At 44.5% G+C, this 284433-nt stretch overlaps 6 protein-coding genes and 1 non-coding gene across 11 annotated transcripts; 4 read left to right on the top strand and 3 right to left on the bottom strand.

Moving 5' to 3' along the window:
• The first annotated feature begins 24456 nt into the window (after positions 1 to 24456).
• On the top strand, positions 24457 to 77328 carry REEP1 (receptor accessory protein 1). The gene is made up of 10 exons (XM_086611332.1): positions 24457 to 25047; positions 30582 to 30654; positions 34488 to 34564; positions 36427 to 36547; positions 38192 to 38311; positions 46153 to 46203; positions 52619 to 52787; positions 60749 to 60784; positions 70618 to 70757; positions 73287 to 77328. Exons 1-10 carry the CDS (start codon positions 25019 to 25021, stop codon positions 73356 to 73358), a joined length of 888 nt encoding a protein of 295 aa, XP_086467458.1. The 5' UTR covers positions 24457 to 25018; the 3' UTR covers positions 73359 to 77328.
• An 849-nt stretch (positions 77329 to 78177) lies between these two features.
• MRPL35 (mitochondrial ribosomal protein L35) lies at positions 78178 to 80564 on the bottom strand. Its single transcript, XM_086612031.1, has 4 exons — positions 80201 to 80564; positions 79899 to 80079; positions 78757 to 78901; positions 78178 to 78541 (listed from the first exon to the last, which is right to left on the bottom strand). The coding sequence occupies exons 1-4, from the start codon at positions 80562 to 80564 to the stop codon at positions 78353 to 78355; spliced, it is 879 nt and encodes a 292-aa protein (XP_086468157.1). The 3' UTR covers positions 78178 to 78352.
• On the top strand, positions 80553 to 104102 carry IMMT (inner membrane mitochondrial protein). 3 transcript variants are annotated; one of them, XM_086612461.1, is made up of 15 exons: positions 80553 to 80607; positions 86818 to 86894; positions 87351 to 87540; positions 89405 to 89525; positions 90159 to 90239; positions 91029 to 91130; positions 93959 to 94095; positions 95111 to 95214; positions 96774 to 96909; positions 97770 to 97899; positions 99069 to 99083; positions 100669 to 100892; positions 102170 to 102301; positions 102698 to 102827; positions 103150 to 104102. In XM_086612461.1, the coding sequence occupies exons 1-15, from the start codon at positions 80563 to 80565 to the stop codon at positions 103755 to 103757; spliced, it is 2232 nt and encodes a 743-aa protein (XP_086468587.1). In that variant the 5' UTR covers positions 80553 to 80562; the 3' UTR covers positions 103758 to 104102. The 3 variants fall into 3 exon arrangements, with proteins under 3 accessions (XP_086468587.1, XP_086468589.1, XP_086468590.1); XM_086612463.1 differs by lacking the exon at positions 99069 to 99083; XM_086612464.1 differs by lacking the exons at positions 90159 to 90239; positions 99069 to 99083.
• Positions 104103 to 105464: 1362 nt separating this feature from the next.
• Positions 105465 to 126241, bottom strand: PTCD3 (pentatricopeptide repeat domain 3). The gene is made up of 24 exons (XM_086611436.1): positions 126147 to 126241; positions 124865 to 124914; positions 124560 to 124599; positions 123564 to 123609; positions 122801 to 122869; positions 121391 to 121495; positions 120835 to 120958; positions 119633 to 119751; positions 118798 to 118871; positions 118393 to 118480; positions 118234 to 118294; positions 117867 to 117949; positions 117049 to 117193; positions 115966 to 116016; positions 114971 to 115054; positions 113802 to 113830; positions 113177 to 113280; positions 112003 to 112081; positions 111819 to 111909; positions 110591 to 110676; positions 109245 to 109393; positions 108248 to 108289; positions 106605 to 106763; positions 105465 to 105856 (listed from the first exon to the last, which is right to left on the bottom strand). Exons 1-24 carry the CDS (start codon positions 126239 to 126241, stop codon positions 105793 to 105795), a joined length of 2037 nt encoding a protein of 678 aa, XP_086467562.1. The 3' UTR covers positions 105465 to 105792.
• On the bottom strand, positions 118016 to 118157 carry LOC147528702 (small nucleolar RNA SNORD94). The gene has a single exon (XR_015222191.1). It is a non-coding gene; the product is annotated as a small nucleolar RNA SNORD94 (small nucleolar RNA).
• A 122-nt stretch (positions 126242 to 126363) lies between the features above and the next one.
• On the top strand, positions 126364 to 164367 carry POLR1A (RNA polymerase I subunit A). 2 transcript variants are annotated; one of them, XM_086611381.1, is made up of 34 exons: positions 126364 to 126518; positions 127720 to 127924; positions 129681 to 129830; positions 129921 to 130028; positions 132085 to 132170; positions 132283 to 132392; positions 134450 to 134536; positions 135513 to 135615; positions 136073 to 136235; positions 137673 to 137846; positions 138049 to 138171; positions 139494 to 139721; positions 141352 to 141606; positions 142032 to 142223; positions 143036 to 143179; positions 143643 to 143826; positions 145818 to 145900; positions 146012 to 146170; positions 146495 to 146593; positions 147498 to 147650; positions 147843 to 147925; positions 149312 to 149477; positions 150014 to 150235; positions 151857 to 152071; positions 152710 to 152877; positions 153799 to 153934; positions 154979 to 155136; positions 156083 to 156197; positions 156827 to 156943; positions 157785 to 158066; positions 158846 to 159046; positions 159827 to 159944; positions 161215 to 161379; positions 163938 to 164367. In XM_086611381.1, exons 1-34 carry the CDS (start codon positions 126442 to 126444, stop codon positions 164036 to 164038), a joined length of 5130 nt encoding a protein of 1709 aa, XP_086467507.1. In that variant the 5' UTR covers positions 126364 to 126441; the 3' UTR covers positions 164039 to 164367. The 2 variants fall into 2 exon arrangements, with proteins under 2 accessions (XP_086467507.1, XP_086467508.1); XM_086611382.1 differs by lacking the exons at positions 161215 to 161379; positions 163938 to 164367 and adding an exon at positions 160738 to 160879.
• Positions 164368 to 217621: 53254 nt separating this feature from the next.
• On the top strand, positions 217622 to 229592 carry ST3GAL5 (ST3 beta-galactoside alpha-2,3-sialyltransferase 5). 2 transcript variants are annotated; one of them, XM_086612207.1, is made up of 6 exons: positions 217622 to 217731; positions 220459 to 220573; positions 223294 to 223637; positions 225056 to 225242; positions 227889 to 228047; positions 229329 to 229592. In XM_086612207.1, the coding sequence occupies exons 1-6, from the start codon at positions 217622 to 217624 to the stop codon at positions 229590 to 229592; spliced, it is 1179 nt and encodes a 392-aa protein (XP_086468333.1). The 2 variants fall into 2 exon arrangements, with proteins under 2 accessions (XP_086468333.1, XP_009985948.2); XM_009987646.2 differs by having other exon boundaries at positions 217704 to 217741.
• Positions 229593 to 284433: the final 54841 nt, after the last annotated feature.

Below are 284433 nucleotides of genomic sequence, written 5' to 3' on the forward strand. Positions count from 1 at the left end.
GCTGTTGGGGGGTCTGATTTTTCCATGGCTGTGAACTGCTTAGGAAAAGTAGTTGCTAGGAGAAAGCTGCATAGTATTTAGGGCAAGAGTGGTGGCTCTGCCTTCGTTAACAAAGCTGATTTATTTTGCTATTTGAGGATCAGAGATCAAACTGTCTAATGGTGCAATCTGTGTGGGATTTTTCACTGCCTGACCTTCTTCCACTGCTAAAGCTGTTCCAAAACGTTCCACTAGCATTGGATGGCTTCTCTGCTGAGCTGGCTGTGTAAAGTAATTCATATCTGTCCCTACAGCTTTAACTCTTCTTATGTCTCTCCGTCATTTCTTTATAGACCGGATCACGTGGTTTAATAGCAAAGGAAAGGTTTTCTTCAAGCAAAGCCTCTTTCCAGGATATTTGGGATGGCATATGTGGTGCTTGCAGTCCCCAGGCTGTATGACCATTCCCCTAAGACACAACCATGAAGAGTAGGTAGGGGGCATTGTCCCCCTTCCACTCATGACTCAGTAGAGCTGAATTTCTCCCCTTCGCCCTCTGTTTACCAAATAGCTCTTTAAGTCAAGCTCCCCACATTCCCATGACAGGCTTGTTAGGTTTTCCGTCATCAGGCTTGCCTTTTTAATGATCTGTGTAAGTTTGAGGCTTAAGATTAGTCAATGATCATCAGATGGTGATAATGTCAGCTGTGTACAAAGCAGCAGCACAAGAGGGGTCCATGTCCTGTTTACCCCTGTCAGAGGAAGCTGCCAAGCAGAAGAAAAAGTCTTCAAGCCTTTCTGATGGTCGCGGCCCAGAAAAGAGAGCTGTAGGTCAGCAGTGATGGCGACTGGCAGGAGTTGCAGGGAACATGGTGAGCTGGAAGAGTCTGGAAGGAGCCAGGAAGAAGGCATGAGGCTGAGTTATACTTTGGGCACTAAAATGTTTTGCTGCAGCTTTGGGTGCTGTCCTTTGTGTTATCTCCCTTTCCAATCTGGTGTCTTCTCCTGTTGATCCATTTTTCTACGCTTGAAACACGCAGCAAGTACCAAGTGGCAAGTTCTGCGTACTGGGGTGATTACACAAATATTTGTGCAGGGAGATCTGTGCCTTATACTCGAGAATATCACATCATGAACCGTAACAATGTTGTGGAGCATCTGTCAACATGCAGTCTAAAATCTCGTGCTAAATAATCCTGATACATGAAAAATCTTGGATAACAGATTTCCAAGTACTTATTTGGCTGTGATACACAAGCAAGACAGCCACAGGGTGACTCACTGCCTTACAGTTTGGGCTAGGTGGCCTAATGGATTCTTTTGGAGAGAAGGTAGTGCTTCCAGAGAGCAATCTCATCAGGAGAAGACAGCTAATTTACACTTGCCTATTGCGACAGACCACCCCGTCCAGTCTTTGTGGTGGTTGTATAGCAGTCCAAAAGCTGGCTGCAGCCGTGGTGCCACTGTAGGCCCTTGTAGTCCCCGAGGGAGGAGCGTTTGGTGGTGGCCCCGTACCTCCAGCTGTGGTTCACAGCCTGTCCGTAACCATAAAACACCGGCGTTGGTAGTGGAAAAGTGTTGTAACTCGAAGAGGTGGGTGAGGAGGTACCAGCTTGTTAGAGGTCACAGCGTGAGGTGGAAGTTCCCTCTGGTGGAGGAACAGACCCACTACAGGGAGGAGAGCAACGCGGCGCCGTAGCTGCTCTCCCCAGAAGATAATTTTTAGAGGTGTTGAACTTTAAGTACATGTATGTCTATATCTGCGGCTTTAGCTGGAGACTATGGGTGCTACTGGTTTTCTGGGAACCAGGCCCACAGAGCCTATGTAATAAAAGATGATCCCGTCACGGAGGACTTTGAGCTGAGCAGAAGAAAGGTGTGAGGTAAGGGCTGCATGTTGTGTGATGATCTCATCATCCTCCTGTGGAAATGGACAGGAGTGTGAGGATGGCTGTGACCACCTGGGACTGGAGAGGTCTGTGATCAGCTCCTGGCTCTGCTACCTCTAGTTTGAAATGTTCAGTTTCTCCCTAGAAGAGTTCCTCACAGGTTACTCATGATACATGAGGGAATTTCAGCCTCTTTCAGCTATGCTGTCTCAGAATGACGGGGAAAATTTGCTGCAGATGTACAGTCCTGGAAGAGAACAATGTGTTGGGCATGGAGGCAGGGATCCTGCAGTGCAGTCAGGGTGGCCAGAGTCCTGGCCCTAGTGCCTGAAACCAGGCCAGCTGCACCACGCAGCAGCCTCCAAGTGAAGCTTGAGGCTGGTCTCATGGTGACAAGCTTGACATCTAAGGATTGCCACAAGACTAAACCACATCATGAATTCCCGCGGGCACATGTGCTTCTGATAAAAGAAAAAAAAAAAACCAAAGCAGTGGAAGATGATTTCTGACAATCTAATCAGATTTGGCATACGCCAACGTAGCAAAGAAAAAGAAGAACCCAAAGGAATTTTAGGCAAGAACAACCTGCAGGTCAAGCCAATGTCTGTTCTGCATGTGGGCAAAGGTTCCTCATGGAAACCAGACTTGATAGCCGTGAGACTCTGTAATGAAAACCGATGTGGAGGAGACATTGCTGGCTGTCATCACTGGCAGTGACCGGGATTCACCTAGACCACGCGGCTAACACCCTTGTCAGTTGTGCCTGCAAACTTTGGGGCACGGAGGGGGATCCCTCTCTTCCATATATGCAGGAAGCCCGTCACTACCATACCTTAGCTTTGCCCTCGCTCGGATGAGAGCAGCAGGGTTTGCTCCGTGTCCTGCTCGGTCCAGAAGCGCACGAATGCCCGCCCGGTGCCGCAGCGCGGGGAAGGGACCCCTGCCCGGCCGGCGCACCCACCGCCCCCTCTCCCAGAACTCCCCTTACGCCCGGGGGTCTCCCGCTGGGAAGGCCGTAGGGAGCACCGGGGGGAGGGTGGGCAGCTCCTCCTCCTGCCCTCCCGCCGCGCCGGGCAGCTCGGGGGGCGGCCGCCGGCCCTGCCCAACGTGGGCGGCCGGGCCCGGCCGCGCGTTGGCTGCGGGCGGCGCCGCCAGTGAGGCTGCGCCGAGGCGGCGGGGCCGGATGGCCGCGCCGCCCGCCCCGCGCACTCGGGCGGCGGCCGGCGGCGGGCGAGGAGGCGGCGGGCAGCCCTCCCTGCCGGGAGAGGCAGCCCTGCGGCAGGCAGCGCCATGGTCTCATGGATCATCTCCAGGCTAGTGGTGTGAGTAGCTGCCGGTTGGCACCTGCAGCGCGTGTGCCCGGCTTGTGTCTGTGCGTCTGTCTGTCCGTCCGTCCTCCTCGCCCGGGCTACGAATACGCGGTGGAGGCGACCCGGCTAAATTTAGCAGGTTGTTGTTAGGGATGGAGCGCTCGGCCGCTTGAGGGGGAAAAGAGGTGGGTCAGACGGTGTTTTCCAGGGTGGGAAAATCGCCAGAGGGGCGGAAGGCAGAAGGCTGCCCGTGCTGTACGAGCGCAAGGCGACGGGGCTGCGGAGAAGGAGAGCGGTTGGCATCGCCCGCTGCTCGGCGGCGAACGGGCTCGGGCGTCTGGAGGGGGAACCGAGCATCAGCGGGTGGGAAAATGGACGGGGATTTGGGCAGCGGCGCTTTGTTAGCGGGGCTCGGCGCGGCGGGGGGGCGGCGGCCGCGGGGGCTCCGAGCCGCTACCGCTGCTCCTGTCTCTTTTTTTTTTTTTTTTTTCCCTCTGTAAAAGAAACAGCAAATATTTCTTTCCCCCCTTGCAACTTGCCGCCCACCCTTTCAAAAGACGTTCTCGATTTTCCCTGTAACCTGGCAGCCGGAGAGGAGAAGCGTGTGGCTCTTTGCACTTGTCCTACGGCTTTTCCATGGCAGAAAGCGCTATAGGTGGGAATAGGTGCAGAAATTCCCTGGAAATGCTTCCCAGGCAACAGGGGAAGATGGAGCAAGCTCGAGATATGTGTTCTTCTGCCCCACCTGAGGAGAGATTCAGGGAGAAAAGGGCGGTTTTGGTTCTGCTAGGAAAATTCCTGGAGGAGAGTTCGTGCTTAAGGTGGGGCAGCGGGATGGCTGATACGTCTCCCTTCTGGAAATGTGGGTGGTCAAGGCTAGTACACTGAATCAGATGAGTCGTTTGCCAGTTTTCTCTGTCCGGTACATATACCAGGAGAACATCTGTTGTGCTCTTAAGTTATTGTAGAGGGCCTGCAAGGGCCTGTCACTTTCTTTGTCTGAAAGAAACGTGCCATGATGTTGCACCATCAGCATAGTTCCAGAAAGGCATTTTCAAGGTCTCCTCTTTTTGTCATGTGAGATGAAACATCAAAAGGAAAACTCACCTTGATCTTAGCTATCTCTCTGTATGACTAAGACATTGTGTGGCTGTCAGATATGAGGATTTTTGGGGATTCCAGAGTTGAATTGAGCCCCTGGAGGTATGTGATCTGGATTCAGCTGCAGCTGTTGCTAGCCATTATTTGGTTTGCGCTTCATTCTGGGAAAGCATGTTAAATATTTAAGTGATTTAATTTGAACAGTATAACTATGCAGATACCTCTGACAGCAATGTGAGATGCAGCGTGTATTGTCCAAGGCTGCTTCTCTTTCTTCTTTACTAGACTAATTTCCAGTTTGAAAAACCCTGTCATCGTGTAACCCAGCTAATCCTCAAGAACAAAGAATGTCTACAGAGAGATGGTAGTTGAACTTCCTTGCCTCGGCACATGCACATGTCCATGGGTGATTTCGTCTAGCACACACGGACTGGGTAAAAATCTGATAGGGGCAGGACATAGAGAAGTAGATATCTGCAGTCAGGTAATTAGCTGAACATACAAACCTTCCCATTCTCTTCAGTTTTATTTACATGAATAGCATGTCACAGTATGAAATCAGCTGTGTAGAGGTTGGTACTGATTATTTGTTATACTAGAATTTCAATAGCAAATAGCAATTTGAAGATGCAGTGTAAATATTAATCATAGTAATAATTAAAAATAATTTTACTAGGAAACTAGGGCAAGCCAAGCTTGGTCGCCACTTTCTTTGCACTGCTACTTAGTATACGTCCATCCTTTTAGAATGTTTTGCATCAAGAAGTGCTGATTTGTTATGATCCCAACAAGAAACTCGGACTCTGTAGAGTATTGCTTAAAATACCATTTACCAGAGCTAACATTATAAAGAAAAAGAGGAGGATATAAATAATTTTGCATCCCTTCAGATGCTGGAAACCCTGAGCTGCCCAACATGGAACAGCCCTCCAGTTTGGGTGCAGCACCCCATGCAAGTCGGTCTGTGGAAAGATTATGTTACTTTTTGGTCTTTTGAGCCCTTGTAGTGTTTTCTTTTTTTTGTTTTTTTGTTTTTTTTTTTTAAAGGAAAGGCAATTCTATTAATCATTTCTACTGTCAAATGAAAAGGATGTTCACAAGAGAACTTGTTGCTGCACTTTTAGATGGAGACAAACAAGGGCGTGCAGGTGTTTAATTGCTTGTGACCACTGTGAGCTTCCTACAGGCTCCTTGGTTACAATTAACCAGCTGAGTTGATCCTGCATCCAGGGGGATGGCCAGAAGGTCAAGCTATACCTGCAGCGCAGCACAGGCCTGCGCCCGCCCTGGTTAACTGCTAGGTGGATCACTGACTCTTTGGTGTCCAGTGGTCTTCAGATTAGGATCATGACAAAGACTTAATCTGTCTAACCTGGTTTCCCCATCTCATTATGAATCATTAGCTGATCCATCAGTAACAGATAGCTGCGTTCTAAGTAGAATGACCACCTGGTTGGGCTTTTTTTTTTCCTCTGCTCATGCCTATTTAGTTGTTTTTTCATCAAATCTTGCTAGCTGATTAGGATTATGAGGAAGGTGGTGTGATGTGGTTTAGTTACACTGAATGTTGCTTTGCACTCTTACGACTTCTGCTGATCTCCGTGGGGGTTGTGTCTGGTATGACTCAGCTAACAGAAAGGGCTTTAACACAAAAAGCAAACTTTTACTTTGGCTCTTGGGTGCTTCCACTATCTTTGATTTGGTTGTTATCGTCTCTGTCCTAGCAGCTTCTATTTCCAAAACGTTACTGAGCACTTCTCACCTGCTTCACTGGGAAGCTGGGCAGTTTATTGCAAACCATCTCCTATATCATTTCAATTTTAATGTTTGGACTCTGTGTTAATGCTAGTCCTGAGTGTTGGCTTGTTCTGTTCTGCCTGCAGAGCTGTGTGCTGGTAACCCCCAGAAGAGAAATGATAAAAATTTCAGATCAGCATCTTATACTGCCATAGCTGTTTGTTAAAGTCGAAGACTTTATAATTGTGAGGATCTGCACTCTGTACTATGCAAATGCAAACCAGAAAGATAATCCTATTCCTGAATATCTTTTTCCTTTAAGAGCTCAATTCTCATCCTCCTGCAGTCCAGGTGTTTTTTTCACTTGCCTCAACAAGCACAAAATCAGGATGTTCTTTTTCTCACAGTAGTAGATTACAGGTGCCTTTTCCACCAAAGGATGTCTGGGATCACTGTAATCGCAATTGTTGCACCTTGGAGTTATTTGTTACCTTGTCTCTCGCAATAACTGGAATGGGATAGCATTGTTATCTGTGGGTTAATTACAAACTCTTTTTTATTCATCATCTCTGGATACATCTGAAAGGACATCCTGGAACATCTGTATTTCCATTTCTTCATCTGTGAAGTGTAATGAACTGTGCTGAATTTATCTTCCCTGAGACAGACCAGAAGGGATCAGTGGCACGTCTGACCGTCTACAGTTTATTACTGTTCATTTCAAAGGAGATTCTTTTTTGCTTCAAGTGATTGAGGCCATTCTAACGGAAGGACTCGGGATCTGTCTTTGTTACGTCAGTCCAGTTCAGCCACAGCGCACAGCACTGGCAATCCTAGATGGTTATTGGTCTGCTATACCTTTTGGCTGTTGTCTAAAAGCGTTTTGAAATTGAAAGTTGTATATATAAATGCAGCCTATTATATTTGTGTGGAAATCCTATTATTTTCCCAGAAACATGGAACTTGCTTTTTGAGCTTGGGATCGTGCAGAACAGAAATACAGGTTTTGGTTTCAATTCTAGAAGTTAGGTGTCACATCGAAAGGCTTTCAACAGTCAATTTGGAACACGTGGCAGAGGAAGGGAATGTCAGTAGAAATGAAACTGGATCAGACAGATCATCAGTAGTTGAGATGACTGTGTGACTTAGGCATTTGAATTCCTGCTGTGAGAAGCTTAAAAGTGCATTACAAATGATTATAAAATAGTTAAATATGTTTTTCACAGTGAAAAAACACAGCCTTAATCATGCTTTTTTCCTCTATTTGTTTTCTTTTAAATCAAAACATCAGTAAAAGCCTGTCTGATCTCTTATGGTTTGGTGTGAAATGGAGTGGCAATCTCAGATATGTTTACTGGGAATTCTCAGCACTATGGGGTAGTAACAGAGTTTTGAGGATTGATCAGAGGCATCCTTTCTTCTGGCAGTCGCTGGAAATAGGTAGGTCTGAACAAAACCAAAGAGGAGCCAAAGAATTCTTTAAAACAATGAGTGAAATTTCCTTTCCTGTCACAATTTCTCAGCTTTCTCTTTCTTAGTTAGTGTGATGCCATTTTAGCAAGGGTAGGTGAGATTGGCCACCCCCATCCTCAGCTGGTGTAAATCCGTGGTGCTACTGAGTCAGACATTGATTTAATCAGACACTGCTTGCATCAGTAAAGAACTTCCGTTTTAGAGAAACCGAGCAGATCCTTCCTCCTCCTGTTTTTTGTATGTATGGGAAGCCTGAAGAGATTTATGAATGAAAAAAAGCAAAAGTCGTGTAATAGCTATTATACGATGGTAGAAAATGATAACTTGTACCCTCTACCAGGCAGAGACAGGATCTGCTCAGGTGGGCAGGGGCAGTTCTCATGAAGGCATAGCACAGCCCTGTGCTTTTGGTTATTGATACGTCGGCATTAGTGTTTCACGTATACGAAGGTCCTTCTTCACAGTCTGCGTTATTTACTTGGTGCTGGCAGGCGATGTGAAGGATGCTGATGTTATTGCTCTGTACGGGCCTCAACACCAGAAATGCAAAATTATCTGAAAATACTGCAATGGACCTAGCGCGTGGCCTGAGCTCTCGGCTAAGGCCATGGCATGAGTTTGCAGTAGACTCTTTTACGTGCTCGGAAGCTGGGAAGTGGGACAGGCAGACCACCTGCCAGACATTCAGGATTTGCTAGGAAACGTTGCATGTATGATAAGGTGGTGTAGTAGTCCCTCTGAAACAGATTTTGCAGTCTTGTGCTGCTGCTCTCCCTCACATGAAGAGCAAGAGGTCTCTGTGGCTCCCAGCCCAGCTTGGCGTCTACCACGTGCATCTCTGCTGCAGCCTTTATGGCTTTGCTGAGGGGGCAGAACCTGTTGGTGACAGTAACTGAAGGAGGAGCATCCAGCACAGGTGTGACATTTGCTTTGCCCTTCATGTGAAATGTGACCGTGCTGATCACACCGCAGGGGACAACACTGCCTGCTGCTTTGTCAACCGTGACCCAGATTTTCCTGCACAAGCACAGATGTGCTGGAAATGCTCCTAGCCCCAGTGGAGAAGGTTTTCTTGCATGTACATCACAGATGTTACTAGTCCTCGTTTGGTAAGGAAGAACGTTTTACCAAACTAGAAGTTATGGAATACAGCTAAGGGACTTTGCCTTCACAGCTCCCTTAATGCAGTATTTTGCCTTTGTGGGACCCTTTCCATTTCCCTGTATTAAAGCACTTCAAAGCATTTTTACAAGGGGGTGTAGTGACAGGACAAGGGACAATGCCTTTAAACTGAAAGAGGGGAGATTTCAACTAGATCTAAGGAAGAAATTCTTCACTCTGAGGGTGGTGAGGCACTGGAACAGGTTGCCCAGAGAAGTTGTGGCTGCCCCATCCCTGGAAGTGTTCAAGGCCAGGTTGGATGATGGTTTGGGCAACCTGGTGTAGTGGAGGGTGTCCCTGCCTGTGGCAGAGGGGTTGGAACTAGATGATCTTTGAGGTCCCTTCCAACCCAAACCATTCTATGATTAATTTAGTAAGTATTGAATGATTTTTACTGCCATTGTCCTGGTAAGGGTGCTGAGGCACAGGGAGATCAAGTGATGTCTCCAATATTCCGCAGAAAACCTGTGGTAACAGGTAACATATTTCCTTCAGGCTCCTTGATCAAAAAATTAATGAAAGAGAATCTGGTTAAGGGAGTTGTGGTTTGTTTTATGGATTTGTGATAGGTGTGAGAGGGATAAAACAAAACTACAGACTTAAATAGGAGCTACCTGATTCAGTCAACCAACCAAAGGCTTAAATATTCTGAATAATGACCCATTCTCTTTCAGATCCTCAGTGCAGTCAACAGTGTCATAGACAGCAGAATTCAACAGCCAGACTGCCTAATTCAAGCTACTAAATCAGGCGTTACACTACCTAAAATTGGTTACTTAGTCCCAGTAGGGAGATTAAGAGTCAAGTTACTCAACTTGTGGTCCACAGGTGGCTCACAGTCCACCAAACATCAGGTAGTCCATGAAACATTTGAGCTCTAAACTGGAATTTTACTGACTCCATGTGACTTATTATTTGTCATCTACCCTTAAGCAACAGTGGGATATAAAATGAGCCGTTTCTTTCAAAGGGTCAGATGCTCCAGTGAATAGGAAAGGTTAAGAAACACTCTTCCATGCTCTTACTGCAGTTAATAGAGGGAGACAGACATCTCTAAGGAGCTTCCATTAAAGGTAATGTGTTGCGTAGAGAGCTATTTGATCAAGAGGAAACGCCTGGTAAAGACGACAAAGGAGGGCATGTAATCATGGCTCTTACTTCTTGAGCAATTACTTCTAGGTGCTAAGCACTGCATTTGCCTTTCTGCTTCCATGCTTTCAGCAGGAAGAGGTGATACCTTGGGAACTTTCAGGCTAATCATAAAGGTAGGTGAAGACTTGAGTGCTGCAGAAATATTGGCCAGTTAGGATTGCCTTAGAACCTTTATATGTCAGAATTTCTTCTATGTCCTTATTAGGCAGCTAGGATTTCAGTCTAGATTTCCTGCAACTCTGTGCTTGACTTGACCAGGACCACTCAGCAGATTTCACATAGGTCTTGTGAGATGAAATGTCTCAATGGAGGGATGCATCCATGTAATCGGACTCTTCGCAAGCAAAACACTTACATGGCAAAATCTCACTTAAATCACCTGTGTTCTTGAAGTTAATCACATGCTGCTTTTTGCAGAGGAAGATGTCACATACCTTTGTTATCACTCGTATGCTATTTAGATGGTAAACTTTTTCGAGCAGGAAGTCTCATTTAGTATTTTTGATTTTACAGCACCCTAGACAATGGGACTGAGTCTCTAGTTGATTTTTCTAGGTTCTATAGTAATATACAAATAAATAATGCATGAATAAATGCAACTGCCTTCTAGGTGAATCATTTATGAGACTGATCCTGTGCTTCCTGGAAATTCCTCTGTGCCCCCATTACTGGTACAGTGTTCGCGTTCTGTTTCGGCATTTCACATGCATGTAGTAAGACAAGATTCTTGCTCTGAGTGAGGAGTTCTGAATTTAAACTGATGAGATATAGGCAGAACAGATGGTGAGCAGAGTGGTGAGAAGGAACTAGAAGAAGTGAAAAAATGAAAAGTATGTTTTGTCTTTCTATGACTTGTGTGCTTCTGAAGAGAAGGATTGAGATAACAACAGGACACGCCTGCTCATTCTGCAGGCAGGGCCCAGGAAGGCACTCCAGACCTGGAGCGGAATGCCAGAACTAGAAACGTGAGTGGTACTTTTCCCAACCTTTGTACGCAGAACAACACCTTTTGATACAAAGCTCAGAGCAGGCATATCTTCTTAGTGGGATACTCTGCTTTTTGTTTCTTGTGGACATGTTTTGGAGGATCTAGAAGGGGCCACTAAGGGATTTTAGTTTGATATGGGTGGTAAAGCAGCGACCTGCAGGCTGGTAAAAGCTGCCACATAGCCAGAAGAAGGGCAAGGATGATACCAGAGAAGGAGAAAAGTTGGTTGTACAGTAAGTAGAAATGAAGAGCAAGGATTATGTTTCAGAAGGGGGACACATTTATATGAAAGCAGAGGATTAGATGTCAAGCTGGAGATTGACTCTTGGGAGCGACAGGGGGACAGCTGGGAACGCTGGCCTGGTGTCACGCTTAGGAAAGGTTTGTTTCTTCAAATGCTACGTACTCGCTTGCTGTGTCCCTTACTGCTAATGCACTAATTGCTAATAAATAATTAACCAACCAATTCCAAAGAAGGAGTTAATCAACTAGTCATTAAAGCTGCATTCTATCTTCCCCCTTCTCTCTCATGGAGCCAACAGTAATCTTTTGCTTTCCAAAATTGCAAATTTTACAGGACAACAAAACCAGTATTGAAGAACCAGTTTGTGAGGAGCTAGAAAGAATGCCCCTCATGTCTGGAATTTTATGCCTTTATGGATGGGTCTCAGGGATGCCAGGACAACGCATGTAGCCTGCCTTTGAGTCTGCCAAGCAATTTAATGCTGTCAACATCAAAGAACAGTTGTAGCTCCTACTCAAGAAGCACTTCTGTTGAGTTCATACTGTTGCTTCCTTTCATTCAGCTCAGTTGATCTTATTTATTCTATTTCTTGTTTCCAGCCTCTAAATAAGTATTTTCAGAGGAAAGTTAAAAACTGACAGACATATTGCCTCATATTTTGGAGGGAGGCTTATGACCAATAACCAGCCTTGTATGAGGGAAGAGGGACAGATTTAGTATGAGAATGCCAAGAGCCTGGATTCAGCCATGCTGTAAACTCCCTGTGGGAAGAGGGCAAGTTATTTATTCTTTCTTAATTTGATACCTGTAAAATAGGCTCAGTGACAACTTCTATCCATCTAAACTATCAGTTCTGTTTTACACGTGATAGACCCTGATGTGGGCATGAGGCACACTCTCTGGGGTAGAAGTGGAGGGGTGATGTAAATACGAATTTTGAGCTGAAATTTCTAAGCCAATGGTCAAAAGTGCAGGGGTGTTCTGGAATGTTTTGCATACACCAACCTCTTTTGTGGCAGAGCTCTCCTGACTGTCAGTCCCTGAAAAGCACTCATGGAGGAGTGAAACCAGGAATCTTAGATGACATTTCATGGGGAGTATCCTTCTAGAGGGGATAAACGGGAAGCACTTGGTCAAGATTAAGAGCAGAGTAACCACAGGAAGAAGACCTTCTCCTGTCATCATTACATTTCATGGCTACCTTTGTCACAAATGCCCTAAGGCTTGCTGTCAGCATATGGGGAGAGCAGCTTACCCAGGCTGCAGGTCACACTACAGCCGTAGTGATAAGGAACTGCCTTGGGCAGTTCCTGCAGGGCTGCTCTGGGCTGTGCTTTGGGCCCTTTCATGGATGAGCAGTTCGAGGCTCTTGAGCCTGATCCTGCTCATGGAAGAGTTCTGCTTGTCCTGCTGCCTCTTCTGCTGGAGACTTGGGTGGAGTGCAAGCCTAAACTTAGACCTATGAGCCACCCATATTATGTGGCCCACAGGAAACTATCCCCAGTGTTAGATCAGCTTGAACGACACCGTCTGGCTCCTAAAACCTACCTGTAGAATTCATGGTGACACTTGAAGGAGAAAGATGGATGCTGGAGCTGCTCTGAGGCTAAAAGGCTTTGGGTTTAGTGACATATTTCATGAGAAAAGATTGAGTGGTTTCACAGGGCTTGCACAGCTGGAGAATGAGCGCAAGACTACTGGCTCTATGGAAATGAATTGATGGTCAGTGTTTAGATTCCACTGAACATGTGCTTCTGCCAAAAAACTCCACTGTCCTCGCTGGTATTTTTTGCTGGAGATCACAGCAGAGAGGCCAGAGACATAATGGACACAGGCACCGAATGAGACTTTCTCCCTTCCAGATGATCCATCTAGGTCTGAGTTGAAGCACATTGACAGGGCAACTTGGAGGCTGTTTGCATCTTCTGTGGCTTAATTGCACCTGTTTTGCAGCTGAACAAAGGATTCCACTTTCTAGGTTTATTGTTTTCACTCTGCTTATAAGGATTTTGATCAAAACGGAAAGATGTTGGTATTTACAGAGAACATTAAAAATTAAACTGATGTACTGTGGGGAATATACCCCATAAGGCTGGATTTGTTGAATTTAAGTAGATCATAATAATTTCCATGGCAACACACTCTGCTGTCCTATATACAGAAAGTGTCTTTTTTGTAGAATCAAATGCGTAGAGGAAGCTGTTATTTAAAAACACAGACAATGAAATAAGAGTAAATAGTTTCCAGCATAAACGTTGTAGGAATTTTCTCACCTTTGTTATATTGTGCTAACCTCTTTCCATAGCTGTCAAAATGCAGTCAGTCAAAGCAACCCCCTGCTGACTCTAATGATTTGAGGAGAAACTGTGATCTAATGATCCTTTCTCCTTTCTCCCTTTTCTCCTTTCTCCCTTTTCTCCTTTCTCCCTTTTCTCCTTTCTCCCTTTTCTCCTTTCTCCCTTTTCTCCTTTCTCCCTTTTCTCCTTTCTCCCTTTTCTCCTTTCTCCCTTTTCTCCTTTCTCCCTTTTCTCCTTTCTCCCTTTTCTCCTTTCTCCCTTTTCTCCTTTCTCCCTTTTCTCCTTTCTCCCTTTTCTCCTTTCTCCCTTTTCTCCTTTCTCCCTTTTCTCCTTTCTCCCTTTTCTCCTTTCTCCCTTTTCTCCTTTCTCCCTTTTCTCCTTTCTCCCTTTTCTCCTTTCTCCCTTTTCTCCTTTCTCCCTTTTCTCCTTTCTCCCTTTTCTCCTTTCTCCCTTTTCTCCTTTCTCCCTTTTCTCCTTTCTCCCTTTTCTCCTTTCTCCCTTTTCTCCTTTCTCCCTTTTCTCCTTTCTCCCTTTTCTCCTTTCTCCCTCCCTCATAGCCACATTCACATCTGTAGATGTGTATAGCTATAACTGTCGTGAGTCTGTGACATAGACTAGTGTGGTAATTTAGAACAGGCCTGCTGGAATCTCTGTGTGTTACTGCCTGTACCTGTGTCTGTGCTCGTAGCCTCCTGCCTCACAGCATTACATAAAGGTTGTCTCATCAGTTTTTGAATAGCGTTTTGAGATCCTCGTATATGGTGTGTTCTGCTACGCCTGGCTTAGATGGGAATTTGTAACGGCAATCTGGCACCTGAACACATAGAGATAATTGAGTAACCAGGCATTCACTTAGAAGACTTGGAGATTCTTAGAGGAATTGCACCAACCTCTTCTCCCTAATGTAGCAATCAAATAAGTGTGTTGTTTTACGTGCTTAAAAAAGCCTTACAGGCACATGATCAGAGTTATGGTGTCCTTGTGAAATGAAAAGTGATCAAGCAAACAGAAAAGGTGGAATTTAACAGAAAAATTTTGGATTTAACTTTCTAACAAAAGAAACACAGTGTATTAGGGGAAAAAAATCAGTTCATATCTGGAATAATTGCAGCTTCTCTGTTTTGTCAGTGGCAGTAGGCTAAGTGGTGCATTGCCAAATTTTAACAAGAACTGACACATGAATTCCCAGTCCTGGCTTGTGGTAAACCTGAAGGATCAAGGGTGGATGTTCTGCAGACAGAGGGAATAAATAGCTGGAAAATGCTGATTCAATGCGAACCTCAATCGTTTCCTCATCCCTAAAGCAATACCAGGGCTTCAAGTTGTGTTAACTGGTGCAATTCTGCTGGGATCGGTGAGTGGTGTAAGTCTACCCTGGTCAGAATCCCAAGGTTGTGTTTATACCTCAGAATGATGAGGCCCTGTAGAGAGTGCCAGCTGGATCCTAGAAAATTGAATATTACAGGACAGAGATCAGCCAGTTCAAGACAACAGAGGACTTCTGTTCCTTATGAGCCTCAAGTTAAACTGACCTTTCAGGGGTGACAGACTGAGGATAGAGGGCTCCCAAAGACAAGATTCTGTCAGGACAATTATTTTATGTTTTCTTTCATTTTAGTGTTGAGAATTTGATCACTAGATTGGCATGTGGCTTTACCTACAATTCTGCAACCAAAGCAAATCAAATGGGCTGCCCCAAAGCCATCAGCCCCACAGACATCAAGATGTCTCTGACCTCAGATCTGGAGCTCTCTGTTGAACTTCACTATTGAGCTTCTCTCTAGTGAGTGTTAATACCCACTGAAAACTGAGGATGAAGATCATGACCACCTTCTCTTTAGATTCAGTCTAAAGAATCCTAATGCTTTATTGCAGACCACTCAAGTACGTATATTTTAAAAGCTACTTTAATTGTGTCAGGGAGAAGCTCTGTCATCTCTCGTGCTTCATCCCTGTACCTTCATGTGAAGATGTGTTACAGAGGATGCTGGACATTGCAGCGTGCTAGCTCACCATGGCCTGCTGCTGTTAGCTCTTAGCTTGCATCTCTGACCCTGGCTATCATAAATCCCTTTCAGTGCTGCTTTGCAGTCTTTCCAGAACTGGAAATCCCAAGGGCTCTCTGACAGCCATTTCCAAGGCCCAAGGGGATGTGACATGACTGATGATACAGACCCTATGCATATTTCTACAGATTATTCCTAGATCACTGCAGAATGAGCAGAGCTGCTTAAAAGACTGCATACAGCCAGAGTGATAGATCTTGCCTGCCATCCGTGAGGCCGGACATGCATTTTAAGTGCCTAAATACTATGCCAGATTTTGCACGGTACTGGAAACTGAACCAGTCTGCTCTCCTTGTGGTTTGTGTATGATTCATAGTTAATCTCAGATAAACCCGCTATGTAAAATCTCTCCGCCTCACCCCCCCCCCCCCACACTTCTTTTTCCTTCTCTCTCTAGGATTTACCTATAAATTAGTTATTTTTGCTCTCTCTGCTATAGTGTGTCCTGAAGTTTTTGCACTGAGATGCTATACAGCCACTGGAATAGCTCAGCATTCTTTTCCAATTATTATTCTGCTGAGGTTTGCAGATACTTGGCTGTAACAAATCACATCCTTGTTCAAACACTATTGTGTTTTAGGTATATTCTTGAAACCAAGAAACCTCACTCTGGGCAGTCAGTCCAGAAATGGATGAAGTCTGTGAAGACACAGTTCTCAAGGCACATTTTATACAACTACATACTGTGTTTGAAACAATTAACCATTTAATTTCAAAATAGCAATGCTTCGTTTCTGGAGAGTGGCACTTGCAACACTGTCATCCTTTTGTGTGAATCTTCTTGCCTGGGAAGGAGGACAAGCACTGGACTGTGGCATTTAAACCAGCAGTATTACAATGAATAAGAAGTGATGGAAAAGCATACATAAGATAGCAGGCAGCGTGGGCGTTCCCACAAAAAGTACAAGCTGCCTTCTCAAGCAACTGCTTGCTTAGAAATCTCTGTAATGGACTTGGAAGCATTGGCTGTCTTTCCCTTTGCTTTCCTCTAAAGTTATTCCTGTGAAGTCTCCATCTGGCTCCTAAGCCTCAGTTTATATTTCATTTTATATTTTGAGTAGCTGCCAGCTGCAAGGTGTATGTGTGTAAGAGAAGGTGAGAAGGGAAAAGAGGTGAAGTCACTAAGCCAGAAGAAAGAGAAGAGGCAAAGCCTTTACCATTCTGAATTGTACAATGCACCAGCTTTTTATCCAAGCCCTAAACAAAGAGGTACATTCTTATACCTCATGGTTTAAGAATGGAGCTATGCCTGTGTCACAGGCTTTGACCTGAACATGTTTGTGTTTGGGGAAATGCAGAATAGAAGAAAGTGGCATTGCTTATTGCTTTTACTCTCTACTGCCTGAGAGAGATTAAAATTGAATGCAAATGGGAACACGACATCTTCTGTCAGAATGAAGATTGAGTGTCTGGGTAGCAATACTGCTGTCTGGAGGAATTAAAAAAACGTGAGTCAAAATCCTTCACTTCTTTACCAAATCATGAGACCAGATTTAAAATTCTGACTTTTATAATATGCATCTCTCTCTCTCGCCATCAGATCCTTTGATTTGTACTCTGAACTGCAAGATTGCTTGCGTGCTCTTTTCTGGGAAACGATTGAGTCTGAGAGTTTACATTGAACTGAGATGTTCCTATAATGACTTCCAAGAAATCACCTGATGAGTTTAAATGAACAAATGTGAGAATTGCAGTACTGCATTACTAAGCTGGCTTCACAGAGTGAGATAATCTAAGTGTAATGATGGAGGTGATAAAGGCTAGCACAGAAGCATAGCCTGGAAATTACAACTTCTGTTTCCAGATCTCACATTGACTCTGCCTGGGCCGTGACCAAGCTGCTGATTTCCAGTGGTGAAAAAACATTTAATTTCCAGCACAGTCAATGAAACCTATAGATACTTGTTATCTCTGAAACCCATTCATTGTCTCAGGCTTCTCAAAAGATTTTAGCCTTAGGAATCTCTCTAGCCAAAATCTATAATTTCCAGCGGATATTGTGAAGCTCTCAGTATGAAGTGCTGTACCGTGAGATGCTTCAATAGATACCTGTCCTTGCTCTTAAGTCTCTCTTGTGCTTTAGGTAATAGCTGGTTGTTAAAAACTGTAATGCAGAGGAATAGTAGTAGTGCTATGAAAATCAGTGGAAGCTAAAAGAAACCCCTCCCTCTGTCCTATCTTCAGTTAAAGACCCAAAGTTCACTTACTAAAACACTACATGGACTGAAATCAAGAGTCCTTGACATAACAGGAAAGTGTTTAACCTGTTAAGCTTCAGGGAGAAGCTATGGTAAGATAGGAAACCACCAGAAGTTAAACAAAGAAATCGGATCTTGGTCAACAATAACAAAACCTGGAGATGCTTAATGAGATAAAATGATTTGGGAGGAGCAGGGAAAGAATTGTCTTTCTGTAGCAGAAGAATATTCAGTTGTGGGATGAATTATGAGGTAGGAAAGTTAAATAGATGGAAAGAGATTCCAAAGTTCAAATGAGAAGACTTGCATTTTAAGAAACATCCTGGAGTGCTGAGGAAATGTGTCTAAATTCCAGTATTTCTGTCTGGATGTGTACATTGGTACATAAATACTCTCTGTTGAGCAAAGAATAAAGATATTTTAGAATCCCGTGCAAACCGCATGAGTTATATCTGTCACTCGCGCCTGCATTAGTGAGTTACAAGTCAGAAATTTTTAACTCAGGCTGTGGTTCTGGGCAAAGTGCAAGTGTTACTGGGGGAATGGCATGAATTTTAGAGGCTATGCAACCGCATCTGCTCCTGAGAGTTTACTGGTACACCCACACTGTATGCTAATATGCTCCAAGCCAGCAGCAGTGACGATATCCTGCCCAACCTGAGCAAGTTAAAGGCACAACAGATGCAGCTTTTGCATTTCAGCGCTGCATGATGAATGTCCAACCAGGGGATTACTCAGCTGGGCCTATGAGAAATCTGTAAAATGGAGATACGAGAACTTAACTATTTCCTAAAGGCTTGGAGAGAACTAATTGAGGATGGTAAGACTTACAGAGACGCTGATATTTCTGTACCTAGGGTCCTGCTATGCACTCAGTTATAGTCCCGAAAAGCCTCTTAAAATTATTTGGTCAGAGAAATCAAAGCTTCCTGAATCCTGGGCTGTGTGTTTGTCCTATTTGAAAGTGCTGAATATAACTCTTCTTAGAATTGGTTTCATTTAATCTTTCTTCATTTAACCTGAAAATACACTTCTCCAACTTCTAAAGGATGAATTTAGGCACCGAGGTGAAGATTGTCATTCAAGGAAGCCCTTTAAATAAGTTTTAGCTCAATTAAGGCTTTGCTGAACGTTGCAGCCTCTGATCCTTTAAAAAATGATCATAGTGTGACTATTAGCGGTGTATATGGCTAGTTTACTTCCTGCATGAGGTTCCCAGCTCCAGCAAAAGAAAGGATGTGTCACTTCATCTCCAGATACGTGCCATGGACTGTGGTGTTTAGCATAGAAGTAAATAAGCTGATAATGGCTGCTAGTGGCTTTATGTAAGAATACATCATGCAACAGCATTACCATAAAACCATTACATTTAGCTGCAGTTAATGACAGAGGCTTACACTGTGAATATGTGGCTGTAGAGATAAGGGAAATCTAGCTGTTCCTCTTTTAGCTCACCAAAAATGACTAAGCAAGACAGTCAAAGCGATAAGTGTTTGTAAATATTCATTGCATCTCACTCACTTTTTTTATTTGTTTTTCCAAAGCTCTTATGGTAACAGCATCCCTGTCCATGTTAAGTCCCACAGTGAAGACAATGTGGTACTGTTCTTCATATACTTTCCTTGGCAGTCAAGTTTTGTCTTAAGGATAGCTAAGTGAGGTTTGTACTCCTACAACAGCTCGTTTGGAGAAGACTAAAAGTGTTTTCAGAGTCCTGCTGTAGTGTGACATCTGTTATTGTCATATCACCTCAGCTTAGCTCCTTGGGGAGGACACCACTTGCAAAGGAAAGGGTGTGGTGTGGCTGAGCAAGAAGGTTCTCTAAGCAACAAGGAAAAATCTCCTCCTCCTCAGGGAGTTGATCTCTGGCTCTTCTGCACCTCTGGTGATGGGAAGAGTGCAGTGATGTTCTTTTCCAGATCTCAATACAGGATGGGTTTAGTAAGAGGGTTGGATGGGTTTAGTAAGAGGGTTGGACAGCAGTGGGCTGAGTTTCTTCAGCCTGAACAAGAGATGGCGAAGGGAAGATCTTAGTGTCATCTTCAAAACCATGATGGGTTGTTACAGAGAAAACAGAGCCAGGCTTTTTGTGGAGGTGCACAGTGAAAAGATGATAGGCAGTAGACACAAGTTGCAGCAAAGGAAATGGTGTTTAGATATAGAGAAAAAATTCTTCAAAGCAAGGGTAAACAAACACTGGAACAGGGGTCTGGACATGAAGATACTGAAAATTCGTCTGGACAGGGCCTGGAACAACCTGATGTAAACTAGAGGTTGAACCTGTTTTGGATTGAAGACTTGGAGAGGTCTCTTCCTACCTAAATGACTCTGTGGTTCTAGTCTAAAGGACACATTTCTGTTTCTTATATTGCATTTGCCATTCTTTCACTTGGATAGTTTCCGGTAGCCCACTAAAAGATATCTGTCACGCAGGTTTTGTTCTTTCTCTTCTCAGATGGGAGAGTGTGGGGAAGAAAAAGATGTTTACAATGGTTTGGTTTAGTGTTGATTGGATTTTTTAATATCTAAGATGCTGTTTGTTCATAAAGGAAAAAATGAGGTGAATATTTACATCTGGCAGGGGATCAGTGCTGCTTCATAGGTGCTGGGTGAGTCTGGTTCCTCTGGAGTCAACGCTGGAGGAAGTTCTCTTACTCTCCAATGAGCCCTAGTGACAAGACTTCTTGGCACAGAAGCCAAAGTGTTGTCTGTCTCCTGTGTTCTTTTTTGCAGGGTATTATTTAGACTACCCTACCTGCTGTTCTTAATCACTTATCCTAACACCAGGATTTAGGATTATCCACTAAATTGGTCATTTTACTTCTAATTTATTTTAATTAGAGACAAATAATTTTACTGGTAGTTGAAGCTGAATTCAGAGCTGTAGCCAGAAACTCTGATTATTCCTCTAGTGATCTGTGGCTTCAGTACAGAGGCTTGCTTCCTTCTGTTTTCCTCTCTTTTATGTCTAGGTTAGACTGGAGGCTGGTCTGTATCAGTTTAGCTCCAGCTGGAGATCTCTCCCTTCTTGTTTATCTCAGTTGTACCATGCGTTTCATTAAGATGCTGTTATTAGCCATATGAAATGGAGGGATTAAAAAGGATGAATGAAATGAGAAAAGACCCTGGAGGAAAGAACTCTGTTAAATTCACGCTAGAAATCCTTGTCAAGTGTGTATGAGAAAAGACTAGAAGTCTGTCTTTTTTAAGCTGTATGACAGTGTCTCATTTTCTTTTCTTTCCTTTTTTAAAAAAATTATTCAGGTCCTAGTAAAAAAAGCAGGTGCCCAGCCCCTCCCTGAAATGTTGTTATAGTACCCAGAAGAAATACCCATCCGTGTCTGCGGGCCATAGAGAGAAATGTGTTTTGCATGGCCCATGAACTCCCTGCAATGTCGCAGCTGTTATATATAGCGTGTGGCATTCTGATACCCGTACTAACGAAAGCACTGAGATGGTCGGAATATCCCAAAATTACCTGTGGAATCATCTTGCCTCAGTTTTCCTACACCCTTGTTTCAAAACTGGGTTGAAATCTGGGTACTGTTCTTGTCTCTGACATGAGGTTCCGATGTAATTTCAAGTGGGTCTCACTGTCTTTATCATTTAAAATAGAGATAAAACACTAATCAAATAGAAATAATCAGAAATCAATGGAAATACAATTGACTTTGATACTTGGGTCACTAATATTAACACTGCGCTTTGAAATCCTTCTTTGAAATGTGTTGTCAAAATGAGATGTTTTAAAGGTGGGATTGGGTTTTTTTGTTTGTTTGTTTTCCACTTAACTAGGAATTAAATACCAGCTCTGGAACATAAAGCTTATGACTGAGTTGAGTCTCATATGTTTTCAATGTGGCTGGTCCCTCTAAATGTGTGGTCTTCTAGTTTTTTTGGTTAATGCTGAGGAGTCCTCAGGGATTTCAGAAGTTAAGATCAGTTACTGATGGAAGGAGTTATGCTGTTTATTGTTAATTTGCTAGCATATTTATAGAAATGTCCAGACAGTAGTAAGATTTTCTCTGCAGGCTGTTTTGCACCAAGCTGGCCGTGACCATACCTGATACCTGTTCCTAAACCTAACTGCTCTCCTGGGCTAGCGTGGAGACCTAACTGGGGTTTCCATCCTCCTCCAAGAGCTTGCGGAGATCTCAGACCCGGAGCTACTCAGAGCAGCCTTGGGACTGCTCGATTTGTGTCAATGGATTGAACCATTTTTAACCCGAGACTGATGGTGATTCCATGGGAAGTCAACATTTTTCATGGCTTTAGCTGAATGTTTGGGCCAAAGAGGTCTTTTGGTTTGGTTTTTAAACTATATCAGTGAGCTAAAATATTCCCTGCCCTCAGTTAAGCACTTCTAGTAATATTCTGTCCCTGGGAAGCCAAAGTAATGTTGCTCTAAGGAGATCCCATGTTGCAATTGATTTGGGTAAGTTATAGTTTCATTTCATTTTCTATTCCTGTTTTTTGTCCCGTGAGTACAACACTAGAAGTCTCAAGCTGTCTTTCAGCGAGGAAAAGACAAAGAGGAGCTTTTGTGTTTCTCACCATCTCCTCAGACAGTGGGTAGCGCTTACGATTTGCTGGTGAAAGACTTCCGTGACCTGAACGAAGTTTTAGGATAGACAGAGTGTAGGATTATGCTCTAAATTGGGAGTTCTGTATGTGTTTACACTTCCTAAAAGTTGATTCACACAGCATCAGTTAAAATAACTCCAAGATAATACTTGCAGCATGATCTTTGTGGTTTCGTATGAAAATAATGCAGAGCTTCTTTGTTGATATGCAGTCCATTTTTTTAATACTTTTTTTAACCTAGAAATTAGTTTGGTTAGGTTACATATCTCTTTCTGTTCCTTCTTGTATCATGAGCCTACCATAAATCTGTAGGCTAACTCACAATACAGGTTTGAAACCATCTGTCATTTCTGGAATATAATGTCAGTGCTTCTAAAAAAGCCTTTTTCCACATAAACATCCCCCTCTTCAGAGTCAGGAAAAGCAGCCCTTCCCATCTAAAACATACCATTTAGTTTTCGAATTGCCATTTATTTGGCTCGGAAAAGGACAGGGCTCTCAAAGGAGGAACTATACGGTCAGTACCGGACAGGGAAAACATCAGAGGCACACAGATGCTAAGCCCTGCCTTTTTGGAACAGCAAAGCTGGGTGAAGATCTGACCCGGTCACATAGCAGAGAATGTTTTCTTCTCTAAAAGGCATGGATTTTATTCCCCTCAGTATCACACTTTGATGAATTATTTGTCATCCTCCGAAAGGGTCTGAATGAAGCAGTGGGCTGTGCCAGCGCTGGGAGAAAGCTCAGTGCCGTGGCTTGCTTTCTCCTGCAGTCCTGCTGAGGCGAAGCATGGAGAGGGGAGGAGCAGCGACAGGGCAAATGCCTTCCATGAGGCCCACGAAACACTATCTCTTGCAGGCAGCTGTTGGGAGCCTCGTGGCGCGTGCCAGGCGCGGCGTTCCTATCAACCCGCAGCTTCTCACCAACGGGTCGGGGCCCCGCACCAGCCCTACGCGCTCTACGCAGACCTTTCATTTAAAGCATTTCCTGGGGGGCAAACAATGTCCCTTACTCCTCAGCAGCATCCCATCTCCGCTGGGCCAGGCAGCTCCACTGAGCACAGCGTGAAGTAGAACAGACCAGCTTAGTAAGCCATCTACCTGCAATAAACTTGCTTCCTAAAATAGCTGCAGAGCCATGGGGTATTTTTATAGCAGCTACACAGGCCTTTTCTGCTCTGAAGGACTGTAAACTTTGAAGTGTCAGCGTGTGTGTAGAGTGATGCAATTCTGCCTGAGTTTGAAGACAGCCTGGAATGATAAGCCTGGGAAGGGTGAAGTACCTGCTTAATCTTGGTTAGGCTTTAAATGTGATACTCAAGGGTGTCAGTGTAAATATCAACTCTGTGAGACCCTTCACTGCTGGTGGTTTTAGTAGTCATCAGGTGCATTATCTTAATGATCCAAATATTTTACAAGATGTAAACAAGTAGTATTGTTACTTTAGCATTTTATCTTCTTTCTATAAGAAAAAGTGGGGAAAAGAAAATCGTGTTTGCTGCCTTTAGACAATTGTGGATGTAGGATCTCAACATGAGTAAACGTAATAATTGTGTGATAGCTCCAGGCTGGCTGAGGCCACTTCTTCCACCCGTCCCCCTCACCACATCTCTTCACCTGTTTGTGCCTGGCCGTCTTCCAGCCCCCATGTGAAGAGTGCCCTGGCTGAGGAGAATAAAAAAAAAACGTGGTATCAACTGGAGAGGAGAATGTGCTGCTTTGGGAGGATCAAGACTGCTTAAATTAGAAGCATCAAGGACAGCCGTTGCTCCGGCTATTTCTACTGGAAGGACAGTTGGGCATCCCTTTACCCTGCAGTTTCACCAAGAGGAATGATTAGGTTTCTCCTGCTGTTAGGTTATGTTAACCAAGTTGAAGTGTGTGGTTTGCGTCTGTAGTAACCTGGCTGAGAAGTTGGAGGTGGATCTGGACAGAAAGCGGAGCATGTGTTAGATGCTGAGTCCTCCTGGGACTGCCCTCTGTTTCCTCCGCACTGTGGATGCACATGGTGCTTCAGAAGCGCTCGTGACGACAAGGTCTCAGGAGCCCAGAGGAGCTAAGCAGGTCACCCACCGAGGAGGTGGAGAGGAATGTTTCCTAAAGCAGAAGGATGTGCTGAGTGACTGTTCGAGTGGAGCTTTACACCTTGTTAATACCCGTGGAGACGATGCACGACTGGCCAAGTGATGTGGGCACGGCTGCACGTTTGTCCTTGGAAGCACTGAACCAACCCCGTGAAGATGTTTGATTCAAGTTGCAAATGGAGTTTGAAGTAAGCCTGATCTGTCTCAGGGAGGTCAGAGCTCAGTGCTTTCCTTGGGGGACATTTTTGTCGCTGAGGCACCATGCGCCTTTGGTATTCTCAGAGTGTATTGGGGTGTCAGGCTGGCACGCCCAGGTATCCACATCTCCTGGGGACCAGGGAGAGGACAGTGTCAGTTATCACCCCAAGAGTGAACAAGCAAGTTCCCGACTGCCCTGGAGCCACCATGCAGGACCTATTCTGCTGCAAAATGACCACAAAGAATCTGTAGGAGCCATCTCCCGGGGAATACCAGCCCGAAGCCTCCTCCTCTGCAGCTGGTGCTTCTTCCACCCCAGTCCCTTCTTGGATATCAGGCATTTGGCCTGTCAAGAGACTCATGTTAACCCTTTCCCTGACCTTGTGTGCCGCTTATTTTCACTTCCACAGCTGTTGGATTTAAATTGGGAGCCTTTGGTGCAAAGACAGTGTCGTTTATTTTTAATCTGTGGCACTGTGTGAGCGTTAATTGGGACTGATAATAAGGAACGTGAACCTATTGGCACCCTTCTTGGTGGTTTCAGCAAGGAATGCTGGCATGGTGACAGCTCAGCTGCTGCTCTCTGCGTAAGAAGCACGCACTAGCCAGCCAACATGTTGAGGAAATAAGAAATATTTCAGCGATTCCTAAATGTGTCCATCCCTGTGTTTGAGCAGAAGTTTGCCATCTTGGCTGCTGTGTGCTGATGATAATGGAAACATTAGTTATTTATGGGTAAAATAAGGGCTGTTCTATTTGTGTTGTAGTAGTACAATGTTCTAAATATTTGGGCAGCCCAAACGCTGCTGGTGGCACGGTAACTGGATGAGAAAAACTTGGATGGCTTGGGATGTGGATGACACCATGCTGGTATATTTGTAACAGTAGGTTATCATCCAGAAAGTACCTGTGCAGTTAAAAATACTCAAAAGAATGGATATGCAGGCATTTCTGGAGGTAACCTGAGTCTTGACCGGTCCTTCTGAGAATTGCTGAGAGTCTTCCCATTTATTTCAGTGGCTGCTGTACTGAATGTGAGAGTTAATTTTACAGGTAAATGGCTGTAGGACCAAGCACCTCATGAGGAAAATAGCATCACCAAATCATCAGAACTCAAGGTACCATGTGGGTACCATGGTACCAGCTCTGCTGATCCCCAGGGTATAACCTAGATGCTATTAGGGATATTGTCACATCTGGGTTAGCCTGCGCTGTGTGATGGTCGGATCACTGTACTAGCAGATCCAGAAAAGGAACAGAAGGATATAATAGCCAGGGCTGGCTATGGCTGTGCTGGTAAGTGGGGACAGAAGGAGGTTTGGCGATGGTGCAGCTGCTCCCCTGGAATATGACGGAGGTTGCTAAAGGGGAGTCAACAGTTCCTTTGCTTTAATATTCCCCTGATAATTAGGAAACCTCGCAATATGGGAAGCTTCATCCTTTCATGTCTCATTTAGTGGTAAACTGGAGCCAAACCACAAATCCTATGTAATGTAGTTATATAAATAAATACAGTTATTCAGTTCCACAGGTTAACTCCTGGTGACAGAGAGGGTTTCTCCCCTCCTTTTTGACTTTGTTCTCTTAATTCAGATGAACATCCTCTTACACCGCGTCAGGAGTAGGAGCAAAGAACTCCGTTATTTGTCTTTGCTGCATTTGCAGTTGTTTTAACAGATCTTCTTCCCCAGTGCGCTTCCACACGCTTTTCCTTCTCCTTTCTGCTTCTGTCTCTGCTGTGTCCCTTTTGACAAAGAATGACCAGAAGCACACGTAGTGGTCCAGGTTGGAGATTGCTGCTGCTGGGCCTAATAGGATTATAAGATTTTCAGCATTAATCCTTATCCTATTCTTTAGGAAGACTAACCTTTTACTTAGATTTTTGCCTTCTGTTCCACAATTAGTTGACTCTTCAGTGATTTCTTTACATCTGCTGTTTTGTTCCTTTTCAAGGTGATTGTAATTCATGTAGACCTCTAGCATGGAGCAGAGTAAGAATTGTCAAGAGTGTTGTGATTATTTTAGTGCTGCAAGTGAACTTTTCCTAACTTGCTGATGAATGTCACTACTTCCTTGCCTTGACCTGTACCTTGAGGGTATGTGTTTGGTTTAGCCCAGACTGGAGGAACATATTTCTGTAGCTTTAAATGTAGGAACTACTACGTCATGCTCTGAGAGTCCTTGGTTTGCTGATCAGGATGTCTGCTTCTGCTTTTGCACAGACAGTAAAAGAGCCAAGGCTTTCCAGAGTACATAGCTCATTCAAAGGAGCTTTGAAAGATGGAAATGGGTGGGGAATGAGTTGACTCTGTATTTGTAGCCTGGTTTCCTAAGGAAATAAGGCTTAAGTAGTCTGTTTTTCCACTGCTGCTAGCTTTTGGATCCAAAAAGTGATTGTGGCCAAAATAGATGGGTCTGAGAGGTTAAGTTTCTACGTTATTTCTACGTAATTATTAACTACATGTTAGGGCGTGTAGTGATAGGAAAAGGGACAATGGCTTTAAACTGAAAGAGGGGAGATTTCGATTAGATATAAGGAAGAAATTTTTTACAATGAAGGTGATGAAACTCTGTAACAGGTTGCCCAGAGGAGTTGTGGTTGCCCCATCCCTGGAGATATTCAAGGCCAGGTTGGATGAGGCTTTGAGCAACCTGATCTAGTGGAAAGTGTCCCTGCCCATGGCAGGGGGGTTGGAACTAGATGATCTTGAAGGTCCCTTCCAATCCAAACCATTCTATGATTCTGTGATTCTATTCATAAGAATTGGCTGCTGAATAGTAGATTGTCTCTTAGCAGTGTCTGCCAGGAGGTAAAAGCTGCAGTGTTAACACCATAGGTAGGTCGTTCATTTGGCTTGCCAGCTGGCAGGCACCAGTCAGGCAGCCGATGCATTTACCATGCATCAGGGAGTACAAGGAGTACCCACAAGGTGTCATAGCACACATGGTTCCCAGGTCAGCAGGCAGTTGTGGGAGGGAACGGAGGGTCTGCGCTGTGATTTTTGGGGATATGTGGAGGAAAGCTGAAGTTCTGTGATGTGGTTAGGAGAACATCAGGTAGAACAGGAGTGTTGCAGAAGAAGATTAAAGAGAAGAGGAGAAACTGAGGAATGGCATCGTTGGAATTTGTGTGGTTTGGGCTGCTGCCCCCCAAACTGTGGGCCGTCAGGATAACTGTCAGGGAACAGCTTGTTTTAGAGGCAATGGGCTGATGTGCAATGGAGGAGCAAGGAGCAAAGAGCAAAGGAGCTCCAGGATGTGGGACACAAGGAACAGTAGAGTAAGAAGCTGATGTCACTACAGTCATTAAAGGAGAGAAGGGATTGAGGTGGGATGTGATAAAAGAGCAAACCAGCATTTTTCAGGCACTGGAAGGTAGAGATAATATTACTTCAGCTTGATAGGCAAGGGTAGCATGTGTGTGTGGGGGAGAGAAAGATAGAGGTGGGAGGGAAAGATTTAAACACTGGTGCATCCCGGTGGTGTAGAGATCAGTAAAGCACAGAAGGGAGGCTGAGAAGGATACTTAGACGAGGATTGACTTAGTGTCTTGGGCAGAAGGATAAAGAATCAGCCTTGGTTTTGTGTAGTGTGCAGAAGGAGTGATTTGGCAACAATCTGAGCATGGGGATGAAGGAAGGCAGGAATCAACAATAACTTTAATTACACAGGAAGCTTGGATGAGGTCGAAGAGAGGAGTATTGTCTTCAGCAGGCGAGAGGAACTGAGGGAAGAGATAGAGAATTGACGTGTATGTTTGAATTAAATCAATTGTCCTCAAGCCTGATCCAAAGAGCAGTGAAGACAGTAATTTAGAGACTTTTTGGAATATGCCCATGTGCAGGTATTTGTCTCCAAACCTCTGAATATGCTTTACAGAAATGCCTGAACATCTTTTGTCTTCCGTTTCTAGGGTGTACTCAGTGGTTAAGTGACTCCAAGCCACATACTAATCCACAGCAGTGGCAAGACTGGGGTCCAACATTCCTTAAAACTGTTTTCAGTCTGGTAAACCACAGCAGTAATAAATGTCCATATATGCACACAACACACTGCAAGGCAAATCAGTGAAACTCTCAATCTCCAATTTAGGGAGAGCACATCACCTTATTAACTGTCCCTTGCTCTGCATATGCAAAAGTATTGCAGTTTCCTTCCCTCAGAGGAATTTTTTCCAAGTGTTTATTGTCTGCAAGTAATTCTTTTCTAGTGATCCTGTGAACTGTTTGCTTCTTCAGGATCCAGTTACTTTCTGTTACCAGCACAAACTGAGGAAACGAATATCCATCATTCAATGATTATTTGCAGGAAATAAAAGCGTGAGATAGCAGCCAGCCTGGGCCAAGAAGGAAGGACAGAACTGCGGTACTTTTTATAAGGAGAGACAAAAATATCATTCATATGCTCAGCTGTTAGTTGCTGAATATTGTGGAGCTTTTTTCCTTTTGTGAGCTCTGCCTTCTTTGGATTAGATTCTGCTGCGGTTGAACTCAGAGGGAATATTTGTTATTAGCTTCAGTGAGAACGGACCAAGCTGTTGTCTGTGTGTCCTTCCTTGCCTTAACCAGTGTTGCTGTTTGTTAAGATACTGCAAGGGACACAAAATGTGTTTGGTTGCCTGGAATCTTTCTGAGCATTTGTATCTAATCCCTGCATACAGCACAGCCCCTGTGGGTGGGTGAAATAGGTTCAGGGCTGACTGTTTCCAGCGAAGCTTTTCGAAGCCAGTGCGAAGCCTCTGTGAAATCTGAATCTTCTCACTCAGTAGCTGCTTTTCTGAAGTCTGCATTGTGCTTCAGGTTTTGCTAAGGTATGGTACAGCAGGCATGATGAATAGCAGGCAAATTGTCTTCGGTCACTGCTTCGGAAATCAAGATGTGTGCTGGCTCACCTCATTCTTTCGCAAATACCTTCTTGAGCTACGGGAAGTGCGATGGTACACCATATCCCAGAGTGTTAATTTTTAATGTCCTATGCACATAATGGACTCAGCTGTAATTATGAGTCCCACGGCACACAATCACTACTGGCAGGATGGAAAAGACGACTGCAGGTCCGTGTGGCTCCACAATTAGGGACTGAAACGTTGATTATTTCCATTCCCAAGAGCAGCAGAAACAGCTGTATGAATTTAAAGCAAAAGCTCCAGTGGAAAGAGGGGTAGTTGCAAGCCAATAAACATTCCCCTGCAGTCTATTAAATTCAGACTTTGCAGCATCATCCTACTGCATTGAATAAAACTGACTGAAACCTGGGCAGGGCAAAGTGGTTTTGACAAGCCTATGCTTATGTCCAGAAAAATCGAAGTGAATAAGCAGCTAGGCAGTGATGCAGAGAGGAGTTAGTATGAAAAATTCTCAACCTTTTTTCCCAGTAGTGCTATTTTTACCTCACGGATCCTTATTTCTTTCTTACGTGAAATCTTGAAGCTGACAGCAATCCTTTCAGACGTGAAAATGAAAGGAAACTGTCTGAAAGAACAGTAGAGCTGGGATTTTTGGGCCTGATCCTATTGGCATATCTTGGTGGGCAAATTCCTCCTCCTTTGATGAGCCCAAATCGACTTTACCGAACAGTGCAGGGCTCTTCCCTTTAACAGGTTTCATATAAGATACGGCCCCAGCATTCAAACCTTTGTGCCGGTAGAGCTTGGATGCTGCTTTATCCTCTTCCAGCTTTTCAGAGTATTGAATAGAGCTGGAAGGGGTTTTAGACAAATGATTCTCATTTTGTCCTGCCTCTGAGAGCAATACTCTTATATTCCTGGTGTCACAGTAGATTATTTTGAAATCAGGTTTTTAATTTCCTTTTAAAAGTGTGGTGGCCGTTTTTATTTTTTTGTTTGTTTTTTGTGTGTAACTCATAAGGTACACCTATGGAAACCATTGCAAAAGGAAAGTCAACCTGAATCCCTGCTCTTCATTCATGTCACTGGCAATAGTTTCTTTGAATTCAGTGATGCAAAATCACTTGTGTGCTGTATTTCATGCACTCAAGCTTAAATCAAATCATGACAATTTTTACTAGTGCAAGAAACACATTTAACAGACAGGAAAAAAAAATCTTTCTCTGTGACAGGAAATCAATTTAATCCATTTGTTGTTTGTTTGTTTTTTTCCAGGCTTATATTTGGCACTCTTTACCCTGCATATTATTCTTACAAAGCCGTGAAATCAAAGGACATCAAAGAATATGTGAGTAATGAGGTTTGTGGCTGTGCTGCAGGGTTTGTTTTCTAAGATTGCTCCTCACCACATTGTAAAGGTGTTGCCTGTATTCTGGTAAAGCTCATAAACCAATACAAGGGGAAGACTGGCCTGAAGATGGACTGACTGCTGGGCACGAGTCTCAAATAAGGAGACTTGGGTTTGTGCTTCTGGCTCCTCTGCAGAGTTGATGTGCTCTTTGACAAGCGTATGCTGTTTCTCTGGTGGTGCGAGCTATCTGCGGCTGACTTAAAAGGTGTTTGGCATCCAGAGCTTTGCGTGTTTGCCTTTGTTTCTGAGGAGCAGCATAAATCAAAGCTTTTCAAAAAAGCCTTGAAGCTTTAGCTGCTCATTCAAAACAAGGATCAGAGAAGGCAACTCAAAGCACGTATGACTGAATCCTCAGATAGAAGCATTCTTCCTTGTGGAGCGACCTATTTACAGGCAGGTCTGGCAACTTTTTTGCTGAAAAATGTTCCCTGGGCCCCAGTTTCTAAAGGCCATCAGGGAAAGTGAAGTGTGGGAGAATCAAAACCACTTGGATGCTGTTGGAATCCTGTAGGATTTGCTCACAACCTGAGCTCTGTTAACTTCACTGAACCCAGGTCAGCCTTCAGATCTTGACTCTTCAATCCTCTCAAGATCCCAGGAATAACAAGCCTATTTTCTTCTCTGGGTAACAGCATAGATGGCTATCCCATTAAGTCCTTAGCACAAGCTCAAACTGGGACTCACTGTGGCTGCTGAGATTTTTCCTATCAGTCCCCTTTTCAGGTAATGATTTCAGATATTTTGAGAGTCGTGTTACAGAACACATCAGATATTTGAGGCAATATGTCCATGTAGCCCTTGCACAGCGGTGCTTCAGAAGGTTTGTACACCCTTTGCTTGGAAATGCTAAAGATGTGCGCTAGCATCCCCAAGCAGTGTCTGCCACTGATACTTCACGTTTCCATAGTCCCTTTCAGGAAGGTACTTTGCTGAAGGGTTCAATTCCTGTTGGAAATTCAATTGCAAAAGAGGAACTTGCATCAGACACTTGGGTTAAGTGGGAACAGCTGATCTAAGACCTGGTCTGCACTTAAAATTGTTTTTCAGTTTAACATTTCAGTTGTGGCAATATGTCCATTAGTGGTCTAAATAAAAAAAAAAAAATAGTAATTTACATTGACACAGTACAAACCTTCATCTACTAGTCAAAACTTCTGTTACTGTAGTTTATTTTCATTCTTATTCTGCTTGGTAATAGTCATTTTGATAAATGGTGTTTTAGGCTGATCCAAGCCCATCAGCACCAGATTTTGGGTTGTGTTTAAAAGTTTTGCTGGCAGTAATGTCTAAGTGGCAGAACTGTGCTGCCAGTGAGGCTGTGAAGGAGCTGCAGTTATGTAAAAAGTCTGGCAGAAGCTGCCCTGGGAAGACAATGCTTTCAGGCATTTCGCAGTGCCATTCTGCTGCTGTGACACTACATCTGAATATACATATAAATCCCAGAGACGTGGTTATATAGCTGGGTGACAGGTGCTCAGGGAATAATTTCAGTACCTGCAGGGAGATGGAGAGAGACTACAGATACTGTCCCCGGTGCAAGAGGGAGAAGGTGAAGCAAGCCATTTCAGAGCTGGTGAGATCCAGATTTATTGCCATCTCTATCCTCCCTTCCCTAGAGCAGCACTTGGTGTAGGTATCCCTCTTGTACTGCCTTCTTTTCAGCCTTCCTTTATTCTATTGCAATTATCCCAGCCTTAGGTAACATGGTCTAATTCTCTAATTCTTGGATTTTCATGGATTTTACTTCCTTAAGCTTTCTAACATTTCAGCAAAACTGCTTAGGGATCTCCATTTTCAAATATAGCAAATTAGACAACAATTTTCAGTTAAATTAACAACTTTTGTCTTACCATCTCTTTTCCTTTGGAGAGACAGATTCTTAAAGCTGTTTGAACGGTAAGTTTTATGATTTTACAATGGGGAAAAAAAAACCAATGGGGAATGAAAGGTTTGTGTCTCATCTCCAGTACTTGAAAATTATTCCTTACATCATCTCTGTGGTGACAATGCTGAAGAGGAGCACCACATCACAAATACATTGTCTGTTTCCAGCCCAAGAAGAACCAAGAACCAATACTGCATACATTGGAATAGTTGAGCTGTGCTTTTAAATGCCATTTAGTGCTCAGTGGCAAAAATCCCCCGGTTCCTGAATTACTCGAGATAACAGTTTCCCTGACCAAGTCACAGTCTCCAAAGTCTCCTTCTGTGTCTGTGACTATCACTGCAATGGAGACTGCCCATAAATCACCCACCAAGCAGTCCACCCCACAGTGGAGTTACCATAGTTGAACACAGTGACGGCACAGCACGTGCTTTCACTGCCAACATGGTGTAAAATGCTCTCACTGTGGTGGGTTGTCCCTGGGTGGATGCCAAGGGCCCACCAAAGCTGCTCTGTCACTCCCTTCCTCAGCTGGACAAGGGAGAGAAAGTATAACAAAAGGTTTGTGGGTTGAGATACAGACAGAGATCATTCACGAATTACTGTCATGGACAAAACAGACTTGACTTGGGGAAAGAATTAATTTATTACCAATCAAATCAGAGTAGGATAACGAGAAAATAAAAACTAAATCTCAAAACATCTTCCCCCTCCCCTCCCTTCTTCTTGGGCTCAGCTTCACTCCTGACTTCTCTACGTCCTCCCGCGCAGTGGTGCAGGGGGACGGGGAATGGGGGTTGCAGTCAGGTTGTTGCACATTTCTGCTGCTCCTTCCTCCTCAGGGGCAGGACTCCTCACACTCTTCCCCTGCTCCAGCGTGGGGTTCCTCCCATGGGAGACAGTTCTCCATGGACTTCTCCAATGTGAGTCCTTCCCACAGGCTGCAGTTCTTCACAAACTGCTCCAATGTGGGTCCTTTCCACAAGGTGTAGTCCTTCAGGAACAGACTGCTCCAGCGTGGGTACTCCATGGTGTCACAAGTCCTACTAGCAAACCTGCTCCAGTGTGAGATCCTTTCTCCACGAGTCCACAGGTCCTGCCAGGAGCCTGCTCCAGCACAGACTTCCCATGGGGTCGCAGCCTCCTTCGGGTGCATCCACTTGCTCTGGTGTGGGGTCCTCCATGGGCTGGGAGTGGATCTCTGCTCCACCATGGACCTCCATGGGCTGCAGAGGCACAACCTGCCTCACGATGGTCTTCACCATGGGCTGCAGGGGATTTAAGCTAAGTGACTTGCCCTTGCATCTGCAAAGGCCTCAGGGTGTGGATGTGAGGAGGCATTGCCACTCAACTGATGCATGCTAATTCAATAAGTTGCAGTGAGTTAATTGTGCTCCTGAGCCCTGGATCATGGGATGGGCAGTTACCTCTTTATCTCTTCCTGGCTAGTTGCCACTGCCTGTAGATATTATGTAAATAATTACATTTTGTCTTAATTACAGTTTGGCCAACATCTTAGTGTTAGCTTTTGCTATTAAGATGAGCCAAAGGAGATTTTTAATACCCTGTGATAGGGCTGTGGTCCTCCACTGGCCAGTGGAGCTTTCTCTGTAGGGACGGAGTCAGACTGCTCTTCTTTTCATGAGACCAGTCCTAAGGCCACAGTCTTCCTTCCCAAGAGCTTGTGTGGAAATCTGACATGTGTTATGTGCTGAGGTGGGGGAGCTCTGGCATCTTCAAGTCCATAGTAATTGTTAAATACAAAGGAGGTGGAAAAATAACTTTTTTTTTTTTTCTATGAGAGTTATTCTGTACACTTGTGCCTGTAACAGATAGTTGAAGGCCCTTGAGGAAAAATGACCCAGCTACTGTTTTTGTTTACCAGGTCAAATGGATGATGTACTGGATCATATTCGCGCTCTTCACGACAGCAGAGACGTTCACGGATATCTTTCTTTGCTGGTAAGCACCAGATGGGAGAGGGTCTTTGGTGTGAGATGGAAAGAAAATGGAAATGTTTACAAGAGGGGAAAAAAGGGCACAAAGGTACACTGCCTCCTGAACACAGGGTTAGCAGCTTTGGGTGCATAGAGGTGTTTTGTCTGGAGGAGCCATGCTTCCTTTCTCAGTGCTGTCATAGGAAAAGCAAGAAAGAAGATGGAACTGCTCAGCGGTATCTCATTAGTGAGAAATCATTACAGGAGTCTCAGTCCCCTGCCTGCCAGAGAGAGGTGCAGCTCACTGCTGAGTTGGATGCTTGCAGAGATCCTCACATAAACAACAGTAGCTTTAGCTGCAGGCATAGTTCTAGACTTGTCTAGCTGTGTCCTACAGTAAATACACGGACTCTAGGGATCTGGCGGAAACAGCCCTGCAGCACAGGACTTTGATTATAGATTGCCGTGTGGGTTGTTGTTCCTGGGATGTTTTGCCAGGCCTATTCCTGAGTAGCCTGGGTTTATGGTTTGATGGAGGTTGGTGACAGTCCATGCTAATGGGGGCTCTCTGGTGCCAGTGGAAGAATTCCTGGTGACCTCTGCAAGGAAGAGAGCACATAAATGTCCAGTTATCAGATTCAGTTCTTTAAATTTGGATGCTCAAGTTTGGAAATGTTTGTTGCTCGATTGCCCTTTTTAGTAAGGGCTTGCTAGTGGAAACCAGTGAGATCAGAAGACTTGAGGATGAAAACTTAACTGTAGTGCATGGCCCTCACCTAAAGCCTGTTCCTGTGTAGCACTGCATGCCTCTAGTGAGTCCCCCAGACATGGGAGTTGGGGGTACTTGGCAACATGTCAGATCTGTTGAAAAGGAGATAAAAGACATTATTGTCTCTCTATCTAATTTACATGCAGATCTACCTCCACTGTGTTCATGTGAAGCTTTGTGTTTTTGGAGGATGTATTATGTGCTTCTCTCAGTTAGGAATGACAAAGGGCTTGTCCAGCCTGTGAAATCAAGTATGCTGTAGAGATCCTCAGTAAGGGGGAAGACCAACCTGGCAAATCCACGCTCAGAGTAGAGCGTTGCAGAGGCACATTGGGTCAGACTTGGATGCTGTATGGTCCAGCTGGCTCAGTGACAGTGCTGTGCTGGCACAGCAGGAGTCTGTCTGGGTCCAGCTGGACTGGTGCACAGCCATCACAGGGTCTCTGTGCTGCTCTCGCTTGCCCCTGCATTGGTTTGTCCCACTGCTGAGAGCAACATGCTTGCCAGCATGAGGATGCTGCTAGCTGGCCACCCTTGAGCTCTAGGCTTTGTCCTTCAGAGAAGAGTCTAGATAATGTAATCTCAAGAAGTCCCTGGCTTGTTGTTACAGCTAAAGCACGTCCTGTTTGTGTCCTGTGTGTTTTGCAGTGCTGCATGAAAGCCACAGTGTGGGTCTGCACCTTCATGTTGCGTGTTGCTTGGACAACAAAGGTTCTCGTATTTCAGTTTCAGTCAAATAAGTGTTACCTTAAAAGCAGAAAGGCAGAGAGATGAAAGATGCATAAATATATTGATGCAATACTGATTTGCTGATTTGCTCTTTGCTCCCTCATAATGACCGAGGATGCTATAAAGGCAGCATCTGTGCTCTTTGCATGTAGAAAGCTCCTCAGCTCCTCTTGCCACACAGCAGAGTGTCTTCCAGACCATTAAATAATAGCTCTGATACCCAAGTAAAGATTTACCCGCATGCCTAGTTGAGATGTGTGCAAAGGTGAGCCAATGTGTTCTGGTCTTCGGATTCTTTGGTAAGCAAAAAGATGCTTCTGTGCTGAGCATCTCTAATTATGGGCAGTGGTTAAATTGGGAGCAGACCTTAACAGCTCTTTTTCTTCTAGGTTTCCATTCTACTATGAGCTCAAAATAGCTTTTGTAGCTTGGCTGCTGTCTCCATACACAAAAGGCTCCAGCCTCCTGTACAGGAAATTCGTTCATCCAACGCTGTCTTCAAAAGAAAAGGTAATCACAGGTGCCTGGGTCCTTTCTGGGTGGAGCAGATCTACACCGTGTTTACTCCAGCCTTCATATCACTCATTTTCATTGAAAGACTGGGAGTTGCTGATTCTCTTCCTCTGTCATTTGATCATCTCCTTTTGGTTGGTGTTTTTGTTCTTTGTGGTTTTTGTGTTTTTAAATCCTGGCATCTGTTCAGCATGCTAATACGTATTAACTCATCTTTGTGCACTTGAGAAGTTGGGAAGGAGGGGCATAAAAATACCTCCTGAGCTGCTTTGCACGTACCGGCTGAATATAGCTGGAGTGCTATGTTGTGGCTGGATGTAACAATTAGAGAAATAGGGTCTGGCAGCCAGGGCTCCCTAATTTTGTTTCCAGGTCTGCCTAAAGAATTGTGCTGCAATGAGACAAATCACTCACCCTGTCTGAAAGGGGCTTAGTAAGCACTTGCCTGGCTGGGAGATGTATAGCATGCTGAAGTAAGGCATGTAGCATGTCGAGGTCCTGGGTTTAGAAATGTCTTGCTCAAATTCGTGATGCTAATTTTGGGGGAGGGCATTACAGCTTGGATCATTTGCCTGCCTAGGAGATTCCTGTGGCTGTGAATGGGACATTGTCAGGCAGATCCATTTGGCTCCGGTGGTTGCATGGGCCAAGAATAGCTATCAGTCACATATCAACATGCAAACTACTAAGAAGTGAATAACTGTTTCCCACATTGGCGACTTGTGGACGTGAAAGGTCTCTGTTTAGCCACAGGCAGTGCATGAACAGTTGTGTCTCAGTTCTGTCCAAGAAGGACAGTGTGGATCAGTCCCCTGTCTCTCTGCTTCCTGGGAACTTCTGCTTACACTTCTCACAAGTAGTGCTCGTGCGTTTTGGGTTGCCAGCTCTTACCTACTAGGAATAAGGAGAGAATCACTAAACAGCCAGCAGCCTCTAGCAGCCTCCAGTCCCTACTAACCCAGCATGTCCAGTAGCTGAGTACTAGAAGTCATTGTCATCCACTATCATCCAGATCCTTGTGTCTTGAGGGAGGGAGAGTGAGGGCAGGAACTTTCGTAACCATTTCACCGTATATTGAGCCACATCAAAGTCCAGAAGCTCTGGACCTACCAATTCTATGGGCATGTTGGAGCTGGACACTGCAGTGACGTTCAGAGATATCTCAGATGCTTCTGAGACCACCAGTCCTGGACCCCGGGCAGTACAGCTGCAGCTACCCAGTGTCATAATATTATTCTTTTTAACCTTAAGGCAATCCAATTTGTCTTTAGAGTCCATAGATTGCAAATGGCTCCTGACACACCCTGGTCCATTCTGCCCAGGTGGATGCATCTGTCTTGCTTCCAGGACCTATTGGTGGTGGTTGCACTGTGCAAGTCTATCCCAGCTTTGGGTCCCAATCTTCCACAGAATAAAGAAAGAGTCCCCAAAGCCTGCGATGGGCGTTATTGCTTCCCTGCAAACCTTTCCTCTTGGCAAATGTTGGCTGTGAACTTCTCTGCAGCCAAAGTGAAGGAAATGGAGGATGTCTGCCTCCATAAAGGATGACCTGGCCCTGCCAAGAGTTTGAGGCTAAGAGCACTCTGAACTTGTCCTTCTTGTCCTTTCTTTTTTGTTTTGTTTTGTTGTCTGCTGTGACAGGAGATCGATGACTGCCTCGTCCAGGCAAAAGACCGGAGCTACGATGCCCTTGTACACTTTGGGAAGCGGGGGCTGAACGTCGCAGCCACAGCAGCTGTCATGGCAGCTTCAAAGGTAAAGGTGTGGGTCAGGATGATGACATTTGCATCTCGTCTGTATTCATTGCCAACAGCAGCCACAATGTGGAGAGGGAGAGATGATGAGGGTAGGGATTCTCTCACTGATTTTGATCATGCCTCCCAGTCTCCCATTCACCAGCCACACAGGTGCCTCTTGGGATGAAGACAGTAAGTGTGGTGCCTAGTGAACCTGTAACAGGTTGGAAATGAAGAATTAAAACTAGAATCTACCACAGGCTTCTGTTGAATTTTATATTTTTCATCAGTATGCAGCTGGCAGTGTTAGCAATGCTGTTCATCACAGCTTGTGCTCTTCTTCCAGTACCTAAAGGGGGCCTATAAAGTAAGCTGGAAAGGGACTTTTACAAGGGCGTGTAGTGATAGGACAAGGAGAAATGGCTTTAAACTGAAAGAGGGGAGATCTAGATTAGATATAAGGAAGAAATTTTTTACAATGAGGGTGGTGAAACACTGGCACAGGTTGCCCAGAGAAGTTGTAGTTGCTTCATCCCTGGCAGTGTTCAAGGCCAGGTTGGATGAGGCTTTGAGCAACCTGGTGTAGTGGAAGGTGTCCCTGCCTGTGGCAGGAGGGTTGAAACTAGGTGATCTTAAAGGTCCCTTCTAACCCAAACCATTCTATGATTCTATGATTTTCACTGTCAAAATTGGACCATGCTTCCATGAAAGATGCTGAAGTTTAGTGAACATAGATAACACTCTGGCAGGGAAATATCTTCATTTTTTTGGTCAGTACCTTCTGCACTGAAGGGGAAGGCCCGCTGCACCCCAGTTTTTCAATTGTTATGCTGAATTGTTGAGAAGTCTGGAGGATCTAGTGACCTTTAATTTGGGTACTGACAGAAAACAGATGTGATCTGAAGTTCACAAAGGCTAAAAGTTCATCTGCAAGGCTTACACATAACATACCTGGTGTATAATTCTCTGGAGTCGTGTTTATGTAAGAGTCAATGGGATGTGGCATTAGTTGCTTTTGGAGAATGAGCAGATGTTGGATGAGTGGTCTCATCTGAGGAGGTGTATCCTGCACTCTGTTCCTGGCTTAGAGCCAGAAGCAGAAAATAGCTGTTATCACTGTTCTTTGCTTGCATAAAAGCTGTAAGGACTTTATACCTGCGTTTTGTGGTCTTGCTTTCTGGGCATGGGTTATCATGGCTGGCAGTAGATGTGCACAGTGACTATTCCCTTGTGTTTTGGGGACAAGACTTGTATGAAAGATATGGCTTTCATGCAGTCATATACAATGCCTCTTCCAAAAGGATAGTAGAAATATATGGGAAATGTGGGTACTAATATTAGGAAAAGCGTTTGAATGGGAGTTGAAGGAAATTATTTTCCTCCCTTAAATGCTTTTCTGAAGTCCTTGAAAACACCATTTTAGCGTGTCTTGGCCTTAACTTCTGTAAAAATGCGTAATACATCCTTAGGAGGCCAAGTACCATGAAGTCTATAAAGCATGTTGAATGCAAGGTATTAGAGAAGTGGGGAGCCCCTGGGATGTGCCATGCACACATAAGATCACAAGGATATGCAAAAGTTATATCCTGTTCCAAGGCAAAGCCAAAAATTGCCTCCTTTTTCCCTACCAAGCATTGTGCAGACTGTGGCTGTCAGGCCTGGCTCAGTTCTTCTGAACTGTTCCTCTTCAGTGGGGAGGCTCTGCTAACCCAGGGACTGCTGGCTAATTCAAACCTGGACTGAAACCTGGGATAAACATGGAGTTAAGGCAAAGCTGTGTGTTGTATGCCCAACGAAATAACATTTGCGTGATGCCTCCATGACACTTGACTCTTTTACTGCTGCTATGTGAGCCTGAAGAAGTCACACCATGGACATAAATAGGTTCTGGGAATGCCTGTTTTGCAGCACTGCCTTTGCTCTGAGCCCCTTCCTACAAGGTGCTGCAGACTCTCTGTGCTAGAGCTGTTTTTAGGACAGAGTGAAAAACTGTGTGTGAATCTCAAAAATCTGACTTCTCTTTGAGTAGCTCCTGAATATGAGAAGCTCAACAGCAGCCTAGACCCACAGTGCCAACTTGTTCATCTCAGGGCTGCAACAGTGTCTTCATCAGCTTGTCAACCTGGATGAACAGTCAGCGTCACAGTTTTTCTTCCCACTGTTCTGCTTTTCTGTTTTTTCCTTAATAATCTCACTGTCTTTAGTTTGGCTCCAGTGCCAGTGGTAAGCTTGGTAGAAGGGAGAAGAGTCTTCAGGGTACAAGGAAGCCATTGTTTTGCATGAGTTGATGAAGCTCCCCATTCAGTGCTGGAAGAAAGCAACTCTATGACTTGTGTAGTATTGTTGTATGGCACATCTGCCAGCCTAACTTGAGAGAAAACAGTTAAGTCATTGCAACCTGTAAATGGACCTATGTCTTTTCCTTGATAAGATTGAGAGGTTGTTATTGGATTGATTGATTAATTGATTTTTATAACAAAGCAAGGACTGTTCATGTCTTTGCTTCAATCTTGACATTTAAATTACTCTGAATATGTGAGGAAAAATAGGACTCCTTGCTTCCTTCACCACTTTGGCATGTGGCCTCCAGCAAGTTACTTGCTTCTGTGTGCCTCAGGGTGCAGATCCAAGAGACGGAGTGGGCTGATCTACAGCTCTCCTCCTCCAAAATGGTGTAATGCACCTGCTTCCAGTGGGTTACTGTGCACCAGCTCAAAGGGAATACTGTTTTTTGAGCCCACAAATGTGTCTCAAGTGCCTGAGCCAGCACAAGGGAGGGACAGAACTGCATTGTGAGGAGTATGGCCAGAGGAAAGGGAAGCAAGATCTTCCCGTCTTGGTAGTGGGAAGCAGACAGATTAGCTCTGCTGCTTGTGGGACCACACCCTTAATACATTCACAGGCCTCATAGTGTAATAGTCAGGAGCAGTTCAAGCACCTTCTGTCCCTGTCCTTCTTGGACTGAATTTGCTGTTTTTCAGGCAGGGAGGGTTGAACAGCTGTGACTTACAGCCTGATGTGTTGCAGTACAGAATTGCTGAGCTGGGTTCCTCAGGTATTCAGGATGTGAAGTGTGACAGGTCAGGCACGGACATGTCTCCGTTTAGCTGTCCCTGCTGCAGATGGAGCCATTTCCAAGAGAGGAGCGGTACAAGCAGGTATGGGTGGTAACAGCTTCTTCTGCCTTGGTTTTCAGCTTCTGTTAAACATATGTCAACACCCTTACTTGTTCACTTGAGGAGATATAACAGAGCTAGATTATCCTGCATGAGAGAAGTTTAAATGACTAATTATCTGGAAAACACTTTGAGCTGACAGATGCCAGACAAGACTGCGCTGCTGTCCTTGGGGGGAAGCTTCCAGGGAAGGCGGAAGGAGGATACTATTCATGAGGCTTATCCTGACTTTCCCAATGCCAAGGTTTAAGGGTATCCAGCTAGCCTGTGGTAAGTGTTGAGTGTAGGTGGGAAAGTGAGCCCTGAACAGGTTCATTGGGTTTCAACCTTTAACAGATCATTTTAAATTGGAACGTATAGATTTGACCGTATATTCAGAAGCACTGAGGTCCTGCAGCTCCCATGGAAAACGTGGCTTTTACCAACAAGTGAGTGTGAGGATCTGTTCTATTTCCTGCTTTGCTTGAATTAATGGGCAAGGAAAAAATGGTTTTGTATTAAGAAATGGACCCTCTGACTTTGCAAGTCAGCATCTTCTGGTGGCAAATACACAATGAGACGCTGGGCTGAAAGTGTGCTCTGTACAGACCTGTTTTCAGTAAATTAGCTTAAATCTAAAGACTCCTGTACTTGGAGATGTGTCTCCCACTGTGCGTAACCTTGTCCTCTCCTTTCTCTGTGAGCTGTGGTAACTGATTTTCTTGTGCTCCACAGGATCAGTCATGATTTTTCGTATTTCATGATAAGATCTTTGCGCAAGGCTCATCTCTTCATTCCTTTTATCCATTGGGCAGCATAATGCCGCTGGCTCTCTGATTACGATTATGGTTCGTGTGTGACAGGCTGCTACTTATGGATTTACCTGAGGCTAAAATGCTGCAAACTGCGCACAGCCACACCTTCCTTATCTCTGCTCCCCTGGCCTTTTCCCCTTTTTATCGTAAATAGCCTACAGTTTTTAGTTAGCCAAATGCAGACTTGTCTCCCTTCCCCTTCCTCCTGCTCCCTTCCCCTTCCTCCTGCTCCCTTCCCCTTCCTCCTGCTCCCTTCCCCTTCCTCCTGCTCCCTTCCCCTTCCTCCTGCTCCCTTCCCCTTCCTCCTGCTCCCTTCCCCTTCCTCCTGCTCCCTTCCCCTGCTCTGTTTTGTTTTGAAGCCACAGTTGTGCTAACACTGGCACAAACCTGTGCCAGTTCATTTTACAGGCTGATGAGCTGTCAGTGTCCCAAGTACCCTGAGTCTCCCCAGCTGGCTCGCTTGGGTGTTTTCTCTCTCTCCGGAGAGTCTATTTTTGATACTCTCTAAGCAGACAGAGCATTGGATATCTGGTCTTACTACCCCTGTTAGGTGCTCAAGACAGATCTTTTCCCTACCCCCAGCAGCTTGCGTCCCCACCAAGGCGCATAATCTCATTTGGAGCTCTGTAATCCTGTCCTCATTGCTTGGTCATTCTGTCACACGCTGTGGCTTCAAGTGGGTCAGTCCTAAGTGGCGGGATTAGATGACCGGGCAGTAAATCCTTCTGCTCTTTGTGTGTTTTCAGTTAGTTTCAACTAGTTCAGCCATTCCTGCTCCTGAAGGGCCCTGTGCACTGACCACCTCCTTCTTTCCAGCTCACCTCAGGGGAGGAGAAGAGAAGCAGAAGGGGAACCTGCGTTTGGGTCAGAGCAGAAGGGGAGCAGCAGCAAGGCTGTTACAGCCCTGGTGGTGGAGCAGGTGCAAGGCCTTGGCCAGGCAGTGGAGCTGTCAGATGGAGGCCTGGGTATAAGTGGGCTTTTCCTTGGCACCGCTCAGGGTTCTAATGTAAATGGCTGGGACACGTGTGTGGCTGCAGTGAGGAGAGGTACCCATGGCTTGGATGCAGCACCAGCCTCCTCCAGCACACTCGTATGTACTCCCTCACTGTCGCCATGCTCCCAGCACTTTCTCATCCTCTGCCTGTCACTCTGAGCATCCCACCACCTGCTGCCTTGCCCTATCTCCAACCCCCAACTCTTCTACTCTCTGCTTCTCTTCCCAAGACCTGGCCCAGCCCTGCCATTGCCTCCCCTGTCTCTACAACCCTCCCATTACCAGTTTTGTACTCTTCCCCAGCAATCTGACACTCTTCTTCAAGCTCCTGGGTTTCCTAGATCTTGTTTGCATATATCCTTATTCCTCACCCTGAACAAACTGATTCTGCCAAACAGGCCAATATCTTTCCCCATCCTCAAGACAGATCCTGCTCCCAGCCACTCAACCATCCCCAAACTACAGCCTGAACTCTGCTCTTCAAAGGAGAGCTGCAGAAAACGTCCCACAGCCAACAGATCATCATAACCCAGAGATTTCTGATAATGCATTTTCCCCTGCCCTTCTTCTGCCCTCCTGTGTGTAGGGCAGGGACTGTTTGCACTGCAGCTGGTTCTGTGGCCCATTGTGTGCCCCTTGGTCCAGCCTGCCTTTAGGAAGGGGAGCGGGGCACAGCGTGCTGCTGGCAAGTGGGCACAGTGCCTTGGCAGGAGATAATAAATGAGGTGGAGGGAACGGGCACGCATGACTGATGTTGATGAAAAGCCTGTTTGTGCCTAATAAGTCTGAGAAACAGTCCAGGAGCCTTTCATGCATGGAGAAATGTGGCTTGCGGTGCTGCCAGAGCTAGCAATCACCCTGGTTATCGCTTAAAAGAACCAGGCGTGCAGATGAGGGCGGGAGGGTTTCAGGATGTGCATCCACCACTTTATCACTCAGGAGTGCGGCATCAGCAATTCCTAAACTGCTTCAGCTCACAACCACCTGTCTGGTCTGGCATCGTCACTTCCATTTCCACCTTTGGGCTCACCGCTCCCTGGAGGGTCGCAGCTCTGCCACTTTATGGTCCCTTAGCCCAAGAAATGTAGTGAGAAGTTTCCCAGTGTGTTTGCTGGTTTTTAAACCAGGACACTGGAAGGGAAATGCTGGTGATGGTTTAGGTTTTATCCTCTCTAGTCAAACAGCATCTTCATTTATTCATTTCTAGTATCTGGCTGGTATATCCAGCGCAACTGCCTGAAAGTCAATGTTTAGATCCCTAATTTCCCATGAGAATTGAGACCTATTTACTATGGGAGTTTGGAGCAAAAACTTGTGCGTGAGAGAGATGCTGCCTTTTGCAGCATGACAGTGGAGAACTGTGCTTTTACTTGAATTGGGAAAGAGGGAGGCAGGAGGTGGGAGCATCCTTCCCTTTAAGATGCTGGATAAAGCCTCTTTGTAATGATTAGACCCCACTGCTTGGAGGGAGAGTGTTTCTTCGTTTATCAAATGTATCAGGACAGTTCTGACTGATCTGCTTAGTACTGTATCTGTAAAGGCCGCATTGTGTGCGCTGGTGTGTAACATGGCCAAGAGCTTCAGAAGTCAAGAGTGGTTCAGAGTACGCAGTTTGAGAAACCTGTGGGCACCTGTTAGTGTTATCTCAGAAGGGCTGAGCGTGCTGCTTTTGAAAGTAGCTTCCTTTAAAGGATTTCCGTTTGGGATCCAAAATCAAAGATCTCATGGCTGAGCTATGTTAAACCAATAAAGAGGAACAACGAATGGCTGCCTTGAAACATGCGGTAGAGTGCCACTGATCGCAGCATTTTGTGAGCAGTTCCTGTCATGGCGCGATATACCTTTCATTCTTAAGTCTTTGAGAATCTGTTTTTCCCAAATCAATAAAAACCCAAAGCTGTTTGTGCTATGATACAGGTAGCTGTTTCCAGTTTTGCTCTCTTGTTGGCTCTTTTATTGGTGTCTCCAAGAAGCAGACAATAGCCAGTGAAGGCACAGGACAGCAGAACCAAATAATAAATTGATACAGAGAGACCGGGCTGGGAGAGACAGTAACAAACAGTTCCCTGGAGAGGAAATGAACTGCCCAAACAAAGAGTGGATGAAATTAAGTTTCCACCATCAACATTAACGTCAGCTGGTTTCCCTTTGAGTCTTTAGTACTGACTGACATCTCCAAACCGAGTAGCTGTTCCAGACTAGATATGGCACGCAGGCCCTGGCCGTGAGGATATTGCATGTAGGATATTTGTGTTCATGTAGCGGCAGAAGCAATTTCCGCCTTCGCTCAGGCCTGTGCTCAGATCACAAAGCCGATGGTTTTGCTCTTGGCAGGGCCTGCCTGCAGCCAGACTTGATAACGCTTCTGCTTGCAGACTCCCACTCACTGCTGTGAGCGAGTCCCTAGCATTGCCCTACTTCTCAGAAGACCTGTCAGTCACCAGGACTAAAATGACTGCCACGTGTCCCTCACCTAATCCCGTGCCTAAATTAGCCATGAATGCACTCTATGCTTAATGATCTTAAGTCTGGATTACAGAGGTGGCCAGACACTGGGGGTTTCTCCAGTGGAAAGCATTGATCAAGTGCAAGGAGTGGATTGGCAGCCCGTTGTGTTTATAATTTGCTTTGCTCTTTAAACACACTTGCTAGGTAACACCCTGTCAGCTGGGGTTATGGAGTGGTTTCTCCATCTCTCTGGGAAAGCTGAGGAAGGGAGAACCTGCGTTCAAAGGTGTAGTCCACAGGTGGGTGTCCCTGCTTTTTTTGTGTATGTGAGTCCCTGCACATGGTGCCCAATGTCATGGTCATGTCTCGCCTCAGTTACTTATGCTTCAAATGGACCTTATTCTCAGAGCTTTTATGTGTGTTGCCACAATGGCTCTCTTTTTTCCCTTGCTAGGTCTCTCAGCTACTTCATTTACACTTGTATTTGGACCAGAAAAAAGGGCAGGTAATCTGCTGAGTGCTTATACTAAACCCTAACTAACGTTGGCTTCCCCGTTAGACTAGTTTGAACTGTTTTCAGCTGAGATTGATCTGAGGCCAGATGCTGTCTGCTCCGCTTTAGATCCTGCGTGCTGAGCTTTAAAAGCCTGACTTTGATCTCATCAGCAAAATGCCTTCCAAGTCCTCTGCTGGCAATCAGAGAGACTCCAGCAGCTAGGATGGAAAACTGATCTAACTCAAGTTGTTGCTACTGCATTGGCCAAGCTGCTGTGTTTGCTGTTGTTTTCTCGCTAATGGATAAAGGGAGCCTCTCTCCCAGTGCTGTGATCCCGTTAGGATGGTTGGAGTTGCAGTGAAGCTAGTGAGGCTGGGACTTGGCTGAGAAGTGAGGATGCATCTCTGCAAGCACTTTCTGATAGATGTGGTTGGGGAAGTCCTGCTGCCACCATAGCAAAACCTGACATCCCAGGAACACGCACTACACCTTGTAGTGAATACCTGCAGGATGGAGGCTGTAACATGCATGCAGACATGTCTGCTAGCGTGGAGGAGAACTGCTAACCAAAGTTACGGCAAAAAGAGAGAAGAACATTAACGGGTTTAGCGTTGTGCTGGAAGTGTGGTGAGTGTGACTTAGTCTTCCCTTGCCTGTCCATTAACTACTGATCCTAAGATGCAGAAGGCCAGAAAGTGATGTTTTGTATTAACATGGATTATATTGAAAGCTTGTCTTTTATGACTTGACGTTTTTTTGGTTCCTGATTTGTGTCACTTCACCGTGCTATGTTATGGTTTCCACAGCTGCAAAATGGAGTTTGTAGGTATTAGAGGTGTTTCGAAGCCTAAATAATGTCTACGGAATTCTTTCAGATTGTCAGACTGAAGGTATAATAGAATCTAGACACTGTTGTTTGTTCATATTTGGATCATATTTAATGAGACTTTGTTATATAAATTGCAGATTTTTAAATTATGTGCCTAATTTTTTTTTACCTAGAGCTTATGTAAAACTGCCTACTTATGTGGAGTATTTTTAATGAATATTTCCATTGGATGTAAACCCAGTTTTTCCAGACTCCTAAATCCATCTCCATCTAAACAGTTTAACCTCTGCATTCACATTTGAAGTAAATTATAGAGAGGCAAAGTAATGAAGACAATTGCAGCTATTTCTGATGGAGTCCCTTTTAAAGTGCCTGACACAATAATAACTTCAAGTTTTGTGGAAAGGATCGAGATTTCTGATCCTTCCAAGCAGCTATTGGTTGCATCAGTGTTAGCGCTCTGGGCCCACAGAAGTGAAAGTTCATTTCTGGAGATAATGATATCTGCAACATTTAGAGGAAGGTAGCATGCAGGTTAGTGGGCTATGAAAGCTCGGTATTTTTATACCGTTTGTCCCACTCTTTAAAGCAAAAACAAGGAGAGAATGTGTTCGATGTGGGGAAGTGAGGTTTGCCTATACTACAGTTGCAATTTTGACCAAAGCAGGTAGAGATGCACCTAGATTAGTTTTAGATTAATTACTATGCCACATAGATGGGAGTTTCACTTCCCTTAGAAGAACAGATGAGCTTCTGCAACTTAAATGTCCGTGTCTTGATGGACGGCGCCCTAATTCCATTGGTAGTGTCATGAATCTAAATAAGGTTGATACCAAGTGATAGCAGTTACTGAGGGGTGGTATTACTGTGTCCTTTTAAGTATTTGTCTTTTGTAGCTCAGTAGCACTGAGATCTGCCCTAGCCTGGCGCTTCTCTGCCCCTATAAAGAGAACTGTCCCATGTATGGACCTAGAGAGGCTGATGGGTCCTGGGAGAAGAAGAGGTGAAGGAAGCCTGGAGAGATTCGCTTTCAGCTTGTGCTGTACCTTCACCTATGGGGTGAATTTCCTAGGAACAAGAAGATCAGGTGAATTTGGAAGCAGGTACACTATAGTGAGCAGGGAACAGAGAGACACCTGCTCCCACTTGTTGCCACCAAAACTTCACCCTCTAGCAAAATCACTGTCTACTGGATCAGAAATGCCATGCTTACAGGGACAGTCTGTGTCCTAGGAGAAGGTGGATGAGGTAGAAGTTGAGTCTAGGCAGGCAATCTTGTGCCCAGGGAGAGTAAGGCTCCATCTTCCAGCACCACTTCCTGCTTGTGTCCTCTTCCAGGGGATGAATACCGCAACACGTAGGTCCCACACTGCCAGCACAATCCTCCTGACAGGGCAGTTGGTGTTCAGTGAGGGGATAGAGAGAGGTGGTGTCGTCCATAGTCTCACAGCCCTCCCAGTCCCCATTTTCAAAAAGTTGTATAATCCCTCCATGCTGTTTTGCTGTTGACGCAGTGTAATGTCGTTATCACAGCGACTGTCATGATATTACTGCTGTCATGCTCTCTAGGATAAAACTAGCTCAGATTTGTGTGGACACGCTGCAAACATGTCCTTGGCCTACAGCATAGACATAGCTTCAGGACCTGGATCTTCTCTTTGTGTAGACACATGGTGTGCTGAAATTCCTGGGACATCTCCCATGTCTGTGGCAGTTGGAAGAGCATCTGTATGATCACAGCCAAGATGGTAAACAAAAATCCCCAACACAGCTGCTCTTCATCTTCCACATGATTGTTTTAACCAAACACAGTCCAACATGCGATGTTGTGCTAAATCTATTCTGTTGTGAAATAAAGCTATTAACTTGTTTTTTCCTTTTTTAATAAATGATAAATCTTATTGTGGAATAATAAGTGTTACAGCTGGATAAAGTCTTTATTGCTAAAACATAACTACAGCAGTGCAAACCTTTACAATGCTGGCTTTTCAAATGTTTGTGATTTCATATACAGCAGCTGCTTATCTGACAGAGAAATTAAGGTTGGTAACAACATTTTCCATTTTCCTCTGAAACCATCCTAATTCTGTTGTAATAATTCTGTCGTGTTTCTGTTTAGGTTCAGGTAGAGTTGTGGTAACTGGGAAATAATTGTGAGAGTTATATTGTGCCCTAGGAGCAATTAAATCAAGTCTATCCCTACAAAGACCAAAGGTGCAAAAATTTGAAAGAAAATAAACGGAAGGGAAGTCAGCAGACTTTCACATGTGTTCAGTGTCCTCACTCAGCCCGAGCCTTTGCTGTTCCTGCCATTTGTGAGGTTTGAACAACCTGTTTCATTGAATGGTAGGAACGGTCATATTTTGCTCTTTACGTGATGAGCAAACTTTATCTTTGCTGTTATAAACTCAGGTGAAATTAAAGCAAAGATCAAGAAAAGACAATTCTATAATTTTTTTTCCTGGATGAAGTCGAATTTTTTTAGCACGGCTGCTGTGACACTGTGTTTAGAGGCTGTGGTTGTACATATTATATGCTAATGTAACGGACCCACAGATGACAGGCACATATCAGGCCCTTCTTTCAAAGCTGCCTCTGGGGCCTTTGATCTTTATATGCTGCTACGTCACAAGTTGCAATGCAAAAATATTGACCTTATCTTCTTCATTTTCAATGCAAAAGGGTGCGTTAGTGTCATCTTCCCTGCCAGGTTGGTCTCACGCATGAATCTTCTCTGTAATCTGACTCGTGCCCACATACATAAATCTCTGGCTGGAATGAAATGGTGTTTGGGTTAGCTGGCTGAGCAGAGCAGCCAGAGGGAGGGTAAGAGCTTGAGCATTGCTGACACTTGAGCTGGTGATGCGGGAGGAATACAGCGCTCGGGTTACAACAGCTCATCAATTGCTGACGCTCCGGCTTTGCTGGTCCACTCGTTCAGCAACAGCAAAATATTATTTAGTGGTCTGATTGCTCTCAGCTTGCTCTTGCTAGGGATCTGTCTGTCGTAGTCAGACTGCAGGGTAGGATGTCTTGTGTTAGCTTTAAACCAGGTACTGAGAATAGGGTGGCTGTGCAGGAGTGTAGTGCGAGCTACAAAACCCATCCAGAACTGTACTGCAGAGAGCTCTGGACAGCTGAGATCACACCCAGCTAACCAGCCAGGCAAGGAAATTCCAGTATACCAGCCCAGTGACAGTTGCAGCTGTAAACTACAGAGTACGTGTATCTTAAGCTGCCTAAGAGAAATAGCTGGAGATGCTTCTCAGAGTGAGACCATATGCGAAGACTCGCTTAGCCACTGGCAGGAGCAGCCAAAATTCAGTCCTCAACTCTTGTGACAGATTGGAGAGTGAGATGGCAGAGGTGAGATTTTAACAAAACATCAGCTCTAGACACTCCACTGCCAAAAATCAGCATATAAAATCAGCAAAATAAAATGTCTTGGTATACAAGTGAAAAAGCTCCATCCGTTTAAAATACTTTGAAAAGTGGAACAGGCTAATGAGAAAGAGCAAAGTAAGTCTGCAGGAAGAACATAGTGGGTGCGTGGAGACTTCTCTGTGAGTCTGCAGAAAAGCTAAATGAAAAATATTACCAAACACAGCATGCACAGAGAGATCTTGAGAAACCAAAGGTTCAGTAAAATGAAGGGAAAAAAATCCCAGTGCAGTTTCCTGGCTCCAGCAGGTAACTCTGCCCTACAAAGGACAGTTCCATTTTCTTTTTCTTAAATCATGCATATTTCAACTGATGATACCTTGGGACAGCACTGAAGAAGTTATCATCATGTGCTGTTTGCTTCTTGCCGATGCAGAAAAGGGCTTTTGTCCAGGATGTATGGCCTGCCTGTGGTTAAATTGATGTGCTGTGGAGTTGAGAAGGAAACTTGAACCCATTTTTCTTATATGAAGAGCTTCAGGCTGAAAAGCTGGGAGACTGCTGATCGAGCAGTTTTCTTGAATGTAAAAAGTGCAGGCTGTCACAGTGACTGTAGTTAATAAGCACCTGATGCCTTGTCTATTTACAGTCCCTAAAAGTGAGATGCAGTGGAATTTTTATGGAGTACAAGCACTGATTTTCCATTACTGTGCATGCGAAATTTCTGAAATGATGTTGGAAAATCAGTACTCGTAGGTAAATTAATGCATTCCTTTCCCAACGTATCAACGCGGGTGAGCCGGGGGACAGGCAGAGTTGCCTAACTGCTTTAGCAAGGGATGTGTCCAGTCTTGCCTTTGATCGTAGACGATCAGGATGAGTCCCTTCTCCATGCCAGGCCAGCACCAGAGCGTACTCTCCACTGGCCCCTCACCTGCACCCTGACTTTGTGGGCGTGATACTCAAATCTGCAGCCCAGAAGGGAGCAGTGGTGTATTCTGGTCCAGACCCAACCTACAGCCCTCTGTCAGTGTTCAGGTTATGCTTCCACTTACGTACTGCTTTGACAAATACCAGTCTAAATGAAGGTGGTGAGTGAATTGCTACGATGTGCCTTATCTGCTTTGTTAAACAGGGTGATATTTACTGTTGTTGACCATCTTTCTGACTGCACCTCAGTTGAAGCATCCATTGAATTTTTCCTAATTTACACTAGCAGAAATAATTTTTCAGTCAGGCTCTATGTATTTATTTTAGTATTTTTTTCAAGACTATATGCTATGAAGTATTTTTCAGACCCTCCTCTCTCAACAAAATGTTAAAATCTAAATGTACTTTTGATCGTTTCTGCTATTTATATTCTGAATGTCACTTAATGTAACCAACAGAGAAGGATAGAGAGGTTCTGCATTGATAGTATTTTCTGGCATTCTTGCTTTATGGCAGTGGTGTAGTATGAGGGTTACAGAATTCAGAGTGAGTCATATACTCATAGTCAACTTTTTGATGGGAAGTAGTTTAAATAAAAAGTGTCTTCTAACCAACCCATTCTTTACAAAGAACAGCTATGTTCCTTTCACCAAGGAATATGTTTGTTGCCTGATTGAGAGCTAGTCTAAAAAGAAAGAAAAATATGATGCTAGTTTATTTCTTCCTTAAGTTGCATGAAAAAAGCACTGGAATATTTATTTGTATTTAACAATAACTTTTTATTACTTTAAAATTTCAGATTTTCTGAGCTCTGGAAATTCTGTGTATGGCTGGGAACAGTTGAGTGAATATCATCATAGATGATTAACTTTAAAAGAGTTATTTTGATGCAGACTACTTAATTGTGTTTCTGAAACCAAGCACCAATTTGACACAGATCCTAGTGAAGAAAAGTACCTTCTAGAAAGATACAATATCCTGCTCCTTTAGATGTGGCCAAGGCTGCCCTGAGCTCAAATGACTACATTGAAGAACGAGAGATGCTCACCATCAAAAGTTTGAATCATTAGACTTTGTACATAGAACCACTCCAAAACGAAGAGCAAAGAGAGGGAAACAATGCTTTTAACAACTCATTTTTGTCCTCTGTAGGTTACTGGACCAGGCAATTTTTTTCTCTTCCTATTGTACTGATGGATTTCAATGAGCTAGTGGGGAGAAAGGCTCGAAACGCACCGTAGAATCTAACTTTTATGCGTGTTATTTGCTTGTGTGTTTGACTAGGGACAGGGAGCCCTGTCTGAGAGACTAAGGAGCTTTAGCATGCAGGATCTGTCAACGATTCGTGGAGACAGCAGCAACACTGTTCCTCCTTCGGTCACTGTACGAACAAGTAGCAAACAGAGCCAGCCAAAAACATCCAGAAGTGCATCGGAAGGCACTGGCAGCTCAGGTAAGTGCCAGCATCGTTTTCAGTGTTGTTTTGTCTGGAACATCACGTAGCTAAATGAAGTCATGCAGTTGTCAGGAATATATAGAAACAGACATTGCAGGCGGCACATACCAGAACTCACAGTACGCAGACGTGCTGTTGAGTCTCTTGGCACTTAAGAGAGAAAACAGTATCATTGTTTGATGGTTGCTATTCTGGTACCAAGGATGGGACTTGAGCATGCAAGGCAGCCAGCACCAGTCCTTGCAACCTGAGCTGAAAAGTTAGGCTCTGGGCTGGGGGCTGCAAGCTGTGGTGGTTTTTCAATGAGAGGGGCTAATGGAAGTGCAGAAAGCTGGAGTAAGAATGCACAGTAGTGGGCAAGGGCCGGTATTATCGCCAAAACCCCCATATGGTGATACAGCCTCTCTCTCTTACATCATCTAAACATAAATGCAGGTTCTAAGGGGTATCTGGTTTCAATTGGGCCCACTTGTGCTTCTTCTGAACTGTACAGTAGCTGTTAGAACACTTGACAGTTGTAGAACGTTATCACTGATGAAGTCTACTGAGAAATAAAACCCATGTAAAGCACTCCTAGAAGCAGAGACCAAGATCTGACAGCTGTGTACGATATGAAGGATGTCTGCATAAGCACTGTTTGGAAAACACGTCTCTCTGAAGGGCAATGTTTTTTTTTTCAAATTCTGAAAGAGCAAAGGGAACAAACGTCATGGTCAGAATAAAATCCATTCCTGAGGATTTAGTTACAAAAATTTATTTCAAGCTTCGTTAAAGAAATCTTTGTGAGCCCAGATTCAAAACATTTAATTGGAGATAGGTTTGCAGATTAGATCTCAAAAATTGAGACATGGAGGGTTATCCCAAGCAGGGAGTTCCAGATGGCTTCTGGGATTCCCGAACACCACCAAAGAGTATGCAACTCAACTGCCGTGATGAGAAGCCACAGAGAGTTGCAGGCGTGTTGCACTTGGTAGCTTGTGAAACATATGCTGGCAAGTTTGAAATTTAGCAGTTTCAGCTTGTGTGTGTTGAGATCTGTGCAAACATTCGCCGTGTTTTGAGCCTGTGTAGATTGCTACCCTGTGTAGATTGCTACCCCTTCTAGTTCGCTTTAGTTTTGGAATGTATTAGGAATGTCTTGTCTTGTCCTTCCTGAAAAGTATCCCTCAAGCCCTTTACAAATTCTGAGAATTATAGCTCACAGACTTCTCTGTTTATTCTTTTTAACATCATCTGCTGAATAAATTCTCTTTACAGGTAAGCTGAAATAGCTAATGGTGCACAGTGGTTTTATTCTGATGTTTATGTAAGGTCTTGTATACACAACCTCTATCCATCCCATCTCACTTAGTGATTCCGTTGAGGTCCCTACTCTAGAAGACTGTTTGCAGTCCCCTTCGCCCACAGACAATACAGAGAGGCACCTCCAGAGGATGGTTTCACTCACAGGTGGTGGCATCATGCCATGTGGTAGTCTATGGCCACAGCTTTGCTCTCACTTTTGATCAGATTAAGTGAAAGGTGTAGTCCTGGTCTCTCCAGTCCTTGTACTGTTTTCTGGTACTGTACAATTATATATGTAGTTAGAATGTCTAGAGGGGTGAATTGATCAGTTGTATGTGTGTGTGTGTGGAACAGTATGATCTGTCAGTCAGACTGTACCACATTTTGAGGGCCATATTCAGAATGAGCTGACACTGTTCTAGGCATGCCAATTCCAGACATGGTCCCATCACTCCACTTTCCATATTTGTTTAGTCGGAGTGTTGCACGTAAACAAGGGGCAGACAGAATTTGCTACTCCCTGTTGGTATGGTATATGTAATGGGAGTGTTGATCTGCTTGTGGGTAAAGGCTCTACAGAGGGATTTGGACAGGCTGGATTGATGTAGGAGGCTGATTGTATGAGGTTCAACAAGGTGAAGTGCCAGGTCCTGCACTTGGGTCACAACAACCCCATGCAACGCTTCAGAATTGGGGAAGAGTGGCTGGAAAGCTGCCCACTGGAAAAGGACCTGGGGGTGTTGGTCAATAGCCGGCTGAATATGAGCTGGCAGTGTGCCCAGGTGGCCAAGAAGGCCAATAGTGCCCTGGCTTGTATCAGAAATAGTGTGGCCAGCAGGACTAGGGAAGTAATCATCCCCTGTACTTGGCACTGATGAGGCCACACATCAAATCCTGTGTTCAGTTTTGGGCCCCTCACCACAAGAAAGACATTGAGGTGCTGGCGTGTGTCCAAAGAAGAGCAATGAAGCTGATGAAGGGTCTGGAGCACAAGTGTTATGAGGAGTGGCTGAGGGAACCGGGGTTGTTTAGTCTGGAGAAAAGGAGGCTGAGCTTATTGCTCCCTACAACTACCTGAAGGGAAGTTGTAGAGCGGTGGGTGTTGATCTCTTCTCTCAAGTAACAAGTAACAGGACAAGAGGAAACGGCCTCAAGTTGCCCCAGTGAAGTTTTAGATTGAATGTTAGGAAGAATGTCTTCACTGACAGGGTTGTCAAGCATCGGTACAGGCTGCCCAGGGAAGTGGTGGAGTCACCATCCCTGAGGTATTTAAAAGACGTGTAGACGTGGTCCTTAGGGACATGGTTTAGTGGTGGACTTGTCAGTGTTAGGTTAATGGTTGGACTTGGTGATCTTCAAGGTCTCTTCCAATCTGAATGATTCTATGATGCTATATCCATGTAATATATACATATATGAATATGTGCATGAGCAGTTACTACAGAACAGCTGACACACGGCTCTTTTCCCTGTCCCGAAGCCCTCAGGTAACACAAATGTCCATGTCAGCAGTCCCCACTGTCTCACAGAAACATTAGACTTCTCTTTATATTCCTGCTTTAGCGATAATGGGACTTATGTTGATCTGACATCAGCGGGAGTCAGCAAAAATGCCCCATACTGTTTGACACAAGGATGACTCAGCTGAAGACCTCACCTTTCTTGTAAGGGGTCTTTCTAACCAGCTCTTAGAAAGCCTGAGAGCAGTAGCTGGGGTACATGAAACAACTTTAGGAACATGAATAGAGAGCCTGGCTGGGGCTGCAAACATTGTACCCTTGGTCAGAGTAGAAATCCTGCTTTATGGAGACCTTTAGCGAGGGCTTAGAGGAACTGGTCCTGTGTCTGCAGAAGAAGCAGCATGGTGGTTAGGAGGCAAGACTGTGAGTTAGGACACATGAATTCACACCATGCTTTATTGCAAAATAGCAGTATGACCTGGAGCATACCTTTGTTTCTCCATGTGTCTGTGAACCAGAACGAATTGTAATTCCCCTGCCCAGGTCCTGAAAGCCATGTGTGGTAGAAGATGCTTGTCTATTTTAAGGTCAATACCTCAGAAGATTTCTTACGTGGCTTTGCTGTACACCTTACTTCAATGATTATAACATGTAAAATACCTGTGGAAAAGTCCTGTCTGTAGATTGATCCCAGTTTTGCAAGAAAGTTTCTCTGTTTGTAGTAAGTGTGCTCTATCTTGCCACTACCTCTAAGGAGTTTCAGGACAACTGAAATGTCCCTTTTTGTGTTTTCCTTTCTTTTATTCTGTCCTTTGTTTCCCAGTCCAGGCATTACCGAAGCTGTGTGTGAGTGTGCTGGGATCTTGATGACTTGCTGATCTGGGTGCCACTCTTGTAGCCCTTCTTCTGTCATTTATTCATTCAGGTGCTTTCGCCTCCACCCATTTCCCTGCATCCTTCATCCATGCCAACTTATTACAGTCCTCTGCAAGTGCAGCTCTCAAAGTCACTGCCTGGTGTAACCCTTTTCACTTTGGGACTGGCATCCCCATGCCTGGGAGTGTGCGTGAGCATCACTCAGTCCTATGGAGGTTAGAGTCTTTGATGAAGGAGTACGTACAGGTTGCCTAAGGGATTGCTTTTATAGCTCTCTTTATTTCTCTCCTATGGCTGTCAGGGATGCATAAAGGCTGAATAACGCATTTTCCATCTAGCACAGGCTCTTAATTTTCTGAACAGAAGATACAGCCATGTCACAGAGAGGATAGTGGCCTTATGATAACAAGATGTCAAGTGCTACCCTCAGGTGATGGAACAGCCTAGTTATGGTCACTCAAGATGTCCAGTAATAAAGAGCTGTGGACTTAAGAAAAAGTCCTGAAAAGGGTGTAGCCATGCTCCTGAAGCAGCAAACCCACCCTGGAAAACCAGGAGTTATTTTCTCATGCTGCCAGGTTTTCACAGCAAAACCTGCTGGCGTGTGGGAAGCTGCGCTGCTGCCCTGGATCTCAGGTTGTAGCAGTCCCAAGCTGTGAATCAATGAATGGTGGGAGCATTGGAGTCTTGGAGAAGTACTGCTGTTGGTTACCCTCTTACCGTACACTGCCCTCCACAACTGCTGCCAGGTATTGTCAGTGACAGATCGGACCAGACTTTTCATCTGATCTGGCACTGCTGTTCTTAACTTCTTGAGTGTTCACACGCTCGTGTTTTTTCTTGTTGGTTAAACCAGCTTAAGGGGACTTTTGGGACCTACAGTAAGTTAGTGTTTGATGCAGATTAAAAATACTTTCTTTTCTGTTTTTGAGGAATTATTTTTAACTCAGATCCATCTTACTGAGAGCCTCCAAAATAACCGTTTTGAGAGTCCTTTGAGGAAGTATGTTATGAGATCAAGTGGCCAGGAACTAGAAGCTCCTCAAGCCAGCTTCGCTACTGAACAAATGGTGCATGGAAGCACACTCTTGCTTACAACAGTGAAGCAAAGACAAGAGATGGCCCTTTAGGTCAAGGTTACAGGAGTTTAGATGAGTCCCATTCCCTGAGCAGTGAAAACACAGTCAATCTGGTGTGGAACTTGGTGTTACTCTGTTTCAGTCCTGTTGCGTGACTGTGTTTAAGAGCAGATATGATGTCTGAAAGAAAGTGATTTGGAAAGACGGGGATGGACAGAGGTCTTCTGTCTTCCCTGCACAGAAGACTGGTGAAACTCAGGTTTGTTGATATGAACCCACCTCACTCCTCCTGTGAGCACCAGGAGTGATTCAGGTTCTGGTTTCACATCTCTCGGGCATGCTTCCAAGCCCACTGAAACCTATGGAAGGACTCTCCTTACATCAGTAGGTTTTGGCTCTGGCCAAAAACTGGCTGCTGCACTATGCTGTACTCAGGCTATATTAAATAACTGCTCAGCTTGTTTCATTTCCATTGTTGTTATTTTTTAAATGTGACTGGTGCTAGTTAGATGGATTTGTGACTCTGAATCCCCTCTTGACACAAAGCGCTGTGTGAAGGGCTTGGCATTTAGTTAGAATGACCACATGCAGACAGAGCAAGGGTTTGTTTTTGCCTGCTGAAGAGCGTCTTATGAGGCCAAGAAATAGAATATGCAAGAGTTGCCTTTCAGAGAAGAGGAATTACACCTTCTTTTCCTCTACCTTTGCTGCTTTTTCCCCCACCTTTACCTTTTGCTGTCTTTGCTGCCTTTCAGTGGTGCCCTCTATACGTTGAACAGTCCCGCTCGTGCGCATGGCCGTCCACATAAACAGGACTGCTCAGCGTATAGCAAGCAGTGCTTTACTGCTCCAGGTGCTCCAGGTATATTCCTACCCATCTCACAGAAAGACCCTTCTCCTCCTCCTCCTCCTCACACCAGTCAAAGCCACACACAGACGACCTGAAGGGGCAAAAGCTGCTTTCGCCGTGGTTTGTGTGTGGCTGCCGACCCCGCACGCCACACGATACACAAGGCATTGCCGCAGCTCCTGTGGTGTGTGTGCACACCTTCCTTTGACACACACCGAGGAAACACGACGATTGCCCTTCCTGCACGCAGCAGGCCCACCACCTGTCCTCCTTATCTGATCTTTCACTTTGCTCTTAGTTCAGCATTTCTTGATTTAGTGTCTTGGCACTTTGACGATAGCCTGTGATATTTTAGCTTCCATGCCTGTTCCAACCCATGCTTCTTCCACAGCCAGAACTGCCCCTTTCCTTTGAGAACTGTAAATGTTGTGTGGCTACTCATTGTTACGGAAAACTGGAAGCTTCAGAACAACATTTCCAAATATTTTTCAAGGCAATCCTGTTGTTCGGGCAAATGTCCAGTAACAATCCATGTACGGATGTGTCTTTATTAACAGTGGGGGGCTTTTGCACTTCTTGATATTACAATGTTGCATTAAAAGCATCCTGGACAGTGCAGATAGAACTTGTTCCCTTGTGATGGCTGGTGAGTGTCACATGTGACTTGAGGAGTGAGGTATCGGTCACTGTGTCACACAACTCAATCCCAGAGCTGATGCAAACACGTTTCACTGTTGCTGATGTCAGCGGAAAGCTCCAGTGTGAGCTGGGCACTGGACGCCAGCCTTGCTTTTGGGTGAGTCAATGGGACATACCTCAGCAGCAGGAGATTTGAGTTGCATCATGGGATGGTCAGTGTCCAGAGCTGATGCTGCCTGAGTCAGAGGATCATGTGCTGTGGAGCCATCCTCTGTATTGCCCAGACCAAGTGCCTTTTCTGCTTAAGCTTACCCCAGGCGGAGATCATTCTCAGCTGGGATGATTTCAGAGCAGAAATGTGCAGTGTGCTTGCTGATATTCTCCACTCCTCTATGGAGGAGAGGCTGTTTCTTGGTTTTGCGCTTACTCTATGAAGGCTTTGCAGCACAGAACAAAGGTGGGGGAATATCAGCATTCAGGATATGTCTGGATACTCCCCACCAGCCAGAAAAACTCCAGAAAGATGTGTGATAACAATCCATACATATCTCTGATGTGTGAGCTCTCTCCTGTGTAAAATCGGAGTCCAAGCCCACCACAGGCCTCTTGGGGCTGGTCGAGACTCCTCTTTTATACCAAGGCCATAGTTTCGCAGCAGCATCCAGCCAATATGAGCCAGAACTCCTGTTGAAATGGTATGGCTATGAACCGTGCTTCTGCCCCATACCGTGCTTTCCCTTGGATATGTTTAAATCTTATTTATATATGCTGACTTCAGTCAGGGAGCTGGTTCAAGTTAAATACTGTTCCTTACTTCCAGGTTGCTCTTGACCTGGGTCAGATCCTCAAGCAGTAGAGAGCAGCGGCATAGACATTAGCAGCAGGACAAGGAAGATGGTGGCCAGAGTGCGAGGGGCAATGGGACATCTGCTTTCCACAGCAGCACTGGTTTATGCTGATTTAAAATGACTGTGGAACTATGGAAGAAGCGCCAGTGTCTACGGAGCAGGATAATCATGACCAAAGAAATCACACAGAGCTCATACCCTTTTTTCTCCAAAAGCTCTTTTTATCTGCAGTCATTGGTGCTACTGTGAGGATTAAATTGGAAGGCTCAAACTGGAAGTTATTTCTGGAGTGTTTTCTGGAACACAAGCTATCCGCAGGATGAAGCTGTAGAAGTCACACTTTTACGTACAGCTGTGAATCACCTGCATTTGCACTGAAGGGTGCAATGTTTTTCCCTTGATTGCTTTCGTTCTTACAGCAATTCCGCCAAAATATAATTCCTGCAGGACTCCTCAGCACGTTTCTGATTTAGGAAGATAGGGATCTGTGGATAGTTTTCCTTCAGAAGTTGTGTGAATGGCTGCACCAGTGCTTGTAGAAGTCTAAATCTACTGAAAAAGACCCAGGCATGTAGCAATACAAGTCCTAGTATTGCACCCTGTGTTTATTATCATACAGCCTTTTGCACTACGTTACCCATTGCTTATCCACGCTCCCAGGCCCCTCCAGTCAGGAGTTATTTCTGTTTACTGACCTGAGAACAGAGCCAGGGAGCTGTATGTAATCCCAGCCCTAACACCCATAAGGCACACAGCCTGGAGTGAGGCACGTTCCTGGGTCTGTGCTCCGTGCTGGTGAATAGAGACAATCATCTCCTAATGCGCACGGAGGCTGTGAAGTCCATCTCAAAATGATGCCAAGTGTTTTCTGAGAGATAGTAGCTTAGCCCAATGAGTTCCTAACACTCAGCTCCTCTTTCAGTGTGCACGTGTTGCTCGGTATGTCGACTCCTCAGAGGTGAGTGCTGGATTTCCCGCGCCCCGATACCCACGCATCCCTTTTGGGCATGACTGCATTCCCCAGCCTGGCTTGCTCCTGCCGCTCCTACTCACTGGGTTTCCTAACACCAGGGGAACAAACGAGGGGAAGGCCAGGCTGCGAGTGAGTTTGTGAGCTGTGTGTGTGCTGATGGCAAGTATTGCGGTGCTTCTCACCTTACTGACCTCTGTTACCCAAGGCTGGGGAGCGTTTCTCTGGAGAAAAACCTCAGTCCTTTCTGTTCTAGAGGATATACCACTGTTCTTGCTCCACCAGTGTAACTCCTGCCCCACATCCCCCAGCACTGGTGTAAAACCACAGGGAAACCAGCAAGAGCAAACCTTCCTCAGTCCCAGCCCTGTCTTGCTCTGTTCCCTAAGGACTGGCACGTGTTTCTCTGTTGGTGGAGACGACACTTGTGTTTGGGACAGGCAGGGTAAATAACTAAGCCCAGTAGCAGACCCTGGTACGATGACATAGGGTTGAACAGACTCTCCCTGCTTCAGGCTGTGCTAGAACCATTTTGAAAAATGTCCCACTGTCCCCAGTGTAGCTTGTGTTTACAAACTTAGGAGTGTAGTGAACGGTTTAGCTGCCGGTGGTCTTTTCAGTGCTGCACCAATTAGCTTGGTTGCTAAGAGCCGAGCTGTATCACTTCTGCATTTTGTCCCAGTGGCACAAGAAAGGAGAGGGAGGCCTCTGATTTGGACATGCCAGAGGATGGGGCTGCCAAGCAGCTTGTCTAGGGAGAAGGAAGAAATCCAGACTGGCAGGTCTCTTGTTGATGGAAGCAAAAGACCTTCGTAACTCCTTTACTTCTCATCTCATGTGCTTTTTATTTTACACGCTGCAATCAACTTGGGGATGGCAGCAGAGGGATTGAAGGATCACAGTGCTGCCACCGTGCTGGAGCCATTGCTGCTGGCTGTGTCACTTGGGGGGTACCAGGGTGTGCCTTCCCACTGCCTTGCACCCGACGTGCCATGCAGCCCTGTGCAGCATTAGTGCTCGGGGGCTGGTGATCTCAGCCTGACACTGCCTCCTTGCACACTGCGTAGGTGGCAAGCCAACACTCGTACTTGGTTTGTCACCCTCCCTGTTGTCCTTTTCTTGTTCTTTGCACTAGTATGTTTGGGGCCAGTGTGCCCCTGTGCAAAATGAAGCCCGTTTAAGGTGGTATCTGTTTAAGCACTCACGAAACACTTGTATTCACAGTGCATTTTATTAGCACTCTTCTAATTATAGCCTAAACCGATTTTATGGATTTGACTTCAAAGTGTTATTTATAAAAAGAATCACTGAATCCTGAAGTGCTTAATAGTCAGGAGTTAATCTTAGGAAAGTCATTTGATGACGCTAAAGCAGGCTAAAGCAGTAATCAATCCAATATGTTTACAAATTGGACCCAAAGTCATGTTGACCTGTTTTAAATTGCATGCCCTGACTTTCAGATTGCCTTATTATACTTTCTTTTTTTTTTTTTTTTTTTTCCCCTGACATAATGCAGTCCCTTGGACCTTGTCAATAGGGGTATGCCGAGGCTCTATCTCATGGAGGGTTCATTCTGTCTCCACAGGCTGCCCTTTCTCTGTCTCCAAGGCAATAGATGCATTAATGCACTCTCAGACAACGGCCTGCTGTTTTAAATGCTCCTTTGTGAGCGCAGCGTTGGTAGCCCAGAGAGCTGACTACGTAATGTGAACACATTTTCCCAACGCCGTGAAAAGCAAGGGGAAGAAAGAAGCTAAGTTTGTTTAGCTAGGACTAAGTCGTCCCGAACTATTGGCACTCATCTTTCCTTGGTGCAGACTTTTGTGTAGCCAGTTTCAGAGTACAGTCATTAACAGTACTCATCTCCAAAGAGTTTATAATCTAAATGGGCAGATAGACAAGCCTTACCTCAGGCAGGAATATTAAAGGCTGGGTTAGAGCCATGATGCAGCCTGTTTAGCAGGAGCAGTTGCCTTATTGCTCTTGCAGGTGAAACACAATTGTTTCTCTCACTGGCTGACTCACAGAAACCCCCACAGCTCTTAGGAGAGCACAGGCTGGTGGGAGCAAAAATCTGCCCATCCTGTTCCCTAGATGATATCCTAAGAGAAGCACCGGACAAGATAAAAATAGTTTGGGCCAAAACATGGTGGTTTCATGAGTATATGGCCTGCAGTTGCCATGGGAGTGTGTATTTATGCAGAGACTGAAGACCAGGCTGAGTGTAGCGTGAGCTCCCTGTACAGGAGCAGATCCGTCACTGTCATCGTTGATGGACTCTTCTGAAGTTGTTTGCTTCACTGAAGAGCTCTTTCCTGCCCAGTTGCCTCACTCCAGCTGGCCTCACGGTCTGCACATGACAAAGCGTTGCCACAATTCGGGACATTTATCCTCCTTTGCTCTGGGCAGCTTCACTGAATACAAGCGCCTTCCACTATATATACTCCAGTGTGTCTTAGACCTTGACAGCTTCTGCGTCATCTCTTCTCGCTCGTGTTCAGTGGCAGGCCTTTGCTGGCAAAACTCCTTCCAGGTCTTTATACAAGTTTCTGATTGATCACTTCTATGTTCAGAGCCTGTGGAAAGTCAGGCTGCAGCACTAAAGAACAACGGTACAATTACATAAGAGCTCTTTTTCCCCTTCAGGAAGGACAGAGTGAAAATCTCCAGGGATATCTGTTTGTCTTTTGGCAGTGCCTGGTAAATGCTTAAACGGGGGTCAATATTAACCAAGCTTGCTTAGAACTGGTGTTTAAGAAGTAGCAAGTATTATGTTTGGTGGTATTCTCTCGACTAATGTCTCTTAGGAGCTGTTGCAAAGACCATGGTTGAGAGGGAGGAACAATTTTAATCCCTGCAGAGATTGAATATATCTAGCAGATATTGAAGAATCAGCTGTGTATCAGGAGAACTGTTGCAGCTGCATGTATTTGAGGGGGGCGTTTAATACTGAAATGCTGATCAGGAGCCGTAGGCAATGTAAGAAATGTGCAAGGACATTAGTGAGGAATGGGGCTGGTTTTTGAGTGTGCACTGCGGGGTTGTGGTCTGTAGTGGTGACTGATACGGTAATGTTTACCTTAAAAACCACAACTTGGCAGTGACTGATGGTCAGCCTAGCCAACGTGTTCGGTTAGCTGTCCGTAAGGTGTTGCAGCATAAAACCAGCCCTTGGAGTTTTTCCAATAAAATAATGTTGGATCTCCTCCTACATGCGATTGTCACCCTGAAGACAAAGTGACAGATCACACGCAACCAGCAGTACAGCTCAGCGAGGACCTTAATGGGACATTCACTTAGTTGTGTTCTAAACAAATCACCTTATTGGTATATTAGATGTATCTGGCCCCTTCTCTGTGGTGTGCTACATATTGTGCGTGAGATTATTACGGTGGAAAGTGCTCTTAAAAAACTAATCGACTTTGTGTTGAGGGGGCTGTTCATGTATCGCTGAACTAATTTGATTAAATGGTGTAGGTGGTTTCATTTTTGTTCTTAGCCAGTTTTGCTTCTAGCTCTTGTGCTGGGGATTTCCAGATTTTTTTTTTTTTGTAACTTTCTCTCATTGAGCTTAAAGAACAAATGACTGTTGCTCTAGGCATTTTGTTCCTTAAAAATTCCCTTTACTAAATGTTGAACCAAATTTTTACAGGGATGATTTGCATCACTTTGCAACACTGCCTCTGAATGGCAATTTGGGAGTTCCTCTGGGTATTTAAAAATACTTTCATAGTTATTTTGGTTATTTCAGAGAAGCAAAAATTTTCATAGATGATCAGTAGGTCCTTTAAGTACATTTACATTTTACCAATAGGAAGTTGAAACATTAATTTTTGTTTAATAAACTCCAGTTGAACCACAGATATTATGAAAGCAAAGATGAAGATTTCTGTGCTCTGAAACAATGTTCCTTCCCCCTCTATACTCAAATGTTTTCCTCTAACAGTTTGTTCTTTCCTTTTCTCTATGTAAATATTATGGGACTCTGATGTAAGTGTTACAGATTGCATGAGTTTTCTTCTGAGGTGTTTGGAATAGACTAGCACTTAACAACTTAATCATCTGTGGGATGTGTTTTCATTAACGGATGACTTTGTTGATGTGATTAGACTTGTTTGCTTTGGTTGCACTTCACTTTGGCTTTGGAAAGGACGTCTGCCTCTGTTTTGTGGCTCTTGGGCAGTGCGTGCTGGTGGAGTTGGCTGCTCCTAACTTCTTGGTTTGGCAATGAAAACGGTTGGGGAAGTACATAACTTGTGTCAATGTCTTTTGGAAGTGATGGCAAATTTGTCTTTGTTGCAGGGAAAAGAAGCTGATCACCATCGTATAATAAATACCTGCTCTCTTGCTCTTATTAAGTGATCTGCAAACCTCCTTATGTGAATTACTCCCCGGAAAGGCTTAGCTCTGGAGTGACTTCATCTTCTATTACAATAATATAATACCTTTTTCTTGGTTTGTGTAGTCTGTGACTGTGGTTTTCCTCATTGCTCCTGAAAAATTACAGTGACAGGAGAAAGAAGTATTGCCTGGGAAAATAAGGGGGGGTCCAGCTTCTTTCGAAGGTATTGGGGTGCCTCATTTCCACTGTAAGTGTCCAAATTTTTTGGAGGATCTAGATCAAAGTCCTTTTCTCCTCAGTCAGCCAGGCCCTGACCTCTCTTATACTCATGAAAATCCATAGGAGTTACTCTGGATTTAAACAGCAGCGTAGATCAGAGCCTGAATCAACACAATTGCTGAAGAAACAGCCTGCTGCTGAATCCCACTTGTTGCTGTACAAAGAGTTTTGCAAGTGAGATTTTTTTAGCCCATGTAGAATCACAGAGATTAAAGATGATGACAATCTAGCCCTACATTCCCTCATCCGTACTGGATTGTTCCCTGTGGTGCATTTAATAGCTTAGATCCCAACCCTGTCTACTTTAACTTGGAATATTCCCAGCTTCAGGGCTTCCCACACAATGTGTTGGTTGCATCAGTTCCCTTTGAAGGAATTAGGATAGGATGATAGGAACTGGAACTAAGGGGTCCCTTTCCTTAGGCTGTTTACAGTCAGATTCTGTCTTGCCTTAGTGAAGAAGAGGAGTATAATCTGCTCTGGATACTGAAGAGACGTTTGCAAGAGGCAGCAGCAGCTTTAGCCCTGGCACATCAGCCGATTTCCCGTTTCTGCAGTGATTCTGCCCCTCCACGCAAAGGTGTGGAGCCATAAATGTAAGAGCTGGAGACACCTGAAACAGCCCGCTCTGAGATGGGGGCTGAAAGTCTCCCAAAGACGAGAGAGCCAGGGGAGAGGTCTGGCATATGGTCCATGCTTTTACACAGCCACCTCCTGGCTGTGACGTGGTCCCTGGGGCTGTCAGGTGCTTCCCTGGAGCAGCACATGCTGCTGGTTCTGCTGCTTCGGGGACATCTGATAGTGGTCTGAGGCCCCACAGCCTCAGATCCAAAAGACAGCTCTTAGAAACGCACAGGAGGTTGCCTGAGGCCAAGTGCTGACCTCAAGAAGCCTGTGCCAGCCCTGACAACATGTTTTGCTCCTCAGTCTTCACTTTCTTCAGAAACAAGCCTTGGTGTCTCAGAACCCATCCATTCAGTTTAAGCCTCCGTCTCCTTTCTCACTAATTCCTCACATGTGTGCTTATTATTCTGGTTAATCCTCTGCTTTACATGTTCTCCTGCAGAGGACTCACTCTCTTGGTGTAGGAAAATTAGGTTTTTTTATCCTGTTATCACTCTAGTCACAGAAAAAACTTCAGAGTTGGCGCTCACGCAGCAGCAGCCCTTTGGAGATGAGTTGCCTCCAGTCCCACATGAGTGTAATGCTTCCACAAACTTGGGACAAAGCCTGTCACCCCAGATCAATACGGGGTTGGGATTGCTTACAATACCGATGTCCTCCCTGAGGCAGGATGGGCAGAGAATCCTCCCTTCTCACTCCAGGTCTTCAAAGAATGGCACTGTGTATTCAAGAGCTGCTCTCATCCGTGGTCAGAAATGTAATAGAAAGGCCTGGGACAGACTCTCTTCTTCCCTTTTCCAGTTCAGAGAGGCTGAAGCAAAACTGGTTGCCATTTGGCTGGTTTTCAGTGCCTCATTCACAATGAGATGGAACAGGGGAGAAGAGGGTTTCAGCCCAACTTCCAGTGCATTTTACAGACCTCACTGCTGCAGGGATCAAAGCAGTACGTGCCAACTTGAAGCCTGAGCTCTGCTCTTGATCTTCATAGAAGCAGCTCCAGGACGTGGATGTGATGCTTAGGCTGATGGGGAGAGCAAAGGAGTCTGCAGGAGGCTGTGCCTCTGCTGTGCCTGTCATTGAGATGGGTGATGCAGGTGGCAGAGCTGCCTGGATATCTTTTTCTCCCAGCACCCAATTCAAGAGAGAGAATAATAATAGGATGGTTTGGATTGGAAGGGACCTAAAAGATCATCTAGTTCCAAACCCCCTGCCACAGGCAGGGACACCTTCCTCTAGATCAGGTTACTCAAAGCCTCATCCAACCTGGCCTTGAACACTTTCAGGGATGGGGCAGCCACAACTTCTCTGGGCAACTTGTGCCAGTGCCTCACCAGCCTGAGAGTGAGGAAGTTCTTCCTTAGATCTAAGCTAAATCTCCCCTCTTTCAGTTTAAAGCCATTGCCCCGCGTCCTATCACTACATGCCCCTGTCAAAAGTCCCTCTCCAGCTGTCTTGTAGGCCCCCTTTAGCTGCTAGAAGGTCTCCCCAGAGCCTTCTCTTTTCCAGGCTGAACAACCCCAACTCTTAGCCTGTGTTCATAGCAGAGGTGCTCCAGCCCATGGATCATTTTCATAGCCCTCCTCTAGACCTGCTCCAACAGCTCCATGTCCTTCTTATGTTGGAGGCCCCAGAGCTGAACACAGTACTGCAGGTGGGGTCTCACAAGAGCAGAGTAAAGGGGCAGAATCACCTCCATCCATATGCTGGCCACACTTCTTTGGATACAGCCCAGGATACGGTTGGCTTTCTGGGCTGCAGGTGCACATGGCTGGCTCATGTTGAGCTTCTCGTCAACAAACACCCCCCAAGTCCGTCTCCTCTGGGCTGCTCTCAATCCATTCTCTGCCCAGCCAGTATTTGTGCTTGGGATTGCCCCGACCCACGTGCAGGACCTTGCGCTTGGCCTTGTTGAACTTTATGAGGTTCACACAAGCCCATCTCTCCAGCCTGTCAAGGTCCCTCTGGATGGTATCCCTTCCCTCCAGTGTGTCGATCACACCACACAGCTTGGTGTCATCAGCAAATTCGCTGAGGCTGCACTCGATCCCACTGTCCATGTCTCCAACAAAGATGTTAAACAGCACTGGCCCCAGTACTGACCCCTGAGGAACTCCACTCGTCACTGATCTCTGCTTGGACATCAAGCTATTGACCGCAACTCTTTGAGTGCAACCATCCAGCCAATTCCTTGTCTACCGAGTGGTCTGTCTGTCAAAACCATGTCTCTCCAATTTAGAGGCAAGGATGTCATGTGAGACAGCGTCAAATGCTTTGGACAAGTCCAGGTGGATGATGTCAGTTGCAGAGAAAGGAACGTACACTGGAAAAACATGGGATTCACGGGAGTATTATCACGGCCAACAATTCCTTCTATCTCCTTTTGCAGCAGAGCATCTGGCTGTAGCAGAAAGGGAGCAAGGCACATTTGCCTGATCCTGTATCCTCTCAGCTGCACATCAGTGTCTACAGACTCTGGTCACTGAATGCTCTAATTCTGGTTCTCCAGCACCCCTCTGTCCTTTCCCCTTCAAAGTCCTCTTTTTCTTGAGGAAAGCTGTTGTCTCCTTGCAGCAGCACATGGCTGGGGGTGTGTTGTTGGGCCACTGTGCAGACCTCCCTGAGGCAGTTTAAAGGAAGTCCTGACTCACTTTTATTATCTGGAAACAAACTGCCTGAAGTCCAGCCCGCAGTCCATATCTGAGGGACCTCTGGGGAAGAGGGCAGGTGGAAGCAGTCAGATGAACTGATGCTGAGACAGTACTTGGCCTCCATGCTGCAAATTTGAGTCTGCTTGATTCGGGCTTTGCTGAGAAAACAGCATTTGGAACAAACTTGACTCCATTTTTTGTTGGCTTAGAGAGGTGCCAAAGACCAGCTTCCACATCCAAGATGACCTAAGCTAGGCTCATCTTCGGTAGCTTGCTTCTCCAGTGGAAAGATGAAATAGTAATTAAAATAAAATGTTCCTGTACTGTTTTGCCATGTGGTCTAGAGAACATTTGATTATCTCCACAGTGTAGTCTTAACACTACAGTCGTGTATAGAAAAAAACCAATTCATCATTGTCCTGGGCCTCTCTGCAACGTGACAGTCAGCATTTTCACTACAGCTGGGAAAAAGACAACTTCCAGCTCTTCCTGGAAACCTGTGATGGTGTCTTCCAGCCTGCCCGTGCTGATAAAGGGGTAGAAACACAGGGTCAGGGACCAGAGGACAGTGTGCACCTCTCTCGAGCAGCAGCCGCATCCTGTGGGCTGAATGCAGGGGCTGAGAGCGTTTAGCTGCTGACTTGAATTTGACACTGGAGAGAGCCCTAGTGACCTGCTCGTGATTTGTGGTGTTGCTGTAGCCAAATCACTTCCCCTTTGTCTCTCTGTTACCCAGCTGAAAGAGCCGTTGGAGAATTCCATTCTTTTTGTGCTTTAAATATCTAAATGGATTAATAAGTATTAGACATTTAAGAATCCTCTTTGGTTTTAGTCTTTGGTCCAGCAGAGTCTTACAGTCAGGCTGAGACAAGAAGCACAGAGCATGATGTCTATGTGTGTTTATACAACAGTCTAAGTATGGGCCAATGATTGTGGTTCATGCCATCTAAACAGCAAACGCTTCCACCCCTGACATGTTTCAGAATGAAAAAAGCCTAACTATCAGTCAAACAAAGAAAGCTCCAGCCCTGCTGATAAGACACTGTCCATGAAGATGCAGAAAGCTTGGTCGCTCTGAGTGTCCTTTGCTGTACCTCTGGCCATTAAAAATACCATCTTGTGTTGCTGCCTGGATTTAAGGCAGCAGATGGGTTGTGTTGTACGACATGACCAGTCCCACAAAGATCTTGCCATAAGTTACGAGGTTAAGAACTACCAAGCAGGCACTAGCGGTCCATAGTTATGGGGCCATAATCTGTCTTCGCATCCATCAGTGGAGTAAATGCTCCATCAGATTTACTTCAGCGTGACAGAAGAGAGAGTTTCCCCACTCTGGTCTTGCAGTGTCACACCCGCTTGCTGAAGGTCCATTCAATGCCTGTTGAAGCTTTTGGTTAACTTCGGTGGATCTCAGGCTGGGTGCTTGGCTTGAGCTCACTCAGCTTCAAGTCAATTAGTGCTGCCGTCCTTCATATTTCTGCATCCCAGGCAGCTCTCTCTGTACTGTCCAGAGGTGTCTTCTCTTTTGTTGTCTTCTAGAGGACACTTCTTCTGGAAGCAGTAGATGCAGGAACTGTGGATGGAATCAGCAATTCAAGAAATCAGCTATTTTATTTATCCCTGAGCCAAACAAAAAAAATCTCTTTCTAGAGTCAACCTCCAGAACATCAGAAGCTGTGAATTTAGTCTCAATTCTTTGTAAAATAATCCAAATAAAGCTTATAATGGCTTCATAAACAAGAGCCTTTTGATTTCTAACCCCACAGCTGCTATTACTAGAGCGTGATGTGTGAACCTTCTGTCTATTAATCCCTGGAAGATGCATGGCTTTGCAGTGATGTGGCATTTGGCAGAGTGTGAATCAAACCATCACTGATTTCCTCATCCTTTGTCTTCACATTTAGACTGTAAATGGCCGTGTTAAATAGGTGTGGACAATAAGTATGAAAAGCCACCTGAGCCAAACTGTGAAACAAAAGGCTCTGTGTTCTCAGATGATGAAGAGAACTATTCATTGGATTGTGCATCCATGAACAAAAGGCCCAAAAAGAAGGATCAACCCCTTGAGGTATTTCCATATTGTCAAGGCTTCTCCTTCTATGACATTCCTTGAATCTTCAACTGAATGAACATCTCTCCTTCGTCTAAAAACTCTGAGTCCAAACAATACATTTCTGGTCTGTCAGGGATGGGTCTTGCTATGGGTTCACTCACTTTTCTGCATGTGTGAATTTGCTGAAAGAAGTCTGAATTACTGCCTGTGGAGATAATAGTGATACGGGGCCTCAGAGTGGGATCTGAATTGCAAAACTTGAATCTACCTCTAAACCACGTGCTAATGTGGAGGCATTTGGGTGAGAGGATTTGGATACCAACTGCTAGTTGATTTTTCTTGTCTGTAGAAGAGAACGTATTCTCACCCCCAAGGCAGGATACTTATGGTAAGAACAGCCAGCACCCACAGCCAGAGCACACACAGTTCAGAGCCCAGTTCCTCTCACTTGAGTTTGCTCTTGGCCAAAGCCCACTGAAGCCAGCAGCAGTTCTTCCTTCATGCCTTCCACAGGTCTTTGAATCGAATCAGGCACTGTATTAACAGGTATGCTTTAAGTTGCTTCATGAAAATAAAATAACTAAAAGGAGATGCAGATCTCGCACTGTGGTTTGCCAAAAGCAATTTTAGCAATGTTTTGTTGTGAAGGAAATAAAACCTTCATGGGAGATGCTGTAGGCAAAGACTCCTTCCAGATCTGGGCAGGGTGGATGGAGCCAGAGCCAGCAGCTCTCGGATCTAAGCTGGGAGATCTCCATCATGGAGGAGGTGGGTTTATTCCGCTCTCCCCTTGGCTCAGTGCGAGGGAACTGGAGCAGCGTGGTTTGGTAAGGAGTTGCGTGACCTTGCGGTGGGTCATCCTGCCTCTGGGGGGATCTCCCCAAAACCTGAACTGCTCTGTTCTTACCATGGAAGGGTGCAGCCTCTTTTGCTGCTCTCAGAGCTGTCAAGTGGCCTCCTAGAGGAGGCAGAGCAATTAATTTCTGATTTAAGAGTCTTTACTGTGCAGTTAGTAGCTGCTTTGTCTTAAGAGCCGTCTGGCTTCCCAAAGAGCAGCCTCCTCCCAAGCTGCAGGAGATCCTGCTCTAGTTGTCTGGCTGTGTCCCTGAGCTCCTGGTTTGCAGAGAGTGCCTCAGAGCCAGCAGCTATGGAGTCTGGGGTGGTGTGGGATCCCTGCCTACCATACACAGCAGCTTTCTTCCTCAGCTTTTCTCCTTCAGCTGTGCCTTTCTGGATGCAGCCATCACATCCAGCTCTGTTGTGCTTTTGGGGATCCACAGTGGGGACTTGGGGTAAGATTTCGGGCTTGGAAGATGGAGTAGGGCATTGGATTAATCTCGTCTCTGCAAAAGACTACCTTGGTTTATGGACAAGCTGGAAGAGATGGAGATTTAGATGGAGTCTAAACAAAACCTTGCTGCACTGCAGTTCCTTATCTGTATGAATATTTATACCTTGCTGCATCCCAAGAATGTGGGAACACAACATGCTCTTGGCTTTGAAAGTCCCATAAAATAGAAATGACAAAGTCCTCACTTACGAATGGTAAGACTCCATCGTAGTCTTACAGGTAGATAGGTTGATGCTGTTAAATAAAATAAAGCTTTGGATATTTATGTAAATGGAGTAGAAGAACTTACCAGGCCTTGCAGTGTTACACGATGCTATGACAGGCCTCCGCGCTGAGAATTCGTGTTCCTCCACAACATCTGGTAACCATTTCTTTTTGTGAAGCTCGCAAGACACGATGCCATGCCAAAGCTCTTCTGAGAGAAGTATGCACTGCAGATTGGATTGTTGGGTTTTTTTTTGTTGTTTTGTTTTGTTTACTAGTCGAGCTAATTTCTGTCTCAGTCTGGGGAATGAAGTTAATCACAGTAAACCAATTTCATGGAGTTGGTCTGACTCCTCCTGGCTGTTCAGGGCTGCTTTTTAAAGCTCTCTGCATCGGCTGACTGCAAGGCAGAATTGCAATAGTTGCGCTTCTAAAATAATTTCAATGGATTGTGTCTGGCCTATCTCCCAAGCGAGGGGCTGACCTTTTAAAAGAGCTCTGCCTTGTGAGAGTTACAGCCCAGTGTGTTTCACCTTGGGGACCCCTTTGGCTTTGTAATGCCGTGATGAGATGTACCCTCAGAGGGGCTGTGGCTGGGCTGTACAGTGCAGAGTGGGCTGGGAGACACCAGAGCTGGCTTTCTGCCACCAGTTTGCTCTCTTGATCCAAGAGCTGCTGTAAATGACACTAATTTGTTCTGGCTCCTTTGGCCGTTAGGTCACTAGCAGTCTTTAGCCATGCCTTTAACCAAGCACCAGAGGGGAAGGGTGGTGTGTAACCTTGGTAAGGGACTACAGTGGGTTTCCTAAAGAGGTTGGTCCTCAGCTGGTCATTCATTAATGATCTTCAGGGCCTAGGTCTTCTTCTCCGTTACTTCGTGCCTGGAACAGGATCATTACCACAGAGGTGCCACAAAGATGGATGAGTTTTAAGGAGAAAAAAAAGTGTTTCCTATTATGCCACTGAAGTTTTCTTTCGCTCTTCTGCAGGCACCGCCTAGGACCCTTAGACCTCGCTTCAGGAAGAAAAGTACCTCGTCCTCTGCCACTGAAACAATGTGAGTGCAATGAGCCAATAGCACCAAGATCCACAGAATGTTTCTCTTCTGCCTTAAAGAGCTACTCGTTAATAATGTAGGAAACAGCGGTGGGATGGATGTGCTTTGATGTACAGCATTGTAGACATGACCTTTCTCTCTCCTCTCTCTGTATCCTTCTGTTACACGCTTCTTGCGTTTGTCTGTGACGTGGGTAGGACAGTCTGGCAGACACCTGCAGGTTAAGAGTCCGTGTTTCGTTTGCAGAGTGTACACCCACTCACGCTAATCCCGTAAGGCTGTACCTTGACAGTTCTCATTTGTGTCTGCATAGCTCTAGCTCTGTGAATGCACAGCGAAAACAAAAATAATCAGTTGCTCACGATGATACATTGACAGTGTGTTTATTAATGGCTTTATCGTTAATGAAGTGGATTTGCAGAAGCCATGGATTTCTCTTCCCTTCCTTCCTCCTCAAGACTGTGAATGATGTAACAAATGTCAAAGTACTCTGACTATACAAAATGTCCAAGATTCATTAGCGAAAGCTGAGCTGCAACTGTTTCTCTTTCTACAAGTAAATCACCTGTATTCTGAGAAAATCATTATGCTAAAAACCATAGTGACAGAACCACTTACAGAGGACGAGAAAGAGATGTGCAAGAGAAAATAAATGGTTTCAACGATGTAATGAAGGGGGAGTCTTAATTTTGATCAGCCTGAGCCAGGAGAGTATTGTGTGGAAGATGATGGCGGCTAGAAGAACTAGACCCTATCGCTTGTGGCAAATGTTCCACTGCCAGTGTGAGCAAGCCAGGCTTGTACTAGCTGCAGCCACAGAAGTTAGAATCGCTTTAGTGATGCGCTTCCAGGGGGAAAACGCACCTTTCTGCCCTGCTTGCAACAGTGTGAGTCCCAGTGCTCTGCTTTCCTCACAAGGTGCTGCTGTTTTACTTGCATGAGCAGAGCAGGACGGTGGGTCTGAGCTGCTTGGAGTTTCACCTGTAGCATGGAGTTTGGCCAGAACCACAAGAACCAGATGGAGTGGTGTATTTGTATCCATATGTAAATGAGGAATACAAAAGAGGAGGAAGACGTAGTACGATTTGTGTATTTGTGCTTCAAGTTGGTGTCTCTTGTAAGTGTTGAGCATGTGAGATTCACACATAAGTTAATTACGTGGCCCTTGGTGTTTGGTCTTGGGCCTGTCACGTAGACTAGAAAAACATTTAGCATTACATAGAACGTGCCATCACCGATGGGTCAGTACACGGGCTTGATGATGAACAGTGCTGTTAACCTAGTTCAGGTGCAGCAGTCCAGGATGCCAGCAGCCGGCCGGAGTGTATCAGGCTCAGAGATAAATCTGCAGTGGCCTTTGAAACCTTTTCTCTGCCGGATATGCATCGATATCCCAGCTGTCCCCGTCTGATGGATCCCTGAGGTTTCCCCCAGAGCTTCCTACATATGTGGGAAAGAGAGAAATAAAGTACGCACACGCACAAATGTTTATCTGACCTGGCTAGGAAGTGGAAAAGGCAAGCAGGTATTTCCTGTGTCTGCCACAAGATTTGGCCTCATTAACTGAAAATTTTGTTTCCTTTACATGTGCTAATGCAACCGTATTTTGCAATGGGTAAGAAGGAAAAAGTCTTCAGAACGTAAATTGAAAAAAACCCTAACGAACCTGTCTAAAGAGCAGTTACAGAAGAGTTAGTCCTTGGAAGATACTCTGCAAAAGCTTTGAGGAGCTAAGCTTGTGTGTTTTATTTTTAAGCAGCTTTAGAGTTTATTTGATTTCTTTTGGCAAGCATTAAAAACAAAATAGAAAAACTGCCTGCAGTGTTAGCAGAAAATAAAATCCTGTTGCAAGCAAGCTATGTTTCCCTGCTATGCAATGGGCTGCCATAAGATGAAAAAGAAGCTGACAAATTTGCACTCGATTACGCCAAAAACCCCAACAACATAGAGCTACATAACGTCTGAAAATTCTGTTCTCAGACACGCTATATTAACATCGGTTCTCACTAAAATTATTAAATGTGCGTCTAATCTGCTGTTCTACTGTAAACTTGACTGTTTAGCATTTCTTAAGTGCTGAGGTGAAATTGTTGACGAGGGAGTTGCCTTATATCTCTCAAAACATTCACTGTATAAATGGGAAAAATAAACCTTTTCATATCTCTGGCAAAAATGTATTAATTTATCAACCAAGCTGTATATAATTGTGTATAATAGCCAAGAAATGTGAATGCCCGACCACGTACACTTAGTGCTGTAGTGTTCTGTACACAGAAGAGAACGGTCGTTTGCTTTTGATTCCTCATCTTCCACACACAGGTTGTTTACAGGTGCTGCCCCAAGAATATCACTTTCATTTCACTCTTTGGCTACTTCCTTCAGAATAAACATCAGCCATGAAGCCTTTTGTTCCAGTTTTTCTCTTGAACCTCTGCCAAGGAATGAGCCCGATTCAGCGAGTTGCCTTCCTGGGCTGATGCTGACCCCTCCTGGCAAACGAGAGTTTGCAGGACTCGAGCCAAGAGAAGATGCATGGAGGGATGGCAGGGGTGTTGGAACTAGATGATCTTTGAGGTCCCTTCCAACCCAAACCATTCTATGATTCTATGATTCGATGGTGGTGGCCTCTTGGACGTGTGGTGATGGGGAGCAAGTCTTAGCTTCCTCCCAGTTCAGGCTCCGAGGGTGCAAGCTAGCCAACAGCTTGCACATTACTCCTCCTAAAAGCAAGCAATCTTTCAGCTGACCTTTGAGGTCCCTTCCAACCCTAACCATTCTATGATTCTATGATATTTTTTAAACTAGCAACAGATCTGGCTTAAGTAAGAAAAGCCCAGTTATCGGGGCCTGTCAGGCAGCTGGCCGCAGTCCTGCAGGGCAGGCAGGCACCTCCTGACTTCACGGAGGTGGCTTGGAAAGCATAACCCTGAAAGGAGCAGCCCAGCCCTAGAAGATACAGCACAAGGCTCAAGTGAAACAGGCAGTATTTTAAACAAGTAAAATTGAGGCTGAGGGGAAGGAAACTGGCAGCTGAAGATGGTCCACGGAAAAGGGGCCTGTGAATTACCTCACCCATTTAGCATAAATTCACCTTAGTTATGTGCAGAATAAGCTTAGAGCAGCTCAGTGCAGTCCTCCATGCTTCCTTTCTTGTCGTAGGGGCCAGTGTCTGCACAGTCCCAGCCGTCACCAATTGCTGAATCAGGATCACATCAAATACAGACAAGACAGACTTGGTGACAGACTGTCACCTTGGAATGAATCCCACGCTAATCTAAATTGATTGTGTGCAAACCCAGCATGGAAAGAAAGGAGAATCGGGTTATTTATCCCTAATGAGAGGGAGAAAGCTGCTTGGATGGATACGATGCTCCTTAGCCTCATGTAAACAACCTGCGGCCTCTGACTGCTCTCTGAAGCGTTCTCATGTCGTGATGAAACCCTTGTACTTGTGACCGAATGCTCGTTAATCACAGTCTCCTTTTTGCTGTTTGTTTCGGGTGCGCGTTTTGCATCTAACACCGTATTTGAGATAGCAGAGAACACCACGTTGGGATTTGCGTTTAGACAAACTATTTAAGGATCATAATTGTGCACTTCATGTGGTTTCTTTCCTGTGTTTGGTAGACAAGATCTGTGATGCAATGGTACACTTAATGCCTCACAAGGATGGCCATTACAACAGTATTCCAAAGGTTGATGTTTTGCTGGTTTTGTTATACTGCTTGATACACACCTTGAATAAAGTCTTAATCTTTTCTTTAAAAAAAAAAAAAAGAAAAAAAAAGAAGAAAACATCTTTAGTCTGTTCAATGTATCTGGCAGGCCAGAATAATTACTTTGATTGCTGTATTATTTTTATCTCAATTCTGGCTGTCTGTATATAGATGTATTCACTAAGTGCTGCATGTCCTTCAGAATTTCTTTCTGTATTATGAACTGGAAAAACAAAATACAGCTACTGAACACGCTGAGTAACTAGTGAATTCATTGTACAGCAAACCATCTCTCACTATACAGGTGGCTCGGGAGCTGATAAGCAGGGACTATCTGCTTAATAACGGGTTAATTATTTGTGAATGTTAAAGAGCTACTGCTAGAAGCAACTCCTTTTCATACACTTGCTGGAGTATCAGCTTTGCAGAGAAAGCGTCGGATCTAGCCCTTAGCGAAACCAGAGACTAGGTGCATCGTACACTCCAAAAGGACCCTGCGATAAATCCTTGGGTTTGTTCCATATATACGTGTGATCAGAGACATGCAGAGTGAGGTATCATTAGGCTTAATGAAAGAATAAGCAAGAAAACACTCAGAATGGACTGCCTGAGGATGCAGTGTAGGACCCAAAGAATACATTCTACTACTCAAACACCAACACGAGATACAAGACGTGCATCTTGTAATGCAATTTGGTGGCTAATGCATTTTTAAATCGGGTATAAATACTGCATGTAGCCACGAAACACCGTTTTTTTTTCTATGCTCTCTAGCATGGAGACATGGCAACATGTTTACGTGGTACCATGACAGGCAACAATACTGAAACAGACCCTGCTCTCCTCTCTCCCCTTCCCCAAGAAAGACTCCGTTCAGTGAGCTACCAGTAAGTATGGACACAGCAAAACGTATCCCGAGGTTATTTAAACACGTTTCTTTAGAAGTGAATAATTCCACGTATTTGATCTTAAAATTTTTTAGTGATGTTTAGACTGTATTCATCCATGGTACATACGTTATATGCAATCACGGGAAACCAAGGGACGTCAGAACACGTAGGTGACAAGCTTGATCTCTACTAAGTAAATACAAATTGCAGCTCAAAATAATCTTGAACATTCCTTTATTTTGGGCATTGATACCCATAATTCTGATCAGATGATATGCATAAGTTTATTCAGAAAAGTAACAGGTATTACAGATTTACATTCTAAAATGAAGACCGTACCACATATACCACCACTTCTTTCCTAGAGGGATGCAAAAACGAAACGAAGATTTCTACACACGAAGATTTGTACGATCGTGGTACTTTTGGTAGGGATCATCAACATACCAATTTCTTCTTTTCCAGAAAGAAGTGGTCATTTTATCAAGGAGTTTACATTGTGTTTTAGTGCACAGCACCAGCTCTCTCAAACGCTTCTTGCGGGCAGCTGTCTTCTTCCATAGTTTCTTCTTATACCCAGCCTGTCACAAGGAAATACACAAAAGTGGGTCGCTGCAAATACACATACTCAGCAATACTGATAAGTAAGCAAACCAGGACAAATTCCTCACTTGAGGAAAACGGGAGTCTCTCTACAGAGCTCTTTTTAACTTCCGTACTAGTTGCTGCCCTCTAATGGAAGGAAAACAATTAGCCCACTGACTGCAAAGAAGACACGTTACCAAAGAAGTTTTACCTGTCTCCTAACCCAAAGGCCATTGTGCAGCCGGAGAAACCTATCGACCACAGCTTTCACGGTTTTCCTCTTTCCGTTCCGTAAGCTACAGTAAGTGAGAGTCCTCGCTGGCTGTTGAAGTATACTTGGAAGTAGAGATGTGACACTAGAAAAAAAAAACAAACCAAACCACAAACCACCCTCAAAACAGAGGAAAAACAGAACAGGAACTAAACATCTTTTTCTAAAAGTAATCACTGACTTTTCACACAAAGAGAAGTCAGAAGTGGCTGCGACTTGTCTGAAGGAGGTTAACAAGAACTCATCTATTATCGCACACCACTTAACGAGCGTGTATGCATGAACGCTAACTGCACTGCTGAGCTCCAGTCAGAATTCCTCTCAAAGTTACTATTCCACATAGAATAGCATTTTTGCTAGAAGTGGTAAAACACTCAACTGTTACTAGCATTCAGAAATGAATTTTACTTTGACAACATAAATGACCAGCAAGAGAAACAGCGCCCATTATAACCAGGCTATTAGTAAAGCCTATGCCTGCAAAGCATGTTCCATTTTACACCCTGCTTCAAGCATTAGGCTTAATTCTCCTGTGAAGACAGGCTGAGAGAGTTGGGGCTGTTCAGCCTGGAGAAGAGAAGGCTCCGTGGTAATCTTATCCCGGCCTTCCAGTACCTAAAGGGGCCTACAGGAAAGCTGGAGAGGGACTTTTTACAAGGGCGTGTAGTGACAGGACAAGGGGCAATGGCTTTAAACTGAAAGAGGGGAGATTTAGATTAGATCTAAGGAAGAACTTCCTCACTCTGAGGGTGGTGAGGCACTGGAACAGGTTGCCCAGAGAAGTTGTGGCTGCCCCATCCCTGGAAGTGTTCAAGGCCAGGCTGGATGAGGCTTTGAGCAACCTGGTGTAGCGGAGGGTTTCCCTGCCCATGGCAGCGAGGTTGTAACTAGATGATCTTTGAGGTCCCTTCCAACCCAAACCGTTCTGTGATCCTATGATTAACAGAACTGGGAGACTTCGGGCTACAACAGAGACCCGGTTAATAGAGCAGGAAGCAGCCCGAGAAGTTTCCCAGGCAGAGGTTTACACACACCTCCTGTTACGCCTGGTTTCTACCGGGGAGACACGGCGCGGACTGTACCTGCTGAGGACCGAGGGGCTGCCTCCCCCGGGCGGGGTCCCCCAGGGCGGCTGCGGTTTCCACAGCGGGGCCGCCGCCCCCGGTGCCTGCACCTGACCGACGCCCCAGGCGGAGAGGCTGGAGAGAGCGCGTCCCGCGGCGGGGCGGCGGGCAGCCCGCGGGGCCCAGCGCGCCAGGAGCCCTGCGGAGAGCCAGACCCTCAGTGGACGCCCCGCAATACCGCCCCGCGCCGCCCTTTCACGGGCGGCTCCCCCTGACCCGCCATGGCCGCCCGCCTCCCCTCGGCCGCCGCGCGCACCGACCCGCCACAGCCGCTCGCGCCGCCGCCGCCGCCGCCATGTCCCCGCTACGGCAGCGGCGAAGGTCACGCCCTCGGAACCGCTCTTCCACGCATGCGCCACCGGGGCCGCCCCGCACCGGGACACGCTTCGGGCAGCGGGATGGAAGATTTCCATGCGTCCCTCTCTCTCTCCACTCTGATTGGACGCGCTGCCCGTCACTCCGCGCTGGGAGCGGCCCCGCCGCTGGCGGAGCGGAAGCCTGAGTTGCCGCCGCGCATGCGCGCGGCGCTTTCCGCGCGGCGGGGGGGCGGAGGCAGGCGGCGCTGCGAGTCACCGCGCACGGCGCCTTCCTGCAGCCTGCCGCCGCCGCCGGCTCCGAGGCCATGCTGCGGGCGTGCCACCGAGCGGGGGTCGCTGTGGCCGCACAGGTGAGCAGGGCGGCGGGCGGCGTGCAGCCCCGGGGGAGCCCCGCAGGCCGTCTTCGCTATCGGCTGTCCTCCGGCTAGTGAGGCCCAGCCGCCCGCCGTGCGGGGAGCGGACCGGGCCGCGCCTGCTGGCGGGGGCGAGCGGAGGGGGCACTAGGGGGTGTGGGGGGGGGGGGTACGAGGCGCGGCGCGCCCTCTAATCGTGGCTCAGTCTTCTCTGAATGACTCCTGACGCGCGGGCCGCGATTGGCTGCTCGGCTTTTGAAGGGCAGCGGCGAGCGCCAACAGGGCGCTGAGGCGGGCGGGGGCCGACAGCCGGTAGGTCGGGTGTACTACGAGTCCCGGCGTGCAGCGCGGGCAGCGCTGCAGTGGTCCGAGGGGCCCGCGGCCCGCAAGGCACCCTGGTCCCTGTAGTTCGCCGCCTGTCTCCTACCGCGCGGCGGCCCTGTGGCAGCAGGGCGGGCTGGACGGGGCGGGCCTGCCGGGGGCTGTAGGCTCCTGGGTGCTGAGCTGCGTGCGCCGGGCCCGCGGCTGCCTCGCCCGCCGGTTCCCGCCTCGGGGCAGCACCGGGAGCGGCGGCCGCAGCTCGGAGGGGCGGCAGGACTCGGCCGCGGCGCACCGCCGTCCGGCTGCTGGGTGGCGAGGCAGCCGGGCCCGCTCACCGGCGGGGAAGGACGTGACCTTGCCTCCCCCGCCGCGGCCTCCCCTGCGCCGCCCCGGCCTGCGGCCCCGGTACCTCACAGCCGTTCCCCGTTTGGATCACAGCGGCACCCACCGCTCGGTCGTGTCGCTAACGGTGGAGGTCCCGGTGCTCGGGGTGACGAGTAACGTCAGCTTTCGAGAGTGAGGGGCCTGCGGTGCCGTCTGGCTGTAACGGGGATCCTTTAGTCCCTCGCAGTCAGACCCGGAGAGGGGAGAATATGTGATGCCAGGGGTGGAAGTGCCCGTTGGATGTAATTTCCGGACCTTTGCCCTTCCTCACCACCGGAGATCATGATGATAATATGCCACAGAGCCTTTTTAAAGCAATCTCCCAACTTTAAGAAGCTACAAGGGTTTATAGATGAGGATGATTTCTCTGCTAAGACCCCAGCTTGCATTTCAGGTGTCTCTTTGAGAGTAATAAAAGTTTTATATTCTACTCGACATTCCAGTGTTCATTACTCTGTATTCACACAGCTCAGCTGTGCGTTCAGTCCCCACTGGCTCTGCAGTTGACAGTTACTCGTTTTAAAGTTAGCAACCTTTTCTGCTGCAGCAGCTGGCATTTCCTCTGCTGCTTTATAAGGCTGGAGAGTTTTCCAGGCCAGGTCATCTGATACCCACTAAAATAAGGCTCTGAGTTTGCAGGCCTGTGGAGGCTTTTAGCTGGGAGTTGAGAAGACAGAAAGCAGGCTTTTGCAGATGTTTATCACTTAGGGCTATTTGCATGTATTCAGTCTGTAAAAGAATGTGTCTAGAATGACTGGACAGCACTGGAAAAGCCAGTGTTGTTGTTTGCAGCTGAGAAGTATGTCTTTGGTCTGTAAATGTTCGGTAGAAGTGCAATGCAAACGGAGAGATGCCGCACATTCTGTGAAGTTCGTTGTCTGTATCCTTGCTGTTTGTTTCCTTACTTCAAAAAATAACTTCTTTTTTTTTTTTTCCCTTTGTCCCTACTCGTATTTCCTGATGAGATCGAATATAATGGAGATTTAGTTTGGACAGCAAAAGTGGGTGTACAGTGAAATAGTTTTTTATACATTTTCCTTGTTTTTATTTGTAGTGAGGGGAAGTTTTGTGGCATACTGTAGTACGTACACATGAAGACTGTTGCTGGTCCCATGGACTTCATGCAGCTAAAACTTGTCTCTTTTTGGGTGGCAAAAGAGCTGGAAACTGAAAGTAAGAAACAACTGTTTTAATTATAGTGCTTGTTTTGCAAAAGATGTGGAATTGTGGACTCTAATCAAGAGGTGCTAACCTGATCTGAGTTGATACTAGGTAATTTTTCCACAGGTAGTGAAAACTCCTGTCATGGAAGTAAGACCTTCTGGCTGTTAAGAGATTGTCAGGCAGATGCTGATGCTGTCAGGCCTGGAAGGGGCCACCAGTGTGATGACAGCAGGATGCTCCATCTGGCTGTGCTGCCTGTTGCCTTGCTAATAAGGGGAAGCATCCTCGCTGCCTGCATCCTTCTGCTTGGGGAGCACATTCAACAGGCACATTCTTGCTGGAGCAGCGGCGTTGGTTTATTCTCTGCTCCAGCTGTGGATCCCCAGGCAGGCACGATTATGCAGTTTTTGGATCTTATTATCCATCTCTCGTTTTCTTTTCTTTACTGCCCCGTCAGTGCTCTTGTCCTTCTGTTTTTGATATGAGACTCAGTGCATCTCGTGTCATGTTTAGGAGTTTCTCTCACCCTGTTCAGTTAGCTAAATCTCAGGCCAGAGCCTCTGCATCTGCCTGCAGACCTGATGGTGGCATAAACAAAGAGAGAGTGACAGCACCTTGCTGGTACCTTGCTGTTCAGCTACGGAAACTTGATTGTTTTGCTTTGATACAGCCCAAAGAAAGACGTGTGTGGTGTTTGGTTTTTTTTTTTTTTTTAAATATCTGGAGTAGCAAGTTTTTTAAGAGTGGAAATAAACCCTTTTTACATAGATGGCGTATGGAAGCTGACAGGCAAGTCTGCTTCTCTTTTGCCATGCTAAGATGCCCCTTTACAGGTTAAAAAAATCCAGTTGTCTAAGGAGAGCTTGGTTGCTTGAGCAGACTGAAGGGGCTGGGAAGGAGAGTGTGGCTGGGTGGAGATAGCAAAGCAACTGCTGCTCCCCAAAGCCAGAGCAGCATGAGGGTCTTAAGTATGGAAAATCTCAGTAGAAAGCTCATGGTAGAGACTAGGAGAATTTTTATCCTTCCCTCTTACTTTGAGCTCTGTGGCTGGAGGGTCAGCAAGTTTATTAACAAGTAAATCGAAATTGCAGCTTTGAGAGAAGCGTATCTTCATCACAGCAATTTCATAAATGTTTTCAGCTATATGTGCAGTGCCACAGAGAGACTCTTCTTCCCTTATCTGGAGTATTTCTGTAGTTTTCTTTGAAAAGAAACAGAGGGCTTTTTGTAAAAAGGTATGACTTTTGGCAGAAGTCTTGAACGATGGAAAATTAATTCGAGTTCTGTGGTCAGATATCCTTGTTACACATAACCTCTATCATAATGAAGACGAACTTCCTCTGAAGTTTCTGGTTTGCTCTTTCTGTTTAAGTACACAAATTCCATGTTGCGGAAAACTGTACGTGTCTTGGAAGCTTCGTTTTGTGCAAGTCAAGATGCTTGAGCCTGGTGGCTAGGAGATGTTTCGCTGGGACTGAATGAATGCGGAGGATGGCGTGTCCTTTGTCTGGTTATTTGAAGTTACGTGTGAAGTATAAGCCTGCAAGGCAGACTTAATTTTTTTAATAATCCTGAGTGCTTTGCTAGAGCACTGTGGATGTTGTGGATAACGTCAAACACCGGATTCGTCGGGGCTCTTTGTATTAACCAGAGTGAAGGTGCAGTGTGCCCTGCAAAATGATTCTCGTGGCCATTTAATAGTAGATAATGAATGTAAAATGATAAGCATTTAAGAAGCTAGGTGAAACAAATAGCATGTACAACTGCTGGAGGAGGAGAAAGAAATGGCAACAGCTGCCCTGCAGTCTCTTGCTACCGGGATCCATGCTGTCTGCGTGATGCCTTATCCAAAGGGTTTTTTCTCTGTCTTCTGTTCTGCAGGACAGCAAGTGGTTTATTTCTGCCTTTTCCAGGGCATAGCAATGCAGGTGTGATGTATTTCTTCCGAATACTTTGAGGCATTTTACAAATAAATAACAGTGGTCTAAAAAATGACCAACTCCTGGAAACTACCTGGAAGTTTCAAAGTTACAGTGATATAGCAAATACAAGCAATACTATTATGGTGGCCAAAAGTGAGCAATGCTTCTTTAAAAAAATAGAATTTTAAAAAAATCAGTGTTTTTTGGAGGTAGTGGTGTATTTGGATGTGAGGGAGGAGAATTAGACTTGGGCTTCTGTTCATAAAACTTTGATACCTAAAGGTTTTCGGTTGTTGTTCCCCTGGCCAGCTGCGGGAATTTCTGTTTGTTGCAGGATCTTGACAGAAAGAGTTGATAGGGATTTGTTTTGGTTTTAGTTATCGCTCCCGTTGCTACATGTGCACTAGTGTGAGAATCCAGCATCGTACGCTGAGCAGCCGCGTTTTGGTTCTTCTCATCTTGATGAACGATAAATAAAACTGGGGATTTGGCTAATCATAGACCAGCCCAGCTTGGAAGGGACCTCAAAATATCATCTGGTCCAAAGAGCATCTGGATTAAAACCAGTAATCCCACAAAAAAAACCCAACCCTACTGGTGTACAAAGCATAGATGCTGAACTACGAGAAGCAAGTTTACTTCTCTGCCCTGCTAGCTCCTGAATCAGAGCCTGTTCCTAAGTGCAGGAACAGATGTGTTTACTGAAGGTGGGAGAACTAAATGGGTTATTTGCCATCAGGAGGTGTGAGTAGGGGCTCTAGCCAACATGAAAACAAATGAACTGGCCCAGATACTGAGGTTACAGCTGTAGCAGCCTCCAGGATCGCCTAGAAGGCAAGTCTAGCCTGAGCAAGGATGCGCGAGTGAGTTGCCTTAATTTCCCTCTTGCCATGACGCAGGTGGGATAACCACCGGAAAGCCTGGTGAGGGGCTTGGGGCTGATGGCTTATTTCCAGGTAAGAAGCAAACCAACGTAAACCCAGAGTGTTGGAAGGGATTAAAATTGAATGGATCGGTAGAAAATAACCTTTTTTTCTGCCCTCACTTTATTGGGTTGAGCTGTGCACATAATACTCAAATATTTTGCTCATCCTACGCTTCATGGTGTAACAGGGACCTGTTGGGAGTCAGAAGCATATCCAGCAGTTGATTACAAAATGATTTAAGAGGCTTTTATTAGTGGCATTCCATTTGAAAGGACTGATGAAGCCTCAGTGTCTGCTTCTGGGGCAGTCAAGTCTGATAATCTAAAACATTACAGAATATATTTATTATCTGATCTCCCATTTCATCCGTTGTAAAACAGAAAATCAACCACAGCTAGAGCTCATGGAGGTCTTGGGAGTAAGAAGAGCACGTTTCCTGTTGCTGTACACGTGCTCCTGTTACTAATTAAAAAATTTTGGCTGCTGTTCTGGAAAGAATAAGAATTCAGTGTTCTTCCCTTTCCTCTCTATGCTGTTGGACAAGGATGAGACATAAACCACAAGACTTTTGCTTGTTACTTATTGCCATATGCAAAAGGAAATGGAAGAACTTACCTTCTGGGGGTATGTTGTAGTGAAGCATCTCTCAATTTTCTGTTTCTTTTTTTTTTTATTTTTAAAGAAGAACTTTCTCGTTGGCCAAAATATCTCTACTGTGGGAAAAATTTCTCTTATGCCTTGTATGCTGATTCCGTGTGAGTCCTGTATCCCTCTCTTAGCAGTTCATGTGTGGGGAAAGATAACACCTGAGGGGGACAGAGTTCTTTGCTATTCCGTAGGCCAGTCTTTCTGGTAAATCATAATTTTAATCTAAAATATAAAGATAAAAACCTTAAGTAATGTGATTTTCATTAAGTAGAATATAATGAAATATCACTCTTTGTATAGTAATTTCATTTATATTATAATCCAATGTCTATCTGGAAAGTGGCTGCGTTCTTAATTCTTTCAAAGAGGAAGTCTTGGTTTGGAAGCTTGAGAAGAACTGCTTATATGTCTTCAGAAATGAGAAGTTTTAAGTATTTCAACAGCTGTTGTTGTCTTCTGCAGTGCTTGCAGCTGAGCTGTTCTAGCACGTCAGGTCATTGAAGGAAATCTGAACTAACCCAGTTGTACTGCCCAGACTGGAGGTTGGGTACATAAATAGGCAAAATTAATGCAGAAATAAGCTGGGGTGAGTTTTCTTTGCTCATTTTTCAAAATGCCTAATTATTTCTTAAAAAGTCCTTAACCTCCAAGCTGCATGTGAGAAAACTCTTCTTTGTTTAGGGAAAAGATGAGTTCAACGTCACTTCTCTAGTACCGACTGCTGCTTCCCTGTGGAGGGCACGCAAGATGTGATGGAGCAAACAGATCTGACTCTGCTGTTGAGGTGAAGAGATGTTTTAGTGTGCTCACTGCTTAACTCTTGCCTCCTCCGCCCCTTGCAGAATAGCCGGTGTGGGAGAGCGTCACTCCGTCCATTACGACTCTGCCGTGGATATGCTACCCCCCCAGGAGAGTCTGGGTACGTAGGAGGTTTTGGAGGGGTGGAATTGGTTCCTCTGCTGCCTTGACCAAGAGGGAACCTGCTCCTTAGTTTCATGTGAGAGCAGATCGGTGGTGGTGTGTTTTTTTTTTTTGTTGAGTAACTTTTATTCTCATAGTTCTGTGTGTACCACATTTGATTCAGTTAGATTTAAATGAAGCTGCTAATCAAGGTGATTGTTAAATGAAGCTAATCAAGGTGATTGTTATTTAGAAGGGAGGTTGTGGCTTGCCCTCTAAGCTTTGGGTTAGTCATGAACCAGTAGGGTAGCAGGGAGTTGGTGGTGCTGAAAGCGATTTAAAGTGGGTGCTGGGTTTATTGGCAAGTGTCTGGAACAGAGTGGTTGCCTCCAGCTGTAAGCTAAAGTCTCACAAACTGATGTTTGTCATATAATGCAATTTACATAACTTTCACGCTTCCCTGCCCCCCCCCCAGTGTTTCTGTAGGCAAAATCATTGGTGCAGGTGTCCTGTTTGTCGGTGGAGGAGTAGGTGGAACCGTCCTGTATGCCAGCTATGATACACAATTCCGGGAGAGCGTAGAGAAGGCTGTTCCCTACTCTGATAAACTCTTTGAGATGGCACTTGGTCCTGCACCTTACACTGTACCGGTGCCAAAGAAACCAGTAAGTGTTTCCCATTCACCCCTACCCTTTCATTTTATTTTTTTTTTTTAAAGAGAGCATCTGCTTGTAGTTTTCAAATTCTGATTAATTTTGCCATGTGCTAAGAATTGAAGAATTTTAAGAATTTTTAAATTAAGAAGGTTTAATAATTATGAACTGAGGTATTACTTTGTGCTGCATAACAGTGCTGCTTGTATGTTTCCCATTATCATCTTGTGATTGTGGTCTGTGGGTTGTAAAACTGTTATTTTTATTTAAAGTAAAATAATCTAGTAGGATCGTAACTGAATATCTGCTCTGCTTATACTCAGAAATAAATTTGGGACAGAGAGGGGTACGCAACGTGTTGGAATTTTACCATTTTACTAGAGGCTTAGTGTAGTTAGTGATGTAGCAGAATTAGAAATCTGTTATTCTAAGCTGAACTTGTTTTAAAGAGAACTGAGAACGTTTTCGAATCAATAAAGATTTGAATGGTACAGAGCCATGCGTAAGCATTATACTTTGAAATCCTGTAGAAAGGAAAACTTGATACTACCTTCAGCACAGCTCTGGAAATTCAGTCTGGAAGTTCCTCTGTTCCTGCACCTGAAAGCAAATGCTTTGCAATTCTCCAAGAATGCTGAAAAGCTGTTCTGGCCATGGCTGTTCTGAGCTTTCAGAAGCCATTTGTCTTTCAAGAAACCCAACATATTTTTAATTGGAGTTAAAGAAAGCTGTTCTTAATGAACGGGAGAATATCAGTTAACCAAAACTGTATGTCTTCTGGTTTTAGCTACTTGACTTTTGATCGTCCAAGCTCTTAATGCCTCCCAGGCACTAGTAAATTTTGGAAAACAGACTGGTCAGACGGCAAAGTTATCACCTGCCCAGTTATGGCTGTAACTCAGATGCTTTTATTATTATCTTGTGGCGTTGCATAGTGGATATTAATGGATTAATACCCTAAAACTTCGCAATACTCCGGGCTTGTGTAAGTGTTTGCCTGCCCCAAACACTAGCATCTGAATCCTTTGAAAGGAAAATCAGCGACGTCATGCAAATCTGGTTCTTTCGTGCCTGTCAACGCCATGCCATGCCTGTAACGTCTTCTGTTGCGTGATATCCAGACAAAATCATCATGTTTGTTCTTTTTTTGAAACATATCCTTAGTTATGCAGTCACGTATCTTTAAAACAATTACGTATTTTTTCCACTCAACTTCAAAAGGAGTTGCTTGGAAACTGGGCTGGATGGGAGGGGTGGCTCTGGTAAGTGTTGGCGGACAGAAAATTACAACTGAGGGAGCAAGCTGTTGGAGCACTTCCCTGAAGAACTGAAGCTGGGTAGGGAAGACTGATGGCCTAACTTGTTTTGACAGTAAATACTCAAGATGTTTGAAATGAAAAGGAGAAGCAGTAACTGAATTAATTTAAGACATACCTCTATGGACTAAATAATGTCCAGGGAAAAATAATGGAAATCTGCTTTCTGGAGTTGTTTCAGACCTTCATGTCTGTGTGATTTTGTTTTTTTTTTACAGTTTCTGCATTATCTGTAGTGTTCAACACACTCAGAAGTGTTTGGAATACACGAGGCATGAAATTACTTGCATTTTATGCATACCTTAATAAATATTTGTTTGTAGTGAAAACTGCCAGTACTATACCTTTAGTTTTGGGAGAGGTGAAAATTGTAAAGATTCCTTCAAAATTAAAAATCAAGGCAAGAAATTATATGACCTTGCGACTGTTTTTATGTGTACCTCGAAGTTTAGATTTATGATATGGTCGTCTGGACATGGAACTGTTCTCTGGCAAAATGGAATTGTGAGACACAGGCTGTTTGAAAAACAGACTGTATTTCTTATTTTTAATTTTTCAAGATACAGCAAGGTCCACTGAAGATCTCTTCTGTAGCAGAAGTAATGAAAGAGTCTAAACAGCCTGCCACCAAAGCCCAGATGAGCAAAACAGAAACTGTTGCTCCTTCAGAGGAAAAAGAAGGTAAATTTACAGAATGTCACAGAGAAAGATAAAAGACCTAATGATTTCTTATATCATACATGCTAGGGTAGATTAAAATATTCCTTTGGAATGGTTGGAGATGAGTATGCAATAATTTCTTAAAATTAATGTTATTTTCTTTTCAGTCATAAGAAAATTTGCTTAAAATGGCTCTAGCTTTTTTTTTTCTATTTTTTAGGAAATTCATTTACTTTATAGACTATTTGGAATCTAAGATAAACAATGACTGTGCCGTGTAGTTTAGATATGAGACTTAGCAGGAAGAGCACTTTGGGTGCTGGATGCTGAGGCCATTTACCTCCTCTTCTTGCAAGCACACAAGAAGCTTAATTCTGGGTAATTACTGAGCTACTGTAAAGCCAGATCAAATGGCACTGCTTTAGAGAGGAGGAGTTGTGACATCTTTTTACATTTATCTCTTATGGCCATGTGTGAGTGTATGTGTAAGTAATACCTGGTTGCTGTTTGTCCAGGAAATTCTCTTTTTCTGGAAATAATAATATCAGTGTCCAACTAATATGTTTCTACAGAGGAAAAAATTAAGTCTTATGTCTCTGTTCTTACATTATAGTATATCTAATACTGGTTTTGTTCTATAACTGTATTTAACAGCAGGCAAGGCAGCAGCACAGATCATCTCTGCAACAGGTGTAGCCATGTCAGTGCCAGCTCCGGGGATACAGACCGAAGAAGGTGAAAAAGATCATATGAACATGATGAAGAAAAACAAAATCCTGTAGCTTCGAGTGCATAAATTCTTACTTCCGTGTTGATATTTGTTGGTTTTTAAAGGTGTGATTCTTTGTGCCTTTTGCAGAAGAAAACTTCCATCATCTGTTACTAGATTTTTGACATACTGAGAAACAGAGATTGATACCTGGGGGAGGCATAGAGGTGACCGCGAGAGGAAAGCCTGCCTTTCTGCTGAACTGGAACTTGTACAGTCCAGTTTGCCTCTGCTCTTTGTGGCTTTCTGATTGCTGTTCAGAAAAGCCTGCCTGTCCAGGGCCAAGTGAAGAAACTGCATTTATTGTTAAATTCAACAAGAAACTCTAGCTTGTATACAATAGTCTCTTTCAGATGAGATAACTTTGGCTGGATTCTCCAAACATGCCAAAGGAGAACTGAAAAAATATATAAGGGCAGATATTCACTTTAAATTTAAACTTGGCTCCACAAGTGTTCTCCAGTTCTTGCTTTGCCTTTCGTTTCTGAATCTTGTTTATTTTTATTACTATGCTACTATTTTTAATTTTAAGAAGATTTGAGACTGGCCTTTGTATTTATGGGTATAAAAAAGCTTGAGATAGTTTCAGCATGGCGTCATGCAGAAGTCGGATTTATAAAGTGATTCTGATGATAAAAATGAGTTTTGAAAAGAAAGATACTTCCTTACAAAAGAAAGTTACTTCCATACAGGTAATCTATATTCTAATTTGGATTGTCTGCTAAAACAGTTACACTCTTCTTACATCTGTATAGGTAAAGAACATGAAGATTCCCATGCCGTAAAAGAACGGTCACCAGAAGAAGTTGCGGCCCGGCTTGCCCAGCAAGACAAAGAGGAAAAGGAGAAGATAGCTGGTAAGTCCATATGGATAGTTTTCCTGTATGTGTTATACATGTTGGACTGTGTTTGCTTTAGAGTTCTAAGTTGCTTATGCACCTCTTTGTTGTTGTCCCTGTGTTGTGTTGGCAGAACAAGTGGTGTTGAAGCTTCTTCCCCCCACTAAGAAGTAACTGATAGTCAAAAAGCGTGATGGAAAATTTGGGGTTGGGATGTACCTCCAAGGTCTCTAGTCTGTCCTTGTGCTTGGAGAGCTGGGGCAGGTTAGAACAGAATAGACCTTTTCAGTTGGAAGGGACCTACAATGGTCATCTGGTCCAACTGCCTGACGAACCCAGGGCTGACCAAAAGTTGAAGCATGTTGTTAAGGGCACTGTCCAAATGCCTCTTAAATGCTGATGGGCGTCGACCACCTCTCTAGGAAGCCTGTTCCAGTGTTTGACCAACCTCTAAAAATATGAACAATGATCCTTCCACAAGAAGGTTGCTCAAGGCCTTCTCCACTGGACGTTTGAGGCTCTCCAAGGATGGAGATTGTTCCACCTTTCTGAGCAGCTTTGCCAGCGCTTCTTATGATAGAGAGCTTGATACATCCGATTAATTTCTCTTGTTGGTGCTTGGATTTGTTGCTGCTTGCCTTTTCTCAAGGCACCTCTGAGAGGTCTGGTTCAGTCTATTCTGTAACACCCCTTTAGATATGGAAGGCATTACTTAAGATACCCCTTCAGCTTCTCTTCTTTAGACTGGAAGAAGCCTAAATCCCTTGGCCTCTCATCTGTGTCACGTGCTCCCATCCCCTAACCATCTTAGTGCCTCTCCACTGTTCTCTCCCTCGTTTGTTTCTTTCTTATACTCGGGCTCTCAAAATAAGACGCTGCATTCTAGATGTGGTCTCACAAGTGCCAATTAGAGGGAAATCATTCCTTCACTCGATCTGTGGGACGTGCCTTTGTTTGATGCAGCCCTGTTCGCTGTCAGAACTCATTGCTGCCAGAGCATGCTGCTGACCTGTGTTCAGGTTGCCATCTTTTGGGTCCCCAGGTCCTTGTCTACAGAACTGCTGCCTGGACTTGTTCGGTAGTGGTTCAGAGGCAGTACGTCAAGGCGCTGTGAAGAGTTCTCCGTAGGTTCTGAGCCGGAAACTGATTGGATTCTAACTCGGACCTATTAATCCAGCTGTATTTTACTGAGAGGTGGCCTGGCTTTTCCTGTGTCCCAGAACTCATGTCCTTCTTGTATCTGGCTCAAAACAATGAGCTTTGCTTCCCTCTCACCTCCTACTTGGTTTTAGATTTTAAATACTTCTGCGCTGTTGTTTGTCTGCAGTTATGATTGTTTAAATCAGGAGTTTTGGTCCTTTTCTGGTTTGCCTCAGGGGAAGCCAGAAAAATGGAGAAATGTGGGTTTTTTTGGTAGATGATGTTTTGCTGTCTAGCATGTCCGGGCAATCTGTAACCAGTTACCTTGACAAACACCTTCTGAAAGCAAACCCAGCTCAAGCTACAGATTGCTTGCAGCGTTAGAAACCTTCCATGTCGTTCTTCAGCCAGTGTTGATGAGGACCAGAGGGAGACTAGCCTCTTGGAGAAACGGATGGGTGTTGAAGGGTGACTTCTGACTTGGGGCAGTGCAAGAATGGCTGACTGGAATGGCTCTGCAGACTTTGTGCAGTGAGGGAAAAGGAGTCTTTGGGGGTGGATAGGCCAGAGGCATTGATTACAAGGATGCTGAACAGAAGCTGTACTTAAAGTAAGCGAAAGTTTACTGTTAACGTAGGTGTAGCCAGTGAAAATAGGCTCGAAAGGGAATTTAACAGTACTGAAGCCACGTATTGGATGTGCCTCAGCCTGCTGTGGAGCTATGGCCGTTTTATTTTATTATTCTCTTTGTGGTTGCAAAGGGCTGATGGTGGGAGAGGCGCTGGCGCAGTGTGCTGCGGCCGACCTGACCTGTCTGAGCACTGTGCGCATGAAACGGGTGCTTGGCAGATGTGTCGGCCATGCTCAGACCTTCCTCTGAGTGCTTTGGTCCTCAGCCGAAGTCCGAGCCTTGGGCTGTTGTTGTGCAGGAGGCATGAGAAGGGTGTACAAGCCTGGGCTGAACGGGCTCGGAGTAGACATGCTGGTTGTGGTCTGCTGTGCTTGCTTCTGCTCAGTGTTGTCTGGTGTAGAAGAGCAACACGAACAGAAACAAGAGGCTTGGCATTAGTTGTTCACTTTGCACAATGATTTTTTTTCTTTTTTTGCAAGTGAAGAAGCTGAGATGTTACACTGAAAAAATCCAGAGGAGTATTTACTGGAAAGGTGGATTTACTTACCCTACTACTTAGAAATAAAAGTCTGACTCCAGAAAGGCAGATGTTGCTCGCTCTGTTTAACCATTCCGGTTTGGTTCCTGCTTGAATAGTTAATAGTTCATTTGTGCTTCTGTACCAATAGCTAATCGAGTCCACCACCTTCTTGGCTAGGAAGAATAATTGTTTGGAATTTATCTTCCTTGTGGAATATAGGAAAATTTACTTGTTTCCTTTTAGTAGCCATTGTGACAAATGAAGATGAAAAATACCTATTGGTTTAAATGCACCCCCCTGCAGAGACATGGTCACAGTCTTCCACTGGGAAGCTTTATTGCTGACTTGCACCTTAGTAGCGCTCCTCTAAACAAGGAGTGTGTTCTGGCAACCTTTCTTCTGTAGGCTGCAGTGTAGTTCCCGAACTGGCCAGCTCTTTTGGGTCATGGAAAATAACGTAAGGAGATGCAGAGGATAGAACGTGTCATTTTACTAATTCTGAGGCTCTTTTCATTATAGTCTAATTCAGTTAATTCATTCATTTTTTTTCCCCAGCCCTTGCAGCAACTCTGGAAGGAGCCCTAAGCACAACAGCTCGTATAACCCTTCAGGCAATTACTGCCCAGGAATCTGCTGTGCAAGCAGTGAATGCCCATTCGCAAATACTGAAGGAGGCCATGGACAATTCTGAGGTAAACTGGGCAAATGGGGACAGATTTGTTTTTTTTTATATTGTGTTCAACAAAACTTTTCATTTCACAATTAAAATTAGAAGCTTTTCTTGCATTGTCTTTACTTTTATCACAGTTTTAACTAATCTTTCCACTTGTGAAATGTGGTGTAGTTGAATAATACAGTGGGTTTGCTTTTGAATTTTGCGTTTTCTTTCTCCCCCAGCTCCTTTATTTCCCTTTTGCAACAAGAAAAGTTCAATACGTTGATAATCTTTACATTGCATTTTAATTGATATATTTTAATTCCCAAGCCCATTTTTTACCTAGATATAGTGTGTCATGCTGTCCACCCTGATAATTCCATTGAACTATTCCCTTTGCCAAAACTTTATTGCTGGATTGTTTGTTTCTTGTCTGGAAATGAGTAGGGGCTGTGTGAGCAATGCCAGCTTGTGGTTCTGGTGTGCTAATGCTGGGGTTTGTGTGGAACTGCTGCTTCCTATTGAGCTCTGGAGCAGAGAATATGATTTAGTGGTTAATCAGACGAACAGGGGCATATGAGCAACTAAACAAGCACTTGAGATTTAATCTAGCAGTTAGAAAAACAAGTATGTTAGGAGTTTGCTTAAGTATTAAGCTTTAAAATTAAGCAACTTAAGTGTTACAGTACTTCAAGTACTAAGCTTAAAACAATTTTAAAGTATTACAGTACTTTAATACATGTAGAAATTTCCCCTCCAAAAAGTTGTGGCACCATACGGTGATCTTCACACAAGCTCTTCTGCATGGACAAATGTAATGGCTGTTGCTCAGGTGGAAAAAAACACATTAAGAATCGAACAAAACCTAAACAAAATGTTAGAAGAGCAGAATAATTCGTAAAGCTTCCAGCTGTGCTGTTGGTAAAACACAAGAATGTTGATCAGTTTGAATGAAACGTGTAGAAACATGTGAATCTCTACAGGCTTTTGTTCATTTGATAACTATTATTTAGTGATTGTAACGACCCTAATTAGGAATCTGTGCTTCCTAGGCTGCTGGCGAGAAAAAATCATCTCAGTGGCGCACTCTGGAGGAAGCGCTGAAGGATCGGAGGAGAGCGGTGGATGAAGCTGCTGACGCCCTTCTGAAAGCCAAGTAAGTTGCCCGTTTTTAAGGCTTATCAAGTGGTAAGTTACCATCACCCGTGTGAGGCCTGGCAGTGCTAGGTGAGTTTCTAGAAAGTATGGAGTCACCTGTGTTCATGTTAAACTGACGTGTTTGTGCCAAATCCAAAAAAGTCACATACGCTAATGAATATTTTAATTTGCAGTGTGTGCATCTCAGGTGCTTGTGCACATGGTCCTACCTGTACCAAAGAGTGTGAAACAGTCCTGTTCTTCTTTTTAAGAACTTGTTTATCTCCTCAGTATTTATATATAGTGTTGGTAAATTCAAATAAGATTTAAAAAAAAAAATCCACAATCCTTTTAATGTTACTGTTTGGTAGTTTTGTCAATATTAAACCTATTGTAAGGACTCCATGACTGCACTCTCTGTGTATTGAGTCAGTAACATCCCTAGCTTCTTTTAGTTGTAATGAAAAATTAATCCGTACAGCATCGTTTGGCAGTTCCATCTGTCAGCAGAGTTGCTTTTAAGGTTAGATTTTTACTAAGCATGTGTCTAAAAAACTTGAATTCTGAAATGGAGCACTGCTGGTAACCCAAGGTTCTGCATGAGCCGTGTTGACGTGCACGGAGTCTGGTGTGCAGGCTCGTTACCTAGGGAGTATAGCAGCAGAAATAAGATGACAGACAAATATCTCCAGGTTGCCCTTGTAACGAGGGTAGAAATAAATTTGGAAGCCCTTTGATGCTTCTGAGGCTGAGAGGACAACATCATCTTTGAAGCTGCACGGTTGCTATTTAAGTTACAAACTTCTCCTATCTTTGAAGTTGCTGTGCTGACTAAAAATAGTTAGGAGGTGTAACAGGTTTCGGAGAGTAAAACCAAGCTCATGCAAACCCCAGATGCACTAGCTTTCTTTCTCTATTGCTCTTCTGGATGCATTCACTTTTATTTATTTACTTATTTTAAAGCTTGTTCCTTATTCCAATGAGGTCATTGGAAACCTCCATTGGTTTGAATGAATTTGGAAAAGGAACGCTTTTCCACTTTTTCCTTGTTTCCAGTTATGCTAGAGAAAAGCGGTTCTTTCCTAATTACAAAAGAAATTATCTTTACAGAGCTCTATAAATTTTCTCCCATCCTCATTTATCTCCAGCAGTCACCATGTCTAAAACACTTCTGCAAGAGTAAGCCATCTATATTAAAAATGTTTCCTTGATTCTCTGTTACGTGGTGGAAATGTCTGCCTTCTAATACTAACTTAGTTTTACTAATGCTTACTCCTTTCAGTGAACTTTCTTTCATCTTCCCCCTCCAGTTAAGTCCTGAGTACTAATTGTGCTGTAAATAATTCTCTTTTTACATGGAATAGACACAGACATCTTTACATTTCAGGCTGTGGGGAAAAAAAACAAACATCTTTAATCACAGCATCTTAGCCATAGACCTGGTAACAGGTCAGGGAAACAGAACAGTAGAGTTACCCAGTAGTTCTTATAAATACAGACAGCATAAAGTAAACTTTGCCTTGGGGTTATGCTGTGAGACCTGTATGCGTTATAATTAGCAGCTGCTTCTCTTTTCAGAGAAGAGTTAGAGAAGATGAAAGGTGTGATTGAGAATGCCAAGAAGTCTCAGATCGCAGGAGCCAAACCTCACATTGCCGCTGCAGAAGAAAATCTTCATCATATGATAGTTGACTTGGACAACGTTGTGAAAAAGGTAACGCTTCCACAGACTGTTGATAGTTGCCATTAGAGTTGGGACTACTTGGCAGCCTACACAGACCTCCTGTTCCCAAATCTTCTGTAGTCAGTTAAATATTTTCAAAGTGTAAATTCCATCCTTTTTTAGCTGCACTGTCTTTGAGCTGATTATACTACCAGTAATCAGACAGGACAAGATCTTTACGAGAACTTGAACTCTGTCCTGAAAGAGTCTTCAGCCAGCTTGATTGGTGCCAGTCCTTTCTGTCGGCGACTTGTAATTCTTTGTTTGATGCTGAGAGGAATCTAGCATGAGGCTAGGGAGGAGGAGGAGCAGTGTGTGCTAATGACTTGGTGGGTAAATCACTTTACAGTTCAGAAGACTGGGGAAGAAATGTAAAGGTGAAATTTATCTTCCTTTGCAGGACAGTGGATAATTCATCAGGTGCATTTTGAGTTAATTTAGCCTAATATTGGGAACATCAGAACTTAGTGGGAGGGGGGCAGCTGTCACAAGATCAGCTTACTAGGCCTAAGTGACAGCTGTAAGCAGAGAAGAAGAGCTAGAGATCTTTGAAGATGTAAACTGAATTTAAGATACTCTTTTGGTCCTGTCTAGGCTCCAGACTGGCTATCTAGTTACAGTGTGTGTGTGAAGCAAAAGAGATTAGTGGTAATTCCACCAAAAAATTATTATATATGAGAGGTTTGATATCACAGGGTGGGTTTTTTGCTTCCCCCAAGTGAGTTTGCTTTGGTTGAGCTGGAGGGTAACAATATCTGCCACTAACTCAGGGCTTGGCTTTAGATGATGTATGCCTCTGTTATCAATACTTGCCTTGAAAAATAAACTAATCTCACTTTTGTTTGTTACAGGTTCAGGCAGCGCAATCTGAGGCCAAGATAGTAGCTCAGTATCATGAGCTTGTGGCTACAGCTAGAGAGGAGTTTCAGCGAGAGCTTGACAGTATCACCCCCGATGTACAGCCTGGCTGGAAGGGGCTCAGTAAGTCTCTGACTGCAGAGTTACTTCGTGCCTGTTACATGCCACTCACTTTGGTTTGCAGTGTTTCTGTAACTACAGCCACTCTATTGAATGTCCAGTGTCCCGATTTCCATATTGTTCAGTTGGTTTGGAGTGAAAATTAGTTCACAATTAAAATAAGTCATCTAAAGCAGGTGTTATGAAGAGGCTTAGTTCTGGAAACTACCTACGCTGTATCGGAAGTTTCAAAAAATGTAGCTCTTTTATCATAAATATCGTATGGTTGTTTAAACTTCTCTTCCTTCCCCTGGTATTTCAGGAAGAGGGCAAGGTCACTCCAGATTTGGATCAAGTCTGTGTTGCTCACTGATCGAGTATTTGTCTGGTTGACTCTCTGTGATTATAGGTATTATAATACACCATTATTACAGAGTGATAAAGAACTCCCTAAATTTCTCCAGATCATCACTGAAGAGATAGATATACTGAAAGACAGAATTGGTTGATTGTACCCAACCTTCCCCAGTATATGTTATTTCTAAATTAAATTAACGTAGTAACTTACCTTGAACAATAGGGAACGCTGCACAGAAGCAGTGAATAGGCCTCATGTTTTGTTTCTGCTATTGCTACTGCAGCTTTGCCTGAGATCTGAAATCTCGTGAGCTGCCTTTCCTTGTGCAGGATGAAGGGAGAACATCTTGGGTTTTGTGACTGCTGCCCTTTTGAGGGAGGAAAGGGAATCTCCTAGTAGCTTCCCTGCACTCCATTTCACACTGGTGTGACCTACTGAAGTATATATGGGACTGACTTGTTAGAGTCTGTGGCTCTCACTGCTGCTTGGGAATTTGTTTCTTAAGCAACTGCTTCTGATTCATAAGAACTTAGAAATGTCTGACTAAAATTCCAGTATCCAGTTGCACTTTTCTGCTTCAAACTTGTATTCCTTGCTTTGGCTACAACATCAATCTGTGGGTTTCCAAAGGTGATTTTAGTGGTTGGGATGGTTTGGGCGGCTTCTTGCCTATAATATAGAGACCTCTATGCTCTTCCTAAATTCCTAAAGACTTGGACTCATGTCTAAGTCACTGTAGATAGGAAGCTCTTAGTTTTCTGTTTCACTTTTGCATGACTGACTTACTGTAGTGAATATGCATTAACTTTTCCAACCTCTCCTCTTTCCGTTGCAGAGATAACTGACTTAGGTGAGTTCCTGTAACTTGTGCTGGTTTTGTGAATGTCACCTCTCCTCTTTGTTCCTTTTTTATGTTTGTGTGGTACATCACTTTAAATTACTGGCAGTATCAACAAAGTGGTGAAATCTTGCATTCCTAAAACTTTTCGGGCTGAGGTACGCTTTGGGATCCTTTCCACTCGTTGTGCACGTCTAGCTTAAACCACAAACTCTTAGTCTAGCAGCCCTTCCCAGGTGGGTGTGATCGCTGGCATGTGAAAGCCGGGTTTAAATTTTCTTCGTGACTCTAAGCTGGTCGATACCTGCTGCTGAGATTCCAATGAGAACCAGAAACTTTGACCAGTTCCAGTTAAGCTCTGTGATGGTGTTTGTCCTCAAGTAGGCCCACCTGGCAGCAGTCCTGGCTTGAGAGAGGTGCTGGACATACCAGCTCCTGCTGATGCCGCTGAAACGTCTGAAGTACTTTGTATGCTTGAAAAGCCACGTAGGGCTGCTCCAAACTGGGTCACCAGAACCAGATTCATTTGATTTGAACTTTGCTTGACTCTCTGAATTTAATCTTCACAATTGATTTTACAAATGTTGATTGACAATTTGATTCTGAGGTTGATTATTTTATTTTTTTTTTAACCTTTTGATCAAAGAAACTTACTAAAACTGGAGTGCAGTAAAGCCCCGTTCTGTTTGTAACAGCATTAAATTCAACAGCTGAGCTTAGTGCTGCTGGTCAGCCTCCCTGCTGGACACAAGCACCATGGCACCAAGCCCTCCTGCACCAGTCCTTTCTCCAGTGCTCACCGGCAGGATGGCTGAAGGACTGTTGAATTTCACTTGCTTTGGACCCTGCAGGAACGCTTTGCTGAGCAGTCCCTGGTTTTCCATACAGGCAATTTAGCTGGAAGCCAGTGCAAAATGAGCTGCAGCATTTTACAGAAACGATGTCATCAAATCTACAAATGCTGCAGGTGTAGCTTGTCCCCTCCTCCTCTCCCAGCAGAAAATCAGCAAACTTCTCAGCAGACACAGACATAGTTGTGACCTCTGCAGCTCTTTGAATAGCCAAACCCAAAAGGGACCAATTGGGGTAAGAAACGTGATTGGGAACAGTCGCTCTGGAGGACTGTTGAAAAGAGAACGTAATTCTGGCTGTCTCTCACAATGACTTCAGTGTTTTCTGGATCAAAGTTCTGTACACTTGTACCCAGCTGGAGGTATCGGTGCTCAGGGTTTTACACACCCTGCTGCTCTGTGTGCTGTCACAGGGGAAAATCCATGGTGGTGTAAAGACCAAGAAACGGACAGAGTTGCCAACAGTCTCCTCTAACTGAGTATGACATGGATATGAGAGTGTAAATAATAGCTGTGAATGTTTTCAGAGAAACTAAGATAATTGCAGAGAAACTAAGGCAGAGAGTACTTACTTGTAGGTGTGTCTTAGTGGTTATTGGGTGGGCGTTAGTGCAGGTCGAGTGCTTGGAAATGTTTCATAAAACATACTTGCTGGTCAACCACATGTAGCTTTAGAGTGGGAGGTGGCCATGCACTGCGGTGGCAGCTTCCCCGCAGACCTTCCTAACGCTCCGTGTTTTCTTTAGCTGGCCAGTTATCAACAGACGACTTAAACTCTCTCATCGCACACGCCCATCGTCGCATCGACCAGTTGAACAAGGAGCTGGCGGAGCAGCGAGTGAGGGAACAGCAGCACATTGAGTCGGCCCTGGAGAAGCAGAAACTTGAAGATAAAAAAGCGTTTGAGGCAGCCGTGGCCAAAGCACTGGAGCGTCACAAAAGTGAGGTTGAAATGGAACAGGAGAAGAAGGTAAAGTGGTGTTAACACACCTGGTTGAATCTCTGGCTCAAAAAAGATGTAGAAGGAGAAGTAGAGGAAGTGCACGGAAGAGCAACTGGGATGTTCTGAGGGATGGGGGACTTGAGATAGGGTGACCTCCAGGCTAAGCGTGGAAAGGAGATGTGCAACAAGGAAACCTCCCCAAACTTAGAATGGTAACATCACACAGCAAAACAGGGAATGACTTTTTTGCATATCCTGTCGGCTGCTGGAGATAGGATTGCTGGGTCAGAATAAATGTTTGATCTGACCCAGTATGGCTGTCTTCTGGCTACGTAGCCCCTCCATCCTGCCTCCAGGAGGTATCTCCATGTCCTTCCACTCTTCACCAGTGGTTTGAGATTTGATTTCTTTCAAAAAGACTATGAAGATGCCTCAGAATTTTAGTGCTGCTTTGGGCATGAAGCAAGTGCAAATTACGAACGTCAGGATTTGGGCATTGGAGGTCTTGCCTTGGGAGATGCTGTACTGCAGGCAGACACTTGTGCCGAACACTCCCGTGTTTTTATATATGTGCCTCTGAAAATGAGATCAAACACTGGACCTTAGCTGGAAAATTTGGATTGATTTGCACAAAACTAAGGATTTTCACCTATAGCCTGTTAGTTCAAAGCACTGCAGTGAAAGGTATTAATTTAGAGCTCTTTCAAAAAGTTGCTTGAACTGTCATCTTTGCACTTAATGGAAGTTTGGAAATGACACAGTCCTGTTTAAAAAAAAAAAAAACAACAACACAACAAAACAACAGAAAACAACAAAAAAAAATGTTTAACTGCTGCTAAATAAACCTGTGCTGTGTCCCACCTGCGCTCTCTGGAGTGGCTGTTTTAGACAAGATCAGGTAAAAGAGACGTTACCATTTTATGAAACTGTGTCCAACTTCAACAGCGTCACAGCATGGAGGGAAAAGGTGAAGTACTTGTCATTGGGAAGCTGGTCTATAAACACCAGAGCGTTTAGTTTGTCATGTTACTGTATCTTTTTATCGTGCTCTGATAACGGCACTACTTGCCCAGTGAGCATAACCACCGGTTACTGGCATTGCGGACTGGAAAGCGATTCTTTAACATCTTTAGGAAGAGGCTCAGCTGTAAAAACAGACCTCGACCGTTTTTAAAACGGAACGTGGGCTCTGTCGTTTTTGTAAAACGCGCCCCAGGTAGTCACTGACGGAAGATGTAATCGTCGTGCGTGACAAGCAGCTGGGAAACAGCAGTGTGGTAACAACCGCTCGTGTGTGTGCGCAGGTTGAAGAAGTGCGAGAGGTGATGGAGAACGAAATGAGGACCCAGCTCCGGCGGCAGGCAGCTGCCCACACAGACCATCTGAGAGATGTTCTTAAGATCCAGGAGCAGGAACTAAAGGAGGAATTTGAGCAGGTGAGGGAGAGGAGTCCCCAAGGGAATTAGGGGGGTATTTGAGCCCTGGCAAAGCACACACTTCATAGGACAAGAGTCCTGAACCATCTTCCAGAAGACTGAAATGCAGCTGGGGAGGGAAGCCTGCTCATATTGAAGAGATGAAATAAAGTGTCTGAACGTGGAGGTTTTATTCAGACTTGTTTTAAAAGCTTTCGCTATAGATGAGAATTTTGATAATTACAAATGCAGCAACTGTTATATTCACCCTGGTCAGCCTTCTTACTAATATGTTGTATTTACTGTATGTGTTGTCTCTAGCAAGAAAAACAGATTTCTAGGAATGTGTCTTAAAAATAAGACAAGTAGAATTTATCAGACTCGGAAACAGCTGTTCTGTATCTCACTCTGTTTCAGAACTTATCGGAGAAACTCAGTGAACAAGAAATGCAGTTCAGACGCCTCACTCAGGAGCAGCTCGACAACTTCACCTTGGATATCAACACTGCCTACGCCAGGCTGAAGGGCATTGAGCAAGCAGTCGAGAGTGAGCACTCCAGTTGCGTCCCTTTAAGGACTAAAGTCAGGATCCCCAGAGGCCCATTACCCAAACCTGGGTGCTTAAGCACAGGCTTAGGCACGCAGCTCATGGGCCTGCGTTTGCCGCGCTGCTGAGCACCCAGCAGATCCCAGCTGTGCCAGCCCAAAGCTGTCGTCTTGTTCTGGGATTGGTTTTGAGATCCAGTGCCGAGGGCGCGGCTGCTTTTGGAAGCAGAGTGTTTAGAGGGATGGCTTTTGCTGCTTGTGTTCAAAACTCTTCTCGTACGTGTGCCCCCAACTGAGAGTCCCCTTCTTGGCTTATTTTGCAGGTCACGCAGTAGCAGAAGAGGAAGCCAGAAAGGCCCATCAGCTGTGGCTTTCTGTTGAAGCGCTCAAATATTGCATGAGAACAGCCTCTGGGGATAATCCCACAGAGCCGCTGGAGAGCGCGGTGAAGGCCATCCAAGCCAGTTGCTCTGACAACGCGTTTACAGAAGCCTTAACAGCAGCTCTCCCCCAGGAGTCCCTGACGCGGGGAGTGTACAGCGAAGAGGCCCTCCGAGCACGTTTCCACACAGTCCAGAAACTGGCCAAGAGGGTGGCTATGATCGATGAAACGAGAAACAGCTTGTACCAATACTTCCTCTCTTACCTGCAGTCACTGCTTGTGTTCCACCCTCAGCAGCTGAAGCCACCTGCCGAGCTCAGCCCTGATGACCTGGATACGTTTAAATTACTGTCTTACGCTTCCTATTGCATTGAACACGGAGATCTGGAGCTGGCAGCGAAGTTTGTCAACCAGTTAAGAGGGGAGTCCAGGAGAGTGGCACACGACTGGCTGACAGAAGCGCGAATGACCCTGGAAACCAAACAAATCGTGGATATCTTGACAGCATATGCCAGTGCTGTGGGGTTAGGAACGACTCAGGTGCAGTGAGGTAGGATTGTATTTCGGAGGCTGTTCGGCAGTCCTTTGTGCCGGAAGGAAATCCCCTCATCTCCGAAGGGTTGCGAACCCAGCCTTTGGCTGGGGCCGGAAGCGTTACATCAAAGCACGGGTACCGTCTGGTTTCTTTGCACTGTATTTAACTTGACCACCTGTCGTATTTGTATTGGTTTTGAGTTAACCATGACAACCAACTTCGGGAAGCTTCTCTACAATTTGTGTAACAGTTCTGTTTCCCCATCTTACCAAGCGGGCTTGTGATCCAACCAAAATGATGTTTGTAACCTACCGTTAATGATTTGCCACTTCGTCAGCTGAATAAAACAAGACTTCAACCACTTTCTCCTGCTGCCTCCTGTTTAAAAATCAAATACAGCAGGGCCATACACAAACAGCCTTTCTCCATGACCTGAAGAAGATGACATTTATTGTTTTACTCCTTTTGAGGAGCAGGAATTCATTGATGTGGTCAGTTTGTCTATTCATTGATTTGTACAGCTGAAAAACAAAAATCCACCTGAGTACAGGTTTAAGTAGATATAACTGAAGCTGGCATCAGAGCACGTACTCTGGTGGCCTCCTACCCTGCATCTTTCTTCTAATTACACCAGCTCTTCTGTAGTTTTAGAAAACCAGGTATTTCTACCTAGAAGCCAGACTTGTGAGTTCTCATGGTTGAACCCAAAGCCCAAGCTCCTTCCTTCTCTCTCTCATTTTTCCCTTCATTCTTGCCAGCAGCGAAGACAGATTGATCAAACTTAACTTAGTCCCCGCTGGCTGAAAGGAGTGACCACAGCTTTGTCTCCTTGCTCAGCCAGTTTCATTTTGGTACAATAAAGCAAAGAGTTTCCCCGCCTCTGGAAGCCCTTCAGCTTTCATCTGCCCCTTAACCGGTAGTAGCCACGCATCCCCGCAACAGGCATGTTTGTTTTCTGCAGCAAACGCTGCCCCTGGACAGCTTTAGTGCCCATCCCGCGTGCGTGGGTCTGTGTGCGTGCATGCGCGCGCTACCTCTTGCAGCTGCTACTTCCGAAACTCGTTACTGGGTCATCTTCAGCTGCCTTCCGCAGCAGCATGCTCTTACTCGTCGTGCAGCAGCACGCACATCGATTTTTTCACAGACTCATCTGTTAACTACTTTTCACTGGAATACGGTTTAATGCTCTCTCTCAGGAACAAGCTGTCCTTTGCCTGTTCAAGGCAACTACCTCAAAAAATCCTTCCAGCTCCCTCTACAAGGCGAGACCAGCAGCACAAAGCTGAGGCCCAGATACCTGCAGGGCAGAGTCACCCGTCTGCCCAGTCACCTCCTTAGCTTTAGTGCTCTATTCTGTGTGAACTTCACTTCCTCTCTCATGGAGCAGCTGCAACACTTCGCACCCACCAGGTTTTGCTCAGGGATTATCAGAATACAGCGAGTTTAATGTCAGCCATTTATTAGATACAGTCTCCAGCTGTACAAATTGTAGCTTTTTAACATCTACAGTCCAAAGCCTGTCCCAAAACACCACGAAGGATGAGGAATAACACCACAGGTGATGAGTACTGCAGCGTTTACATACACAGTAAACTTGATATTAAGTAGTTCATTAAGTTAGCTGGAAAGGAATTAAATCATTGCAGGTATAAGTCACCAGAGGCCCAAGAGAAGTCTTGCTCAAGCTGTCAAAGTCCCATCCCTGCTGATCAGCCCCCAGGAAGCAGCAGACCTCTCAGTGCAGCCCTCCAGTGCCTCAGCCAAGCTGTTTCAGCAGGGGCCAGCTTGTGCAGGTGGTGGTGTGGGAGAGTCTGTGTTGGTTTTGCCCACGCTGTGTTTGAAGTTACCAAGAAGATCAAACAGGACAGCTTCTAGCTTGCTCCAACGAGGACAACGTCCTCTTGCCATGCAGGATGCTCTGGAGTGCTTAGCAGTGCTGCAGCACCTCCCAGAAGTTGTCCCTTCAGTCATTTCACTTCTCACAGAAGCCTCCTGGCACCAAGGCAGCAGTTGCTCCCAGTTTTCCCGAGAGGAAGGCAAGAGGGACAGCTACTCACGGTCACTGTCACTGTCGCTGCTGTCGCTGTCTGACTCGATACTCTCCAACATCTTCCTGCGTGTGTAAAACAGTCCAGTAATCAGTCACCTGTTGTGATTTTTGCTTGACAAGAGATCCAAAACACAGCGTAAACCCCCTCCAAAGAGAACATTATGGGCTGTCTGATGCCTCATCCTCAAAGGGCAGGTCCACCCAGCACACCCACCTCTTTTTGGAAAAGGAGACTACTTCAGTTACCCACAAAGTGGTGGGCCAACTGTCAAGGGTGCCGGACTTGTATTTATTCCTTCCCTTGGGCCAGACCCCTGGCTCCAAACTGTGGTCCCTCAGCGCTAAGCCTGTCATTTGGGCTTGGCTGCATCAGCTCAACAACAAACGGTGGTGGCTAGCAAGATGGACTGAGGATTGACCATGAGCCTCAGAACCTGTGAGCCATGTGCAGGGCCATCCTGTATCACTTCCCTGCTTTTACTAATCTGCAAACAGCATCTCTTAGGGGGCCAGACCCAGCTAGGAAAAGATTTTTGGGAAAGAAAGGTGGTAGCAGGTCTGGGTGGTGGATAAGGCTAACCCCCTCATGGAAAGTTACCTTCTCTCCTAGGTGGGATGGATACAGCACGGAGTCAAAAACTGAGGGGCCATTTTAAGGTTGTGCATCGACCAGAGTCAACACAAAGACACATTGTTCTGAAGCCAGTTCTCTGCCGCCTTGGCGGAGAAGCCTTTCTGCAGGAATTACCCCCTCAACACCCCGTCTGTCTACTCTACCCCTTCAGCAGTAACATGAAGTCCTCCAACTTACTTCTGCTCTTCAGAGAGCTCAAACTCCTCCTCCATTCTGCTTTTAAGCCTTTGAGATGAAGGAAGACCGAGGGATGCTGCCAGCTTTACCACCTTAACTGCCTCATCGGCGCAATTGTTTTTTTTAGCACAGTTCAAGAACTCGTCCATCACCTGGTCCCTGCAAAAAGCAAAGGCAAAGAGTGACTCTTCACCGGTTCCCTGTGAGGTGGCTGTTAACTTACAGCAGGTGTTTAGAGAGGGAGAGGAGGTGACAGATTTTCAGATCACTCAACCAGCCCATTCTGCTCCTGCCAGGAGTTTCACCTCAGCCTTCACCCCACACCGATGTGATGCGCAAAAAGCAATACTCCTTGCACAAAAACAGAGGGCAGCAGCTCAGTCCTCAGGAGAAGGTACCTTAGCAGCAGCCTAAATAACCTTCCCCTCTTCCCAGTCCCCATATCAGGCCCTCACCCTCTTTTAAGTGGCTGGCAGTGCTACAGGAACAGTGTAACCGCACTTTAAATCAAAGGCAGGTGTCTCATTGCCAGAGGCTGCCATGCTGTCTGTGGGCACTGGGAGCTGCTGACAGCTGCCTCTGCTCTGCCGGCTCCATTTCATGCCCAAGTGCTGACTCTGCTCCTTCTCCACCTGTGACAGCTGCTGGAGACACCACTCTTGCCTTCAGGCAGGGAAACAAGTAAGTGTTTGCAGCTGGTGCCGCAGGGAGCTTGGCAGAGAAGGGAAGGAAGGGGACAGTTCAACCACAAGAGCCTCTGATCCATTTGGTAACAGCAGGGAACTGACATTCTTTCCCTTCACATTCATAACCCATGGCATCCACCAAGCATCAGCTACACCACAATTTCAGGAGAATTCTCCTTCCCCTATTCTCCAAATTGGCACAGAGGCCCTGACGTGGCTTGGCAGCATCAAAGCTTCCCTGGGCCACACCAGAACAGGGCAGGCAGAGAGTGCCACCAACAGTGGGCTCTGGTACCACGGACCAGCACTGGTGCAGGCAGCCAGACAACATCGTGCGTCTCGGTGAAATTCCTGTCTCCAACATTGGACTTCAGGTGTGCATTTCCGTGAGCACCAAACAGTTGTTTGGGGTTGGTTGGTTGTTTTTAAATGTGTTACTATTCCTTAGAAGTTGTTTTCTACTTAAAACAGAATTTTTTTCTCCAAAATCCTGAAAAAGCTGTAAGTGTTGTAGCCTAACAGGGTACCATACAGGATTTAGGATTTGACTTGATAAACTCGTCTTCAGAAATCCAGACACCTCTGAAGCACCTATGTTTGGTTAGTAGTATGTTTTTCAGCACACTGGAAATGAGATGTTCTCAAGAGTCCTGCTCAGACTGATTTCTAATGCCAAGTTAATCAGTGGCACCATCCCCCAAGTCTCAGAGCTTCATTGAATGACACCTTGAGGATGGACCATTTAAACCCTCCCTTTGCATTTCAACAGTTTTTGAGACAGAAAGGTCTTGGAACATATCAGTTGGACAAGGAAACAGCCCTGCTCGCCAGGACACACGCACTCATGCTTTGAAAGTAACAATAAGATAGGGACTACTGTTGTCAGTTACAACAGAAATGCAAAATTTCAGCCAAATCCAGACTCAATACCTGAAGTCAGAACCTAAAAGTACTCACGTGGGAATCCTATTGATTTGCTGGAAATGCTCCATTGTTTTCCTGTTCAAAAGAAAAAAATAAATTAAACCCCACCACAAAACACAGGAACAGATATTAAATCTCTTGGATAAGCCCCCGTTGAAACATAGCCAAGCTCATACTTCATGAAGTGTAGTGGAGGTGTCCCTGCCCATGGCAGGGGGGGTTGGAAGTAGGTGGTCTTTGAGGTCCCTTCCAACCCAAACCGTTCTGTGATTGTATGAAATGTCTTCCCCACAGATCTGATACAGATCCCATGCCGCATCCTCGCAGATGCAATGTATACCAGGTGACATCATTGATAAACTTGTTTAACACAGAATATCTTAGTAGAAAAAATAAAAAGTGGAGCTGGTGGCAAGTTTACATTAAAATACGACATGTTTTCAGAAGGGTACTGGCCACTTCTTTGTTCCTAATGAATCGGTGCAAAGAGAATGTCTGTATTTAAAACAGAAGATAGCTCAGAACCTTAAGTTGGAGGCTAGATTATTTTAACCAGTATTTCAAGTTGAGAGCATGTACGACAGTAAATTCTAGCTTCTGAAGAGTTCTATTCTTTTTAGATTTTTAATTAGGGTTAATTCTAATTAAAAGTTTAATTAAACTTTAATTAATCACTTCAGCAGTCTGAATTCCAGAGAGTTGTAAAAATTAGAGAACAGGAAGCTGGAGGAAATGAGCAGTGCTTAGTGAAGTGGTAATCAAACCCTACCTTGCCGGAAGCGGCTGTACGACACTCTAAGCCAGTTGCTACATTAACTTCTAAACCGTTTTTAAGATAGAGAACTGTAACTTGGTGCCAAGGATGAACCATAAAATAAAGAAAAAAACCCATCACATTCCCAGCAGGACTCATCCCCTCCCTTTGTCTGCACTAGCGTTCCAAGACAATCAGTCGCTTGCTTTTGATTTTTGTGATTAAGCCTTGAGTTAGTGTCAGGAAGCCCAAAGCTCGTGCCAACCACACACGTACCAAGCGTCCTGGGTTCTCCCAGCCCTGGAAAACAACAGAGTGACATGGTGCAGCGCACTGGCTGTCCAACCTAAGGGGGCCTGCTCCTTCCCAGTTTGCTCATAGACACCTTTGATGTCTTCAGCACACTTGGCAAACTCCAGCTGAACCTGTGGAGAGATTGCGCTATGAATGCCCAAACCTCCAAAGTTAACATATCCTTTTCAATGCAGTTCCTCCTACAGATGCTACACGTCTGCCCCGTATGTGATTTAAAGTTGTGAATGAACAGTGGTTGCTCCTGGGAGAAAAATCTCCCGCTTCTGCCAGGACACGTGTCCACTCAGTCCGAGCTCCAATAGAGCTGTGCAGGGAGAGCTGTATTTAGAGACCTCCGCAGTATGCATAAGCCTTTAACCCTCCTCAGCCTGGGAAGCCAGTTACTGCAACAACATCTTTGGCAAAAATCCCTGAATTCTGCCCGGTGCTTCCCCAGAGACACGGCTGGCTGGGCTGGATAACTCTTCCCAACCCTGGTAAGGAAGTGATCGTGTTCTGTGTTACCTTGAGGTTTCTCTATAGGTTAAAGACAATCCAAAAGGCTTAGCAGACCTGGGTAAGCTCACATAGATCTGGAAATTTGTGATGGCATACGCACTGGAACCAGACCTCTAAGACTGACCAGGGACAATACTACAGCACTTATATACAGTCTGTATGCTGCACACAGAAATAGGGGGACTCCTCTACTCTCTCCATTGAGCTTCTGCACTGATTTTGGCTACTATAGAGTTAAATTTACTCATAGTAGCTTATATAGTGCTATGTTTTGGATTTGTGATGAAAACAATGTTGATAACAGAGATGTTTTAGTTATTGCTGAGCAGTGCTTACACAGAGTCAAGCCTTCTCTGCTTCTCACTTGACCCCACCAGCGAGTAGACTGGAGGTGCACAAGAAGCTGGGAGGGGGCACAGCCAGGACAGCTGACTCCAGCTGACCCCAGGGACATTCCATACCATATGGCATCATGCTCAGCAATAAAAAAGCTGGAGGAAAAGAAACGGGAAAACATTTGGAGTGACGGTGTTTGTCTTCCCAAGTAACTGTTACACATGACTGAGCCCTGCTTTCCTGGAGATGGCTGAACACCTGCCTGCCAACGGGAAGTAGCGGAGGAATTCCTGATTTTGCTTTGCTTGCACACGCAGCTTTTGCTTTACTTGTAGCACTGTCTTTATCTCAGCCCACGAGTTTTTGCACTTTTGCCACTCTGATTCTCTCCATCATCCCACCGTGGGGGGAGCGAGCGCGTGGCTGTGTGGTGTTCACTGTTTACCAGGGTTAAACCCTGACAGCTTCCTTACCTCTTCAGGGTGCTGCTCCCTGCTCATCAAAGACAAGAGCTCTTCTAACAGGTCTTGTCTCCTGTTAAACCCCAGCTGTTTCATATCTGTTCAGAGAAAGGCAGTAGTTAGTAGGTGTGACCGGTACCCCCTGCTCCCAACTCCTGGTAATATGGTTGGCATAACTAATGCCATTTTATAAGGGAAACAGCCATTCTCTGTGATCGAGCAGATCACGTATTAGTTCCCTTCTCCCTCATTATTGAGCCCTGAAGGTCCTCTGCACCAAGTAGATGAACCAAACAGATTTCTTCTTCCACTCCCTGCTGGCCTCAAGATTCCTGGGTGCCAGGCCAACTACTCTTCTCCTTAACAGCCTGCAAGGTCCCAGGCACCCAGCCCAGCCAGTGGTGGCAATGACCCCGTCACAGAACAGGGAAGGTAACAGCACACAGAGCACATCTGTAAAATCAAGCAAATTACAGGTCCTAAGTGGGAACCCAGACCCCAACTGCTGCTGGACAGTGAGACCCATGGGCCCCGGTGGCCAGGGACACCACCACTATTGTCTGCTTCCTCCAAGGACTGAGTGGTGACTCATATTCTTTTATATGTTTTTTCGAGGCTAGATTATGATTTTTGTGTTGATACAGCAAACCTGATATTAATATTTGACCCAATCTGCAGAGGGTCCAGGTGATGAAAGCCATAAGCTAAGTGGTGCCAAAAAATTCTGTGCTACGCTACTTACAAAATTGCACTGCCCTGATTCTGCTTATAGAAATCCTGTGCTATTCCGATTATACATTCTATGCTATGCTAATCATAAAATCCTGTTAAGAAAATAAAGCTTTAACTGTATCTACAACTCAGTGCTGTCATCATTCTGCCAAGGATCCCTAAAAGAACCTATGTTGGGTGACAGTAGGATATTTTCCGTGTGCTAAAGCCTGTATCTACGTTGTCTCGTCTTCTTAAGGGGCAAAGAACAGGCAAATAATCTAAATGAGTTAAACCTGGGCATTTGGTTAAGGTACTACCCTCTGGTAAGCATTCGGTTTTCCAAGATGCTGACACTTAACTATGACACAGCCATCACTCCGATAGTCTCTGCTATCGGTTCTGCCTTTCCCTAATAAAACAGCCCCACCACTGCACTAAGGAATAACGTCCCTCATGCCAAAGCACCTTATCACAGCTCTTCTGAGCACTGGGAAGTTTCCCAACTATTATCAAAGCTATCACTAACCTTCCCAGACTGAAGGGATCGCTTCCAAGTGGTTGGCTGCATCCAGTGCTTGAAGGAGGTCCAATATATTTTTAGGAGCTGGATAGAAGAGCTGATGAAGGAAGGGAATCACTTCAGTAAACCGTAACTGTTCTGTTTCTCCACACTAAAGCTTTGAAGTTTGCTCACCGTAAAACACACTTACCGAAGGGGACATTTCTTTGTACCATTTCAACACCACATCAATTTGTTCCATCATACACAACAGCGAAAAGAATTTTGACCTACAGGAAGGGAAAAATGTTCTAATTCAGTCATGATTAGATCAAACAAACCATACAGAAGCACCAGCAAATGATGGTGTTCTGATCGGATTTGTATTGCAGATCAGGGTAAGTTTCATGTACGATTGCAATACTCCATAAAATTAAAAGAGCAATAACGTTTTTTAGGAGAGAACTTAAATGCTGACACTAGGTCATTGGCAGAATTAGTCAGAGGTGGACCACTGCATTTTAAAATCTCTGAACAATGCAGCTCCCTGGCTGACACCAGGTTTGAGGCGTCTGAATCTCTCTCAGATGCAGCCTCTGGTAAAGAACCACTGTAAGAAGTGAACTAATCTGACCTGGTGACAGGTTCACAACACAAGCCTGCAACCTTGGTCCAGTGCAAGGACTAGGAAAAATGTCTGTACACCAAGAAATTAATTTCCATTAATTTCCCTTGATTTATTTACAGGTTAAATAAGGTCAGAGCATAGTAATTACCCCATCCCTAAAAATACATCTTATTTTGATGAGAATTATTTTTTATGAAGGTACTGGAGCATCTCTACTCCTGACACCTAAATTGGCTTTTCTTCAAACCAGTATGCTCCAAGTACTTAATTACATTCAGTGACTTCAGCACCTAATGACACTGTAAAGATGTTTCAGATGCCATGATTGTCAAATGGTGGAACGACATGGGAGTTCGATGCCTAAATGCACCTGCTGCACCGCAGCCTCTCTCTACACCACTATGCAGAGATCTAGGCCTGACCTCTACGCTATGTTGGTGTTGCCTCCTAAGCAGTCATCCTAAGTGGGCAACAGGACTGTAGAAAGTACAACTAGTTGGTGTAGTTGTTGGATCGGTACTAAGCAAAACCGATGCTCCAAGACACTTTATTTCCGCTTGGGCAAGGCCACAAATAGAAAATAAACCCTAAGCTGTCATTGTTTTTAGGAGCGACCTAATTCCCAAGCTGCACATGCACTAACCAGCTGATGTTCAACAATGCATCAATGTGCAATGTTCGAATCCTACTGTGTATTCTGTGTATTCCAATTGACGACAATACACAAGACGGTGAACATAAGCTGCACTTCACTCACCAGTAGGCATTTAAGCGATCTATGTTCAAGAATTTCCAGTTGTCTCCCTTCTCCATCACCTTATTTAACCGATAGGCAAGTTTGATATCCTTAAGATCACAGCACTGCAACAGACCAGTCAGATTTTAAAATTACCAAATACAACATTTAATACATCCCTCTGAGACTCACTTTCACAAAGGGATGAAGAGTCATGAGCTGATGGCAAACATTTTCAACAGGATGCAATTCAGTGCAGTGTCTGCCAAGGTATTTTGTTTAGTTGAGTCAACTGTGCAACTCTCCCAGTGGGTGAGAGTTTTCTAACCCAAACCAACACTTTCTGCTGCAGAGACCATCCGACTGCTGCAGTGCCACTAGAAGCAGGAGGTAGGGCACAGAAAAGCGGGACTTGGGCAGCTGTGTCTATCATGAGACACACATCACAGGCATGCAAGTTACCAGTTTAGGAGGTCTCAGGCAAGAAGTGCAGAATTATGAAGGAAAGTTACAGGAGGTGATGAACACAGGTGAAAAAGGGAAAGATTTTCAGAGCTTAACCTCATATGAGAGGTTGGAAAACTCAACAGGCAATTCTGAAACAGCTGGAGGGCTCTAAGGAAATCTGCAGGAAAGAGGTACTTACCACTTGCATAGCAGTAGCAAAAAAGTTGGCTGAAAGGGAGAAAATGGAGTCTGTTAGCTTCAAACTTTCAAGGGGACATAAAGCAGCTCATTAACCCAGCCTCCCAGATGACAGACAAGACATGCTCAATTAGAAAGGTGAATTTGTAGTTCAGTTTGACAACGTAGCAGGGATCTTCGCTTTTGTGTGTAGACTTTGGTGTGGCCTGGGTTTTGCTAGCCACTGTTCTGGAGGCAACTATTCTGCTGTGCTTTTGGAGAGATTTAAGCAGATGATCTGACTGGCTTCAGTGAGTTTTACAGAAGCTACATTCCCTCACTTGATGCAAGACAGTGTTATTTGTCTACCAGGCAGGGTACAAAAAAAAGGCAGCCCCATCACTCATTTTCTCTATTTACTCCAGTGCAAGAGCTCACGTGCCACAGAGACAAATGTTCAGGGAGGTTACCCACCTCTTTAGCACACCCCGGGGCTGCTCAAGAACATGCAACTGCCCCCCAAAAATGTCTCCGTCCTGTTTCGTGAGGCTTTGACTCCGGTTCCTGCAACTACATGTCAAAGCAGCACGGAGACTGATGCTGCCTGAGGGAGGCAAAGACAGCCACAGTGGAAGGAAGGACATAAACTGTCCTGCTCAGTTGCTCATTTAATTTGTGTGGTGAAAATTTTGGATAGGTGTTTCAGGTTTTTTGAAGGAAACACAAGGGCACTGGATGCTAACAGGGACTGAAACAATGGCTGGCTGGGGGTAGCAAATGGTGGAAAGAACTGTAACGCAACTTACTTGAAACCATTAGGTACAATATACCCCCCTTTCCCTTGCGCGATGTAACAAATTAAATACTCTTAAGTCGGAGAAGACGTTTTTGTGTTAATTTGAGTAGTACACACTTCTTGCAGCAGTTTAGAGCCAGGGTAAGAAACAGTATAACACTCAAGTACCCATTCACATGGGTGAATACACTCCTGCTTCCACACAGAAGCCAGCACAACGATGCGCAGCACATCCTTCTGGCACTGGAATTTGTCCTTTTTTGTCTCCAGTGAAAGTGCTGATATAAGCAAGCTGCATGCACTCTTTCTAGTAGGATAGAACTACATGAAATTCCCTTTTATCTTTTCACCCAAGCTTCAAAAATGCAGATTGTACAATGTATTGAAGTCCATACCGTCATCAGGGTCCTGGGGAGGGAAGCTCCTCTTTTCGACATCATCTAGTACCTCAGAGATGATGCCTGATGCAGAAAGATCAACTGCGGGACAAACAGACAAGCAACATCACACCTCAGCTGTGCTAAGCACTTCATCAGTAAAAAAGCCTCAGCCTGCAAATACACTATGGAAACAGAAACAAGCACCACGATTTCAAATAAGCGTCCTGATTCTCCTATCTGCACCCCTCCGTGCGGTGCTCCATACCAGCTGCAGTTTTATTTGGACTAAAATTTGCCCTGCTATTGCCAGATTTCCACAGCACAACAGGGCCGATTAAGACACAAACAAGTACTTTCTAGCAAGTAATCCAACAGGCCTGCAAGTTTGTCTGTTAGAAGGCGGCACTGGGAAAAGCAATGCATTTCATAAACAAAAAAAAAACAACCCAGGGAGACTCCAGAGCAGTTCCTCCACATTTGTTAAAACACAAGGACTGCAGTTATGACTACCACGTCTATTCTCTTCCCATACCCACAGATTTTTGGCTAAAGGATCTCCGAAAGTTGGGCTCTTGCCTTCTAACACAGCTCTATTTCAGGACAGCTCCAATCCACAGAACTGTTGTAGAAAAACAGAGTCCCTGTGCAATTTCTTCCCTGTGAATGGCACAGCCTATGAAATTACGAATGTCGTAGCCAGATCCAGCCCCCATAGAGACTGAGTAGTTTGCTCTTTATCAACTTGTGGCCACAAACGGAAACAGGCTTTCTTTCCAGTTCCGCCAGTTCTCAAAACACAAGGACTCTTCCCGCCCAGTAAGAGTTTATGATCCTCTGTAGCTTTTTCTTCACCCAAGCAGAATCAGACTGCAGAGGTAACACTAGGATTGCACACATAAGAGGCTGTCTTTTAATCCGTAAGTCAACAGCCTTCACCCATCACACTCGGAAAGCATTTCAAGTAGATGTTAAACACGACACATTCATGGACAAGTTGATGTTGCACGTACCGCCTCTGTAAAATATAAAGAGCAGATGATCGTACGTTGCAAGGCTAGGCTCTGAAAAGCAAAAACACTGAAGTTACTCTGACATTCTTCGCTGAGCTTTATGCCTGAGCTCTAATTCACAGTCTTCCAGTCAGGCAGCATGCATAAAATTTACTCTCTCTTCCCGTCCACCCTAATGCTGGAGCAGACCCCATGTACACATTACAAACAGCAAAGATGATCTCTGAGGGTGGACCACCAGCTGAAGCATCACACTGCGATGGAGCAAGCAGCCAAGCTTCCCTGCTTTAAATTAAAGCAATAATGTTTCATAGTCAGTTTCCCTTCTGCTCATGAACGTATCTTTAGCATCTCAACAAGCACGTTACTAAGGCAAAGCACATCTGTAAGACATCAAATCAGTTGTGCAGGTATTTCCTGGTTTTGCGGTTTTGCTGTTTATCTGACATCAAAAAACATCATCCAGATCAAAAGCTTTTTTCTGTAGCGATGTAGATACATAGACTTGTGAAGTAAATCTCCTTGATCGATGGGAAGCTAACAGCCTCGCCCGACTGCTGCAAATATAAATCCATATTTCTCCCTATTTCTACAGCAGTACTACAGGAAGCACCCAGCTGAGAAAGAGCCAGGACACACACACCCACTGCATACACACACCCGTCCTTGAGTAGCTAGAGGTAACGACAGGTAAAAACGTAAAGATAAGCATCCTCCTAACCTAAAAGACTACAGCATTACAACAGCTAACTATTTGACCTAAGGAGCTGAGTGCACCGACTATATTGTAATTAGTAATTAACAATGAACAAAGACTCTAAAGATGATGATTCGATTTGATGTCCACAGACACCGGCTTGCTGAGTGGCCACAGCTTAGTACTTACCACACGTTTTTATTTCTCAGTTCTCTTGCAAAAGGAAACAAATAGTAAACTCGAGAGCACAGTGAGAAATGCTTTTTTCCACAAGCCCTGGCCTTCTTCCCTGCAACTAGGAATCACCGCGTTGTTTGCCGCTGAACTCTTAAATCAACCATTCTGGAGGTGGCACTGGAATGTAATAACCATACCGGTTCTCTTACCTATATCAAGCGCTTCCATTTCCTTTATTACCAATAAAGACATACTTCTGCCTACACCACCACATCTTCTCAGAGTCTTCAGTACAGCGTTAAAAGTCAGCAGATTTGGTTGCACTTGCTGTTGAGCCATGTGATTCAGGAAGACCTTAAACAAAATCGCAAAATCCTTAGTGCTTGACACGTTATGGATCACAGTTCAGCTTTCAGGTAGGTACACATGCATTTCCTGGATCTAATCCTCATCTCCTTCAAGTGAACGACTCTACCTCAACTGATCCTTTATTAAGGAAGTACTATCTAATTTTTAATTAATTTGACCAAAAGACAAGACTACACAATTACATCAGATTACATCTTGGAGAACTGTGTTTAGAACATCACGGAAATTTTTGAGTTTACGTACTATTTTTCCTAACTGATTTACGTCATTAAAAATGGGAGCTTCCAACGTTACCCTTCAGAATTCCATTTCCATCACACCACCATGAATTACAATTCAAAGAGTTTTTATCTAAAATGGTTTGTTTGGTCTCTCAGCATAATTTCCCAATTACTTTCTGTCCAAGCAGTTCCTCCATCAGGTATGTTCTCACAAGGCAAACTGTTCTGCCAGGGCAAGGTTGGATTTTGTGCATTTTCCACTTCTCAACAGTTAGTTTGTATGTTTAAAGTGGTGTCATTCCTTTGCAGCAGATATTACTATTTTCATACCAGGCTCTCATTTTTAGTCTTCTAACAACTAGAAAATTCTACTGATAAAGCAGACCCAGCCCCAACACTCTCATCCCTTCCCCATCTCTTCTGCTCTACTGCCTTACCTTGGCTAATTCCCATCTTTCTAAGAATCTCTCCTTCAGATATGGGACTGCTGCAATCAGTGCATTGAAGGCGTGCACATCAGCTGGAAAATGTAAGGTAATTCATTTTACCTGACAATTATATTCTACGGACAACAGTTTGTTCTAACATGGCTCAGTTTTTGGCGAAGTCTCATGCAAACCTGTTTCCAGTGAGCCGGCCACATGCCAGCTGCACCGAAACAAACAGTTTGCATTCAGCTCCCATGATCTAGCTGAGGTCCGTACCCCTGCGCCAATCATCACTGCCATGAAACAAGTATTCACGTAGCCAACAATGGGCTTCTGTTACTTAGAAGACCACGAAGCAAAACTAGGAGACACTTACCCTTGTGTCTTTCATTCAGCAAGTCTATGTACATGTCGTAAGCTTTGGCATGAGCCCCGTGCTGAAAACAAACAAACAAACAAAAAAACCCACCAAAATTTCTATAACTGAAATTTCACAAGCTGAAAAAATGCTCCCAGCACTGAAGGATAACTTTACCTTCACCATCCCACGGATCATTGTGCAATAGGAGTACGCATTCCTCTCTGGCATTATCTTAAATATCCTTTCAGCATTGTTGTTCTCCCTAGAATCAATGAACAAGCTGATGGTTAAAGAACTCAATAAAAGATACCTTTAGGAAAAAGATTCAACATGCAGAACAAAATAATGGGCTGTACTCTCAAGGGCTGACATTCAAATATGGTACTTGTGATACTTTGAGCTATTCTACAATCACTTACTAAATGTCCATCAACACTTCAAAAGATTAGCAAACACGGATGCATTTAACAAGTAACACCTGTGAGTATGGGCTGCTAAAAAGTCTTGGAGTCAGTTTTATAACAACAGTGCACATGCACAACCCACTGAATACAGGAATACTGGCAACGTTTTCTATACCTCCACACAGAGCTAGAAGACTGTGAACCTCTTTGCAATGGTCTCTTTGGAGCCTTCTGCTCTGATGCATTCACCTGGAGAGATTTTTGCAGAAATGAGTTTCTCAGAGTATAAAGTTACAATTAAACATCAAATGACGTGATTTGCTAACAACACAGAAGTTTGGCAGCAATTTATATGCTGCCAAAGGTGTTTAATGGTTTACATTAAAGTAATTTCTATCATAATACTCAGTAAGCAATAACTAGATTAAGAATACTGTTTATGTTATTAAACATACTAACAAAGTAAATTATATGTATTTGTAGAGTTGGCGGGCATCATGAGACTATAGCAAATACTCTGTAAAACTCTTCCTCCCTCAAAAGTCTTCCCAGAGACAGGTATTGTGCAACGTATCTACTACTGTACCCTGTGACCTGATACTCTGAGGTCACACAAGGAACCTTCATCTTCACTGAAATCTAGTTACTATGGTACAGGCTGGAAGAAAATTAACTAGCTGATGTACACTAGAGGTACCAGAGGTCTTCTTTGCAGGCAACTACAAAAACAAGGCTGTCAGTGAGAAACAGTTATTTAAACGCAGTTCAGCAGCACTAAACCAAGACAGGGTTCCAGCTACTAAGTTCAGCTTTACGGAAACTACTTTTGCTACTAGGTCAGACACGGGATTTTTCTAACTGTTGTATCTTTAGGAAATGTTGACTGCATCTGACCCACCTTGCATCATCTCCCAGGCAGGTAGCCACAGTACAAAAATCTTGACATCACCTTGATACACTCCCACTATGTATGAAATAAATAAAAAAAGAGATCAATGGGTTTTTCATACCCCCGGTTCTTCCAAATCCTCTTTTTCTTCTTCCTCTTTTTCCAGAGTAGATTCTCCACCTCCATAGAAGCATAACAAATCTAAAAGGCTGTTTGTGGTCTCCAGAGATATAGGGGTACCTATAGAAAATGAGGATGTACAACAGTTGCAGAGAAAGTAAAGAACACACCATTCTACAGCCGTATCAGAAAGCTTTCTAACACCCAGTTACACACTTTGCTCTCTTTTAACATAAAGGTGTTCTCTAGCAAGTCTGTAAAACCCATGTGTGACGTTAATACTTCCACGAACCCATTTTACCAGGAGACAATTTTAACACTGAACTAGAGTATGTTTTTCTGTTGAAGCCACTGAAAAAGTAGAGTTTTCCTGGCCAAGTGGGAGAGGGAAGGGGCAGCTGGCAGCCAAAACTGTGAAGCAGCACAAGCTGAGCACAACATCTGAAATTTCTAGTGCTTTTCTTTACTCCTAGGATACACTCTGCTCTGAAGACCACTTTGTGCGTTTCACTTTCTATGAAATAGATGTAGAACCAACAAAATAAAAGAGCTATGTGATGGAACCATCTACTTTCCATCTTGTAGCAGATATAAGAAGGTCTCACCTTCTCAGCAAGTTTTCCTCCCTCAGAGGCTGTGGCAGTTACAGTCTTCTATTGCCTCCTCCTCATTTGCCCATGACAGAGATAAGATCCAAATTAAGGAGTAAATGAGAAAGACCCATTTATTGAGGGTAAGTCCGCAGAAGGGGCACTCACCTGGTATTCTATACCAGTCCAACACCGTAGCAAAGTGCTCAGCACAGATGAACTTATACCAACTGATACGCTACTATAAAAGGCCTTTGCAAGTAAGGAGTATCACCCAATCACATACCGTCTGCCCCTAATCTTTCTCTAAGATGCCCTGCTCTACTGCATCACAATTCTTTTACTTTGGAAGAGAAGAAAAAAACCTCAACGCTATCATCCGCTTCTTCATCAAGAAATCATTTGTTCTCCTTATCACCAAAGTGACGTGTCAGACAAGCAGTGGACAAAGAGGGACCAACAATTCCGGAGAACCACTTCACCAGACCAGAGTCAGTTGTGAAAGGCAGCAGCATAGTTGTGAAATCGTCTCCATAGGCTATGCCAGCTACTAAATATTTTTCACACAATTTAAGTAGAGCTCCAGCACAGAATGTGGCAGGTGATCACATACCTGCTTGTACAAGTTGATCAAACAGGTCCACAGAATCTTTCACTCTTCTGAGGTGGATACGCTCTTTTAGAGCTTCCTCACTCACTCCTTCAACCTGAGGTGTAAGTGTCTCAGGCATCAAGCACTAAAAGCAAAGAGTACAAGTTAGACATGAGCTCAAACCTTCTCTAAACCATCACTGAAACACGAACCAAATATCCTTCCTCTTCACGCAGTACACTGCTTTGATAATATCCTGACGCTCCCAGCCTAACACCGGCAGTCCTTTGGTGATGAAGGATCACACACATCCTGATCTCTTACTTTCATGCTAGCAAGTCAACATCTAACCAACATTTCTTTTCTTACTTTTATCTAAAGAACTTGATATGATATTGAATTCCTAAGGAAAAACGTTCACTTCAGAAACATAATGGAAATAGACTACTGCTTTCATAGCTGTCTGCCAAAACAGTTAATAAAATTATCCTTTTATGTTAGTTTTGGACCAGTCTGACAGCTGATTTCACTACCTGACAAAGCACAAATACAATGAAAATGAAAAGCAAAAACTTACTGGTATGGTGGGCTCTGAAAAAGTCTTGTCAAAATATTGAGGAAATTGCTCAATAATGTATTTTGCAGCATTTCTCCCAGACTCCTTCGACAATGAAAACAGACGCTGCATAGGAATGAGAGAGAACAAGATGAAGAAACATGCAATTAAAAGGCTGAGAGTGAGGAAAAACATCTTCCATAACACTGAGCATTCTAATGGGATCAAATTAAACTCATGCTTTGTTTTCAACTCCTACTAAAAACACGAGATAACATTCCAGATAAATATTCTGGTATTTATGCCAATATAAGAATGTCTATTCTTTGAATGACACTGTAATTTACTTCCCTGTTACTTGTCAAGGGATAAAGTTCTGTACCAGACATCTGAACCACTGCACTACTACCTCAAGCTCAAAAGCTTCTCTCTTTTTAGAAGTACAGCACTCGGATGTTTCTCTCCCTGATTGTTACTTCTGAGGGCATCACCTGATCCCCATTCACCTCTGCTCCTCAAGTCCGACCCTCCTTTGCTGTCCCTTTTAAAACTCTTCACATTCAACAGCTGCCTTCAGCCTTCTCAGTGTCTTCACCTCTGGTACACAGAAGACCTGAAGCTCTCTTGTAGTTGTATCTCTGATGTGCCACAACTCGTCTCAGCTCCCAGTCTTCTCTCGCTATATTCTGATTAACATCACACACGGCAGCTCCTTCTTGCCCTCATTTCCAGTTCCGCTTTCTCCTGTCTCAGATTCATGCTCTTTAATCTTATGCCAAGATAACATCAGGGGAAGACTACTTTCCTTCTTCCTTTCTATTCTCATCTCAATGTCACTATCTCCATAAGCCTAAGTTACCAAACAGCTCCTCTGTGATAAAACTAAAATTCCTGGGGCTTGGCCAGGGCAGTAAACTGATAACAAGCAGTCCATGTATTAACACACACCAGTGACCTTGTGTGTTTTAAGTCATACATTTAATTCAAATTTAACTAAACTGTAAGCACAAAATCTCAACGCTTGCAAGACCACACACTCACAATCTATATCCAAGGTATGTAAACACAGTTTCAACAGGTTGAATGCCTCAGCTAAAGAATGACTGTTGGGAGTTATTTAATGGAGTAAGAACATGGAGAAACAGAACAACTCAGCAGGTAAGTCACTAACTTGCAGGAATGTTAACAGAGCTGTGTCAGCTGGAAGGTTCCTACAAGGGCAGGAAGAAGAGGTAATTTTGTGTGTGCAGGACGGATTCTTCCAGAGAAATGGTAGTCATTATGCATTCAGAAATACACAGAGGAGAAAATTCTGACAGAAATCTGATACTTTGTTTTATTTTGTAATTAAAACTAGGCTTCAATTAGATAAGAGTTTTCATAGCCTAGATGAAGCGAGAAGCTATCAAGGATTTCAAAGGAAACACTTACAGAATTAGCTGCATTTCTTGGCATAAGGAAAGGGTCATCCTGGAACATATAATGAGCAGCAGTAGGATCCTGTAGAAAGTAGAATCCAGGACTGAAACACATAGTTATGTACACAGGCATGCTGTAGGCATATCATACTGCCTCATGGAATTTAAGGTGCAGTGATCACTTCCATCATAACCACTACCTCATACTCATTTTACAAAAGTTCCTCTTGTTCAAAGGGTTTAGCCTATTTGGAAATAGTTTTAAAAGCATTTCTGTTATATACACACACAGGCTAACGTAGTGACAAAAAGAGTCCTTACTATAACACAGCAAACAATAAATAAGTGCCCTGCAAAGCAAGTAGGACCCCAACTCTAACAGTGTCGGGGGAGCTGAGGGGACTCACAGGACCAGATTCAATTTCCAGAATTCAAGACAGACAGGATTAGGGTTGCGTTCTGGATTGAGATTGGGAAGGGGCAGTCTGGAATGAGAAGCTGAACTGGTAAAGGAATTTTCTCCTGATGTTAGCAAAAGCCTCATCAAAGTACTAGAGCTTTCACTGATAACTACTTGCAGCTCTCTCTTAGCCCTAGAATGAGGCTTTAAGGACCCAACAAAACGTGCCAGGCAAAAGTGAAAACCCTGCAAACAACAGATGTAAACGTCTCATCTTTTGTTTATGGCCAAAGTAGAAGTAAGAGCCTCCAGAGTGCAAAGCTACTGCATGAGACGGACAACTTGACTTATTTCCATGATCACCAGAACTACTTACCCTGTTCACGGTAGAAGCCAATGTTTGAAGAACCGCTAGCTTATCCCTAAATATAAAGGAGCTTTGATTAATAATCGACTGCAGACTTTGAATGCCATGCACTAGACTGCATGCAGAACAAGCAAAGGATTATTCTGGCCCATAAGGACTTTCAGTTCTAGGAAATAATGGTTTTGCTGCACTTAGAAAATAGCACTTTTTGCAAAGGGAGGGAAAATTCAACTGCAAAACCAGTTTCAGTTCTGGAACAACCACAGGAAAAAGAAAAGACTTTGAGGAAAACCAGAAAAGCACGTGTGTTTCCTGTTACCACTCCCGCCCTTATTGTACATTACTGAAGAAAGAACATAGGGAAGGGACACAGAAAAGAATTCCCAGAATGCTCGTCTCAGAGCCCCTCATCTCTGAGGGGCGGATATGAGTCCCTTTCCAAGTCAAGTCATGGGAGAAAAAAACGAAACAAAACAAAACCAGATTTCTTCAGACTCCTGTGCCTGTAGATCCTTAAGGCTTTGGCTGCATTTCAAGCAAAGAAGGAAAGGCCACTAAAAGTGTTTAGGTGAAGGTGGTCTTACTTTAAGTTTACATGCAGACACCATTTGGCTATAAACTCAGTTTCTGCTGTACAGTCATGCAAGTCAAGTTTATTTCGCTGAAAGAAACACACCCACATGTAGGCAGCCAAATGAACTTGATTTTACAGTTTTCTAGCGAATGCGATCTTTTACAAAGAAACGCGACTACGCTTAAAAATGCAGTCCTTACAACTGTTTTTAAAAGAAAGGTCAGGAATGGAGTGTACATACTCTGCACAGAGAGTAAGAGTCAAGAATATTCCCAGACCTCCCAGTCAGCAGAAAAGCCACTAGTGGGACATTAAATCCAGGAATATAGCAACCTGAATTTTCTTTTTCAACTTTGGTGGGCAGACTACATTTAGCTGTCTAACAATGATTTTCTACCAGGTCGAAAGATATTCGAGCAGTAAACACTCACCAGGTTTTCCTTCGAGGTAGCACAATTTCTTCTCGAGTAACTATGAGAAACAATATTAAAATTGTTATTAGAAACAAACTGATGAACAAAGAAAATCCTGACCTCATGAAAATCGATGATTTAAGTTGATCCAGCTGAAAGTACTAAAGTAAGGATTTTAAAACCAGTCTAATGTAGGCCACCATTTTTCTGGAAACGCAAAAAGGGGAAGGAGGGCATTCACTGTCTTCTTTATTTAACGATAGGCTACATCGTGTGGAGATAAAAAAAAAATTTGCAAGAAAGTAGTAATGAAGATATCATACCTTCTGAATTTTCCACAGTCTTGTCAAGAGCTGTACTACTAGAAGAGCACCTGTAAACCACAGTTGTGAATTTATAGTAGTCACATTAATACAGCAAAAGTAGATTAATGAAATCCTGTACCGCAGGTCAGAATTAATTAAAACATTAAAGAAGAGAAGTAACTGCAAATGTTGCACTGTTACTAACTCCAAGTTATTATCATTAACTCCATATTTGATGCTTCTCTTAAAGCCCTAATTTTAAGAGACAAGAAGTTAATCAAGGAAAAATTGTAATTCTTTATTTTTTGGGGTAGCATGGCTTTAAAGTAGTTTTCATGAATCACTGCATCTTAGAAAGAAAATCCTGATCATATATCAGGAAATACACTTTGTTTTAGAGACGGGATCCAGCTGAAAGCAGCACCTTTTCTTAAATATTTTAGCGCAGAGTAGCGTTTACACAAGCAGAAGACCCTGAGTCACCATGTGGTGAAATCAGACCTGTTTCTCTGCAGATGCCCAGTCCCCACGGAGCTGCAGGCAGCACCCTGGCACAGCTGTAGAAGGCACATCCACATAGCCTTGCTTCTGCTGTGCATCGCAAAGCAGCTTTGTGCTCAGTGCAGAGTCACAGGACACAGCTTGCAGTCTTACAATGCTCACGTTTTACTGCTTTTAACACAAATTAAAGCTTACCTTAAAACACGTATCTATTTCACTCACGAAGCAATCTAACGCTAAGGCCTCACTGTAGCTCTGGCGTTCGCATGCGCCTCCCCACTGACCTTGACCCCGAGGGAGACACTTAACGTGCACCCATACCTCTGTGCTTTACGGTAATATTGCATAATTGTAGCTGTTCCTATACGTCACACAAACTTACTAGTTATGATTTCACCGTCTCAGACGTGAGTTATGTTTTGCCTATAGAGTACCCACGAGGAGCGGGAATCCTTCATTTGAGGCATAACCTGAAAGTGACCACCCACCCCATCCGCTTTTTCGTGTAGTCGCTAATCATTCCCGGGGCGGCTCGGAGCAGCAGAGCCCACCAAAAGCAGAGAAAAACCCCACAAGAGCCGTTCCCTCTCCAGGCCCCTCCGCGCCAGCCCCTCCACAGCCTCCCCCGAGCGTCAGCACGCATGCGCAGAACACCCCGCTGCCGGCCGCCCCGCACTGCGCCCGCGCAGCCTTTCGCGCCTCAATCCTCCAGCCCCCACGCTGCCCGCCGGTTCCTCTGCGGCGTCACCGCGGCCGGGGATCTTCTCTTCCCTCCGCCGAGGGAACGGCGGAGCCTTACCGGTAGCGCTCTCGCCGCCCGCCCGGTAAACAGCACCGTCTGCTCCACGACACCACTTGCTGCCAGGAGCCGCCCGCCAGCCGCCGCGCCGCCATGCCGGCACTCGCGCAGTGCCTGCCGGGAAGGCGGGCGGTACTACCGCTGCGGCGGGGGGGAGGCTGCCCCTCCGCGGCGGTGGTACCGCCCGGCCCCGCCTGCCTGCCGCCGCCGGGACCGCGTGGTGCTTGCCGTGGCGCAGCGCGTTCGGCGGTAGAGGGAGACGAAGTGTCTGCCGGGGAAGACTCAGTCTTTCACCATGAGGCAGCCCAAAGTGGTGCCGTGGCGGCGGCTGGCTGGGGTCTCCTTTGAGATGTACACTGCCGAGGAGATCAGGTGAGGATCCGCGGCAGGCGGTGGGTTGTCCTCCGCCCCGGCTTGTTGGTGCTGCTGAGGACTACAAGTCCCGGCGTGCCCTGCGCCAGAACGCCGGCAGGGCCGGGGCGCTGTAGGCGCGCGGCCAGCTGGGACGTGTAGTCCGACTGTGCTGTGGCCCTCACCAGCCGCTGGCATGGCCGCAACTGAGCGCTCCCCGGTTCCTGAGGGCTTACGGGCTGCTGGACGCTCTGTGTGGGGTCTCAGACCCATTGCGTGGGGCCGCTGGAGGTCTTGGAGGAGTGGAGAAGGGCTTTGGGGCCGGGGAGAGGCAGGGGTAAGTGTTCCGTGTATGGGGCTGAGGGGGCGAAAGGGTCTGCGAGGGGACAGGGAGGCGGCCACAGGCCTCTGAGGAGGGCCCCTTGCTGCCAGTGGAGTCGGGGAAAGGATGGTCATTTTTGTGTGCTGCCAGAGGCTGCAGGGTGCAGCATAAAATCACTTTGGGAGAGCGAAGGCTGCGCATCTCGGGCGGCTTCTCCTGAGGGGCTGTGTTGGCTTGCCCTCGCCCCTTGCACCTCAGCACCTGCAGTTCCTGCCGGAGCCTGGAGAGGTAAGGCTGTGATGGTAAGGTCGGGCTTGTTCCTTGGCGGGCATGCCTCTGGCAGCCTGGCCTGAGATGTGATCCTGAGTGTCCAGCACAGAAGCGACTTTGCTGGTTTCAGCGACGGGAAAATGTTCAGATACCTTAGCACCAGTGTAAGTATTGCAGAGCTGACATCTTTGTTGCAGAGGTTTTTTTGCAGCTTCTTCCAGCAAGTTGTCTATCCTGGAGTTCAAGAGAGCTGCCAGCATTTCTGTAGTGTTGGTGTGATGTTAGCATTTGTGTATAGTCAAGGACTTCAGGCTGTTGTGGTCTAGGTGTTTTCATTGTTTTCATACCTCCCTCGCTGCTTGAGAGGATACCCAGACAAAATTACATCACTTCTTAATATAGTGGCAGAATATGTTAAAGAAGTATTTACTGTGGGATGAATGGTTGCACTTGGGTGATGAAGTTAATGATACAGAAACGCCTGTTGCATGCACAAAATACCCTCAAAAACATGTTTTCATCAATAAAAACAAAATCATACAGATGCTAAATGCCAATGCTAGTTGTACCATTCGAGTGCATGATGTCTGTTTGCTGTCACTGATTTTTGTTCTTTTCTTTCACCTTCAGGAAACTGAGTGTAAAACCCATAACAAATCCTCAGTATTTGGATAATGTGGGGAATCCAGCTGTTAATGGACTGTACGACTTGGCTTTGGGACCTCCAGACTCCAAAGAAGTGTGTGCAACTTGCATGCAGAACTTCATCAACTGCCCTGGTCATTTTGGCCATATAGAACTGCCTCTGACTGTCTACAACCCTCTGTTTTTTGATGTACGTATGCTTAATTATTGTCTTGCTGGTGAAATGGGTGATGATGCTCAAGCTGTCCTACAGTTTGTAGTTCTTGAAGATAGTAAAGGTGCCAAGATAATAACAGCAAATGTGGTAGAAAAGGTTTATTTTGCATGAGAGTTCAATACAAATAGAATCCTTAGACTTTGGCAAAATATGTGCTTTATCGTAGCTGTTATTTTGCTCAATATTGACAAACGAGGGGGAATGTTGATTCCTAAACTATGTAACTGACTGTAGGGTCTCATGCCTTAATTAAATGGGTGGCACAGTAAAAACTGTTAGTTGTTTCCTGTAAATGACTACTACAAACCTACATTAACAGCTACCTACTTTTATCCTAGGAACAACAAGTGTTTGCTGGACATTCAGGGCTTGTTTTTCACTCTGAATAGCTGTGTTATACATTCTGCCCAGTAGATCCTCTTATTCCAGAATTTGTTTTAGAAAACTGGATTAATGTGGGTAGAACCCAACAACCTATCCAGTAATATGCTGAGTGATATGACATATGTGCCAAGTAAATGGAAGAATATGACATTGTAATGGAAAAATGCTAAGCTATATAGAAATCCATCAGTCTTTTTAATTAAAAAAATAAATAAATAAAAGGCTGTCAGGAAGACTTCTTGCATCTGAAAGTCAGATACACGTGCTTCGCGTAGTTTTACAACTGTTGCATTTACATGATGCGTGGGATACTTAACGTAAAGCAGAGATTTGCCATTGTGTGCATCTTTCGGGAAAGGTGTTTTGAAAGCTCCTGGTGATGGTGAAACTGCACATTTCTCCTAAGTGTTTCATGTGGGTGGTTTTTCAAAGGGTCATCTTTCAAATATAAAAGGATTCCTGTCTGTAAGGGATTTGCCTTATTTTGGCCTTCTGAAAGTTAGATGCGTAATCTGACTGTACTTTTTAGCTCCTTCTGGAGTCTGAGGAGTGGGGCTATTTGCAAAGGAAGGTTCCTCTAGCCTGTAACAGGAACCTGAGCAGGGATTAATTTCCCTCCTGAGGTGCTAATCTCCGCATTTACAGTTGGTGGCTCCTGCATAGGCTATTAATTGAGACAAAAACCCCTCATTTGCAGATAGCAAGTTAAATGAGGTCCATCCCACTTCTACCCTTGGGTCTTTAAACCTTCTAGCTTTAAAGTAAAATACTCATATTTGACAAAGGAATAAAACCATGGAGCAGTAATTCCTAGCCTTCAGACCACCGGTGCTGTGCTCAGCTAGAGTGAGTTGTGTGCAGAGCTATGGTGAATAATAAAAACCACTGATATTTTCCTGAGGCTTGAGGAGAATGTGGTTGCACAAAGAATCCTGAGGGACACCGATAGTATTTGTGACCAGAACGTTTCATTTGACTAGTGTGGAGTTGTGGGGACCACATTGTCCTTTATGGGACAGACTTTTAGAAGCTGTAATCACAGTGCTTTGTAAGAGGAGTCTTAGTCCCACAATTGCTGTAGGTATGACGGGCTTTTCCTTTTGATCCCTTTATCTGTTATGTAGGTGGCCTGCAGATAGTTTGCCTGCAGATTGTGCTTTGCATATGAGTTTGTGTGCTCGAAAGGATTCTATTTTTTTTTCAGTCAAATTCTTTATGATTACATTTAACAGTCTAATTTCTCAGTTTTAATAGCACTTCTTTATGTTCAAACAAATCTATTTACGTGCTTACCGTGCAAGCTAGTCAATCTACCAGGATAACTTCTTTCCCCTTTTCTTTCCAGAAATTATACCTTCTAATTCGAGGTTCTTGTTTAAATTGTCACATGCTGACATGTACTCGAGCTGTGGTTCACTTACTGCTAAGTCAGCTGAAGGTTCTGGAGAAAGGGTTGCTTCATGCCGTCCATGATCTTGAAGTCATTCTAAACAGGGTAAGTACTGTGTGTTTCTCCATTCCTTTTTGAATTGATAGTCCTGTAACTGTAGAGCTATCCTTATTTCTTTTATTCTGTTTCTTTTAGTTTTTAGAGCAATGTGCAGATGCCACAGGTTCAGAAATTGAAGAAGAGTTAAATCATCACGTTCAGGAAATCTTACAAAGTCATCAGATAAGAGATCAGTGTTCAAACGTAAGTACAATCAGTGCTTTTCCTGGGATCCATTTCCCACAGCGTTCTCCTGGAGAAACTGGCTGCTCGTGGCTTGGATAGGTGTACTGTTTGCTGGGTAAAAAACTGACTGTATGGCCGGGCCCAAAGAGTTGTGATGGATGGAGTTAAATCCAGTTGGCAGCTGGTCTCAAGTGGTGTTCCCGCTCAGTATTGGGGCCAGTTCTGTTTAATATCTTTATGAGTGAATCGAGTTGATAAATTGAGTGCACCCTCAGTAAGTTTGCAGATGACACCAAGTTGGGTGGGAGTGTTGATCTGCTTGAGGTAGGAAGGCTCTACAGAGGGATTTGGAGAGGCTGGATTGATGGGCTGAGACCAGTTGTATGAGGTTCAACAAGGCTGTGTTGGGTCCTGAACTTGGGTCACAACAACTCTATGCAATGCTACAGGCTTGGGGAAGAGTGGCTGGAAAGCTGCCTGGTGGAAAATGATGTGAGAATGTTGGTCAACAGCCGGCTGAATACGAGCTGGCAGTGTGCCCAAGTGGCCAAGAAGGCAAATAGCTTCCTGGCTTGTATTAGAAGTAGCGTCGTCAGCAGGACTAGGGAAGTGATGGTCCCCTTATACTCAGCACTGGTGAGACCGCGCCTCAAACACTGTGTTCAGTTTTGGGCCCCTCACTACCAGAAAGACATTGGGGTGCTGGAGCGTGTCCAAAGAAGGGAAACAAAGACCCTGGTGAAGGGTCTAGTGTACAAGTGTTATGAAAAGCGGCCGAGGGAACTGAGGTTGTTTAGTCTCGAGAAAAGGAGGCCAAAGGGAGACCGTATTGCTCTCTACAGCTGCCTGGAAGGAAGTTGTAGCAAGGTGGGTACTGGTCTCTTCGCCCAAGTGACAAGTGGTAGGACAAGAGGAAGTGGCCTAAAGTGGCACCAGGAGAGGTTTAGATGGGATATTAGGAAAAATGTCTTCACCAACAGAGTTGTCACGCATTGGAACAGGCTGCCCAGGGAAGTGGTGGAGTCATCATCCCTGGAGGTATTTAAAAGTCGTGTAGATGTGGTGCTTAGGGACATGGTTTAGTGGCGAATTTGACAGTGTTCAGTTAACAGTTGGACATGATGATCTTCAAGGTTTTTGCCAGCCTAAACAATTCTATGATTCTATGATCTCAGGTTTTGTGCTTTTGACAAAAGAACTGTCTTTGACTATGTAGACTCCAGATTTTGTCTTGGAGTTGTGGACTGTGTTATATTTAGCGGGCTCTCTGGGCAGAATGTCTGAAATTAACCTTAAAATTATTTTATTTGCTGTTAGCATAACTTTTAGGTTTCCCCCTTTCTGTAGGGAAATATTTTGATGGTGTAAATATAATAGGAAAATCATCTGGTGCTGCCGTCAGTACATTATGTACAGGTGTTGTTACTTCTCTTATGATACTCCAGCTGTTTTGAGCTGCAGGATATTTTTTTGAGACCTTGTGCATCCAGCAAATTTACGGAAATACTTACAGTGAAATTTTTAGAAATAATTGCATAAGCGTAATTGAATTCTCATTTCCGTATAAATGCAGTTTAATTTACCTTGTTAGTTAAAGGAAAATGCTAGTAAATAAGATATTTAAAGATCTAACGTCTTAGAGCATATTTGTTCCTAAGCCAAGTTTAATTCCTTAATCACTTGTTTCAAAACTAACCTTGAGCACTTTGGAAATTATACATTCCTGAGCAGTCAAAAGAAGTGATTTTTATCAACTTCTGCCTTCTTAAATCATTATTAGAGAAAAGCTTTAAAATTTAGTACTGACTTGAAAAATAAAGACTATTTATGAAATACATTTAAAAAGGAGGGTGGTGAGCATTGAGGGGTGTATGTTTCCAGCAAATATGGGAAGGTGACGGAAGGACACTAGGGATCAAGCCAGGAATTAAATCAGTACAAGGATGTGTGTGCATTGACACTAATAATGTTTGTGTTGGTATTTAATGTTAATTGTGTTTAATGAATTCTTCATATCAACGTTTTAATTTATTTTTGGTATTTTTAAGGTGTGTGGTGTTTTTTTTTTTATCAGGTCAAAAATGTATGCGAGTGTAGAAATAAACTGATAGCGCAGTTCTGGAAAGCACATATGAGTTCAAAGAAATGCCCAAACTGCAAGTAAGTTTAACTACAGGAGAAAGTAAAGTCGGTGTAAAGTTAAATATTGTGAGCATTTGTCTTAACTTTTATCGGCCTTTCCTGGTTTTCTTTTTTTTTTTTTACCTTTAAGATCTAGGAGATCACTAGTGCGAAAAGAGCATAACAGCAAGCTGACAGTAACCTATCCTTCTACAGTGTACCGTAAACCAGGAGAGGAAGGCAATCTGGATGAGCCAGCAGGTATAATATTTTTCTTCTATTCCAATATGTTTGTACTTATTTTCCTGTATTTAAAGTGCACAGATTCCTAGTAGTGACTATGCACTTGTGACTTATTTATAGAAAATTTAAATAGAACAGTAAGCTCGGCAGTAGAGGAGTGCCCAGCTTCGTTAAGTGTCTCTATTTGTGAGCCTTCTGTGCTTATGCAGCTTTGAGATTCTGTATGTATGTCAGGACAAGAAGTACAGAAGCATAATCTATGTTGACTCTGATTGGTTTTGGGACACTTCGTTTTTGGTGGGTAGACGTTTTCCTGCTAGATTTTTAAAATAGAGAGACTAGAGAAAAAAATATCTAGGAGGAAGATGACCAACCTTACTTCAGAAAGAAAATCAGGTAACTGATCAAGTAATCCTAACTCTTACGGAAGAATTTCCTCTCAAAGAGGAAAAGACAGAAAAGAAAGTAGGTGACGCTTTCCAGGCTTAACTAACATAGGGTTTGAATCACTTTCAACTTACTTTTCTCCTCTTGTTGTATCCTTGATCCTTTACACAACCAGTCAGAATTAAAGCAGATTTGTGTGTAAGTTAACCCCTGGAAAATATTTATATAGGGAGTTTATTCCATTTGCTAGTTTGTGCTTTAAATACTGGATTAAATCCCTAGCGTTGCGGCTGATGAATCACAGTGCCAGTGATGGGTTTTAAGGCAGAAAAGTCAGATCTCTGCTTTAACATCCTATCCATAACACATTTAGTGTCCTATCCGTAACACATTCAACAAAGGCAGGAAAGTTTACGTATCCCAGCGTTACTACTTTTGGGTGACAACTGTGGTTTCACTCCATTAAATTGTAGGGTGCTACTTTGGCCTTTTTATCTGAGCCTCTTGAGGAGTGTCCAAAGTTTGCGGGCTTTTTATTATGCTAGTGATGAAAATAGTTGTTCTGGAGGGTCTGGCGAGTTGCCAGGTTTAGAATACCTGGCCTTACCACAGAAAGCTTCAAAACCAGACATGTTCTCGCAGTCTCTGTTAACATTCACAGCTGAAGTACAGGGAAGAAACATCTTCCTCCTGCCAGTGTTCAAAAACTAAGACTGGGGCACCTCTTGGTAACTTTCATTACAGTTAAGTCTTATATATTCTGGAATGGGATGGACTATGCAGTTATGTACATTTCGCATAGCCAGTGTCATATTGAATCTTGGAGGGAGTGCTTTTAACCTTGACGTTGATGCATTCATGTTTAAGGGATGGAAAGATTTTCTCTGTGAAGGAATGGGGAATTGAAGTTTCAGTGTGGAAAAATTTGGATTCCTGGACCTTAGCAAAAAGAACAGTAGAAAACTGTTCTACAGTAGAAAGCTGAGGTCATGGGACAATTGTTTTTCCTCAGACTGTGTACTTTGGCTTCCCTGGGACATGAGGGGCTGGCCTGCAAGAGAAGTAGAAATTAAGACCTAAAATCTCTGGCTTTTTGGAAAAATATATTTTTTGCTGCTTTTCAGTAGCAAGCCCACGTGTTTTTCTTCCTCACTGAAATATAGCTAGCCCAGACTCTAACTTATAATATAGATGAATTGCTGATTGTCACTATTGTATCATCCACTTGGGTATTTCCTGAGAACCTTGATCTCACAGGTAGTACTTGAATCCCACTTCTGTGTTCCCCAGCTACAGGTTGACTCTTGATTTGTGTTTTGGTCAGTGGATGAGATCATTTGAAGAGGGAGTCCAGCTCACCGTTAATCAAATAAAGCATACACTTCAGATGCTAAAGTTGAGTTTTATTTCAGTTACTGATAGTGATATCCATTAGTCACAGAAATGGCTTATTTTTTCTGTACTGAGAAGGCTCTTACTTCAGTTCATTTCTTACCCCCAAAACAAATATGTTAATGGTATTTGAAAGTAGATGCCAGCCAGTGTATTTTGTATGTACTTCCATTCCTTCTCTGAGCTGGAGGCACTTATCGTTGTAAGCAAAAAAAACTTTCAAAGTAACACATTGTGATTTTTTTTTTTTTTTTCCCCAAAAAAATATTTTATTATTTTAATTTTTTATTTTTCAGCTATTGATGAAAGCCAGTTAGGGAAGAGAGGATACCTGACACCGATGACTGCCAAGGAATACATCCTGGCTCTGTGGAAGAATGAAGGTAATGGTTGTTCAGAGCAACGTTACTTTTTCTGTATCATTTAGTGGATGAAATCTGTAAATGTTCATGTCTGAACTCCTTGTCAAATCTTTGTGGTTTGCCTTAAGGACTTGTGGCTGCAAGCTAGATTTTGTGACAGGAGCTCTGGTAGCTAGTGAATGTAGAGAGCTGGGTTTCATAGAATCATAGAATGGTTAGGGCTGGAAGGGACCTTCAAAGGTCATCTAGTCCAACCCCCCTGCAAGGAACAGGGATATCTCCAACTAGATCAGGTTGCTCAGGGCCTCATCCAACCTGGCCTTGAACGTCTCCAGGGATGAAGCATCCACCACCTCTCTGGGCAACCTGTTCCAGTGTTCTACAACTCTTATGGTAAAAAATTTTTCCTAATATCCAATCTGCATCTACCTCCCTCTATTTTAAAACCATTACCCCTTGTCCTATCACAACTGGCCCTCCTGAACAGCCTCTCCCCATCTTTCTTGTAGGCCCCCTTGAGGTACTGGAAGACCGCTATAAGGTCACCCCGGAGCCTCCTCTTCTCCAGGCTGAACAGTTTCCTGGATAGTTTGATTAGCTATTCTCAAATTGTGGCTCCTCACAAATGGCAGTTGTTTACAGAGAATTTGATGCTCATGTGGTGCTGCACTTACTGTTCCCACAGTTACACTGGTTAAAGACTGAGGATGTATTTAACAATCTCTTTTTTTGAGTTCCCTGTACTCTGAATCTCTCTGCAGTTGCCAGGAAGAACCAAAGTAGTTTCATGTGTCAGTCACAGATAGTAGCTGGAAACTCTTCCTGCTATTTTGCTTTCTCCTTTTGCTGTACTCTATGTTTCTGTTCAGTGCTGTTTCTAAAAAATCATGTGACTTAGCAGATGCTTTTGGCTTGATTGACCAAATGCATCTGGGGGTTTGAGTTCTCAAACAATAGCGGTGATAATGAGTTTATCTTTTCTATTGTGTCTTTGTAGGTTTCTTTTTGCGTTATCTCTTCCCTGGGATGGATCCCCATGGGAATTTGGGATTTAGTCCAGACATGTTTTTTTTAGATCTTCTTGTGGTTCCACCTTCAAGGTAAAATTCTCCCCACAAATAAACTTCTGTAGAAATCATGGCGTTTAGCATATACTTTTTGCACGAGTCAGAGATGCAGACACCGATAGTACAGACATTGGTCTGCTGAAGTGTCAGTGGAGTGTTTAAAAAAAAAAAAAATTACAGCAGTAAATTATGATAATTATGACTTCAAATTAGTTTATTGAAGGATTAAAATATTAATTATGAAAAAAAATTGTAGTATTTTAAAATATTCCAGAGTATTCTAACTGCATAATACTGGTAGAATTTTTCTTGTTGAGGAATCATTCTTCTTTTACCATTGTCCCAGTATAATATATGAATTTTTAAAAGCTCACTGTTAGTTTATAGGGATTATTTTTCATTCATTAATGACTTGACTTAGAATCTATTTGAGGTTTGTCATGCTACTTTTCAGTGGCTTTAAGCTTCCAAAGTAATTTTTCTGTTGTAGGTATCGTCCCATAAATCGTGTTGGAGACCGACTGTTCACAAATGGTCAGACTGTGAACTTGCAGGCTGTAATGAAAGATGCCAAAATGATACGGAAGCTCTTGGTTTTCATGGCAAAAGAGCAATGTCAGCCAATAAAAATGACAGAAGAAGAAATCCAAACGGTAACATTTGCTGGTCATCTTATTCTTTGCTTTTTGGATGTGTGGGTCGAGTTCGGGTAGGCTTTTAGAATCATAGAATCATAGAATGGTTCGGGTTGGAAGGGACCTCAAAGATCATCTAGTTCCAACCCCCCTGCCATGGGCAGGGAAATCTTCCACTATACCAGGTTGCCCAAAGCCTCATCCAACCTGGCCTTGAACACCTCCAGGGATGGGGCATCCACGACTTCTCTGGGCAACCTGTTCCTCACCACCCTCAATGTAAAGAATTTCTTTCTTATGTCTAACCTATCCCACTTTTGTTTAAACTGTTCCAATAACAGTTTTTGCTTAGGCTGTGGGAGGATAAGCCATTGGAGAGGTTCTCTGTAGCTCTTTCCTTTTTTTTTTTTCCCCCCCCTCATGCCTCTTTCCACTCACTTGGTGCAAAGGGAAAAATGCACCACTCACTTTTTATGCAGACTCCTTTAGTCATCATTTTTGTGTTAGATTACTGTATGTGAGACATAACGGGCTCCCGTTACTGGAGAATGAAATACGTACAGCACAAACAGGTCATAATAAAACTTTTCCAGCTTGTCTTTGAATGAAAAATGATGGAAGGGAGGGAAAAAAGCCACTTTAAGTTCTAAGCCTAGTAGAGCCAATTGTGATTGTGGTTGGTTTTGACCATTGATGTCTAAATAGAACCAAAAAATTCACAAATAACTTTAATTAGTAACAATGCTTGTTTGCTACTGACATGATCACATAGTGGTAAATAGTAATGCATGTCACCATGCCTCTTCATATTTGTTCATGAATTGTATTATTGACGGTTCTTTGATACTGGACTTAGTGTCAGCTGAACTTGATTTACATCCTAAGTGTAAAACATTTTGAAAACAGTTTTAGTTACTCAGAATTTAGCCACTAGGTGGAGATACGCTATTAAAATGTTTGACGTGACAGATGGTTAATGCGTTTTGGATGTGACTGATATTTTACACTGTGAAATGTAGAGTAATGTAGATGATAAAAGCTCTTGACTTTACATTATTTTTATCTAAGAATAGGACTTTGATTCATAGCACAGACTGACTGGTTAGTAACATCTAATTTGGAAAGAGGACTGTCACTTACCAGGAGATGGCTGACTAGCAATCGTGTTTTAAAATCCCACTGGTATATGTAGCTGTGGTGTTTGGAGATATCCCATCCAAGTCAGTTTCTAAAGCTTGACAGCAGACCTGTCTGAGGCACTTGGTTGTAATAATTTGAAAGTTAAAGTTAAGTTCACATTGGTAATGTTTGGGTTTTTTTTTAAAAAAATCAATGTCTTTAATGAGGTGCAAAATAGTGGCCACTGTTTCATTTGCTATTTAATACTGTAATTTCAGCCTAGTAAATAGAAGATATTTTTTGTTAAGTCTAAGTTCCTAATTTCTGTTTCTGTAGGAGACAGGAGAGAACAATGAACCTCTGGACCATTCTATCCTGACAATGATTCCAGGACAGACCATTGCAGATAAGCTGTACAATGCTTGGATTCGTCTTCAGAGCCATGTCAACATTGTATTTGATAGTGACATGGACAAACTAATGACAGAAAAATACCCTGGTATTCGTCAGGTGGGTTGGAGGCAGAATCTTAGAGACTCTGGGCTTTGTTTTTCACAGACAGTTAAAACAATAACTTGATGGAATAAGAAATAAGTGAAATATTCGGGGTTAATATGTAGGCCTTTTCATGATACTCATCACTGTAGTATCTCGAGAATCTGTCTGGTGGTGCATATTTTCACATTTTAATCATTAACTTCTGTTTTCAAAGCTATTGGAGAAAAAGGAAGGACTGTTCCGCAAGCACATGATGGGAAAGCGTGTGGATTTTGCTGCTCGATCAGTCATTTGCCCTGATATGTACATTGGTACCAGTGAGATTGGCATTCCTATGGTAAGGATAAAGGAGCGTTTCTTTTTGGTGTGGCTGGGGACTGATCTACACTGTAACACTTTCAGCTACATAACGAGCAGTTCAAAATGCAGAGATGTTCTGACTCATCTGGACTCTTTCTCCTCAGTGTGTCATAGTGTTCTGGTTTCAGTTGGAACTTAGACTTAGGATTGAGGGCCAAATTGACCAATGGAATATTCCATATCATGCAACATCTTGCCCAGTGTATAGATGAGGGTTGACTGGGAAGTTTGGAACTCTCTTTTGGGGAACTCTTGGAGTTCTATCTGTCTCTTACTGTCTCTTTTCGGGCCTCTCGCTCATCTGGGATTGCGGTGTTGGGACTTACTGTTTCGGAATCGCTTGCCGGGACAGTACAGGCATTGGTCACCGGGTGGTGAGAAACTACGCTGTGCATCGCTTGTTTGTATACGTTATTATCATTTTATATATATATTCATATATTATTATTTTATCATTATTGCTTTTATATTATTATTATTAAATTGTTCTTATCTCAACCCACAAGTCTCTTTCCCTTTTCCTTTTAAATTCTCTTCCCCATTCCGCTGGGGGTGGGGAGGGTGAGCGAGCGGCTGTGCGATATTTAGTGCCAGCTGGGTTTAACCACGACACGTAGCTGTGTGTTACATTGTGTGTTGATAAAGAAGGAGCGTTGAAGAGCAGGAACTTCTTACAGTTGCATTGAACGCCACATCTGTGAAGGAGGATTAAAAAAAAGAAAATGCTGTCCTTGCTTCCTGGAGTTATGAATTGGTGCAAACTTTATAAGTAGATCCCATTTCTCCTGTGGTCTTTGTGCAGTGTATCTTGTAACAGCTATGATAGCCTTTAGGAAAAGACCATAGTAATGTCATTAACTTCATTCATCCTTAATGATGTTTAACTGCACAGAGATGACACCATGCCTGACTTTGGGCTTTTCATTATGTCATCTTTTCTGCTTGCCCGTCTGCAAATAGTGGACCTGGTGATAATGCTCTTTTTCTCTGTATTTATTGGTTTGTTTGCAGAATCTAAAGTCATGCTTTCTTTTTTTTTTTTTAATTGCTAACCGAGTTTTCCTTTTTGGCTGCAGTAGATAATCGTAAAAAGGACATAGTTTCTATTCTTATGGTAGAGGATTTAAAAGCAGAAATGCATTTATTTGGTAAACTGAGGAGGAGATGCATCCAAGAGCTTAAAGTAATTTATGTTTGTATTGTATGAGTTAACACTTGACATTATTTTCTCAGTGACTTAGTACTATTTTAAGCCAAAGTTGAACTAGTTCCTTCTCTCCTCTTTTCCCTCTTGTCTAGGTGTTTGCTACCAAACTGACTTACCCTCAGCCAGTCACTCCCTGGAATGTCAAAGAGCTGAGGCAGGCTGTCATAAATGGCCCAAAGGTTCACCCTGGGGCCTCCATGGTTATTAATGAAGATGGATCTCGTACAGTGTTGAGTGCAAGCAGCCTAACCCAGAGAGAAGCCATAGCTAAGCAGCTCCTCACTCCTTCTTCAGGCGCACCTCAGTCGGGACTGAAGATTGTGAGTATGGCAAAGGGCTTGTCAGAGCCCTCCTACATGTTTGGTGGGTTTTTTAAATAATAATAATAATATCGCCCTTCCTAATGAATCCAATGGGCCTGCGCATAAAGATTCCCAGGGCAGGGTTGTCCTGTCTTTCGGTAGGTGGCTGAGAAAAGGTTGGGGGGAATGTGGAAAGAAAAGCTTGATACTTTTTCAAATTCTAGAAAACATTTTTCCATCCTGAATTTCATTCTTCTCTTAATGTGCAGTGTGTGGTGTTCATCTTGCTGAGATGCAGAGTAGTCTTCCTTTTGCAGCTAGCTATTCCTGGGAAGTCTTTGCAGTATGGAAGATAAAATACTGCTTTCATTTGATGCTTTTATGTCCCCCTGCCTCCCCTCCCTTCTTAGCCAATTCTATGTTTTTTTTCCTCTCCTTTTCTGTATCTGGAGCAGTTCTTTAGTGGTAGTTCTGAAGACTGAAATTCGATACGCTTCTAAAGTAGGTGCAGCACAAGCAGTTGATGGGACCCGTCTTCCAGGAGTGTGGTGACCATGAGTACGTACGAGTAGAGTCCTGCGTTCTGTGTCAGCCATGCTGGTAGTGGCACCAACCAGGGGAGGAGTGATCTGTGTTTTAGCACTGACTGCTGTAACCTGGCGTCCATCTCCCCATCACCATCTCGTTTTATAGATGACAAAACAAGGAACAACCACGGCGATAGCCTTCTGTTTGTGCAGACATTAACATTTGTGAAACGCTTAATGCTTCTATCAGTTGTTTCTTTGGAGGTGCTGGAGGGTTTGAGTTCTCTGTGCTACAGCTTAACCTTTGAAACTTCTGAATAACTTTATCTCCCCCTCTTGCAAGAGTTGAAAACTTACTATTTAGTAAAGTTTTGATGATGATGAACAGTCTTTTCACAATATCTGTTATGCATACAGCTGTCTCTATCAGAGGCGTGATACAGATTTAGTATTTAAGACTGAGTATTTCTGTGATGTCAGTTCTCCCAGAACCTCTCACAGAGATGAACATGTGAGTGTTCAGACTGTGCAAACAGCTTATCATCCTCCTCTTGATAATCACTGAAATGGATATATTGTAGCATGGGTGTTACTGACAGAGAAATTAAAATGAGACTGTGTTCTAGAGCAGAGTGTTGTACTCAGACCTGAACTCAGAGGTGCCTGGCTTCTGCTGCAGCTACTAGGTCATATCACACTATTCTGGGATGTCCAGTGCTGATTTTATGGTGACAGGTATTATCATTCAGCCCAATGGGCTTTGGGTAAATAGTTTTTCTCATTTACAAATGGCATAGTTTCCTTTCTTTTTCAGTCTTTGATCCCTGTATTGCCAAGGGAGAGGAGAGATTGGTAGAGCATGGCTTGCATACTGTTAACTTGGTTTGTTCACTGTGGTTTGTGGTAGTGGAGGAGATGCAGCCTCAGCGTGTGGTTTGGTGGAGAGCAGAGGGTGTTCAGGGGCAAGTAGTCTCGATTCGCTTACAAAGTTCTGTGCAGAATGTTAATACTAGAAAGAAAAGGTTTTACATGGTGTATATTTTAAGATGCAGTCTTTTCAGAGATGCCTTTTTCAGAGGCATGGAAATGCCTTATAGGCAGCAACCAAAATTCTCTTGCAGGTATGTCGACATATTAAGAATGGAGATGTCCTTTTACTGAACCGCCAGCCCACTCTTCATAGACCCTCCATCCAAGCTCACCGGGCCCGAATCCTGCCTGGAGAAAAAGTGCTGAGGCTTCACTATGCCAACTGCAAGGCTTACAATGCTGATTTTGATGGTGATGAAATGAATGCCCATTTTCCACAGAGTGAGCTGGGTAGGGCAGAAGCCTACACCTTAGCCTTTACTGATGAACAGTATCTAGTTCCAAAGGCAAGTAAAATGGTCAGATAAATTTATTCCTTTGCATCATTTGAGATTTTTTTTTTGTCTAATGATAAATGAGATCAATTTATTTGTTATTACTTTTTATTATTATTGTTATTTTTATTCTCGTTTCCTTTTCTGTCTCCACTTGATGCCAGTCTTGCTCTTTACCTCAACAGATTGTTGTTGTTCAGGCCTTGTTGCTTGCTTCTCATCTCCCCAGTCCCAGTTGTTCTCTTCTAGAGAGAGCCCATCACATCCAAACAATCGTGTCCATTTAATGTCAATGTCCAGAAGAGATTATTAGTAGAGTTGTACTGTGATGAAGAGTTCTTTACAAATTACTTTGGTGTGTTTATCCAGCTGGTCTAATTCTGGGACCTACTAGCACATGTCTTATTCTCCCCTGCCTTTTCTTGTTATGTCTTTAGGATGGGAAGCCACTTCCTGGATTGATCCAGGATCACATGATTTCTGGAGTCAGCATGACAATCCGGGGCTGCTTTTTCACCAGAGAGCAATATATGGAGCTTGTTTACCGAGGACTAACAGACAAAAAAGGAAGAATTAAAATCTTTCCTCCTGCCATTATGAAACCACAGCCATTATGGACAGGAAAGCAGGTAGTTTATAATTTATTGGGCTAAAAATTGCTAGTCGTTCCAAAGTAAGCAGAATGCTAATGTTAAAACCAGCGCTGCTGAGGGCTGCTGAAAAGCCAGAGCCCATCATCTAATCAACACTGTGTAGATCTTGGTGTGTTATTGGAGCTGTGGGAGTCGTCTTTCATTTAAAATGACAGTGTTAGGATAGTACTTCTGCTTGCTGCTCTCAACGGTGTTGCAGATAGAAGTATAACGCTGCAGGCATGGGAGCAGAGGACTTTGTTGATCATAGTAAACTAGGTTACGCCAATCAGTGCGTTCAAACCTCTGAAAATATATTTATTTACAAATATTCTGTGATTTGACTTTTTGCTTGAGTTCATCATTAGGTTGATGTAATATCTGGGAAGCCCAAGCGAATGCTTCATTTTCTACTATTTAAGAGAGTTTAACATTCAATCCAAGTCTCATGGCAGAGTAGGGGAATTTCTCTGCCAGTTTGTCCTGGCAGACAGGAAGCCCAATAGACAACCTTTTTTTTTTAAAAAAAATATATATATACACACACACACACATATGTATTGAAAAAATCAGTGGTGCCATATGTTTCTGAATAATTATGCGTCTTAGCTCATTGTTCTTTCAAAGGCTAGAGTAGCAGGAGGATGTTAATTTCTTGTAAACTTCAGATTTCTGAGCTTTTAAAGCTTTACTATCAGTGGAAAAAATACGTATAAGATGTTGCTTATCTCCTCTGTGCCAAATTCTTTACAGTGAGAAGGGAATATAGGATATAATTCGTTCCTGCCACTCTTCCTGCTTCTTTATAGGTTGTTTCTACCTTGTTAATAAACATCATTCCAGAAAAGTATGTCCCACTGAATTTGACTGGGAAAGCTAAGATTGGTGGAAGAGCCTGGGTAAAGGGACCTGCAAACAGATGTCTAAATCTTGATTCCATGTGTGAATCTCAGGTATGCTGGGGCAGCAACTCTGGAGGCTGGGCTGGGATGTATTGTAATAAAATTGTGTATAGAGTAGAGGAATGGGAAGGGAAGCAGGGGGATGACAAAGTTAAAAATAGATATTGAGCAACAGTTACTGCCAGAAGGTAATGATTAGAGGATAGGCCTAGGGGTCAGGAAAAACTCTGTTCTGATGCTTACTGATACAGATTCCATCTGTTTTTCTTAGACCATATGTCTTCATTGTTTGACTTTAGAGGTGGGAAAAACACAGATGGTGTTAGAAGTTTTATTTCTGCTGTAAATTCTGAAAGTACAGATAATCTGACCATATTTAACTGTTCACCTATATGTGGCCTTTTAAAACATCTTACTTAAACCGATTTTCATGTAGATTATACAGAAAAACCTGTAGAGATCATAATGAGATCAAAATTTCTGTTTTCCTGGATACCTGTGTTTTATTTTTTAGGTTATTATTAGAAATGGGGAATTACTGTGTGGTGTCTTGGACAAAGCTCACTTTGGCAGCTCTGCCTACGGCCTGGTCCACTGTTGCTATGAAATCTATGGGGGTGAAACTAGTGGGAAAGTGCTAACGTGTCTAGGACGCCTCTTTACTGCTTATCTTCAGCTCTACAGAGGATTTACGATGGGTGAGTAACACAAGGACTAAGTAACCAGTGCTGTAGTGCAGCACCTCCAGAGATAGAAAACAGACATTGTTGGGCATAATACATGCTAAGAGTTCTGTAAATAACCTTTCACAAGACTGTCCTTGAGTGGGATAGCTGTTTGCCAACTTGTTTTTTGGTGTGGTGTTTTTTTTTTTTCCTGGTTGATGCAGAGCTGGCATTTTAAGCAGAAAGTATAATCTTGAGTATGTGCATCAAGTTCTCTCTTCTGTGCTGCCTGGTCAAAGCGTACACAGTCTAAATGTGTTGAAATTTTGGTTAGATCAAAACCTCCTATGAGCCTTTGTTATTTTACTTGTCTGAAAAAGAATTGTTGTGTAGAAACCAGAACAGCCGATAAAGCGAGACGGAAGAACTTTGAGGGGTTATTAATCAAGTCTTTGCGTATCACAGTTCTACTGTCGATCTTTTGGTAAAAGTTTGACTTTCATTACAGCTTTGCAAACTCATACGAAAGTGCATTTGGCACGCAATGAAAATTTGACCCTTACTGTACGTGCTATTCTTACAGTAGTTGAAATATTTCCAATTGCCATGTAGAGCTTTACAAGGTGTTTTTATACTAATGAAATACTTAAACTCTCCTGCTGCTATATGCTGTAAGTTGGCTGTTATCTGAAGGCACAATATCATCACTTAGAGTTAGGTAGACACCATTGCCTGGTAGACAGACAGCACTAGTGAGGAACCAACAGACTGCTGTGAGCCAAGAAAAAGGGAGGCAGGTCTGTTAAAGTGAGGAAGATGATTAATGGACTGTAAGACACAGAAAATATGTCTTGAGAGCCAGGGAGCAAAAACTAATTAGACAAAGATAACGAACCTGGGATCTCTAGATAGTTAAAACATCAGAAAAAGAGAAGTGGGACTGGAGCAGAGTCTGGGATTTGATGAAGATGAGGTGATTCAGGACTGAGTAAAATGAGACTTTGAGATGAGATAAGATTCAGGAGAAGGAGACAAAGTAGAAAAGACAAAGTTGTAATGGGAAAAGGAAAGTGGGGCTGAACGGAAAGAGTGAGGACAGAGGGACATACCATGTGACCATGGGCTCCTTTGCCTTGTAAATGTGTGCGTAACTCACTAGTGAAGTGTCCCACTTCTCCCCTAGAACTGCTGTACATGTAGCCTGGGAGGAACGTCTGGATGTGACCTAACACAGCTCCCTGCTCAGAACAAGTCCTGCCAGATGAGCTTGGGCAAGGCTGTGTCCAGTCAAGTTGTGAATATCTCTAGGGATGGTGATTATACAACCTTTCTGGGTCCCTGTGCTCACATTTGATCGTATACATTGTCAAAATCTTTTTCCTCTTGAAGAAAGTGTTGTTTCCTTGTATCTCTAAAGGCCAAAGAAACACATCTTTCAGCCTCTCCTCATCCATCATGTGCTCCAGCCGTTTTAGTGACTTTTGCAGGACTTCATACAAATAGCATCCAGGAAGGAGTTAGGGTTCCAACCTTTGATTTGTTCTGAATTGTTGCTCTCCTGGTCCTGTCATCATAAGGCTCTGTGTTTTTAGTTTACCTTTTTAAAACTAGGAAACGACACATGCTCCAAAGGTCAGCTAATAGGAACTTGGAAGAGGATGGAAGAGAAAAAAGTTTGATGTGGTTGGCCTGTCACATGTTTGTTTGTGTGCAAGTACACCAATTCAACAGTATCTATAAAAATCTGAAGTTAAGAATTCTTAAGTCTGGGAGTTGATTTTGCACTCTTAATGCTTAGCTTAGCTGATGTTGCGTGTTTTGTTGACAGCCTATGTCTTCTCCCTCAAAAAGACACTCAGAATTTTTTTTTTCCTTGTCAAACTGCAATTAGCCTGATTTTAACAATTAATTGTGACTTTCTCTTCTAGCTCTTTGCTCTCAAAATCCCTGACACCAAATATGGTTCCTTCCTTGATTCTTTTTCAGTTTAGATCATTACGTGCTCTGTCTCTCTTCTTTTACAGGGATTGAAGATATTTTGGTTAAACCTGAAGCAGACCACAAAAGACAAAAAATCATTGAAAAGTCACGCCAGTGTGGTATTGAAGTAAGTCTGTCTTGCAGAATTTTTTTTCCCTCCATAATTAAACATTTTGAAATCCTGCCCTGTTTATTCGTGTCTGCTTAGCACCTAAAAAAACCCATATTTTACTTTCAGGCTGTTAGAGCTGCTCTTAATTTGCCAGAAACAGCGTCACGCGAGGAGGTCCAAGGGAAATGGCAGGATGCCCACCTCTGCAAAGACCAGAGGGATTTTAACATGGTTGATCTGAAATTCAAGGAGGAAGTAAACAATTACAACAATGAAGTTAACAAGGTTGGCATTGGGGCGTCTGTGTATGCTAATCTTGTTTGGAGACTTTCTTAATTTAATGTTGATGAGGGCTGCCTGACTGTTCTGGAGGCTGAAGCTTTCCATCTGGCCTCAGCATGAGGCTTCACATACTGCCTTGCCAGTGCACATCAGCCTTGTCCTCTCTGAATGAGAGGATGGCATAATATTCAAGATACTTTTAAGATTATAAATAGGAATGTTCATGGTTAGTCATCCTTTCAGTTTTTTAAAACTTTCAGCTGAAAGTGCTTTGGTTTATTAATAATGGTTTTGTTTTGTTCCCTTCACCCTATTGCAACTCTTTAGGTTTGTATGCCCCTTGGTCTCCACAGGAGTTTTCCAGAGAACAATTTGCAGTTGATGGTACAGTCAGGAGCCAAAGGATCCACTGTAAATACAATGCAGGTAATGGCAGCTAGAATACTTAACAGCTACACGTGTTGAGGTTATTTGTCCTAGAATGTAAGCTATTGAGAAGCTTTTGTATGGATATCTAATACCAAAGCAGGATTTTTATTCCAGACTCTGGAAATGGAGGCCTTTGGCATGGAAAAATTTTAGGAGAATACAATAAAGACCTCAGTGGGTGATGGAGGAGAGTTGATGTTTATAATAACCTTCTATTTTTGAAGCAGTTCTCAGTACATTAGGATTTATAGAAACAGCAGACCTTCTTTTTAGAGGGAATGCTGCAGATTATACAAAGAAACCTACTATAGGAGAAAGGCCAGGAAATGTTCTCTGTTGGAGACTGACCCCTCTGTTTCCTTCTTCCACTACTGAATAGGAACAATTAAATCTTTGATTTTGGTGGAAATGGCAAGGGTGCTTTTTCATTTTGCCTTCTGCAATACGGACACCAAGCAATAAACACTATATAAACAGGTCATGTAAAATTCTGTCTCTTATGAGAGAGAATGACCAAAACTCAAGAGAGAGAGGGTTTTGTTTTGGTTGTTGTGTTGTGTTGTGTTGTGTTGAGAGGTGGTGAGGGTAATGTGAAGGCCTTGAAAATATTTACAATATTTTTAGTTTCACATGTCTTTGTATTAAAATAAACATACAGAATGAGAATGGAAATGTTGAGGATGAGATAATTAAAAAAGACCAGGTGAGATCTAGATGATTTTTCTGCCCATCAGTAGCAAGAACATTTAATGAACATGTCAACATATAGTTAAAGAATAATTTAGTGAACATTTTAATCTTTTTACCGTGTTTTTCAAGAAAAATTGTTCAACTGGTGTGAGCTAACCGTTGGGTGGAAAAGTGATGTTTCCATGTTTCCTTTTTTCCTGTCCACATTTAGATTTCTTGTTTACTGGGCCAGATTGAGTTGGAAGGTCGAAGACCTCCACTGATGGCATCTGGCAAATCACTGCCATGTTTCCAGCCTTATGATTTTTCCCCTAGTTCAGGAGGATTTGTGACTGGCAGATTTCTCACTGGGATCAAACCTTCTGTAAGTTTAACACTGCTTGTGCTTGTACTGAAGCTTATTTAAATCTTGGTACTTTAATACAGAGTGTCTGTGATTATAGATATATCAGCTTTATTCACCCTACTTTCATATGTAGCTTTTGAGAAAGAGCGTGAATTGCCAGTCTTGGTGTACTTCTCAGCAGAATGCTTATAGTACTGTGCTTATGTTTAGGAATTCTTCTTTCACTGCATGGCTGGCAGGGAAGGTCTTGTGGATACAGCTGTCAAAACCAGCCGTTCTGGATACCTACAAAGGTAAGAGGCTTGTTTTAGAATTTGAGCCTTTAAAAGGTCCTTTTGGTTGATTGGTTGGGTGTTTTTTTGTAGAGTATGCCTGTATTGGTTAGATTAACTTCAGTGTACCTCCTTTTTAGAAAAGTGTTTACTCTGAGTGTTGAATGTTTGTTCTAAGGCCAACTTTCTAGAGGACTGGATCAAGTGGAACTTGATATCATCTCTCACTTATCTTTGGCACATAGCAGCAGCAACGAGAAATCTTTTTTCCTGGTACAAGTAAAGGTGTACAAATTCCAGACAACTCTAGTTTTTCTTGGCTATGTTGTGTGGCCTTCATCTCTGTTCAAGCATCACCTCTAGTATGTAGAAGAAGATGGACCACCTTCAGAATGTAGAAGAAGGTGGAACTTTTTAATTGTTTCAGAGGGTAGAGAGGGGTTCTAAAGGAGGGGTGCCCCCTTCTTCAATGTGTGCTTGCAGCCCAGAAAGCCAACTGTATCCTGAGCTGCATCAAAAGAAGCATGGCTGGCAGGTCGAGGGAGGGGATTCTGCCCCTCTGCTCTGGTCCCAAGAGACCCCGCCTGCAGTACTGCCTTCAGCTCTGGGGCCCTCAATGTAAGAAGGATATTGAGCTCTTGGAGCAGGCCCAGAGGAGGGCCATAAAGATGATCCGAGGGCTGGAGCACCTCTCCTATGAAGACAGGCTGAGAGAGTTGGATTTGTTCAGCCTGGAGAAGAGAAGGCTCTGGGGAGACCTTCTAGCAGCCTTCCAGTACCTAAAAAGGCCCTACAAAAAAGCTGGAGAGAGACATTTTGACAAGGGTGTGTAGTGGTAGGACAAGGGGCAATGGCTTTAAACTGAAAGAGGGGAGATTTACATATAGATACAAGGAAGAAATTTTTCCCTCTGAGAGTGGTGAAACACTGGAAGAGGTTGCCCAGAGAAGTTGTGGATGCTCCATCCCTGGAAGTGTTCAAGGCCAGGTTTGATGAGACTTTGAGCAACCTGGTGTAGTGGAGGACGTCCCTGCCCATGGCAGGGGGTTGGAAATGGATCACCTTTAAGGTCCCTTCCAACTCAAACCATTCTGTGATTCTTTCAGACAGCTGTTGGAGAGTGACAGCAGAAATAGAGAGTAATTTGCAATTTAATTTTAAGTCACTCCAGTCTAAGGAAAAACTGGAGGGAGCAAAATGAAGAAAGCTTTGCAATATCATTACACATTTCACGTGTGTGTTGTGTCTGTATGATTTTTGACATCTAGAATTCCTCATCAGCCCTTAAGTGCCCTTAGGATATTAATGAAAACAGTGTTTTTCATGTTAGAGTTATATCATCCTTGTTTCTTTGTAGCCTCTTAACAGTGTGTTGTTTTTTTTTTTTTCTTTTTTTCTTTGGAACAGGTGTATCATAAAACATTTGGAAGGACTGGTAGTTCAGTATGACCTGACTGTACGAGATAGTGATGGCAGTGTGGTGCAGTTTCTGTATGGAGAAGATGGACTTGATATTCCTAAAACGCAGTTCTTACAACCCGAGCAGTTTCCTTTCATTGCAGAAAACTATGAGGTAGAACAGTTGAATCTTAAGTATTTATGTGGGGTAAAAGGGAAGACTGAAATGCATGGTTAACACCTGGCATATCTGTTAGGGATCTAGTGGCATAGTTGTTTCTCTCAGTCACTCTCAGACTAACCTACATTTTTATTTGCTGTAATATTCAAGATATGGAAGCGAATCTTAAGTCTGTGGCATGATTTAAGCAGTTTCAGCAGAGCACCAGGCACTCTTTCTATTCTTCTATTCTACATCTGCAGTTGGATTCAACACTTTGCTGTTGAATGTCTCTCAAGATGACTTTACTGTTCAGTCTCTGAAGTTTGATAACTTCCTTTTACCAGTATCATCATGGGTTACTAGAGAATGGTGCTAGTCACACAAAAACATGAAGAGTTCAACCTCAGCTGGGTTGAAAACAAATTTTGAAAATTGTTTTACAGCAGCTGAACATTTTGAGTAGCAGCAGACGACCTTTTCAGTTTGCTTTGCCTTGTCTGCTACAGTGAGCATAGAGAGAAGAATAATCAGAGATAACTTTCTTACAGGTAATCCAGAAGACAAACCATCTGGATGAAGCTTTAGCAAGGATGGAGTCTCACCAAGCTAACCAGCAGTTCAGAGCCATCAAAAAGTGGCGAGCCAGGCACCAAAACTCTGTGCAAAGAGAAGGAGGTTTTCTGATGTTTTCTAAAAAGAAAATGGCAAGTGTAAAAGCACAGATTCCAGGAGGAGAAATCAAAAATGGAAGAGATCCTGCTACTTTGCAGGTAACACAGAAGCAGTTGAATTGAGTGAGTGCTTTACAAAGTTGCAGAATTCAGTGATATTTTTTTTAATGGCTTTTTATAGAATTATGGGATCATTTAGGATGGAAAAGACCTTGAAGATCAAGTCCAACCATAAACTTAACACTGTCAAGTCTGCCACTAAACTATGTCCCTAAGCACCACATCTACATGTTTTCTAAATACCACCAGGGATGGTGACTCCACTGCTTCCCTGGGCAGCCTGGTCCAATGCTTGACAGACCTTTTGGTGAAGACTTTTTTCCTAATATCCAATCTAAACCTCCCCTGGCACAACTTGAGGCCGCTTCTTCTTGTCCTACTGCTTATTACTTGGGAGAAGAGACCAACACCCACCTCACTACAACCTCCTTACAGGTAGTTGCAGGGAGAGATAAAGTCTCCCCTCAGCCTCCTTTTTTCCAGGCTAAACAACCCCAGTTCCCTCAACTGCTCCACATAAGACTTGTGCTCCAGACCCTTCACCAGCTTTTTTTCCCTTCTCTGGACACTCTCCAGCACCTCAATGTCTTTCTTGTAGTGAGGGGCCCAAAACTGAACGCAGTGTTTGAGGTGAGGCCTCACCAGTGCCGAGTACAGGGGGACCATCACTTCCCTAGTCCTGCTGGCTACATCATTTCTGATACAAACCAGGACACTCTTGGACTTCTTGGCTGCCTAGACCAAGTGTCATGAAGTATTCTAAGTTGAAGATGTTGAGATACGTAACTCTGTGAACTTGTCTGCAAATGTTGTCCCTAATCACTGCTTCATTAATCACTGCTTCATTTATTCAGCTATGCTGAAATTGTGCTGTTGACACTTTTGATAATGTTCAAAACAATTTGGTCTGGGGATTCATTCACTGTTTGTTCTTTTTTTTTTTTTTCACTAGATAGGTAGGTATAGATACATGTTTATCTCTGTCTCGGTATATTATAAAGCTCAGTGAACAGACTTCCATGTCACAAGCTAATTCCTCCTTCATAAAACAGCAAGGCATGTAAAAGATAGACTTAGCTCATTTTCTGTATTGATTTTTTTTTTTTAAGTAGGTATTAACTTTTTCCTTTATTAAATGCAACATATGAAATGTTACTTGAAAGACTAGCAAATGAAGAATAGAAGTAAAACCATTTAGCATCCATAAGATGCAAGCTATGTTTAAGGTCTGTGCTGGGCTTGAATGTCAACAGCTGAAAATCAGAGAAGCTCCTTTGTTGTGCCAGCTTTAGGCAGGCAAGGTGGTAGTCAGCTAAAAGTAAAGATTTTGGAATGTTGAGGGGTTCACTCCCAAGTGAAAATCATTCTTAGAGGGCTGTATTTCACTGGTTTCTGGAGTAGTTACTATGGGTAGATAACTGATTATTTCAAGCTTGTAAAGAACCTTGAAATCATTCAGGGTCAAAAGTCTAAGTATCAGAAAATGGAGAACACCATATTTGTAGCTGAGTTGTTTGCTGTATATTACATATATTACATATACATTAAGTTTTGCATAGGTAATCTTTTCCTCCTTCTCTATTGCTTGATTGCTGCGTTATTTAGTTCTGGTTTTGCTGCGAATAAACCAGCCTGCTTAAAAATCCCCTCTTGTTTTCAGTTATTGAAGATGTGGTATGAGCTAGATGAGAAGAAACGAAGAAAGTATCTGAAGAAGACAAATAAGTGTCCTGACCCAAGCCTTGGTGTTTGGCGTCCGGATACTTATTTTGCATCTGTTTCCGAAACGTTTGAAAATGGACTCGAAGATTATATCAACAAATGGGAATCTGAGAACATACGAAGTTATAGGCGTCCAACACTTTCTTCTGATAGGTAGTAACTTCTCTGTCTTTGCTTCTTTGCACTGAGGCAAAAAAAAATTAGCTATTTTTAGACTGAGATTGCTAAAGATGAAAAAGTCTGTATCAACTCTGTTTTTTTGTTGTGACCTTTGTGAAACAAAGTAGTGAGTTTCAAGATGGTTCCTGAAAACTGTGCTTAGTGTGCAGTGGAGAGGCCCTGGTTATCTGTTTTTTCCAAACCTGAATTTTCCATACTTCTAAGGCCTTTGCCAAAGGCTTTGTGGAATAACAGCAGTGTATTGATGTTCCCCTACATGTGAAATAATACCTTACAGTAACAGTTAGAACCAGAACATGCTCTTGCCACACCTTGGAGTTAGTGAGGCAGTTAAGATGAGCAAGTAAGAGTAAATGGACTCTTTTGACATTCTGGGAATTAGCAGCAGAAGTAAAATATGGTTTCGCCAAGGCTCCAGTTCTGCATTAATGGGCTGTGTTTGTCAGATGAGATTGGGATAGACAATTTTACAGTTTCTGGAGTGTATTCATAAGCTTCCAGGAGAAATTGGCTGAAAGACGTAACTTTATTGAACTGAGCAATGTTTCAGTCTCTTCCAAGTTCTTTATTTTGTACTATGTTGAGCTAAACCTCTTATTTCCTGTCTTCAGATTAAAGGATTTGTTATATTTAAAGTGGCAGCGATCTCTTTGTGACCCAGGAGAAGCTGTGGGTCTTCTTGCAGCTCAGAGTATTGGGGAACCTTCCACACAAATGACTCTGAACACCTTCCACTTTGCTGGCAGAGGTGAAATGAATGTCACATTGGGTATTCCAAGGTGAGAAAACTGTTCTCAATGGGTCCTTTGCCGGTTTTGGCACTTGTGTAATAGTGCTTAATCTCACTGGCAGGCATATTTGAGAGCAAATAATGTTTCAGTTTAATTATAAATTATGCCTGCTCAGAACTGTCTTAACATTTTACAATTTTATGGATATTTTTGTTCATTTTCCAGATACAAAATATCTGTGAATGCACTTTACTCTTATCTGACGTATAGCAAATAGTTTATTTGTTTCTGTATTTTATTCAGTACAGCATAAGCCCAAAGAAACAGTGTTTTGTTGGTTTGCCCTCTGCCAATATCCTTACTCCTCCTAACTTTTAAACCTGTTTCTTTCACACACAATGGCAGTGGCAACTCTGAAATCTGATATGTTTAGTATTATTATCACCAACGTAAAAAGAGCCCTGTCTTAGACCTGCCAGGTTTTCCCTGGCTCTTCAGTTTGGTGACAGTGACTTTACCGGTGTACACGTGTGTACCAGCCAGTCATGAGCTTGTTCTGAATGACATGGGTGCTGACCCTGGCCTCGTGTGTGGGTGTGATGCCTTAGGTGAGAGATGGTTGTATTACTTCAGAGAAGCAGAGGAGGAGGAGAAAGTTAAGAGGAGCATACATTATGCATCTGTAGGAAACAGTCTTCGTTAGTTCTTCTGTTCTTTGAACAACTTATTATCATCTCTAGTCTCTTCCCATAACTGAGGTGATAATCAAATTAAGGCAGTAGAGCTACTGTTGTGCTGTGCCTGATGAGGAACCAGAAAGAAGCACGGCGATGATAACCACAGCTCTCAATGCATATGGCTTTGGTGGAACTGGCAGTTCCTACATGCCGCCCGATTAAAAGAACTAGGTACTTATTTGATTGCATGGTGCTTTTATTGCTAATTTGAGAGATCATTCTTTATTTAAAGGTTGCGGGAAATATTGATGGTGGCCAGTGCAAATATTAAAACGCCAACGATGAGTGTCCCTGTGTTCAATACCAAGAAAGCTCTCAAGAAGGTGAAGCAGCTTAAGAAACAGCTCACCAGAGTGTGCTTAGCTGAGGTGAGCCTTCTGTTCAGTGTGTCCTTTGAGAGCCTGCAAAACAATATTTCCTATTTGAGCTCATCAGTTACTCTGGCTTTGTAGTAGTTTCCATTTTTGAAGGTTTACCTGTGGGTGCAAGATGAGAGGATCCTTTCTTTTCACCTCTTGCATACTGAACCTGTAATATCTCCTAGGAAGTGGAGCATTGAAAGGAATTGCAGTTACTGTGGCTGTATGAGACTTAAATTCAATCTAACCTGTAGAGCATTGTTGCAGGCTACAAACTCTCTATAGGCTGTAAATGGGGAGGGTAGTAGTTCATACATAGCAGTAGTATAATGGCAGGGAGGATTTATGTTTGCTGCCATAGCCTTGGTTGGTTCTTTCCCAGGCTTGTTTTTGTCCTAGAATTGGAGGGGTTTTGTTTTGTCTTTAAGGACAAGCTAATCTGGCTGTGACTGGCATTGCAGAGATGTTTTTGTTTGTCCCCCACCCCTTCCTAGTCTCATACAAGTGGCTGTGCTCAATAGAAGCAAAACATTGGCTCCTTGGAGACTGAATACACTGAAATCTGATGAGGCTGATGTATTCTGTGCTCCCCCTCTTCCTAGGAGTGTGGTCTTTCCTGTGCTCTTCTGCATGTTCTTCCCTCTTCTGTCTTACTCTTTCTGGTTGAAAGCAGCAAGGATAGAGTTAAGTAAGACTCAGCTCTGTCCTGAAATACTGTCATGCTCAATGAGCACGAGTCAGTAAAATGAAGCTGTTGGCCCACTAAGAAGTGTGGTCTTTTGTGAAGGAGTCTGGTGGGAGGTGAGGCCTCTCCCTATATTGTCCAAGCAAGGCCTCTCCCCATATTGTCCAAGTTAATTGCTGGGAGGAGTTTAAGATAAAGAGTGCAGTAGGGTAGAGTCCTCTTGCTCAAATGCTGCCACAAAGCCTCCAGAGAAGTTTGCCAGATAGCCTTGTGTAATTCCAGTCTCATATGGAAAACATTGGAGTTGCAGGAAGTAAATGAAGTGTCTTCATCAAAGCAGTAACGTTCCTACTTAACGGTTTTTGTAGGTCTTGCAGAAGGTTGAGATAGAAGATTCCCTGCGTGTGAAGTGCAAGCAGAACAAACATCGCCTCTACAAAATCAAATTCCATTTCTTGCCCCATGAATACTACCGAGAGGAGAAGTGTGTGAAGCCCAGGGAGATCTTGCACTTCATGGAAACACGGTGAGTTTGCTTTCAGGTACTTCAATATTTGCTCTTCTTTTGCATTTCCATGGGCTCTGAGGGTCACTGCATGTTGTTTACCGTTGCTGTGCCTTTCCAAGCAACAGCTGCCTGCAGATGTGCTTGCAGAAGCGTCTAGGCAGTTGCTTTTTATGTCTTGAATAAAACTGGATCTGTGGCTTGGTGACAGTGCAGAATTGTATCAAGGCAGATCTTTCACATGTCTCTGATACACTCGGAGAAGAGCATGTAAGCAACATCTCATTCTTTACCTTTGGATGCTTAAGCATTTATTACCTGTAAAAAGTGTTTGAATACTTTAGGTGTCTCTTGGTGTTCTCACTGAACAGAACTAAACCTTAATATTTTTTATTAGTTTTTTAAAATAAATAAATCAGAAAAGGATGGCACTTTTTTTCCCATTTACTTTTTCCCCATGCATCCTTTCCCATGTCTGGCTGAATTTGTGTAGTTAGAAGTAGAACATTTAATGATAAAGGTCTATTGAAAGCTATTTTTTGTTTTGCAAAAAGGCTTCATTGATTTCTTCTTCCTTCAGGCCACATGAGTTCAAGCTGGGTTAATTTATGTAACAATTTCACATGTGCTCGTTGGTTTAAAAAAGAAAAAAGTCCAGTAGTAAACAGTGTCTTCTGGATGTCAATTTGATGTGTAGATTTTATGTCCAGATGAACTTACAATTTTAAGCTTTGGTTGCACGGCTGCATCTGTGATTGCAAGAGATGATTCCAACCTTTTGATTCCTAAAGGAATGGGAAAGGGGCAAGAAAAATTATTTGCCTTATCTTAGGAGTATTTTTGCATCCACCAGAGAATATGTTCTGTCATGAGTCAACTGGCTTCTTAAACAAATTAACTTTCTGACAACTTCAGATTGACTGCAGTGATGCTGAGCTTTGACATACTGGGTTGCTGCTTCTTTCAGATTCTTTAAAATTTTTCTGGAGGCAATTAAAAGGAAGAGTGCAAAGATGGCATCTTTTACTGAAGTCAGCACCCGGAAGGCAACTCGGAAAGATTTAGATGGTGACCAAGACAAGGTACAGAGAAACGTTACCTGAAAAATGCCTCCCTTCCTTTACCTGTTTTTGGCAACTAGAATTTGGAAAAGCATAGCATGTTTCAGTGTGAACACGAAACGTGTGAATACTAAATTAATTCTTAAATATTTTCTTTATGTATTTATGCATTCTTAGAAAATTAACAAGGAAATTCAAGTTATTGTGTATTAATCCTAATTTCCTTAAGACTGTACTCTGAAAATGCCTATTGATTTTAGCTTTGGTGAGATAAAAGCACATTACTTTCCATTTGCTCCCAGATCAGTGTCCTGTTGTAACAGTGGCTGTCAAAACTTTGAGGAAGATTGTTTTTTCGTTGAAAACCTTTTGCATGTTCCTTCTCCACTCCTCTTCCATCAAGAACTGTCATATAAGCAGGCTGATGGCTTATCTGTTTTGTAGACATTCATCTTGTTTAATGTTAAAGTTATCATGAGTGTAAGTTCATTATTTCTTTATAGTAGTGGGCTTATAGAAATGAATTTGTCCATAAAGGTAGTGCGTTGAACAAGGGATAATTAAATTCCAAACATTTGGCTAAAGCCTTTTGGTGCAGTTAATGCTTCCTAGCAGTCGGTCTGATTATCTGGTCTGTCATGGATTTCTAGACCCAGAATAACCAGGAAACTCCAGCAGAGGAAGAAGAGAACATTGTTGATGCAGAAGCTGATGAAGGGGATGGTGATGCTACAGAAGCAAAACGGAGGAAGAACCAGGAAGAAGAGGTAATGATTTTATAGATGCTCAGCACTGCACTTTAATTCCCAGTTTCCTCTGCTTCGATTTGATTTGGGAAGGAAAACTGCCATTGAAACAAATTGTTTAAAAAAAAATAAAAATTGAAAGGGGATAGGAAAGTCTCTGTTCGTGCTGATCAGTTTTGATTCAGATGGGGAGGAAATCTACAGCACTTGTGATGACCGTGGTCATCATCGTTGAGCCCCGTCCCCGCTCTCCTTTAAGAGTAGTACAGAACCATGCAAGTTAGAGATGGAAGAGATCTGCACTTTTCCAAAGCCTCGTTCTTCAGCCATTGGGTAGATGTGTCTGGCAATCGGGCTGTCTGTGCTGTAGTTTGCTTTAACTTTACCTCTTGCTAATTTCATGCCATTAGTTGTTTTTAAAACTTTACTGTGGTACTTAATAAATGCTGTCCCTGGCTCTGCATGTATTTCCAAGTTCACTACCTCAAAATTATTACGTAAAAGATGGGTTTCCATAATTTCAGCAAGAGGGCAGAGTAATTTAAAATCCTGAGGGAATCTCTTCATCAGAGCTGGATTATGGGAAGAGCCTTTTTGAGGGGGAAAAACCAAGTTCTACTACAGTCACAATAACCTGTAGCATCCCTGACTGTACTGAGGAATAATGGCAAGACTATAAAGAAATGGAGACTGAATTGAATCTGTTGTATTATTTTCTGTATAACAGAGTTGCATTTTCATTGTGTCATAGGCAAGATACTTGCAGCTCAGCTGTCAAGAATATTAACTAATAAAACTTTGTGATGCGCTTTGTTTCTGTACATGTTCTGGCTCAGATAAGGACAATGTAATTTCTTTGCAGGTTGATTATGAGAGTGAAGAAGAAAACGGGGAAGAAAATGGTGATGAGAATCTAGAAGATGAAGAGGCTGAATCGGAAAAAGAAGAAAGGACTCCCAATGCTGAAGAAGATCAGAATGGAGCAGATGGTGATGATTCTCAACATCTTTCCTTTATGTCTCAAACTAAAAAAGAGAAAGATCGATTACTTCAGCCAGCAGAGTTGCGAGTAAATGCTGTTCTGGACAGCCACCCATCAATACAGGATTATACATATGACACCAAAAATGAACTTTGGTGTGAGGTAAGACAGTAGTGCCTGGAAACATCAGTGTGTGGTTGTGCAATGGTTGCTATTGCTCACCAGCCTGGGCTGCAGCTCCAAGGATGTCATTGCATCTTCCACAGCCACGAGGAAATGGCCTGCCTTTTGTAGGCAGGGTCTAAACCTTAGTTAATTAGTTAATTACATTCAGTTCAAGCCAGCTGGGTAATAATAATTGGATGCCATAGGTTGCACATAGCTCCCATAACAAATGGATCTTTTCAGTGGAGTGCTGCTGTTTCGTCTCGGCGATCCTGTATTAATACAGAAAAGTGGCAGGACAAATGTACTTCTTGACATAGCTTTTAGTAACCTCTAACTTTCAGAATACCTGATGAAACTTCTTTTTAAAAACAGGTTTTTGGCAGGTTTATTGAGGTTTAATCTTAAATATTTGATGCATCACTGTGTAGTTCTTGATGAATAAAAGTGATGGCTGGACTGTTGAAAAAGTCTAAATAACTTAAAAAAACAAACAAACCAACAAATGCATACCCCACGCCCCCCAAAAAGTCACCCAAAAAACAACAATCAGTGTAAGTTCAGTGATCTTGAAAGCAATGTGGATGGATGGTCCTAGGATGAGATGTTCTTGTTAGCATCATTCAGCTGTAATTCTAGTCAGGCGTTTATGTTCCTAAACACACAACTAGGGTAATCCAGGTTGTCTGCTTTTTGCCTGAAAAGTAGGCTGGTTATTGAGCCCGATGTTCAGGCTTTTCTCCAGAACAACACTGCATTGTTTTTTTTCCTCTCAGGTTTCACTGACGCTTCCATTGATGAAGGTGTACTTCGATCTCTCCTCCTTGCTTGCCTCTCTCGCACGAAGCACGGTCATTCATGAAGTGAAGGGAATCACACGATGCTTGTTGAATGAAAGTACCAACAAGAAAGGAGAGAAGGAACTCATTCTGCATACTGAAGGGATAAACCTTGCAGAGCTGTTCAGATACTCTGATGTATGTAATGTATTTATAATCCCAAACTTGAGTTGTCTTTTGTATTCTAGAGAGAGATGATGGATGTGTGGTGCCATTTATATTTATCAGGGGTGATGTGTAGCCGTTTCAGCTCTTAAACTCTCTTCTGCCTCCTTTTTCCCCCCAGATATCTTCAGAGCTCAGTAGAGCCTTTTCTCAAGGGCAGCTTGTAAATCAGTTTTTGTGCAGCAGCCCAGTGTTTAATGACAGATAATTCCACACCGTGCTTGTAACTGTCTCTTTAAATGTTGCTTGAGGGAGTTCTTCCATCTTAAATGAATTGCAGTACTTGGAGATGAATAGTTCTGTAATGCCATCTAGCCCATAACTCTACAAATAGAGGATTGTTTTATGCTACATCATCTTTACTGCTTTTGCTACAAGTTCTGGCTGGCTGAGACAAACAGGGCATTGCGTTATATTGCTTGGAAGACTTAAAACATGTTCCTCTGCTGCTTGGGACGGTTTGGGTTTTTGTTTGCTTTTTCTAATTTCAGGTAATTTTCTCCTGTGGTGAGTTTTGATTCCAGTACTTTCATTCGCATCTGTAAAAGGCTGTGATCACTAGCTTAAACATAAATCCCCAGAGTAATTTTTGTCTGTATTTGACTCTGTCTGAGCTGCTGCCTAGTTGTTCTGTAACTGTTAGTGCTGCTTAAGCTAATGAAAAATGGAGGGGAAAAAAAATAAATCTTGGCTTAAGTTATTTGGAAATACACCTGCTGTCTTAACTTGTATCTGTGGCTTTTTTACTTTCAGATTTTGGACCTGAACAGACTTTATTCCAATGATATTCATGCCATGGCAAAGAATTATGGTATTGAGTCTGCCCTCAGAGTGATTATAAAAGAAATAAAAGATGTATTTGCCGTATATGGTAAAATTTATTTGTATTTTTAAAACCAGACTTTATTATTATTAAGATGGGAAAACCCAGCCACAGAGCTTACAAAGTTATGTCTTTGTATCATCTTTTCATTTATGTGTGTATTTTTAAGTTGCAGTTTTTCCATTATTTTAACTGTTATAATACTTTCTGTGAAGACTTTGTTAGTTAATTATTAGGTTCCATTTAATCAGTAGAAAATGGACTAGACAAGGTTGAGTTTATGCCCCCTTCACAGAGCTTTTCTATTCTGGTGTATTTATTTTCTGCAAGCTAGAAGGTCCAGATGAGTTAACTATTAACATCTGAGGAACCTAACTATGTTAAACTTGCGTAGTGGCCCTGAGAAAGGATTAATCTTGCTTCACTCTAGCTTTTTAATGATGGCAGTCCAGGCTCCCTTCGTAGTTGAGTTTATATCTTTCCTAAAATAGCTGTGCTGCATTGTCCGAACGTTATTCTCTTTTCCTAGATTATTCAGAGTCCAGGCACCTAGCTTAGGGAAGATGTCTGACTTCGTAGGCTGCTCAAGTTAGGCATGTTGAATTTGCCTTAAGTGAGCTAAGTCTTGCTATGAATTAAACTATTGAAAAGAGGGAAGATTAATACAGTGGGAATTTCAGCAACCAGTTACATTGAATAGAATTGCCAGCTGGCAGCCCAGAATGTTCTGACCTTCAAGTTGTTCAAGAACTGCTAGGTAAATGTTGACAGAGCTGTTAATGATCCCCCATTACACTGACTCCACAAGCATTATTTAAAAATAAGTGCTGTTTCTTTTTAGACTAAATGAGGTTTTCTGTGGATGCCTGACATCATGCACAGAAAATAGCAGAACCTTTCTGACTCCGGTGCCCAGCTAATGCAGGCCACCAGGTGAGGGGCCACACCTGTGTCCCATCACACGCGGATGAATGCGTGATCTCCTTCTGCATCAACAAGGATGATGCAGACCTTACTCATTTTGTGTGAAGGAACTCGGCCACCTTACAGCATTCTTGACATTTTAGTTTCCCTGGAGAGATATTGGTTTATATTACAGTGAGGTCTGCCTCTCTTGGATATTTGAGGGGGAGCAGTTAAGCCAGCTACACACAAAGAGGTGCAACTGCCACAAGAACGTTAATAGGGATGTTCTCCATGTTGATTAGTTTCAGGGGGGTTAATTTAGACCTGATTTATTAAAAAAAAAGAAAAAAAAAACAACAAAAAAACATGAGCCCTTGAATGCTCCGATGATTGTTCTTTCTTGTGCTCTTAGGCATTGTGGTAGACCCTCGGCACCTTTCACTTGTGGCAGATTACATGTGTTTCGAAGGATTTTACAAACCGCTGAATCGCTTTGGAATTCAGTCCAACTCCTCCCCTCTGCAACAGATGACATTTGAAACCAGCTACAAATTCTTGAAGGAAGCAACAATGATGGGTAAATGGTTTAGTTTGAACTATATTGCTGCAGCATTTCACATATGCTTCGTTTCCATCATAGCTTTCCACTGGTTTTGAGTAATCCATAATTGCATTAGAAAAAAATGCCAGAGGCTAAAATTTTAATTAAGCCCTTGCCAAGGAAAATGTTCCAGATGTTTTTAATAAAATCTTGTCATCTTAAATGAAGTCAGCTCCCACATGTAATTTGTGGGCTCTGTGACTTCTTTCTTTAAGAACTAGATAGGCTTTTTTATAACAAACCTTAAGATTGTTAAAGATTTGTTACAGCAAAGCCTTATGACAGACTGCTAAATCTGCATTTTTCTGTCTCTGCCATTAAAATGGTCATCTCTGCTTTGTTTTCATGTCTCTATTATAACTCTGATATTTTTATCTCTTTTTTAACCTTACTGTGAACAATTTTATTGTGAGAACAGTCCTCCTGGTTGTTATGTTGATTCTGTTTTTCTTCTGCTTTGTAGCACTTTACTATCTTTGCTTTTTTCCTCAAAACCAGAAAAAGGGTCAGATTCACTTATCTAATGAGAGGTTTCTAGTGCCATTTGAGATGCCCAAGAGCATCCTTTCTGCCCTCTAGTTGCTGCTCTGGGAGATGTAGCGATTGCATGGCTGTGTGGATCATTTAGGATATTTGAAATGGCACTAGCCATCTCCATTTATGAATCGTATCCAAAAAACTTGTGCTTTAAGTCTGTCATTAGACAGTTTGTGTGTTCTCGTGCTTTGCATACTAATTACGTCTCCCTTTTGCAAATAGCCTGTGGTTTCTGTCACTCGCCAGTTGGATGCCCTCCTTTTTGGATGCCCCTGTGCTGCCTTATTTGCTACCTCTTAAAAATGGGAAAAGCTCTCAGCATAATCCCTTCAGCTAGTATCCTAAACTGCCTTGCACAAATGTCAGAGATGCTGTTTTCCTTTTTCTTATGCTGAATTCCTTTTTCTTAATGCTGTTTTATACCTTTTCTGGAAAGGTAATTTGGGGTTTAATGAATAGTATTGGTTACAATTGACTTAAAATTCATCTGAAAATCAGAAAGAAAAAGTGTAAATCTGGGGTGAAATTGAGTAGAAGAGGATGTTTCCCACACAGTTGCGCTCTCTCCCTGGATGTACATTATATCACGTCTTGCCTTGGAAATAAGATAAGGTTTTTGCCAAGTGAAACATAATTATATTTATGGATAATGTTAGGAATAAAGTCACGAAGCGCATACTGACAGAAGGGCACGGTGAATTGGCAGGAGAGCTACACTGATTACAAGTGGCAGGAGTTACTGATTTCACCAAGATGGAAATCAAAGTCATAATGTGGCTTCCAGCAGTCTGGATCTAATTTGCTTTAACGTAACTGATAACTTGACTGTACGTTTAAATGCTGCGAGGGTGCCCGTTCATGGCCCTGATTAATAAGAAGTGAAAAGGAAGGCCACTGTGCACAGCTAACGTAGGAAGTGCCATTGGAGCGCCGGTGCGACCCAGCAGGCCGCTGATCAGGGTTTAGCATGCAGAGAGCACACTGCATCAGAAGTGAGATCCCTTTGGCTGCCTGCTCGAAGAATAACTCCTTTTTAATGTCATATGAGGAAACAGGACAGTTATGACTGTTTCGTTGAATGACCTAACAAAGAAGCTTTTTTTGTCTTCAGCTGACACACATTTAGGAGCAGCTATTTAATTATTCAGCTGTAGCTGAGGTCGGAGCTGCAAGCACATGCCATACACTGTGCTGTGGTGGAACTCCTCCCTCATCCTCTGTATGACAGAAAGTTCAGTACGTTTTCCTCAGCAGAATGAAGATGACCCAAACTTACCAAAAGTTTTAACAATTTTATTTCCAATCTTCCAACTGCTCTAATGACAAAATTCCAGCTTGCTGTGGTTAGGGTAAATGAAAAACAGCCTGGATGCTTATAAAAACAGTGAAAGCAAAACGGTCCTAGCCAGACATGTCATCTGGAGAGCTTCCAAATTTCTGTGACACTATTTCGCTACACTGAGTAACCACAAAATCAAAGGAATTCATGGAATGTCTCTCCAGTGAAAAGTTCTCTTCATATCTAGCCAGAAGGATTTAAAATCCACATCAAAAGGATTCAGTCTAACAAAGGAAAAAGGCAGCAATGAAAAGGGAATCTTTTTGGGTTTGCCTCACTGATATATTTTTTTAACAGTCTATTTAATCAGCAAAATGTGTGCACTGGAAGGTCAAATCTCTGTTCTCTTGGAATTCAAATGTGTTGTCTTTTTATGCTGAATAGTGAGGGTTTAGTAATGTGTGACTGAATTCTCGGCTTGCACAAAAAGCTTGGGAAGAGGTAGTAGTGGTTGTAGGAGGGCTAGGAAGAGTTTTGAACTCCTACTCTCAAAATACAAACACAGTCTGAACTGTAGGTGGCAGTGCCTTTCTGAAACCGGAGGCGTGTTGAACCAGGTAACTTCTTGCATGTAAACCAAAATGCTTTCCTATCAGCACGGACTTTTGAGAAGCCTTTGGAAACAGCCTAATATGATTTTGTTTCAATTCTGTTATAGGTGCCTATGATGAACTGCGGTCCCCTTCTGCATGCCTAGTGGTTGGAAAAGTTGTTAAAGGAGGGACTGGTTTGTTTGACCTCAAGCAACCCCTCGCATAGTGTTTTGGTTATGGCTGAAGGACTACAATGTTCATCATAAGAGACGTGTATGCTCTACAGCTATGCAACGAGGGCACATACTGTGTCCCCAGTCATCTTCCCTGTGCCAGTAGGATTGTTAATCTGGATACCTGATGAACCTAATCTATTTAATGAGAATGTCTGCACCTGTAGGAGCCATCCTTTGATCCAAAGAAACATTTATTTACTGTTCATTAATGTAAAGAATGAGATTATTGGCTTACACAGAAAAATAATAAAATGAAGGAGACCATCTGGGTCTCAAACAAGCTGTGCAGCAGCTGTGGCAGACAGAAGTCAAAGCAGAATCTGTTCATGCTGTCGAATTTTTGTGGGGCAGAATTCCCATCTGGGTGGGTAGTGGCCATTGCCACATGGTTGTTGCATAGCAATTTTCCAGTATTGGAAGTAGCATTCAGACTCACAGGTATAGCTGGCCAGTGGTGTCCTGATGCTTCAACATTGCATTGAAGTGTCTGTGCTTGAGGCATATCCGCTTCTCTTGGTGTACTTGCATGCACTGTCGTGACTTTTATAAGCTTTAGGGAATGCATTTTCCCATTCTGCTACTTCATTTATTAATGTCTGTGACACAGTTGTTAAATTTCTTTATTAGCCAAAGACCTGAATTCAGAGTTTTCATGATTTCTATAGGCATTTTCCAATGCCTGCTCTTACGACTCCTTTGTATGGAACACATCTCTGCACAGTGAGAAACCTGACATTTGATAAAGATTTATTCCTTAAATGGCAATGTGAGCTGCTTTGGTTGTGTCATGGTAATAAATTGTCCTCACACTTACGGAGCCATGAAATACAGGAAAACTTACTAGTCATATATTTTGGCATAATATATCCGCATACAAATTCTGCATATGCGAAATGTGTGTATGCAAATTAGGCTGTGCTGCAGCTGGAAAGAGAGACAGTCTCCTGAGCAAGCTGATGTCCTGTTCTAGGCACCAACTTGCTTTTCTCTTGCTCTCTGAAGCTCCCGAGGCCAGCGTTGTCTGTAGCAATCCTTCTGGCAGGCTTGCTTGCTGCTTCAGTGGTGAGAAGTAGTCCTGCGTGGTGGTGGGGCAGCAGTTAGCCAACATGCTTTAGGGGAGCAAGGGGTGTGGATGCTAAACGAGCAGGGCAGGAAAGTGCCCATAAGTATTACATAGTCTCGTTTGAGAACGTCCTGACATGACTGTCCTTTGCTTTACACCACATTGTATGTCAAATCGCTGTTTCTTGCTCCCTGCAGGATCAGCTGTGCAGGAAATGGTGATGAGTTCAGTGGGTGGTTACTCTGTCCTGCTCCCAGGTTATCTAATTCTGGTGATTCTTTAAATAGATCCGTTTCAAAATGTGCTCTGGCTGCAGCAGGATCAGCCAGCCTCCCCTTTATGTTTTGAGTTGCCTTCAAAAATTTAGGCCCAGGCCAGTATCAGAAAAACTGTTCTGATCTGTACTGACAGAACTGACACTGTGGGAAAGCCCCTAACATTACAATTCAGGTCTCACCTAACGTCTGTTTAGAAAAAAAAAAAAGTAGATGGCTGTTCCTGCTCATGGACAAAAGTGATAGGGGAAAGCATATGGCAAGACCTCAGATGAGAGTCCCTGTCTCCAAGGCTGGAGAACTGTGTGTGTTTTGGCATACAGATGGGCTTAGTTTATACTGTGAAGGAGACGCATCTGAAGTAGGAATTGCTCTTAATTCATGGTGTGAGCAGGTTGGCTTGGGAATCATCTAAACTGCCCTTTCTGAGACAAGAGGAGTTTCGGGTTGCTTAAAATTCACAATGCATGCAGAAAATAGAGGTAAAAGAAACGTCCTGTTTCCTGTGGTCAGAAGACTTCTATTTCTTTTCACACACCATGTAGCTCTGTGCTACAAGCTAGATCTTCTATGTTTTAAAGTTTGTTTCCTTGCAACGATTCCTGTCCCTGTACAGTTTGTTTGAGGCTGTGAGCTACCTACCCCCAAACACAGTCTGGGAGAAGGCTACAATAGTGGTTGAGGCTCTTGCTGCCTTTGGAATTATGTAAAACAGACAAATGGAGTCAGTTTTGGCATGAAGGACTCCAAGAGCTGGCAGTAGATGTGATTTCATAGAGAGGAGGAGATAGTGATTGAAGGGCCGGAAGAAAGGGCTAGAAAGCCCCTTTGGAACGTGAGAATGAAGATTTGCAAATATTTAAGTGAGATGGAAACTCATAACTGGAACTTGTTTTTTTTTTTTTTTCTGTTAACTATCTCATTGCTCTGAGTCAGAATTTGATGTGATTTTTTTATTTTTATTTTTTTAAAAAAAAACTACTGCAGAAACTTCCTGGTTCTCCCAGGTGCAGACCAACCTCGACTAGTAGGAAGTGCTGAAGAAACACGTGAGCTGGCGCTGAGAACTCTTCATGCGATTTTTGACTGTTCTCTGCAGGATCACTTTCAATGCACGCTAGTTACAAGCCTTCTGCCAAATATCTTTGGCTTTATGACTTCGACAATTGCAAAAAATAATGCAAGACTCATACTAAACGTAGTCAAACCTTGTGGCGATTTTCTCTAGTTTGTGTATGTATGATGTAATTCCATTTGTAGGCGATTTAGAAGTCGGATGCAGTTCTGGCATTGGCCACGCTCTTAATGCTTCTTCCCTGGGAACCATCCGTTCTCGTAACTGTCTGCTGCACCATAGGGTGCCAAGGTACCCTGTGTGAAAACGTGGGAGGAATGAAAGAAGAAAAGGTAGCTCCCAAAACTGCTGGCTTTCTATGTGTTATCTCTGTTAATAATAGCAAACGATCTGTCTGGAAAGCTCAAGGTTCTAAGCTTGACTGAACGTGTGCTGCAGGAGCAGGCTGGTTAGCATATGCAGATATGAAAGCTGAGGGAAGAGGCGTTTTTTAAAGCTGTAACAGAAGGAACTTAAGAGCTACTCAAGCAGAAAGAGAGGCAGTGACCCTGTCAAATCTAAACAGCTTCTGGTCACATGTGCTTTCACACACAGGGCAGATATTGTGGGTTTCGTCCTGCGTGTACGGTACGAAACACCCACTGGCTCATCCAGATTTGTCACCTGTAAGATGGGGATAACAAACATTTTAATTGCGTTGGTTAATGGTGAATCAGCTTGTATTTGCACAGCAGTTGGAAAGTCAGCTATGTTCAAGCTTAATGAATCGTAACAGAAGGCTTGTTCTTGACAGAAAGCTTGGGGAAAAAAAAATCCTAAGTCAGGCAATGAGAATGGATACAGATAGGAATTAGTGCTTCTTTCACCTCAAAAGCGAAGCTAAATATTAGAAGACAGAGCAGAAAAGTTTGTTTTGCCGGATCCTTGGTTCCCATGTTGTTGTGCTTGTGTAGGTCAGTAACCAAGCAGTGGCAACAACACAGCTCGAAGAGATCTTTAATCATTCAGAGCCTTTCTGGTCAAACCACGTGAAGCTTGCCACAGAGTACTGAAACTTGGAAGCTACCTCAGCTGCTGAGGAGTTTGGCAAGTACACATGCATGTGATGCCTCAGGGACACTTCACACAAGGTCAGATTGCGGTGCCTCGGCCGTGCTCCTGGGTCTGGCCAGCTGCAGGCGGATCAAGCCAAAGCAAAACCTTTTTCTCCTCTGGGATTAGGTCAGACAGGAGAACTTGTGAACATCGCTCTTAAGATTTGAGATCCAAAAAGCTTTTTGAAGGTTTCAGTGTTGAACACGGCAGTCTTTGTCTTTGGGGTAGACATGGAGGCTAGGGTCTAGGTGCCCACTGTGCAGTAGGTGAGAACGAGCTCTACCTCCCTCAGCTTGCCGCACAGCAGCCCGCTACCCCAGTCAGAAGGGAGCAGTGGAAGCTTTGTGCATCTTCAGTCCCTGCTTTTCCTTGCTGTTTATATAGCACGGTAAACAGCATGGGTGGCGCTTCACCCTGAAGACCCCTGAGTTTTGTTGGGTAGATAAGTGCATAACAACAATATAACTAAAAGAACGCAAATGTGACTTCTTTCAAAGTACGGCCAGGGAGGAGGTGGTGAACCTTGTCCTGTTGTGCCCATGAGCCTGATGTTGAGGGCAGCCACTGAGGACGCAGACCTGCTCTGGGCTCTCTGCAGTGCCCTGAGGGGCTTCAAACCCACCTCCTCAGTGCCCTAACCACCAGTGCAGGGTGACGAAACTTCCGTTTTCCTGCTCTGAAACTCCTTGCTGCTGCTGGAAGTAATGTGGTGTTTACAGGGATGAGGGAGGGAGGAGGTCAGCCTCGTTCCCAGGGGAAGGGAGAGGAAACTAGGGTTTCCTTGGAAGACTTAGAGAAACTTTTCTCCTAGTGTTTGTGCAGCCTCGTCCAGAAGGGCGGAGAGAAATCCTGCCTCAAAACAAGATTGCAGCTGTGTCTCCCTTTTAGGATTTAAGGTGTTTTCCTGTGATGTCAAAGATAGGGGTTGTAAGTTTCTCAGACAAAAGAGGGTTATGAAGCCCTGTGTTACATATGAGCATTGTAAGCCTCAGGTGAGGCAACCCACCCAGCTCTTCCAGCATTGCCTTTCTCTATCATTTCTGGTTTGCTCCACAGGGCAGTATGGGTTTGGTGAGGCCTGAGGATGCTCCCGGTGGGAGGTGGATGCTGGTAGGGCAATGCCCAAGCCCAGACACTCAGCTGGGGGTGTAGGGGGCTATAACTGGGTGAGAAGTCAAGGTACCTACAGAGCTCTGCTGGCTGCAGGGTCAAGGGGCAGCTAGGCAGGGGTTTTCAGGAATGCAAGGTTGATAAAGGGGGGCATTGTTAGCGCATCCTCCGTGGAGGCCCTCGCTGCTGAGCTGAGCTGTCGACCAGAGCCACCCCAACAGCCTGTTCCCGCTCCTGTTACAGAGCCAGGATTAAGCAAGTTGCTCGTTAATGATGTTTTACAGTTCTCTGGCTCAGATCCCTCAAAAGAGGTGACTGTCTAATTGCCCTGGAAAAGTTCAGGTCTGATCACGGAGCCGATGAGGATGTAGAACTGTTGCTGTTTTCATGGGTGTAGCACGCTCTGCCAGCTTCGGGAAGATAAACGAGCCCCCTCGGCAGGGCTGCCTTGAGCCTGGCGGGGCTGCAGCTCAGTCTGCAGTAAGAGTGCCGCTGCTGTTTGGGATTTGGAGCCTTGCCTAGCACTACAGAGAGAACAACAAGTGGTCAAGAAGTGACAGCGGAACAGCAACGCAAACTGCAATAAATAGAGATGCATTATTAATGGGACGTTAAAACCAAAAGGGCAAGCAGAGCACATTGTATGCTGACAGTACAACAGCTCTGCAGAAAAATCCCAGGGCTGTAACTTGGAAAAAAATCAATGCTCTGTAAATCAATGCTCAGTACAGGGTTCTTCTGATTTCCGTCGTACCATATTTCCTCTGCCTGGGAGCCTGGGTTATTTCTGGAAGATGCGGAATTTGAGACGTGGTTTAGCTCCAGTAGCCTCGTGAATGTAAATAACGCTACAAACCACGGAAGTGCCCGCAGCCTCCCAGGGAATCAACTGTGACTTAATGGATCTTCTTTAATTTTGGATAAAGCTACCAAACTGAATTTTTACGAGAGCGGAAAGACAATGGAGTCTGAATTCCTGCTTCTGCCAAGCTCAGGTGGGGCAGGAGCTTGAGGCTGGACCCAGACTGGTGCCAGGTGGGAGGCAGCAGCAGGGAATGCCTGTTTCATCCCTTCTTTGCACAAACATCAGCGTTGGGGACAATGCCACATAATTTTACAGTAACTGAAGCTCACGCAGCAGCTCTCGTGCTTTGCCTCATATTTTGGGGCTGGGCCAGGGCTCTGGGCAGGAGAGTGTTGCTGAAACAGCTCTTTTAAGATGCCTATGATGCATCTGCTCCTCTACCCACCAGGCTGCAGGTCTGCTTGATTATCTGGTACAGCCAGATCATTACAAGCTTGTGGGTTGGTTCATGAAGACGCTTGTCTTCCTTCATCTGAGATGGATCTAATGCTCACAGATGTGCCTCAACTTCACAGGCCAGCTGCAACTGGCTGACACAAAGCATGTGGTGGGAGCAGAGTCAGGATCTACCTCTTTTACCTTGACCCATGGGTTCTCATTGACCCCAAATCTTTGCCACTGAGCGACTTCAGGTCTCTTTGTTTGCCCTTTGAAGCCAAGTCCTTCCTAGGATGTGCTCTTCTGGGCTCGTGGCTTTACCCTTCACTTACAGAGGTTTCGTAGGCATTGCTTCGGCTTGCACAAACAGCCCTTGCAGTCCAAGCTCCAGCAAAGCCAGACCTGGCTGTGTCCAGCTTAACTGCATTCCCCAGCTGTGTCTCCATCCCCAGCACCCTGGTTTCCCAAGAGCTTCTCCCTTGCTCAGTGGTGATCATCCTTTCCAAAAGTCCATGATGGGCTTGCTGTTCGTCTGTCCCGTGGTTGCTGGTGGGGCTGGCGCTATGGGGAGGAGAAGTGTCATGCCCCACACTACTGCCAGGGAGGCAGGGGATGGGGACAAGTTGCTGCTGCCTTTCCCTCGTGCAGTGCCGAGGTCTGACCTCTCTGCCCAAACTCCTCTCCTGTGCCTGGGTTGGGTGTCTCTCCATCAACTCAAACCAGTTCCTCCCTTCCTCTGCTGAGCATCCTGTGACTACAGAAGGTCCCTGTTCCCTCTTGGCTGTGGGATGGTTACAAAAGCCAGAGCTTGACACCAGCTTCTTTTCCTTCTGTCTGGGGAAATGCCTTTGCTTTAAATTCAAGAAACTTAAATGAATTGGGTTTTTTCTTCTTGTTCTTTTTTTTTTTTTCCTCTTTTCTGCCAAGATCTGTCATCTCAAACTGTTTCCACTCAGAGCTATTTATGGAAGTGAGTCTCTGCTGGTTCATTTTGAGAGTGGGATGGAAGATCAGGACAGAGAGTGTATGACCAAGAGCACATCCACCCGTCCAGGCCATGGAGCATAAAACCAGGCTGGGATTCATCCATTGCAGCTAAATCCCAAAATTACAGCCCAGGGGATGTGCCACAGGGATCTGTGTTTTCTAGGGCCTCTCTGACTGTGCATTTAAGTTAGCAGCTGAGACTTATTCTGTACAGCCTTAAAAAGTCACATAAGGCAAATGTTTTCTTCTCCTGAGATTTGTGGGTATTTTTTGAAAGAAAATGTTCAAAATGGGATTGAGGGAATGCTGAGTTTTTCCAGGGAAGCAAAGCTTTCTTCACCATGATGAAAGGGCTAGGCAATAGGACTTGGACTCCTGAGAACCTCGTCTTCTGTGTGAGAAGAACTGATCCTTTCAGGTTTTATGGATGAGAAAGCGGAAATGTTGGTGCTAGGAACACAGATATCCTGAAGAGTCAGTTTGACTTCAGCTTTTTTACCTCATTGAGTCACCAGAAAAATCCCAAACAAACCCCAGAGCGTGATACGTCAAATGAGAGAGGATTTTTTCCTGGTAACAAACCCAACGTTTCATTTGCAGTCAACCAAAAGATTTCATCTGAGCCTCTGCTTAGAGAAGTTGCTTAAGATACCCACAGTTTTTGAGGTGACTTTAGATGTGAAAAGGTTTTGTGCCAGAATAAAATAAACCAGACCATTTTCAACATCTGCAGTTCTCTCTAATTGTTTTTTTTTTTCCTGAAATTGTTTTCTGAATTCAGCTTAAATTAGCGGAAGAGTCTTGTGGATAAGGAGGGGTTTATTCACTGCCCGATAAACCATTTGAAAAACATCCACCTACAATTGAATAAGGAAAACTTGCGATGGGTGTAAGCTCCTAGGGCTTAAGTCACTTTGGAAAATACAGCTTGCCCTTCTTGAGACTGTGAGTCTCTTCTGGCAAATTGACAGAAGACATCTTTGTCAGCATCGGTCAGAAATCCCATGCTAGAGTCGAACACCCACTCGAGGCAACTACCTCTTGCTAATGCCTCGTTTGAACCATTACTTCTGTATTTACTCGGGGACCATCTTGGATCAGCAAGGGTTTAGGGAACATGGAGAAGTGGAAAGTGCTCCTGGTGCATGTCCACTTTCCTTCCTGGAGTTGGAAGCACTGTCTTGAGAGTCACCACATCCTACGTGTACCTGACATACGTGAAGCCTCAGATCTGCAGCGTGTCTCTGGTTTCCCAGTGAAACCTCCTGCAGCTTGAAAGAATTTTCAGACCCAGTATGATTGAAACTGGTATGAATTTCAATGGATATCTGTCCAAGAATGGCTGTTTGGGACGAAAGGCTGAGAAATCCTGGCTAAACACTGAGCTAAGCAGTACCAAGGGGAAGGGAAAGGACCAGTAAAGTCCTGTCGTTCCCGTTGAAGCCGAGCCTGCTGCTTTTAGCATCTTTAAAGTGGGGTGAAGGTTACTGTGTCAAGCTTTTTCCCACTGTGTCAGAAAAAATACATCGGCAGTTGACCCTTATGTGCACTGGGGAATCATAGAATGGTTTGGGTTGGAAAGATCATCTAGTTCCAACCCCCCTGCCATGGGCAGGGACACCCTCCACTACACCAGGCTGCTCAAAGCCTCATCCAACTTGCCTTGAACACTTCCAGGGATGGGGCAGCCACAGCTTCTCTGGGCAACCTGTTCCACTGCCTCATCACCCTCAATGTAAAAAATGTCTTCCTTAGATCTAATTGAAACCTCCCCTCTTTCAATTTAAATCCATTGCCCCTTGTCCTATCACTATATATGCTTGTATATAGGAAGAAAATGACTTCTTAATTGTGCATCTTTGCAGTGATAGGGCTGCCTGCCAGCCAACTGGTAATTAATTACCTCGGTGCACAACCCAAAACCGCAACAGGCTCTGCAGCATCCAGCGGTGCTGTGCTGCACAGGGGACAATGCAGCAGGGAGCTTTAAGCCCTCGTGGGCTTTCTCGTGCTATGGTTTGCGTTGTCTTTTTTTCTGGCTTGGTAGCAGAAATGTCACTATTTTTCTTGCCTTGTTGTTTAGTGGCTGCTTCTGGTTAGCTGAAGACCTGGCATCACCTCGTCGCTGCTGCAGCATCAGGTCAGGGCAGAACATCTCAGCCTTCGCCTCCACTCTGGTCTTGTTACGGGTTTGATTTAATGCAATGAAGCTGGAGCAACTCAAAGCTTCCACTGAGCGAAAGGGAAAAGCTGTGTGGTTAAAGCAAATGTTTTTAACGCTCACAAGGTCTGGGCTCTGTTCCCAGCTCAAATGCAGATGTCTCGTGATCTCAGACAAATCACAAATCACATCACTCCTCCAGGCACGGGGGGCCTCATCAGCAACGCAGCTGATGCTTCTTTAACACAGGCACTTTGCAGCACTCTGAGATTTGCCAGCAGAAGCCATCGCTCCTAAATCAAGGTTCATAAACCTCCTTCCTGATGACATTTGCTGTCCCTTTCTGCTTCAATCCTGATCACCTCAAAGATGCGCGATGCTATTTTCGTTAACTCTGAAAGCCCCGTGCAGAGCTTGCTGGCACTTTGGGTCAGTCCTTGTTTTAGCACCCTGCAAACCACAATCATCCTTTATTTTGCTCTTGGCAAGGAAAACAATTATGGTTAGGAAGCAGCCTGTCCAAAGTATACTTAATATATTGTCCTGTTAAAGACAGAAGAGACCATAAACATTTCTGTTTTCATCTTGCACGAGTCCTCTGCTGGGCTGGTCCGAGGAAGAGAGAACATTTCCTAGCACAGAAGCTCTTTATCCAGCTGTAAGCACAGCCTGTGCTTTTAGCATGAAATCATAGAATGATTTGGGTTGCAAGAGACCTCAAAGATCATCTAGTTCCAACTCCCCCACCACGGGCAGGGACACCTTCCACTAGATCAGGTTGCTCGAAGCCTCATCCAGCCTGGCCTTGAACACCTCCAGGGATAAGCATAAGGGTTCCTAGTCTGCTTTGCTACCTTCTGGCTGCAGGGAATCATCAAAAACAATCCAGACTCCAAGATGATGGATCCAAGGAGGACCCAGAGCTTGAGGTGGTCCTGCCTTTTTGCTGTGTGCATTTGCCGTTCAATTTTGGTCAGCTCAGAAAGCCTCGAGGATGCATGATTCTATTTCTCCAAACCTTGGGAGCGTGGCAGAGGACTCGGGCATTTTTTTGGCAGTACCTACGTTAGTATCCTGTAGACTGCAATCATCTTCTGCTCTGCTCTGACGAGAAAAACGGTGTGTTTGGGAAGCAAGCAGTCCATCCGAATGCAGTTTCCATCTGCCAGATAATCCCCTTCCGGGAGCGAGAGGTGCGATGATGCACTGAAGAGGTTTAACTCAATTCCCAGACATCAATTACACTTGGTCTCATTAGTGTTTTACAGGCAATTACTCCTCACACTAAACCTTGCAAAAAGCAAAATACCCAGGAAGCAAACAAGCCCCTGAGGGAGAGGACCAGGGGAATATTTTTAGGTTTCATCAGTCACTAGCTCAGATTTCTAGCACCACCCCAGACCCATCTATACCCATTGCTGCATCACTTAAAGCCCGACTTGGCATTGCCTTGCAAAGTGTTGGCTTAGATGACTTCTCTATTTTTTTTTAGCTTTAGCCGATAACTCGTGCACCGTGCAGAAACCCCCATGGCAGAAGCACCTACCTCCTGAAACCAAACGCCATGGCAGGGGCACTTATTTTGGGGTTGTTTACAGGATTTGGGTGAGCATACCACTGACGCTTTCCTGGGTGAGCTCTGAGGCAGACTATGAGCACGTAGACGTGGTAAACATGTCCCCAGGAACAAGGTTTCCCAGCGTTAACCTGGGAGATCCCCGAGACAGACCCCACATGCTCTGCTAGATCACTGCCAGCAAATTCATCCCGCTCCCCATCGATCCGTAGGGTACGGTCTTCCCCAGCCCAGGGCTGTTTTTTTCTCCCCTGTGACTTTTGGAGAGGTTTTGTTCTTGCTCTCACACCAGCTCAGGAGCCTCTCACTATCAGGAGAAGCAGCAGTGTCCAAGTCCAAGCATATCCTAATGAATAGGACCAACCACTACCATGAGCCCAGACTATCTTGAGGCTTTGCACGTGGTTTAGTAAAAGGGCTTTCAGGGTTCTTCAGCCAGACATGGGCACGCAAGTGTTGAGTCGCATTTGAAATGCAACAAGGATTAAAGCATGTTTGCTGGCTGGCTGTTTGACATTGAGCAGGCGCCAACACCTCCCCATTCACCTCACGTTTCCTTCTCTGCTGGGGTGTTTTGGGTAGTGGGGTCCCGCAGATGATTTGCTGAGATGGTGGCACATCCAACCGTATCCTGGGCTGTATCAAAAGGAGCGTGGCCAGCAGGTCGAGGGAAATGATTCTGCCCCTCTACTCAGCTCTTGTGAGACCCCACCTGAATACTGTGTTCAGCTCTGGAGTTCCCAACACAAGAAGGACATGGAGCTACTGGAACGAGTTCAGAGGAGGGCCACGAAGATGATCTGAGGGCTGGAGCACCTCTGCTATGAAGACAGGCTGAGAGAGGTGGGGCTGTTCAGCCTGGAGAAGAGAAGGCTCCAGGGTGATCTTATAGCAGCTTTCCGGTACTGTGATAGTTTGATGGGGGGGCTGTTCTGGTGGCAGGGGAGGGGATTTGCTCCCTGTGCCACCAGATCTGAGTCCCATCCACCCCCGGGGGAGGTTGAGCCAAATTGGCGCCTCTGCGAATTGCCCTATTTAAGTTGGGACAAAGGGGCGGGAAAGGGCTTTTTGCCCAGGAGCGAGGAGAGAGCAGGAGGGCGCTGCCCTCGCTCCCGGCTCCCGGCCGGGCGACTGCTCGGGCCCGGGCCGGCGCCATGTGCTCAAGATGGCGCCGGGGGAGCCGCATGGGGGACTCGGTAAGCGCCCCACTCCTGGGGTGCCCGCCGGGCCGAGCTCCCCCAGAGAGGATTAAGATCTAAGAGAAAACAACCGCAACGACCGGGTCAGCCAAGATGGAGCAGGAGGAGGTGTGCTGGAGCTGAGTTTTCCCTTGCAATCGGTGTGAAGATGGCAGGCGGCCCCCCTGCAGCCAGGGTGTACTCGGCGGAGCAGAGACCCACTCGTGGCCCGTGGAGAAACCCACGTCGGGGAAGAGATGCCTGAGCCCGGGAGAGGTCGTGGAGCAGGGGATGCACGACGAAGTACTGTTAATAATGGGCATGGGATGCACAATGAGGTTGTGGAGGCATCTGGAGTCCGTGGGACGACCCACGCCAACGCGAGTGGCAGCAGCTCCCTAAGAGGCCGAGACTGGTAAAGCCCGAACTGGTGCAATCCATGGGGAAGGATTGCAATCCTGCGGGCAGGACTCACGTTGGAAAAGTTTGGGGACTTTTTTCTTCATGAGTAGGGGATCCACCGAAGCAAGGGAAAAATGGTGTAAAGACTCCTCCTCCTTTAAGAAAGGAGCGGCAGTTAACAGCATGGATGAACTGACCTGCACCCACCATTCCCTGTCCCCCTGCGCCGCCGGGGGGGGAGGTTGAGCCAGGAACGAAAGGAAACGGGGTGGGGAGGTGTTGTTTTAAGATCTGGCCTTGTTTTCTCTTTTCTCCTCTCAAGTAACCGGTTTCGTTCCCTTGTGTCTCCTGTTTAGTAACTGTTAATAAATTGTTTTGTTTTATGAAGAAAGCCTGAGTCATGTTTTGCCCGGGACCATGGTTGGTGGGTGCTCCCTCTCGGTTCTTGTCTCGACCCTCAGTCCAAAAACCACGACAAGTACCTAAAGGGGGCCTACAGGAAAGCTGGAGAGGGGCTTTTTACAAGGACGTGTAGTGATAGGACAAGGGGCAATGGATTCAAACTGAAAGAGGGCAGATTTAGGTTAGATATAAGAAAGAAATTCTTTACATTGAGGGTGGTGAGGCAGTGGAACAGGTTGCCCAGAGAAGTTGTGGATGCCCCATCCCTGGAAGTGTTCAAGGCCAGGTTGGATGAGGCTTTGGGCAACCTGATCTAGTGGAAGGTGTCCCTGCCCATGGCAGGGGGGTTGGAACTAGATGATCTTTGAGGTCCCTTCCAACCCTAACCATTCTATGATTCTATGATTCTATAATCTTGAGAGGCTCTTCAAATGAAGAAAAGGAGGCTGAGGGGTGACCTCATGGCTCTCTACAGCTTCCTGAGAAGGGGAAGTGGAGAGGGAGGTGCTGGTCTCTTCTTCCTCGTATCCAGTGATAGGATGTGTGGGAATGGTTCAAAGCTGCATCAGGGGAGATTTAGATGGAACATTAGGAAGCATTTCTTAACCAAGATGATGATCAAACTCTGGAACAGTCTTCCCAGAGAAGTGGTCGATGCTTGTCAGTGTTTAAGAGGCATTTGGACAATTCCTTTAATAACATGCTTTAACTTTCGATCAGCCCTGAAGTGGTCAGGCAGTTGGACTAGATAACTGTTGTAGGTCCCTTCCAACCAAAATATTTTCTTCTTTCTCCTTCTCCTTCTCCTTCTCCTTCTCTTTCCCTCCAGGCCGATGGGGACAAGCCCTGGAGGTGCAGCACTTCTGGGGCTGTGTGAGGAGAAACCTGTGGTAGGATGGCCCTGGAGAGCTCTTGTGTGGCACAGCACGTGTTCCCCAGCCTCTGCTGAGCCACAGCTAGGTCCTGCACCCTGCCAGGCCGTGCTCAGTGCCCACTGATGGCTCTTTGTTCAGAAGTATGTAAGGAGATGGGTGGTTGTGGGCAGCCTCAGTACCACTCCTCATCCTCCATTTGAGGGGTTTGAGGATGGTTACACACTGCAGATATGGAGACTGATGGCTGGAGATTGTCCAGAAACAAAATTTTGAGTGTTTCGGAGTTTTCTATGGGGGATATGCTATGCTCAAGTGCATATTTTCACCAACTCTTCAGTTACCCTAGGGAGAATTTGGATAGAGATGTGAGCTGTGTGGCTGTACCCACCAACAGAGCAATTCCTCGAGACCATCAACTCTGATCAGGCTGTTTCCTTTGCCGAGGGGATCCGTGTAGCCAAGGCAGCCCTGTGAAATCACAGCTAGCCCCAGATGTCTGGACAGAGAAGGAACTAAAATTTTCTCAATCTTTGCAGGATCTGTGTTTAATTTTCCAGCTGTGACAGTTTTCCACTTTTAAAAAGCCGCAGTGGTGATAACTGTCATGGGTTTATGTCATGTGGCGATGGGTGGATTCTCTCAGAGGTTTGATTCCTTGAAAATATTTGGTTTTCTTTGTGAAGAGGAAGTTTCTTACTGTGATGGTTACCATTAAGGACTTCAACATATGAACTGAGATCATTAAAGGCAGAAAACAAAGTAAACTCTAATTGTATTGCCTTTAAGAAATCTTATGGTATTGGGTAGCCTCAGATTGCGAATATCTGGAATCATTAATACTAAAAATAAGGAAACACCTCATTTAATTAGTAGTAAAGAGCTTGGAAGATGTACAAAGACACAGGTGAATGAAGAGAAGGAAAGAGTAATCTGGGTTCTTGATTAGGAAATCAGTGGATTTTTTTTCAATAGAAAGATGGAAATCTGTTCCTGAGGTACCACAGGCCTTCCAAAAAAAAAAAAAAAGATCAAGCCATCAAGGTAGGTTGTAGCCATGGGTGTATCAGAGCTAGACAGTGTCCTGGGCCACTTTTGTGACCACCAACCTCATGCTGACAGTTTTGACCAAGAGGTTCTGCTACCCATTGCCTTCCCAAGCCACCCCACCCTGTCCACCACCCTTCTGGCTTGGTAGGAGCTGCCAGGAAGGTGCCTTTCCCAGGTGTCACTGATTTTTGACCTGCTTGGAAAATCTGCTGGTGTAGATTTGAATAGCAAATGCTGGCACAGCCCCGAGACTCAAGCTGTGAGGTACACGATTGGCGGGGGGAAGGTCAATGTCCGCCCTCTCCTGCACTTGCCTTTGGACCCCAGTGTGAGGTGAGAGAGTTAAGAACAAAATGCCAGACCCTGAGGTGAGGTATTACTGTCCAGGAAAAATCAATACATGGGATTTACTTTGGAAATATCAGAGAGGGATGGTGATCAACACAGCACTGTCATTGTTCCGCATAGCATTGACCAGAGAAGAGAGCAAAAGCTGGAGGACCCCGACTGAGATGTCCTAAACATCCAATGTCCCTCAGCCCTGATACCTCTGTGCCTTCTTTAGTCTCCACCTTGAAACATTTCTGCCTGCATTCCCATCCTTCCCACTACCTCTCAGCACGTTACTCATGACCCAGACATCACCCCCGATGGTGCCTGCCTCCTTTTTTAGGGCTGTGAGTCAATATGTGCTGAGGATACAGCAGATGTGCAGCTGATTCACCCGCTGCTGACTTGGCCTGAGCTGCTTTTAGAATCATAGAATCATAGAATGGTTAGGATTGGAAGGGATCTTAAAGATCCTCTAGTTCCAAGCCCCCTGCGGTGGGCAGGGACACCCTCCACTACACCAGGTTGCTCAAAGCCTCATCCAACCTGGCCTTGAACACTTCCAGGGATGGGGCAGCCACAACTTCTCTGGGCAACCTGTTCCAGTGCTTCACCCCCCTCAGAGGGAAGAATTTCTTCCTTGTATCTAATTGAAATCTCCCCTCTTTCAGTTTAAAACCATTGTCCCTTGTCCTATCACTACACACCCTTGTCAAAATGTCCTCTCCAGCTTTTTGTAGGGCCTCTAGGTACTGGAAGGCCTCTAAAAGGTCTCCCTAGAGCCTTCTTCTCTCCAGGATGAACAAGTCCAACTCTCTCAGCCCATCTTCATAGGAGAGGTGTTCCAGCCCTCAGATCATCTTTGTGGCCCTCCTCTGGACCCACTCCAACAGCTCCGTGTCCTTCTTATGTTTTCATGAATTAAAACTCCCCCAAACCTGAGTCTTTCCACTCCTTTGTCAGAGCTGGCTCAAATCACCTCCTAGACCTAAAACGTGCCAGGGCTGGGGCCAAGGGCTCACAGAGGCTTCTTTTCGAAGATGAACCAGGCTTTAAAAAAAAACGCAACAAACAAACAACAAAAAGTGACGAGGATTTGAACCTGGCTTAATGCAGGGTTTAAATGCCAGCGCCGAGTTAGTGCCCGGCGTGGGTGGTGCTCAGCAGGGAGGAGGAAGGGGAAGATGGAGGGGAGGAAAGTTCCTTAAAAAGGACTGTCTGCTCCCACAGCCCCACTGCTGGGCTGGATCCGAACAGAAACAGCTGCATTTTAACTTTTTTATGCATATAATGTATGTAATGGTTATCTTTAGATATTACTCCATAGTACTCCTTCAGGGCAGGATTTCACTCTGCTAAACCCAGCTGTGATGAGCAGGGGGTGATCAGAGCCAGCCCAGCCCACCACCTTGCTTTGCAAACGGTGTGTGCCCGACAGAGCAGAGCAAAGGGTGGGAGGGCACGACAGGAGTCATGTCGTCTCGTCCCCTCCGTGGGTACAAGGGTGCAGGACAGCAGCAGCCCAGTGCCACTCCTGCCCTCGCGATGCCCATGGGATGTCCCCAGGGATGGCAGGTTGTCTCAGAGAGGGGCTCTGCAGTTTTAAATAAAATCTACCCTTTCCCAGCATGGCTCATGGAAGGGGGGCACTGAGATTAGCTGACATACAATTACATATTGGATGTAAAGCTGACAACACATCACAAACGAGCAGGCAGAATTCGGAGCTCTTCTCACTTCTCAGAAGCAATCTCTTACTGCATGGAGCAAGGACTTTGCTTTCCCTTCCTATTCCAACCTGTGTACTTGCTCTCCATCACGCTACACTCCCACGTTTTGCTCTGGGCTGCAGGTAGGAGTGATGGGGAGCAGCTGGGGACGTCTCTGGTGAGGGTTCACGGTCGGCTTCTACCAGGTGCTGGCCCTGAAACCTCAGGCACTTTGCATGTAGCTGAGACTCTCAGCTCTCAGGCTTAGAAATATAGTGAGGAGAATTACATGCCATTTGTATTGCATCACGCTCTTTTTAAAAGCCCTGCCTCTAAGCTGAGATACCAACCCTTTTTCCTTATGGCTATTAGAAAAGAGACACACGCTGCCTTCTCATGGATCCTTCATTTTTAAAAAAAATAATTAATTTTACATTTGCAATGTGCTCGTTTTTTGTTAGTGAAAGAATAACAGGCTAATCTCCAAACCACTGTATGTGTTTATATGTAATGATATATATGCATGGCAATATACGTATTTTTTGATGCATCACTTGCAAGTTTTCATGAAAGATTCAGATGCAAATAATATTCCTGATGAGCAAATCAGAATAGAAGTGTTGGACTCATTGTTCCAGCTTTAAACTAACCATGCAGTTGTCAACGTGCATACAATTACGCATATAAATACACATAAATAGAAATGTCTCTGCCTAGTAGTGAAGAAGTTAATTGCAGCAATCTCTTTCCAGAGTAAGAAAAACTATTCATGCAAATAGTGTCCTTGAAATTTGCCTGAACACCTGCAAGTGCAATTGCTTTTACGACGCATGCAACGAGACGGTTTTATTTGTGGTGCCTTTGCAAGGCTGTGAATGAGCAGCTGTGGAGCACCGAGACCGATGTCCCCACGGCACTGCACGTGCGGTTGTCTTTACATCCAACTTGAAAAACAGGCAGAGCAGGGATTTCCTTGGAGAAACTACTGCTGTGGCTTTTCCAGCTCTTCTAAGGATGGAATACCAGAGCCTTGAGTTGGAAAAGGCACACTGCAGTGATGGGAAGGAATGAGAAATGTGATTTATGAAGAGATTTAAATGTTGCAGCTGGGAAGTTTGGCTACGGGTGGAGAACAAGCTGATCCAACCACTGAGAGAAGAGAGATAAAAATCACACAGAAGTACTTTTTCCCAAACACTTATTTGGCTGAGAATTCAAAACCACCACAGTTCTGGGTTAAACAAATCAATTATTGACTCTCTATTAGAAAGATTCCTTCTCCGGTGTATCTGCATTCAGTAGAGAAACCTGAAAAATCATGCAAAGTCTGACCTGGGAAATTGTGGCTTCCTCTGAAAATCTGGCTTTGCTGTGAAATGCCCAGCCAGAGGGATGGGTGCACCACGGCAGCGACCTCTCCCTTCCCCTGCAGCTGCTCACCCTCCTGCTCATTCACCCTCTGGCCCAGCTGCCGGATGAATGAATTCCCAAATTCCCATTCCTTTTCTGCCTAGATTTTTTTTTTCTTTTAAATAGCTGCTGAGCATGTGGGACTCGATCCTTGCCCTTTGAGCATCCTCCATCCTGGCAGCAGTGCCACAGCTCTCGCCCAGGCAGCCCATGCTTCACCTTCGCAGGATATTGGAAGGAAACAGCTTTCAATGCATAAAAGGAAATTATTTCATACCCAGCAGCCATTAAACCGTGGGACACTTTGTCACAAGATACATTAACAATGAAAAGTCTAAAGGGGTTTAAGAAGAGATTAGGTCAGTTCACAGAGGGAACAGTCCTCGGCAGCTCTAGGGCACGCTGGCCTATTTACAGCCTCTGCTTCAGCAAATCATAGAATCATGGAATCATAGAATGGTTAGAGTCAGAAGGGACCTCAAAGATCATCTAGTTACAACCCCCCTGCCATGGGCAGGGACACCTTCCACTACACCAGGTTGCTCAAAGCCTCATCCAGCCTGGCCTTGAACACCTCCAGGGATGGAGCATCCACAACTTCTCTGGGCAACCTGTTCCAGTGCCTCACCACCCTCAGAGGGAAGAATTTCTTCCTTAGATCTAATCTAAATCTCCCCTCTTTCAGTTTAAAGCCATTTCCCCTTGTCCTATTGCTACATGCCCTTGTAAAAACCCCCTCTCCAGCTTTACTGTAGGCCCCTTTAAGTACTGGAAAGCTGCTAGAAGGTCTCCCCAGAGCCTTCTCTTCTCCAGGCTGAACAACCCCAGCTCTCTCAGCCTGTCTTCATAGGAGAGGTGCTCCAGCCCTCGGATCATCTTCGTGGCCCTCCTCTGAAAATGTGCACTTGCAGCCCAGAAAGCCAACTGTATCCAGGGCTGCATCCGAAAGAGAGCGACCAGCAGGTTGAGGGAAGGGATTCTGCCCCTCTGCTCTGCTCTCATGAGACCCCATCTGCAGTGCTGCATTCAGCTCTGGAGTCCTCAACACAAGAAGGACATGGAGCTGCTGGAGCTGATCCAGAGAAGGGCCACAAAGATGATCCGAGGGCTGGAGCACCTCTCCTATGAAGACAGGCTGAGAGAGTTGGGGTTGTTCAGCCTGGAGAAGAGAAGGCTCTGGGGAGACCTTCTAGGAGCTGTCTAGTACCTAAAGGGGCCTACAAGAAAGCTGGAGAGGGTCTTTTTACAAGGGCATGTAGTGATAGGACAAGGGGCAATGGTTTTAAACTGAAAGATTTAGATCAGATCTAAGGAAGAAATTTTTTACAGTGAGGGTGGTGAGGCACTGGAACAGCTTGCCCAGAGAAGGCTGCCCCATCCCTGGAAGCATTCAAGGCCAGGTTGGATGAGGCTTTGAGCAACCTGATGGAGTGGAAGGTGTCTCTGCCCGTGGCAAGGGGGTTGGAACTAGATGATCTTTAAGGTCCCTTCCAACCCAAACCATTCTATGATTCTATGAAATCCTCAAATTTCTTATTGCCAAGATCTGAGAAAGAAAAACAGGGAAAGGATCACCCTGTGCCAGCCCTTTTTTAAAAATGATGCTGTCAGAGAGTGATATTGGGCTATGGAGATTTTTGTTGTGACCCAGTATAGCTCCTTTTATGGGATCACCAGATCAAACCCCTGTGCCTGAGCCTGTCCGATATGCGGCTATTTGAACCCATGGCTAGGAGATATCAGGCTGATTTTATGGTGGGGTTTCACAACTGCTTCATACTGACATGGTTAACCAGTTTAGGACAATTCCCACTTGCTCAATACACGCCGACAAGGATTTCCAGTTTATAATACTGCCCACCTGCAGTGCCATGGTGCCAGGGAGCTGCTCCTGCCATACCCTGTCCAAAGCAAAAGCAGCTCACTGCCCCTTGCCCCACACAAAACCCCAAAACCTTTCAAGTTCAGAGGTTGTTTCAATGTTTTATTTTTTTTAATTTTTTTTTTTTTTTAGTGCTTTGGCTGATGTTGGACAGTGTCGAAATGCAAGAAACCATACCTTTGCTCAGTGGTTTTCCTTCCCAAATTGCTACAGCCATCTCTAGGTCTGGAGGAAGGTGATTTTGCAGCAGGATATCTCCATGCCATGATGCACTGCCTTGGTCTCCCCTTCTGACTCTGGGCCATGTGACCATGTTATGGACCCTTGTAGCCAGCAATGAGGTTTTCCTGGCTTTCTGAGCCTTCCCCTTGATGCCCTTCATGTTTTTGCCTTGCCCCAGGGTTCAGTGCAGCCTGTTATTTGGACAAGACCTCCTTGTTCAACCCGCTGGCTGGGAGACATGCTGCAAGACCCTCAAAGTTTCTGCCCAGTGGTCCTCACAGCTCCTCTTCCCTATCACCTTCATCTCCTTCCTGGCAGATTTAGCTCTAGGCAGTTGCCCTTGTGTCAGAAATGCCATTGCCTTAGTCAGTCCTGGCTTGAGGCAAGAGGTGGGACAGATGAAGTCTCTCAGTCCTTCAGCCTGATCTCCTATGATTCTTCCCATTTAGGTCTCGTGGTCCATGCACTGGGTTATCACTGGCAGTGGAGAGGTGAATTTAGAATGAGCACTATCTGATGGTCCTCTCTGACTCTGCATCTACCAGCGTCCCAGTGAAGTGCTGGGGAGGAGCTGCAGAAGTGGGTGATTCTGGAAGCACTTTATATCACGATTCAGGGTCATGAGGATGCTTTCGGCTTCAGGTCCGACCTTTGCCAACTGTGTCTTCAGGTTGTTGCAATAAACACGTGCACAACGCAGGGTGGTTCTTGCTTCAACAGGTGTCCTGGTGGGGCAAAGCTCAGGCCACAGCAGACTGGTTGCGTGTAGGCTGTCCAGAGGGCTGCAGGCTAACGCTAAGACTGCTGACTCCATCATAGCTAGCAACACCTTTAGCGCAAAACAAGTAGACCAAAACCTTACCAGGCTTGAGTCTAAGGCAGCGTGGTGGGAAGAGCTGTTTTGAAATTAGCTAATTACAGCTCCAGTACATATGCATGCTCCAGCACAGCTGGGCTTACCAAAAACATAAGGTTCAAGAGATCATCTGATGTCTGGCCATAAAAAATGATGAATTGATGACTCAATAAATTATTTTGCTCTTTCACCATATCTAGATTCTGATCTACATTAGCTAAACCAGCCGGTGCAAGTTTTCTAAATTGATTTTAAATTGACCCAATTAAAACAGTAAGAGCACATAATGGAGATGTGCTTAACCCAATCTAACCCTTCCTTAAATCAATTACATTGGAATTTAGTAATTTGCAGGCAGAAGCTAAACTATTTTAAGAAAGAGTTAAGATAGGTTAAGTACCCATGTAGCGCAGGTGTACATTACTTTAGACTAATTAAACTCTATCTAGTGCACGTTGTAATGTAGCCAGACCACAGCCAATATCGCCCAATAATACATGCTTAATTGATTCATGAACTCCAGCTACTAAGGCCAGAAGTGCTGATGACTGCCAGGCCATCACCAACCATGACATCTCATTTTGTTCCATCTATACTGCACCCATTACTTCATATTCGAGTAAACCAGTCATGCTGAACTCATCTTCTGTAGGAACGTGAGGGTTTTCTGCCCTAGCTTGTGATTTGATATCCTCCCATCCCATGTGGACACAACACGTGGCTGCCAGTTGAGCAATCCAACATGAACGCCCCATTGTGAAGACGTGACGGCATGTGATAGATGTACAACAAGGCATGCAGTGTGAGAAGCCACTGGGCCCTGGGGAAGAGGGCAGAAGAAAGCATAGGCTGGAGAGTTTATTGAAACACTCCTTTCAGATACCATCTGTCTCAATCCAAAGACCTCAGAAGAACCAGGAACACATTGGTGCAAACTACCCGTGGCTACAGCTGCAAATGTCATCAGAGCTTCCCACCTGAATTAGTCTGGCTTCAGCTGACACTTACCAGCTCTTCTGCTGCCTTTTCTTTATCATTAAAGTGCTAAAGACCTGTTTAATGTTGGTTTTGCTTTTTTTTTCTCCCTGTGAAGGTACGTCAGCTTTTTTATCATTATAAGCAATGTTCTCATCCCTGACAGAATTGCTGTTCTTAAAGAGAATCAATAAAGACAAAATTATCTGTATAATGACAGTGAGTGGGCTGGATGGGTGTGGTGGTGCAACCCCCCCCCACTTCCTGGGCTGCACGGTGCTCGATGGGATTCTCCCTTTTTTCCTGGGCCACACGCCAACCTAGGATGAATCAGGTGTGGACTGTGGAAAGGCAGTGGACTAGAGCGTTAAGGCACCCCCCTTAACATACCTGGCTCGTGCTTCCTCTATCACTTGACCTGAAACATCTGTACCTGGGTTGTGGCCAGAAAGGGTGAGACCAGAACAAGTTCTGGAACTGCGCAACTGGTGGAAAATACTAGAATGTTTCACTATCCGAGTTGGGCCAAAATGGAAAAGTACCTGATGAAAGTCAATTACCTTGGACCCTCTAAATAGCGGTTCTAAGTGAGACCCTTTGAGCTCTCCTGAATCGCAGCGGGCTGTGACCAGCATCTCCCTTGAGCTGGGGTGCCTCTCAGGTACCAACTCCACAGATCATCTGCCGTCCAAGCTGATGGAAGGCTGAGGCAAGTCATAGAATGGTTAGGGTTGGAAGTCATCCTCCTCGAGTCTTAATTATCGCCCCTTGAGGAATGCAGATGTGCTATGAGCATTTAAACTTGAGAGGAAAATTTTACCTATAGGCTAGACTCTTCCATCCACCTCTCTACCTATCTATGTGTTTGAATATACACAATTGCCTTCACAAGTGTGGGTGTCTATATATTTTTCACTGGATCCAAATATTTCTGTTTGCAAGCTTTATGTTTTATACATATGTACATATATATATTTTGATTTAGGATACCTTGTAGTAAGTTAGTGTGAATCTTGTCATTTTCAATCCTGTAATAAAGTTGCTGTTTTAATTATAACATATCCTACTGAATCATCTTGTTAGTCTTTAAATTGGTTAATCATTAAGTGTTGCTAAAATTTAACCTTTGATTTACCTCATACCATTAATAAATCTTGAAGTGCTGCTAAACTATAACCGTGTTAAAACATTTCCTCTGTGACAATGAGTCAGTGCTCTCCAAACCACTAAGACTTCATCAATTAGGGGTTGAGTACATTTTCTGAGAGATGGATCTGAGTTTTGGAAGATCAAGTTGAAGGGACAGAGAAATCCTTGCTGTGTCACTCCGCCTCTCCAAAAACAGCAACTCCATCACTCATTGCCTCCTGGTTCCTTTGATGGACTGAATTTTCCTCCAACTGGTCCATAAAGGCACCACCTCCGGCTCCTTCCTGTCCTCTCTCCAGCCAAGTATCATCTCTCTCTTCCCTAAAACAGGAAGAGAAACAGAAAACCAAGTGAGAAGAAGTGCTGAAGCCAGAAAGGATTTGCTAGGAGGCCAAGTCTGTGGAGATAAAAGTCCCAGGCAAAACACAAGCAGGCAACGAGTGAGGAGGAGATGGAAGCAGGCCCTGAGACACCCAGAACAGACATCAAACAGACATGTATCTGCTGCTAGTCTCAGTAGGAAAGCACCTGGGCAGGTAACTGTGGCCAGCACAAGCCTGCAGACCATGATCATGGTGATGTATCAGTGGTTTGTGAGGCAGAGCATCGCCAGGTGCAGAAGGGAACCCTCATCTTTGTGAATGGGATTGAAACCAGGTGGGAAGAAGGTGATTTGGGAGACAGTGTTATGGGATGTCAAGTATTAGCAGTGCCTTTTACAAACTGTGGTGCTGCTGGGGTGATGAGGATAAGCATCAGTCTACTCTGCTATCATCAGAAGGAGTGCCATGGTGAAGTCAGTTGAATGAGGTCGTGGCACAGAGAAAACTCCACAGGTTCTGGTGGAGTGTTGTTCATGAACAGAATGAACTGAGGACAAAGAGGTGAGATTTAAGTAGCAAGGCTGTCACTGCCACACTGGTTGTTCAATGCACCTGGTCTACAGCCAAAGCATGAAAGGAGAGAGTAAACACTTTCTGCCTGACCTACATTCTGCATCCGTTGTACAGCAGGACAAATAAAGCAGGCTGAAGACCAACAGAAGGCACGTCCAGGCAGCTACTGGAACCGGGGCCAGGCTTGCATGGTGGTCTGTGCGGAGCAGAGCCAGTTGCACTGTGCAGGCTGGGAAGCAGCGTGATTAACGCAGAAGATGTGAACGTGGCAGTAAAACCAGAGGGATGCTGCCAAGCTGTGATGAGGAAGTAAATAGCATCAGGAAGGTGAGATTTCTTGTCTCAGCTATATACTGAAACCTCCCCGCGTATCCTTTCAGTGCTGCCAGAGACTTAAAAAGTGGCTGTACGTAAGCCAAAAATTAAACATCAGAGAGCTGCGTGTGTTCTACCTGGCAGGTCTGAGCAAAGTGAACTCCTTCCTTAATGATAAAGATAAGGCTGATTCTTGAATTATTTTTAGTCTTATTTTCACAGAAACCACCATAACTGTTGGGAGACAAAAAAAGCCAACGGCATTTCACAAGGAGCCCCAGTGTCCCGAGGGATGCAATATCTCACAAACCCTCAAAACAGGGAATAGAGAAGAATCTGGCCAGCTGTATGTAGAGCATGAGGTACAAGCAAGTGTAAAACAATGAAATGATCACTGGTATGAGGTGTCAAACTGGCCTCACAGCTAAGTCTTGTAGTTGCAAGTATTTTTGGCAGTGTTACTGCAAGTAGACAGCCAGAGGAGCAAGACACTGGTTCTATGGCAGTTTGCTACAGGATGGCTAGAGAAATGTCACTGCAAAGGACATGTGAAAACACCATTTGTAGTGTGTTGCTGATGAAAAAGGGGCTTAAAATGGATATTTTTTTTCATTTTTTCTTTTTTTTTTTTTTAGATGACCTTTGTCCAATGAAAACCTACGGCAGATTTACTGCAAAACAAATTGTAGTTATTTGTGGTTAAAAAGAAAATGAAGTTGTTGCTCTAAGGTGCTAAAAAGCCCTCTTTACCCAGCCTGTATCTGCTGTACATGGAGGTTTATGAAGTTGACGCTCTCATGGCCTGAAACTTCTAGGACTTGTAGGTCAAAACCTCTTCATTCCACCTTCATCTCTACACATGAGGAATGTCAAACCATATCATTTGCAAAGATAAGAAAATCTAAGGGTGCCTATTAGATTACATCTTCAGTAGACTTTTTAGAAGCTTTTCTGCTGTACTAAAAGCCCACTTTTTTGCTAGTGGTAAGTACAGGTGGCTGGGGCAAGAACACTGAGCTCTGTCTTCTTACCACTAATTAAATAATAGTAATAGTACTATTAATAATACACTAATTTGATAGTAGTAATATTCCAACCCCCCATGGCAGGGGGGTTGGAACCAGATGATCTTTGAGGTCCCTTCCAACCCAAACCATTCTATGATTCTAGAAGACTGATTTAAAAGAAAGCCAAAGACCTTGTTTTCCAAGACAGTTATCCACCTTACTCTTCATATCTTTCATGAGAAGCAATAAAACACTTACCCTCCCCAACACAGGGTAAGTGATTGGAAGAATACAGATATTAATATAATTACCAGAGGATACAATTACATTATCAGCAAAATTTATAAGTCTAACTTGATTTCAATAGCCCATATTCTATGGCTTTTCTGTGTGGTTTGCAAACAGGACACTCCCTAAGAACTCAGATTAATTTTTATACCTCTGTTTGCTGCTGCTGAAGAAGAGCTGCAAAGAGGTGATTCACAGCCATGGTCACGCATGAGCCAGCTGAGACATCGCATTTTTTTGGTCTCCAGTTCTGCAGATCCCTGTTACTATCCATCGGGGGCTGTAATGCCTAATTAAATGAGCTTTTTGTTTTCAACTCTAGGCTTTTAACACAGTTCAACCTTGCTTACGGCAAGGTCTGTGTATCTGCTTGCCTGACGTTGTTTATCTGAAATTTGATGCTGGTTTCCCCTGAGGTTCATCTGACCCAACCTCTCGGCCTCCCACAGCAATGTGGATATTTGAGCCAGACGCTTTGGGCTTCCTTTCACAGTAGCAAAGAGAAACGGGCATGTTTAAGGTAGGATTCACCCTCCTTCACGTAGCAAGGTCTGAAGCAGGGCGAGGAGACCTCACACTGTAAGTAGGAGCTCCACAATCATCCCTGACTCCTAAACATCAAACATCTCCTAAAATCAGGGGGCACATTTGTGATGAGTTTTATAAAGGTTTTTCATTATAGGCTACAGCAGAAACATTTGTGAACATAACCACAGCAAATGTGGTTACCTCTGGGAGAAGATACTCCAGCAAATGCTCTGGGAGAGGTGTCCCACCAATCTTTCAGCCAGAATAAAAAAGTACCAGAACACACCTTTTCGCTACCCAGGCTTAAAGACTGAGCCTGGCCCCTGTGGCCACAGCGGTGGGGAATGTCCTTAGTGCTTGATGTTCATTATCAAGCAGAAAACGAGGATAATACGAAAATGCTGCATTTCCTCTGAAGCCACTTCACCCTCGCACTGGTTAATGCGTTGCTTTCTCTCTAATGCTTTTAAACTACTAAACTTCAAAGCAGTAAGTATTTAATAGTGATATAAGTGCATTTCCATTTGGGGAGGGAAATAAACTACAACAATGCAAGCATGTTTGTACCGAAATATTTGTGGCTTTTCCTGGTAGGTTGCCTCTGTGAAAAAAATAAAACCCAAAACCCCAAGCGAACAGTAAAGTTCATGCCCCTAATTAAACCAGTTTAAATCTCTATAAGGGATTACAATACCAAAGGCCAGACTAACATCCTCGAAGTCCTACCGACACAGCTTGCTGCCTATTGCCTTGCTTTCAGTGGTGCCAGAAAATCTCCTGAGAAGTGAACTGAAACCACTTGCAGAGGAAGAACCGCAGTGTCATCCGGCTGCTCCGGCGCCTGTCGTGCTGCGGTGCCGGCACCACCACCGCCGCGACGCCGCTGTGCCTTAGCTCTGTGGCATTGGCTGCTCTGCTTGAATTTCTATATGCTGCCTCAGACCTAAAAAGGGAAGTCTTTATAAAAAATAACTTTGGGGCTAAGAAAGGACTCACTGGTTTCTAATCAGAGGGGAGAGAAAAAGTCTGTAATGGGGCATTCAAGCAACCGGTCTCTCTTCCACCTTAACATTTCCCACAGGTTTTGGAAGGATGTCTCCTCCTGCTAGCATTCCCCGTGCACAGATTCTCAGCCAGTTAAAGTCTCAGCTAAAAATAAAAATGCTCAGGTTAACCTTGGGTCGTTTCCTAGAGAAGGAATTGTCCTGACTCAGCTCAGCTTGCCAGGGAAGGGAGAGCTGCGGGCACTGCCAGAGGGATGAAAATTGCTGGTTGGATAGAAGGGATAATGGGCAAAAAGGGATCTGGTAGGGAAACAGTGATGCTGGTGAAGGGGATGATACGGCAGCAGTGCTGGGGGAAAGGGAAAAGCGGGAAAAGCCTTGGCTTGGCCTCTCTCATGCCTGGTGGTGCAATGCAGGGCAGGAATGGGCAGCCTTTGGGGTACATTACAAGAGATTCAGTGACATCCTCTTCTGTCTGCAAGGCAGAAAGCTCTCAGCAAAGCAAGGTGACATTTCAGTGGAGTTCCTGCAATGTGAACTTCCGTCACTTTTACATGATCCCAAAGTACATCGCTTCATCCTAAGCATCCACCATGGTCCTGTAGAACTAGTGTCCCGTGGTTGTCAGCTCATGGAGATCACACGTGTTACGATGCAAGGCTTAAAAATAATATTCAAGCCAGGCGAATGAGAGCTTTTTTAGTAACAAATATTGCAAAAATAACAAAATATGTTTCTGTCTGTGTTTTAAAACACAGCATCCTTCCCACAAATTACTTTCATGGTTTCTCATTCAACACTCTTCTTGAAAGCAAAGATTAGACCAGCAGTATTTCCTCTTGCCCTGCCTACAGGGTTGTATTTATACTTGAGGTTCACTAAGGCAGCATCTGAAGTGCCAGGAGCTCGCAGGCTTTAGCCACGGTCTCTCAGGAACAAACCTTTCAGCTGACAGAGTGTTCAGAAAAGAACATGCATACCAAAGATGCTTTTTTTTCTTTTTTCCCCCCGACAGAAATCAAAACAAAATGGAAACAAAACTAGAAAGAACAGACAATGCAAATTTAAGTCAAAGTAAAGACACGTCTCAACACACTGAGCATCCAGAGTGTGGAGAACGTCCAAAGATGCCTCCAAGCAATCCTACAACTGGGTTTTCAGGTTACATGCTTTTGAAGGAAGAATACTCTACAAATCTATTACGATGTCAAAACCATATTATTTCTGTTTCTCAACCTGAAATGCCACATCTTAAGCAAGTCCTTTGGCAGCAGTGGCAGGGGTAGAAATGGCATGTGTTGGCTCAGGGTGCTTGGTTTTGAACTGGCTCACCAGCCCAGCTGGCAAATAGTGCTCTTCTCTGTTTTCAGCATTGATTTATCTTGGCCCAGGCGTCTCTCTTGTTCTCTGGCACAACTTCAGCGCTATTAGCGAGCGAGCGTGATTTAACATTTGTACATTTCTAGGAAGAGCAGCTTTATTTCTTCTGTCAGGATAAGACACCTTCCACACGCAGGAAGTGTTGGTGGTCCTGCTGCAGTGGAGAGGCTGACAGGCGAGTCCGGTCCCCGAAGCGGGGGTCCTGGAAGCATTGCTGAGCCCCGAGCTCTAAATGCAGGCCCCTGCCTCCTGCCTCTGTATTGTCAGAGCAAGACACGGGCAACAACTGGCCCTTGTTGTAACATCTACCCAGATTTACAGAGAAAAAACAGCTCTTTTTCTGTGAGCTGTTGAACCAAAATAATCTGATTTAACACTGACATGGAGTGGCCTGCTTCTGATGAGTACTCCTCAAAAGAAAACCTAATCCTGACAACGGGGGAAAAGAAAGAAAGAAGGAGATGGCTTGTACCTGCTCAGAAGATGCTCCGGTCATGTGTGGGCTACACGTCTGACCACATGATGACAGAGATAAGCACACAGACATCACGCGTGGTGGGTCCCGGACCACGCTGCCCTGTGGGGTGTGGCACGGGGCAGGGGAACGGAGACATTTGCTGGGGTAAATTTGCTGGAGAGGAGGGATCAGCTGTGGGATTTCTATGCTCGGTATGCAAGATGTGTCAAAACTGCCCAGTGCAGCCTTCTCCTTTGGGCACCAACGAGCAGCCTCACGTCTTCACAGTATGAAAACAGGACTGTTTTGATCTGTTCCTCACATGGCCTCCATCTTGCCTGTTCTTTTTCAAGCTTTTTAATTATTTTGTCCTGCTCTGATTCCTATTATGGCACAGTAAAACCGTGTGCTGTGGAGAGCACACTTTATTTAATTTGTTATGCGGTTCAGAGAAGTAAAAGAAACTCATCAATGACAGATCCTCGTCAGATCCTGAAAACCCTGCATGAACTCCTGACACGGCCAGGCACTATTTATTCACAACGTAACACAAAGCAGGACCCTGTCTGCCTACGGCACATTGTCAAAATATGCTCTTCACGCTTTCCGCAGCTGAGAAAAGCCTTGATGGGTTCTGGTAATTGCTCTTGCGTCTGTCAGGCAATGCTAAATCAGCTCTTTCCTCCTCCTCATTACTCCTTTGGGCTCACAGAAAGCAGAGAAAATACAACACGAGGCAATAGAAACAGAAATATTTGGGTGCGTTTAGTTGGTTGGAGGTCAATGGTTAACCTTCAGTGCCTCCTGAAAGCAAAAATCCCCCTCCTCCCACAGCAAAGCCATAGACTTTGATTTCAGGGCATCTCCCTGGGACCTGCCCTGCAGATGTGACTCCAACTCAGCAGTTGTAGCATCGCTGCTCAGATGTGAGTTATATATGTCATGCCCAGACAGAGTTAACTTAGGACTTTATATTAGGTAAAAACGCTTTTGGAAAAGCATACTCTAAAGCAATCAACAGCTTGCACCTCTGCTCGGTTTCCCAGATCTTGCCACTGCTCCCTCTCAGACCTGGAGCAGAGCTAATAAGCGCCTTCTGCTTCTACAGCAGCTTTACATCTTCTACATCAGCCTGACAGCATTTGTGCTGGCAACTGTAGCCTCAGTGCAGCCTCTGTTCCATCCATTTACTATCTCTGCGGAAGCTTAACCTTCCTCGTAACAAGTTGCCATTCTGCTGCTCACACTAAGTAAGCTTTTTCACCGTGTTTCTCTGGCTTATCTTGAATATAGCGCTGTACCAGAGGTGCTCCTGGAGGCTGCAGAGAGGAAGGGACAGGAGGTTTCTTTCAATCACAGTCTCGCTACCCTCTTCCTTTTCACTGTTTTAACCACTGCGTATCTGGTTTACCTCAAGCAAAGCTGCTGTGAAGATTACAGCCGTGGTTTTCTCAACAACATGGTGCTTGTTTATCAGTTCACAGCAGGCTGAATCAGTGAAGACACTAGTTCTGCTTTCTTAAGTTGGCGCCCCAAATCAGCTGTATTTTGTGTGTTTAAGCCTGGTCATGAACAAACATCACCTGCTGTAGTGGAAGGTGTCCCTGCCCATGGCAGGGGGGTTGGAACTAGATGATCTCTGAGGTCCCTTCCAACCCAAACCATTCTATGATTCTATGATTCTATGATTCTATGATTCTATGACTTAGCTGTAAAATACTAACATAATCTCATTTAAACATACGCATGGGGCAGCTTCCACAGCAATGGATGAAGGTCAAGTCAAGGGATTGCTTGAGAGAACTTGACCCAAACAAGTCACACAAGTAACCTGACAGGCTGCATCCATGGTGCTGACAACTGGCTGATGTCCTTGCAGGGCCACTCTGTCATCTTTGAAAGGTCACGGAGATTGGTGGAAGACCCCAACAACTGGAAAAGGGCAAATGCCAAACACATTTTCAAAAAAGGCCAAAAGCTCAACCTGGGGAAAACAGGTGAAACTGTCTTACTTTGGACCCTGGGAAAATAGTGGTGCATGTCCTCCTGAAGAACATTTCTAGGTACCTGAGGGAGAAGCTGATTGGGAAAAGGTCTGGATTTACCAAGGGTAAATCATGCCTGATCAACTTGATTTCCTTCTATGATAAAATGACTGAATTTGTAGATGATGGAAGAGCAGCGGATGCCATTTACTTTGACTTTATCATGCTTTCAACAGTGTCTTCAACAATATTCTTGTATCCAAGTTAGGATGTTATGGGCTAGAGGAGTGGGCAACATGATGGGTAAACACCTGGTTGGATGATAAAGCTCAGAGAGTGGTTAATGAAGTATACTCCCCTTGGAGGCTGCTAAAAAGTGGGAGTACTACAGGAGTCTATACTGCAACCTGTCCTTTTGTAAAATCTTTATCCATGACCTAGAAGAGGTGACAGAGTGGACTCTCATCAAGGCTGCAGGTGGCACCAGGTTGGGAGGACCAGTCCACACACTTGTGGGCAGGGCTGCCACTCAGAAGGACCTACACAGGCTGGAGGAATGGGACAACAGAAGCCTTATGAAACTCAACAAGGACACATGGAAAGCCCTGGACCAGGAAAGGAAGAACCCCTGGCAATGACAAAGGCTGAGGAATGACTGGATGGGGAGCAGCTTGGCTGAGAAGGACCTGGGGTCTTGGTAGACACCAAGCTGCACATAAGCCAGCAGTGTGCCCTGGAACTGAAGGTGGCCAAAAAGCACCCTGGGCGATATTAACATGATCATAGGCAGCAGATCTATTATACCCCTCTACCTAGCACTTTAAATTAGATATCTGGAGAAGGCCACCAATGTGGCTGAGAGCTAAAGCACATGCCTCATGAGGAGAGACTGAAGAAACTGGAAACTTGTCCAGCCTAGAGAAGATATTCACAGGAGATCTGATAGCAGCCCCCTGGTGCCTATGAGGAGGTCATTGAGAAGATGGAGCCAGGCTTATCACTAGGGTCCATGGTGGGAGGATGAAGAGACAACAGGCATCAGTTGAAACATGAGAGGTTCTGACTAGATATAAGGAAAAACTTTTTTGCTGTGACAATACCCAAACAGTAGAGCAGGTTGCCCAGGGAGGTTGTGCATCCTTGGAGATTTTCAAGCCCTAGCTGGATAACATCTTGAGTAACCTGGTCTGACCTCAGAGCTGACCTTGCTTTGAGGAGGAGATTGGAGAAGAGACCTCTTGAGGTCCCTTCTGACCTGAATTGCTGTATGATCCTAATGCATGTCATTTAAGTTTATCTGCGGCATAGTTTATCTAAAAAATGGTAGACAAGGTGACTTGAACGTTTGCTTAACCGATAAAGAACGGCACAAAAAGAGTGTGGTCTGTGGTGTGTACATACTTCCTATTACTCTTTTTTCAGGTCTCCGCCTTGGAGATACGCTAGAGGTTACAGCAGATATGCTAAGTAAACAGGCTATGCTAAGTAAACAGGCTGATCAAACCCACAGGGTTGGAATTTAAACCAGCGGATGGTAAGTGCTTATACTTTACTCTGAAGAAGTCTGCTAATCTGCCTAAACAAAATTCAGGAAAAAAAGGACAAATTGTATCAGTGATTTTTATTGGGTTTTAAATGTAACTTCTAAAGGAGCTGCATAGGAATTAGTAATGTTCTAGAATAAAAAAGGTAAAATTTATCTAAGTTCCAAAGAAATCTTGCTGAACAAATCTACAGACTTGCTCCTTTTGCTTGGTGTTTTAGATTGGTTCAGTTTCCATTTTAACTTGGACATTTCCAGGAAGAGCCAGGGCAAGAGAGAAAGAAAGGGAAGAAAGAAGCCAGAAAAGTCTTGCTTTTGGCTCAGGCTGATGTGATCACGGTTAACGTTCCCAAGAGTGGCACTCCAGAGTCTTGTGGCCAAGGCACATCTCCTGGCCAGCTAAGCCATGAAGAAAGCTTGTGACAACCTCCCAAGGCTGTTTGTCACAGTAGGCTGGATGCTCTTCTCCTCTCAGACTGCTTCGCTCCACCTCCTCTTCTCTCTTAGACTTAGAAAAACTCATAGACATCTACAATCTCGTAAAACGATTTAAGGTTATACTTGCTCTCTATTACTAATGCTTTGTGGCATTAGGTAATTGCTTAATTGAGCATTTAGGAAAGCATTAATATATTTTTCTCTGCAAATGCATTATTAATATATACATTACAATCTCTGCTGTTAAGGCTTTGTACAATTATTAATAGACTTAAAACGATACGAACTACATGAAAATATTTTCTTCTAGGAAAAAGAAACTCAAAAGGACTTAGATCGTATCTGGTCTATCATCATTATAAATTACATGTTTGTACTGAGACTTCTCTACTCCAATAGTCCTAAGCCTGTCTACATCAGTTAAAATGGGAAGTATGAATATTTCTATTCTGTTTCCTCCTAATTCACAATGTCAGCATAGATGTTTGAAGAGGAATGAACTTCTTTGCAGCCACCCATTTTGACCACTGACTTCTCCACAATACAACAGTTTTTATTCCTCTAGAGCAGCACTATGTATAACATTACTCCTTCCAGCTAGGTTGTGTTCAGGATTGCACTGACAACCCGCGTTCCCCTGGAGGTGACAAAGGCAGTACACCTACAGGCATTAATTTGTTTTTAACACTTCTAGGACGGACACATTAAAGACTTTATGACAATATTTTTTTGAAATAGTGGGCAGTGCCAAAAATGCACACGGGCTTCAACACAGTACTAAGGTAGAATAAAATGGTGAAGGAGTTAAGGTAAAGACAAAAGGGAGGTGCAGAAACCCCACACAATAATCTAATGACCTGAAATGATTTGGGGAGATTATAACAGTTGGGTTGGGAAGTAATATTATCAGGCTGACTACGTTAAAATAATCATGAGTATATAAAATTCAATACCGGGTTGGATGAAAGCTCCATAGAATCATAGAATGGTTCGGGTTGGAAGGAACCTCAAAGATCATCTAGTTCCAACTCCCCTGCCATGGGCAGGGACATCCTCCACTACACCAGGTTGCTCAAAGCCTCATCCAACCTGGCCTTGAGCACTTCCAGGGATGGGGCAGCCACAGCTTCGCTGGGTAACCTGTTCCAGTGCCTCACCACCCTCTGAGTGAAAAATGTCTTCCTTAGATCTAATCTAAATCTCCCCTCTTTCAGTTTAAAGCCCATCTATCCCAGCAGTTTCTGACAGTGGCTGATAGTATGTGAGTAGGAAGAGAGTAAGAACAGGGCAAACAGGTTCTGTATTTCCCCAAAATACCTTCCCAGCTCAGGCAACTTGCAAGCCAGGAAGACATCAAAAGTTTTCGAGGATTTTTAAGTTGCTTTTTAAGCCTGTGCAAAGTTTTGGTATCCACAATAACCTGAAGCAAAGACTTCTTATAGCTTAACTATAGACTGTACGAAGCACTCTGAGCCTTCCAAGTTCTACTTCATTTGATGTACCTCAGTTCTCGTGTCTGGTAAGTTGGTGGGCAATCTTGATTGCTCTTCCTGATTTGAACTACTGAAGATTTTATACAGACTGTGATATTATTCCTCCTTCATTGCAGACTGAAAAGACCCTATCAAGTTAGCCATATCCCATCTGGAAGGCCTCCTACTATTTCTGATATATTATTTACTACATCATATTTATTTTTTATTATTATAAAATAATAATAAAATAAATAACATCAACTATATTTCTTTATGTTTATTATTATATTTATTATTTATTTTATTATATTTATTTCTAATATATTATTATATTTATTATTATTATATTAATCTATTTTTTAAAAAATCATTTGCAGTTCTACCATATTATTTCTGAGATGGGGATACTAGAACTGCACAGAGAATTCAAGATACAGGTGCAACAGGGATTTATACAATGGCATAGTTCTTCTTTCTCTTAAGGTCTCTATTTCTCTCCTAATGAATTTTAACAATAATCCTAACAGTTCTCAGTTTCCATTTTGACCGCTGCTGAGCCCTGAGCTGATGTTTTCACAGAACCACCTCTCATAACCCCAAGGCCTTTTCCTCATAGTTAAAAGTCAACTTAAAGTTCCTCAGTATATGTATGAATTCAGGATTTTTTTCTCTCACATTAACCTTTCATATTTATCTGATTTTAATTTCACCTGCCACTTTGTCAAGGACTCTATTAGTAACATAAAGTCACTCAGTTTTTCTCTGCATAGCTTAGTATCATTAGCACATTTTGTAAATCACTATTTACCTCCATTTCCATCAGCTAATTATCCATGTTTCATATCCATTAGCAGCCTATTTTTTGACTTCCTTCCTTGGAAATCATCATAGATGGTTAATTGAATCTTCCCTCGTCCAAGAGCTTGTTGATTTCTTCAAAGAAAGCTGATAGATTTGTGAGACACTAATTTGCTTTACCAAAAGCTATAATGACGTCCTCTAATGTATCTTCTTTGTGTGCCCACTAAGTCTTTTCTGTTCTTTAGAAATTGTGGCAGTCTGGTGAAGTTCCCAACTGACTGGAAAAGGAGAAACATAGTCCTCGTTTCTAAAAAGGGAAAAAAAGAAGACCCAGACAGTGGGAGCGAGTGCAGCCTCAGCAAGTTTGCTGATGAAATTGAGCTGTGCGGTGTGGTGGACACACTGGAGGGAAGGGATGCCATACAGAGGGACCTTGACAGGCTGGAGAGGTGGGCCTTTGAGAACTTCATGAAGTTCAACAAGGCCAAGTGCAAGGTCCTGCACATGGGTCGGGGCAATCCCAAGCACAAGTACAGCCTGCACAGAGAATGGATTGAGAGCAGCTGTGAGGAGATGGATTTGAGGTGCTGGTTGATGAGAAGCTCAACATGAGCCAGCAATGTGTGCTGGCAGCCCAGAAAGCCAACCGTATCCTGGGCTGCATCCAAAGAAGTGTGGCCAGCAGGTCGAGAGAAGTGATTCTGCCCCTCTGCTCTGCTCTTGTGAGACCCCACCTGCAGTACTGCCTTCAGCTCTGGGGCCCCCAACAGAAGAAGGACATGGAGCTGTTGGAGGAAGTCCAGAGGAGGGCCACAAAGATGATTCGAGGGCTGGAGCACCTCTGCTATGAAGACAGGCTGAGAGAGTTGGGACTGTTCAGCCTGGAGAAGAGAAGGCTCGGGAGACTTCTAGCAGCCTTCCAGTACCTAAAGGGGCTACTGGAAAGCTGGAGAGGGACATTTTACAAGGGCGTGTAGTGATAGGACAAGGGGCAATGGATTTAAGCTGAAAGAGGGGAGATTTAGATTAGATATAAGGAAGAAATTCTTTACTCTGAGGGTGGTGAGGCAGTGGAACAGGTTGCCCAGAGAAGTTGTGGATGTCCCATCCCTGGAGGTATTCAAGGCCAGATTGGATGAGGTTTTGAGCAACCTGGTGTAGTGCAGGGTGTCCCTGCCCATGGCAGGGGTGTTGGAACTAGATCATCTTTAAGATCCCTTCCATCCCAAACCATTCTGTGATTCTACGATTTCTTTTTTTTTTGTCTAGTAAGGATGTCAGGCTTTCGGTTCTACAGCTTCCAAAATCTTCTCTGAAATCCTTTCAAAAATCTTGTGTCAGAGGAGCAACTTTCCAGTCCCCCTTGATGTATCTTTAAGTGAGAAATTAGAGGCAGCAGTTAGTATTTGAACTACTTCATCTTTGAGCTGCTTGAAAGCTCTTGGTTGAACACCATCTGGTCTCAGCAGTTGACTACTGCTCATTTTTTTAACATGTTCCTTCATCTTTTATACTTACTCTTTAATCTGAGACATGTTTTCCCAATTGTGTCCCTTAAAGAAGCTTCCCAGTACTGAAGTTTACCCAAGCTCATCCATGCCATTCACAAATGCAAAAATCCATTTAGCTTTTCTTTTATGGCTGTATCTTCTCCAGATGTTCCTTCTGCATTTCAGTCTATTTGCCTTACAGAGCAGTCAAACTCTGGCAGGCTTCCTGATTTGTTCTGAGAAAGACTTGCTATTATTTTTTTATATCTTTCGCAAGTTGACCCTCAACTCCCTTTTTGTGGATGCTTATCACAATTTTGTATTTAACCCATCAGAAGCTACAGTCTTTTCCTAATTTGGATACAACTTCTGCTTGTTGAGGGAAGCCTTCTTCCTCTAGTAATGCCACCTACCATGCTTTTTACTCACACAGCCTTCCTTTTAGAAATTCTCTTCTTCTGGTGCATTTGCTCTGCCTCCAGAACAGCAACTTTAAACAGTCTCCTTGCTGCCTGTGAAGATTTAACTCTTTTAGATATTCCTCTTAGGCCCCTTTTAATTAAAGATTCCTCTTGTTTTATATAACTCTGCTTTTTTGAAAAGAAAACAGAATACTACTGATTTTCTTGGTGCTACAAAGGTGTCGAACTCAAGGACGTTACAGTTACTGTTACAGTGTGGTTCTTTGTCAGTAATACTACCACACTGTTTAGGACCAAACCAGGGATTTCTTTTCCTCTTCTGGTTTCCCAACTAGCGGTCACGGACGGTTTCTAAACACTTAGATACCGTATCACCCACTCCCATGACATTTACCTACATTTGAATTATTGAAGGCACTTATGATTGTGCTTCCTGCCCTGCAGACTCACTGACCTGCCCGCCTTGTTAGCTAGGCTGGTGATGCAGTCTTAGCACTGAATTTTTCCGATTTACTTCTGAGACTCTATCTTATGTTTTGACAGAGTCAACTGGTAACCGGAAGATCCTCTAAGCTTTCATTAAAATATAACACCAAACATTCACTGGCATGCCTCACCCTGCCTTTGTATTTTACGTCTCAACAATATAATACATAACAAATTCGATTGTTCACTTTTCCTAGTAGCTTTCAAAACCTGAGGCTATCTTCCCACTGAGATTAATAATGTTGTGGCTCCTGTCTCGGTTTGAAAGAAGATGGGCAGGTTGTGGTTTCACATGCTGTTCATGGCAAGGGGGTATATGCATACCGCGTAATTATTCTGGTAACTGGTCCTATTAAAACAGCTGGGGACCGAGGATTTCTACAGTGGAGTCCTACATCCATTACTTTGTCCTTAACTGTTTCTAGAATGTGTTTCGATTTCGTTGTGCTGGCACTAAGCATCTTGTATTGTCAGAAACAGAAGAAGTCACCTTTCAGGTAGGAGAGTGAGATTGGGCATGAAGATGATAAATATCCATGTGGTTTTGCCTTCGCCCTCCATGCAAATTGGGCAGGTCCCACCTATACAGATGACTAATGCCCTTATATACCCTGTTCTAGGTGTGTGGTTTATGTCTAACCACAGGAGAAACTCCACTTTTAAAAATTACTGTGCAAAACAGCCTGTATTTTTAGCAACAAAAACCTAGTTACAAATGCACTCTGTTGAAGAAATGTTTCTCCTATGAACTATAGCGGGACTGTCTAAGCATTTTTTTCTCTAGTACAACAGCAGTGTCACTATTCTGTAATTCATTCATCAATCAGTATAAACATTAAAGCATAACACAGCTTAATAAAACCATTAGAGCTGTGCCACAGAAATAATTACGAAGACTGGTAATAAGAGAGAGCCATTTACTTAAATGGAGCATCCTTTTAAAGTGATGACTTACCTCACCCCACCCATCAAAGTAGGACAACTGGAACATGGGAAGCAGCAGAGTCCATGATTCAGACTCCTGCCTAGAAGGCAAAACTGATGATTGAATTTGAAAACATTTTTCTTGTATAGACCTAATTATGCTCAGAGCTGAGATCTCTGAGGTCTCTGAGCCAGCGGTGGCTTGCTCCTATTCATCGATAAAAACTGAAAGGCACCCAGGGTTCCAGTTCTCCTATAGAAATGTGAAGTTTATGGAAATGGCTAGACACAAGCTCGCAGTTAAAATAATAATACGGGCAAGAAGGAAATTCTAAAATAAACCCACTTAGAAAATAACAGATGCGCACAAATGAAAAACCAGCCCCAAATAAATAATTTTCTTTTAGCAGCTGTGCACATGTCAAGGGGATGGTGTTCTCAGGCTTGCTTAAATAAAGATATTGAGGATAAATGTTGCGAGGCTTTCCGAAGCGTTCTGGTGTCTAATTCCCACCGATTCAGTGAAGAAGTGCTCAGATGCACTTAAAACCCCTTTCCACGTCTAAACTGTATGTTTAAACATCTAAAGGTCTCCAAGAATCACTGCATCCATAACCACAAATCTCAGAGATCATGGAAACTATTCTCGTATACTGTTTGATGAGATGTTGCCTCTCTGCCCCTATACCCTTCCGACCATTGCCCAGCGGTGTGAGCCACGGGCACATCGCCGTGTGTACCTCTCGCATCCGAACCCCAGAGCCTCAATCCACCACCTCCCCTCACGGAAGAGCGGGCAGTTTCAGAGCCCACATCACGCGGCAGGAGCAGGAGCTGGCGGCAGCACGGTCCACACTTCTGCCAGCTCTGAAATCCAAACATATTTACTGCCGCGACGCATTACACTGTCATTGTCAAAAGCTGCTGTAGCGACATACTGTTAGCAGCAAATACAGCAGTTGAAAACTGATTTTAATCTATTTCTAGGACTTTTTCATCCTGGTGGAAGTGAACATGTTCTGAAATGCTTTCTGCTGTTTCTCTTTAATTTTTCCCTCCCCATCAATGCCATTTTTTCTCTTACAATAATATTTTTTCTCAGATTTATTAAAGTTTTATTTCTGATCCACTGAGAACACTCCTGCATTTTTTTTAAAAGAAATAAATACAATGCATCTTTGTCGCAGCTGCTCGTCTTCAAGGCTGATTGCAAAGCCTGGTTGTTTCCCGGCCGAAGACCAATGTGACAGGCCTTGTGACACCTTGGTGCATGCCGGGCTGTACAGTCGGGGTCTTTATTTGCGTCTTCTGGCTTCATCTGAAAGTCCAAACCAATGAATGGTTGCTTGCAATTACGAAGCACTAGAGTTAAGACCTAATCCTAAATAAATCTTCTGTCCTCGGTTATGTCAACAGCTGAAAAAACAGACAAGGATATATTTTGTTTCTAACATTTACATATTTTCTCTTGAATTGTACAAAAAGTGATCAAGGATCTGCCCCGACTGTAAATCAAACCACCAAACAGCCAACAGAACACAAAAGTGATACATCATCCATTGTAGAGACTCAGAGATCTAATTTGGCAAGAAACGTGAAGAAAAGACCAACGTATGGATAAAAAGCATATCTGCATTTATCTTGTATAAAATTTGAAAGCATCTAAACCGTCCCACTGCAGGACATGAGCTCATCCATCCCTTGCAGTAAGAGAACATAAATACCTGTTCAAAAATCATGGCTGTTCTCAGGTCTCCGTGTGTAGCAGATCTTACAGGAAAACTATGTGGACCTTTACCACATCACCCCTTTTTAATTGTGAATGACCCCACAGGACCACTTTTATCCCACCTTGTCCAAGAGCAAGCGTATACCCCTGGCTCTCCTGACATGGCCACCATCATGTGTTACACATTGTAATACCAGTGCTCATATATTAGCAGCTGCCAATGCCTGGAATTGCTGTTTCTACTTTGCAGCAATCATCTAGGTCAGGGAGCAATTTTTAGATACCATAGCAATAAGCCAGATATTTAAAAAAAAAAAAAAAAAAATCCTAGCTAGCACAATCTCTAATGACTTAATGTGTTTTCTTGCTTAATCAGCTCTGTCCCTCAGCGGGCACCCAGGCTTTCCAGCTCTGCTCCAGTGGTTTTTCAGCTCTTTTTTTTTGGTGCTTCAACTTGTGACTCCTATGCCCACGGTCAGGCAGGTCTACGAGGTCTCTTCTCCTCTCTTGCAAGCCAAGCAGCTGTTTACACGAGTCGACCACTAAATCAGACTTTTTTTTCACACTTAACTGTGATAGTGTCGGGCGAGTCTCGTCAGAAAAACAGGTTTCCTAACATAGCTGTGGAGAGGCCCGAAAACCCTCACGCACCCATTATCCTGGGAGTATAAAGCACAATAAAAGCAGCTAAAACGCTGTGATCTTGGGATCGGTCTCATTCTTCCACAGAGGCGGGGTAAAGGCAGCGGGGCGGGGGCGGCCAGGCTGAGGGGACGGGAGCGGCGCGCGTCCCCCCTCACGGCCCCTTGGCTGTGGGGCAAAAAAAACCCAACCCAAACCCACTCTTTCTTGAGGAAATAAACGCCTGGAAAATGTTCATTTCGGGAAACAGCGCCACAAAAAGCTGGGGAAGGGAAGGGTCGCGGCACTTCTGCTGGCGCCCGGCCTCCCCAAGGCCGCTGCGCCCACCCCGCCTCCCGCTCGGCGCTGCCTCCCCTCAGCCCCGGGCAGCGCAGGCCCCGCTGCGGAGCCGCGCTCGGCCGCCATTGGCTGCGCTCCGCCACGTGCCGCTGCGCCCCCGCCCGCCGCCCGCCCCCCGCCCCCTGCCCGCCGCCCTCCCTGCCGCCCTCCCTCCGCCGGCTCCCGCGGAGCCGTTACCTGCGGCGGGGCCGTGCCGCTCGCTCCCGCCCGATGCGGCGGCGAGGCGCCCGGTCCGAGCGCAGCGCAGGTAGGCGGCGGTGGGCTGGCGGAGAGGAGACCCGCTGCCCGCGGGTTTGGGATAATTTAGGGGGAAAGGGTGGGTTTTTTTAGCGGGGGTAGGGGGGAGGCCGGCGCGGGGCCTGCGGGTGTGGGGAGCCGCGGTGGTGCTGAGGGGGCTGCGGTGGTGCTGAGGGGGCTTTGCCCTCAGAAGCGCCCCGGAGGCCTCTGTCGCTGCTGAAGAGGGTCCGAGGTGCCGCTGAGGCTTGAAGGCACCAACATTCGGGGGTGTTCTTTGAGAGGGCGATGTGTCCCGGGGATGTGGACGTGCCGTGGGGCCGCAGCTCCCTCAGCGGGCCAGGGGTGGCCCGAGGCCTCCGGGGTCACCTGGGCCAGGCCTTGACGGCCATCCCGCTGCGATGTGGGGCTGAGGTGTTCAGGATGTGTTTCACCAGCGCCTGTGCTTCGAGGTCTCTCCCGGGGAAGGCGAGGAGGCGCCGGGCCGGGGAGGTCTCTGAGCGGTGGGTGAGGTGGCGGCTGCGGGTTTTCGAGCAGATGGGCGATGGAAGTCAGATCTTGCGCCTTTCCTGCGAGGGAGAGGAATGTGGTTGAGGCTGTCTCGAATGGTTCTTCTGAGATAAAATTTGTAGGCTTTTGCTTGTCTGTAGGTTGCAATAACGTTTTTTTTTTTTTTTTTTGCGATTTTGTCTTTTCCTGCTTTGGAGCAATGCAGATGGAAAACAGAGATTATTTATGCCGTTACTGCCCAAACCCCCATTTTATTTTCTTCAGCACTACCCAGGAAAAAGAGTTTTTTGTGCTGAGCTGTTTTTTTATTTTTGTTTTTCAGTAGGTGAGATCAAAATCTAAGGCTGATGGAGGAGGGATGTTTATTTTGCAGCTGTCTTTAGTTACAGAAATGAATGGGAAATGTTCATGAGATTACTGGAGTAAACAGCTTTCCTGTGGTAAATGTTTGTTTTTGTCTCATTCTGAGAAAAAGGTTAAATAAAGATGCATAGTTCTTACTTTTCTAAATAAAACTTTTTGAGTTAAATGCTCTTTGTATGTCTAAAGTGAATATATGTTTTTAAACGGAGCTTACGATGGGACTGTACAAATGTAGTTTACAAGTGGTGCACAATTTTCCTGCAGACTGTTATTCCAGCTGTTTTGCTGCAGTGAGATCACTATGTCCCTTCTAGATCATGCAGCGGGAAACCTTGATTTGTCTCCCAAGTCCTCTGCTAGCTGGACAAGAGGCAGCAAATGCAGGGAATTTCACTGAAAGGTCAAAATGCAGCTGGAGAGTTAGTGTACAAGCGCTTTGGTACGTTGGCCGCTTCCTCGAGGCAGATAAGAAACGGGCTCATCATCGTCTGGTTTCCTGGAACTTCTTGGGATTTAGCATCCTCCCTTCCGTAGAGTTTGATTAAATCGGCCGAATGATTGACAGGCACTTAAGGGCAGGATGTAGGAAAAAAAAGTGTGATAGCAGAAACTTCCTTTCACAGAGAAAAACAGGCTAAAAATGGTTTTGTTTCCTTTATATACACCTGTTTAGGTGATGAATGTGGAACGTGCCAAGATTGCTGCAGAGTTGAGGTGTTTGGAGAGCGAGTTATTTTGTTTAGATAAGAGAGTATGAAAAACTTAAGTAGGTCTTGAGCTTTGATAAGGGCTATTTTACTGAACAAGACCCAGCCAATGCTCCTAACTTGTCATGGGGTAATTTTCAGATTACAAGCGAGTCTGAACAAGACTCACTCAAGCACAAGAAATCGAGGCATCTGCAGTGGGCGCATCCAGCGCTTCAAAACTGCACAATGGTAATTCAGACCCAGGACTTCTGGATCGTGGAAGAGTCTCCCCTGTTGCAGGCAGCTCTCTCCAAGATTGTTCATAAATTGTTAAAGACTTAAAACTTGTGTAGGCTGTTGTTTTCCATTACTCTTATGGGAAGGCTCTTCCTTTGCTGCTCAGGAATCTTTTGCTTGCGGTCCATATTTTTCCTGTGAGCTAATATTGTCCTTTTGTTTAGATTGTTTCCTTTCAGCTTTGGTGTTAAGTGTTTGGTGTATCTAAGGACAAACTCTCAACCTAGACAAGCCGAGCTCTCTGTGCTCCTTGGAAGCAGCTCTTCCTTCACCCAACCCACCAGCTCTCTCTGCAACCTGTCTGGTCCTGAGGTCTTGAATTCAGAAGTTAAGCACTAAAATTGGTTCCAGCAGCATTCTTTGCTATACTGCAATTTCCTTTTAAGCCTTTTCTTCATGGGAGGCTTTTGGCATCTCCTCTTCTGCTTCTGTAGGCTCAAGTGTGATTTTTACCCTGATCTTTTGGAGTGTTAGATGATACTGTGGTAAAAATGCTGCTCTACTATTAACATTGTTCCATAATTACCAGTTGTTCGCTGCTATTCTGCTGCATAATTCAGATGTAATATGAAACAACTTGGCTGTGTAAGTCTACTGGCACGTTTCCTTAGCCCAATAAAGATTAATGCTACGCCCTGTCTTTTCTGACCATTTATTTTAGGGAAGATTTATTCCTCAAACTTCCCATGTAAGGGGAAAGACCTAATTTGTTTTGGCTTCCTTGCAGGGGCTCAGAAATATCTTCCACTTGTGCTAGATGAACTTGCCCAGCTGATGGTGGGTGATGTGCTGATACACTGTGCTCTCTTCCTCTCCTCCTGGCTGACGTGGCTCTTCCTCAAAGTACTGGAGCGGAGCAGCACTTCCACATGTGCAGGGTCTGTGGGCCAGGGGAGGAGGATATGCTGCGGAAAGGAGTGTGCGAGATGTGCATAAGCAAGGGTTTCTGAGTAGCAGCTGCCTGCTGTTACACTGCAATTCATTCTTCCTGCGTGGTTGCTGGCTTCAGCAGATGCTGAGAGGACTGGCCGACCTAAACTTCTGAACATCCCAAGCAGGCACGCCACTGTTTCTTACACAAGTAACGTAAAAGGGAAAACTGGGATTTGCTCTTAGAAAAACAAAACAAAACAAAAACAACTACAAAAAACAAAAACCTGAGAGGGGCTCAAAAGCTTCCTCTGCAAGAAATGAACTTATCTTTTTTATACCACATTGTTCACAACAGCAATGCTTTAACTCACCTGTTTCTTCCTACTTGGCTGGAACACTGAGTTTCTGTGGTTCCTTTGGGAGTCAGAAAAATTCCGAATTCAGATACTGTTATTGTCTGTCGCAAAGCATCAGCTGCCCTCTTACGTGTTGAAGCACATCTTGTTGATATTTCTTGTGTTTATGCATTATGGATTTTTCCTGTTCCTCACTTTAAAGCACCTGAAAGAGGTTTCACAGAAAAGCTTAGAAAAGCTTGGAAAGCTTGACTTGAGAAGAGAGTGCTGAGGCAGAAGTGAAATCAAGAGGGTGATCCCTGTTTTGAACATTGAACAGTCATTCAGAATTTTAGCAGGCGCTGTGAATATTGAAAAAGCTTCCTGTGCATGCTGCTAAAAGGAAGTGATGGTGTTACACTTTGAGTATCTCTAAGCTGATAATTGGACTGGATTTAAGCTGGGAGCAATTTTTTTGTGGTCGGTCTGGATGACACAAGGTTAAGAGCAAGGTGTATCCTTTCTAAAGGAAAAGACTGAGCAAATAGACACAATAATGTAAGACTATTAATGATTTCATGAGTGAGTTAGCGGTTGCTGCTGCAAAGAGGATGTAGGAATGAGCCATTAAACAATTAGAAGAAAATGCAAGTGGAGCATCATAAAACAAGGTGAGAAAAATGATGATGCCTCTAAGATGCTATTGCTTCTTGCTGGCATTCACGGCTCCAGGCAAAATAATCTTCACCTGCTATCCTGTCAGTTTCTAGTCTGCAACAGCTACTAGGCTGCTGTCTTGTGACTGTTTCTGCTAGGAAGTGGTAGAATGATGATCAGAGGATTATTTGAAGATAAATATCCGACAGTTAATACATTGGTAGACATTATAATGCAAGAATCTCTCCTGCCTCAGCATGTCCCTGGTAAGTCTGCCTCAGATCTTTAATATCTCTGTAATTTTTCCTCATGCTTGTGGTTTTAAGGGTTTTTTTGTCATGTAGCATTGAACAAGAGCCTTAAAGAAGGTATTTCAATGTTGATTGTGTTATAGAAAGAAGTTTCCCAGTCAGAAACAGTTCATTTGGGAAAATCATCTGTTCCTCTTCTTCCCCTCTTTTTCCTGAGTACTTTGTCACTGTGGGCAAATGGGCCCATTCGGATGAAAGACTCTTTACTTTGCTTGTATAGGTTTGAAATCCAATTTCAACATCTGGGCAGCTTTTCAATTGACTTTGCTAGTCTGTAAAAGCTGTGTTCAAGATTTGGCTTAAAAATTTGGATTCATTTCTGCAGAAGTCATTGGAAAGTGAGGCAGTCCTTCACTGTAGTGCAGCTTCTTGAGTGCCTTGTGTGTTGCGGAGGATGCTCGTATGTTGTTCCAGGTTGTGTTTTTTTTAATAACAAATTCTTTAAGTTACAAGAGAGTAGGTTTGTAAATTGGTTTTGTATTTAAGAAAGATTCTGTGTTTTGGAAAAATAGAACTGCAATCAATCAGATATTTTTAATGTAGCAGTTTGACTGCACAACACTTGGAACTGCGGCGTCCTCTGTATAATGGCACAACTAACAATTCTTAGCTTCAGCTTTTTTATTTTTTGTATTATCATTTTTTTCTCCCCAATTATTATTGGAATGGGACTTAATCCACTTGAGTTACAAAAATTAATAAATTTGTTTAAATGGACAGAGATTATTTGCGACATTTATTTCATTATGGTTTATTGTTTCCAATGAAGAGATGAAGTTTGAAAGCATAGGAAGGATCTGAAGTTATCATGGGTTGATTAGGAGGCTTGAGAGGGAGAGTCCTGCAGGAGGGACACCCCTGGGGAACTTGTGGGCCACCTATGCCAGAGCAGGTAAGCTGGTAAGAAGCACAGAGGAGCAGAACCACCACAGTGAGAATCACAGAGCAGCTGCAGACAAAAAACCATTATGCACATTAAGCTCCTGCACTGCCTGTCACCTGCCCAAAGGAGTTGAGATGGGCTCCATGTAACCTGCGGCAAAAATAAGGAAAACTGAGACAAGGAATGACGGAAGAGAAGTGTTTGGCTTAAGTTTAGCCTGTGGAAGGGGAAGGAAAGGTATTTACTCATGGGTTAAATTGTTTGTTTTCTTTTTCTCAGAATTGGTGATTAGAAGTTGTATTAATTTGCAATAAATGATATTAGCTAAAAACAAACTATTCTGTCTGTTAAAGAGAGTTGAACAGGTTTTGAGGATATGTGAGGGAACTGGGAGTTTTATATTGATTTCAAAACCAGTTGTTTGTTTGTTTTTTTTAATGACCGTCTTAAAAAAAAGAACAGAAGATAAAGAAGTTACATGTTCTGAAGTTTCTTCAGCTGGGAGGCTCTGCTTAACAGATGGCTCTTAAACGTTTTTTACATCTGTTTAAAAAAAAAAAGACAACCATGAAAAACCACCACAAAACCTACCACCTAATTAACCATTCTTTTCCTTTTTTTTTTTTCACATCTCAGCCCTTACCTTTGATCTCTGTTGGTTTCAGTACTGAAGATGCAAACAAAATTAATCTTACCTATATATTTTACCAAACTGTTTTTGATACTGCTACACAAATTAATGACATTGTATTCAAATATTATATCAGCCTTGAAAGCCTTAATGAAAATTAGTATCTCATCTGTTTGGTCGATAATGAGAATAGATTAAAATGTGTAATCTTTTTATGGGCACAACTTTTGCAAGTAATCACAGACATTAGTGCTGTAGTTGTCAATTTTTGTCATCTATGTTCCCCACACATGTCCCAGAAAACAATCTCTAATCAATTTAAGTTTTCTCAAATTGTACTCTTCTAACTCCTTGCATAAAATTTTGCAATACGTCTGTGGGTATTTTTATTTTAAAACACCTTGGAACAGGAAGTTTGTGCAGAATTCCTCACTGATAATGGTGCACAACATCTCAATGAAGAGTATCTTGCTCGAGTTTATTTCATGTGAAAAGTCCAGAGGAGGGCCATGAAGATGATCCGAGGACTGGAGTACCTCTCCTATGAAGACAGGCTGAGAGAGTTGGGGTTGTTCAGCCTGGAGAAGAGAAGGCTCCGGAGAGACCTTCTAGCAGCCTTCCAGTATCTAAAGGGACCCTAGAAGAAAGCTGGAGAGGGACTTTTGACAAGGGTGTGTAGCGGTAGGACAAGGAGTACTGGCTTTAAACTGAAAGAGGGGAGATTTAGATCAGATCTAAGGAAGGAATTTTTTACATTGAGGGTGGTGAGGCACAGGAACAGGTTGCCCAGAGAAGTCATGGATACCTCATCCCTGGAAGTGTTCAAGGCCAGGTTGGATGAGGCTTTGAGCAACCTGGTGTAGTGGAAGGCGTCCTTGCCCATGGCAGGAGGATTGGAACTAGGTGATCTTCCTTCTGGTCCTTTCCAACACAAACCATTCTGTGATAAAACAACTGCTCTGCCTTTTAACTTCATGTGTCTTTTTTGAAATATAAATGTTACTCAAAACCAGGTAGCTTTCATTTTATCATTTACTGTTTTTGAAAATATGTTTTGTACGTAATTTATGTGTATCTGATTTAGAGGAGAGGGCATGAAATGAACAGATGTTTTTGGGTGTTTTTGCATTAGTTTTACTTCCTGTTTCACTGCCTGCTTGAGCCCTATTGCTCTTCATTAGGAGCAGACTGGACTGTCTTGCAGATGAATTGTAAGGCTGGCTGTTTCTGCTACTTCTGGTGGTGCTGTGAGAGAGGAAGTTAATTTGTATTTTCAACTCCTTGGAGCTTCAGGGATAGTCCAAGATCTTGTGCTAGATGGTGTGCACCTGTAGAACAGAAGGTGCCTCTTGTCCTGCTGGGTTTTCAGCAGTGGCTTACCTAGAGTAGCTTCCCCATGGGCTCAGGTAAGAGCCTGTAGAGTTGCAGATAATAGCCCATGTGCAGGCACTCATGTAGATCTGAGGCTTCTGCATGAAGAGTTATCGGTAGTAACTGTCCATGCTGGTACTTCCTCTGTGACTGTGGTCCTTGCCTGCACAAACAGTTATTTTTGGAACAGTACCTGCTCATATAAAGCACTGAGCTCAGTTGTGGAGACTGTTAGCTGGACCCTTAGTGTGTGGGGAGATGGGGACTGGTAGGGTGAAGGAGGTAAGTGGAAAGATTCCCTGTGTGAGGTTATGGTTCTGGGGGCTTAATGAGAGGGTGGTGAGGGATGTAGGTATGTGCCTCTTTCTGCATTTGTATGGAGGCTTTCCTGGTCCTGTCTTCATGCCTGGTAACACTGTTGGCACTCAGACAATGGGGGCTGAGAGTCCTTGTCCTTGGGTAAATCCAGGTGCTGTACATAACCAAACACAATTTTTCAGGATGTGACAGTTGTTGTGTACAACTTGACACATGCTGCTTTTTAGTTTTTGGCATTCCTGTACAAAAAGACATCCCGAAGACTTAAATGAATTGCTTCTGAAATATTCCAAGTGTGAAAGTTTTGTCTACTTAAGAATAACAATGAGACAAAAGTAAATTATGGTGAAAAGAATAGCACCACAAAAAGCTTTATAGAGTGTGTTCCTACCAATGAATGATTTAGCTTTTGCAGTAGCTTTACACAGATCACTTAAGTTCAGTAGATGAAAAGCAAATTTGAGTCCCTCGAGTCCTTGCTAATTACACCAGGATGAGTAGCTATGGAAATGTCAATGCAAAATGTGATTGTAATACAGCATTACAACTGAGGCATCCTTTGAAGGCAAATTGAGACCTTTGTGTCTATGGCTCCCAAAACAACTGTAGCACTGCTTCTTTCAGAAAGGATGTAGTGGTGTTTCCCGGTGGTGTTTGTATGCAAACAACAAAATCTGGATGCATGTGTTGTGCTATAGGCATAGCTTGTCTTCACTGCTTGGTTTCTTAACTGACATGGGTCTCTCTGTAAACTCAAATTTTTAAATTTTTCTTTTTTGAAGCTCAGGAAGGCTGTGGGAAAAGTGTGCTCTCAGGTGCTTGCTACTGCCAGCCTTGCTCTTTTGAGCATTCTTACACCATTTCAGCCAGTAGAAGATGCTTATTGACTTAGATGAGAGTGCAAGATCAAATCCTGAGTAATATTTTAAAAATGCTGTGCTTTCAGATGTATTTTGACTTGATCTGTCTGTGTGTCTATCCATATCTATTGACTTGATCAAGAAAGGAGTCATCTGAAGTAAGCAGAACTAACAAAAGTCAACCTGAAGTAAACTATTGCAAATGAAATGACAGCTGACGTTATTTCAGTTAGGTTAACAAATGAACCAAAACCATTGAGCATAGTAAATAGTGAGAGTTGAACTTGGACTCAGAAAGGATGTGCTGAGGTGAGTAATTAAATCCTCTGTTTCCTTGTTCCTTTTTGCACATCCAGGATGGGTGAAGCAACCATTTGAAGACAACTGGAATTTATTTTGCTCAGAGGCAGGGAAGACTTTCTGATAGCACCCATTTATAGCAGTGTTGCATTCCTCATTAATCCCCTTCAGTCTTCATCGCTCTCCACTTCTTCAGTTCAGATCTCTTGCAGCCTTCCTTTTCCTTTGTTTTGAAGGGCTTCGTGAAAAGTGCGTCTCTTGTAGGATCTCTGCATATAATTCTGTAGTAGGAAATTCTCACCCTTGGAAATTGTCAAAAATGTACTGTTTGCAGAGCACTCTTCTTTGATGATTTATACAACAGAGGAGATTGACTGTGTCATTCCACACTGCAGGATGATCCCAGGAGTATGTTAGTGCCATTAGGCAACAAGAAGTTTTATATATGTTGAGCAGTCTTTCACAAGTGTTTCTGTCAAATTACACCAGAACTTAGGTCCTAGAACAGGAAAGACTAATTTGCAAAGAAATAGAAACCTGCTTTGAACAAAGCAAAGGCAGTGAGGCGTTAACCTTACCCTTGTAATTCAAGCTGTAAAACTTGATGGATTTGATTCAAACTGCTGGAAATTATGTGCTTAATCTGGAATGTATTACCTCATAAATTTTACCAGTACCACGGCCAGACCTCATGATGTCACTTGGTGCATGTTGCAGTGGTTTCCTGATAGCAGGATGCTCTGATACCCAGTCTGACTGATTTCTTTCCGTTCGCATCTGGGTTCCTATAGGCTCTGATCAAGTTACCGCTTTATGTTGTTTACTTGAGAGAGACTTATTACCTGCATTGTTCTCAAGTGGAAATGGCTGAAGCTTGTTTCCTGCTTTTCCTTCAGCATTTTTTTCTTTTTAAAAAAGCAAAGTTCCATTTGAACTGATGTAATTATTCTTTTGTTGTACGTTGTAGCTTAGGCATACACAGTGTTCAGTGATCACGTCCTTGCAGTAAGCCATCCATGTCGGTGAGAAATCCTCTGCCCCTTGTTTGTGCTGGTCTGAGGCAGTCTCCTCCGAGGTGATCTGGCTGTGGGTACTCTGCAGTACGTGGAGCCATCCTGGACTTCCCACATGGTCCGCAGGCCTTGGTCACGCTTTCCTCTGCAGCTCTCCAGCATGCTCTGATTACCGCTCATTTTGTGTGCCACGTCTGACCGTGCTGGCAGGCTCCCTGAACAGTGGCTACTCCCTCCACATGCTGGCAACATGATCTCTGTGGATACCTGTCAACTCTGAGATGTGTTAGTGTGAAGGTACTGGGTCCCAGGTAATGATGAGAGGTGCTTAGTTGTCTGCGTGGTATAGCAGGAAGAATGTGTGTCATGTGTAATATAAGGTGATTGTGCAAGTCTTGCTGGATTGGCACTGGACACGTCAAGATAGAGCAGTTCAACTTGGTGATCCCTAACTGGTACTAGAGTATGGTCCTTGTAATGAATTTTGCTGATGCGCACTAGGCCTTTAACCACAGGGCCTCAACTGATTTTCTGCAAATCTTAGGAGAGAGCAAAATAGACTTCCAATGTGGATGACTGGGGTGGGGGTGTCAACACCCGGTTTTGCTCCTCAGTGCTGTTTTTATTCAGTGGTATAGATGCAGCCAGTAAAGACGAGGTGTTCCTCTGAGAAAATGATGAGCTTGTAAGGCTTGATGGTGGTTCCCTGTGACCTCCTATCTTCTGTCCTGACAGGCTGTGTGGGAGACTGGTGCTGGATTTGATTTCTAGCTTAAGTGCTAGTGTTCTGGGGAACCTCAGCGTGTCACTCTTGAGTTTCGGTTACCCTGTTCCGAGAGGGAAGGGCATAATGGCCTCTCTTTGTACAGTGCTTTCAGATCTGCTAAAAGGTGTTGTTTAAGGTATTGCTGCCTTGTGACAAAGGCCTACAGACAGGTGTGACAGCTCAGAGAGTCTGTGGAATTAATAAGTATAGCTAGGTGGGTAAATTGAGGTTCTTAGTAGTATCATAATAACCAACTTACCTATGCTTGAGGTAAGTGGTGAAGTTTTCTGCTGGTAAAAACCATTAGGCTTTTTTTTTTTCCCCCCTTTTCTCTGTTTTGTGGGTTATGACCACTTGCAGGTGACTCTAGAAAGCATCACTTAACTGTTGTCCCCTGTTTTAGGACTTAAGATGCTCATGTTGATCTTTATCTCTCCTTGTCCCACTCTGTCTCGCAGTGGTTTGTGGCTTTATACCTTCTACCATACATATGAAATTTGTTACTGAGAAATGATCTGTGACTGTGCAAAGACAGACTGACATTGAGTCATCTTCTGAATTAGATATCCCTGAAATTTCAGTGGGCTGGATTTGAGATCTGAAGAGGATGCTTCTGTCTCATCAACTCCTTCATCCTGGTGTTTAAGAACATCAGTTGTTTGTCCAAAAAAAGTGTTTTGAAGTGACAGTACAGGCCAGTTCACTGGGTTGTATCGCCATATAAAATAAAAGGAGGTGGAGTGGAAAAGACAATGAGGAAGATCGTCCCTAGATAAAAGGCTTCCCTTAGCCCTGTGTGTTTTTTTTTAAAAAAAGAAAGTTCTTGTGACAGAGCTCTTGGCAAGAGAACAGAAGAGTGTGAACATCTTTGCAGTGGAGAGCAGAGAGGGTTAAGGACTGAGATCAAAGGGAACAAGCAGGGCTGAAATCCTCCACTGTGGAGGATCAGGCTACACCCTTCCACAGTTGGTTGATCAAATGGAGAGTGCTGCTTCTGGAGGTTGATATGGCAGGAAAAACCCTTCTCATTTCAGGGCAAAACCAGCAGGTTTGTATGGGTAGGCTTTGCATGGCATTTCCTTGTTCGCTCACATCTTTAGTTAATGGCAGCAGTCTGTGAGAAGTTGATGGGCCAGCCTGTGTTTTTCTTTCCAAAATCAGAATTTAAGCAGCTGATAGAAACTTGTGGGAGCTTACAGACAGTAAGCAGTGAGATCGCTTCTCAATAGTGAATGATAAGTGACTTGCCCATCTATGAGGGAGCACTGTGTGCTCCTGCTGGATTCACGGTGTTGGTTGGAGGGGAGCTGCTGCTGTGCACAGAAACTGCCCTTGTGCTGGTAGCCTCCTGGTCCTGCTGTGTGCCAGGAAGAATTTCGTGCACACCCTCTTTGGTGATTGCTGTTGAAGTTATTTACCACATTGCTGGGGCTTCTGAAGAGGTCAGCAGTAGGTTCAGACTGATGATGAGACAGACTTGCTTAATCTTAGGAAAATCGGGGAGTTGATTTGAGATGTGGGCTCTAGTTTTGAGAGTGGGATCAGGATAGCGTAGTACTTGGACTCTTTGATTTAGAGATCCTAAATACCCTGAGCATATGGTGTAGATTGTTTGGTTGTTTTGGGGTATTTTTTTTCCTTTCTGGAGTCTAATAATTCCTCAAACAAAATGGTGTTTGACCAAGATCAAGCAATAGTGTTTGGCAGTAACTGATGTAGTTGCAATTATTAGACTTCAGGCTTATGAAAAATGCAGAGACTTCTACCTGGCAACATGTGCATATTTTTAGAATCAAGTCTTGGTGGTGCATCTGAAATGAGTAGCTTCTTGATCACGAGGAGGTCAGGAGCAGTTCAGTGTTCCTGACATGACAACCGAGAATCAGAGTCATCTCTGGGAAACAGAGCAAGTTAATAGTCGTTGGATGTCCTGTGAATTTTTTTCCATTGAGAAAAAGTTATGATAATTTTTTTCTTTCTTTTTTACAGCAATGCTGAGTGACAATAACTCTGCGAAGCAGAAAAGTGATTGTTCACCTCCTGTGCAATGGTGTAAGGTGGCTTTACATGAAGATGAGAAGACCAACCTGGTTTTTAAAAGGTACTCACAAGTAAGTGTCTTTGTCATGGCAATATAGAGGTCACTTGCACTACCCTAGCCTGGGCAGTTACAGAAAGGATGCAAAAATCGAGGGATGAGAGTGCCACAGGAGCTGAGTGGAGGTTAGACACGCAGCTTTCCCTGGGGCACCTAAAACACTTTGAGGAGCCTAGGCTCTCTCATAGTAGTAGTGCCTGTTCTCCCAAGCCAATGTGACATCCCAGTACTTCATTCACAAGTATATCCAGTCTCTTTTGTATCCAGGTAAGTAACAATGTCGAGGCTTTCGTATAGTCTGATAAATGAAGGGCAGCAGATGTTTAGTGGATATTTTGGAGAGTTGTTTCCTCATAGTTAATTTGTTTATGAAGACTCCTAGAGTGTTCCATCACAAAATCTTAATTACTCCATTGCTTGTAGTTTAACATCAATTTGGAATTAATGAGTGTGTGCTAGTGTACATCCAGAACCCTATTTAAACTAGAAAGCTCACTACTGTGATGCCTCCCTGGCACGTGATTTTTTTTTTTAGGTCTTAACAGATTTGATTTTTTTTTTTAAGCTTTATATCCACTGGAGTTATGAGCACCTGAGTGGTGCAGTGCCAGCTGAATCCAGAGATACCTGATAAATCTCTGTGGAGGAAAACTAACCTCATTCATCTGCTGTGAATCCCCTGTTTCTGCCAGTCACCTGGTTTCCAGGAGGTGCAGCCTAACATGCTAATAAATCCCTGTCAGTGCAAAATCCAATTTAGTTAAATCAAATACAACAACAGTGCTGCTTTTGCGGTGGCCAGCTTGTTTGTAGCACATACTGCAAATTGAGTGCCAGGATCACACCTATTAGCCTGTATAGTACAAGCTTTTTTAAAAAAAATAATCTTGGAAACCTGTATTAACTTCATCTGCAAGAGTTCCAAGAAGCACTGAATGCTTAGTAGGTTGTGTATTTTTTTTTTTTAAGATGTTTAAACAAATGTCCAGTCCTTAGAATCATAGAATCATAGAATCGTTAGGGCTGGAAGGGACCTTCAAAGGTCGTCTAGTCCAACCCCCCTGCAAGGAACAGGGATATCTCCAACTAGATCAGGTTGCTCAGGGCCTCATCCAACCTGGCCTTGAATGTCTCCAGGGATGGAGCATCCACCACCTCTCTGGGCAACCTGTTCCAGTGTTCTACAACTCTCATAGTAAAAAATTTTTTCCTAATATCCAACCTGAATCTACCTCCCTCTATTTTAAAACCATTACCCCTTGTCCTATCACAACTGGCCCTCCTGAACAGCCTCTCCCCATCTTTCTTGTAGGCCCCCTTGAGGTACTGGAAGACCGCTATAAGGTCACCCCGGAGCCTCCTCTTCTCCAGGCTGAACAGCCCCAACTCTTTCAGCCTGTCCTCATAGGAAAGGTGCTCCAGCCCTCTTATCATCTTCGTGGCCCTCCTCTGGACCCTCTCCAACTGGTCCATGTCCTTCTTATGTTGGGGACTCCAGAACTGTATGCAATACTCCAAGTGAGGTCTCACGAGGGCAGAGTAGAGGGGGAGAATCACCTCCCTCAACCTGCTGGCCACGCTCCTCTTGATGCAGCCCAGGATGCGGTTGGCCTTCTGGGCTGCAAGAGCACATTGCCGGCTCATATTCAGCTTCTCGTCCACCAGTACTCCCAAGTCCTTCTCCTCAGGGCTGCTCTCGATCCATTCACCACCCAGTCTGTATTTGTGCCTGGGATTGCCACGACCCAGATGTAGGACCTTGCACTTGGCCTGGTTAAACTTCATGAGGTTGGTACGGGCCCACCTCTCCAGCCTGTCGAGGTCCCTCTGGATGGCATCCCTCCCTTCCAGCGTGTCGACGGCACCACACAGCTTGGTATCATCGGCGAACTTGCTGAGGGTGCACTCCATGTTTCCTTAGGAAACCGTGGGAAGTGAAAATCAATAAGGCTCAAACTACATACTTGAACAACACCCACAACTCTAACCAAATAATGATGTAATTTTTGCAAATTGGTTTAGTCATGAAATGAGCCAAGTGAATATTTGGAGATCAACAGTGAGATTCTTAGGAATAAGAAAAGAGTAGATCAAAAATGTGTATAGTCTAGATTACTCATTTTTAAAGTGTTTTTCTTTTTCTTCTGCATGTTTTGGGGCTGTAAATAATGAAATTAGGCTTCTCAAGATAAACCTGAGCATCTAAATTCTGCATCCTAGCCTGCCAGTGAGTTGAAAGTTTTGCTTGTGAGTGATGGCCATTGACTGAAAATCTTGCAATTTGAAGTTCCATCCCTGTTTTAACTTGCATGAAAATACGTATTTCAAAATAAAGTTGCCTTTTAAATTAGGAAAATAGAAGTCACTTTTAGTTTCTTTACGTGAGGAGAGTTATTTGACCCATCAGAGATGCATTTAAAGTATATGATGCAGGCATAGAACTGCATGAATCCGAGCGTCAATGTGCAACACTTTCCTTATCGAAGCATCCATGTATGTTGGTACTTCCCTGTAGATAGCTCTGAAGAGTTGGGAAAGACTTGCAGTGAACAAAGCAATGGTTTTTCTTGAGTTGAATTGAATGCAAGTATTCACCTGAAGTTCTTAAAATACCTTAAATTTGTTTAACAATACTCATTTAACAGTTGATGGATTGCTGGGAAAAAAGATGATTTTTTTTTTTTTTTCTTCTCCTGTCTCTTACTTCTACACCCTCCTGTTTGTTTTTAGAATTTTTGCATTGTTTGTGATTGGAGGGTGCTTCCTTTATATCCTCATATTACGTATGGGCCCTGAAGAATGTGACAGAACAAAAATGCCATATGTGGACTCCGATCGTGCAAAGGTTGGTATTTTTTGCCTTTTTTTTTTTAACTTGGCTTAAAGTTATTAATCGACAATATAATAATTATAAGGATCTACAACAAAGAACTTGAATGTTGAAATTATCCTTTTGAAGGAAAATATATTTTGCTTCATTTCATGCCATAGAATTTCTGTTTTTTTTTCTTGTGGAGTGACAACAGAACTGCATAGAGAAACTGGATTTTTAGGGGTAAAATGAAATAACTATGACTGTTAAGAAAAACATTTGAAATGGACATGTCATCATACTATTGTGTCAGCACAGATGACACTGGCAATGAAAAGTAATGTATTTAAAAAAACCTGCCAAACCCAACACATGAAACCAAAGGCTTATTTTTACCTAAGCCAGTTCCCCAGTCTGCTTTGCCTTGTAGTTGCTCAGTTGTTTTTGGAATCACAGGGTGAGGATGCAGCCTTTGATTCATTTATTTATTTAAAGTAGCAGCTACTTACTTCAACTACAGTTTTGCATGTGGCTTATAAGCGGATGTAACAGACACCAATAAAGCTTTCTCTTTGTTCTTGCTGACGTTTCTGCCTTTGCTACGTAACCTGTTTGCTGTTTATAACAGTACTTACTTTGGCTTAGATTTGGTACATTTCTGTCTTTGAATGTCTCATTGCTAAGACACAACTTAGAAGCCCTGATTTAAGATAATCTCAGCTTAGCATCACTGCGTGAGCATCCTCTCCCACCTTCTTCGGTGCATGTTTTTCCCCTTCCGAGCCTCTTTGCCTCCGCTTTATTTCTTGTTTGACTTTTTTTTCCTCAGTAGCATATTCTTGCTTCCCAACAACCACCACCTTAAACCAAGCAAGCCTAAAGACTGCATGGACTGTGCTTATTGTTGCCTCATGATTAATTTTGTTTGTGTTAGGTGCAGGATGAGTAAATAATATTGTTCTTTGTCTAGTTAGGTAGTAGCTGATTCCAGACTGTTTGGAGCAGTTGTCAAGTGATTTGCATTAATTTTTACTGATGGAATGCACAACTGTCAGCCTTAAAAATGAGGCTCTTCCAAAGATACACTGACTCTTGATGGCAAGTACAGCATGAAGTTGCTCAGTTGTGCTTTTCTTGGGAAGAAATGTGGTATTTATTCCCAGAGTTGCAGAGACCTTTGTAATGGACGTGTAATAAGGACATATTGCTGCTGGAGCAGGTCCAGAGGAGGCCCACAAAGTTGATCCGAGTGCTGGAACACCTCTCCTATGAAGACAGGCTGAGAGAGTTGGGGCTGTTCAGCCTGGAGAAGAGAAGGCTCTGGGGTCATCTTAGAGCAGCCTTCCAGTACTTAAAGGGGGCCTACAGGAAAGCTGGAGAGGGACTTTTTACAAGGGCATGTAGTGATAGGACAAGGGGCAATGGTTTAAACTGAAAGAGGGGAGATTTAGATTAAATATAAGGAAGAAATTTTTCACTCAAGAGGGTGGTGAGGCACTGGAACAGGTTGCCCAGAGAAGTTGTGCCTGCCCCATCCCTGGAAGTATTCAAGGCCAGGTTGGATGAGGCTTTGAGCAACCTGGTGTAGTGGAGGTTTCCCTGCCCATGGCAGGGGGGTTGGAACCAGATGATCTTTTAAGGTCCCTTCCAACTCCAACCATTCTGTGATTCTATGGTGGCAGAGGCAGTTCTGTAGAACAGTCTTATTTAAAGAAAATATAAAATGAAAGCAGCACAACTTCTCTCCTTATACATTCCTATACACGCTTCCTTTTAACAGTACGGAAGGGGAACTGAGTTAGCTCTAGATTTGAATCTTGACTCTGACCCCTGTGTTTGCTCATGGGTTTTTTTTATTACGGTCGAGGAAGGATCACCAGAGTTGTATTGGGGAAGAGAATGTACAAGAAGAATTTATTTTTAACTGATGAAAATTATACCTTTGCCATTTTTCTTCTTTGTTACATCAGATAGATCAGATACTGGCTTACCACTACAGATTTCTATAAAAGGTACATGAGTAGTTGTTTGGGTTTTTTTTTGTTTTTTGGGTTTTTTTTTTGATGAGATGGATCAATATGTAGTTTTATCTGACAGCTTAATCTTTTTATGCAGTATGAAACTGTAGTCTTTTATTTTGGTGTCTAGTATTTGAATGAAGACCTGAAACACTTCCACCTTGCATTCCGTTTAGAGTTGTGTTTTAGTCACTAGGGATACTTCTGGAAGAAGTGTTGCTTCATTTTGATTAGTAATCAAGTCCAGCCTGCCATTTCACAGAACTTTTACCCAGTGGATGTGTCTCTGGTAAAATCCTACCTCAGGCAGAGCTCAGGTCACACAATTGAGCAGCGGAGTAGAGTTCCGCTTGCTGGCTTGCTGCTGAATTAGGTGTGTAGAGATAGGTCTAGATTTTTTTTAATCTGTTTTTGCAAGTAACAGTACAAATGTTCTCAAACGACTCACTTTCACTTACCTCTTTTAGTAGCCTAATTTATTCTTTAGAAAAGCTCCTATCCAGATTTAAGTGATTGAATGGAGAGACATTCCTTTGTAGGTTTTCACCCTGGACAGGTTAGTATCTGCTTTTGAGTGAATGCTTTAAAAGATCTTGTATTTCCATGTTTAAGCTTCCTTTATAAACCCCTGTGTTGGCTAAACTGCCGGTGGTCAGCTGGTGGGTTGCATTGAGAGGGCTTTGTGTGTTCCTGAAGCTAGCTTTCCCGACTGAAATAGTGTATGTTTTGTTTTAGAAAGCACAACAGTATGCCAAGGCTGCATTGCAGGAACAGTGCCGACCTTCTTATGTGAAGAAAGAAATGAGGAAGTTATTTGCAGAGAAATATAGCATGGACATATCTCCCTTTGTAAGAAAAAATATAAATGAAGATGAAGCTTTATTTAAATACGAACCTCCTTTTGGATTTCGTAAGTTCTTCGATAAGCTTAAAAATCTCCTTGAACTCTTACCTGAGCATGATTTACCGGAAGATTTGAAGTCAAAACACTGTAAGCGTTGTGTTGTTGTTGGTAGTGGTGGAATTCTTCGTGAATCAAAGCTGGGTCACTTTTTGAATCAGTTTGATATTGTTATAAGGTACGTATTTTCCATTTAAGGATTCCAGCTACTTCAACTTTACTTTATGAGCTGACTTTGTTTTTTTTGAGGGTAAAGTATCTCCAATATTTATGCAACTGATAAAACTGTTTCTGAAAGTGCTTTTGAGAAATTTACTTGTCTTGATGGAATATGAAGTCTTAGAAGCAAAATAAACTATGTTAACAAGACAGGAGTTCAGTGTAATTATTTGTGGACTTTAGATACAAAAAAAAACCATGGGCAGAAATGAGGTAGAAACCAGTGAAATCACAGACAAGTAGACAATTCTGGTTTTATCCATTCATATGTTTAAACTTTCGGAGGTAGGCTTCAGGACTCGCTTTTTCCCTTTGGTTAGTTGGGATGCTTATTTGACGGATTTTTTTTTTTATAACAGCTATTTCAAACAAAATAAAAATTAATTGGTGTTTCAGCATACATTTTGTTTACACACTGTATAGCATGCTTATCTTTCCTTATCTTTACAAGATCAGTGCATGCTTTCTGTGATTACCCATGTTTTCTAATGTCTGAATTAAACAAATACAGGCTGTGTATTCGTGCCTTCCGAACGCTACTGTTTGAACTCTCCTTCTTTGTATTTTGCTTCATGTAAAGTCACAAATAAATTTAACACAAGCATTTTCACAAGTTGCTTTGTAAACTAAGACTTGCTCCTCTTAAAAAGCAAAGGCTTGATGCAGTGAGTCAATATCTCTTATGCAAAGGTAAACCTGTTAGCATGTGGAGGGGCAGAGAACTGGCATTAACTGTTCACTAAAATTAGGGCTGGCAGCATGAAGGTCACTTTTCTGTTGATAGAGAAAAGTTTTTAGGACTTAGGCTATTCTGCAGAACTGATGGAGCTGGATGATGCTGTTCTCTTGTCAGCAGTGTGCTAGCATCTGAAATTTTTGGTGAGCCAGAATGATTTAAACTCACAGGATGCGTTATGTTGCATTGAAAGGATAATTCGAATGCCTTTTTGCGTGTAATACTCGTGTATACGTATGTGTGTATATATCAGTATATAGAAAAAAGATAACGCAGGCAACTTCCTATGTGTTTTCTTTCCCTTCCTCTTTTAAGCCTCTCTGAGTTGGCACAAGGCAATAAATACAAAATTTAACAATGCAGTTGTAAGTTACTTTCCTATTCAAGCTTTTCTTTCTGAAGTTTCGTGCTTGTGCTCATTAGTCCAGAAATAGAATTAGCTTCCTCTCAAAGAGAAGGGGTGGATGAGTGTGTGAGGTGAGGAACACGGGGATACTGAGAAAACACTGTAGTCTGGGTCTGTTACAAATCTGTGGACCACATAGAAGTTCTTTGCTTAGTGTCTGATGTTTTAATGAGGTTGTAACCCATATCTTATTAAATACAGTTTCTCTCTGTTGTGTGGTTTGTTTTTTTTTTAGGTTAAATGATGCACCAGTTCAAGGATACACAGATCATGTTGGTGAAAAAACTACTATACGGATGACTTACCCAGAAGGCGCCCCCCTTTCTGAACATGAGTATCCTCCTGCTAGCTTGTTTGTGGCAGTTTTGTTTAAAAGTGTTGATTTCAGTTGGCTTCAAGCAATGGTAAAAAACGAAAGCTTGGTATGTAACATGGCAGTGTTGTGTACCTGTGATTTTTGTCTGTTTTTTTTTTTGTCTAATGCTTGAGAAGCTGGCTCATCTGTTACTTCCTGTTTAATACTGAGCATCTTTTTTGTAACTTCGTGGGTTTTTTTTTAGCTGTGTCTCCTAGTTTCAGTTGATACCAGCATTCATGTTGAAGCTCTGTGCTGACAGTAACACTGTTTTTCTCGCTACAAGTATTAGTGGTTTGCACCAAGCTACATGACATATCGAATGTTTACTAAAATAGAATTAATTTCACGTTAGGTTTAAGTGACTTGTTCAAGTCTGCAGAGCCTGAAATAGAAACAAGATTTCTGGATGCCAGTCTAGTTGTTTTTTTTAACAGCTGGAGTCTGTGCTGCTACAATAGGCATACCTGCAGTTAATGTGTAACTGAGGCATTGCAGTTGTTAGTTCACAGTTGTCTGTGGTTCCGTAATTAAAAGGTTGTTTATTTCTCACTGAATATTTAAAGAAGTGCAGAGATTCCTAAGGAACTGATAGAAGGGTTCTGTGTTTCCAAACTCTCTCTAAATTGGTGGTTTTCACCTCTTTCAGTTTGAAGGCAGATAATTTCTGCAAGTTGAAAACGAGCAGCTGCATTTCTCTGACCACGGATTGAAAACGAATGCTCTAAATTATTGAGATATATTTAGAAGAAAGCCTGACAAATTTGATAACAATTTGGTAACATGCTAGTTTAGGCTTTCCAAGTTCCCTTCTTAATTTTGAGACTTTTTTACAACATGAGAGCACTTAGAATGTCTGTTTAATATTGACCATGACTGTCTACTACTGCTTTAGTACAGAGAGTGTGTGCAGGGATACTGCCTTGTTTTGAATAATCTGAGTATGTTTTGTAGAGGCGAGATTTTCCTGAATGCATGAATTTGCACAAGTTTAAGAACTTCTGCTCCCCGATTTTTATTTTTTTTTATTACCAGGGACAAGAAAATGTTAGTCTATGACCCTCCTTGCAGCAGTGTGGTGATTTTGATGACCATCAGCTTTCTAACTTGAGTTGAATCCCCGACTTACTCGTTTTACAAGCTACCTGACTGGTTCATATTTTAAAGTTTGGTTTTGAAGAATGACTAGTACAAGGATGGCTTTCTGTATTAGAATTTGTTTTGGAGGGATTGAAAGAGTGATTGCTTTTTGGCATCTGCAATATCCGCTGTTAGTGAGTTACAAGACTGAAGTATGTGCTTCATGAAAAGAGTACCTTTTCTTGTTTTGCATGGCTTAGGAGCAGATCTGCTCATTCCCACCGTCTTCCTTGCTCTGGTGTTTTTGCTGGTGCAGAGAGCCAGTTTTGGGAACTGATCTGGGAATGAGCATAGTGGAGAGAATCCACTGAAGGGCCATGCAGATGCTTAAGCGACTGGAGCTTCTGTCCTATGAGGAAAGGCTGAGAGATGGGAGTGTTTAGCCTAGAGAAGAGAAGGCTTGGGGGGAATCTTGTCAAGTCTCTGAGGAGAGGATGCAAAGAGGATGGAGCTAGAGTCTTTTTGGTGGTGTCCAGTGACAGGACCAGAGGCAATGAGCTCAAACTGAAATGCAGGAGGATCCCTGTGAACATCAGGAAACACTTTTCACTATGAGAATGACTGAGCACGGGCACAGGTTGCCCAGAGCAGTTGTGGAGTCTCCATCCTTGGAGATCCTCAAAAGCCATCTGGACGTGGTTCTGGCCAACCGATTCTAGGTGTCTCTGCTTGAGCAGGGTTGTTGGACCTCTTGACCTCCAGAGGTCCCTTCCAGCCTCAAACCATGCTGTGCTTGTGAACCGAAAACATACTTCTTTTCTCAAATACTAGGCTTTCAGTTGGATCAACTCTGTGCAGGCATTGGTACTTTATCACTGATTCAGAGCATGGGTGGGGAGACAGGACCGTAGCAACCTAGATTTGATCAGTTTAAGCTTCTGTAGAGTTGTGCCTTAAAAGCTTATTAAAAAAATACAGGTATATGTTGCAGCTATATCAGTTTTATCATTTACTTCTGTTACATGGAAAGACTCCTAAAATAAGCATGATTTTGTTGGTTTTTGTTTGGTTGTTTTTTTTTTCCGTTAGCATGTGTCTAATTGACTGTAAGTGGCATGAGATCAGAATCCAGCTTGCTGAGTTTTATGTAAATCCTCTTCTGAAGTGTTAGGTTTATCACTAGGTGGATGCTGTCAAACAGCAGCTGTTCACTTCAAACCCTGAGCAAAATGGTTTAAAATCCAGTGCTTGCTTCCGAATGCCTGGTTAATGTGCGTGGAAAACTGTGGTTCCCTTTCCTGTTTGTTCGAATACTACTGCTTACCCAGTTGTGTTGGGGAAGGTCCAAAGAACCTGTAGGTGCTGGTGGATATGTTGACTGATTAAACACAAACTGCAGTCAAATATTCAGAAGAAACAGCTTTTCCTCTTTGCTGTCCTCTGTGCAATTCCAAATAAGGCTTTCCTCTTTTGGATTAGTCACTTCAGCTGTGCGCTGGTATTCCTGAACCCACCTTAGCTATAAGGATTTTCTTAAAATCAATGATGAATTCTATAACTTGTGTACTGTCTGCCATATGCTTTGCAGTCTCAGAGTTTCCCTTTGCTGAACTATTTTTTTTCTTTCTCTTAGCCTTGGTGGGTGCGACTCTTCTTTTGGAAGAAGGTTGCTGAGAAAATTCCTCTTACATCGAAACAGTTTCGGATTCTGAATCCAGTCATCGTTAAAGAGACAGCTTTGGACATTTTACAGTTCCCTGAACCTAGATCAAAATTCTGGGGTTGGGATAAGGTAAGAGGTTTGGAAACTATAAAATACAAAGTACAATAAGAAACTGAAAAAACTCTTGGGCTTTTCCTTCAATATAGTTTCTCTGTGCAATTTCAGAGCTGGTCTTAAGTAATAGAGAAATTAATGTGCTCTCTCAAGAGACTATTGTATTTTCTTATGTAAATCGAAGTAGGATTTCACTTCACCTTTTTAGATGAGGTGTTACGCCTGTGCATGCTGGTATGAAATGGCGTGCTTTACAAAGCACTCAGATGCAGTAAGACATGAATTCATTCCAGTGCAGTGTGTTCACTCGCACGTTGTTGTGACTGGTGTTAAGTATTCAAAACACGCATTTGATGTATGTCAAATGGGTTAAGAGCAGCCCTGTTAAGCCAAACCAGCAGTCAGCTATAGACAGATGTACCTTCCACTGCAGGGAAAGCAGAGAGAGGATGGAAAATAGGCCAGTGTAAAACGACCTTCCAACTGTTGGAGTTGCCTTGTATTGCCAGTGTGCTCAATAGCAACTGATGGGTGTATCCTCTCTTTATGTCCTTTGCTCCAGCAATAGTATGGAGTGATGAAATGCCTAATTTAATTACACACTGCATTTTTCTTATTTTAATTATTTGTTTGAGAAATTGAATGTCACTAGTTCTCTTGAACTATGAAAAATTCTGAATAAATATTGTCTTTTTACCTTTCATGTGAAAGCATTTAATGGTAGTGTTGTTGCACAAATGTTTTGAAGGAAATTCTCACCTTGGAACATTTATTTATAACAATAACATAACACACCAAGCTACGTATCTTCTAGTTGTATCGTAGTATACTTGCATCTTCATGGGTTATTCGGTGAAAGGTCATATTATGAAGAAGAGTGTTAAGAGAGCCTGTTGCTGAAGACTGAAGAAAGCGTACATCAAGAAACGTCAGCCTTAACTGCATGTCAGGAGTTATTTGAGCATTCAGAGCAAGGGTTCATTTGTTGAACTACACAGTGATAGGGTATCTGGCCTTCACAGAGAAACAATTTAGAGTTGGCAGTCAAAAGTCTTGTTGAAGGCAAATGCTCGAGTCATATTAGTGTTTGACCCTGAAGTTTTTAGTTTCACTTGATCATTAAATTGATTTTTAGTTTTCGTTGTAGTTGATTTTAGTTTTAATTGATTACTTGATTTCAGTTTTAAGTGAGGAGAGGGTATAGACACAGCCATTACATTTTGTAAAGCGTTTATAAAAGTGGCAAAGGTGAAAATACTTGAATTCAGCAGGCTTCTTTTTTTCCCCTCTTTTTAGAATGTACCTACAATTGGGGTCACAGCAGTTGTTCTGGCCACACATTTATGTGATGAAGTGAGCTTAGCAGGATTTGGATATGACCTCGATCAGCCCAGCACACCTTTGCACTATTACAACAACCTCTGCATGGCTGCCATGAACGGACAAACGATGCACAATGTGACAAGTGAAACAAAATTCTTGCAAAAACTGATCAAAGAAAAAGTTGTCAAAGACCTCACTGGCGGGATACATTGTGAATTCTGTGGCAAAGACAGCTAGTGATTGAAGTGTGGCATTGTTTGGATTTGTTAAATTTCCAGAGGTTCAGCTGAAACAACTTTTTCACAGTCTTAAGTAGTTCTTTAAAGTATGTATAAAATGGACATGGAATCTCTGCTGCCTTTTTTGATGTCAAGTTGGACTTTTAAATTTATCTTGATGTCAGTTTTTACTTTGCACATTTTTGTGGATAACTATGTAAATACAAATTGGAGTTGAAAGATACCCATTTCATAGGATGGTTTGGGTTGGAAGGGACCTTAAAGATCATCTAGTTCCAAACTCCCTGCCATGGGCAGGGACACCTGCCACTAGATCAGGTTGCTCAAAGCCTCATCCAACCTGGCCTTGAACACTTCCAGGGATGGGGCAGGCACAACTTCTGTGGGCAACCTGTTCCAGTGCTTCACCACCCTCACAGTGAAGAATTTCTTCCTTACACCTAATTGAAATCTCCCCGGTTTCAGTTTAAAGCCATTGCCCCTTGTCCTATCACTACATGCCCGTGTAAAAAGTCCCTCTCCAGCTTTAATGTAGGGCACTTTAGGTTCCTTGAAGGCTGCTTGGAGGTCTCCCCAGAGCCTTCTCTTCTCTAGACTGAACAACTCCGACTCTCAACCTGTCTTCATAGGAGAGGTGCTCCAGCCCTCGGATCATCTTTGTGGCCCTCCCCTGGACCTGCTCCAACAGCTCCATGTCCTTCTTATGTTGGGAGCCCCAGAGCTGAATGCAGTATTCCAGGTGGGGTCTCAGGAGAGCAGAGTAAAGGGGCAGAATCACCTCTCTCAACCTGCTGGCCACAATTCTTTTGATGCAGCCCAGAATATGGTTGGCTTTCTGGGCTGCCAGCACACATTGCTGGTTCATATTTGAGTTTTTCATCAACCAGCACCCCCAAGTGCTTCCTCAGGACTACTCCCAATCCATTTTCCACCCAGGCTGTACTTGTGCTTGGGATTGCCCCGACCCATGTGCAGGACCTTGCTCTTGTCCTTGTTGAACTTCATGAGGTTCACACAGGCCCACCTCTCCAGCCTGTCAAGGTCCCTCTGGATGGCATCCCTTCCCTCCAGAGTCCACAACACCACACAACTTGGTGTCATCTGCAAACTTGCTGAGGGTGCACTTGATCCCACTGTCCATGTTGCCAACAAAGATGTTAAATAGCACTCGCCCCAGTACTGACCTCTGAGGAATGCCACTTGTCACTGGTCTCCACTTGGACGTCGAGCTGTTGGTTGCAACTCTTTAAGTGTGACTATCCAGCTAATTCCTTATCCACCGAGTGGTCCATCCATCAAGTCCATGTCTCCAGTTGAGAGACAAGGTTGTCATGTGGGACGATGCCAAGTGCTTTGGACAAGTCGGAATAGATGATGTTAGTTGCTCTTCCCTTATCCACCAGTGCCATAACCCCGTCGTAGAAGGCCACCAAATTAGACAGGCAGGATTTGCCCTTAGTGAGGTCGTGTTGACTGTCCCTGATCACCTCCTTATTTTCCATGTGCTTTAATGTAGTTTCCAGGAGGATCTGCTCCATGATCTTGCTGGCGCAATGATTAGACTGGCTGGCTTGTAGTTCCTCGGGTCTTCCTTTTTTTCCTTTTTAAAAATGAGGCCTATGTTTCCCCTTTTCCAGTCAGTGGGAATTTCACTGGACTGCCACAACTTCTCGAATAGGATGGATAGTGGCTTGGCAACTTCATGTGCCGGTTCCCTGAGGACCTGTAGATGCATCTTATCAGGTCCCATGGACTTGTGCACCTTCAGGTTCTTTAGATGGTCTCAAACCTGATCTTCTCCTACAGTGGGCGGTTCTTCATTCTCCCAGTCCCTGCTGTTGCCTTCTGCAACGTGGTCAGTGTGGCTTGAGCGCTTGCCAGTGAAGACTGAGTTAAAAATGTCATTGAGTATCTCAGCCTTCTCCATATCTTGGGTAACCATGTTTCCTATTTCCTTCTGGAGAGAGCCCGTGTTTTCCCTAGTCCTCCTTTTGTCACTGATGTACCTATAGAAGCTTTTGCTGCCCTTGATGTCCCTGGCCAGATTTAATTCTATTGGGGCTTTAGCTTTCTTAACCTGATCTCTGGTTGCTTGGACAATTTCTCTATTCCTGTCAGGCTACTTGTCCTTACTTCCACCCTCTGCAGGCTTCCTTTTGGTGTTTGAGTTGGTCCAGGAGCTCTTTGTTCATCCATGCAGGCCTCCTGGTATTTTTGCCTGACCTTCTCTTTGTTGGGATGCACTGCTCCTGAGCTTAGTGGTAATGATCGTTGAATATTAACCAGCTTTCATGGGCCCCTTTTCCCTCCAGGGCTTTATCCCATCGTACTCTGCCAAGGAGATCTCTGAAAAGGTCAAAGTCTGCTCTCCTGAAGTCCAGGGTAGTGAACTTGCTGTGCTCCCTCCTTGCTGCCCTAAGGATCTTGAACTCCACCATTTCATGGTCACTGCAGCCAAGGCTGCCCTTGAGCTTCACATTCCCCACCAGCTCTTCCTTGTTGATGAGAACGAGGTGCAGCAGAGCCTTGTTGGTTCTTCTGTCGCTTGGAGAAGTAAGTTATCAGGGCATTCCAGGAACCTCCTGGATTGCTTCTGCCCTGCTGTGTTGTCCCTCCAGATATCAGGGTGGTTGAAGTCCCCCAGGAGGACCAGGGCTTCTGAACGTGAGGCAGCTCCTATCTGTCCATGGAGGGCCTCATCCTCTTTCGGTCTTCCTGGTCAGGTGGCCTATAGCAGACCCCCACTATAACATCACCTGTTTCTGCCCTCCCTTTAACGCTGATCCATAAGCTCTCAGTCAGCTCCTCATCCATCCCCAGGTGGAGCTCCATATACTCTAGCTGATCATTGACATAGAGAGCAACACTTCCTCCTCGTCTTCCCTACCTGTCCTTCCTAAAGAGCCTGTGTCCTTCCATTCCAACACTCCTGCCACATCTCCATGATGCCAATAAGACCATAGCCCTGCAGGTGTGCACACGTCTCTTAACTCTTGTTTATTCCTCACGCTATGTGCATTTGCATAGAGGTATTGTAAGTTGGGCCCCTGATGAAGCTGACTTAATGGCTGGAGTGTCTGGAAGTTCTTTCTGCTGCTCTTCAGGTGCTCTCCTGCTGTCCTCTGATCCTTCTTCAGGCTCTGGGCATCTATTGCTGGTATCAGAATGGTAGGAATGGGAGGGATTGAGGTTCCTCTCCCCAGCAACTTCAGTGTAAAGCCCTGTTCACCAGCTTGGCAAGTGATGAGGATGAGGATGCTTGACTGAGGATGCTCTTCCCCTTCTCTGACAGATGGACCCCATCAGCCCCATGTAAACCAGTTTTCTCAAAGCGAGTCCCATGGTCTGAGTAACTGACCCCCTAGCTGTGGCACAGTCCTGTAACCGTTTGTTGATTCACCAGATTTGACGGGCCCCTTCAAGCCCCTTCCCTTGGACTGAGAGGACTGATGAAACAACTACCTGTGATCGAGGCCTTTACTGCCACCCCCAGGGCTCTGTAATCCTTCATGATGCTCCTCAGACTGCTCCTGGCTGTATGATTGGTGCCCACATGGAACAACAGCAGTGGATCATAGTCAGTGAGCTGTGCGAGGCATTGAAATAGTCGATGTTTTAAGTTGCCTGAAGAAAAGCTTTGTTCCCAGATGGATGTGTTACGCACAACGCTAGCCGGAGTTCTCTAACAGCCTACAGGAGTTATTTTGCACTGAACTACTGTGTTTGGCGATCCAGTTCTTGGTGTGCGACTCCTTTTCATGCATGCCATGAAAAGAAAGGCGGGTGCTTCTCAAGTCTTTCATTTCTTGCAACTTGAGCGTTGAGTTTCCCCCTTAGATATTTATATTCTTTTAGTTTTGTGCTAATATTTTTAGGGGAATGGGAGAGGAATGTGGGAGTGGAGGTGAAGGAGAAGGAACTGTTGTGGCAACAACTGAATAGTAAGTACTTTGGCATTCATGATTGATATTAAAATCATTGATGCATTAAGGTATTGGATTAGAATTCTGCTTTATCATAAGGCATGTTTGGGCCCAGGGCACACTGTAAGAGGATTTAGTTAGTGGCAGACTTGCACCTGAATCCCATCTTTTGTCATTTCCGTTCCTTAAGAGCCAGGTAAATGTTTCAAACTAGTTGATTTACAGCAGAGTTCAACTATCCCAGTTAAAGCAGTGGCATTAATACAAACTCTGTGTTCCCCCCTCCCCCTTTTTTTGTTTTTGGAGTGACTTGAGAATTGCTGGTTCTGTAAAACACTGGTTTGTATAAATCTTCCATTTAGCCATAATAGAATCCATGACTACTGTAAAATTTCCCTTGGCTTACTTTATGATCCTTAAGTAATTAATTACAGATATTGTAATCTTAATAGTTTACAATGATAATAACCCATATGAACTCTAGTGTTAACTATTTAATTGAAGGGAGAGATAGAGTCGCTGGTTTTCCTGATCCAGCTTTTGAATCAGCAACAGGGTGAGCGTGTGTAGGTTAAGAGGATCACTTTGAGAAAATAGTATGATCTAGTAGCAAGCTCCATAACTGCTGAGAACAGCGTACTATAAGAAAATAAAAAGCTATAGCTATCTGTTCTTGTAACTGGAAATCAGTGCATTGCGAAGAACTGGACTGTGCAGATCCGAAAGCAGGTTTTGATGTTCGTTTTCCTTTTGTTACTAGTAGAGTAGTAGGTATGACTGTGTGTGCACTGAGCAGTGTTGTTAATCTACGGTATGCGAAAAATGCTTCCTTTGGGAATGAAAGCTCGTGAGGGAATTGATCAAAGGTTGGCCTAAAAATGTTGTTCATAGTCATGGACTCTCCACGTGGTGAACATTCCAACTTTTTTTGATTATGGGTGAAGATGTGAATGTAATTGTAGTTTTAAGCTTTCAAAATACTCGTGGGAAAGCAAGATTAGGGTGATTGGGTTGTGGGTTTTTTTTGTTTATTTGTTTGTTTGTTTTCCCATGGAGAGAAGATCTAATGACCGATGATGTTAGAACGCAGGAGCAGCAGACTGATTCTTGCCATTTCACTTAAAAGGCAATAAATCGATATCAGATTGTTAAGTGTAACTGAAGAAAGTTGTGGAGCTCACCTTTCCTAAGTCCCATGTACCTACATGTCCTTGAAAGCCAGTTGTGGATGGTGAGCAAATTTGAAAATCGGATTCTTGTCTCTGGCACTGTTTGTGTTTATAGCAATAATTAATCTAACTTCTCCTCCTCCATGAAACGCATTAATTTTTGTACTAGCAATAAATTTCTAGTCTATGTTTTTCTTGTAAGCATAATAATTCTATTGTTTAATTTAAAAATATTTCATGTGTGAAGAGTTTTATACAGATAGTCTTTTAGTTAATATATTAAAATGTGCTAACTATTTTCTCCTGGTATTTAAACTGGAAGCAAAGTACCTTAACTTCCTTTGATTTTAGCAAAATTTTGGAAGATTTCAGAATGTTTGCATTGGGAGGACATCCTCAGTATGCCCAAAGTACGTATTTCAGAGCACTTGGTCCCTCACTAGTTTGCTTTATTCAGTAACTCAAAAATAATCAGTCAATTAATGTAAATGCCAGTAGCTTTTTAGAGATGCTGTGTTTACTGTCAAATTCTCAAATTCTGTTGATGTAGCATTAGACTGTTTTATCCCCAGTTTTATGGCTTGTGATAAAACATTGTTCTCTGTGGTAGTGAATACTATGTTGAATACATCTGCACAGATTCGACCATTTGTGAAATGGCAGCAAAGTTCAGGTTGCAAAAAGCAATAAACTGATGAAACCACTTTCTACTTAAGTGTTTGTCTCCCAGTTTCCAATTTGTTCTGTCTCCTTTATTAAGGATTTTGCATATTTTACTGGTCCAGAAAAAGTCTTGATACACTGCGTGAAAATACTTCTAATACTTGAAAGCCTTGATACAATCCCAGGCCCTCAAGAAGAGAGGGGTTAATGGCTGATGATAACTCTTTCTCCATTTATGCCTTTTTAATACCTGTCAGTGGAGTTATTTCTCTCTGCTGCCTGCAAGAGAGAATCCATCTCAGTGGTGACCGTATTGTAGGCTTCCAGGATTTTGAAGTTAAGGCGGATGAGAATATTTCAGACTGGGTTATAGCACTGGCCTTAAATTCAAGCATGTGTGGCCTTCAGTGGTGGAGACGGACTGCAGCTTCTGGTCTGTGCTTCAGTCTTGCTGTAGGTGAGATAAGAACAAAAGCTGTGTGTGTGTCTGTGACCCAGATCTTGATGCAGATTCTTTGCAAAGCATTATCCCTTGTAGATATGCCTTAATGGTGTTTGTTTAAAAAGTCAACAAAGAATTTGAGAGCTGTGATAAAGCCATTGTGTTGCATGCCAGGATTTCTCTGGGTACTTCTCCTTTCTGCGTAGGAGCTGTCACAGTTACGTACACGTCTGACCTGTTCTGATGCTGAATTTTTTTTCACGGTTCCTGTGCAGTGAGAGTAGCTTCAGCTTTGTCGTCCCTTGAATTTAGAGTGGTTTTGAAGTACTTGCATTATCTTTTATGGTTTAGTCTTTCAGGTGAGATAAGTAGAAATTCTCTGATAGGACTAAACAATTCTGAAACTTTCAAAGTAATTTGTGAAGCTTTTTTTTTTTTTTTCCCCCCCCAACACGGTCACGTTTGTATGGCCACTTAGGGAATGGCAAAATAGATAAACGGCATGTTTATTTTGGCTAGATCAGATTTGTTCAAGCTTTGAATTGCCAAATGTGAATTTATGGTACTGCTTTTCAAGTGTTTATAGAAATTTGGCACCCAGAGGGTTTGTCTTCAGCTGGAGACAAACTGGTGTTGCCTTGGAAAAGTGCCGCGGGTAAGGTTACGACTTGTTTGTCACACCGCCTCGAACACATGCCAGAGTGGCACGAGGAGACATATGGAGCTGCTCGACTGCAGAGTGGGAAAGCGTTGAAAAAGGTGGTTGCAGTCCGTGACCAGTTGACATTGGAACTTGATATTGAGCTTGTAGGGTCGTTGGTTGAGATGCCGATAAGGAACTGAAGGAGCAGTTCAGCCTCTTCAGCTGATGGATGTGTGCCGATAGCTTCAGCTCTCCTGCTGCAGTTGGAGCTCCAGCAGGAGGTGGGAAGGGATCAGAGGCAGCTGCGTGGCGTGAGTGTGATCTCTTTGCCTGTCGCCACGAGCAGATGAAGGAAGATCTCATGCACCTCTGCTAAGACTAGCACAGACGTGATGCTGTGACTTCTTTCCTCCAGCCTGCCAGCAACAAGGTTTTGTACAAACACTTGATTTTACCAGCACCTGGATCTTGCCCTCTGAAGTTTCTGTTGCCTAGAAAGACTCTTGCCTTTCCTAATTTCAGACGTACCTAAGGTGATGGTATTCTACACAGTTCTTTTATTATTAAACAAATCCAGGATATACATGATGACTGACTAACATTTGTTGCTGTCATCTAAAATGACGGCTCTTTGTTTCCTGGGAAAGAACAACCTTGCCTGTGTTTTAAAAACAAAAAGCCCAGCAAAATCCTGCCTCTTGGGGTTGAGACAATTACCAACTTCAGCAAAACTGGAGAATATGCTGAGATTTAAAAAGGCCTCTGATGAAAAGCTAGGCACTGTTGAAGAAACCACTGCTTGAAATGACACATGACCAGATCCAAATATGAATTAAAGGATGAAGGGGTGTGAAGAGGGCCAGCTGAGCCCTGCTGGGAAATGCAACCTCTCTGTTCTGCAGCCACCTAACTCTGGAAACCTTTACCTTCTTGCAGTAGCACAGGTCTTGACCTGAAAGTTCCCGAAGCTGTAGGAGTTAGTTTGTAGATAAACGTAGGTACCTCCTGGTTGCAACAGGTTTGAGCGGTTAGGCATCAGCCGTGCCCCATATCTCATGAGGTGTTGGAAGGTAGGTGACCCGCTCATCAAGTCCCCGAGGGTCTTGGTCACACCACACCTAAAACTCCCCGTGTGTCTAATCACCTTTCAGAGGCACACAAAAAGTGCTTTTCTTGCTACAAGCAGTCTCCTGTGTTCTCTGCCTCCTTGGCTGTTTTCTTTTCCCTAAAACGACCCTGTGAGCAGGGACTGAAGCACCCACCCACGTGCCCACGGATGATGTGGATCGCAAACTTGGGTAGTGAGTGTCTGCGTTTCAGCATGTCCCCAGCCGAAGGGTGCGTGTATCGCAAGGTGAGTACTCTTCCTGTTTGACCGAAACTTCCCACCTTTTATACACGTACAATCCTCCCCACCATTCCTGGGAAGGAGCCGCAGTGGCTTTGTGCTACTCTGTGTATCAGCAGTGCAGGACCTGTACGCTGCCATGTGGGAATACTTCTGCTCCAACACTACCTTTATTCCTTGCACCTCTCTGTGTAAGTACTGCACTTGTGTGCCAAAAGCAACACGAGTTTTTTAATTAAAAAGGATGCAATGAGATACCTGCCTTCAAGCACATCAAAGGATCTTTTGGTGGGGACCTAGTACGTGTTCCTCAAGCTGGAGTTCAGGCTTTATCACGTGTGACTGACTCTTGTAGGGTCACGACACCGTCAGTGGCGGCTCTGATGGTCAAGGTAGGAGGCATTAAATCAGCTATGGTACAACAACTTCTGTGGTTTATATTGACGTGGAAGGTCAGGAATTACTGGAACTGGGTTTTCAGGTGTGGGAGTGGAGAGGCAGTGCCTGTAGATGGTGTTAATCTCTTCAGCTCCTTGCCTTTTCCAGCTGATTTACCTTTTTCTACTTGCCCAAGCACTTGTGCGTCACCTCTTCATGGTTGAACAAAAAAAATCCCTGTGATTTGATCTTGATTGAAATTCTTGTACCTGTTAACATCGGCATTTTCCAGCCTATGAACTGGAATTAGAGCTGCTCGCGCTTGGAGGGTTGAGCAGGGCTGCATGTAGGTGGTTTACCTCCTTTTGGGGTCATCTGCCTGGTCATTCATTTTCACAGCCTGCCTCTCTTGTGCTCGGGCCAAAACCAACTTGTTTCCAAGCTCCTACATATGCCTTTGAGGAGAACAAAGCCTGCTTGTTCAGCACAGCCACTCCTGCTCCTTCCTCGTGGGCAGCAAGGACCCCTGGCCTTTGAAAGGAGGCGCTTCCAGTTGCATGGAATAGTTTCGGCAGCGGTCACGTGCTGGAGCTGCTTGTTGGAAGGGTCTGCCAAGGGTCAGCAGGAACATGATGGGGTGTGGGGTTTTTTTTTCCCATCTTTCTGACAAAGGAAAACTGTAAATACAAGCAGGCACTGCAGTGCTAAGCATTGCATGCTTCTTTCTCAGCGGTCTTTGCTTTTCTGCTGCAGCTAAAATAATTATTCTGTAGCTCAAGGAAGTCTTGAGCCCCAGGTTGGACCTTGAGGATGTAAGCCAGTCCTGAGAGGGGAGCAGAAACAAGGCTCCTTGCAAATCTCTCCCTTTCTCCAGCCTGTTTCTACCTGACCTCAGCTTAAAAAGAAAAAGCACATTTTGCACAAGCTGGAGTTACTTCCCCTCCACCACCTCAAGCTGAGTTAAGAATGAGAGGACATGAGGACCTGGTGGAGCCAGTAGAGAAGTTGCAAAGGAGTTTCTTTCCTCTGCAAAAGCTGGATTGTTGCTCGTTATTTTTTTCCCTTGTGTCCCCTTTGGTTTAGCCTCATTTATTTTGGGTCATCAATGCATTTTATTGTTTTTAATGCTGTTTTCCGCCTTTCTCTGCCACCCTGTTGTGATCCTGTGTGCTGTACAGGGCTGCAATATCTCTCTGGCCTCTTCTTGAGGCTGACCAGCTGGAGAAGTTCAGGTGGAAATGGTTTGTTCTCAGTGGATGCAAAGGCATTTGCTGTGGGGTTGAGACTGCAACAGAGAAACACAAGAAAAGGACTTGGGGAAACAAGATATATGGTGGGGAGAAGATTTGGGACAAGCAGACCTGGAGGGGAATGAAACAGACCTTGGCAGTGGGCTGGAGAAGGCAGGAACATACAGGCATCTCATTTGAATGTCCACCTTAGCAATGCTTCTGCAGCAGAACAGCAGCTGCCAGGAACGACCCTCTATGGCATTGTGTGCCTGGGCCTTTCATGTAGCTGTAACAAAAGTAACCATGAAATCTTTCAGCGAAAATTTTTGGCCAACTTCTTCTTTCCACCAAGGAGAGCGGATGCCCGTGAGAAGCAGCGGGTGTGATTTTTCAGGACTTGGTGTTGCTGTACCTGCAGGAAAAGATTGAGATGTGGGTCCGGGGCAGTTTCATGACCCCTCTGTGCTACTTTGTTAGGAAAAAAGCTTGCAGGTTATCGTAGTTGGTCATATTGTGCCTTTTTAATGCAAAATCTTCAAAAAGAAAGAAGGGCTGGTTTGTGCTAGCAGCCGAGTGTTGAAATTACTGTGAGCATTTTGGTTTGACAGCTGGTTGGAGAGGTCGGGGGTTGTTTTTAAGCAAGTCCTTTACTGTTTATAGAGACAGTTAATCGGGACGGAATCACAACTTAGCTCAAAACCCCAAAGGGTTTTCCTCTGTGTGGTCACGAGAGTCTGAAGCCTGTCACCATTTCTCCTGTCTGGTTTTATCTGGCTTGATTTCTAAGCCTGCTTTTTCCCCCAGATGGGCTGTCCCTCATGTCACCAGCCAGCAATTTGTGTCGGCTTGTCCCTGGCTCTGGCCGCTGCTCAGAACTGGGTGGATGAATGTCAGTTCGTAGCTCTGCAGCTCAGGAGGCGCTTGGGGGTGTCCTGGGCCGCAGCCTCCTGCTGCAGAGGGACAATCTGAGCCTCTAATGGCTCGTGCTCAGCCTGCGTTAGAAATGTCAGTGATTTTAAATACCTGAGTACCGAAAGAGATGTCCCCACGCCTCACAGCAGACCTGGAGGTGCGCAGGTAAGAGATGATGGATTTTACACCATGGTATGAAAGCAAACGCAGTGAAGTGGTCCATGAAAGCAGGGCCGAGGAGGACTCCCTTTGGTCAGTAAATGCAACTTAGGCTTTTCTTGCAGCTGAGCCCGAGGGAGCATTTCACTTCTGCAGGAGGCTGCAGATGAGAAGCGGGCACGTAGCCCCATCTAGTGCTTTGGCGTGAATGGTGCTGCTAAGCCAGGGTGTGCGCAGGCTGTGGCAGAGATCCTCCTCCAGCTACAACGCCCCGTTTTGAAGAATCCAAGCGGAAAAAAAAAACCTTAACCACTAATGCAAGACTTGGGGGCTGAGTGCTGGAAGGTAAGCCTGAGTGAAGGCCATGGGAATGAACTGTTTTCCTTGCTCAACACCCAAGTGGAGCTCAAGCTAAGGACTTTTATCCCACGGCTGAGTATTAAATACAGTCAGCTGTTGGCCCAAACCACAGTGCAGCAAAGGATGCAACCCAAGGTGGCAAATATCAGCCTACACCCAGGCCTGGCTCTCTTAAGAGGAGCCAAGTGTTTTTTGATCAGATAATGTTTTCTTGGATTGTAAAAATTCAGTTTCTTTCATCTGTGTAGGCGTGAATGTAGCAAAACAAAACAAAAGGGCCACAAAGATGATCGGAGGGCTGGAACACCTCTCCTGTGAAGACAGGCTGAGAGAGTTGGGGTTGTTCAGCCTGGAGAAGAGAAGGCTCCGGGGAGACCTTCTAGCAGCCTTCCAGTAGGGCCTAAAGGGGCCCTACAAGAAAGCTGGAGAGGGACTTTTTACAAGGGCGTGTAGTGATAGGACAAGGGGCAATGGCTTTAAACTGAAAGAGGGGAGATTTAGATTAGATATAAGGAAGAAATCTTTTACAATGAGGGTGGTTGCCCCATGCCTGGAGGTGTTCAAGGCCAGGCTGGATGAGACTTTGAGCAACCTTGTCTAGTGGCAGGTGTCCCTGCCCATGACAGGGGAGTTGGCACTGGACGATCTTTAAGGTCCCTTCCAACCCAAACCATTTTATGATTCTATGAAAACCAGTATCTAACAATATTTCTAAATTTCCTTACCTCATAGTCAAATTCTCCGTTGATGGTCTGAGAGCTGGACCAAGGCAGGGGAATCTAAGAGCTTCTAAAGGACCTGCGTGTCCAACCTGTGTATCCCTTGCGTAGGAGTAATCACCCTAAATTGAGCATCCCAAGAGGAGCTGGGAGTGCATGGTAGGTGCAAGATGGGTTGTAGAGCTCTTAAATAGGAACGGGTATAAAGTGATAACCAAGGGATGGGATAGCAAGACTTTCTCCCTGTCTTATAGTGGGTTTGTGTGTGATGTCTGGTGACGAACCTGTTTCTCTGTGGAAATGTTTCTGTGGTTGGTGGCTGTCAGTGTGGAGGGTGTTCTTGCAGCAAGTGAGGAGCAGACCAAGGGCACAGCTGTAGCAAAGCCATCTGAAGAGGTGGGACATGCTACATGGGCTGGAGGGAGGAAGGCTGATGTCCCTATTCCTGCTCACTGTGCCACCATGAAGTGTGTGTCCCCTGAGCAGAGTGTCACACTCGCCTTTAGTGCTGGTGGCACTCAGGTCGCCAGAATACAGCACGAGTCCTGGACCTACTGCCTGCACCTGGAGAAAAACAATCTTGAGTCTTCACACTCTGCATAGAGGTATTTAGGTTTATCCCTTCTTTATTTATTTTTCTTTCTCTGGTGATTGCATGGAAAATGGGTGGGAGAGACCACTTAGTGATTTAGGGTGTTTGTAATTTTTATTCTCCCCCCGATCTAGTATTTAAAAACATTTAGACAAAGCCCTCAGCCCAGTCCAGGATCCTGGAGCCTGGAAGGGGCAGGCTGGGATGTGTTTGCAGGTTGCACGGGCAGGGAGAGTCACTGCTCAGCTGTGACACTGCTGTTCCATGCACCAGCAGTGCAGAAGGAAAAAACTCGCTTTATGTATGAGGCTGGTGGAGACAGAAGTGTGGAGTTTGCCTGCCAAGGCAGAAGCTCATCAGACCTCTTCAGAACAGTCCAAAAAATACCAGTGCCTTTACCACGAACCCTGAATCTCTGAGGATCTGTTTGGAGATAACAGTCAAGGTCTCTGCCACCTCCTGCCCTGAGTCTGCTTTGTGCAGCTTCTGAAGAACCACGTCATGGTCTTCATCAGCCAGATCTGGTGGTCTTTGCCTGCATGTCTTGCTTCCTTTCATCAGCTCGTGCCTCTCCCCTACTCTGGGAACTGCGGCATGAGGCACTGAGTCATGGAGCAGCAGAGATGCTGCGATGCTGAGCTGCCTCCGTACCACCTTGCAGGGCCTTTCTGGGAGGCAGACGCCCCAGGTACAGCCCAGCACAGGACTCTTCCCCTTCTAGGGGCTCAGGAGTGATTGCACACAGTGTCAATGACTCTTGTCTCAGGGGTTGCATCCGTGAGCCCTGCAGAAATGACCTCAAAAGGGATCTCAGCCCTCGGATTGCCAAACTGAAGCCTTGGCTACAGCTGGATGCAGAACCATGGACTGCTCAGAAGGTCTGTCCTCCTAGGATTCATAGAGTGCTAGAGTTTGGCATCATTTGAAGGAATTTCTCCTGTATTTTATTCCCTGCCTGTATGTTATTATTTATTTCTCCTGTATTTTATTCCAGGAAACCTCTGGGAATCACAAGCACACAGGAATCCTCAGATAAAATCTGAGATTTATCTGCATGGGAAAGTCTGGGCAGCCATGATGGACAGGACAGCAGTGATGTGTGTAAAATCCTTGGAGGCCCTGGCTTTAACCCTGGGCCCCAGGAATCGTACTCAAGTTTATTCCTCACTTTAGAGCATGTAATTGATGAGCCAGAGCTCGTCTGATGGTGGCTAATGTTGCAGCTCATCTCGCTGCTGATGCATCTCTGTGTGAGGTGGTTTCAGCAGATTGCTGACGCTACGAATGGGCGAATGGGGAGGAGATCAGGACTGAGCCCTGGGAACAGGCTGAGCCCATGAGCCACATGAGCTGTAGTGATGAGTCAGTCTTGACGTGTCTCCCGTGTTGGGTACTCACAGTGAGTGCTGTTCAAGAGAAGACTTGAAATTGATAGTGAATCGATAGTTTGCTGTGAAGTTGCCGCAGAGGTCATTCAGGACCTCATCCAAAGCCCACTAAAATGCAGAGGCTCATTGACTTCAACAGGCTTTGGACCAAGTCTGTGAGGAGCCGACTTTACAGAGCAGGAAAATACTCCAACGGATGGTAGCTCCGCACAGGCATGGTGCCGTAGGAGGGAAGGTGTCATGCAGAAACCCAGAGGTTATGTTACTTTTGGGGGTGTATGTTCTTGCCTGTTAGAGATTCATCAGCACCAGGGTGAAGGTTCTGGGTTTGCCTGCTGAATTCACCCAAACCCTTCTGTATTTGGTAGCACGGGGAGACTCTAAGGTGGTCTTTTCAGGCACGTGGTATGAAGGTATAGACAGGAGCTGCCTGTGTTCTGGTTGAGAAAACCTTCCTTTTCAGTCCTAGCTTTTTGCATTCAGAGATGTGGAGCAGAAATTTAAGGGAAACTGTGTGTTGGAGGAGAAGCAGGACTTCTGCCAGCCTGAATGACATGCACATACACTCTAGGAATCTTGTGGTACAGAGTTTTGTGGAAGGGAGCAGTCTCCAGCTCTAGAGGTAGCATTGCTACCTACGTCGTGGGTTGCTCCATTTCCCACGGTTTTGGACTAATGCATGGAGGTCTGTCCAGCCTGGCTCAGTCCTCTAGGCCACTGGAGAGCCTGGGAAGGCAACAAAAATCCTGACACCTCCGAAAACATGACTGGCTAGGATACATGAGCAAACAGAGATCAACTAGTCCAGAGAAGACGATGCAAAGGGTCAATGACAGATAGAGTGATTCCCTTCTTCCCTCTGCATCGTCCTGGGGAAAGGACAAGGTGTAACGGACACAAATAGCATCCTGGGGGGGGGGTTAGGTTCAGCAAGAAGATTTTTCTAATGTGAGATTAGAGAAGCATTGGCATGGATTGTGCCGGGAGGTCTTCCAGCACTGGAAAGTTTGAAGACTGCATTGGATGAGCTCCAGCCAGGACTGTTTCAGCTGCATCTGATCCCACTGTGGACAGGGGATGGATTTAGCTGCCCCAGAGAGAGGAAGGGAGTGTTCTTTCCAGCCTCTCTCCTTCTGCCCTTTTGTCTCCATGCATGGTATTAGACACTGCTGCTGGGGCTGTGGTTACTCACCGTTCCTCCTGAAGCATTTTTAGCTCTACTTATAGGACACGTTGTGAAAAAGGAAAGCCCAGCCATCAGACTGGGGACAGACTCTCCTCTGTAACTAAAGCTGATGCTGGGGGCACACGGGAGGGATTTTCAGCTTCTTCTGAATCAAGGACTTGCATGTTGAACTCCACCACGGGCAAAATTAGAGCATCTCTTGGGCTGATTTAAAATCTACAAACCTGGAAAAAGCACCGTATCAGCTTCCAGAGGTTGTTATTTAATTGGAGGTACATCTTCAGGTATGTTTGAGCACTGGGGCTTGAACTAACCTGTCTTCTTGTGATTGGGATTATCAGCTTAGGAGGGGAGATCTGGGGACAAAAGAAGTTCCACATTGTGCAGAAATAAAGAGGAGGCTCAAAAACTTCAGGAAACCTGCTCTCTGCACTTCCCTTTAGTTTCTCTTTACTCCTGTGAAAATAACGTGTGAAACCTGGAGAAGCCAGCTGGAGTCGAGAAGTGCAATGGACCCTGACACTGTAAAACACTTCCCTGCTAAATCCTGCCTGCAGCCTGTCCAGGGAGGATTTGCTCTGCGGCTCATTGCACTCTCAGCTGGCATTTTGTTTCTGCTCCTCCTCACACCTGCAGCGGTGGTGGCAACTGGAGGAGCTACCATGTGAAATCTGCAGCACAGATGAGGTGATGTGACACGGAGTGGGTGTGTTTTGGTCCGTATTCAACATATGCATCATTCCACATGAAGCCACCGAAGCGAGGTGAGGGGTGGGCTCTTTGCAGAGGCAAACTTGGATAGCTGGAGCTGTACTGATTGGTGCCACAGCAGGGTGTGAGCTCACCCATTGATACCAACTGCAGCCACTCTTCTCACACTCTGGAGAGCCTCTTGCTTGTGTTTGAAGGACCTCTGCTTTTTCAGTATTCCAAGTTTTCTGATCGCTGTGTTATTTCCACGTTTGCTGTGGGAGAGGAGAAGAGAGGAAAACCATAGTTTGTTAAAACACTGGCCTGGAAAACGTAAGCATTTTTCCCTAAGCCCAATCCGTGACTATAAAGCGATTGCATGCCCACCACTCCTGTTCTTGTTTTGGGATACACTTGCAAGTGTGACCCCACATTATTTATTCTTGGTGTACTTGCTTGCCCCTAGCTAGTCTCTCGAGCTTATTGTGGCTGTTATTAGGGGAGGTAGTCTGTTCCTGGTCTGGCACGTGTGACAGCCAAGTCTCCTCTCCCATCTTGGAGGAGTTTGCTTGCTGCTGGTGACGGTTGCAGTGGGTTATGGCAATGCAAAGACATCTCTTTGGCCCTTGCTCTAGCTGGCATTGCTTAGAGGTCTCACCCTTTTTAACCCTAAGCTGATTCCCAAGCATATGTGAGCCAGACGGGGAAGAGTTCCACTGCTTTCCATCCAAGCAGCATTTCCCAGATCACAGCTTTGCTGTGATTTCTCTTTGCAGTCAACAAAAGACAGTTGCCATAAAATGATCACACCTGGTAGTACAACAACCTCCCCATGTACCTGTGAAGAGATCCTGATGTTCGACCCAGCAGCTGGCAATCATCAACATGCAGAGCTCCAAATAAAATACATTCCTGTGCGGCTTTCAGTCATTTGACAGAGATGTTTCCCAGTGTAAAGCTGCCATGAAAAGTGTAAGCCAAGCACATATCATTTCTTAACTGGCGGTGCAGGAGTGAAGCAAATACACCTGGAGCAGTTTTATTCTGGCTCTGACTTTTCTTCCTGTCTGCGCTAGCTGTTAGGGAAGAACTAAACGATGCTCAATTCATCATCTCATCAAAGGGCTGCATGAGAGAAGGGAGTAAGAGCAACACAGGAGGTGTAACGTGCTGTCCGTGGCACGTGGCTCCCCTACTAACAGCAGCTGAAAGCCAAAGCCTGTGGTATAGCCCAAAGCCTGCAATTGTGACCCCACCTGGAATACTGCATTCAGCTCTGGAGTCCTCAACATAAGAAGGACATGGGGCTGCTGGAGCGGGTCCAGAGGAGGGCCACAAAGATGATCCGAGGGCTGGAACTCGTCTCCTATGAAGACAGGCTGAGAAAGTTGGGGCTATTCAGCCTGGAGAAGAGAAGGCTCCGGGGTGATCTTATGGCAGCTTTCCAGTACCTAAAGGGGGCCTACAGGAAAGCTGGAGAGGGACTTTTTACAAGGGCATGTAGTGATAAGACAAGGGGCAATGGCTTTAAACTGAAAGAGGGGAGATTTAGATTAGATCTAAGGAAGAAATTTTTTACAGTGAGGGTGGTGAGGCACTGGAACAGGTTGCCCAGAGAAGTTGTGGCTGCCCCATCCCTGGAAGTGTTCAAGGCCAGGCTGGATGAGGCTTTGGGCAGCCTGGTGTAGTGGAGGGTTTCCCTGCCCATGGCAGGGGGTTTGGAACTAAATGATCTTTGAGGTCCTTTCCAACCCAAACCATTCTATGATCATCCCTGTGTTACTGGCTCCCTGGAAAGCCAGACGACAGGCGGGTGTTGTCTTACATAGAAACGAGGAGGCAAATGGGTGTCAAGGTGCCTCATCCAGCATACACATACGGATGTCGCTCCGGGAGTGGGTTCCCATAGGAGAACCATGGAATACCTTCAACTGCCTATGGAAAGCATTAGGGGAAGTTTTAAACTGGTGGACCTTTTAGCAGGTCAAATTCCGCTTTTGTGCGATCTCTCTGAGCCATTTAGGTCGGGTCCCAGTTTCAATATGAGAGCAGTTTGCTTTTTGGTGATGTGCTTTGAGGTAGGCAGGGCAAGTAAAAGGGGACGTGGCTGCTACTCTGTTGTAGCTCTTGAGCAAGTTGTTGGCACCTTGAATGACAAGTATTTCTTTCTTTTTTCTTTAGGTTTACTGAAGAAATAAAGATTACGCAGTGTGACCTCTGCCCGTTGGTCCCCCAAGTAGCTCATGGTCGATTTTTAAATAAACTTTACATATGGGGAGAGTTGTTAAAAGTATTACAAGTTCATAAACAAGGTAAAGTTCTGTGCCTGGGAAGGAAAAAGGTAGATAATTTCCCACCCTGTTTTGGACAGCCAGCTCTGGCTGTGATGCTTGATGGGAATCCAGACTTGCTTAATCCTGCTGCTCATAGACCTTCTAACTTTGGCTTTTACAAGTACAATTTTAGGAGTGAGTTTAGCGATGCAGAATCACGATCCACGGTGGTTTTAATTTTGCTTGAAAAGATGATGCTTGAAATTAAAACAGGAGTCTTTGCAGGCAGGAGTTTCATCCTCACCGGTGGGAATTGATGGACTTGATAGTTTCCTTGCTAGCAATGAGCAGGGAATCGTGTCAGGATCAGGAAACACAACCCAGCCTCATCACCAGGTTGGGCTGGAAGGGGATGAAAGGACCACACTCACCTTCTGTTGTCTTGCACGTTGCGTTTGCTCCGCGACAGAAGTGATCAGACGCTCTCCCATGCTCTTGCTGCTGTGATTATACAACTTGTGCTGCTGCTCCTCCAAAGCCCTTTCCAAAAGGCTCTCCTGACAGTCGCGCTCTCCTTGAAGTGCCTCGCTTGCCCTTGGCTCTGTTTTTCTTCCAGCAGACAGAGCTTGAGAGATATAAATCAAAAGGGACAAGTGGAGTGTATGAAATGCGCTACTTCAGTGCCCATGTTAAGGGAATCTCATAAAGTCTTTCGCAGCAGCCAGGAGATTCCAGGTTTGGCTACAAGACTGTAGTCCATAAAAGCTGCTGGGATCTCTCTTGTGCTTTTCCCCCCAAGAGAGAGGAAACCTTTTTTCTCTGTCTCATTTGCTGCGTCTGCTGATGCCAGGTTTCCTTGTGTGAATGTGTTTCTTTTCCTTCACACCCTCAGATAGACTTTCCATCGATCGCTGCCCAACTCTGTGGCCTTTAGGTCCTGGAGCTCAGTGCTGAAATAGCCTCCTTCCAGATGAAAAGGAAGGATGAGGAGCTAAAAAGTGGTGGGTTTCACTTCTTTATCAATTAGAGTGCTTCCTATGTTATGTGGTTAGAGAAGTGCAGAGCTCAGGAAAAATCCAGGCTGAGAACCTGGCCTCAGCATCAAGGATTTCCTTTCTGAGATGAGCTAACTATTGCTGCGCTCTCCAAAGTAAGGATCTCCCACTGTTTTATGTGATTGTATTGTATTTTTTTATGTCACACACCTCATTCAAGGGGCATTTGAACACAGTTTTCTCATGGAATGTGCAATTGTTTTCTGGAACGTGTTGCTGCAGAGTGTTGCTGGATCCAGGAACTTAGCAAAATTTCAAAGGAGGTCGGATATTTGTATGGATCACAACACAGTCCAGACTCGTAAGGGATTATGCTAACAAGTTTTGGAGCAGATTTAAATAGTGCTTTCAGGCTTTAGCTGTTCTCTAGTGCTTAGAGCTTAGGAGGAGACCCTCATGGTCGAGAGATTCCCAAATATTTGCCTCCTTAATGTCTTCTTGTACCTTCCCATTGCTGCATGCCGGAGAAAGCACAGCTGCAATCAGTGTTTCCTTTGCTGTGGCTCTCTGTTTGCAGTGTGTGTTGTCTAGCTGAAGGATGGTCAGCAAGATGCTCCTGATGTCCTGCTTGTCCCAACCCTGAGTGAAGGAGAAGCCCCCACAGGCTGGGTGCTGGGGTTACGTGAGGTATCTTCTCCTGTCACTTGGGAGGCAATTCTCATTCTTTTCTCCCTAACCTGTATAACAGGGCCAAGAAAGAGGTGTGTGAGGGTCCAAACCCCTCGTGAACAAGGAGCAGAATAAGGCACCCGTGCAGGGCTCCTGGTTCCCCGCCCCTCAAGGCAGGTAAGTGACAACTACCTTTGATGGCCACCGTGTAATTTCGGCCCCCTGTCACTAGCTGTGCTCCTCACAGTCTCTGGTATAAATAAAGCCACCAAAGAGGACAAGGAGGAGTCTGCAGGCAACACAGGCAATGAATGAGGGTACAGCTCCCAGCTGCTGTCCTTTGCCAGGATTCTGGGGTGATTGCTGTGCCCTTGGGGAGCGGGAAGATGTTGTTTGGTACCTAAACAAGCAGGCATGGAGTGAAACACTACTGAGCTTGTAGTCCTTCTCCAGCAGAGCCCTGTGTTGTATACGAATCAGTCTGTCTGTCCATCCATCCATCCACACATCCATCCATCCGTGGCAGAATTAGAGATGGCTGCGACGGAATTGTTTAGAAGACTGGCACGTCAAGCCAGTTTTGAACTGTAGAACTAAACTTTGCTAAATTCCCAACAGGCTTCTTCCTGATGGTCAGTTCTTCCACAGTGTTGATCCGTGTCACTGCATATACAAAACTCAGTTTCCAGCAATCCTATATATATATTTGCTGTAAATTAATTATAATAGTATAATTATAATTGTAATTATATATATATTAGCTGTAAATACACACAACTGATTCGTGCTGTGCAGTGAGCACTGCTGCTACAGTCTTCGTGGCTCCTGGTCACCAAGGTCAAGGTGACCAGGCTTCAGAGACCAAGTCAGAATCAAACTGCTTGTTTTCTTTTTTTCTCCATTTTCCCTCATATATGTCTGATGTTTTTATGCTGTGGCCCAATCCCAAAAAGGGGACAGGGAGTGGTAGTGTGTTCCTCTGCTGCTGATAACACTTACCTTTGTTTTTTTGTCTTGCCAGCCATCCTCCTTGTGCCCTGGGGGGATGCTCTGCCTTTTTTGCAGCCCTTTGTGTTTATCTTGGCCTCCCTCTGGCAACTTTTGTTGCTGAGATGCCTCCTAAGTTCGCCTACACCATCTCTGTCTGCCTTTTTGGAGATCACGGTGTTAACTTACATGTGCAAAATCGTGTCTGGCGAAGCCATCCGTATTAGAAAGCATTTGCATGATCTTGTTAGCTATGCTATTTTAGTGAGGGCATACTGTGGTTCAAGGCAAGTTAATATTAATTTTACACTGGTCAGTGTGTTTATAATTTGTGGATGCCATAGGTGCCTGCACTGGCTCTCACACAGTGCGTCGGCATCACTCACTGCTCCGGTTGGGGTTTCACCTTCTCTGCCTGGTGCGGGTAGGAGCTCAAGTTTGCCTGGAAGTGGGTGCAGGTTTGAGTCCTCCCCTCTCCACCCTCGGCATTGCTGCCTGACGCTCACGCCACTCATGTTCCAGGCCTGTGTGACCACGCTGGACACGCAGGGTCCCGAAGCCACCACGCTCCCGGCAGAGGGCAGTGACAGACAGACGGACGGATGGATGCGCATCCTCCGCCAAGTGCTATTTTCTCTTCTCGGGGGCCCTTTCTCCAGGGATCTCAAGCCAGTGAAGCTGCAGCATAAGCCACATACTTAACTGCTTCGCTGGAGGAAGCCAGGCTGCTCCGAAGCTGGCAGGATCGAGGCTCCGTCTACCGTTTCCCCAGCTGATGGGGATAGTGCCTGCGGCTCCGGCCCGCAAAACCTGAGCTCAGTGCAGGTCTTTGGTAGGACTGGGGTGGGTTAAAGAGGTCCCTGTAGAATATTAATTCTTGCAAAATTCTTAGGGGGGATTTCTCTTCGGTGTAATTTATTTTGAGTGAGTGTTTCGGGGGGAACAGAGATGAAATCCCATGTTCTGACTGTAGATTTTTGCCTGAAGAAATACACTGAGAGCAGATTGCAGATGGAGACCTTGGGAGGTGATGCCAGTGGAAAACTACTGCCCTAAAATGTGTGTGAAGGTAATAGCATCTTTTTTCTTTGGCTAGTCTGCTCCTCCCTTTTGTTTCCCTGCTGGTCAAAGACTCCCTGCCTCAAAGCCCTGCACTCAGACACCAATGTACACAAACAAAACCTCCATGTTTTATGCACTGAGCCGCCAATTGGTGAAATTTGAAGCAGGAGAGCTCAAATAAAGCATTCAGCATTAGCCTATTAAAAATCCAGGAGGATCTTTCTATAAATTGTTTGTCTCCTGGTGTGCCCCGAACTGCGTAGCATCCTCCTTACACTGCGCCTGCTCTTGTGAGGTCTCAAAAGCCATGCAGCAATATGCCTGGTTGACATTTAGATGGGAGACCTCCAAGAGCTTGGGGTTGTTGAGAAACAAGTATTGGAGGTTCAGTAAGTGGCATTTTCCTCTCTTGAGTCAGCCTTGAACTAGTGCCCGTTCCAGCAGCAGATCTCATTCTCCAGCACTGTCATTTTGGCACCCAAGAGCTCTCCAAAGTTAAAACCCATCTTGTCAACAGTAGATGCACTGAGATCTCCGGGTGCTTGCTAAAGAGGAAGAACACATGCACAGGACATGGCCCTGCCACCCATCACGGTGCCCAGCGGTGGATGGGACCTTAGTATTCAAGTATCGAATCAAAAACGATTATATTTTTAAAACAGCAAGCGTCAGATTAGGTGATGCTGGACGAAGGAGTTTTGAAGGAGCAATTCAGATCTCCCTGTGCTTCTCTCTTTTACTTGATAGTATCAAGCTCGCAGTAGCTGCTCCTGATCCTCCAAGACTAGATAGCAGCCTCACTCCTGTCACAGCACCCACTGCTCTTCCTATATGTCACTTGCTGTTTTCTGAAAGCAGAACATCTGTTCAGTCTTTGTTTCCTCCAATATCTTCCTTGTGGGCAACGTTACTGCTACTTTACACTTGATGATTCAGAGCAGAAGATGGAGAAGATGAGGATGTTTTCCTCAATCAGGAGCTGGAGAAACTGCACCTGGAGAATTTCTTTGCTTGAGTAAGCTGAATATCTGGATGGGAACAAGCTCCATAAGCAAAGGGTTTCATCTTAGTGAAGCAAAAGAAAGAGTTTTATTTGCCAGAGGTTTAGTCTCCTGAATGTTTCCAGTGACACCCTGAAAGTCACCAGAAGCTGCAGACAAATTCAAAGCTGATTGCACAGTAGAATAAGGAGCAGGGGAAGGTTTTTATATTAGAACAAAGTGGCTACATAATGTGGATCTTTTTTTTTCTTCCTGTGGTTCTATGCCATCATAAGGGTCTACAGCTGCAAGAGGTCTATATGATGGCTCTGTGCAGGGTGACATTCAGGCAGAAGACACCCTGTACAATGCAGGCATGGAGCTGGGTGACTTTCTCGGAAATAAATCAAGCAGAGGAGAGAGTGGTTCTTGCGCTTCCTCCAGGGCTGGGGACAGCCTGGCCTCCATGGCCTGATCCTAACGGCTCCGTGACTCCAAATGGTGCATGGGCCTACACGGCGGGGGACAGAAATTGCACCCACCAGCGCGTTCGCCTACAGAGGCTTCCCACCAGTGGGGACTTTACCAGTGACTGCCAATGCTTCTGCATCGGAAATACAGTCCATTTCAACAGGCTATTTTGAGGTTTTTTTCCACCTTGGGGAAAAATGAGAAGCCTGATAATAGATTTCCCCTAATTTCATCCTGCGACTGACGTGGGCGGAGAGGCCGTAGTGATGACTAAGGATACCGTGGAGGTTTTTGGGGTTCCTAGAAATTCAGTGTGGGCGCCTTGAGCCAGGGCTGTTTTGTTTTAAAAGTGAACGTGTGCTGTTGGACCCGGCGCGGCGGGACGCTCGCACCACCTGGCAGAAGGGTCGCGCTCGGATCGGGACGACTGTATGTGTTTCATTTCGAGCTGGAGGAGGAGAACTATGGTGAGTGCTGGGTCAGTGACAATGAAGTCTGGACTCCAGATGTGCAAAGCCTGGCAGCATGAGACAGGAAGGCTGTTCAGAGAAGAACATTTTGGAAGTCTGGGGGAGCGCGCAGTGGGATACTAGATCTCAAATTAAATCTTCAGCCAAAAAGGGAGGAATCTAGCAGTAGTTTTATCAGGCTGGGCTACTGCAGGAGTTGCTTCAGCTGCAGGCCAGGAGTGTTGCTGAGAAATTGGCTTCAGCAGCAGCCTTATCTGATGGGTCAGGGGAACGACTTCCATATTTTGCAAAGGGGTTCATCTAAACCCGGGGTAATGGGGGCAGTGAGCTGGCTTGGGATCGCTGGGTGGACTTTTGAAGGTGCCCAGTGTCGAGCAGTGCTTTCGACAGAAAGTTGTGCTTGTCTGGAAGCAGCATTGCAGAGACAGCAGGGATGCATCACTGCCAAAAAGCCGCAGAGCTTTTGTTGGTTTTGAAAGCTTAACTATCCTGGTTGACTTACCCCTATGGATGACAAATGGGAAGGAGGTTTTGCAGCAAATGATGCAAAATCTCGTGCTTAAGTGTCAATTAGTCACATTGCCAGCTCCTCAGATATGAGTGGGAGATGGCTGAGGGTCGCTGGAGCAGCAGGCAGCACCTCCTGCTGCAAGCTCACCTCCGTGCATGGCCCTGTCCGCTCCTGCTGCTCTTGGCAGGTGTTCGGAGCCTCCTGTGACATGAGTTGTCATGGCCGCTGTGCTTTGCACTGATGAGGGATCCATTTCCAGAGCAAAACCCAAGCCTTTGGCAGCACCGTGGCTCTGTGACTGTCTTTGTGCGTGGTGTGAGAGATGAGTAATGCCAAAATGCATCTTGAGTCTTTTTGAGAGGGCTGTGGCTCTTTATACTCATGTGCTCTTTAACTTAACGTGCATTGCATGGTAAGAATCATGCTTATTTTTAAATTGGGTATCTAAACATTTTTTTCCTTCTGTTTGAAGGCTTTTGCTTACAAGAAACAGTGACATGGGGAGAGACGGTGCCCACGAACAGGCAGGTAGGCTCCTTGACAGTGGGAACCGTGGTTCCTACCAATGTCAGGGATCTCTAGGAGTAAGCAGCAGCTGTGTGAATTTTAGGGATGTGAATTTTGAATTAAGAGTTGAAAGTCCCTGATATGCATCTTTTAGGTGCCCAGTATCTTTGGTGGATGGAGGCTGCTGGAGGAGATGTGCCCTTGAAAAGCCCAAGAGGGAGAGAGCAGCTTGTCTGCAGGACAGATTTTGAAGAGAGCATGGAGAGGAAGAGGAGGACAGACAAAATTCTATTTGAGCACCTTGTCTTCTGTGCTTTCAGTGGGGCAAAAGGGCAGATGGGAAAATAAAAACACATATGTATTACTGAGGTTAAGTGTGAAAGTTCAGAGCCAGCCTGTTGACTTGCAAGCTGACCTCCATCAGGGGCTCACACATCTCTGGATGTTTTCAATCAAGCTGCCAGTGGAGAGCTCTTGAAATCAAGCAGCCGTCCGCCTCCATGGCAGTAATTTTGGGTATGACCACCCATTTCAGCAGAGAGGCTTAGCAGTTGGTTGGCCATGGAGGCCACATCCTCCTCCCTGCTCCAAAGGGATTTCCCACAGGCCAGTGTTGGCATATCTCAGGTTCAATGTGTTATGGGGGCGTGTGCGTAGGAGCTCTGTTCACTTTGGTGGTAAACTGGAGGTTTCAGCTTAGGTTGACCCACTAATGCAGGTCCTTAACTTTGAAGAGGCATCTGGTCTAAGTTCCTTGAAGTCAACAGAGAGAGATGAGTTGCCCTAGACGTAGAGTTCGAATTGTCTTCACAGGCTGTTTAGAAAACACAGGGCAATGAGACATCATATTAAAAATGCTGCTGGATAGGATGAATTCATGCCCCAGTCCTTAGCACTCTGGGTTGAGATCTGAAATGTTTTGACTCTCGGAAAGCTCCATACCCACCAGCTTTTACCTATTTCTCTCCTAGGATTGCCTCATTAATATTAGTCATCCCTGCAGACCTTACCGTGGCCCAGAATCCCATTTCACAAAGTGTTACACCAACAGAGCCTGCTGCCATCCTGCTCCTGAGCTGATGTCAGCGATGATAAACCCTGAGCGAAGCTCCAACTCTAGAATCTCCGATGTAGACCTGAGGAGGGGATCCCATGTTGGACCCAGCCCTCACATCCCCCTCCCTCCTCCGATGCCCTACTCTCAGGCTCTAGCTGACTGCGGAAGATCGAACAAGTGATTTTTAAAGCAGTTTCCTACGAGAAGCACGTGTCTGCTGCATGAGGCACTGCACGACTGGAGAACTGTGACCCTGCACTGAAGGACTATCTCAGCTCTGTCCTATGAGCAACTCCTCTGTTTGAAGCCATCGTAGCCTGCCAGGGAGCTCCCAGGAGAGCCTTGGAGAGAGTTTTCAAGAGTGGGTGTTGCAGGGACCTTCCCGTCAGCAGGTGTGGGGCAAAGGGCCAGATGACAACTCAGAGCATAGCAGGGAATGGGGCAAGCCCTTACAAGGGAATGTACAGTATGCCGGGCACACATGGGCAGCGTCCATCAGCAAGTACAGTAGCAGCCTGGAATAGTTTGGCCGGATAGCCCTGCATGAGGGAACGGTCCTGAAATAGGTTGATAGTCTTGATGTTATTTTTGTTGCGCTGGAAACCACAGCCCTGGCATCCTGTGTGGCTGCTGGCTCCCAGGTGGCTGAGCTGGGGTGGATGTCCCTCTGCATCCCAACAAGGGAGGTGAAGAAGCCACCTTTCAGTGTGCAGAGGAGGGAATTTTAGAGGAAAATGGTGAAAGACTTGTAAAAATGAGCTTGCGATGCTCTGGGATGGAGCAATATGAGTGTGGCATGGGAAGCTGGTAGCCTCTGATGCTGAGGACCAGAGACTTTGGAGAGGCGTCTGTGGAGGGATCACTCCTCTGTTCCTGCGCTCCTTCATCATGTGGATGGTAGTCAGAGCTCTGTTGCTGCAACAACCTTTTTCTCAATGATTCATCCAACGCAAGAGATGTTTCTGTCAGAGCCACCATCTTGAAATCAGTCTCAAATTGTAAAATACCTCCCCAGGTGACAGCCTCCACTGGGAACTGAAAGGTGGTCAACCAAGTTCCTGAATCAGTCAAAGGCTGGCTGAAAAGAAACCCTAGGCTTGTAGCCTTAAATCACTTAGGGCTATGGAGTTTATGAGGTCTGTAGAAACTTTCTGACCTCGGTGATTCATTTTTAGCCAAAATCTGTGCTTTTCATATTTCAGAATGAGGCAAACTTTAGCAGGATAATAGTTGAATGCTCAGAAACAAGTTTTGCAGAAAAAAAGGTGTTAAGCCTAAAATTTCATATAGGAAAGTTGGGAGGAAAGCTGTGCCAAGGTTCACATATGAAGCTAACTCTGACTTATTGGGTCCTCAAAATAAGTGGCCACTTTTACAAGGCAATGACGGTTTCCAGATTGCATGTTCCTGCCTGCTTTGGGTGGGGTGAAACGGCCTAATTTGCTGTCATTGGGTTTCAAGATGGATCCCTTTTTCTTACTGTATCTGAAAGATAAGCAAAGCAAGGGAATTGAGGTAGAAATTTAGGGACTTGTGAGTCTTCACATAGCTCCCAAATTTAGGGACTTGTGAGTCTTCACATAGCTCCCAAGAGTTATGCCTGAAGACACGGCAGATAGATCTATTAAGGTCCCTTCACAATGACAGCGAAGTGATGCATGATCATAAAGAGCAGAAATATCTCCAGAAATAGAAGCACATTTAGCTGCAGTGTGTGCCCCTCCCATGCTCCTTTGCTTGCGGGGTACAAAAAGCATGAAGGGATCACCTCCTTTCCTCCTTCTTGAGGCTGTTACTTAGGCAGAGCTGAGGATCTTTATCTTCTACAGGAGAGTATGGAAGGAAAAGTGTTCTTTGAGTATGTAGGAGATGTTCCCAAGCAAGAATATTTAAGCACCTCGTGTTCTTGTGGCTCCCTGGTGAGTAAGAGGAGACTGTTCCTGTGTTATAACAAGGAACTGAAAAATGAGTCTTTCAGACAAATACAGAGAGAGGAGAGAGCTGAGGAGAATTCATAGGTTCCGCAAATTCCCATCTGTGAATTCCCCATCTACTGGTCTTGGAGTGAAATGTCATGGCTCATTTATTCTTGTCACTATTGTGAGCTGCTGTGAACACTTCTGAATTAGGCTGTACCTTGTTCAAACGTCGTCAATACGGGCACAAGAAAAAAAAATATGCGTGGGTTTGTCCTGCTCCTCAAAGAATTGAGTTTTTACCTTTGCAACCAGCGTTCAGCTTTCTCTTGCAACTTCTCATTCTCCTTAGGAAGGACAAAACCCCTCCTATGGCCCTTCCAGTGAACTTTCCGCCTGGAAATCCTGAAGCTGTGACTTCATTTAGAGCCTGAAGGGGCCAGCTCTGGATTGTGTCAGGGAGGATGTCCCGGGACTTGAGGTCTTGAGGAGAAGTGATGGAGAGAAAAGGCAAAAAAAAAAAGAAATTAAGCGCCATTTTTGTTTCATTTCCCAAAGGCCTCCTAAACACAGTTTCATTTTGAGACAAAAATGTGCGAGAGCTGTGTGCTGGAATGGGAAAACGGTCTCAATTCACAAGTGTGGGGTGAGCACGTGGGCTCGTGCTGTGCTCCTTCAGGGCATGTGGTGAGGGGGTGAATGTCTTTGGGCAATGCAGAATGGAGAGGACTTTCAAACGTCTCCTGCTTTCATCTCCCTTGGGAGGAGTGGGAGCACGTTCCTGAAGCCTGCAAACCAAGTGCATCTGAGGTGAAAATGTCTTTTGGAGTAGATATTAAGCTTGTGGGCTATTGCACGGTTGATTGTTGCACAGCTGCAAGAGTGCATTTCTTTCTGTTGTTAAACTGATTTAAATTCAGTTGTTTTCCTCTAGATGCACTTGTAGACATGGCGGAGCCTTTTGTGGTTCTCTGGGAATCAGGAGAGCTACACGAAACGGCTCCTTTCCTGACAGTCCCCCATGCAACATCTCCTAAATCTGATATAATTGCTCACGTTTTCAGAGTCTCCGATCCTAAAAATACTTGAAGACAGTGAGCCAGAAGAAGAGCTTGTGGAGTTTTACGTAAGCTGATTCTGTGCCTGTGAGAAAAGTCATTGATTTTTATCAAAAAATATATGCAATGGCTGCTGCAGTGCTGTGCTCAGTAACAGCGTTCCCAGGATCGAACCCAAAATTAGAAAGGAATTGGGATTTACGTATGAATTATAAGTTTAGTAATTAGGTCTTTCATCTACCCATCTGCCCTGAGTTGGCTTTCTAGATGTATTTTTTTAAAACAATCAGATTAAAACATACCTAGTGATCTTTGTCTGTTAAATACAAAGTATATAGGGAACATATGATATGGGGTGTGGTAGGAAGGCTTTGTTTGCTCTCATTTGGGACGGGATAATATAGCCTGAGTAAAATAGATGTGAAAGATAATGCAGCCTAGAAGTGTTTACAGAAGAAATCTGAGTTACAGTACCTGAGTTATCTGAACTATACTCAAGTTATCTCAGGGATGTCAGGGAACCCGTCTATCATATACATTTATACATCATACATATTTAAGCATAAACCTACTTCTGCAATCTTTTCAAAAGCGTGATCTTTGGCTGGCTTCTGGCAAATCTCCAGCTGCTAAACCAGAACTTTCTTATTGCATGAGGAGAATAAAAAAAATATATAATGAATATTTTGTTTTGAGCACCCACAATCTCCCTTCAGTAGACACTATTACTTTGTCTTATGTTGGTATTGAGGCTGGTGGGAAGCGCTCAGAGCCCCTTGGGAAAGCTGGGCTCTCCCCTTTCAGCTGCCATAAATCCCCAATTTGCATCCATGAACAAGGCAGTGAACTGCAGCTATCTCTGCCCACCTCCTTGCCCACCCTTGGCTTTGCAGCACGTGGGGTGAAAAGGCTCCTTGGGGAGCCCTGCAGCAGGCACAGCACCGAGCGAGACTCCATCTGCACAGGCTGGACCTTGTAAACCTGTTTAAAGCCCTGAGGACTCCAGTGTTGTCCTCCTGCTGAGAGGGAAAATCAGACCCCGAGGTGGAGTGGTGAGGTTTCAGGGGGTTGCAGCCCTTGGACTAGCACCGTCCATGCTGGGGGTGAGATGAGGCAGCAGCCCCCAAGACTGCACAGGCTGCCACCACCGTGGCCGTGCCCAGTGCTGCTTTGCGTCAGGATTGTGCTGTGGCTTTCCTTCTTCTCTTAGTGCAAAGGGAAGGAGCATTTTGTTCTGAGTCAGGGCTTCGTTCCACTTAGTCATATAAACATGGCACGGTTTGGATTGGAAAGGACCTTAAAGATCATCTACCTGCCATGGGCAAGAACACCTTCCACTACACCAGGTTGCTCAAAGCCTCATCCAGCCTGGCCTTGAACACTTCCAGAGATGGGGCAGCCACAGCTTCTCTGGGCAACCTGGTCCAGTGCTTCACCACCCTCAGAGGGAAGAAGTTCTTTAGATCTAATTGAAATCTCCCCTCTTTCAGTTTTAAACCTGTTACCCTTGTCCTATCACTACATGTGCTCCAGCTTTCTTCCATGTTTGACTGTGGAGGGCTAGGGGGCATATGTAGTCATGGCAACCACTGATGATGGCAGGGGATATGCTATCTTACTGGCTCTTGACAGAAGGAAAAGTAAGTCTTACTGTTTTTCTCCACTTGATCTTCTGGATGGATCAGGTAATTTCCTTACTTCTTTCCATAGGTCGAGCAGTCTAGTCCTACCTCTTGTCAAGGGGGTGGATTCTAATTTCACTTGCACTTTGGAGAAGACCTGCACTTGCTCTGTGGAGCAGGGACCATGGTTCCTCATCAGCACGTTTTGCAGTAGATTCCTGGTGGGCTCCAGCACAAAACAGGTTACAAAAATGACCAAACTCATGGCAAAAGTTATAGTAGGATTTTTTATCTTAGCTACATTTCCAAACATGGACACTTTGATGGGAGATTGGGGCAGCTTAGGTCAAACTGAGTGTTTATAGTTATATCTCTGTATTCACCTACTTGACTAGCATAGTGGTACCTACACATTCATAAGAATGTGGGATGTGGGACTAGGAAGGATTACCTGGATGCAAGCTGTGACCTTTGTGTTTCAGAGGCAGCAGTGACATAGAGCCACCCCACATCCACCCCACATCTTCATTAATTTAGTCAGATCCATCTGACAGAGAAGCGCTTTGTGCCTTGTAGTCCTTATTGGAAGGCTGTTCCGGGCGAGAGCTTCTCAGAGGGTTGTCTTCTCTCTCTAATTTCTTGCCTAATTTATTCCTGGCCTCTTCATGCCCGTTTGTTCCTGTGCCAACATTGTCTTTTAGCTTCAATAGCTCAACTGCCTCCCTGGTGCTTGCCCCTGATGTATTTATAGACAGCAACCAGTCTCCTCTCAGCTTTCATTCTGTGGCCTAAATGAGCTTTTTTAGGAGATGACAACCTAGGGAGCAGAGATGTGTAGACCCATCTCAGCTGTCCTGATGGTGGCTGGCGCCCATGGCAACCCCGGGGTGTCGGGGCAGATTGGATTGTGCAGTCCTGACCAAGAGCGCAGCCAATGTCCCTGCTGGTATGTCCTAAGTGGCAGCACAAGAGTGTGATGATGCCCAAGAGATTGAGCCCGTGTGACATTGTGTGGTACAGTCACTCTGCCTTTGTCCTACATCCAAAAGAATGTTAACAACTGAGGAAGGACCTGTGCTGATGCTTCAGGAACCACGCCCAATCCATTGGTGAGAGGCCTCAAAGTCAATTGTTTTACTTTTTCCCTAAATAGTTTAAGAAGTAGTGCAAGCATGAGACCAAACAGTGACATTTCCATTCAGAGATGCCTCTTCCTACTGTAAGTCACTCAGCTGGAGAGGTGGTGCACTCTCTATCTCTGGATGGCTTTTAAAAAAATATACTGAAGCCTGTCCCACTCTCTCCAGCTGTCATGAAGCACATGGCTGGAAAAAGAGGCACAAACTGTGGGCGCGAGAGGTTGCTGTTCATCTTTGACTTATTGTGGTATCTACACACAGGTCTCCAGACGGGGTGTGAAGGGATGGAGAGCGTGGCTTTGCCATGGATGTATTAGGTGACCCTAAGGCATCTATTCCACTTCTCTTTGCTTTCTTGTCATCTCTTTGGCTTATAAGCCTCATGGGGACCACATGGACCCAGCAGACGGCTGGAGCTCCACAGGAAACCCCCCTCTTGGGGTTTCCAGGAGCATCTCCAGCAATGCTGGCAATCACTTCCTGCGTTGTTTATTGTTCCCCTCTGCCTCTGACCCAGCTGCTCACATTGCAGAATTTACAAGGTTCGATGGTATTCCATGGGAAGGAAGTATAGCTGCATTTTAGCTTATATTTATGTGGTTCTCCTACTCCACCTATGCTTAGGGCTTCTGTGAGAAGACAGCAGTTTCTGTTTCTGGCAGAAACTTTTGATGAAAACAAAAGTGTTTTCGGGTCTGTCAAAGCGGAACTGAAAAATGTTGCAGCTGAAAGTGGGAGCGATAATTTGGTTTTCCTGTCCTGGTGTTTCTGCCACCTGGTTGCCCATTCTGATGTCACCTTCTTGGCTGAAAGCTGTTCTCATGGTGCATTTATGGAGGTGGTTTGGCTGTGTTTTCTGACCTGGAAACCCCAAGAGAAAAACTACAGCTCCCGTAAAGCAGTGCAATGTACATTTTAAGTCTGATGGTTTGCTTGTGGTCCAAAAATTTCCGTGACAAAAATGACGTTTTCTGGTGAAAGGTTAAAACAGTACTGATAGACATGTGGCCATACATGGACAAGATAATCCACACTGGTTATGTGCACCTGGCCCTTATTATCATGTTGTAAGAGTTTCGGATGCAACCACTTTGCATGTGATGTGCTGTTTTGAGCCTTGTCTGTGCCCTGACACAAAGGCAGAAACCATCCATACTTTATTTCAGGAGATATTGGAGAGTTAAGGTGAGGTGCTCAGACACAGCTCTAAGAAATACCGCAGTGAAGACCAGCTATAGAAAGGATTTGATACAGTGCAGGGTTTTTTCTAAGTAAAAGTACTTGGAGAAGATGATTTCTCTTTTTCATCTGTTTCTCTTTTCTCTTCCTTTGATAACCAGTCCTGATATCACCACCCGTTTCTTGACTCAATGAGAAGTCTTCAGTTCTGCCTTTCATGCCCTGACCAGGTTAGCTAACTTCTTTCTCATTGACAAATTCTGCCAGATTCCTATTTTTCTCCCCTTTGGCAGCAGGACAAACTCCAGAAATGTTTCAGTGTGTAGAGGAAGGACTTGAACCAATGGAGACCAGCACAACAGAGCCAAACCCCAGTGGCATGGACACTGGTGTGGGTAAGAGGGATGAGTTCTCCTGCCCCAGCATGGTGGTATCAACCTAGGCCTGAGCCACAGCACTTGAACTCGTTAGCACCAGCCAGCTGAGGGACCCAGACTGAAATAAAATGATCCCAATTTTCCAGATGGGGCTCAGCAGGGTCAGATGTTTGTCACAGGGATGGGGAATGAGATGGTTTTGTCCACTCTGGCAGCCAGCAAGGGTCCTGGGGACACACATTGGTGAGCGTGACCCTGTGGATGCGAGCTGCAAACAGCCACGGTGCCGGGCCCTGCTGTGACATGCCTGTTGCAGTGCTGTGACCCACAGGAATGTGTGGTGTCACCGTTGGAACGGAAGCACGTGGCATCGGCTGGGGAAAGGCCGAGTGCTGGGTCCCGCTGGAGCTGTGCAAGGGTTTCCAGGCAGAAAACAATTTGTCAGATTGCTGTGCTCACTTTCTCCTGACCTGTGTGATCGAGATCAAATGGCCCAGGCCAAAAAAACACCCCAAAAACCGGAAAGTAGACTGAGATTGTAACCTCCTTTCTTGCAAGAGGGGCTGTAAAACTGCATTTGAGGAAGCTCTTGGTCCTTCCCATGGTGGGGCTGCCTGCACTTGCTCAGATTTTCAGTGTCTGCAAGTATATGTGCTAGAGGGTGTTGACCATCGCATTTTTGTCAGCTCCCTCCTCAAAGGCAGAACTCGATGTGTCCTGCTTCTTTTTCTCGTATTTGTCTGCCTCCACTTCCCCTTTTCCCCTGTCCACATGACAGTCATAAAAATATAATGGAAACAATATGGGAATAATCCTGGTTAGAGCAGCTTCCTTCTGGATGAGAGTCGTGTGCAGAAGCCAGGGAGGCAGCGAGATCCCTTTGGAAAGCCACCGATGGTGGGTCATGGTGCCCATGTTTCCAATACCGATGCTGTGCTGTGACCGTATCGGCGCAGTGGGGCCTGTTGGGCATCGTGCTGGTGGGACAGGAAACCCCAAGATGAGGTGGGTTTTTTTTTTTTTTTTTTTTTTGTACTGAAAGGCTTTTTGGGGCAAGGCTGTGCAACCATCAGAGGGTGCTAAAAGCATCCTGAATCGTCTCCTCCTTCCACCCTGGCCATGGGGCTTGCAGATCCTTGCCAGGCAGGAGCTGCTGTGGATGTGCCTGTTGACTGTAGCCTATCAGTGGCTGGCTGTAGCCAGGAAGGACAATATATTGATTGCAGAATCCGGTTTAATTACTCACAGCATATGCCATTAAAAGAAATTGGCTTGGCTTTCTCAGGAGCAACACATCTGAACTGACTCACCTTCATAAAACTTGGCTCACATGCTAATTAGATGGCTTGGCTTAAAAAGATTGAGCCCCTATTCCACCACCAGCTCGCAGGACCCAGTGTTATTTAAAGATCCTAGGTTTCCTTATATAAGAGTTCAATTGTTTTTTCAACAGAGAAAAAAAAAGACCCAAAAAAAGAAAAGAAAAAAGAAAAAAACCAACCCACCCTTTAAACAGAATATAAATTTATACATCATTGAGTTCTTAATTTTCATGGAATTTCTCTCCCCCTCACAGACAGAAGTTGTATATACAGGATTTTAGTATTTCCTCTCCGGCTCCAGCCCCAATTTGAAGGACTGTAAAAGTTTGAACCGATTCCAATAGCGCGTGGTTTGCATGGTCTCTGCTACGCTGCAGAGTCAAAACAGCCCACACAGTAACAGACATGCAGTAAATCTTGGGAGAAGTGTTTCCTTTCTTCACACACACACACATGCACACACACACAGAGGACTGAAATTCAATTACAGTTTTAAAATAATACTGAAATTTGGAGCTAGAAGATAAAAAAGCAAGCAATGCTCCTCGCAGCGAGGAACCCGGTGTGTTTTGAAGCACTATCAGGTTTCACCGAGCTCGGAGCTGATGATAAAGTGTTTAGCACATTCTGCGGTCAGGCTAGTTTGCAAACACGAACTCATTATTAGTGAATAATCATAACAGTTAATTGTCTTCGGAGAGAGATTTAGGGTCCCCTCGCGTTGTGTTTTTTTGCCTGTTCCATGTACTTTTCAACAATTCTCGGGAAGGACAGCATGTAAAACTGCAGATCATCAAATTAGCCTTTAATAACGCTGCGAGACCTGCCTGTGCTGCAAATACACAAAATCCTTTGCTCTCCTCTGCTTTTTCTCCTTCGTACGTATTATAAACAAAGGAAGAGAGCAGCAGGCTGCGTGCCAGATCTACTCGTGTTTTCTTTTTATCTTTCCTTCCGTCGCTCTTTTGCCTGATTATATTGCGGTGCCTGTAGGAGAGGGGCCGTATCATCAGATATTTGTGAAACGCTTGGTGGCAGCAGCAACGATCATCGCACCCAGATCAGTCCCCGGGGCTTTGCTGGCTGAGCATGAGGCACATTTTAATAACAGAGCGGAGCTGGGACGGGTTTTCCCAGTGATGCTCATGTGTTTGGGCTAAATGCCGCGAGACGGAATGGATCGGTCTTCCTCTGTGAAGGATATTGAGTTGTGATTTCAAAGAGGGGAGCACCCTGTTTTGTGGGAATCATTGCTGTGTGTTGTGCTGCGAATGAGCCCAGAGATGGGGTGTAAAGCCTTTCGTTTCTCTCCCAGGTGAAGAAAGGCCATGAAAAGGACCCAGCTGAGCGATGAACGTAAGAGTTGGAGAAGAGGGATTGGACTGGGGAAGGAGAGAACAAGGAGAGGTAGGAACAGAAGGGCAGCAAGAAGGTAAAGCCAAGGAAAGGCAAACACCAGCCCAAGAGACCCAAGTGGCTGAAACGTTTCCCACTCTGAGCTTTGGTGGTTGAACTTTGCCTTGGAATTGGTTTCATGATCAGATTGAAAATCCATGGGGATTACACCCTCACTTGCTCTCCCCCAGGCATCAGCATTTGTATTTCAAGGGGTGGGTCAACCCCTGCTTTTCCCACAGTACCACGGAGTGGTTTCTTGCAAGCACCAAAAGCCAGAAGAGCTGGGCTGTAGAAGCTGGAGATTCACCCTCTGCCACAGGGGCTTAAAAAGCAGCTTTTGTTGATTTATTCTGGAGCATTCAGAGAATTAGCCAGAGGAAGGGAGTGGGTGAGGTGTAGAAAGCAGCATCTCCACCCACCGTGGGAAGTTTGCACCTCTGCTTGAAGTTGCCTAACTGAAGTCTATGCTACCCACAATTTCAAAGCCTGGTCCTGGTTTCGAGTGCCCTTACTAACAGAGTTTGGGTTTGGGCTTGTAGCTGAGTTCAGTTCAAGCCTGAGTCCCTGTAAATTCAGATAGAGCAGGCTATAGAGGGTCACAGAATCATAGAATGGTTTGGGTTGTAATGGACCTTAAAGATCATCTAGTTCCAAGCCTCCTGCCATGGGCAGGGACACCTTCCCCCAGATCAGGTTGCTCAAAGCCTCATCCAGCCTGGCCTTGAACACTTCCACGGATGGGGCATCCACAACTCCTCTAGGCAACCTGTTCCAGTGCCTCACCACCCTCATTGTAAAAAATTTCTTCCTTACATCCAATCGAAATCTCCCCTCTTTCAGCTTAAAGCCATTACCCCTTGTCCTATCACTACACGCCCTTGTCAAAAGTCTCTCTCCAGCTTTCTTGTAGGTCCCCTTTAAGTACTGGAAGAAGGTTGGTGGAAATCAGTGAAATATTACTGAAATGTGTCCCTGCCTGCGGATTTCAATAGCGTGCACGCTCTTAAGCAGCCTGTTGCACAAGTCTGTCTCAAGTCACATTGCCTGTGGTTTTTAACTGGTAGCCAGCTCAAAGCCCAGCGATCTTTCCAATTATCTTGGGTATGTTTTGTTCCATCTTTGGTCTTTTCTCTTTCCTCAGCAACCTCTCTGCCGTCCAGTCCTTACCTTCACCTGAATCACTTAATCAACCAAATTTGCAAAGACAAGGTGGACTCATAGATCATTTGGTTTTTAATGGATTTATGCAAACTGATGGAAGAGAGAGGAGGGACCTGGATTATGCCCCTGGAATGAGGCCACAGCTCCATTGCTGCTGGGCAGCGTGTAGGGCATGGCTAGCCACGTCTTTCCTGGCCTGGGACAATGTGGATGTGTTGTAGGGGAAAAGTCTTCAGGAAAACAGACTTCATTAGGTCTGCCATCCCTATTTTTTAATCTGAACTGTTCAAAATCCATTGTTTCAGGGCATTTTAAAATATATCTGTTAGGGGATTGTTTCACTTTTTTACATCCTCTTTTGAATGGTCCTTTGACAGTTCTGGAGGAGGACTCCAAAAGGTTCTTTTCTCCAATTGCTGATGTATAACCTTAGATGTGGCTCCTCTCGAAGACCAGGCTACCTAATATACTGCTACATTTAGGTGCACTGACACATGACAGCATAAAGCAGCCTGTATCTAATAACCCCTATTTTGGGTGTTTGGAGCAACATCTTCTCTGATCCCACTGGAGCTGGTACACAGGAGGGATGAACCTGCACTAACATGCCTGAACTTTTGCTGTTGTGTCCAGCTTGCTCTCAGTAACTTACCCAAAAATTTACATCGCAAATGCCATGATCATTGGAAAAATACTGACCTGAGTTTTTTTCCCAGTTCATTCACATGCTTAGGAATGGAAATGCTTTCACAGCTGATGGCTCAATGTAAACTGGTTTTCATGCACACCACAGCTCTGAGAATCCCAATGGATATGTAATTGCCTGAACCATTTTGGGTCACCAAACAAACAGTTTATTTCAGTCACTGCACATTAAACTTCTGGGAGTCTCTAAACTGAAGATTTGCTGTCACGTAAAAGTGATGTGGGATGGGTTTGGGAGCCAGGATTTGGTAGTACCTCATCAGAACCCTTGCAAGTAAGGGCACCAGAGATGCTAGGGGCTTCAGGACAGCTGACAACTGGAGCGGTGGGGAAAACAAGTCCCTTTGCTAATGAAACAACTTTATTTTTGTTTCCTATTCAGAATGATGACTACAAGAAACTGCCCAGGGCCAGAAGTTCTCATCTACTACACAGACAGTACCAGTGAGGAGGGCTCTGTTATTCAAAGTCCATTTAAAAATACCTCGATAGCTCATAGGGAAGGGACAAACTAGCTTAATCTTGCCAGCTCTTAGTGGTTTGTTTGGTATTTTTTTGTCCCAGGAGGCTTCAATGCTTGTCCCAAGGTGTGTGGTTTGGGCAAGTCACTTGCTGCTCAGAGAGATCCTGCTGGGTGGCAGCTGGGAACTTACCTTCTAGAGAGAGTCTTTTGCCTATTAGACTCCTCCAAGTGACCTACCCTAGCTGAAGTGCAGCATAACAGCCCCTCATTTTGCTTCCTTTTGAGTTAAAATAAGCTAGATAAGGCCTGCTTGCTGGTGCAATGAGTTTCGCTATTACAAATCTCGTCATAAATCGCCACCTGAAGGTGCAAAATAGCTTTTTGTGCCAGAAACATGGGCTTCTTGTCACTAGGGAGAAATTCTTCTGGTTACTTTTTAAGCAGAGATCTCCTAGCATCCAAATAAGCAAACCGCCAAAGGTGGCATCTCATACCCACTGAAAATTGGTGGTTTGGAGAAAGACCTTTTATTGGGATGAGAAGCTGAGCTGTGAGCAACAGATTTTTGTTTGTTTGTTTGTATGCCTTAGTTACAGAACAAAACATTTGTAAAAAATTTAGGTTTTGCTCCAGCTGAGCTTAAAATTTTTAGCTTTCTTTCAATAACCCAACACATTAAAAAAACATTCTTGTGTCGAGCCAAATGCTCTTTTGGTTTTAAAGCAAAACATTTTATTTTCAGTCCTTTGTACAAAAAGCAAAGAACCAAGAAGCCATGAGAAGAGGTAGCTGCCTTATAGCCAAAGGTCCATCTCTTTTGGGCATTTACCCATGGTAAGGGAAACTTACATGCAATTTCTTCCCCCACTGGTGGAGGATCCAGCTTCAAAACTCAGCCTCTAAGGCAGTCAGTCCCACCACCCAGCTGTGTGCTGTTCAGCAGAGGATGTTCTTCAGATCTACTTCTTAGAACTTTGTATGATGAAACCCTAAAAATCCTTTCTGCCACAGACCACGGCTTTATCTCTCTAGCCTGTAGATTTGGTTTCCCAGTATTCTTGTTTATGTATGAGATGTTTAATAGTGTCAGCAAGAGAAAATGAAAAATCCCACCAGAGGTCTAAAACGGGGTGACTCAGATGGTACATTGCAGCTTGTATCTAGACTGGGAGTATATTTTGCCCAGAACTCAGCAAACCATGATGGTTCCAGCATTTCTGCAAGTGATTTTGTATCTTCTACAGGTTGCCTTCTCTTGGGGGCATCTGAAGCTGCGTGCTGTCATCCCCAGCAGTAGGAGGTGGTGCATGGTCACTGGCTGGCCCACAGGACAGCACGCTGCTCCTTCCGAGCTGACCTCAATAAGACAACCCACTGGGCTTTGGTAACGCTTAATTGTGTAGCTCTGTCCTGTGGTCTGGTGGTTTGGGGCAGGAAGATGGGAGATGTTCAGATCACTCCAGGAAGAGGAGGAAATTGAAGCAGGGTCCCTCATAGTCTAAGCAAATGTACCAACCATGAAGCTATTAGATAAAAGAAAGGGGTGTTGATATGTGTAAGGGAGAAACGATCATAACTGCATTTTTGGGTAAATTAACTCTCCACTGAAAATAAATAGCCTGGCCTTCTCTGCTGAGAAGTCACAGCCTCCCATTCAAATCTTTGGGTTCTCTGTTCACAGAATGACCTTTAATTGTGTTAAAGACTCTGCAAATCTCTGTTCTGGGGAGAGCAGTAGCCGGAATGGAATGGCTCCTTACGTAAAGCTGAGAGACATGAATAGTTCAAGGCAGCTGCAGGGATTAATGCTTTGCAGGGCGGCTCTTTGTCTTGGGCCATGGAAAGGACTGGTATTTGGCACTCTGTTTTGTTGCATATTTTATGGTCTGGAAGAGGTCTTAACATCTTTTATAATGCAGCCACTCCACAATGGCTCTCTTCAGCGAGGCTGAGAGCTCATTGGTAGGGCTGAATGAAAACATGCGCTATTTTCCTTTTTGTATGGGTGTATGGGACAGGATGCTCTGCACCAAGGAATTCTTTCCAGGTGGAGGTAAAAGACTCACTTCTAGGGTCTGCCATTTCAAAGGTCATGAGATTCAGGGTGGAGTCGTGAGTTTTGGCAAGGTGACACATGTTTTCGGTTTGGTTTCTGCTTTCAGAACGGGAACATGCCGATGTCGTGAGCCATTGGCACAGGGCACTGGGGTCTGAGACCATGACCAATGCTCTGCGATGCCAGACATGGGGATACAAAGACTGTTCTTAGCAGACATTCGCTCAAGATATTCAGCAGTAGGATCTCTCAGTCATGGTAAGGGAGATGATCTTGAGCCTTGTAGGACGATTTGACCTCTGAGGCCAACTGCTATTGTATGCACTAAGCCAGTGTACTGATGACTGCATTGTAGGCAAACAGAAGACATCTTGCTCATACATCCTACCTGCAGAAACTTGCTACTTGTACCAGTTATTATTCCAAATTTCCTTCATACTGCTTCTTTTTTGTGGCTTATTTCTTCTTTCTAGCATACATATTTGCATTCCAGTTGTTTATTACAGTGGTATTTCTCTCTTCTGTCTCAATCTTTGTTTCCCAAAAGCTTGTAGAGTGTCTAGCCACTGCTGTTGTTGAGTCAGAGGGACAAATCAGATGCACCCTCCATTTAGGCTGTAGGAAATCTGTAGGGATGTGGTCTCCTTTTGAAATTTTGTGGAGGGGAAATGCACATTCTGTGAGATCATCCACTGTGATATCTGTTGGGATGAACTAGAGATGCCATGAGCAGTGCTCAGCTCACCCAAACCCTGTCTGACAGGAAAAGGAATTCCTGTGTAATAAAGATTAAGATAATTGCCTATGAATAAATGTTTCGTTGTGGAAGGTATTTTCATACACATTAGCGAACAGGAGGTCAAATTCAGAGAACATAAGATCAAGCCCTGGGAGAGGCAACTTTGTTTTCCTTTAAATTACCATTTTGTCTTTTTTTTTTTTTTTTCCCCCAGATGCTGTTGGGTTCTGGAGTAAATCCCTACTTAATTTTCTGGGGAAAATTTAAAAGTTCTAAAAACTGTGGGAGCTCTGAGCAAAGGGAATGTGACTGTTCTCCCCACCTCTTTCACTTCTATTGAGGCAGCTATTTCACATATATTGAGGAAGAAACCAGCTTTTTTCTTCTGGCATCTCAAAGTGCAAAGCTGAGTAGCTCACCTTGCCCTGTCTGCCCCCCTCTAATCAGGAGAACAGCACCTGGGCAGGGTCAGACCAGCTCATCAGATATGAAAATATCAGGAAGATGGAATTCAAAGGAGTCACAGCTGGTTGTGGAGAAGTATCTGGTCCTTACCCTTTTTCTGTTCTGATCCTGCCTGAACAAACTTCAGGCCAAGGGATGGTGAGAGTAAAATGTGACTTTCTTGTTAAAGAGGGAAAATTAAGAAAGAGAAAAAGGCAAGACGAATGAGAACTATTATACATGCAAGGTTTTGGGGCTTTTGTGGTTGTGGTAAGGGCAGTTAAAGGGTGGAGGATGAGGACAGAGTTGTGCAGAAGACCCTGTTTTGCTCTTACTCTTCCACTTCTCTACAAATACATGTAAGATCAGGACTATTGGGGTTAGATTCATAGTAAAGTTTGCTAGGAGAGGTAGTGGGGATGGACTAAAGGGGAGAAGAACATGTGAGAAGACACCTTCAAAATATTCAGAATGAGGAAAGATGCTATTACTGATGTTGGCCATGGGCTCGGAAGACCTTGGCTCTGTCCTGGAGTTTCCGCTCATACATTTACTTAGCAGTTGTGACAGGCTAGAAGCATGTACACACAGCCATCAGCTCAAATGCTAAGCCCATTACTGTGTTCCTTTGTGAGTGCCTGCACATCTCCTGCACGTCTTTTAGTGTGGTGCTGGCCACATCATTTCTTCACAATGGTTCAGGGAAGCTAGAAGTCTGTATGAGATAAAAGAACCTTTTGACTGAATCCCTTGAGTGATAAGGAGCCTGCCTTAACAGTTGGAGACACTGCATGAACTACATTAGGTCTCCATCTGGTAAATACTTTGTGTCTTTCCACCAAGGGATCTTAGAAAGAGATAATCGGGGTGCCTTTTGACCAAAAAACATTATCTTCTCATTTACCTTGGGTCTGCTAAAGGCCAGCACCGGCATATTAGGCGCAAAGATTTGCAAGCAACTGTTTCTGTCTGCAACAGAAGGGCAGAGATTGTGTGGTCAAACAACACCTCACGGTTGGGATGCGCGTAGGATTAGCAGAAGTACTGATCTGAGCTTCCAGGCAACATATTGCTGACAAATGAGATTCCCAAACACTCAGACTCATTCAGATTTTGATCTCTGCTTGTTTTATACAGTAGTCCAAGGGGCCCTCGAAAGACTATGTTTCATCACTTTGTCCTTCCAGAGAGACCTCATGTCAGTTTGATATGGAGGGGCCTTGAACCAAAGTGCTGTCTGAGCAAGTGTGATTGCCTATCTGCTCATCTTCTTCAGCTGCACTGATGTGCGGAGTGTCCAGAGAAGGTTTTTTTCCTCTTTGTCTCCTACTTACTATTACATCCTCCTGTTTGTCCTTGGTTTTATCAGCTGAGAACATGCCTATGTGTTGTCTACAGTGGATTTTTGAATGAATGCCTTTTGGCCAGCTGGCGCTGTTGGCATTTTGGTGCAGACTGGTGAGAAGAAAGGAGAAGGAGTTGGATTCAGGACTCCAAAAAGCGAAACCACCTCATTTTTCATCCCCTTTGATTAACTCACTGGTTTATTTGCCTTTAACAATGACAAATGATGCCACCAGCTGATACTATCACATTTGGCAGAGTCAGCCTAGTTTTAAACTCAGCAGTTAAAACTCTACATGGGACAGATTTATGGTAATGTTTCACAAACTCTTGGAGAAAAAATGTCTTTGACAGATACAAGCTAAGTAGGAATCTGAAAGGTTCTTAACAGCAAGAACAAATAGTTCCTTTATGTCCTATCTATTTATTCTGAGCTACTAATATCCACTAATGCTACTCACTATCATGATTGTAGGACGTCTGCATTTTATTCTTATTGGTTTTTTGTCTGTTTTACTGCCAGTCTAATCCTGCTCTTATTTACACCAGTTTAAATTTGGAGCGCTTCCACGGAAATCAACTGCGCTGGCTTTACAGCAGTATGGGCTCCAGAGAGGCTTAAAATGCCTCATCCAAGCAGCTGAGGACAGGTGGTTGCTTGTTGAAGGAGAAATCTCACCTTTCACTTAAAATCTGCTTCTTGCCTTCGCAGCTTTTAGGAGAGGCTCTCCAAATGCAAAAAGCTCAAACCAAGAAACCAAATTAAAACTCCAAATGTATTCTTCTCCTCTTGTTATTGGTACCTGGGAAGGTGTCTCGTGGTTGTTGACTTTTCAGGTCAGATGGTACTGAATGTCAGAAGTGACCCCTTGCCAGGCTTGTTGTATCCATTAACGCCAATAACAGTTTTGTGCGCAGAGATGCTCTGCATGTGGGATTGAACCATACCTATTCCATTCCTGAATCATGTCTGATGTGCTTTACAGGCAGGGGAGAGGAACAGACATCTCCAGCTCCCCTGGTCTACTTGAAATGCTGCATTAGGGGGCCGTGAGTCCCGCCTATAGTCCAGTTTAATCCCCATCATGATTATACCAAGTGTGGTTGAACTTTGACCCTGCAAGCTCTGTACCCAAATCCTCATGTCCCTGCGAGCCACGGCATATAACCCATGTCCGGGAAGATGAGAGAGGAAGAAATCTCCAGGAGAAGTTCCAGGCGTTGCTTACAAGATGGTAGAAGGTTCCCATGGGGTACTGCAAGATGGGAGCAAGAAGACCATTGGGACATTCTTGCCTGTCCAGGCACAGAGGAGTAGGGGGTGGTTGTGTTCAGATCCACTTTGCTGGGAAACAGCTCTAATAAAAGCAGGAACGTGATCACCCGTGCTCACTGGCATGTGCCGTGCCACACACGCAGGAGGCAGATGAGTTGGTAACAATACATCTGGTCCTCCAGAGGAGACACAGGTAGACCGAGAGGGCCCTGCCTTTGCCATGAAGTCTAAACTCATGGATTACAGGCAAAGCCAGCACAGTGAGTGGTTGTGTTGTGAATCCGACCAGTACAACACAATGCACTCTCCCACCCCTCCCATCCCGCAGCACTGACAGTAATTCATTCGGCACATCTGCTGATGCTCCCTGTCTCTCTCCGCTGCCCGTGGCTTTTGTTTAAATGTTAATACCTCATGTGCTACCTTTTATCTGGAGATGAAGATGGATTGCTGTGTCAGGCTGGGTTTAAATTCATTTTGCTGTTAAAAATTTGTAATTATATTGAAAGGTTTTATGAAGTCCAAGACCTCTCTGGGCTACTGTGGTTAATTAGCTGCTACAGATATTGTGCATTCAATCAAATCATTCTTACTGCATTAAATTATGTTATTAAACATTTGAGATAGTTGAGATATTAGCTATGCTTGATGGCTGGAAGGTCATACACTTCGTTACTCATCTAGGCCAAGTGCTGTGTGTCAGACAATTTAAGTGCAAATGGATTTGCAGATTGAAGAGCCCTCTGAGATGGCATTTGCTAATGGTTGGCAGATTTGCACAGATACTAAGAAGGTAGTTAGAGGTGGAGGCTGGGACCTTCATGAAAGCGATGAGTTCCTCATGCAGCAGATGGAGTGAGATCTGTCCCTGCTCACAGGCTCCACCAAGAAAACGGTGTTCATGAGGGACCTATTGAAAAGATCCTGTCTGGCTGTTTGAAGGAAAGGAGAGGATTGCTCCAAATAAATTCAGATGAGAGCGAAGCAATAGCTTTGGATGGTTATATGAAATTGGAATTGGGTAGGGAACTACTACATATAAACAGAAATAGATGTCTTTGTGCCACTACTCTGGAAAATGTTGGTTTTTGTCTTTGTCCTTCTTTTCCAAGGGCCTTGTCTCTCACATCATCCCTCATGCCAGGAGGTCCAAGTGAGTCTCATGTCCAGTCCTGGTCATTGTCACGTGTTGGATGTGTGACTCATGCTGAGCTCCTCGCAGCCATGTCTACACCATGCTGCCATGTGCTGGACACCTACATATCGGAGACAACCAAGGGAAGACTCTCTACCTACACAGTTCAGCTGGACCTGGCAAGTAGCTTGCAGAGTGGAGATGACACTGCTCTGCTGGTGGTTGTGGTGGTGGCATATTCCTCAGTTGCAACCTCTCCTCATTCTCTTAACCTGTTTCTGTCCTGCTACACCAGTAAGCCCATTGCTGATCCATGGCAAGGAGCTGCATATGCTCTTCCAGATAACTCCAGGTCCTCTCCCTCACATGCTGGCAGCCCAGTTTGCATCACCTGTGTTTGGCTCTCTGCTCCCTCCTGAGCATCAGCCTTCCCTGCTGGCAGGCAGCTCATTGCTGAGAGGGAAGAACAGCTTTGGAGACGCTAATGGCCATTCCACATGCAATCAAATGCCTTGTGACCATAGACAAGGAAGACAACTCTTGAAGGTACGTCTGGTGGCACAGACAGGCAGAAGAAAGCCCCTGAGCAGCGGGCTCTGCCCAGTGTTTGAAGGCATCATGGGATGTGGCTGAGACAACAGGTGAGGTAGCATTTTAGAGATGGGGAAACTGAGGCAGGAGATTACTCAAGGTCCTCCTCTTTTCAGGAAACAAACTCAAAGCTTTTCCATCAAAGTCCACTTCTGTGCTTTATTGGGGATACTGAAGACAGCCCTCAGCCCCTCTCTGCAGGGATGATGCTGCAGCATGTGGTCCATATTTCAAAGCAACGGGACAGATCCTTCCTCCTCAGCAGCTCTCATCTGCCGCTTCCATGTCCCAGGGCAAGGGAGGCAGCCGTGAATTATCCAAGAAAACCACAGCAAGCCGTACTGTACTCCTGATTCGTATTCCAGGTGCTCCCCGGAAATCAATATTGCTATCCGCTCCTCTGTGGGAATGTGGTGTCCTAGTCTTCACTGGTCTTTCTTTTGGAAAAACACAGAGGAGAAGAGGTTATTGTTTCTCTCTCCGCTGGACATGTGTGATCTCCCAGACTCACAGCCTGCAGCTGGTTTTCTTTGTCAAATGATTTTGGCTTAGCTGCCGTGATAATTACACAGCTGGGCAGTGGGAAATCCCGCCCAGCAGCTGACGCCTGCCTAATCGCTGCTGGTCGCGTTCGGAGACTCGAGGACCTGCTGTAATAACACCGCCACTTAATTAGTCTTTTCCTGAGTAACGGCTTATGGAAAGCAAAGGAATCGCAGCTTCCTAGCTCCTCTTAACTATGTGAGTACAAAACGGGTGAAAAACAGTCCTGATAAAGGACCATGAAGGGAGCTCATGCAGCTGGATGTCAAACCTTGGCCCTGCCTCAGTTTCCCCTTCTTATGTTTATCACTATCTGGTGTCGAGACAATCCAAATAACACCCGCTCCTGGGGCATGGTTTATTATACGGACATTACAGTTCAAATGTCAGAATAAACCAATATAAATATTTCCTTCTCTCCCAGGGCTGTCTGACATTTCACCCACTTCTCCATTTGTGAAGCTTTCATCACAAGCAGCCCCAGAGGCCTTCCAGCATCACTGCTCCGCTTAAGGGCCTCTAAAACCAGCCTGTGCCCAGATTTGAGCTGGTTTCTAGGTTTGTATTAATGACAAGAGTGTTTCTGCTGGTTTTGGAGGATTCAGATGCACGACTTCACAGTGGGCTGAGTTGTGGTAGTTCACTGTGCCTGTGCTTCCACTCTCTTGCAACTAGAAAACCTTCTGCAGAGATCGAAACTAATCTATTCCCCTTGCCTTGCTTGCGTTGGGTTTAGGGGACAGCACCGTTAACCACGGCTCAGCCGACTGCCAGCGTTGCACTACATCAAGGATTAAATAAACTTTGCTGAAAATCACATTTAAAATAGTGTGAGGGCCATTATTATCCAAATGCTCCTCTTCCTCACTAACCACCCAGCTGCAATGGCTTTAAACTGAAGGAGGAGAGATTTTGATTAGATCTAAGGAAGAAATTTTTTACACTGAGGATGGTGAAACACTGGAACAAGTTGCCCAGAGGAGTTGTGGATGCCCCATCCCTGGAAGTGTTCAAGGCCAGATTGAATGAGGCTTTGAGCAACCTGATCAAGTGGAAGGTGTCCCTGCGCATGGCAGGGGGGTTGGAACTAGGTGATCTTTAAGGTTCATTCCAACCCAAACCATTCTACGATTCTATGATTATTCCCTTCTCTTCACCTACCCCATGAGAACCTACCAGTCCCTCAGACCCTCATCCCTATCCCTGACCTGTCCCCAACTCCTGACAGACACCTTCACCCTCATAACCTGCCTCATGCTTACCTACCTGTTCCTTATTCCTTTCCTTCTCCAACCCACTCCAAATCCATCTCTTCCTGTCATCAGTTCTCGTCTTGGCTGATGCCTCTAAGCATCCTGCTCAAAGTCCTCTAAGTTGACATTTTTGCTGCATGGCAATCCCATTTTTGCCTAAATTTCTGTTCACCTCCCCTCTTCCTCCTGGCATACCCTCCCACTTGCCACCTACATGTGTAGTTGCCCTCCCCGTGCTGGCCTTCCTTCTCCTGGCCTTCATCACAGAAGTCCGAGCTCTGGCAGAGTCATCAAATACCTAGCTCAGTGCCTCAACCAAAGAAAATATCCAAAGAGACCTTGAAAGCAAGAAAAGATGATATTTCCAGGAAAAAAAAAAACACGCCATAAGATGGCTCTACTTTGTTACAAAGTCTCCAAGATATCTTAGTTTTAACTGGGCAAAGAATGACTCTTTCAATGGCCATTTAATGAGAGATTGGTTGGACGAGCGAAATTCACAACCTGGTCCAAATCCACATTTTCAGAACTTCAGGAGGTTGAGATTTGTTATTGTAGTTTGGACCCACCTCTTAAAAGTGCAGTCTTAAAGTCTGGCACTCAGACTCCAGTCCAAATTTCTCCTTCAATTCTGTGCAGTCTCTGTTTTCAGTGTTGGGTCAGATCAAAGTCATCCCTGGAGACAGGGTGCAAACACCTTCTCAGTTCTGAATTGGGTTTGCTCTTCAGCTCCATCTCCGAGTTGAGTGCTTGGGGTAGAAAAGTATTAAAGTTCTTTTTTTTTTTTTTTTAGTTGCTAACATTATGTTTGTGTCAGAAGTCTGTAATTTTTTATATCTAATTTTTCCTATCCATTTTTCATGTTCACTTTTCCTGTGCCAAACCTTGACTATTAATGCAGACTATGTCAGCCACATACTTTGTGAAGCTGATGGTGGACCCGGGGCCAGCAGCTCTAATGAACCTGTGGGTAAACGCCATCTGGGCATTTTGGAGGACAGGTATCAGCACCTTTGTCTCCCAGAACCGTTGACCCAAATGTGGTCCAAATACAAGAACTGCTGAATCTAGACTCCAGATTCTTATTTTCCTTTGCTACGTTTCTTAATTTCCACAGAGATAGTTGGTATTTAATAGAAAAAGCTCAATCCATTCCCACCTCTAAGTTGTTTGTCCCCGGGAGGGTCAGTATGACTGCTCCACAGCTGTAAAGCTTGGCCATATGGTGGTCAAAACCAGACCATAGTCACGGCCCTGAGTCCCATGGGCAAGAAGAGTGAGCTGGGGAAGGAGATAAAAGGGAGGGTGTGATAGTTCCTCCAAAGGATCTGCTTACAAAGCTGGATGAAATTGTTCATTCAAAACATTCTTTTTGCCGAAAATGTCTTAAAAAAAAAAAAAAATCAAAAAGATTCTGTAGGAAATGTCCAATTTCAACAACAATTTTAGGGTTTTCATTGAGAAAGAAAAAGCTTAAAAAATGTGCAGTTTTTTTGGCAAAAGAAAGCTAAGGAATTTGGCACAAACCCAAAACAAAACCAAAACCCAGAAACCCCAAATTGTTTTGGTTTGTGGCCAAAAAGTTTCCAGTCTTTGATTGCCAGAAACCAAACATTTTTCAGTTTTTGCTTTTTGAATGAAAACTCCTGAACTTCTGCAGAATAATGTTAAGATAAGCTTTTGTTTCCACCGATTGTCTTTCATAGGAATGGAAACAATTTCTGCTTTTAACTTTTTCCTCCATGGATGGATGCATGTGCAACCACGGGACTGTGATGTCCCGTTTGCGAGCTCCTTTTGCTTGTCAGCCTGAGCTGCAGCATTTTCTCTTTCTGGCTTAGCTCCTCCAGCCCTGGCTGCCTGCCCATTGCTGGTTGTCCACGGGCAGGTTTGAGCATCCTCTGCAAAACACTTTGGACCTCCAGCTTCCAGAGATGTCAGTAGCATCTGAGGACAGCAAACACGTTGAAGGAGTAGCTGGGCATCACGCAGGATCTGGCCCTCAGTAAAACTACCTTTGTCTTGGCGGGGAAGTCTGGATTATGCAACACATCTTGGCTTCTTAATTGTGATTTTCCAGCCTTGCTTCCCACCCACCGTGCCTGGGATTACACCTGTCTTAGTGTGCGTGTTCTGCATTGCTGTGTTCCAGCTTGGATACACTCCCTTAAAAACAATTACTTCATGTGGCGGGTCTAGTTAACACCCCTTCGCAGCTCTCGAGATGCCTCTGACTCCACAGATGCGAAGCGTCAGCAGTTGTGCTCTAGTTGCTGTAATTCTCATCACCTCGGTGTAGACAAGACCTGTTGGCACCTTGAAAGCTTTAAAATCTTTTAGAGGGATCAGCTATGGAGGGTTTGATGGTGGTGGTTAGTTTTTTTATTTCCCAACGATGCTGAGTGCCAGTATCTGCCAATTACTTCACTGGAGCTATGTGACATGGGCACCCGTGGAAGCTCGGCCAACTTTTTGCCCTTTACCAGCCCACTGAAGTCATCACCAAATATAAAGCTGGGCCCTTGTGCATTTTCTTCTCGGTTTCAGATGTGAAGGTGACCAGCTGTTGATTGAGTGTTGCAGAGATCTTTGGAGAACAGTATGCGTTCGGCTTGGGGATGAAGGGCTAAATTCAGACCATTTGTGCTCTTGGCATGATGCTCGTCCTCGTCGGCTCTGTGTTTGCTTTAGAAGTCTGACTAGCTGGCATGCCCCGGCTGCCGGCTAATGCGGATTAATTCTGACTCTCTTCAGGCTTCAAGGAAACAGATTGTGAAGGCGTTTTCGTCATAAGGGGAATTAAAGAAGCTATCAAAGTATCTTAAACTGAACCACGTCACCCATTGCTTTCAATCAGGAAGGAGGACAGATGAGATTAACCTCAAAAACCCCTCGGCTTCCTTGCGGAGACCGTAAACCACAGTGCCAAGTGGGAGAGGAATGCAGGAAGAGGATCATTTTTATGTGGACATGTAAGGAACTGGACGTAGACCACCAAGCCCATTCCACGTTGGCCACTGAACAGTCATCAGAGGGTGTTGACTTTTGACCACTACTGTTTTTGTTAACAGGGAAAATAAAACCATATGTTGCCTAAGTAGATGCACAAAACTTTTCTCCAAATCCCTACAGACAAACTGTCAGCAGCAAAAGTATTTACTTTGGTAATGCAGCTGGGCTTAATCCCAGCCCCATTGTGTTTGTGCATGCCTTTTCACCACGGAGCTCAATAACACGCTGTTTGCGAAGAGGGTGAATGAATGCATGCAGTATGATTTCGGTTATTAGGCCTATCGGTTACAGCCCGAGACAAAAGGCTGGAGTCAACAATGGTAGCACTACATAGGCACTGCTCATGCTTCGAGTTAGACTAAATGGAAATCTTAGTCATCAGGCACGTCAACTAGCCATCAGCTTGAGGTGGGCCAGCGGGACTTGGCCCGGTGGTGCAGATCTTCAGCTGGCTTAAATCAGCGTAAATCCAGTGTAGTCCAAGGAGTCACAGCTGAGGATTCTGGCGCCTACTGTCTATTTGTGAGTTTAGTGGTTGCTGAATGCTTAATTCTCTGGGCTACAGGCTCCCGCAGCTGAGCGATGGGTGTGCGGGAAGGCGGCTTCTTCCCAGCTGGGGGGACAGCAAACCCTGGCGGGGTCCCTGCCTGGGACCTCCCCAGGTATGAGCCTTCATCTGAGGCTTGGGGTCCTGAGTGGCTGTTCCTCCTCCCTCTCCTGCTGTCCCAGGGAAAGAGGTGTCTCCATGTTGAAGAAGCTGGTTGAGACATTGCAAGGACTGAGGACAAGAGCAGTAGTTGGGTGGAAAGGCTAGTGTATAGGGGTTGGGTGCTCGTGTTAAGTGTATTTTTAATTTGGGGTTTTCAGGCAGTGAACTGGTGACAGTGACGTGGAACACACAACAGCTCTGATCTCAAACTATGTACTCTATGATGCACTTTCTGTGGAGGACACGTCCAGGAATGAGCTGCCTCCTTGTGTGATAAGCTGATGTACAGGGAACATGTTGCTTGTGTCTCTGCAGGGCTTCGGTTTGTGCATGCAATTAAAATGGTGCCACCACTGAGTTATTGAAGCTGTCTGTGGCTTGGGTGCTGGCTAATAAGGGTCTGAATGCAGTGCCGTAGGAAGATACACAAATTAAACAAACCTGTCTGTGCGCTAGTATGGTATAAACCCATCCCAGAGCAGGAATGTATCTTTGCTTCAAGCTTTGCTGGGATAATGGACTCCTTTTCTTGGATACATCAATTCTGACATTCCCTTCCGTGGGCAGGAGACAAAGAAGAAAAGAGACTGAAATGCCCCATGGGTGATGGCAGGATAGGAGGAGAAAAAAATGAAAAGACAGAAAGTTATGTGGAATGTGAGGAAAGAAATGAAAGATTTGGGGTGAACAGAGGTTTTCCACGCAAGGCATGGAGCTGAGCAGGTGCGGTGTTGGAGCTATGCGTAATTTGAGGGAATGGGGCAGGGAACGGTAAGATAGGTGACCATCGGTGGTCAGCAGTTGTGTGAGACACGTCAGATGGGAAAGCTCACAAGAGAACAGATCTAGTGCCTGGTTTGTGTCTCCTCTGGTGCCTGCTTCAAACCCTCAGCATTCGTAATCCTCAAACACAGAGTTACTCTGCATCTGGATTTTGACATGGCTGTGGCTGGAGCAGAAAGGTGAGGTCACTGCAAACACCTGCAAGCGAGAATGAGTCCTGCAGCAGCAGGTCCACGTCTGGTGCTGGCATGGTTTTGGTGGCAGCTGGTGCAGGACATGGGTCCTCTCCCAGAGGCAGCGTGCTGCCAGCGTGCCCCAGTCCCCGTCGTGCCAGGCTGGTGACAGGCACAGTGCATGCCCTCAATGCCAATTACCCAAGAGCTGCTTTACAAAATGAGAAGCTGCAATTGCAATCTGGGAAGCAGGGAAAGGCCACCTGTCCTCACCGTCACCAGAAAAACCACAGTGTTTCAGTATGGTTAAAATGGAGAGTCCTTTCTCATCCAGCTGCAGCTGGAGACGTGAAAGCCGTTCAGTTCCTGTGAAAAGCTGTTTTGACGGACTCTCCTTGTGCTGGAAATACCATGCGAAGATGAATTTCTAGCAAACAGGGTTGTGCTTTGGGTTTCAGGAACCCTAACTCCTGTGGTTTGGCTCAATGCAAATTGACCCATTCCTAGACACTGGAAATAAGTGAGGAAAGGCGATTTTGGCCCCTCAGAGGGCCAAATTTCTTCCTGTAAAGCAAATATAAAGAATACCTTTCTCTCAAGGTAAATGCTATTAGAAAAAAATGATCTTCCCAGCTAAGAGAAGAATTGGTTCTGCTGAGAATTCCATGAAAATGCAGCTTTTTTTTTTTTTTAATATTCTATGATAAGCTTGAACACATTGCTGTAGACCTATGCAACTCAAACAGTTTAGATCAGCAAACAGACGCCTGCCAAGCTGGATGATTTAAAAGATCCTTTGCAGAGCTGCAGAACAAAGGAAAACAATCTTCCTCTTTTAGAACAAAAGAACGCTTGATAAAATTTAGAGATAATCCCTAAAAAGCCCGTGTTAAACACTGGACGCTTGTTTTAGGGCTGTTTAACACCATTTGAGTAACGATGTTGAAAAGTATTACAGTGCCACCAATTGTTTCTGTAGCATCAAACCTTTAGGATAAGAGTAAATGTATTTTGGGGCAGTGGCAGAGCAAGACAAGGAGCACAGGGTGGTGCAGAGAAATTAAACCAGAGAGAAAGCCCAGCACCTTCGACGTGCTCTGGCGTCACGCACGTTCAGCATCGCAATGCTGCGGCTGTAGCAGAGTGTTGCCGTCAGTAATATAATCTGATTAAAACACGGATGCCGGGTGTGCCGTGAGCTGCCTGAGACAGAAATTTGTCCTGTCCTGGAGAGGCTGTGCGGGAGCTGCTGGGCACGGTGAGGCCAGAGCAGGGCTGGGAGGCTCTGCAGAAGGAACATGGAAGTTGAAGACAATGAGGCAACCGTTAAAAATCACCCATGGAAAACCACTGATATTTTTTCTGGTTTTCTGGGGAGTGGCAAAATGACTTTTTTTGTGGAAAAATTTCAGCTTTCAGCAGACAAAATGATCCTTTTGATATTTTTTCCCCTAAACAATTTTTCCTTTTTTTTATTTTTTTTGCTTAGGCTGGAGACTGCTGTTGTCACTGAACCTGAAGTTTTCGTTAGGTATTTCCTATGGGGCAGGAGACTGAGAATTATTCTAAATAACTCTTTCTATATAAAACTCCTAAACCTCTCACCATTGGCCTCAGGCTGCTCCTTCTAGTCATCTGGGAGACAGTCCCCTATTCAAGCTTCTCCTCAAGCAAATCTGCTTAAAGGGAATCCCAACGCTCCTTAGCCCCAAACGTGTTCCTGCTGTTGCTCTGCAGTTTGCTGTCCCGCTGCTGTGCCAAAAGAATTGCTGGTGGATCATGCTGCAAATGGGGTCTGTGCCCTTTTTTTAATCTCAATTAATTTATTTCCCTCCTTGGCCCTAAGTGTTTTCTTTCACTGACTTGGTTTACAGATGGTTGCATGGGTCCGAAGGAGGAGGACATTCAGGGACCTCTCTAGCTGGCTTTCCCTCTGGAAAAACATCCCATGGAACACGTTCGGGGAGCATTTTCTGGCCAGCGTCATGTGTTATTGGAGCGATCATCTCTTTGAGACCAGCCTCTGGTGGAACAAGGTCTCCTCTGCTGACCTCAGCACTCTGTCTTCATGTGCCAATTACCTCTGGGTACTTAAGGTCTAGGCAGCATGCTACAGGGTAGGTATTGTGCGGCGTGCAGTGTTGCTCAGGAAAGGCCACGAACACAAGCACTCCCTGACGACCATGGGTTAGCTAATGCCATTTTAAAGCCTTCCTATGTCTTTCCCTGGTGCCCCAGAGCAGTCTGCTGCAGGAGAGAGGGTTGAACCGCAGGAAAATTATAAGTGAGTTAAAATGTTCATGGCGTCCTCAAGCCAGCTAGGATGCTATTTAAAGGAATGTATTATTCCCTGCTGTATCTTCTGGCCTGCACAGGGAGCTTTCATTAGAGCAGCTGGCAGAGAGAGAGAGAGATAGTGCCTTGGAGAGCTCACGCGCTTTCCACAACATCTCGGCTTGAAAGAGCCTTTGACTGTGCATCTTGCAAAATGTTTTCTCTGAGATGTCAAAATATGCGTCAGTCAAACTGACGGAGTCTGGAATGTATTACGTGCACGTTGGTGCACCGTTACCAACAGAGCTGCAGCTGTGCGGGGGGCGGTCACCGCAGGCTCTCCCTGAAGCTCTGCAAAGGCGTGGTGGTCCTCAGGGTATT

Source organism: Tauraco erythrolophus, chromosome 5, assembly GCF_009769465.1.
Source record: "Tauraco erythrolophus isolate bTauEry1 chromosome 5, bTauEry1.pri, whole genome shotgun sequence".
Classification (NCBI taxonomy): domain Eukaryota; kingdom Metazoa; phylum Chordata; class Aves; order Musophagiformes; family Musophagidae; genus Tauraco; species Tauraco erythrolophus.

What these genes read in the sequence shown, in the direction of transcription:
- POLR1A (XM_086611381.1), top strand. Translation starts at nt 126,442, where the DNA reads ATGAGGCAGCCCAAAGTGGTGCCGTGGCGGCGGCTGGCTGGGGTCTCC. An exon ending in CATTATGGACAGGAAAGCAG is followed by an intron (nt 142,224 to 143,035) that starts GTAGTTTATAAT and finishes GCTTCTTTATAG; the next exon opens with GTTGTTTCTACCTTGTTAAT. An exon ending in GAGATCCTGCTACTTTGCAG is followed by an intron (nt 150,236 to 151,856) that starts GTAACACAGAAG and finishes TCTTGTTTTCAG; the next exon opens with TTATTGAAGATGTGGTATGA.
- REEP1 (XM_086611332.1), top strand. Translation starts at nt 25,019, where the DNA reads ATGGTGACAGCTCAGCTGCTGCTCTCTGC. An exon ending in TGGCAGCTTCAAAGGTAAAG is followed by an intron (nt 38,312 to 46,152) that starts GTGTGGGTCAGG and finishes TTCCCTTGCTAG; the next exon opens with GTCTCTCAGCTACTTCATTT. An exon ending in TGGACCAGAAAAAAGGGCAG is followed by an intron (nt 46,204 to 52,618) that starts GTAATCTGCTGA and finishes GTGTTTGACTAG; the next exon opens with GGACAGGGAGCCCTGTCTGA.
- ST3GAL5 (XM_086612207.1), top strand. Translation starts at nt 217,622, where the DNA reads ATGCTGAGTGACAATAACTCTGCGAAGCAGAAAAGTGATTGTTCACCT. An exon ending in TGGTAAAAAACGAAAGCTTG is followed by an intron (nt 225,243 to 227,888) that starts GTATGTAACATG and finishes TCTTTCTCTTAG; the next exon opens with CCTTGGTGGGTGCGACTCTT. An exon ending in AATTCTGGGGTTGGGATAAG is followed by an intron (nt 228,048 to 229,328) that starts GTAAGAGGTTTG and finishes CCCTCTTTTTAG; the next exon opens with AATGTACCTACAATTGGGGT.
- MRPL35 (XM_086612031.1), bottom strand. Translation starts at nt 80,564, where the DNA reads ATGGCCTCGGAGCCGGCGGCGGCGGCAGGCTGCAGGAAGGCGCCGTGC. An exon ending in GGCGCGAGCGGCTGTGGCGG is followed by an intron (nt 80,080 to 80,200) that starts GTCGGTGCGCGC and finishes GGCTCTCCGCAG; the next exon opens with GGCTCCTGGCGCGCTGGGCC. An exon ending in GCCTTTGGGTTAGGAGACAG is followed by an intron (nt 78,542 to 78,756) that starts GTAAAACTTCTT and finishes TCCTTGTGACAG; the next exon opens with GCTGGGTATAAGAAGAAACT.
- PTCD3 (XM_086611436.1), bottom strand. Translation starts at nt 126,241, where the DNA reads ATGGCGGCGCGGCGGCTGGCGGGCGGCTCCTGGCAGCAAGTGGTGTCG. An exon ending in GGGCGGCGAGAGCGCTACCG is followed by an intron (nt 124,915 to 126,146) that starts GTAAGGCTCCGC and finishes TGTGGTTTACAG; the next exon opens with GTGCTCTTCTAGTAGTACAG. An exon ending in AATGGAAGCGCTTGATATAG is followed by an intron (nt 116,017 to 117,048) that starts GTAAGAGAACCG and finishes TTTGCTTTTCAG; the next exon opens with AGCCTAGCCTTGCAACGTAC.
- IMMT (XM_086612461.1), top strand. Translation starts at nt 80,563, where the DNA reads ATGCTGCGGGCGTGCCACCGAGCGGGGGTCGCTGTGGCCGCACAG. An exon ending in GGGGATACAGACCGAAGAAG is followed by an intron (nt 90,240 to 91,028) that starts GTGAAAAAGATC and finishes ACATCTGTATAG; the next exon opens with GTAAAGAACATGAAGATTCC. An exon ending in GACGCCCTTCTGAAAGCCAA is followed by an intron (nt 95,215 to 96,773) that starts GTAAGTTGCCCG and finishes TTCTCTTTTCAG; the next exon opens with AGAAGAGTTAGAGAAGATGA.